Source organism: Primulina tabacum, chromosome 6 (genome assembly GCF_025594145.1).
Source record: "Primulina tabacum isolate GXHZ01 chromosome 6, ASM2559414v2, whole genome shotgun sequence".
Classification (NCBI taxonomy): Eukaryota; Viridiplantae; Streptophyta; class Magnoliopsida; order Lamiales; family Gesneriaceae; genus Primulina; species Primulina tabacum.
The window spans coordinates 17224568-17512925 of record NC_134555.1 but is presented as its reverse complement, the minus strand read 5'-3'; the positions used below and the strand labels follow the sequence as shown (position 1 = coordinate 17512925).

Genomic DNA, 288358 nt, shown 5'->3' with positions numbered 1-288358 from the left:
CATAATTCTTGGAACTGAGAAATTATTAACTGCATTCCTCCAACTTTCCGTGTCAGCTGTTCCACTTCTTGCTCAATCGCTACCTGTCTAGCTCCAGGTCTTTCAGTTCGAGGAGGTTCCTGGTTCAATTCTTCTTCAACATTTTGAGCGACTTGTCCTCGAGGTCGACCACGTCTACCTCTAATGATATCCGCAAGTCCTCGAACATTTTGCGCCTCAGATTCCTGTGCTATTTCTTTTCCTTTTCTACCTCTTCCTCCAGGTGCCATTCTACAAGACACGAGGATTAAATTCACAGGCAGATAACAGGTAAATGAAAGTTATAGGCAATTTCTAGACTACATACCATGTCTAATCAGCTAGTCGTTCTAACGCAGTTAAATTCAAGCAAATCATACCAAATAATTTAAATAAGAGAAAATAGTCAAACACATGCACAATCATGTTATTTGTGTCTAGACTCAAGTTCCCTAGACTCTAATTCGAGCATATCCCAGTTACGCTCTGATACCAACTGCGAAGGCCCGTGCTCCTGATTAACGTTTAATGACCAAACAACCAGGAGTTATTAATGTAAACAGCGAAAGCGATTAAAAATTTTCCTTTTGGCCCAATAGAAATTTCGACATGACCCCTCCCCCCCGTAAGTAGGACATCCCAAAAATTTCCAAACAACATTTATAAACTCGAAATAAAGTCATAATATTAATTCACAAACCTATAGCCGCACGGGCCAGGACTAGCATATACAGAGCCGACAAGGCTCGCTCACACAACAACAATCCAAAACATCGTAAAAATAACAGTACAGCTACACAGGGCATTTCCTGGCAAAAATATGACTCCATAATATAATATCTGGGAACTCTCAATCACAATCCAACTACTGGGCACCGCTACCTGACGCTCCACCAGACGCGTCAAATCCTCCTGGATAACCTGCTATGTCATCAAAAACAACCACAACATAAAAAGAATCGAGGGGTCGGGCCCCAGTACGACGAACCAGTAATATTACGACAAATATAACTGACATGAAATAACATCAAGTAAAATGCGATGCAGCGCAATGTAATGCAATGCGTGAAAGGTAACAACCGATAACAGATACCAAACGGAGTCCAAATGAATCGCATCAACAACAGTAATAGTGACCACCCGCGCCAGGAACGTAGCAACGCAACATCAAGTCGCCACTCATCCATGCACGTAGCATCGGGGGTAAGGGAGCTACCCGCTCAGCCCTCATGCAAGTCATCAGAAGTGCTAGTCCTACCCATCCGCTCCATCGATGACGCAACAACTCGATAAATCAATATCAATAGCAATCAAAGGTGTCAAGGCTCAAAATGCTATGCACTAATAGTATCAACTCAAATAAATGCATGAATGCAATCACATATTCACAGAAGCACATAAAGCACACCACAACTCATTACAAAGTACTCAACATCATCTCACATCATATAGACGTCATAATAAAATAATTTATGCGTACCTCAACTGATACCTAATTTACAACCGAAATATCTTAAGGATTTTTCGCAGAATCCAATCCTGTGGCAAATAATACATTTCATATCAAATTCCATTTATTTTTCTATTATTTGACAATTTAGCCTAAAATTCCAAAAATTATTAATTTAGGCTTTACAATTTTTAAAACTCACTGCAAAGTCAAATATAACGATTTATTTAACTTAATAAACCTAAATTCCTCAATAATATACAACTTGAAATTTCGAAAATTCAATCTTACCGAATCTGAAAATTTCAATATTTTCTATGAATTTCCAAAATTTTCATTTTCTATTTCTAATGCTATAAACACATCCCAATAACGATTTAACATTTCAAAATCATAAATTCCCAAATTAATAAGCTAAATTCGAAATGTTATCTACTTAAATTTCAAAAATTAGCTTAATACCTCCAATCGGCTCCGATATAGCACCTACAATCAATAATCCAATATATATTAATATTGGTAACCAATTTTAATCCAAAAATGGAACAACCCTTAAACAATTTCTGTTATAATGATTTGTACCTCAATATATATACCAAAAGGAAGCCTACAACCCAAAGAACAAAAGCCCTCAATGAATTTTCGAACTCCGGCGACGTACAGCGAAGATTTAACGGCGAATGAGGCGGTGGTTTCCGACGGATTTTCGGAAGTCGCGATTTTTCTTAGAAAAAATGGTATCAATGGATAGCTCTTGTCGAGAGGATTCCGAATATGTATTTAGTTTAATTTTTGGGCAATCGGAGTGGCAATAATCGATGGATGAAGTTTTGAGAAGAATAAAGAAAACTTCGGCAGATCATACGGGAGAGGGAAGAAAATTGATGATTATCATTTCTTTTTCCTTTTTTTTTTTAACTTACTTACTAAATGGGTTGGGCTTGGGTTTTAGTTTGGGCTTGGGGAAATGGGCTCTCACAATGAAAGTGTGTCATACCAAGCTCAAGGGGCATGTTTTAAACAATACAGGGCTTTGTGTAATTTAAATACATGATTTGGTAAGAAATGATCGTTAAAACCCAGAGGTTGTTCAACGTAGACTTCTTCTTGTAGTATGCCATTTAAGAAGGCACTTTTCACGTCCATCTGATAAACTTTGATATTTTTGAAAGCAGCAAAGGCTATGAATATTCTGATTGCTTCAAGCCTTGCTACTGGTGCATAGGTTTCATCATAGTCTATCCCTTCTTCTTATCTAAAACCTTGAGCAACCAGTCTTGCTTTATTTCTGACCATAGTGCCTTCTTCATTTAGTTTGTTTCTGAACACCCACCATGTTCCAATAACAGCTTGATGAGTTGGTCTAGGTACGAGAAACCAAACTTCATTTCTCTTAAATTGATTCAGCTCTTCTTGCATAGCTTCAATCCAAATGTGATCCAGAAGAGCTTCTTCAATTTTCTTTGGTTCATCCTAGGAGATAAAGGTAGCAAGCATATATTCATTAATCATTTGACTTCTGGTTCTTAATGGAGCTACATGATTACCAATATCCAAAGATGAAGGATGAGATTTCCTCCAAACAAAAGGGTTTATAGAGATTTCTTCCTGGTTTGATGGATTTGAATCGGGCTCAACTAAAACAGTAGCAGGTTCTGGAATGTTTACTTCTGGTTCTGGTAAATCTTGTGTATGATCAATTGGTTCTATCAGAAGAATGTCTGGTTCTGGATTTTGATCATCTTTAACACTAGGTTCTGCATGAATGGATTCTTCAACATTAAGAGTTCTATTATTGAAGATCCTGAAAGCTTTTCTTTCTGTTGAATAACCAAGAAATAATCCAGCATCTGATTTTGAATCAAATGCAGACAAGTAGTTTTTACCGTTATTGTGAACAAAACATCTGCAACCAAACACATGAAAATAAGATACGTTAGCACTTACTCCCTTTCCATATTTCTTACGGAGTCTGATTCTGCCTTTTGTTGATCATTGTTTTGTATTGTGTGTAGAAAGCTGTGTTGATTGCTTCTGCCCAGAATCGCTGAGAGATATCTACATCTGCTAACATTGTTCTAGTAGCTTCTTTAAGAGTTCTGTTTCTCCTCTCAGCTACTCCATTATAGTGAGGTGTTCTGGAAACTAAACATGTAGGAACATTAATATGATCTTTATTCCATGATACTTTGTACGTGTTACCTTCTCTTTTTCCAGTTAACACAATAGATTTATTTGCATTTTTAACTGTGCATGTGTGCTTCTGAAATCCCATAGAATAACCATTATCACATAGTTGACTAGTGCTAATCAAGTTGTAACAAAGATTTTCAACTAATAGTACATCATTGATAGTAATGTTATCATGGATAATCTTATCCTTACCCACGGTTTTACCTCTTGAGTTATCTCCAAATGTTATCTTTGGTCCAGTACAACTTATTACTTCTGATAGTATATTCTTCGGTCTAGTCATATGTCTGGAACAACCACAGTCCAGATACCATGTGGAGCTACTGATTTTGGCTTTCCTCTCCTGTTCCTGCAAACACAAATTTTAGTATCTAGTACCCAATCTATTTGGGTCCAATCCTTATCAGTCCTTTAGGGACCCACATTTGTACAATTCTTGATGACCTTGTACTTCGGATATCCAAAGCGGTGTGTGCAACAGAAGGTCTGCTATTTCTAACAGAATGCATCTTCGAATGTTGTTCTTCCCTTCTGTTCTTGTTGCCTGGTCTGTATCTCTTCTGGACAGGTCTAGAATTATAGTACTGGTAGTTTTTAACCTTCATAGAGGGTTGTCCTTCTGAGTTGAATCCTCTGTTGGATCCAGAACTCTGGTGAACTCTTCCCTTAGGTTCAACATAGCCAAGACCATAATTCTTCCATCTGTTCGTATCATCTACAGTCCTTTCAACTTGAACAGTTGGAACATCAGGTTCATATACCACACTGGATTTGACAAAGTGAATGAATTTCCCTTTGCCTTTATCCAGGTCTGGATTAGTACTAGTTTCAGAAGTGCTTTCATTATTGCAGAATCCGAGATCACTCCTGTCACCGGATTGCTTCTGCAATTCTTGCATCTTCTCTAAAGAAACAGAAGACTTTTTCCATGCATTTACCAAAACAGATAGCTTCTGGTTTTCAGACCTCATTGTTTGGTAGTCTGCATTCACTCTTTCATTCTCAGTTCTTAACTTACTCATCTCAACATTTAAATCATTGCAGCTGTTCTCTTGCAAGAAAGTGAACTTACTGACTTGATTCTTTAAGTCTTGATTTTCAATCTTAACTTCCTCGAATGATTGAGAAAGTCTCGAGTACTCTTCCACCATGTCAGGCAGGTCTTTAATTAAATCAGTTCGTGTAAATTCATCAGAGTCAAAGTCAAGTACCTCTCCAGATGTCGAGGTTGGTTCAATACTTGCCATGAGACATTTGATCTCTTCTGCATCATTTTTGCTAGAATGACTTTCTGAGTCTTCTGACTCAGAACTAGAATCTGCCCATTTAGAATTGCTTTCCTCAGAAATCATCGCTTTGCGGTCTCTTCTGAATTTCTTGTCATTCCTCTTGTGTTCCTTTTTCTTCTAGTCATCCTTCTTGGGCTTTGGACAATCAGCAATAAAGTGACCGATCTTTCCACAGTTAAAACATGCAATGTCAACGGGTGGTGAATCCTTCTTGAAGTTCCGATTAGGGCTTTGGTAAGCTCGGTGATTCCTTTTCATGAATCTGGAGAATTTCTTCTCAAAGAGAGACATAGCATCATTGCTGATCTTATCAGCAGTCTTTTCAAAAGTGCTCTCAATAGTGGAAGAAGGCAATGCTTGTGGAACTACTGTAGCAGCACCAGCACCAACAGCAAAAGTAGTAGTAGTAGCAGCAAAAGCCTTGGTTTGTAGACTTGTGGAGGGCTCTTCTCCAGTTCTCACTTCTAGTTCGAGCTCATAGCCTTTTAAGTCAGCAAACAAGTCATGTAGCTCCAACTTGTTTAGATATTTAGAGACTCTCATAGCCATTTTTTTAACGTCCCATTCCCTGGGCAAAGCTCTCATTACTTTGAGTGCTATTTCCCTGTTGCCATACTCTTTCCTAAGAGTTGCTAGTTCATTAACCAGGCTGCTGAAACTTTCGTCAAACTCGTTCAGAGTTTCTCCAGCTTTCATTTTGAGATTCTCTAATTTCTGCATTGCTACAGACAGTTTATTCTCCTTCGTCTGCTCATTTCCTTCACAGATTTGGATGAGTTTACTCTCATTTCCTTCTAGTTTTACAAACTCTTCTCAAAGATATAGTAACGTGAATATGTTTGTAGAGAGAGTAAGAAACAATCAGCACAATATGATCTCAAAAGATCAGACAATTAATATGAAGTGTGTGCTGCTTTTCTGTATATTGAGCTTGAAGATGATAAGAAAATCTGAGTGCTCACATCATCGTTCGTATGTTAAAGAATGTGCTTGTAGTTTTTGTTAACTAGTAAACGTCGTTGATCTTGCGTATATATAGAAGTATTGAATCCAACGTCTATAAACAAAACGGTTTTTTTATTTCAGATAGGATCAGCTTTATTACCTAAAAAGGTTCCTGCAAAAAGTTTCAGAACAATCAGTCTTGTTTCATACCACATTTGGTAAAACGTATTAAATGACTTGTTCAGTATTTAATGATGCATTAAATACTTGTACTTGGTAAAGTAACGGTAACATTTAATATATCAACGATAGGTTCTGATTCTAGGAAAGAGTCAAGTTCTGCTTCTATTTTTCTAAGCTGATAAGTACTCGAAGAGTACTGCTTAGTTAAGGCGATACGAGAGCTTCTGCTTTTATACCATCTTTTTGTTTTACTAACGAGATCTACTGGTTTTGACTATCATCACCAAAATTAAATTAAGTTTACCATATAATTTAAACTACCTAAAAATATTTGTAACTGAGTTTTATCAGTTATAATGTCAGGAAATTTTGAACCAAATTCAATACTTCTTTGTATAGGAATTATTTTCCCTTTTTCAATCATATGGCCAAGAAATCTAATATTGGCTTGAAATAAAATCATTTTAGATTTTGATATAACAAGACAATTTTGAATAACAATATTTTTAAACACATCTAAATGTTTAAAATGTGTTTCAATGTCATTAGAAAAGACTGAAATATCATCAATTTAAACAATTATAAAATTGTTGTAATTATAAAAAATATCATTCATAATTTGTTGAAATTCTGAAGGGGCATTTTTTAAGCCAAATGGCATAACAGTCCATTCATAATGTCCTATTCGAACATTAAAAGCAATTTTATATCTATCAGATTCTTTTATTTGAATCTGCCAAAATCCTGATTTTAAATCAAACTTTGAAAATATAATAGCATTTACAAGTCTATCTAATAAATTTTTTTTATTAGGAATATTCTTTTCATCAAAATTCTCTTCATATGGAAGAGAAATAATATGCTTCTTACAATTCCAAAATGCATTTGGAAGATCATTACATATTTCTAAAGAGAATTTATTATAAATAATTTTAATTTTTTCCTGTAATTTTGGATTTTTTAATTTGTCATCGATAGTTGGAATTTTTACTTTTTTTTAAAAGAATTAATTTGAAAAGTTTTTTATCAATCTTTTCTTGTAATTCATTTAAAATTCTATGAACAGTTTATTTATTAGGAATATTCTTTTCATCAATGAACAGTTTATTATTGTAATTCATTTAAAATTCTATGAACAGTTTTTTATTAGGAATATTCTTTTCATCAAAATTCCCTTCATATGGAAGAGAAATAATATGCTTCTTACGATTCCAAAATGCATTTGGAAGATCATTACATATTTCTAAAGATAATTTATTATAAATAATTTTAATTTTTTCTTGTAATTTACGATTTTGTAATTTGTCATCTATAGTTAGAATTTTTACTTCTTTTTTTAAAGAATTAATTTGAAAAGATTTTCTATCAATCTTTTCTTGTAATTCATTTAAAATTCTATGAACATGTTTAGTTATAAACTTAAAAGAAATAGGATTACCTTGAAAAGTTCTTATAATACCTGTTTCATCAACATATGTTAAAGGATAAATTTGATAAATGAAAGGAAGTCCAAATATAAGTTGGCTAGAAATATCTTTTGCTAATAAAAAACTGGTTTGAATCCAGTTTTTCTATTTGCAAATATATACTTTTGGTAATTTATAATTTATTTCTAAGGGTTCTCCTCCCGCATGAGAAAGAGAATGAGTTGTTTTATGAAAATACTTTGTAGGAATTAATCCTTCATGTATTACATTTAAATCTGCACCACTATCAATCATAGCTATAAAATTTTTCTTATAAGAATTTTCAATTAATAGAGTAATATTGGTATACAATTTTGATTGGGAACGATATACAGTTTAGAGGGGGGGAGTGAATAAACGCGTTCCTTTGACGGTCGTTTTTGCAAAGGGTGCTAGAATCATGTTAGAGATTATAGCTAATCTTGTTCAAGAGTAATTCCAGCAGATAACAATAAATAGTGCGGAAACGATCCGATGGAGTACGGTGAAACACAATAAAACAGTAGGCAGTAGTCAATGGTTGTTTATGGAAGTTCGAAGATAAAATCTTCTATGTCTCCCCTTCTTCCATTTTACAAACTCTTCTCAAAGAAATAATGACGTGAATATGATTGTAGAGAGAGTAAGAAACAGTCATCACTTTTCCAGAACTTTGTTGTATTCGTTTTATTGTGTTGAGAAGCTAAGAGTTTCTGTAGGCAAATGATAAGTCCTGTTGAAATGGGTGTGTACAAGTGTTGAATTGTAAAAACCAAAGTCTTTTCGTGATACCTACTGGAAACAGAAGAAGGGGAGACGTAGAAGATTTTATCTTCGAACTTCCATAAACAACTATTGACTACTGCCTACTGTTTTATTGTGTTTCACCGTACTCCATCGGATCGTTTCCGCACTATTTATTGCGATCTGCTGGAATTAATCTTGAACAAGATTAGCTATAATTACAAACTCTTCTCAAAGATACAATGACGTGAATATGATTGTAGAGAGAGTAAGAAAGAGTCAGCACAATGTGATCTCAAAAGATCAGATAACTAATGTGAAGCGTTTGCTGCTTTTCTGTATATTGAGCTTTGAAGATGATAAGTAAGTCTGAGTGCTCAAATCGACATTTTTATATGAGAGAATGTTAACGTTGTTTCGGTGGTCTATAAACGTCATTGATCTTGTGTATTTATAGAAGTTTTGAATCCAACGTCTCTAAACAAAACAGATTCTTTGACTTCTGATAGAATCAGCTTTATTACCTAAAAAAGTTCCTGCAAAGAGCTTCAGAACAATCAGTCTTATTTCATACCACATTTGGTAAAACGTATTAAATGACTTTGTTCAGGATTAATGATGCATTTAATATTCGTACTTTGTAGAGTAACGGTAACATTTAATATAAGATCGATAGGTTCTGATTCAACAAAAGTCAAGTTCTGCTTCTGTTTATCTAAGCCGATAAGTACTCGAAGAGTACTGCTTTGTTAAGGCGATACGAGAACTTCTATTTTTTATGCTATCTTCTATTTTACTAACGCGATCTACTAGTTTTGACTATCATCACCACAATTAAATTAAGTCTATCAATTTCCCCCTTTGCGGTGATGCCAAAACCTAGAAGTTAGTATGATGAAGAAACCTAGCTAAATCAGAAACAGATAGCAATTATAACCAAATAATTTAAAAGTAAATAAACAGTAAAGCATAGTTCAAAAGAGTATTAATCAAAAAGATTAATCATCAGTCCCAATATCTTTGAATAGTGCATCATCATCATCCTGAGGATCTTGGCTTCTGAAGGATGATTCTGCTTGATGATGTCCTCCCGATTTACCTTCCTCTATCCTTTCATCTGTCCTACGTTCTACTGCTTCTCCCTTTTTGGCATCAATGCGAGTAAGCAGTTCATCCATTCGTCCAGAAAGACTGATAATGCTATCATTCATCATCTCCAAAAATAGGACTTGATTCAAAACACGATCATTTAGGGCCTGAAGAGATGGAGATTGGGACTCAATCTTGGCATCAATGGATTCCAGTTTCAAATCAGTAGCCTCCACTTTAGTTGAAATTTAGCGTAGAGACGACTCATGATCAGAGACAGTTCGTAGAACATCAGATTGATGAAGAACGATGTTGGCGTTACTAGACAAAACATTTTTCCTGAAAAGTTCGAATTCAACTTCAGGCTTAGCCCACGATTCTGCCGTTTTAACGACATTGTTTGTTATGCATTCTCCAAAGAATTTCATGGCGTCGACTTCACCAGCATGTTCAAAGGATATTTGTTTGACGATCTCTAAAATTTTGTCAATATTTCGTGTCAATATGTCAATCTCAAATTCAAGATTAAAGCGCTCTTCATCTAAAGATGGACTTCTTGCGAGCATACGTTCTGAGATTTCAGTAAGATGCGCAACATGAGCAATTCGAGATGGTGAATCAATAGGATGGAAAACTATGGCAGTAGAGGAAATGAGATATGTTGGGGCAATAGTAACAACAGTAGTCTGTCCAACAGAAGATCCTTCAGCAGCAGCAGAGGGTTCCGAAAGTGGTCTTTCTTCTGGTTGTTCGGCTTCCATGGCCTCTGGTTGTTCGGCTTCCATGCCCTCTAGTTGTTCACCTGCTGGAATTTGATCACTAAAGATGGCTACCATTTTTTCTTAATGTTCAGCAGAGAAAATCTCCAAATTTGGCAATGATTGAGATGGGGCAGCATCTGATTCTGCTAAATTGTGTTTTGCTGGGAGAGCTGTTGGTTGGACCAAGTCATTTGCCTGAGCTGATTCCGGTGCAGCAGAGACATTAACAACGATAGATTGAATGACTTCATCCATATGAAGCCAATTCATGAACAAATAGAAGAGATGAAGACTGAGTAGGCTGCTTCGGAGATGCAGGAGTACTAGAGACCTTAGATTTTGGTGGAGCTGTAGTCCTTTCCTCAACTGGTTTAGTCTGAGCAAAGTCTGGAATGAAGCCTACTTAATACGGTACAGATTCTCCAAATATCTGTTCTTGAGCAAGAAGTTGCTCATTCATCATTCTCAAACGGTCAGATAGAATATGATCACATTCTGATCCTGAGCAGCAGTTGGAATCATATCATCTAAATTAAAGTGAAGAGTCTTCAAAACTTATTCCATCTTTTGTCGTTTCAGATGCTCAAGATTGAAACTTCGGCGTCTCGTAGCTTCGATCACATTTTCAGTCTTGGCAAGTTCAAACACCTTTTTTTCATTCTTTACCATTTTACGGAATGCACCTTTTGTTCTGAAGAATGTGAGAGGATGGAAAACTCGAACCTTATGCCAATCATCAAAGAAAGTCATTCCTTTATTGGCAGATCTCTCAATCGCCTCCAAATGAAGGTTAATACCAGTTAAAACAGATGATTTGGCGTCGAGAAATTGTGGTTCTGCAACGAGTTTCCCTTTGCCTTTATCGGAAGATGAGGCAGGCATCACGGGTCGAAAAGCTGAAGACCCTGCAGAAGATTCATGAATAACAACTCCAGACAAGGGTCTGAAGGTCAAAGCTGTAGAAAAGGTGGTAGCAGAAGTAGCTGCTGGCTTAGTGACCGGAACAGATACTTGCAAAGAAGACGTGGCTTCTGGAAACACCTGTTTCAACGGGACAATGTCTAAATCAGCAATTGCTGCTATTTTCCTAATGCGAAGCACCGTGCGAGCCTTTTTCCTGTTTGGGGTGGCAGGGACAGATGCTTGAGTAGGAGAAGCAGACTCCTCAGAAACTATTTTATCAGAATCAGTGGAGATAACCACTCTTTCTTTCTTGATCTTCTTCCGAGGTCCTTGAACCTCAGTTTGAGCATCTCCAATTTCCCTTTTAAGAGCAACAAATTCCGTCACAAATTACTTTGGCCTCAAGGCGAGCACAATATCAGCATTGGCCATTGTCACGTAAGAAGCGCCCTGTTCAGTAGTGAAAAGAAAACCAGCATCCTTAAGCATTTTGCTTATCTGAACAGCAAAACCAGAAATCTTTCTCAGAACCATATCCTTCAGGATTCTAAACAAGAATCCACTCCAATCCACTTTAAATCCAGAAGTGATGGCCAACATAACTTGTACCTTTTCTTTAGTCAATTTATCAAAAGTACCAGCTTTGACCAACAGTGCTTTTGCAACAATATCAGCAAGCACTTGGTATTCCATCTTCAGTTGCTTCTTGAAGCAAGAAGGAGAGAGTTTCTCTCCAGAAGCTGAGAAAGTAACGAGGGCAGCTGACATCTCCTCCTTAGAAGTATCAGAAAAGTTCGAGATACCTGAGCATGGAAGGAAGAAGGTCGATCCCAATAGGGCAACATCAATTGAAATAGATACATCTCCCTGGGAATAGATGATTTTCCCTTCGTCAACTTTAGCTTTGGCATAAAATTCCAAAAGAGTTGTTTTGTAAATAATTGTTGGTGCTTCCAGAAACCTTCTACGACCAGATTTCTCGATGGCTTTGAACATGTTGACCAGATTTTTGTCCTTGGTTGTAAACACTGAAGAAAAATTAACTTGATAAGCATTAAGTGTGTATGCTCCAGCCATTTTTCTACAAGTAGAAAAGAGTTTGAAGTAGATTTTGCAGTAGAATGTGAATACGAGAGAAAATAGTAGCTAGTATGCGAAAGATTTGAAAGTTTAAAGTTGAAAAAACTGAGAAAAGACGGTTAAAGTCTAGGATGTACAGCCGTCAGTGAAACATAAGAACACGTGTCAATATGTTTACGGTTGAATTTGAAAAGTTGAGCAGAGAGTGTCAGATACGTCAAAATTTTTAAAATAACTAAAAATAGACGGGCTGTCCAAAGCGGTTAATAAAAAATTCTGAAAAGAGTTTGTCGTCTTATGATAATATCTACTAGAAGTTATGAAGTACTAAAATATTTTCTGCATCTTGATAAAAACCAGTAGACACACTCTTTTATCGAAAAGACAAACCTTCTTCTGCTTCTAATAAAGCACGACAAAAGGAAAAGACAGAATAAAATAATATTCCCACTTAATTAATGCAACTAATAAATGCAAAAGATACGTATTTGAGGGAATGATAGATGACTCTTGAAATTCATGCAAGATGTGATCGGTTGGACATCTCTTTAGCTTCCCAATACTCTATATAAGTACCTGCAATCTCACAAAAAAATGTTATGAGCACAAATAATAACAAATCACAAATGGATGATGCAGGTATGCTCTCAAAGTCTCCTCCAGATAGTGATTCAGCAGAGGAATTGACCATTTCCAGCTTCTCGTAAGATGATGTCTGAAAACGTCCTTTTACAAGATATGAAGACTTGGAAGAAATTCCTTGGCCTGTAATATGAAAAATCAGTTAGATTGTTCATTCATAGAAAGACTAAGCTGCGGAGTAACCCCTTTCAACAACCATGATCATGCGAAAAGAGGGGATTCCAGCATAGCATAGTTAGGTTTCTGCTGAAGTACTTTGAAGCACTTCAAACTGCTGATATCAACAAAATGTAATAGATAGGGCAATGTAATGCATCTGGTTTTATGAATGAAATATTCCATTTTGTCATATCTCTGTTTATCTACTGCTTTTTACTTAATGTAAATAAATAAATAAATAACAATAAATAAATAGAAGAAAGGATGAGAAAAACTTCGTCTGGATAATTTAATGCTCGATGACTCTTTTTCTTCCTGAAATCTTGTCTATAAAAGAAGATAACTTCTGCTCGTAATAACATTTGAATTCCAATGGATTGTGAAAGCAGCTCTCATGTTCCTCACCCTTCATGGACACCTCAATGTTTGCAAGAATTAAAACAAGGTACAGAAGACTTTATTTTTGCGGAGGTTATGTCCATTTGGACTAATTCTCATAACCTCCAATCAATCAGTACTGGAGAATTTCCTGCTTCATCTAAACAGAGGTCACTTGCAAGGAGGTTCAAGATGCTTGCTCGAGTTGATCAAATCTCCGAGCTGGTCAAGGATGATGTGCTAAACCACATGCTGCTGTCAAGGGAGTGGGAGTTGCTTGATCTAGTTGCTAATTCTGAAAACTTTCGAAATATTAGGAGTCATGATTTGAACAACTGCTTTAGAATATGGCAAGATGCTGTAGAAAGAAGTTTGAATCAAGTTTTAAAACATCGATTTTATTCTTAATAAAATATCAGTAGTTGCCAAAACTTTTCTCCTTTTTCTAATAAGCAAACTGATATTAATTGAGTAACAGGAAACTGATAATAATCAACAAACTGATAGCAACAATATACTTAAGTTAAATCAATTAAACCAAGAACATTTCGAAAATAAGAAAACTTCTCAGGCAGAGGCTTTGTAAAGATGTTTGCTGCTTGTTGATCAGTAGAAACGTATTCCAGACGAATGTCCTTCTTCTACACATGATCTCTAATGAAATGATGTCTGATACCGATGTGCTTTGTTCTGGAATGAAGTACTGGATTTTGCGTGATTGCTATAGTACTGGTATTGTCAAAGAAGATGGGTGATTCAGAAGCTTGAACTCTGTAATCTTTAAGTTGTTGTTGTATCCAAAGAATTTGAGAGCAGCAACTTCCAGCAACAAGGTACTATGCTTCTGCAGTAGACGTAGCTATGGAAGTCTGCTTTTTACTAAACCGGGAGATTAGCCTCACCAAGAAATTGACAAAAACTACTTGTGCTTTTCCTGTTTAATTTGCAACCTACATAATTAGCATCTGAATATCCAATAAGATTGAAAGATGAATCATTAGGATACCATAAGCCGACATTTTGAGTGCCCTTCAAATATTTCAGTATGCGCTTAGCAGCAATGTAATGTGACTGCTTAGGGTTAGATTGAAATCTTGCACAAATACACACAGAAAACATAATATCGGGTCTACTGGCAGTAAGATATAACAATGAACCAATAAGACCACGATACTGAGTTACCTCTACTGAAATTCAATTTTCATACTTGTCAAGTTTAGTAGATGAGCTCGTAGGAGTAGAAGCAGCAGAGCAGGTTTCCATGCCAAACTTTTTCAGTAGTTCATTAGTATACTTAGCTTTATTTAAGAAGATTCCAGTATCAAGTTGCTTGATCTGTAGTCCTATGAAGAATGTTAATTCTCCCATCATGCTCATTTGAAATTGTTCCTACATCAATTTGGAGAACTTTGCACAAAATTTGGGGTTAGTTGACCCAAAGATAATGTCATCAACATAAATCTGTACTAACAGAATGTGCTTATTCTTAACTAAAGTGAACAAAGTTTTGTCTACTATTCCGATAGTAAAATCATTATTAACAAGAAATTGTGAGAGTGTGTCATACCAAGCTCGAGCTGCCTGTTTTAAACCATACAGGGCTTTGTGTAATTTAAATACATGATTTGGTAAGAAATGATCGATAAAACCTGGAAGTTGTTCAACGTAGACTTCTTATTGTAGTACACCATTTAAGAATGCTCTTTCAACGTCAATCTGATAAACTTTGATATTTTTGAAAGAAGCAAAGGCTAAAAATATTCTGATCGCTTCAAGCCTTGCTACTGGTGCGTAGGTTTCATCATAATCTATTCTTTCTTCTTGTCTGAAACCTTGAGTCACAAGTCTTGCTTTGTTTCTGACCATAGTGCCTTCTTCATTTAGTTTGTTTCTAAACACCCACCGTGTTCCAATAACAGCTTGATGAGTTGGTCTAGGTACAAGAAACCAAACTTCATTTCTTTTAAATTGATTCAGTTCTTCTTGCATAGCTTCAATCCAACTGGGATCCAGAAGAGCTTCTTCAATTTTCTTTGGTTCATCCTGAGAGATAAAGACAGCTTGCATATATTCATTAATCATTTGCCTTATGGTTCTTAATGGAGCTGCAGGATTACCAATAACCAAAGATGGAAGATGGGATTTCCTCCAGACAAAAGGGTTTAAAGAAATTTCTTCGTGGTTTGATGGATTTGAATTAGGCTCAGCTAAAGCAATAGCAGGTTCTGGAATGTTCACTTCTAGTTCTGGTAAATCCTATGTCTAAGCAATTATTTCTACCAGAGGAATGTCTGGTTCTGGATTTTGAGCATCTTTAAAACTAGGTTCTGCATCATCTTTACTATCCAATTCCAGATGAATCATGTCTAGCCTGTTACTTAGATTTGACATGTTAGAAATTCCAAGAGCACTGCTATCTTCATCAAAGACAACATGAATAGATTCTTCAACATTAAGAGTTCTATTACTGAAAATTCTAAAATATTTGCTTACTGCTGAATATCCAAGAAATAGTCCAGCATCTGATTTTGAATCAAATGCAGACAAATAATTTTTACCGTTATTGTGAACAAAACATCTGCAACCAAATACATGAAGATAAGATACATTAGGCTTACTCCCTTTCCATATCTCATATGGAGTCTGATTGTGCTTTTGTTGATCATCTGTTCTGTGTGTAGCATGCTCTGTGGATTTCTTCTGCCCAGAAGCGCTGAGAGATAGCTGAATCTGCTAGCCTTGTTCTAGCGGCTTCTTTAAGAGTTCTGTTTCTCCTCTCAGCTACTCCATTCTTTTGAGGCGTTCTGGCAGCTGAATATTCATGATGAATGCCATATTAATCCAAGTATAACTCAAGAATCTTGTTAGTAAACTCAGTTCCCCGATCACTTCTGATTTTAATGACAGAAATAGATTTTTTATTTTGAATATTTTTCAGAAGCTTGACCAAGAGACTACTGGTTTGATCTTTTCCAGCAAGAAATATTACCCAAGTAAATCTAGAAATTTCATCAACAACAACAAGTTTATATTTCATTCCCGCTAAGCTCATGATATGGATTGGACCAAACAAGTCCATATGCAATAATTCCAAACACCTTGAAGTTGATTTACTACCTTTATTCTTGAAGCTAGATCTGACTTGCTTAGCAAGTTGACATGCAGAACAGATATGATTCTTAAAGAAGTTTATATCAGGCAAACCATCAACTATGTTCTGCTTCTTGAGATTATTGATTGACTTGAAATTCAAATGATTCAATCTCTTATGCCATAGCAAATGTTTATCACTAAGAGAGGAAACTAAACACGTATGAACGTTAATATGATCTATATTTATGAAACTTTGTATGTGTTGCCTTCTCTTTTTCCAGTTAATACAGTAAACTCATCAGCATTTTTAACTGTGCATGTGTGCTTTTGAAAAGCCACAGAGTAACAATTATCACACAGTTGACTAATGCTAATCAAGTTGTAACAAAGATTTTCAACCAATAGTACATCATTGATAGTATTGTTACCATGGATAATCTTAACCTTACCCACGGTTTTATCTTTTGAGTTATCCCCAAATGTTATCTTTGGTCCAGTACAACTCATTACTTCTGATAGTCGTTTTTCTGTCCAGTCATTTGTCTGGAACATCCACTGTCCAGATACCACGTGGAACTGTTGATTTTGGTTTTCCTCTCATATTCCTGCAAACACAAATTTTAGTATCTGGTACCCAATCTATTTCGGGCCAATCCTTATCAGTCTTTTAGGAACCCACATTTGTACAATTCTAGGTGACCTTGTACTTCGGGTATCAAAAGTAGTGTGTGCAACAGAAGGTCTGCTATTTCTAACAGAATGCATCTTAGAATGTTGTTCTTCCCTTCTGTTTTTTGTTGTCTGTTCTGTAACTCTCCTGAACATGTATAGAATTATAGTGCTGGTAGTTTTTAACCTTCATAGAGGGTTGTCCTCCTGAGTTGAATCCTCTGCTGGATCCAGAACTTCTGGTGAACTCTTCCCTTAGGTTCAACACAACCCAGACCATAATGCTTCTTTCTGTTCGTCTGAACTACAGTCCTTTCAACTCGAAAAGTTGGTACTTCAGGTTCATATACCACACTGGATTTGACAAAGTGAATGAATTTCCCTTTGCCTTTATCCAGGTCTGGATTAGTACTAGTTTCAGAAGTGCTTTCATTATTGCAGAATCCGAGATCACTCCTGTCACCGGATTGCTTCTGCAATTCTTGCATCTTCTCTAAAGAAACAGAAGACTTTTTCCATGCATTTACCAAAACAGATAGCTTCTGGTTTTCAGACCTCATTGTTTGGTAGTCTGCATTCACTCTTTCATTCTCAGTTCTTAACTTACTCATCTCAACATTTAAATCATTGCAGCTGTTCTCTTGCAAGAAAGTGAACTTACTGACTTGATTCTTTAAGTCTTGATTTTCAATCTTAACTTCCTCGAATGATTGAGAAAGTCTTGAGCACTCTTCCACCATGTCATGCAGTGCTTTAATTAAATCAGTTCGTGTAAATTCGTCAGAGTCAAAGTCAAGTACCTCTCCAGATGTCGAGGTTGGTTCAATATCTGCCATGAGAAATTTGATCTCTTCTGCATCATTTTCGCTGGAATGACTTTCTGAATCAGAAGACTCAGAACTAGAATTCGCCCATTTAGATTTGCTTTCCTCAGCAATCATCGCTTTGCGGTCTCTTCTGAATTTCTTGTCATTCCTCTTGTATTCCTTTTTCTTGTGGTCATCCTTTTTGGGCTTTGGACAATCAGAAATAAATTTACCGATCTTTCCACAGTTAAAACACTCCATGTCACCAAGTTGTGAATCCTTCTTGAAGTTCCGGTTAGGGCTTTGGTAATCTCGGTGATTCTTCTTCATGAATCTGGAAAATTTCTTCAAAAAAAGAGATATAGCATCATTGCTGATCTTTTCAGTAGTATTTTTAGAAGTGCTCTCAATGATGGTAGCAGGTAATGCTTGTGGAACAACTATTGCAGCAGCCAAAGGCAAGGTTCTTGTCCGTTCTTCGCAAATCGTCAACGGTTTTTTTTCGTGCCTTAATTACGCAAAGGCACGCCAATTCTTTCCTTCAAAACATCATCACACCATATTATATTTTTGTGCATGAAAACGTGGAAAACAAGTGTCACCTGTTTGTATTTTCATTTTTGTAAGGATCATGAAGTTTCAAGCAATGTTTTGATTCCCAAATTCATTTTTTTATGGTTTGAGGGCTGCCATGATATAGGTATTGATCAAGCATTGTTATACATGAATTTAGACTCCTAAAACACCAACTAAACACCGCACACGAATTTGAAACAATTTGAAAGCAACATGATGTCATTGGAAACAAGGAGTTCGGGTTTTGTACGCCACGGACGGGCTTAGGGTTGGCTTCTATCCAGGGGCTAGCCAGGGTCGTGGGGGAGTCAAGGGAAGAGTCCTAGCCATGCTAGGACTTGAGCTAGGGGCTTGGGAGGAGTCCTTGACAGCAAGGACTCCTACCCGACATCACTCAAGGGAGGCGCGCAGGTTCTGTGATTTTGCGCAGGCTTGTGGGCTAGGTCGAGGGGGCCTGGGCTGGTTCAGGTCGAGTCCTTAAGGTCCTAAGTGGGTGCACAACAGGTTGGTTTGGGGGTTGGGCTCGCTGGTAGGGTCCTGGAAGCAAAAAAGAAGAGTCCCAACACTAGTGGGGTTCTCGGCCATGCTTGGGGTTAGGGTGAGGGCTTGGGTTTTGATTCAGGAAATGTTTTTTTTTTTTTGGGATCCAAGGGTCCAGTAGGGTGCTCTAATGTTTTGGTCAGGGTTTGGTTCAACATGGTTTGAGGGTGGCTCGAGAAAATCGAAATATGGCTCGGGGTCGAAGTTTATGTGTCATATTAGGGTTTCCTAACTTAAATTAATTGAAAAACGGCTCACGAGGGTCGAATCGTGGTTCATAAGCGCTAAAATAATATAAAAAGATTAAGTTTAGAGTTTAAGAATTTTATATTTAAGTTTGGGATTTTTCGGGATTAAAACACCGTTAAAACGACTAAGTTACGAATTAATTAAAAGGCCTAGTTTTTATGCTAAATAAAATTATGAGAATTTTAATTTAGGTTTAAATATTTATTTGGGAAATTGTAGAGTCAAATAAATCAAGAAAAATTCTAAAACGTAAGATGTCACGTTCAGGGGTAAAATGGTCTTTTTACACCTAAAAATTAGTAAACGTCATGGCAGTGTCCTAAATACTATTTTATATGCTAATATGATTATTTTCAATGATTATGGATGTTTATGAATTTTTATATGTTAAATCATGGTTTTTAAATGTTCATGGATTTTTATGGATTAATTATTGGACATTTAAAAGAAATGTTGCATGCTTGATTTAAAAAAAAAACGATACGTATATGCATGATTTTTATTAAGTAATGATAACATGTTGAAGGACGTGAAGGGATTGTGACTATTACGATGATATGTTGGAGATATCGTGAGGGTTATGGTCCCAGTGGGAGCCCGACGATCGTATTTCTACGGATATGAACACGTTTACGATGATACGATAATACTTAGGGCCAGGGCCCAGTTGACCGGTGAGAGTGTTGTTGGTGGTCCCCCGCCGCCCAATACTGTGGTTACATGTAGATGGATCCATCGCCTAACACGTATATGAACACGAAAGTCATAATCAACGATCTGAATTCCAGAAAACATGATCATGAATATGGATATGTATATGTTTATGATGACATGAAAATGTTTATGATTTTACATGTTTATGAAAATCTATAAGTTTAAAGTTTATGCATTATTATGAAAATGTTATTTTAAGTACAAGTATTTTTCACTGTTGTATGGGAACTGTATTACGTATTACTTGTTATCAAGGATATTATGTGTTGAGTCTTTAGACTCACTAGGTGTGTATGATGCAGGTCAGTTAGATGGAGGTCTTGATGGTTGACCTGACTGGACTGAATGTGCAAATAACCCGAGGACTAGCGCTTATATTTTCCACATTTAAGTTTATGATTTTACATTAAAGATTTTTACGACATTTTATTTATGCTTCTGAGAGATTTTTTAGAGGTTTAGTATGGGCTTCGCTTTTCAACATTTATTGATTTTTAGGTTTGGTAAAACGTTTTACGGTTTCTGGTTTTAACTATTCCCTTTGGAATTTTTCAAATACTAATTGGATGGTTTATTTTAAAATGGTGCAAAAGTAGTTTTTATTTATATGCATATGCAATGACCAAAAATGTGAGAGTTTAAAAAAAAAAATCTAGTACTTTTTAAGAAAACGAATAAGCAGACATTTCAGTTGGTATCAGAGCCGACCTCTCTTAGTACGGTGTGGTTCAGGGACGAACAAAGCGGAAGCTGGTGGGCATGTGAGGCCCGGGGTCGAAGAGGGCGGGGGGGGGGGGGGGGGGGGGGGGGGGATCGTCGGTGCCATGAGGTTGCACGGACAATGAGCGGCTCTTGGCAGGCTTCTAGGTGGAGGGAACATGAATGAACTGATCCCTCACCGGAATTAGAGGGATTCCGAGACTGTTCAATTTAATGGACTGTACAGTTGAAGAGGGATTAAAAGATTTGATATGTACTACTCATATCAAGAAGATGCATCTTTTTTTGGGTAGCTCATCACATAAGAACTTCAAAGTTAAGCGTGTTTGACTTGGGGCAATTTTGGGATGGGTGACCCCCTGGGAAGTTTCTCATGGTGCATGTGAGTGAGGACATAAGCACGCTGAAAAGACTCGTCTTGGTACTATGAGGACAGTCGTCGAATCTGGGGCGTTACAGTTGGCCCAGGGCCGAAGAGGGCGGGGGTTGATCTCCGGTGCCATGAGGTTGCACGGACAATGAGTGGCTCCTGGCAGGCTTCTAGGTGGAGGGAACATGAATGAACCGATCCCACACCGGAATGAGAGGGATTCCGAGACTGTTCAATGTAATGGACTGTACTGTTGAAGAGGGCTTAAAAGATTTGATATGTACTACTCATATCGAGAAGGTGCATCTTCTTTTCGGTAGCTCATCACATAAGAACTCCAAAGTTAAGCGTGCTTGACTTGGGGCAATTTTGGGATGGGTGACCCCTTGGGTAGTTTCTCATGGTGCGTGTGAGTGAGGACATAAGCATGTTCGAAAGACTCGTCATGGTACTATGAGGACAGCCGTCGAATCTGGGGCGTTATAGTTGGCCCGGGGCCGAAGAGGGCGGGGGGTGATCGCCGGTGCCATGAGGTTGCACGGACAATGAGCGGCTCCTGGCAGGCTTCTAGGTGGAGGGAACATGAATGAACCGATCCCATACCGGAATGAGAGGGATTCCGAGATTGTTCAATGTAATGGACTGTACAGTTGAAGAGGGTTTAAAAGATTTGATATGTACTACTCATATCAAGAAGGTGCATCTTCTTTTCGGTAGCTCATCACATAAGAACTCCAAAGTTAAGCGTGCTTGACTTGGGGCAATTTTGGGATGGGTGATCCCTTGGGAAGTTTCTCAGGGTGCGTGTGAGTGAGGACGGACATAAGCACGCTCGAAAGACTCGTCTTGGTACTGTGAGGACAGTCGTCGAATCTAATGCGCTACAGTTTGTATCAGAGCAAAGGTCCTGTAAAGGATTGTGCCACCATCAGCGCCGGGAAGTTCAGTGGTCGAGCCTCAAAGTTGTAAGTTTTACATGCTTTATATGATTCAGTATGATGTTACCTGCATATTGATGAGTATTATGTTTACGTTACATGCTTACTAGCTTTTTGAGTACTTATGCTATGCATGCTTAAATTGCTAAATGAGTTAGGATATTTCACATGATTAGAGAACTTAGATTTAAAAGCATGTTGGTTACGTTAGAATTTGGAAAACTTTCAGATAAAATGCCGCCTAGAAGTGCCCCTGTTATTGAGAATCAAGAAGAGAACAGTGTGAATCATCAAGGGAACAATCAAGGGAATGCACCACCACCACCACCTCCGGGGGATGCTGCTACTCGTGCTTTAGAGGGGATAGCTCGTCTCTTCGAGCAACAAATACAACAGCAACAGTTACAGCAGCAGCAGTTACAGTAGATGTAGTAGACACCTAGGCCACATCATGATATATATGATAAGTTCTGTAGGCTAGGGCGAAGAAATTTTCTGGCACCACCGATCCCTTTGCTGCTGAGAGTTGGATCTGTTCACTTGAGGTACAATTTCGATACCTTGATATGGGGGATGCGGATCTTGTGAGGTGTACTACTTATCTATTCAGGGATGACGCTTCTTTGTGGTGGGAAGGAGCAGAGCATGGTGTTAAGCTTGCTACACTCACTTGGGCTCAATTCAAGACAAAATTCTATGAGAAATATTTTACTGCTGATGTCAGAGGTCGACTAAAGAGGGAATTTATTACTCTCCATCAGGGAGACGCTACTGTTGTTGATTTTATGAAGAATTTTGATAGGGGTTGTCACTTTGTACCCCTTATTGCCAGGGATGCTGAAGAGAAGCTTAGAGATTTCATGGATGGTCTACAACCTGCCATACGGAATAATGTTATGGTGATGCGTCCTTTGGATTATGCTACTGCCGAGCTCGTAGTCAAAATTCGGTATAGAATAAAGACTGCACAAAGCTGACAAAAGATTTATGCGAACAAGAGACGAAGGGACTTAGAGTTTGCAGTGGGCGACCATGTATTTGTGAAAATAGCACCTATGAAGGGTGTTATGCGCTTTGGCAAGAAAGGCAAGCTTAATCCAAGATTTAATGGTCCATTCGAGATTTTATAGAGAGTTGGGACACTAGCTTATAGAGTGGCACTGCCACCAGCACTTTCAGGAGTTCACAACGTGTTCCATATTTCAATGCTGTGGAAGTACATGTCGAATCCGTCACATGTACTAAACTATGAACCTCTTCAATTAACACCAAATATGGCATATGAAGAAAGACCTGTCCAAATCTGGGCAAGGAAAGAAAGTAGATCGCGAAATAAAGTCATTCCAATTGTCAAGGTCAAGTGGCTAATTCACTCGGAAGAAGAAGCTATTTGGGAAACCGAGAGGGACTTGAAGAGCCGCTATCCAGAATTATTCGGCAAGTTCTAATTTCGAGGACGAAATTTTATTTAAGGGGGGGAGGAATTGTAAGGTCCAAAACTAAGAGGACGTAATCCAACTGCATGCAAATCTAGAAAATATGAAAATAAGTAATTAATTGATTTAATTGCTTAATTGATTATGTGACATGCATGATTATATGTTAAATAAGATTTAATTGTTATTATGCATAAAACTATATTTTTAAGGACTATTTAAGTTGCGATCGAAGAACGGAGACCGAGGACTGAAAAACGTAAAAAAATTTTATTAAATAATTGTTTAATTATTTAAAATATGGGTGTTGAAAATAAGGGATTTTTAGATGATTTTATACGCCGAGACGTAAATTTTATAGGTGTTGGTTTTTCAACAAAAAAGACAAACTTTTTGACAACCCGGCTATTAAATTCACAAACTTATTTTACTAAAAGTATTTTAATGTTTTAATTAAATCCTAATTAAGAATAATGGGCCTAAATTGTTGGCTTAATAGGCCTAAAGCCTTGTTATTGATTAATTAGTATTTAAATATGTTAAACCCTCCCCAAAACCCTACACTTCACACGCCAACTTTTCTGAAATCTCACCATATCACACGGCACACAACACATCAAAGTAGAAGAAATTTTCGGAAAAAGCTAAAGGGAATTCAAGCCAAGGTTATTGTTTGTTCTTCGCAAATCGTCAACGGTTTTTTTTCGTGCATTAATTACGCAAAGGCACACCTATTCTTTCCTTCAAGACATCATCACACCATATTATATTTTTGTGCATGAAAACATGGAAAACAAGTGTCACCTGTTTTTATTTTCGTTTTTGTAAGTATCATGAAGTTTCAAGCAAATTTTTGACTCCCAAATTCATGTTTTATTATTGTTTGAGGGCTGCCATGATATAAGTATTGATCAAGCATTGTTCTACATGAATTTATACTCCTAAAACACCACCTAAACACCGCACACGAATATGAAACAATTTGAAAGCAACATGTTGTCATGGGAAACAAGGAGTTCGGGTTTTGTACTCCACGGCTGGGCTTAGGGTTGGCTTCTTTCCAAGGGCTAGCCAGGGTCATGGTGGAGTCAAGGGAAGAGTCCTAGCCATGCTAGGACTCGAGCTAGGGGCTTGGGACGAGTCCTTGACAGCAAGGACTCCTACCCGAGATCACTCAAGGGAGGCCCGCAGGTTCTGTGATTTTGCGCAGGCTTGTGGGCTCGGTCGAGGGGGGCCTCGGCAGGGTCAGGTCAAGTCCTTAAGGTCCTAAGTGGGTGCACAACAGGTTGGTTTGGGGGTTGGGCTCGCTGGTATGGTCCTGGAAGCAAAAAGGAAGAGTCCTAACACTAGTGGGGTTCTCGGCAATGCTTGGGGTTAGGGTGAGGGCTTCGTTTTTGATTCAGGAAACGTTTTTTTTTTTTTTTGGATCCAAGGGTCCATTAGGGTGCTCGAATTTGTTTGTCATGGTTTGGTTCAACATGGTTCGAGGGTGGCTTGAGAAAATCGAAAGATGGCTCGTGGTCGAAGTTTTTGTGTCATATTAGGGTTTCCAAACTTAAATTAATTGCAAAATGGCTCACGGGGGTCGAGTCATGGTTCATAAGCGCTAAAATAATATAAAAAGACTAATTTTAGAATTTAAAAATTTTATATTAAAGTTTGGGATTTTTTGGGATTAAAACACCGTTAAAACGACTAAGTTACGAATTAATTAAAAGGCCTTGATTTTAAGCTAAATAAAATTATGAGAATTTTAATTTAGGCTTAAATATTTATTTGGGACATGTTAGAGTCAAAGAAATTAAGAAAAAATAAAAAACGTAAGATGTCACGTTCAGTGGTAAAACGGTCTTTTTACATCTAAAAATTAGTACACGTCATGGCAGTGTCCTAAATACTATTTTATATGCTAATATGATTATTTTCAATGATTATGGATGTTTATGAATTTTTATATGTTAAATCATGGTTTTTAAATGTGCATGGATTTTTATGGATTAATTATTGGACATTTAAAAAAAATGTGAAATGCTTGGTTTCAAAAATAAAAACGATACGTATATGCATGATTTTTATTAAGTAATGATAACATGTTGAATGACGTGAAAGGATTGTGACTATTACGATGATATTTTGGAGATATCGTGAGGGTTATGGTCCCAGTGGGAGCCCGACGATCGTATTTCTACGGATATGAACACGTTTATGATGATATGATAATATATAGGGCCAGGGCCCAGTTGACCGATGAGAGTGTTGCAGGTGTCCCCCGCCGCCCAATATTGTGGTTACATGTAGATGGATCCGTCGTCTAACACGTATATGAACACGAAAGTCATAATTAACGATCTAAATTCAACAAAACACGAACATGAATATGGATATGTATATGTTTATGAAGACATGAAAATGTTTATGATTTTACATGTTTATGAAAATGAATAAGTTTAAAGTTTATGCATTATTATGAAAATGTTATTTTAAGTAAAAATATTTTTCACTGTTGTATGGGAACTGTATTACGTATTACTTTTTATCAAGGACATGACGTGTTGAGTCTTTAGACTCACTGGGTGTTTATGATGCTGCTGAGTTAGATGGAGGTCTTGATGGTTGACCTGACTAGACTGAAGGTGCACATAACCCGAGGACCAGCGCTTCTATTTTCCGCATTTAAGTTTATGATTTTACATTAAAGATTTTTACGACATTTTATTTATGCTTTTGAGAGATTTTTTAGAGGTTTAGTATGGGCTACACTTTTTAACATTTATTGATTTTTTAGGTTTGGTAAAACGTTTTACGATTTCTGGTTTTGACTATTCCCTTTGGAATTTTCAAATACTAAGTTGGATGGTTTATTTTAAAATGGTGCAAAAGTAGTTTTTATGTATATGCATATGCAATGACCAAAAATGTGAGAGTTTAAAAAAAAAGTTCTAGTACTTTTTAAGAAAACTAATAAGCAGACGTTTCAATATAGCTCCAACTTGTTTGGATCTTTAGAGACACTCATAGCCATTGTTTTAACGTCTCATTCCCTGGGTAAAGCTCTCATCACCTTGAGTGCTATTTTTATGTTGCCATACTCTTTCCCAAGAGCTGCTAGTTCATTAATCAGGTTGTTGAACCGTTCATCAAACTCATTCAGAGTTTCTCCAGCTTTCATCTTAAGATTCTCAAATTTCTGCATTGCTACAGACAGTTTATTTTCCTTCGTCTGCTCATTTCCTTCACAGATTTGGATGAGGTTTTCCCAATTCTCTTTAGCAGTATAATACACATGATCTTGCTGAAGGTATTTTTTTCGAGGGTTTTGTAAAGAATGTCCTTCGCAACATTAGCAATATTGGCTTTCTTTTTATCTTCGTCAGTCCATTCAGTTCTGTGCTTCTCAACCATTTGGGGTGCTCCCTCAGTGACAGCAACAGCAGTGTTAGATTTTAAGATCTTCAAAGGACCATCTGTGATGACAAACCACATGTCATCGTCTTGAGCTGCAAGATGAACTTGCATCCGGATCTTCCAGTCATCAAAGTCTTCTTTTGAGAACATAGGAACATTGCTGAAGTGTGTCATATCTGTTGTAAATATAGAACAAGAAAAATATTCTCTGATACCACTTGTTGGGGATCGATATAGAGTTTAGAGAGTGGGTGAATAAACTCGTTCCTTTGACGGTCGTTTTTGCAAAAAGTGCTAGAATCCTGTTTGAAATTATAGCTAATCTTGTTCAAAAGTAATTCCAGCAGGTCACAATAAATAGTGCGGAAATGATCCAATGGAGTACGGTAAAACACAATAAAACAGTAGGCAGTAGTCAATGGTTGTTTATAGAAGTTCGAAGATAAAATCTTCTACGTCTCTGCTTCTTCTGTTTTCAGATGGTATCACTAAAAGACTTTGGTTTTTACAGTTCAACACTTGTACACACCCATTTCAACAGGACTTATCATTTGCCTACTAAAACTCTTAGTTTCTCAATACAATAAAACGAATACAACAAAGTTCTGGAAAAGTGATGACTATTTATTACTCTATCTCCAATCATATTCACGTCATTGTATCTTTGAGAAGAGTTTGTAAACTGGAAAACAGTATTTTCCAGTTTACAAACTCTTCTCAAAGATACAATGACGTGAATATGATTGTAGGGAGAGTAAGAAACAGTCAGCACAATGTGATATCAAAAGATCAGATAACTAATGTGAAGCGTGTGCTGCTTTTCTGTAAATTGAGTTTTGAAGATGATAAGTAAGTCTGAGTGCTCAAATCGACGTTCGTATACGAGAAAATGTAAACGTTTTTTCGGTGGTCTATAAACGTCGTTGATCTTGTGTATTTATAGAAGTCTTGAATCCAACATCTATAAACAAAACGGCTTTTTTGACTTCTGATAGAATCAACTTTATTACCTAAAAAGGTTTCTGCAAAGAGCTTCAGAACAATCAATCTTGTTTCTTACCACATTTGGTAAAACGTATTAAACGACTTTGTTCAGCATTAATAATGTATTTAATACTCGTACTTAGTAGAATAACGGTAAAATTTAATATAAGCTCGATAGGTTCTGATTCAACAAAAGTCATGTTCTGCTTCTTTTATCTAAGCCGATAAGTACTCGAAGAGTACTGCTTTGTTAAGGCGATACGAGAACTTCTGCTTTTATGCTATCTTCTGTTTTACTAACGCGGTCTACTCGTTTTGACTATCATCACCACAATTAAATTAATTCTATCACATTTTTGAGATATTATCATGCTTAAAATAGATAATTGTTTTTGATTTGGATTAGGAAAGGAGATATCTTGAAGATTATCAAAACTTTCAGAATTATTAACTGAATTGTTATTATTAGTTTCAATAATTGAAACTCGATAATTTAAACTATTATTATTATGTTGTAAAATTTTTACTTGTTCTTTAAGTTTTTCTATTTCTTTGACTAAATCTTGTATTGTAACTGGATTTTGTTTATTATATTTTTGTTGTATGAGATTTTTTACTTCTTTCATGGAATAAGCTTGTTCTTGTTTAACAAGAATGTTATTATTATTTCTAATCGAAGCAGTATTTTCCATTTGATCAATAATTGTGGATTTCAATATTGGATCTTTAATCATTTAAAGGAATTTTAAAATATTATTTTTAGTTTAAACATTAATATTTAAACCTTGAAATTGAGACATGAGTTTATAAAAATCATCATTTTTATCATTATTATCATCTATATGATTTATACAAGATTTTCCTTGTATACAGTTATCGCATACTTGTAAATCTGAGATATCTGATTCATTATCTAGTATTTTTTCCGAATTATAAGATTCTGAAGAATTCACAGATTCACTATTAGAATCATAATTTGAATCCATTATTATTTTAAATAATGTTTCTTTTAGATTATCATCTATATCTAAATTATTAATTTTATTTTTAGCCCAACATTGATTTGCATAATGTCCTGGCTTTTTAAATTTTCTACAAATTGTTAATTTATTTTTATTTTTATATTTTTCTGATTTCCGTAATTCACAGCTTTCTTTTCTTTTCATTTTTCTATCTTTTTGTCTTTCAGATAAATGTATTTTCTTTCTGTAAAGTTTTTCGTCTTTTTCTTTTATTTTTTTCTTACCTTTATTAGGTAGGTGAATACCAAATTGATCACAAAATTTACCTAATTATTTTTTATCAAGTAAATTCTGTCTTTTAATTTTATTTAATTTAAATTCATCACAGAGAGCTAAACCCTCTTTAATACAAGTACTTATTAATTTTCCGTAAGTGTAATTTTCATATGGAATATAAATATCATCTTTTCTTAAAACTTTTCTAATTCTTTCAACAAATAGAAAATGTAAACCATCTATAAATTTGGCTTTACAAATATTATTATTACAGTCAGATATCTCATAAATTCTAGATAAAAAGGTATCTTTATACCATCTAAAATAAGCAAGAGTTTTACATTTTAGATTACTTAATAAAGTACGAATTTTTTCACCATTATCAGTAAATCTACCAGTAAAACGTTCAATCATTGTCATTATTAATGAATATACTACATTTTCTGATTGAATATTATTCTCAGTTTTTATTGAATTTAGAATTTCATCGTTATGAGATTGATTTAAATAATTATCCCACCAACCTTTAAGTTGGCTAGTAAATCCTCTATAATCATTCTAGCAATATTTTTATCATTATTGCCAGAAGTTTTACACACAGTACTATACATAAGCATTTTGTGAGCAGTATTATAAATTTTCTTATAACTAAAACCATCAATATTTCATTCATAAATACTTTTCCCATTATAACTATTAGAAAAAATATATTCTTGTTCTTCAATAAGAACATCCATGGGAGTAGGTCTATCATAATAAAATTTATTTTGGGTAGGTTTATCTGCCCATTTGATTTTATTTATTTCTTCATCAGAATTATTATTAATATTTTCAAACTCTTCATTAAGAGTATTTAAATTTAAATTTTTTATTTTTTCTTCTAATAATTTTTCTATATCAGGAACTGTAGACTTTAATTTAAAATCTTTTACATCTGGAGGGGATTGAATAGAAGAAGTTGCAATAGAAATAATATTATTATCTTCTTTATTTTGTATATGAACATCCGGTTTAATTAATTGATAACTAAAATTATTTTATCAATTCGATATTTAAGAGAAACTATTTCCTCTCCTATTATCGTAAGATATAAATTTGTATAATTCTGTTTTTCAATTATCTGATTAATATGTTTAACAATTATCTGTAACATATCATTATCAAATAATTTTAAAAATGCAGTAAAATTTAAATTTTTATTATTTTTTTCTATAATGAAAGATTGTTGAGGAGGATAAACAGATTTTTGAATTTGTCCTGAGGAAAGTTTATAATTTCTTTCAAGAACTGAAATATAATCTATAATAAATGTTTTAAAAAACCAAGGAACAAAATGTATTAATCTATTTTTGTTTTCACAATATTTGTAAAACCCTGTAACAATATATTCAAATTCTTCTTCAGAGAAGCTTTTAAAATTCCAATCCCTGAAAGATTCCTATTGAGGTTGGTAAATTCTGCATTGATCTTTGCTCTAGCAAGAGATCCTTTAGTAAAATAAATTTTTGTTTTACTATTCAATATATACTAAACATCATTTCTGAAACTATATCAGTTTCTCCAACTTTTTGAAAATTACTTTTATGAACAATATTATTTTGATCAATGATTAACTCTTCTATTGTATCTTTTACAGAATCTATTTCTTCTCTTATTTGAGAAGTAGAAGCTCTAGAAGTTTGTGGTATATGTACCATATAATTGATAAGTGCAAGATTTGCACTTAATTTATATAAGAATCCATTTTGAATTATGCATGTTTTGAACAGAATTATGCGTTTTTGGTTTGTTTTTGTCGTCATTTCAGGAATGGAGAAAATAGTGGAAACGAAGCCAATTGGACCAAGAAAACAGAGAGGTGCGCAAAAGCAGACCAATAAGTTGCAAAGCCGCGAGCACTCCATCGGACAGAGGTGCGCGCGTGACCGCGCAACTTCACGCGCAACCGCGCGCGCAGACATGCAAGATGATCGACAGAGGGGCGCGCGCGATCGCGCCACTTCACGCGCAACTGCGCGCGCATAGATAAAGCATGAAGACAAGAGGCGCGCGCACGGCCATGCCACTTCACGCGCAACCACGCGCGCAGACACGAGCCACCAGGCAGAAGCTCGCGCGTGGCCGCGCGACTTCACGCGCAACTGCGCGCTCCCAGCATCCAGAAAACTATAAATTGCGTATCCTAGGTCAGAAACGAGATTCAGCCGCCGTGGGAGAACAGAACACGCAGGAACTGCCACCTTGGGAAAGAAAAGAAGCGAGAAACCGAAAGCACACACGAGGAGAATATTCGGGAAGCGAAGAACAATCCTAAATACGAAGAACGACGGATCTGGAGAGAGAGAGGACACTTCGGATTTGTTATCTTTTCCTTCGCTTCTTTATTTTATTCTGTAGTGATGTTTAAAACTATGAATATGTCTTGTCTTCGGTTGGATTCCGTGATGAACTAAATTTCCATTCTAGAGTTGGACGTAGCTTTGTCTATACGATGATTTTACGTTGATATTTTGATGATTGAATTCCGTTTTTGTTTAATTGTGTTTTCTACATTTATTTCACTGCAATTTACTGGTCATAAATTGTGTGTTGTCTGATTAATTCTACAACTCGAGAGAGGGACTAGGATTATAGATCATTAGAGACACATCGTTAAATGTTTATATCGTTCGAAAGGTGTATAACGTTAGCGAGGCTTAGGTAAGAACATTGTTTGCATTTATCAATTAAACTTAGATTTTTATTAGGAATAATTGAATCGAAGTTTGATTGATACAATTTATTCGTCACTTGAGAAAGGGGGAATAAAACACGTAAGTGTTCTTAGCCATTAAATAATAGGAATTCATGAAGTTAAATACAACCAGAAGAATTATCGTAGAAACTTAGTGAAATCATTCCTCTAGATATTCTCTCTCATAGTTATTTCTCCAGTCGGTGATCAAATTAATTCATTGTTTTCAATTAATTCGTTCAACAAACCAATCTGGTTATTGATTTTTCTAGATAAAGTCTTGAATATTTTAATTAAGCATTTATATATATTTTATTTACACTCCTCGTGGGATCGACACTTGCACTCAAAAATACATTTTACTATAACTTGACGTCGTGCGCTTGCGAGCAATCAAGAAAACACGCAACAAGTTTTTGACGCCTTTGCCGGGGAGTGTCAAAATTTAAATTTATATCAATATTGTTATCAATTAGTCTAGATTTTAATTTAGAGCTTTTTTTTTTATTGATTGAGTTTTTCATTTTTTCAGTTTGAGAGTGCATGCTAAGATCGCAAAACCCTGACGTGCTTATTTTTGATCCGGAGATAGAAAGAACTGCGAGAGGATTAAGAAAAGCACGAAGAGAAGAGATCCAAGCAATGGCTAAACACAGAGAGAATGATAGACATAATCCGCCAGAGGCTATACCTATCAGACATCACTTCCGACCAGTGATCAATAATCATTATTCTGGCATCGTTCGAGGGACCATAAATGCCAATAATTTCGAGCTGAAGCCTGCTCTGATCAATATGGTTCAACAAAACCAGTTTTCTGGAACTGCTACTGCAGATCCTCATCTACATCTCAGAACATTTCTTGAAATCACTGATGCGGTAAAAATAAATGGTGTTTCTGATGATATAATTCGATTGCTCTTGTTTCCTTTTTCTCTCAGGGACCAAGCTAGAGTATGGCTCCAATCGCTCCCATTGGGGAGCATCACGACAAGGCAGGAGCTGGCGACGAGGTTCCTTTCTAAATATTTTCCCCCTACGAAGTCTGCACAATTGAAGATTGAGATCATCACTTTTAGACAGACCGACTTCGAGCAGTTGTATGAAGCTTGGGAAAGGTATAAAGAGTTGTTGCGGAGGTGCCCGAATCATGGTTTTGAAGACTGGGTGCAGATTGAGCTATTCTATAACGGGTTGAATGGTCAGACACGGACAATAGTGGATGCAGCGGCAGGTGGCAGGATCTTAGCCAAATCGCCTGCTCAAGCTTATGACTTGCTTGAGCAGATGACTATTAATAGCTACCAATGGCCGTCGGATAGATCAGGAGTTCAGAGGACTGCTGGAGTGTATGCTGTGGATCCTATCACATCACTCACTGAACAAGTATCAGCGTTGACTACACAGATAGCAACCATGAATAAAGTGAGTACATCAAACACTGAGGGACCACCGCTTGCTGTTGAAGAACCACATTTTCTTGAAGAAGTTCAATACATCAACAACAAAAACTTTGGAGGATATGGAGGATATCGAGGTAACCCTTCCCCTAATACTTATCATCTGGGATTGAGAAATCATGAGAATTTTTCATACGCAAATAATAAGAATGTATTGAATCTGCCACCGGGGTTCAATACATCAAATGGGGAAGGGAAGCCATCATTTGAGGACTTGGTCGGGACATTCGTTTCTGAATCTGGTAAGAGGATGGCTAGGACTTAGTCTAGGCTTGACAACCTAGAGACCCACATGGCAAGTATTGGTGCGACCTTGAAAATCCTTGAATTGCAAGTGGGGCAGATAACAAAGCAACTCACGTCTCAACCGTCAGGCACGGTCCAAAAGACTGCAGATCCAAATCTGAGAGAAGTGAATGCAATTTTTATATAGCATGAAGAGTTTGGTGTGGTGGGCAGAGAAGAGAAGGAGGTTGAACCCACACCTGTTCGGGAGGAAAAGCCAACTCCAACCTACAGAGCTCGAGGTAAGAAATATGAGAGGTATGATTTAAATCAATGCATTGATGTTTCTTTACTTCCATACCATTATAGATTTTTACAATTACAAGCTGAATTTCAAAAGAAGCAAGGTCTTGAAAATCTCAAGAACCTACACACTAATAATGAGTTTGCAGATCAGGTGGAAGGTGAATTTCCAGATGGAACACGAACAAATCTTCCCCAGAAGCTGCAAGATCCAGGGGAATTTGTTGTACCATGTGAAATAGGGGGTAAATTGGTGGAAAAAGCTATATGTGACTCAGGAGTGAGCGTAAATATAATGCCAAGTTCTCTCTACGAGAAACTTTGATTGAGCAGGATGAAGCCCACAAGACTAAGCTTACAGATGGCAGATAAATCGATCAGGACACCATTGGGTATTGTTGAAGATGCTGAACTTCAGATCGATAAATTGAAGGTTCTAGCAGAGTTCGTGGTACTTGATATTGAGAATAGTCAGAACGTTCACGTCATTCTAGGACGACCATTATTGGCTACTGTTGGAACCATCATTGAAGTGAAACGAGGAAAGTTGACCATGGAAGTTGAAGGTCAAATGGTGGCAATAAAGGCATCCAAGAAATCATACGACCCACCATGAACAGGAGTAGTGACAGTCGGGCAGCGCTGTGTGGGAGGCAACCCACAATTTTTATTTTTTAGCATTCATTTTGTTCTTATTATTTTATTTTATTTTACACCCTTAGTTGTTAATTTTACCCACCATCAGATCTATCACCGCCGCAGCCCATGGACGAGGATGATGAAGATGCTGCGGACGACAACTCGAGCCCCGAGTTCTGACACTCGTACGCGAGGTATGTGTTGTCGTGTTCTTTATTTCTATACATTGAGGACAATGCATACTTTAAGTTTGGGTGGGTGAATTTGCTTGCTTGTTAAAATTATTATTATTATTATTTTTTTGCTCAGTAGTTAAATTGATTTTTTTTATTTCTTCTTTAGTTTTTTATTTATTTTTTGCATGCTAGATTTGTTAGGAAGAGTCATAGATAAGTAAAATGTGTGACCGATGATAAAAATTGAATTGCGGTCCTGAAGTATATATGTGTTCATGATAACTTAGGAGTCACAATTATTTTGCACTGTCGTGTTTGTTGATACTATCGTTGCTTAGAGACAAGTTGCATGCCTGTGATGCTAAATAGACGATGGAGATCTGATTCTTGGTAGTTATTGCATGACATTGATTGACACTTTTGCAAACATAGAAATGATCTAGGCAATTTTTCACAATATCTTTGGGCCTATGTTCTTTGTTTACTGTCAATTGTAGCCCTTTGAGCTTCGAGTTAATTGAGATGCTTAAAAATTTTTTTTACCTACCTCGTATATCATTTTTGGTTGAACAAATGCATATGATTGGTTTATATGAGTTGACTAATGGATTGACGGAAATCTAGAACTTGCTTGAACACTTTTCGAGGCAAAATATAGATAATATGGGCATAGTAATGATTTAGGCAATCTTTGGAGCCGTTTTGAGCCTTCGAGCCTACCAAATGAACATGAAATATCCCTAGTGTCCCATTTTGAGCCTACAAAAAATCAAGTGCTGCATGTCAATGACATACAATTAGCCCCCACTTATATCTATTCTACATCCCACAACGACTACCTAATGAAACTTATACACTTATTGTCCTATCTAATTTTGAGAGAAATAAGTTCATGGGTGTTGTAATGATTCAAATACTCCTTGAAAAGAAAAAGTTAAATGTGCTAAAAGGAGTTGAAAAAAGACAAAAAGAAGAAAAACATTCCAAAAAAAAAAGACCTTTATTTCTCTCAAATCTTAATCTCCATACCTTTATTTTAGCCATGAGCCGTAGCCTAACGTTACAAGTCTAGAAGACCTATTAACCTTGTCAAATTTATCCAATATACTAGTGGAGAAAAGTTGTTCAAGTCAAGCCTATGGATACCTGAAAAACATTGACAACACGTATAGACTTTAATCATTTGCATACAAGCATCTCATGGTGTGATTTCATCGTTGCTATATTTTTTGTTGAATATTTATAGAGCCAAATAATCACCGATAAAGTCCTATGTGATCTGTGAATACGAGTTTATATTTTGATGAAGTGTGAGCGGCACTGAGCTGATGATTTCTTGAGTTCGTAAGACGAATGGGTATGACAACTCTATTTGAGCATTCGATTGGGTAAATGAACATTGACATATCACACACGCACGTGACTCTTGGGAAATCGTGAATTACATGAAATTAGATACGTCGGAGGCCAATATCACTTTTTGCATATCCATGACTATAGTCGTTAGCGTTAATTTTTTCTTGATTATTTGCTTTTATTTTATTTCCCGAGCAAAAGTTCAAGTTTGGGGGTTTGATAAGTGCAAGATTTGCACTTAATTTATATTAGAATCCATTTTGAATTATGTCTGTTTCGAACAGAATTATGCGTTTTTGGTTTGTTTTTGTTGTCATTTCAGGATTGGAGAAAATAGTGGAAAAGAAGCACATTGGACCAAGAAACAGAGCGGTGCGCAAAAGTGGACCAAAAAGTTGCACATCCGCGAGCACTCCATCGGACAGAGGTGCGCGCGCGATCGACAGAGGGGTGCGTGCCACTTCACGCGCAATTACGCGCGCATAGATACAACATGAAGACCAGAGGCGCGCGCACGGCCACGCCACTTCACGTGAAACCGTGCGCGAAGACATGAGCCACCAGGCAAAAGCTCGCGCGCAGCTGCGCGACTTCACGCGCAACCGCGCGCTCCGAGCATCCAGAAAACTATAAATTGCGCATCCTAGGTCAGAAACGAGATTGAGCCTCCGTGGGAGAACAGAACACGCACGAACTGCCACCTTGGGAAAGAAAAAATGCGAGAAACCGAAAGCACACACGAGACAAAGATTCGGGAAGCGAAGAACAATCACAAACACGAAGAACGACGGATCTGGAGACAGAGACGACACTTCGGATTTGTTATCTTTTCCTTCGCTTCTTTATTTTATTGTGTAGTGATGTTTAAAACTATGAATATGTCTTGTGTTTGCTTGCATTCCGTGATGAACTAAATTTCCATTCTAGTGGTTGACGTAGCTTTGTATATACGATGATTTGACGTTGATATTTTGATGATTGAATTCCATTTTTGTTTAATTGTGTTCTCTACATTTATTTCACTGCAATTTACTGGCCATAAATTATGTGTTGTCTGATTATTTCTACAACTCAGGAGAGGGACTAGGATTATAGATCATTAGAGACACATCGTTGAATGTTTATATCGTTCGGAAGGCGTATAACGTTAGCGAAGCTTAGGTAAGAACATTGTTGCATTTATCAATTAAACTTAGATTTTTATTAGGAATAATTGAATCGAAGTTTGATTGATACAATTTATTCGTCACTTGGGAAAGGGGGAATAAAACACGTAAGTGTTCTTAGCAATTAAATAATAGGAATTCATGAAGTTAAATACAACCAGAAGAATTATCGTAGAAACTTAGTGAAATCATTCCTCTAGATATTCTCTCTCATAGTTATTTCTCCAGTCGGTGATCAAATTAATTCATTGTTTTCAATTAATTCGTTCAACAAACCAATCTGGTTATTGATTTTTCTAGATAAAGTCTTGACTATTTTAATTACAAGCATTGATATATATTTTATTTACACTCCTCGTGGGATCGTCACTTGCACTCAAAAATACATTTTACTATAACTTGACGTCATGCGCTTGCGAGCAATCAAGAAAACACGCAACAATAATCTAAAGGTGAAATAAATGAATGAATAGATCTTGATCTAGCATAAACAGAAAAGGGTAATAATCTTCTTTGTTCATTATTAAACTGTATTCGAAGAGATCTTTCATTATTTTGTTTAACTTGTTGTAAATCTCTATTTATTATATGATTTCTAGGAACAACTTGTTCAATTATCCAATTTTCTAGAAATTCAATTTATTCTCATTTTATAGATCTACAAGTTCTAATATTAGATCTATAAAAATTAGTTTTTAAAAGAATAGTTTAATTTTATTTTTTATCTATTATTTTACACATAGGATTTAGTGTAAATAATGGTTTATAATAAATACGATAACAGATACATGTTACTTTTGTTCCAAGAGTATAATTATAACCATGTGTTTTAACATTTAATGTTAAAAAATCTAATATATTTATGTCATACAATGATAAAGATAAATTCGGATAAAGATCAAAATATAATGGACCATGTGCCAGACTAGATTGAATTATTCTCATAAGAGATTGTTTCCAATTAAAATTTCTACCATCTTTTAAAGCTGCTATGAAGCTTTCTAGTAGTCCTTCTAAACTCAAAACTGTCGCTAATTAGCGACGGAATATTTCCAAACCCTAAACTCAAAACTGTCGCTAATTAGCGATGGTCTATCACAAAATCATTGCTAATTAGCGACGGAATATTTCAAAATCGTCGCTAATGTGCGACAGTATCTAAAAAACCGTCGCAAATTATATTTAAAAAAAATTATATTTATAATTTAATAAAAAATATTTAATTTTATAATTTCTTATACATATTTTTAAATAATCTCCTCAACTAATCTAAATATTATATTTTTAAATAATATATAAAATGATTTAACTTGCGATGAAATAAACGAACAACAGAATTAAATTTTCGTTCACAAATTAAAAAGATAAAATAAACGAACAACAAAATAAATTCTTGATCATAAATTAAAAATTGAAGCTAAAAAATTTATCTAGAGTGAAAATAAAATCGTTCAAGAGAAAAAAATAGACCGAAAATGTGAAGGGGTGCGGAAGAAAATGATAGAGGACGGGGATATTGATAGGCAATTTGTGAATGTGTAGAAACCGTCGCTATTAGCGACAGTTATATTTAAACTGTCGCTATTAGCGACAGTATTTGCACTGTCGCCGATTCAATTAGTGACGGATTATATCCAACCGTCGCTATTGAGCGACAGTCGATGAATTCCGTCGCTAAATGAATCGGCGACTGTATAAAAACCGTCACTACTAGCGACAGGTTTAGAAAAGCCGTCGCTAGTGAGCGACGATTTTGCCGAAACCGTCGCTGATACACCAGCATTCATGTTTCAAATTTTTAAATGGCTTTGTTTTTTGTTTGTAAATATTTGATCTTTTGTTATTTCATAATTTATATTTAATTACGAAGTAGTAGATTTAAAAGACTTCATTTTTTGTATTGTAGTGAAGTAATTAATAGAGAACGACTCCGCAATTATAGAGTTGTGGTGAAGTAATTAATAGAGATCGACTTCACAATTATTGAGTTGTGGTGAAGTAATTCTTTCTTTAACTTCGACACAATTTTAATCTGACGAGTTATTTTATATTTTATTACTTCATCACTTAAGGTAAATTAATTAAAATTATGGTTCATTTTTTCACTTCACTAAATTTAAGTTTCAAATTTTTTTTAACTTTTCACTTCATTAAAACTATTCTGTCGAAGTAAAACGATACAAAAATTAGAAGTGAAGCCCGTGTTTTTTAAATTGTGAAGTAAAAGCCGCTGTTATTACTGAAGTTGATTGATATATACTACTTCATAATTAATCATAGCCGAAGTAACTAGTTGTGAAGTAAAAGCCAAAAATTCTATTAGTGAAGGTCTAAAAGCAATTTGAATTAAACCTATATGAATAAATCTATAATTTTTCATATAAGGTAAAATATCTTTATTGTTTAACAATCTAATAACAATTTCTTCATTATGAAGAGGTACTGATGATTATGTAGTTTTAACTACTTGTTTGAAACCAATTCTTTCAAAGGTTCCTAACTTATAAATCATTTAGATTCTATCTTAGGAATAGTCTATTTATTCAATAACTCTAAATTTTTTGGTAAATCATATTCTTCATTTAAACAGTTTTGAACAGTTTCTTTTATTCCAAAAATATTTATTGAATAAAAGTGCTAATTTATTACCAAACTTTTTCTATGGCTCTGATGCCATCTAAGGCTTGGAATCAAAATCAATAATGATACGTGCCATTGTTTTGCAAAATTTTTCCTTAGCGGCTTTCGCACACATGGAGGTTATTGATTTCCAGCCTATATACCATTTTCAACTTAAACTGAGTTAAGAAAAAAAAAATATTTAAATTCCAGAATAACAATGAATATAAGGTTCTTATTTGGAACTTTTACAAAACATAAAAGGATTTATTAAAGATATACCAACGAAATTAAACAATAGAGGATTTTACCAAGTTCCACCTCAGAAACATATATTCATAAAAAATCATCCATAAACACTTTAAACGCCATTTCTAACCAAAAAACCCTTATATTACATTAAATTCCAAAATTTGAATAAATCTTTTATTATCTCAATCTTATTCCAAGTTACAAATAAATACAGATCATGTCATAGTAAGGTAATAATTTAGCACAAATAGTTTAGCGTGTCATTCAGGCTATTTGCTTGAAATTTAAAAAAAATAAAAATAATAACAGTAAATTAAAAACAAAATAAATAAAAAGGAAAACTTACAAGGTTGTGATCAGAAAACTTGAAACTTTTATTAATCAAAAGGGTTGTTTACAGAAAGAGAATAGAGGAGGAGCAAACTCGACCATGCTTGCAAAGAAAAAACTACAACCTATTAATAGAGGGAAGAGCCGGACATCAAACACCGGATTCCAACTAAAAATATAAATAGTACAATGCTTTATAAAAGCAAATAGTAACATGGTTACCAAAGTCAAAAGTTCTACAGTGATATTCCATCAAATTGTGATATCCCATCAACTTTATTAAAGATGAATATCCTAATCATCTTTGATATTATCTATTATGGAATTTTTTAAATTTTCAAAAATATCACTGATCTGAGAAAAATTAGGAATATCATCCTCTGGGTCTTGTGCGTTTGCATGAGATGAATAAATTGATTCTCACTTGATTCTGAAGCCATTGATTTCTCAGATTTAGAATCAAAACATCCAATATTCATATAAAGATCCTTCTTCATTTCTTCAATATAAACCTCAATCATTTTTTCGTTTGAATAAATCTCAGAATATTTCTGAGTCAAAATCTTGCATGGACTCATAGAATCTTTCTCTTGTTCTTGTTTATTATTAAAATCTTTCTGGTATAAAGAAATTTTCTCCTCCATCTGTTGAAGAGTTTCATAGCCATAAGGCTTGCCAATATCTGGATCATCTCTTAATAATTTGTCCCAAAGTTTTGTGGAACAGACTCGCCATAAACAAGGAATTCCTTCATCAGTGTAACCGAATTCTGGTTGCCGTTTCCAAATCCATGGAATTCCAAATTCCATACAAAATAGACATAAAGTCTTTCCGTCAATCCAATGTTCAGAAAAAGATTTGTTAATACTTGAAGAAACATTTAACCAAATATGCATTGGCTTTATAAAAGCTTTCTGGTAAAATTTTTTATGATGGACCAAATATTTTCCACCATATAAAAAACCAATTTGGAATCAAATAATGGAAAACATTTTCAGAGATTTTTAAAGACCATGTGTGTTTTCTATTTTCTCATTTTCATAAAATAGAGTTTTATTAAAACACTCAACATAATCCCAAAAATTGAATTTAAAACTGTGCGGCCCCGGGTCCGACATCTAATACTAATAATTATAATTGTAAAAAACTAAATGATTGAGTAAAATACATAATTTGTGGTTCACCAATCAACATAAACATTGTCAAAATAATTTAAATGTCACAAATGTTTGAAATATAAATTTTAACATGCCAAAATAAAGTAGTGAAACAAAGTAATCTAAACATAATCAAATAGCTCCTAAGACCCGAGAATCCCACCCTAACTCGTATCTCCTCGCCTAGAGCTGGACTCTGGCATCCCAATCCTCGCCTCACCTACCGTCAAGCACATGAAAACAAGATGTATCCGACGTGCCGGTGAGTATAAACCTAGTATGATACAATCAATAACAAATGAGAATTAAAATTTCACATATTTCATATAAACTCATAAAGATGCAATATAATGCAATTTATGATCAGAAGCTGTGGGCTATCAATAAATCTCAAGATCAAGTGAAGCATCTGGTCATAGGGTACCCAAGGGAATAGAATCACCCAGCAACATTCACCGACTCATCCGATCGGGGTGGGGTGCTGTGTTCTACAATCCCAGGACTATGGTGCGCCTATAGAGAGGGTTCAGGCCATAGCAGCGACCTCCGCATACACTATGCCAACTCAACTATAGCCCCATACGTCAAACAAATCAATAAATCAAGGCGACCTCCGCCATATCAAATCTGAATCGAAAAGTGGCTCAATATGCAATGCAATGATGCATTTCAATATCATCAAGTCAATATCATAATAAGCTCATCTCAAAAGATCAATCATCAATAAATCACAAGTAATTCATCAAGCCATCGAATTTTCAATTTAAAATAAAAATGATACTTTTACCTCGTATGTTACCGACCTTAACATACCTTTCAAATATTACCAAAAGAAGATCGAAATTTGTAGTTGAGAAGTCTTGAACCTCTGAATTCTACTATAACTCAAGAACTCGGATCATTTATCAAAACAGAGCAATTTCTGTACAAAATTCATAATTAATTCAATACTTCTTCAAATCAAAATCCGCAAATTGGATATTCAAGAAAACTCAAAGCCCAACAATTCGTACTGACAAACTTTTGTCAAATAAAGTCATTTACTCAGTCGTTCATAATCTAAAACATACAACATAATTTCCGAAATTCTGCATCAGTACAAATCTGGCATAGTTTAGTATTTCGAGCATAACTCCCTCAATACTCAATGGAATCAAGCCCATTTTATATCATTTCGAAGAAAAGACAATGTTCTATAACTTTCCTTTTAAATCCAGAATCCCAACCAATAAATCCCTGATTTCGAATAAACAAAAGGCATGTACAAAAACTATGGATTCTAGACCAGGTTTAGTAAATCTAGCATATCTCTTTCATTTCATCATGGAACTGAGTGATTCTTGAACCAAATCGAAGCTAACTCGATTGTCTACAAGTTTGATGAAGACCATAACTCCAAAATCCAAACACAATTGTCCCATATACTCAAAATACAGAAGGTAAAAAACCGTTCTTTGCACATAAACAAGAAACCATGCTCATATCCTTTTTAAATTCAAACAAACTCAAATACAACATCTTCAACATCTTAATATCTCAAATATCAACTCAAATATCAATTCTAAACTTTAACACATTTCTAAACTTGAATAAAAATGTAATATACTTACAACATCTTGAAGATCTTGAAGAGATGATCACAAATCCATCCTTATTTCAAATTTTCCTTGAGCAAATCTCCCTTAAATTGTAGAAGAAATGTAGAAATTGAGAAGAGATGGAGGAGGATTTGCGTGGAAGAGAAGGAAATGATTGAGAATGAGTGGTGGAAGTCAAAGTGAGCTTAAAAATCAATTTTCGCATCTGTTAGCGCTACAGCGCCACTTTCTAGCGCCTCAGTGCCAAAATTTCGCAAAACTAGTGCCTATGAGATACTATTCTAGCGCCGCAGTGCTTGAATAGTAACCAATGAACAGTAACTTTTTTAAAAAAAATTTAATTTTTTTTTAAATTCGTGCATTACAATTCCTCCCCTCTAAAAATAGATTTCGTCCTCGAAATCAAATAATCAATTTCAAGTCTTCGATATAATGATCAATACTCAAATTAAGACCGAGAATAGAAGCGTACTTCATTTGAATAATTCTGGATATTTACGTCTCATGTTGTCTTCTAATTCCCAAGTTTCCTCCTCGACACCATGTCTATTCCACTGTACTTTAATCAACGGTATCAATTTATTTCTGAGTTGCTTATCTTTTCTGTCTAGAATCTGAATCGGTCTCTCAATGTAGATCAAAATCTGATCTAACTCAACCTCATCGGGTGGAAGTACATGAGAAGGATCTGGATGATATTTCCTCAACATGGATACATGAAAAACATTATGAACACCTGATAATGCAGGAGGAAGAGCTAATTTATAAGCCAAATCACCAACACGTTCCAAAATCTCATACGGACCTATGAATCTCGGTGATAATTTACCCTTCTTTCCAAATCTAATTGTACCACGAAAATGAGATATTTTCAGAAAAACTCTGTCACCTTTCTCAAAAATCAACGGTCGTCTCCTGATGTTCGCTTACTTAGCCTGCCTATCTTGAGCAGCTCGCATACGACTCTGAATCAATTTCACCTTCTCTGTCATATCTCTTATCATATCAGGTCCTACAATTGGTGCTTCAGATAAATCGTCCCAATACAAAGGAGATCGACACTTCCTGCCATATAGTGCTTCAAATGGTTATATTACAATGCTCACTTGATAACTGTTGTTATAAGAAAACTCGACAAGTGGTAATGAATCCTGCCAACCAATACCAAAATCCATCACTACATCTCTCAGCATATCCTCTAATGTCTGAATAGTACGTTTTGATTGTCTGTCTGTCTAAGGATGATATGCTGTACTCAAATGCAAACGAGTACCAAGGGCCTCTTATAAACTCTGCCAAAAATGAGAAGAAAATCTGGGATCACGATTAGATACAATGGACTTAGGCACACCATGCAATCTCAAAACTTCTCTGATGTACAATCTGGCCATCTGATCATGCCTATATTTCATCTGATAAGGAATGAAACATGAAGACTTGGTTAATCTATCAACGATAACCCAAATTGAATCGCAACCCCTCGACAACCTCGGCAATTTTGTGACAAAGTCCATGGTGATATGGTCCCACTTCCATTCTGGAACCTTAAGGCTATGCAAAAGACCTCCTGGTCGCTTTTTTTCTACTTTCACTCGTTGAAAATTCAAACAACGAGATACAAATTCTGCTATGTCAGAGTTCATTCTTTTCCACCAAAATTGTTTCTTCAAATCATTGTGCATCCTTTTACTTCTAGGGTGTACACTGAATTTACTGCAATGAGCATCACGCAAAATCTGTATCCTCAACACTGAAATATTAGGAACTACAATACGATCATTCACAAACAAAATACCCTCATTATTGACCTGAAATTCTGATTGATGTCCTGATTTGATGAGTTCAACTGATTTCTGAATGCTTTGATTTAACCTTTGGGCCTCTTTAATTTTGACAAACAACTTTGGCTCTGCCCTGAATCATAAATACTCTTACAGGTTGAATATCTACCACAAAATCCAAACCAGAAAGACAACATTCTTCTACTAAATCTGATACACTGCTAGTGATCAAGGACACATTACATACTTTTCTGCTCAAAGCATCGGCTGCTGCATTAGACTTGCCTGGATAATATTTTATTTCGCAATCATAGTCTTTCAACAAATCTAACTAACGCCTCTGTCTCATGTTCTGCTCCGCTTGTGAAAAGAGGTATTTCAAACTCTTATGATCAGTGAATATCTCAAATTTCTCACCATACAAGTAGTTACGCCAAATCTTTAAGGCAAAAACCACTGCTGCTAGTTCCAAGTCATGTACTGGGTATCTAGACTCATGTGGCTTCAATTGTCTTGAAGCATAGGCAACCACACGACCATGCTACATTAATACACAACCCAATCCTTGATGTGAAGCATCAGTGTGCACTGTAAATCCACCTACACCTGATGGGATAATCAGAACTGGAGCACTAGTCAATCTCTGCTTAAGTTCAACAAAACTAGCCTCACATGCCTGTGACCAAATAAATGGTGCATTCTTTTGTGTCAGCTGCGTAATTGGCCTCACAATCTGTGAGAATCCTTCAATAAATCTGCGATAATATCCTACCAAACTCATAAAACTACGCACCTCAGGAACTGATGTCAGTCTAGACCAATTGATGACTGCCTCAACTTTACTCGGATCAACTGATATACCAGCACTTGAAATCACATGTCCAAGGAAAACCACTCTATCCAACCAAAACTCGCATTTGGATAACTAAGCATACTTGTCATTTCTCAAAATCTGCAATACAGCTCTCAAGTGTTCAACATGCTCAATTTCAGATTTTGAATAAATAAGAATATCAACAATGAAGATCACAAAAAATTGATCTATATACCGTTGAAACACATCGTTCATCAAATTCATAAATATCGCAGGCGCATTGGTCAACCCAAAAGGCATAACCGAAAATTCAAAATGCCCATACCTGGTACGAAAAGCAGTCTTAGGCACATCTGTCTCTCTAACTCTTAACTGATGATATCCGGATCTCAAATCAATCTTAGAATATACTGAAGAACCCTGCAACTGGTCAAAGAGATCATCAATCCTTGGCAAAGGATACTTATTCTTTACTGTGGCTTTATTCAACTGTCTATAATCGACACAAAGCCTTATAGACCCATCTTTCTTCTTCACGAATAAAACTGGAGCACCCCAAGGTGAAAGACTTGGTCTTATATATCCTTTAGCCAATAGATCCTCAAGTTGTTCCTTTAGTTCCTTCAGTTCAATTGGTGTCATCCTATGAGGAGCTCTAGAAATAGGCTGTGTACCTGGCATCAACTCAATGTTGAAATCAATCTTTCGGACTGGAGGAAATCCTGGAATTTCATCTGGAAACATATCTGAAAATTCAGTAACAATTGGAATATCTTCCAATTTAGGTACTGACCTTGAAATATCTATTGCATAAACCAAGAAACATTATGCTCCTTTCTGCAACAAACGATTCATGGACAAAACAGATATCAAAGGAATCTTAGCTCGAGAACCTTACCATAAAACGTCCAGTGATCTGTGATATCAGGCCTAAACTTAACAATATTCTGAAAACAGTCTACAGTAGCCCTGTATCTTGTCAACATGTCAATACCAACTATGCAATCAAAATCAGACATTCTCCAACACAATGCAATCAAGCTCAATGACATTATCCTCATAACGAAATTCACAACCACTTATCATTTCAGCTGACCTCATCACTTTGCCCAGTGGAGTAGAAATAGATAATATAGATGATAATGGCATAGAATTTAATGAATGCAAGGAGACAAAGTGCTCAGCTATGAAAGTATGTGATGCACCAGTATCCATCAAAACATAAGCAGGATAACCTGAGAGAAAACAATTACTTGCAATGACATTATCTGGAGCATTATGTGCCTCATCCTCAGTGAGTGCAAAAACTCGGGCCTGCTGTCTAGGTGGATGTCCTGTCCTGTAGCTCCCACTCTGTTTGTTCTGATCTGACCGGTCTGACTGTTGATAGGAATAAACTGCAGGGTCTGACGATTCTGGTGAGATATCTGTCTCGATGATCCCCCACTCTGAGATATATCGCTGCCATGGTTAGGACACACTCGAGCATAGTGTCCTACCTGGTTACACAAGTGGCAAGCTCCCGAGACTCCTCTACACAGATCGGTATAATGTCTACCACCACACTGACCACAAGTTGGGCCTGAATAACCAGTGCTATGAACTGAACTAGATTGTCTCGATCCACTAGAACTCGAAAAATTACCGCAATGCCTCTTAAATTGCTTGACTCTAGCCCAAAACTGCTCTCTTATGTTGCCACTGTTACCGCCAGTATTACCCTGTCTGAACTGATGTCGGAACTGTGGCTGTTGGGGTCGTGAATATTGAGAACCTCTCTGCCTAATGATTCCAGTTTCAGATCCCTTGGCTCGATCAAGAGCCTCAGTAAAATTGTTAGGCCTTCCGGTATTAACCAAGGTAAAGATATCAGGGTTAAGACCATTTATGAAGTGATCGGCCTTAGCTTCTTCATCGGATGCTACATGAGGATCAAATCTCAGTAAATTCGAGAACTTAGAAACATAGTCCTCAACATTCAGATTTTCCTGCTTTAAATTTGCAAACTCGGCTCCCCTATCTTTCTTGTAAGACGTAGGAAAGAAACGCAGATAAAATTCAGAGTTAAAAATATCCCAGGTAACAATCGTACCTTGACCCTCTAAAGCTTTCTTTGTCATGATCCACCAACTCTTAGCAACATCTAATAACTGATAAACAACTAATTTGATTCTACGATCATCTGGATACCCAACAGATTCAAATAGTTGATCTATATCCTCCAACCAGTTCTCACACTCTAATGCATTTTCGGTACCCTTCAACATCGGTGGGTTCAAAGACTGAAATCATGCTAACAGCATCTCCATCGGAGTCGGAGTTATATCCATCTGAGTATGAGTAGCACTGTCCTGATCTTGTGCCACTGGTATATTCTGTTTAGGTCTACCACAACCTCGACCTCGAGTAGCCATGTCTGATGTACAATTGATCAACACATATAAAATCACAATATCATAATCATCTCAATCTTGTATCGAGCATCTCTGGCTCTCGAGACTCAATAAATCTCAAAAATCTCGAATAAAGCTCAACAATAGAGTATCTCAATTATGATCATGTATTTCACATTATGGCACAATGAAAATGCTAGTAAATATATCGCATGATCAATCAATTCGAACTAACTTGATCTACCTTGTTCCCAAATATCTTACGCTCTGATACCATCTAATGTGGGGCCCCGTGAAACGTCGTGCTCTTTTTATTATTTTAATAGTACTAGAAATTTTTTAAAAAAAAAACACTCAATTTTCGGCCATGTATATTTGCCACATGAAAATATTTTTATAAAATATTTTACTCTTTAAAATAAAACATCAAACAACTAGCATTTTAAAAATCAAGTGAAATAGTCATAAAACTAAAATCGTCTACTGTTTACCAAACCTAAAAAGCAATAATTTGAAAAGTAAAACCCATAATAAACCTGTAGAACCCGTAAATTAGACTGCATATAAGCCATGCATAATTTCTAGTATTTTAAATTAAAATGATTTTTTTATTGCATGAGTATTTAATTACTTTTCTTTGAATATAATTATTTTACGCAGTAGTTTAATTACTACCATTTCAGTTAAATAAGTGAGGCCGGACTGGAGTTGGAGTATTGAGATAAAACTTAATATTAAGAAAACATTCTTAGAATTTATTTTAGTTAAATAATAAGTTAATTTAATGTAAAAGAATGTTTAAGGAATTAATTAAGTAATTCAAATATTTAGCCATGCATGCAAGATAATGTCATTTCCATAATTAATTTATTAATTCACTAAAAGATTTAATAGGTATATAAAACACTAGAGATTTAAAAATACAACATTTAAGAAAATTTCCCCTCCATTTTCATTATAATTTTCGGCCCCTCTTCATTTAATTTAAGAATTTGTTGTCAATCCAATTATTTAATTATCTTTCCTTATCCATTTTCTTGGGAGATAATTCTGTCACATTTAATCTTCAATAATTAATATTTAAGCAGTACTTGATAAGTACTGCTACTGGTTTTAGCGCAGTACAAGTTCTTCTGGTTTTCTGCTTATTTATATCTACTAGTTTTATACTTAAGCCAGCATCTACTGGTTTTGTACTAGCATCTCCACAACAAAATTAAGTCTAACACACTTGTAGAATTTCTAAGAAATTATTGATGGTTCTTGGTTGCTAGTCGAGTAAATTTTTGAGGATTTCATATAATCAATAGCGATTCGAAGACTACGACAATCTTTAGGATTATAAATGTACAATTTGAGTTTTTTAAGTATCTATGAAAATGTAAGATTAATTATGAGAATTTATTTAGGATGCATGCTCTACATAGTCGAATTTAAGGATGGAATTGCATGAATTGAGAATTGTAATAACTAATAATTTGAGGACCTAAGTGCAAAACAAAAATTCTAAGGGACTATTTTTGAATTTACCAAATTTTGGGATTTAATTTTGAGTTCGAGAATTTAAAAGTTCAATGAGGTAAAGATGGAAAATTTTATGGGGACAATGATGCAAATTTCGTAGAGTTGTAGGGCCAAAATGTAAATTTGGAGAACTGTAAGGGCCAGATTGCAAGTTTCAAAATTTTAAGGATGTAATTGCGAACTTTTGAGGAACACTTGGGATTTTAAGTATTTATAGAAATGTAAGACGTGTTATGGGAATTAATTTGGGTTTAATAAACTTAAGACTATTGGACCTTATGATACGAAAAATCTATAAAATGAAATTGGGAATACTGAGGACTCATGGGTAATTGTGGAATTTTCGAGATTTAGAAAAAAAAATGGATGATATTCGAGGAAAGTAAGAATTAATTTTACAATTTTAAGAAATTTTAGAACTTATTTAGTAGTAAGTGAGAATTGAATGGTTTAAATAGTAGGAATTTTCGGTTATTTAGGCTCGAAGGAAATATAGAATATTTTGATATTTGGGTTATAATGTTATAATGAATGGTAACCAAGGACATTGTAAGATGAATCAATCTTAGGTAGTGAAAATTTAAGCGTAAGTGAAATAATGTTGTGGCAAATTAAGAATTTAAAGTGATGACGATTTAAGGTAAATTTGATCGGTTAGTTAAGTTATAAGGATAAACATTGAGTTAGTAAATTTTTGGGAACATAAGTTTGATGTGTCACAAGTTTTAGTCATGATCTTAACAGTTAAGATTACACCTTGTGAGAATTTAAAATTTTTAAGAAAGTTGGGTACGATGATGGTTAGTTTAATTGGTAGACGCACGTAAGAGGTGAGGTAGACACCTTGTCTTGATAAATTTTGGAAGTCATTAACAAACTTGGGACTAAACGGATATGTGTATTGGAATTATTTTATTCAAAGCTATTTGGATTAGGTAAGTTTGAATTTCAAATTTATGGGATATTTGTTCATACGGAAATTTTAGGTGAAATAAAAACGAAAGGGAATTAGTTGTGTTCAATATAAGTTATCAATTAATGAATATTAATATTTTTTTTTATCAAGTAAGAAATCTAAAAGATTGATATGGAGATTCTAGAATTCTATGGGTTATAAGTGAAATTGATTTATTAAAGTTAGTCTAATGCTACCATGGGCTAACTTATTAAGTTTATATGCTAGAATTAAGTAAGCATTAAGGATACATAAGAATGCGACACTTGTTCCAATGAGGAAGTTCAGAGTCCTAGGCCTCAACTAGATTGTAATTGGGAAGATGATAGTTTAAGCAGGTAATTGATGCTAGAAGTGTTATTATTAAGGTAGAAGGTCGATGTTGTATAATTGAGTTTTATGGATTAACGTTATTCGAGGTTTAAGATTTACAACGATTTCACATCCCGGATGCACTTGTAAATAAAAAGTTATGTAAGTTTAGTGCCGTGAGATAAAGATTTGATTCAAGGATTTTAGGCTAATACTACAATGAGATTGAAATAAGGTGTAACCTTTAAGCGTTCTACTGAGAATAGGAGTCGATCAGTAAATTTTGGTACAAAGGTTTCTTAAGTCGAATTGCATAAATGATAATATAATAAGTCGATGAATATTACGAGTATAGTATAAGAAAAGTAAGGTGCGATAAGTTTGGACATCCATCTCTAGTATGAGAAACTGCGGGATAAGTCAAAATCGGGGCTATAGTTGAATAGAACTAAGTCACCATAAGTTGTTTTAAGTTGCGATTCACAAACGAGGATTTCGATAGACAAATTTATTTAGGATTGAGGAGACGTAAGGACAGCTTAATATTTATCTTATCAGAGTAGCGCATCGGAAGCGTGGATTATTAGGATTCTAGAATTAAGAGTATAAACTTTTGTTTATCAAGGATAAGCGAATTTCGAGGACGAAATTTCTTTTAAGGGGGGAAGGGTTGTAGAACCCGTAAATTAGACTGCGTATAAGCCATGCATAATTCCTAGTATTTTAAATTAAAATGATTTTTTTATTGCATGAGTATTTAATTACTTTTATTTGAATCTAATTATTTTACGCAGTAGTTTAATTACTACCTTTTCAGTTAAATAAGTGAGGCCGGACTGGACTTGGAGTATTGAGATAAAATTTAATATTAAGAAAACATTCTTAGAATTTATTTTAGTTAAATAATAAATTAATTTAATGTAAAAGAATGTTTAATAAATTAATTAAGTAATTCAAATATTTAGCCATGCATGCAAGATAATGTCATTTCCATAATTAATTTATTAATTCACTAAAATATTTAATAGGTAGATAAAACACTAGAGATTTAAAAATACAACATTTAAGAAAATTTCCCCTCCATTTTCATTATAATTTTCGGCCCATCTTCATTTAATTTAAGAATTTGTTGTCAATCCAATTATTTAATTATCTTTCCTTATCTCATTTCCCTCAACTTTTTCTAGATAGATATCCTCCCCAACTTTTAAATCACTACCAAATAAATTAATTACACAATATTCCTACCCAAATCTTAGTTGATGGAAATCGATCACCCCTCTCCCTCATTTAAAAGATTTAAATTAGTTAACAACTCAATTCCTTGATCTCCTTCCTTATCTATTTTTTTTTTGAGATAAATCTCTCACCTTTTTAATTTCCCAATAATTATTAATTTTTAATTATCCCACCTCATTTTGTTATGATAAAAATCAGCCCTCCTTTAAGTTTGAAAGATTTTATTAGTTGGCAATTCATTTCTTAATTATCTTTCCCTTAATCTTTTTCTAGATAGATATTCTCCCCACTTTAATCACCATCAATTAATTAATTAAACAATATTCCTCCATTGATCCTAGACCATAAAATCGACCAAATGCACCCTCATCCACCCCAAAAATCTTTTGTTATCAATCTCTTAACAAACTCATAAATAGCAAGATTTATTCTTCCTTTTTATCTTGCAAATTCCCATCTTTCATCTAACCATTCCCTCCCCTCCTCTTCACCGAAAATCTGAGAGAGAATCATAGGAACTTCAGTGTAAAAATCGTGAGAAAACCGTGAGGAATTAAGAGAGAAAATCGAGTTGCAAGAAAGAAAGAAAAGAACTCCGTCTCCTCCGCGTCGCGTCGTCATATCGATTTGTTTTCGTATCAAACAAATCTAACGCATGTATATGTTTTTATCCGCTCCTCAATCAAGTCATATACTGATTTTTAACATCTCATGTGCATGATTTTTAACCATAAAAACCGAAATACATGACAGCAATTTTCTAAAGCATGTACAGAATTTTCTTGCCTTCCTTGTGCACTTCACGTTTCTGCAGGTTTTGATGGTTCCAGGGGTTGGCTCACGTCCAGGATTTCTAGGCTGCATCTAGGATGAGTAAAGGGCGTGTTAGGAAGGGATACGTCCATTGTTAGCAGCCCTTTTCCCCCCTTGTACCACGTTTGACAGCAACTCCCCCAAGCTTGCCATTCAAGTCTCGGTTTTCATTGCTTGCTGTCAAAGAGGATGTTTCTGATCTTGGCTGCCTTAGGGGCTATAGCCATAATTAGAAAATCACCTTGGCATGAATAGGACGTGACCAATATGCCCCTTTCATGGCTTGGTTCACGTCCCAATCTGTTTTTAAAAATAAACAAGAACAGCCCCATTGGTCTTTGAAAATTCTGGATGTTTGTGTGAGTTGAGTTTCGAGTTCTAGAGTGTTGTGTGAATCTTGGTTGGCTTATAGCCCTTAACCACGATTAATACAATACCTCTTGATGTCTAGATCGTGCCATGGTCAATCAAATGGCCACTAGAATGACAAGGGACAGCAAATGAAGTAGTACACCCCACGCACGCAAGGGTGCTTCTCGGGTGGGAGTTTCGGGTTTGTTTCTGATGTGGTTCGAATTGTGGCTGGCTTAGGGCCCTTAGCCATGGTTCAAATCATTCCTTAGGGTGTTGGTAAGAGCCTCTGGTTGGTGGTTCAAGCCCCAATGGCCGGTAGTCTCGAAAACGACACAAGAAATCGAAGGCACAGCTGCTGTAATTTTTGACAGCAAACGTGCTGCGGTTCAGAGGCGTGTTCCGGGTTCTTGGTTGGCTTTTAGTCTATGGTCTTGGATTGTACCGTGCCTCATCAAGTTAGGAAGGTCATGTTTTTGGCCGTTCATGATTCGGATCATTTTAGAGGTCGTATGAGAATTTACGGTGCAATGTGCTAAAATGACAATCGAAAGAGCGTTTCACGTTTTTGGCCTCCATTCACTAAATTTCGAGTACTGTAAATTTAGGAGCATTATTTCATCATTTTAGGTGTATTTTAATCATGACTATATGATGGTTCGGTGTTGGTCCGGGTTGGTACGTAGTCATGATTAAATACGAAGTCGTTGGGCGTAGTTGTCGCGTTTTCGGATTTAATTACATAGTTTGGTCAAATAAATCCTTTGCATATTTTCATGTTAGATGTAAGTCGCAGCGAGCCTGGGAGCGATATAACCCAATCAGTAAAATTATCACAAGGATATTTAATGTTGTTATTTAATTATATTACAGTGCAAAAAATATCCATTTTGAGATTTATGCGATATTGCTTTGGGCCACTTTACTATCATTACTTCACCCGGTCGCCAGTTACCGGTCAGTTCAGTTTTGTACCACCTAGTATACTGTGGCATTAGTCTGATCAGACGATTATTATTTCAACCGGTCGTCAGTTACCGGTCAGTTCAGTTCAGTTCAGTTCAGGGGCCATTTGCGTAGACCATAATCTCACCAGAAAATTATTACATGCTATTTCATTACAGGGCTCCAAGGAGCAAAAATTTTCACTACGATTTTCAGTTCAGTTATGCACGTACTATAATTAATCATGACACAATATTTTACGTTATGCCTCAGGACATGATATTTTCACTTGCATGCGATTTTATTATTTAATTTACTTGTTATTTACGATATATGCATGCTGAGTCTTTAGACTCACTAGACTTGATTGTTGTAGGTACTGACGATGTCGGGACCGAGGGCGGGGACCAGTGAGCTGGCTTGGGTCGGCAGTAGTGGAACCCGAGGACCTCATTTTTCAACATTTATTATTTTATGATCAAATATTCTTATCTGTCGTTGGATTATTTTTAAACGGTTATTTTGCAAACATTAAACTCTTTCGCTGCCATTTTGAATATTAAACGTTACTTATTAGTTTAATTTGTGAATGAGACATTTTAATTATTTAAAAAGAAATTTTTTTTATTTTCCGCAAATTTTCAAACACGAATTTTCGGGCCTTTATAGCTGGTATCAGAGCCTATGTTCTTGTAAAGGGTTGTACTACTACTGACCTCGAGAAGCTCACGAAGTCACGTCTTCGGTCTGTAAGTTTTACATTTATGCGTTTTATTTAAAGCATGAATTATTTCAACTGCATGTTCTCATGAAGTATTTTTACGTTCAGATTTTCAATTGTTCAGTATTTAATTAAATTTAAATAAATTATGGAATTATGCATGTTGGTTACGTATGGGTTATTTAAGGAATTTTCGAAATTTAGGAGCAATTGGAAAATTTTTGGGAAAATTAAGAATTTATTTTGCAATTATTACGGAAATTGGGGACTAGTTTAGCAATAAACGATAATATGATGGGTTAAATGATAAGAATTTAGCTATTGGTCATTAGGAAATGTTGGAAATCATTTGACTATATTAATTTTTGGGTCAACAGTACTGATGTTCTCCAAATGGGTCATAAGTCAATCTTGAAAATTATGAATGTTTTTGGGACTTTGTTGAGGATCGGGTTGAGTTTAGAAAGGGGGGTTGAATAAACTCAACGGACAAACTTAATCGATTTTACAGAATGATGTGCTAGAATCTTGTTAAAGATACTAGCAGATTTTTGTTCAAGTTTAAAGACCAGCAGATCACAAGATAATGTGTGGAAACGATATGTTGGTTAGTTGGTGAAAAATAATGAAACAGAAAAACAGTAGATGACACAGGGTTTGTTTCTGGAAGTTCGAAGATGAATCTTCTATGTCTCCCCTTCTTCTGTTTCCAGAAGGTATTACTAAAAGACTTTGGTGAATACAGTACAACAGTTGTACACACCCACTTCAACAGGACTTACCCTTCGTCTACTGAAACTCTTAGTTTTACAACTCAACTACTTGAATGATCTTAAGTTCTGGAAAGGACTCTTTTCCAGGTTACAGATTCTTCTATTAATGAGATAATGAAGTGAATAGCTTAAGATGAGATAATGAAAATATCTAGCACAATATGATCTCAAGTGATCAAATGTATGCAATGAAGCGTGTGCTGCTCTTTCAGTGTTGAGCTTTTGAGATAGCTGAAAGTTCTAGCGATGCTCGAATGATATTTTTCTGATTGAGATTCGTTCACTCCTTTTCTTGAAAAGTCCTTCGTCTACATATATAGGCTTCATCCAACATGTCTAAAATCTGAACGGATCTTTTGACTTTTCAGCGGTTCAGTTTTATTTCTGAAAATGGACCCTGCAGAATACATTAAAGCAATCAGTCTCAGTTCATACCAAAAATGGTAAGCCGTCTTAAATGTTCCCGTACAAGCATTTAATGGCATTTAATGAAACAATAAATGCTAGTATCACGTTAATAGATCAACGGTAATATTTAAAGACTTGAGATACACAAAATTCTGCTAGTGTTAATTTCGAGTTATGTGTTCCTTCTAGTTCTGGTTTTAGCAAGGAAGTCACTTGTTAAGTAGATTAAGCAGTACTTGATAAGTGCTGCTACTGGTTTTAGCGCGGTACAAGTGCTTCTGGTTTTCTGTTTATTTATATCTGCTGGTTTTATACTTAAGCCAGCATCTACTGGTTTTGTACTAGCATCTCCACAACAAAATTAATTCTAACAATTTCCCCCTTTGTAGTGATGCCAAAACCTAGATGTTCCTTAAAACGTTAGTAGAACAGATTGAGAAGCAGATAAAAGCTATTAGTATCCAGAAAATCAAGACAAGAAAATAAAACTAATTTGTTCTGATATCTCTGAAAATACCTTCATCTGGATCTTGATCCCTTACAGAAGAATGAGGTCTGCTGCTACTTGCTCCAGTTCTCTCTCCAAATCTATTGTCTTCCCACTTTTTGGCATCACTATCCTTAAATTGAGTGATTAGATCATCAACTCGGCCTATGAGGGTTTGGATTCCTGCATTCAGCATTTCCAAGTATGGTGCTTGGCTCGAAACTCTGTCTGACATATTTGTAAGAGATTGAAATTGAGATTCAATCTTGGTATCAAGGAGTTCCAGCTTCGAATCCAAGGCTTCGACTTTGGTAGAAACTGCTGAAATTTAGGAGTGATGATCAGAAACGGTCTTGTTGAGATCACTTTGACCAATCAAAATGAGACCTTGATTGTGGAAAATATTCTTCTTGAACAAACTGAATTCGATAGAAAATCTCGTCAAAGATTCACTGGTGTTTGCGACTTCTTTTGATATACGTTCTTGACTAGATTTGACGTGACCGCTATGCTCACTGTGTTCATAAGAGAGCTGTTTGACAATCTCATATAGATTATGAAGTCCTCTTTGAAGAGTTTCCATGGCATGTTCAAGAGCAGAGGTCTCAGAAGGTGAAGAAGATTCAACAAGAGCACAGTTGCTTGATATCTTCCATTCTGGCGATGCGCTCAGGAGAATGCTGAGAAGAAATAATAAGAGCAGTACACGGTGCAACTTCTGCTTGAGTGATAAATGCTGGTTCTGGTTCGGCAGAGGGACCTTCTGAAGCAGTAGTTGGATCTGTTGGCCTTGTTTTTGGTTGTTGCAAATCAGCAGAAGGTTCAGTAATAGCTCTCGGCTCAACAGTAGAAGGTGAAGTAGGCAACAGAGTTGCCATTTCAGCTTGATGAGCTTCTGAAAAATGTTTAAGCTCTGGAAGAGATGAAGAAGTAGTATCAGTGACATTAGCATATTCTGGAATGGATTGGACTGGAGGAGGATTAGCAGAAGTAGTAATAACTGGCAGTGAGTCATCCTGTGCTGCTTGAGTCTGCACAATTGATTCGATCACTTCATCAACCGATGCCAGATCATGAACAGAAATAAGTGAGGATGATTGAGTAGGAGCTACTTGAGGTGCAGGAGTACTAGAGACATTGACTTCAGAAGAAGCTTTAGCTGGTTCCTCAACTAACTGAGTCTTCAAAATTGCGGGGATGGTATTGATACTAAATTTTGAAGGCTGAGAAAAAGCCTTCTCCTTGGTAACAATTTTCTCAGACAAAATTGTCAGCTGCTCCGACAAAAGTTGAATGACGTTCTGATCATGAAACGCAGTAGGACCAGTAGAGTCAAAATTCGACTTCAACGTTTTCAGAACAATGTCCATATTCTGCTATTTGACTTGATCCAGAATGTAGTTTCGGCGATTGATGGCTTCTATCACATTTTTTGTCTTGGCAACAGCAAAAACCTTTTTCTCATTTTTCACAGTTTGAGCAAAAATTACCGGGAGTGTTCAAAAAGATGATTGGATGGTAGACTCTTACCTTGAGCCAATCATCAAAAAATTTCATGTCTTCTCTGGTTGAATTATCAATTTCTTCCAGATGAAGATCGATTGCTGTTTGAATGATTGATGTGGCCACCGGTGACTGAGACAACTCGGTAATCTTGCCTTTCCCTTTTCCAGAAGTAGCAGGGACTACTGGTTTGAAAGCAGAAGAACCAGTAGCAGATTCTCTAATGACCACACGAGAAGTTGGTCTGAAAAATTGAGCAGTTGAAGGTCCTAATTCAATGGCTTTTGCTTTGGTGGATGGGACAGCTTGTGGAAAAACTTGTCGAAGAGGAACAGTCTCTAATTCAGCAAGAGCTGCTGTTTTCTTGATGCGGATGGTGGTGCGAGGCTTCTTCTTGGATGGGGTGGGAGGCAATGAAGTTTGTTGAGTGGGTGCTGCTGATTCTTCTGATTCCGTTTTGTCAGAATCAGACACAACCACAACTCTTTTTCTTTTGATTTTCTTCTGCCCCTCAGCCTGAGATTCCCCAATTTCCTTCTTTATAGCCACAAACTCACCAACTGTTGGCTTTGGCCTTAAGGGAAGCACACTATCAGCATCAGTCATGGTGACCGAAGAGCCATCCTCTTCTGTTGTTCTGGGAAAACCAGCATCTTTCAACATTTTACTGATTTGCACAGCAAATCCACTACCTTTCCGTAGAATCATATCTTTCATAATTCAAAACAGAAAGCGACCCCAATCCATTTTCTTTTCTGAAGTGATGGCCACCATCACTTGAACCTTCTCTTTGGTCAGTTTGTCGAAAGTTCCAGCCTTGACCAACAAGGCTTTTGCCATGATATCAGCGAGTACCGGGTACTCAATTTTCAATAGCTTCTTGAAGAAGGAAGGTGAAAGCTCTTCTCCAGTGGCTGAAAAGTTTTTCAAAGCAGTAGACATCTCTTCCTTTGTGATATCCGAAAGCTCACAAGGTCCAGAAATCGGTAGAAAGAAGGTGGAACTGAGAAATGCAGCATCAATGGAGATTGATGCATCTCCCTGTGTGTAATTAATCTTTACCTCGACAACTTCTGTTTTGGCGCAGAAATCCAGAAGAGCGGACTTGTAGATAATAGCAGGCGATTCCAAGAATTTGCGAAGTCCAGATTTTTCCAAGGATTTGAACATCTTAACGAGGGTCTCATCCTTAATAGTGAGAACAGATGCAAAGTTCACCTGATAAGCATTCAAAGTATAAGCTGCGACCATTTCTGAGTTGAAAAAGATTTGAGGTAGATTAATAGTAGATGCAAGAAAGCAGTAGATGCAAAGTAATGATCTGAATTTGTAAAGTGCAATGAAAGAGAAAAATGAACGATTAAAAAGAATGAAATGTACAGCCGTTAGTAAACATAGGGACACGTGTCGATATGTTTATGGTTGGTAGAGAGAGAAAATAGGAGTGTCAGTTACTCTACTCATTTCAAATTTTAAAAAGATTTAGTAACAAAAATTGGCGGGCTGTCCGAGGCGGTTGCTGAATGAACAGAAACTGATTTGTCGTTTCATGATAATATCTACTGGAAGAAGGTAAATTGCTGAAACAAATGCAGCACTTCGACAACTTCTGGTAGATACATTGTTTTATCGAAAAGACAAATCAGTTTCTAATATAAATGCCATAACAATGTTCCCATTCAATTAATGCAGTAATAAAGGATATTAAACACCAAATGACTCTTGGCAAACTTTCAATCTGAACCGTTGATAATGAACAGTCGCAAGGATCTTTATCTCCCTTGAATACCACTATAAATACCTGCACAAGTTAAACAATGTTAATCGTACATAAGATCAAATGAAAACTAATGTGAATGAAGAAGCAGAGTCTGATCCAGAAGCCGAAGCAAGAATGTTCAGAAGACAAATTGCTGCGTTTTCTAAGAAGATGTTTGAAGATATCGTTCTTTATATAATGATCCTTGGATCAAACTCCTGGAGTTGTAATTTGAACAATCAAAAAGATTATTTGCTCTTATTAAGATTAGGCTGCAACATCATTCCCTTCCATAAGCATTCTAATGCAATAAGAGACTGCTAGGTGGATAGATGATACTTAAAAGCTTAGTAGGATAATCTGTGTAATCATTCTGCTGATATCTTCAATTGTACCCCTTGTAATGTAATGCATCTGATTATATGAATAAAAGATTTTGTTTTTTCATACCTCTTGTGATGTTCTTATTTCTGAATATTTCTACTGGATTAGAATAAAGAAACAGAAGACACGTGAAAACAGAAGATAATAAACAGTAGTTATGATAAATCAATTAATCCGAGAACATTACGAAAATACGAAAACTTATTCTCGGGAAGTGGTTTGGTAAATATGTCTCCTGCTTGCTGATCAGTATGAATATATTCCAAACGAATATCCTTCTTTTGTACATGATCTCTAATGAAATGATGTCTGATATCAATGTGCTTCGTTTTGGAATGGAGTACTGGATTATGCGATATAGCAATTGCACTGGTATTGTCACAAAGTATAGGTGATTCAGAGACTTGAACTCCATAGTCTTTAAGTTGTTGTTGTATCCAAAGCATTTGAGAACAACAGCTTCCAGCAGCAAGATACTCTGCTTCTGCAGTTGACGTGGCTATAGAAGTCTGCTTTTTGCTAAACCAAGAGATCAACCTGTCACCAAGAAATTGACAAAAACCACTTGTGCTTTTCCTATCCAGTTTACATCCTGCATAATCAGCATCTGAGTATCCAATAAGATTAAACGATGAGTCCTTGGGATACCAGAGGCCTACATTTTGAATACCTTTCAGATATTTTAAAATTCTTTTTACAAGCAATGAAATGTGATTGTTTAGGATTAGATTGAAATCTAGCACATATGCAAACAGCAAACATAATATCGGGTCTACTGGCAGTAAGATATAACAATGAGCCAATAAGACCACGATACTGAGTTACCTCTACTGGAGTTCCCCCTTCATCTTTATCAAGTTTGGTAGATGAGCTCATAGGAGTGGAAGCAGCAGAGCATGCTTCCATCCCAAACTTTTTCAGAAGTTCCTTTGTATACTTAGCTTGATTGATGAAGATTCCAGTATCAAGTTGCTTGATTTGAAGTCCTAAGAAAAATGTTAATTCTCCCATCATGCTCATCTCGAACTGTTCCTGCATTAACTTAGCAAACTTTGCACATAATTTGGGGTTAGTAGACCCAAATACAATATCATCAACATAAATTTGAACTAATAATATGTGTTTATTTTTGACTAGGGTAAACAAAGTCTTGTCCACGGTACCAACGGTGAAATCATGGTTAATAAGGAATTGTGAAAGTGTGTCGTACCAAGCCCTAGGTGCTTGTTTCAGACCATACAATGCTTTGTGTAATTTAAAAACATGATTCGGTAATAGGTGATCAGAAAAACCTGGAGGCTGTTCAACATAGACTTCCTCTTGTAGTAGACCATTGAGGAACGCACTCTTCACATCCATCTGATACACTTTGAAATTTTTGAAAGCAGCGAAGGCTAAAAATATTCTGATAGCTTTGAGCCTAGCTACTGGTGCAAAAGTTTCATCATAGTCTATTCCTTCTTCTTGTCTGAATCCTTGTGCAACTAATCTTGCTTTGTTTCTGATAACTATTCCTTCTTCATTTAGTTTGTTTCTGAATACCCACCGGGTTCCAATGACAGCTTGGTGAGATGGTCTAGGTACTAGAAACCAAACTTTATTCCTCTCAAATTGATTCAGCTCTTCTTGCATAGCTTCTATCCAATTGGGATCCAGAAGAGCTTCTTCAATCTTCTTTGGTTCATCTTGAGAAATAAAAGCAGCATGCATGTATTCATTCATCATCTGTCATCTGGTCCTTAGCGGAGCTGCTGGATTTCCAATCACCAAAGATGGAGGATGAGATTTTCTCCAGACAAAAGGATTTAGATTATCTTTATATAAAGCAGTAGATTGTTTTGGAATATCAGCTGCTAGTTCTGGAGTGTCAGCTGGTGGTTCTGGAATATGACTGTCTGGTTCTGGATTTTGAACATCCTTGATGCTTGCTTCTGCATCATCTTCACTATCTAGTTCCAGATGAACCCTGCCTAACCTGTTACTGAGATTAGATATGTTAGTAATCTCGGGAGCACTGCTGTCTTCATCAAAGACAACATGAATAGATTCTTCAACATTGAGTGTTTTATTATTGAAAGTTCTAAATGCCTTACTAACTGCTGAATATCCAAGAAATAATCCTGCGTCAGATTTTGAATCGAATGCAGCTAAATGATTTTTACCATTATTATGCCACAAAGCATCTACAACCAAAAACATGAAAATAAGATACATTTGGTTTACTCCCTGTCCATATTTCGTAAGGAGTCTGATTATTCCTCTTGTTGATCATTGTTCTGTTTTGTGTGTAGCAAGCAGTATTAATAGCTTCTGCCCAGAAGCGCTGAGAGATGTCTGCATCAGCTAGCATTGTTCTAGCAGCTTCTTTAAGTGTTCTGTTTCTCCTCTCAGCTACTCCATTTTGTTGGGGCGTCCTGGCAGCTGAATATTCATGATGAATGCCCTGTTCATCTAGATATATCTCAAGAGTCTTGTTAGTAAATTCAGTACCTCGATCACTTCTGATTCTAATGACAGAAACTGATTTTTCATTTTGAACCTTTTTCAGAAGTTTGATCAGAAGGCTACTGGTTTGATCTTTTCCAGCAAGAAAGATTACCCAAGTAAATCTAGAGAAATCATCAACAACAACAAGGGTGTATCTCATTCCCCCTAAGCTTATGATAGGGATTGGACTAAATAAGTCCATATGCAATAATTCTAAACATCTTGAAGATGATTTGCTGTCTTTATTTTTGAAACTAGATCTTACTTGCTTACCAAGTTGACATGCAGAACATACATGATTCTTAACAAAATTTATGTCTGGCAATCCATCGACTAAGTTATGCTTTCTGAGATTGTTGATAGACTTAAAATCAGGTGATTCAATCTCTTGTGCCACAGCCAGTGTTTATCACTTAGAGATGCAACTAAACATGTAGGAGCAATGATATGATCTATGTTCCATGAGATTTTATAGGTGTTGCCATTTCTAACTCCGGTCAAAACAGTTGTGTCATCAGCATTTTTAACTGTGCAAGTGTGCTTCTGGAATGCTACTGAAAATCCATTATCACATAATTGACTAATACTGCATCAAGTTATAACAAAGATTTTCAACTAGGAGCACATCCTTAATAGTGATGTTACCATGGATAATCTTACTCTTACCCACGGTTTTACCTTTTGAGTTGTCCCCAAAGGTTATGTCTGGTCCAGTACAACTCACTATTTCTGATAGTAGACTCTTTTGTCCAGTCATGTGTCTGGAACATCCACTGTCCAAATACCATGTTGAGCTACTGATCTTGGCTTTCTTCACCTGTACCTGCAAACATAAATTTTAGTATCTGGTACCCAATCTACTTGGGTCCAAGCCTTATTAGTCCCTTTGGAACCCACATTTGTACAATCTTTGTACTTCGAGTATCCATGGAGGTGTGTGCAACAAAGGGTCTGTTATTTCTAACATTATGCATCTTAGAATGTTGTTCTTCCCTTCTGTTTCTGTTGTCTGGCCTGTATCTCTTCTAAACAGGTCTAGAATTGTAGTACTGATAGTTTTTAACCTTCATAGGAGGTTGTCTTCCTTAGTTGAATCCTCTACTGGATCCAGAACTCTGGTCAACTCTTTCCTTAGGTTCAACATAACCCAGACCATAATGCATCTTTTTGTTCATCTGATTTACATTCCTTTCAATTGAAGCAGTAGGTACTTCTGGTTTCTGTACCACACTGGATTTCACAAAATGAATGTACTTCGCTTTGCACATATCCAGTTTTGGCTTAGTATTCGTTTCAGAAGTGCCTTCATCATTACAAAATCCGAGACCACTCCTGTATCCAGATTGTTTTTGTAACTCTTGCATCTTTTCGAGTGAAATAGAGGACTTGTTCCAAGCATTCACCAGTAGCGATAACTTCTGGTTTTCAGAAAGCATCGTTTGGTAATCTGCTTTTACTCTTTCATTCTCAGTTTTTAATTTACTCATCTCAACTTGTAAATCATTACAGCTGTTTACTTGCAAGCAAGTTAACTTACTGTTCTGATCTCTTAAGTTCTGATTTTCAATCTTAACTTCCTCGAATGATTGAGAAAGTCTTGAATACTCTTCTACCATGTCGTGTTATGCTTTGACTAAATCAGTGCGTGTAAATTCATCAGAGTCAAAGTCAAATACCTCTCCGGATGTCGAGGTTGATTCAGTATTTGCCATCAGACATTTGATCTCATCTTCATCACTGTCACTTGAATGGCTTTCAGAACTAGAAGATTCGGAACTTGAGTCTGCCCATTTGGACTTACTTTCTTCTGCAATCATTGCCTTCCTATCTCTTCTGATCTTTTTATCATTTCGTTTGACACCCTTCTTCTTCTGGTCATCTTTCTTTGGTTTTGGACAGTCAGCAATGAAGTGTCCAACTTTTCCGCAGTTAAAACATGCCATATCACCAGATGGTGATTAATTTTGAAATTGCGGTTGGGACTTTGAAATGTTCTGTGATTCTTTCTCATGAATCTTGAAAACTTCTTACCAAATAATGACATTGCGTCATGGCTTATCTGTTCAGCGCTTCTCTCAGAAGTGCTCTCTATAGCGGTAGCAGAAGATGAACTTGAGGCAGCTGTAGCAGTAGAGTTAACAGTAGCTGCGAGAGCTTTAGTTGGTGGAATTGCTAAGGGCTCTTCTCCACTTCGAACTTCAAGTTCAAACTCATATGCCTTTAGATCTGAGAACAAGTCATGCAGTTCTAACTTGTTTAGATCCCTGGAAGCTCTCATTGCCATCGTTTTGACGTCCCACTCTCTGGGTAGGGCTCTCATTACCTTTAATGCAATTTCTCTGTTGCCAAAATCTTTCCCAAGGGCTGATAGTTCATTGACAAGACTGCTGAAGCGTTCATCAAATTCATTCATACTTTCTCCAGCCTTCATCTTCATATTCTCAAACTTCTGCATGGCTACAGACAGTTTGTATTCCTTAGTTTCTTCGTTTCCTTCACAGATCTGAATCAATTTTTCTCAGATTTCCTTGGCAGTAGGGCACATTTTGATTTTGCTGAAGGTATTTTTGTCGAGTGTCTTGTACAGAATGTCCTTTGCAACATTGTCAAGATTGGCTTTCTTCTTGTCCTCACTTGTCCATTCATATCTTGGTTTTTCCAGCATCTGAGGTGCACCTTCGGTGATAGCAACAGCTGGATTTAGCTTTAAGATCTTTAATGGACCATTTGTGATGACATACCACATGTCATCATCTTGAGCCGCAAGATGAGCTTTCATTCTGATTTTCCAGTCATCAAAGTCTTCTTTTGAGAACATTGGAATTTTGCTGAAATGAGCCATGTCTGTTAAATATTTTTCAGAACAAGAATAACCCGCTCTGATACCACTTGTTGAGGATCGGGTTGAGTTTAAAAGGGGGGTTAAATAAACTCAACGGCAAACTTAAACGATTTTCCAGAATGATGTGCTAGAATCCTGTTAAAGATACTAGCAGATTTTTGTTCAAGTTTAAAGACCAGCAGATCACAAGATAATGTGCGGAAACGATCTGTTGGTTAGTGGGTGAAAAATAATATGGCACAGGGTTTGTTTCTGGAAGTTCGAAGATGAATCTTCTATGTCTCCCCTTCTTCTGTTTCCAGAAGATATTACTAAAAGACTTTGGTGAATACAGTACAGCAGTTGTAAACACCCACTTCAACAGGACTTCTTCTTCGCCTACTGAAACTCTTAGTTTTACAACTCAACAACTTGAATGATCTTAAGTTCTGGAAATGACTCTTTTCCAGTTACAGATTCTTCTATTAATGAGATAATGAAGTGAATAACTTAAGAAGAGATAATGAAAATAGCTAGAACAATATGATCTCAAGTGATCAAATGTATGCAATGAAGCGTGTGCTGCTCTTTCAGTGTTGAGCTTTTGAGATAGCTGAAAGTTCTAGCGATGCTCGAATGATATTTTTCTGATTGAGATTCGTTCACTCCTTTTCTTGAAAAGTCCTTCGTCTCCATATATAGGCTTCATCCAACGTTCTAAAATCTGAACAGCTCTTTTGACTTTTCAGTGGTTCAGTTTTATTGCTGAAAATGGACCCTGCAGAATACATTAAAGCAATCAGTCTCAGTTCATACCAAAAATGGTAAGCCATTTTAAATGTTCCCGTACAGCATTTAATGGTATTTAATTAAGCAATAAATGCTAGTATCACGTTAATAGATCAACGGTAATATTTAAAGACTTGAGATACACAAAATTCTCCTAGTGTTAATTTCGAGTTATGTATTCCTTCTAGTTCTGGTTTTAGCTAACAAGTCACTTGTTAAGTAGATTAAGCAGTACTTGATAAGTGCTGCTACTGGTTTTAGCGCGGTACAAGTGCTTCTGGTTTTCTGCTTATTTATATCTATTGGTTTTATACTTAAGCCAGCATCTACTGGTTTTGTACTAGCATCTCCACAACAAAATTAAGTCTAACAGACTTGTAGAATTTCTAAGAAATTATTGATGGTTCTTGGTTGCTAGTCGAGTAAATTTTTGAGGATTTCATATAAGCAATAGCGATTCGAAGACTACGACAATCTTTAGGATTATAAATGTACAATTTGAGTTTTTTAAGTATCTATGAAAATGTAAGATTAATTATGAGAATTTATTTAGGATGCATGCTCTACATAGTCGAATTTAAGGATGGAATTGCATGAATTGAGAATTTTAGGGACCTAATTGTAATAACTAATAATTTGAGGACCTAAGTGCAAAACAAAAATTCTAAGGGACTATTTTTGAATTTACCAAATTTTGGGATTTATTTTTGAGTTCGAGAATTTAAAAGTTCAATGAGGTAAAGATGGAAAATTTTATGGGGACAATGATGCAAATTTCGTAGAGTTGTAGGGCCAAAATGTAAATTTGGAGAACTGTAAGGGCCAGATTGCAAGTTTCAAAATTTTAAGGATGTAATTGCGAACTTTTGAGGAACACTTGGGATTTTAAGTATTTATAGAAATGTAAGACGTGTTATGGGAATTAATTTGGGTTTAATAAACTTAAGACTATTGGACCTTATGATACGGGAAATCTATAAAATGAAATTGGGAATACTGAGGACTCATGGGTCATTGTGGAATTTTCGAGATTTAGAAAAATAAAATGGATGATATTCGAGGAAAGTAAGAATTAATTTTACAATTTTAAGAAATTTGAGAACTTATTTAGTAGTAAGTGAGAATTGAACGGTTTAAATAGTAGGAATTTTCGGTTATTTAGGCTCGAAGAAAATATAGAATATTTAGATATTTGGGTTATAATGTTATAATGAATGGTAACCAAGGACATTGTAAGATGAATCAATCTTAGGCGTGAAAATTTAAGCGTTAGTGAAATAATGTTGTGGCAAATTAAGAATTTAAAGTGATGACGATTTAAGGTAAATTTGATCGGTTAGTTAAGTTATAAGGATAAACATTGAGTTAGTAAATTTTTGGGAACATAAGTTTAATGTGTCACAAGTTTTAGTCATGATCTTAATAGTTAAGATTATACCTTGTGAGAATTTAACATTTTTAGGAAAGTTGGGTACAATGATGGTTAGTTTAATTGATAGACGCACGTAAGAGGTGAGGTAGACACCTTGTCTTGAGAAATTTTGGAAGTCATTAACAAACTTGGGACTAAACGGATATGTGTATTGGAATTATTTTATTCAAAGCTATTTGGATTAGGTAAGTTTGAATTTCAAATTTATGGGATATTTGTTCATACGGAAATTTTAGGTGAAATAAAAACGAAAGGGAATTAGTTGTGTTCAATATAAGTTATCAATTGATGAATATTAATATTTTTTTTTATCAAGTGAGAAATCTAAAAGACTGATATGGGGATTCTAGAATTCTATGGATTATAAGTGAAATTGATTTATTAAAGTTAGTCTAATGCTACCATGGGCTAACTTATTAAGTTTATATGCTAGAATTAAGTAAGCATTAAGGATACATAAGAATGCGACACTTGTTCCAATGAGGAAGTTCAGAGTCCTAGGCCTCAACTAGATTGTAATTGGGAAGAGGATAGTTTGAGCAGGTAATTGATGCTAGAAGTGTTATTATTAAGGTAGAAGGTCGATGTTGTATAATTGAGTTTTATGGATTAACGTTATTCGAGGTTTAAGATTTACAACGATTTCACATCCGGGATGCACTTGTAAATAATAAGTTACGTTAGTTTAGTGCCGGAAGATAAAGATTCGATTCAAGGATTTTAGGCTAATACTACAATGAGGTTGAAATAAGGTGTAACCTTTAAGCGTTCTACTGAGAATAGAAGTCGATCAGTAAATTTTGGTACAAAGGTTTCTTAAGTCGAATTGCATAAATGATAATATAATAAGTCGATGAATATTACGAGTATTTTATAAGAAAAGTAAGGTGCGATAAGTTTGGACATCCATCTCTAGTATGAGAAACTGCGGGATAAGTCAAAATTCGGGGCTATAGTTGAATAGAAATAAGTCACCATAAGTTGTTTTAAGTTGCGATTCACAAACGAGGATTTCGATAGACAAATTTATTTAGGATTGAGTAGACGTAAGGACAGCTTAATATTTATCTTATCAGAGTAGCGCATCGGAAGCGTGGATTATTAGGATTCTAGAATTAAGAGTATAAACTTTTTGTTTATCAAGGATAAGCGAATTTCGATGACGAAATTTCTTTTAAGGGGGGAAGGGTTATAGAACCCGTAAATTAGACTGCGTATAAGCCATGCATAATTCCTAGTATTTTAAATTAAAATGATTTTTTTATTGCATGAGTATTTAATTACTTTTCTTTGAATCTAATTATTTTACGCAATAGTTTAATTACTACCTTTTCAGTTAAATAAGTGAGGCTGGACTGGAGTTGGAGTATTGAGATAAAATTTAATATTAAGAAAACATTCTTAGAATTTATTTTAGTTAAATAATAACTTAATTTAATGTAAAAGAATGTTTAAGGAATTAATTAAGTAATTCAAATATTTAGTCATGCATGCAAGATAATGTCATTTCCATAATTAATTTATTAATTCACTAAAATATTTAATAGGTAGATAAAACACTAGAGATTTAAAAATACAACATTTAAGAAAATTTCCCCTCCATTTTCATTATAATTTTCGGCCCCTCTTCATTTAATTTAAGAATTTGTTGTCAATCCAATTATTTAATTATCTTTCCTTATCCATTTTCTTGGGAGATAATTCTATCACACTTAATCTTCAATAATTAATATTTAAGCAATATCCCTACCCTATTTTTATTTATGAAAATCGGTCATCCCATATTTTAAGAGATTTTATTAGTTGGGCAATTTGTTTTCTAATTATCTTCCCTCAACTTTTTCTAGATAGATATCCTCCCCAACTTTTAAATCACTACCAAATAAATTAATTACACAATATTCCTACCCAAATCTTAGTTGATGGAAATCGATCACCCCTCTCCTCTCATTTAAAAGATTTAAATTAGTTAACAACTCAATTCCTTGATCTCCTTCCTTATCTATTTTTTTTTTTTGAGATAAATCTCTCGCCTTTTTAATTCCCCAATAATTATTAATTATTAATTATCCCACCTCATTTTGTTATGATAAAAATCGGCCCTCCTTTAAGTTTGAAAGATTTTATTAGTTGGCAATTCATTTCTTAATTATCTTTCCCTTAATCTTTTTCTAGGTAGATATTCTCCCCACTTTAATCACCATCAATTAATTAATTAAACAATATTCCTCCATTGATCCTAGACCATAAAATCGACCAAATGCACCCCCATCCACCCCAAAAATCTTTTGATATCAATCTCTTAACAAACTCATAGATAGCAAGATTTATTCTTCCTTTTTATCTTGCAAATTCCCATCTTTCATCTAACCATTCCCTCCCCCTCCTCTTCACCGAAAATCTGAGAGAGAATCAGAGGAACTTCAGTGTAAAAATCGTGAGAAAACCGTGAGGAATTAAGAGAGAAAATCGAGTTGCAAGAAAGAAAGAAAAGAACTCCGTCTCCTCCGCGTCGCGTCGTTATATCGATTTGTTTTCGTATCAAACAAATCTAAGGCATGTATATGTTTTTATCCACTCCTAAATCAAGTCATATACTGATTTTTAACATCTCATGTGCATGATTTTTAACCATAAAAACCGAAATACATGACAGCAATTTTCTAAAGCATGTACAGAATTTTCTTGCCTTCCTTGTGCACTTCACGTTTCTGCTTGGTTTTGATGGTTCCAGGGGTTGGCTCATGTCCAGGCTTTCTAGGCTGCATCTAGGATGGATAAAGGGTGTGTTAAGAAGGGATACGTCCATTGGTATCAGCCCTTTTCCCCCCTTGTACCACGTTTGACAGCAACTCCCCCAAGCTTGCCATTCGAGTCTCGGTTTTCATTGCTTGCTGTCAAAGAGGATGTTTCTGATCTTGGCTACCCTAGAGGCTATATCCATGGTTAGAACATCACCTTGGCATGTCTAGGACGTGACCAATATGCCCCTTTCATGGCTTGGTTCACGTCCCAATCGTTTTTTAAAAATAAACAAGAACAGCCCCATCAATATTTGAAAATTCTGGATGTTTGTGAGAGTTGAGTTTCGAGTTCTAGAGTGTTGTGTGAATCTTGGTTGGCTTCTAGCCCTTAAACACGGTTCATACAATACCTTTTGATGTCTAGATCATGCCATGGTCAATCAAATGGCCACTGGAATGACAAGGGACAGCAAACGAAGTAGTACACCCCACGCACGCAAGGGTGGTTCGAATTGTGGCTGGATTAGGGCCCTTAGCCATGGTTCAAATCATTCCTTAGGGTGTTGGTAAGAGCCTCTGGTTGGTGATTCAAGCCCAAATGGCCGGTAGTCTCGAAAACGACACAAGTAATCGAAGGCACAGCTGCTGTAATTTTTAACAACAAGCGTGCTGCGGCTCAGAGGCGTGTTTCGGGTTCTCGATTGGCTTTTAGCCTATGGCCTTGGACTGGACAGTGCCTCATTTAGTTAGGAAGGTCATGTTTTTGACCGTTTGTGTTTCGGATCATTTTAGAGGTCGTAGGAGAATTTACGGTGCAATGTGCCAAAATGACTCTCGAAAGACCGTTTCACGTTTTTGGCCTCCATTCACTAAATTTGAGTACTGTAAATTTATGTGCATAATTTCATCATTTTAGGCGTATTTTAATCATGACTATATGATGGTTCGGTGTTGGTCCGGGTTGGTACGGAGTCATGATTAAATACGAAGTCGTTTGGCGTAGTTGTCGCGTTTTCGGATTTAATTACATAGTTTGGTCAAATAAATCCTTTGCATATTTTCATGTTAGATTTAAGTCGCAGCAAGCCTGGGAGCGATCCAACCTAATCAGTAAAATTATCACATGATATTTAATGTTGTTATTTAATTATATTACGTGCAAAAAATATCCATTTTGAGATTTATGCGATATTGCTTTGGGCCACTTTACTATCATTACTTCACCCGGTCGCCAGTTACCGGTCAGTTCAGTTTTTTACCACCCAGTATACTGTGGCATTAGTCTGATCAGACGATTATTATTTCACCCGGTCGTCAGTTACCAGTCAGCTCAGTTCAGTTCAGGGGCCACTTGCGTAGACCATAATCTCACCAGAAAATTATTACATGCTATTTCATTACAGGGCTCCAAGGAGCAAATATTTTCACTACGATTTTCAGTTCTGTTATGCACGTACTTTAATTAAATATGACACGATATTTTACGTTATGCCTCAGGACATGATATTTTCACTTGCATGCGATTTTATTATTTAATTTACTTGTTATTTAAGATATATGCATGCTGAGTCTTTAGACTCACTAGACTTGATATTTGTAGGTACTGACGATCTCGGGACCGAGGGCGGGGACCAGTGAGCTAGCTTGGGTCGGCAATAGTGGAAGCCGAGGACCTCATTTTTCAAAATTTATTATTTTATGATCAAATATTCTTATCTGTCGTTGGATTATTTTTAAACGGTTATTTTGCAAACATTAAACTCTTCCGCTGCCATTTTGAATATTAAACGTTACTTATTAGTTTAATTTGTGAATGAGACATTTTAATTATTTAAAAAGAATTTTTTTTTATTTTCCGCAAATTTTCAAACACGAATTTTCGGGCCTTTATAAAACCTCTCAAAAATCTCGCAAAAGCATAAATAAATAGTCTTAAAAATCTTTAACTTAAATCAGTAATCATAAAACATAATGCGAAAAATAGTAGCACTGGTCCTCGGGTTTTGTGCACCGACAGTCCAGTAGGATCATCCGTCAAGGCCTCCCTCAACCTCACCTCCATCCATCACACCTAGTGAGTCTAAGACTCAACACACCATAATCTTGATAACAAGTAATACGTAATACAGTCAACATATAACAGTGAAAAATACTTGTACTTAAAAATCGTTTTCATGAAGATGCATAAACTTAAACATAAACATTTTCATGACATGCATTTCATAAACCTTAACCTTTTTCTTTTATCCTTACATGACATGACATAAAAAAATTTCATGATCATAAACATTTTTCCTTCTCCTTTTCTTTTTCTTTTGTTGAATTCAGATTGTTAATTGTGACTTTCCTGATCATGATCTTAAATCGATGGATCTATCTACATGTAACCACAGTACTGGGCGGCGGGGGACACCAGCAACACTCTCACCGGTCAACTGGGCCATGGCCTATCATTTTTCGAATAGAAATACGATCTTCGGGGCTCCCTCTGGGGCCTTTTCCCATAAATGGGCTCCCTCTGGGGCCTTTTCCCCTCACGATATTCTCATTCTTATCGTTACCACAAAACCGTTACCACATAACCGTTACCACATATTCGCAATAATGGAAACACGATCGTCGGGCTCCCACTGGGACCATCATCCTCACGATATCCCCATCATTAACGAATTAGTCACAATTACTTCACTTCCTTCAACGTTTTACATTCACATCACTTTATAAAATCATGCATAACATAACAATTTTGTTTTTGTAACCAAGCATGCAACATGTCTTTTAAATGTCTTCCTTAAATCATAAAAATCTCTTAGACATTTAAAAATCATAATTTAACCATGAACATTTCATAAACATTTAAAAATAATCATAATATCATAAAAACGGTATTTAGGGCACTGCCATGACATTTACTAATTTTTGGTGTAAAAAGACCGTTTTACCCCTGGACTTGACAATTTACAATTTTGACTTTTTTTCTCGATTTCTTGACTCTAAAATGTCCCAAATAATTATATAAGCTTACAAGAATTTTCTCATATTTTTATTTGGCTTAAATCGATGATTTTTAATTTATTATTTAAATATAACATATTAATGCGTTTTAATCCCGAATTAAACCAAACCTTAATACAAAAATCCCAAATTAAAAAATTAGACTTCAAATAATTATTTAAGCTTAACCATAATTTTTCATAATTTTATAAAGCTTAAATTAGGCGTTTAAAATAATTCGTTAATTAGCGTTCCGTGCGGCGATTAAATCTCGATTAAATCCAAAACTCGTTATTTTGACCCCAAATTTAAATAGCATTTTTAATATTTATTTTACCCTTCCAAGTCATGAGCCACCCCCGTGGACCCATAATTTCATTTTAAGCCTTTTAATTTTTGTTTTGACACCCTACCGAACGCACCGAGCCATCTCCTAATTTACTCGAGCCACGCCCGAGCCACCTTGAGCCAACTCACCTAAGGACCCTACTGACAAAGCTCAGCCCGAAAAAAAACCCCTGGCCCGCTCAAAACCTTCCTGAAACTTGACCCAAAATCTGTACATGTGTGTGTGAGTTTCATAGTTGCTCTAGGACTCCTAGTTATCCTAGGACTCTACCAGCTGAGCCACTACCGAGCCCAGCACACCCTAACCCTCCCTGGACCACGCCCAGACCATGCCCAGACCAACCCAGCCCCTGGACCCTTCGCACGAACCACCTGAACAGCCAGCAGTCTCGCGCGTTTTGTTGCCTCCCTCACGATTTCCCTCCTTTCTTCGAGCCACCAGAGAGACCATCACTCAAGCCCCTAGCCCGACCCATTCCCATTATTCTAGGACCCTGATGAACCACCTAACTGACCAAAACCCCAGCATCGAGCCACCCCTTGGCTGCTGTCATCCCTACTGCCGCGCGAGGAGTCCCTGCTGCATGGGACTCCTCCAAGGCTGCGCTCCAAGGGTCCTAGCCATGCTAAGACCCTTCCTGACCCTGACCCACGTCCAACACGAGCCCCCCTTGAGACCTGGTCAAACCCCAAGCCCCCCATGCATAATGATCGAGCCTCATGAATTTGCACAAGTCCTACAGCCTACGGTTTTCCTTTTCTTATTCCCTACGGTTTCCAGTTTTCCTCTACTCTTGTTTACAGCGTTTTAGGGGGATTAAGACTCAATAAAACATGTAAAAACATCTCTCCACCTATCCTAATCATGGCAGCCCCTAATCAACATAATATTCATGTTTTTAGAACAACAATTCACAAGTTTAACTCAGGTACATGCAATATTTCGAAAATACTAATAAAAACCTCATGCTTTTCATTCAAATATAATTTAAACAATAATATGATGTGATAGACGAGAAAAGGAGATGTATGGCGTGTCTTTGCGTAATATACGCTCGAATAAACGTTGTCGACGAAGAACGGGACGTAAACCTTGGCTTGAATTTTCTTGACAAGTTTTGAAGCTTTCCTTCTTATAATTTTGTGTGTGCTGTGAGTTTGAGTAAAAGGAGAGTTGGAGAGAATTTCAGAATAATGGGAGAGGGAGGCGTGAGTTTTTCTTTCAAAGTGTAGGGTTTTTGTTTAATTAATACTTTAAATATTAATTAATTAACATCAAGGCTTTTAGGCCCTATTAAGCCACTAAATTAAGCCCATTAGTTTTAATTAGTATTTAATAAAATATCAACAAGGTTTTTGTTTAATTAAATATGTGAATTTATTAGCCGGGTTGCCAAAAAGCTCGTAATTTAGTTGAAAAACTAACACCTGATAAAATTTATGTCCCGGCATATAAATTCACCTCATAACTCCTTATTTTCAAAAATACTAAAAAGCAAACCATATTTTAAATAATTAAAAATAATTATTTAATAAAAACATTTTACATTTTCAGCCCTCGGTCCCCGTCCCTCGATCGCAACTCGAATATCCTTAAAAATTACATTTTAATGCAACAATGTAGAAAAATATATTTTAAACATGCAATTATGCACAACATAATTAATTAATGTAATTAAAATATTTAATAAAAATACAGGAGAATTTAATAATTGCATGCATGTGGTTCGCGTGGACCTTTAAATTTTCGGGGCGTTACGAGAATTTTTTTTTTTAACCACTCAATTTTTGGCCATGTACATTTACCATATGAAAATATTTTTATATTTTACCCTTTGAAATAAAACACCAACCAACTCGCCTTTTAAAAATCAAGTGCAATAATCATAAAATGAAATCGTCAACTGTTTTACTCAACCAAAAAAGCAATAAGTTTGAAAAGTATAGCCCATACTAAACCTCTCAAAAACCTCCCAAAAAGCATAAATAAACAGTCTTAAAAATCTTTAACATAAATCATGAGTCATAAATCATAATGCGGAAAAAGTAGAACCGCTGGTCCTCAGGTTGTGTGCGCCATCATTCCAGTCAAATCATCCGTCAAGACCTCCCTCAACCTCACCTGCATCCATCATACCTAGTGAGTCTAAAGACTCAACACACCATAATCTTAATAACAAATAATACGTAATACAATCAACATGTAACAGTGAAAAATACTTGTACTTAAAATATCGTTTTCATTAAGATGCATAAACTTCAAACATGAACATTTTCGTAAACCTTTTATGATGCATGAACTTTAAATAGAAACTATTTTCAAAATGATGCATCAACTTTAAGCATAAACATTTTCATTACATGCATCACATAAACCTTAACATTTTCCTTTTTTTCCTCAACATGACATGACATAAAACATTTTTTCATGATCATAAACATTTTCTTTTATTTTTCCTTTTCTTTTTGTTGAATTCAGATCGTTAATAGTGACTTTCCTGACATGACATGAACATGAAAAATCGATGGATCCATCTACATGAAACCGCAGTACTGGGCGGCGGGGGACACCAGCAACAATCTCATCGGTCAACTGGGCCCTGGCCTATCCTGATCGAATAGAAATACGATCGTCGGGTTTCCCTCAGAGGCCTTTTCCCATAAATGGGTTTCCTCTGGGCCTTTTCCCCTCACGATATTTCTATTCTTACCGTTACCACAAAACCGTTACTACATAACCGTTACCATATATTCGTAATGATGGAAACACGATCGTCGGGCTCACACTGGGACCGTCACCCTCACGTTATCTCCAACATTAACGAATTAGTCACAATTACTTCGCTTTCTTCAACATTTAACATTCTCATCACTTTATAAAATCATGCATAACATAACATTTTCATTTTTGAAACCAAGCATGCAACATGTCTTTTAAATGTCTTCCTTAAATCATAAAAATCTCATACATTTAAAAATCATAATATTATCATGAACATCTCATAATCATTTTAAATGACATTTTACCTCAAAACATTTAAAATAACAATTTGACATATTAAATCATAAACATATAAAATTCCTTAAACATTTAAAATATCATTTTAACATATAAAATCTCATACACATTTAAAATATGATTTTAACATAAAAAATTCCATAAACATCCATAACTATAGAAAATAACCATATTAGCACATAAAACAACATTCAGGGCACCGCCATGACGTATACTAATTTTTTAGCTGTAAAAAGACCGTTTCACCCTTGGACGTAAAATTTTCCGTTTTTGACATTTTCTTGAATTCATTGACTCTAACATGTCCCAAATAATTATTTAAGCCTACATGAATTTTTATCATATTTTTATTTAGCTTAAATCGAGGACATTTAAATTAATCTTTAAATAAGACGTATTACTACGTTTTAATCCCGAATTAAACCAAACTTTAATATAAAATTCCCAAATTAAAAAATTAGACTTATAATAATTATTTAAGCTTAAATATAACTTTTCTTAATTTTATAAATCTTAAAACTAGGCATTTCAATTAACTCGTTAATTAGCGTTTCGTGCGGCGATTAAATCCCGAATAAATCAAAACTCATTATTTTGATCCCAAATTTTAAACATAACATTTTTAAGATTTATTCTACCCTTCCAAGTCGTGAGCCACCGCCGTGGACCCATGGAATCAATTTTAGCCTTTTAATTTTTGTTTTCGACCCTTAATCGAACGCACCGAGCCATCTCCTAATTTACTCGAGCCACGCCCGAGCCACCTTGAGCCAAAACCTAGCCAACCCATCTAGGGACCCTACTGACCAAGCCTAGCACAAAGAACATGACCGTAACCCCCTCAAAACTTGCTGAAAGTCGACCCAAAATCTGTATGCGTTGAGTGTGACTCTTACCACCTTACCAAGACTCCTAGCCAACTAGGACTCCTCTAGCCTCCTAACCAACGATCACCTAGGACCCTCACCAACCCAGTACCACGCCCAGACTCGACCCAAACAAGCCCCGAGCCCCTAACCCATGCACAAAGCTTCTGTAACTAGTAAACCACCTGCGCGTCCCTTTGCTTCTTGCGTGCGTGAGTGTGTTGCTTCTCCTGGAATCTTGCTCGAGCCACCACGAGCCCTGACCCTTCCTACCCCTCTCTGGACCGTCCCAAGCCATCACTTAGATCACCTAGCCCAACCCCTACCAAGCTGCAGCTTCTTAAACTCTCGGCCAAACACTGGTGTCCCCCGCCGCCCAGTACTATGGTTACATGTAGATGGATCCATCGATTTATGATCATGATAAGGAAAGTCACAATTAACGATCTGAATTCAACAAAGGAAAAAGAAAGGAAAAGGAAAAATGTTTATGATCATGAAAAATGTTTTATGTCATGTCATGTTGAGGAAAAAGGAAAAATGTTAATGTTTATGAAATGCATGTCATGAAAATGTTTATGCTTAAGTTTATGCATCTTCATGAAAACGATATTTTAAGTACATGTATTTTTCACTGTTATATGTTGACTGTATTACGTGTTACTTGTTATTAAGATTATGGTGTGTTGAGTCTTAAACTCACTAGGTGTGATGGATGCAGGTGAGGTTGAGGGAGGCCTTGACGGATGATCCTACTGGACTGTCGGTGCACACAACCCGAGGACCAGCGCTACTATTTTCCGCATTATGTTTTATGATTACTGATTTAAGTTAAAGATTTTTAAAACTATTTATTTATGCTTTTGAGAGAATTTTGAGAGGTTTAGTATGGGCTTTACTTTTCAAGTTATTGCTTTTTAGGTTTGGTAAACAGTAGACGATTTCAGTTTTATGACTATTTCACTTGATTTTTAAAATGCTAGTTGGTTGATGTTTTATATTAAAGAGTAAGATATTTTATAAAAATATTTTCATGTGGCAAGTATACATGGCCGAAAATCGAATGTTTTTTTAAAAAAAAAATTCTAGTACCTTTAAAGCAATAAAATGGGTAGGACTTTTCACCCCGGGTCCGACATCTAATACTAATAATTATAATTATAACAAACCAAATGATTGAGTAAAATACATAATTTGTGGTTCACCAATCCACATAATCATCGTCAAAAAAATTTAAATATCACAAATGTTTGAAAAATAAATTTTAACATGCCAAATAAAGTATTGAACCAAAGTAATCTAAACATCATCAAATAGCTCCTAAGACCCGAGAATCACACTCTAACTCCTATCTCCTCGCCTGGAGCTGGACTCTGACATCCCAAGCCTTGCCTCACCTACCGTCAAGCACATGAAAACAAGAGGTAGCCGAGGTGCCGGTGAGTATAAACCCAATATGAAACAATGAATAACAAATGAGAATTAAAATTTCACATAGTTCATATAAACTCATAAAGATGCAATATAATGCAATGTATGATCAGAAGCTGTGGGCTATCAATAAATCTCAAGATTAAGTGAATCATCTGGTCATAGGGTACTCAAGGAAATAGAAACACCCAGCAACATCCACCGACTCATCCGCTCGGGGTGGGGTGCTGTGTTCAACAATCCCAGGACTATGGTGCGCCTATAGAGAATGTTCATGCCATAGCAGCGACATCCGCATATACTATGCCAATTCAGCTACAGCCCCATATGTCGAACAAATCAATAAATCAAGGCGACCTCCGCCATATCAATTCTGAATCGAAAAGTGGCTCAATATGCAATGCAATGATGCATTTCAATCTCATCAAGTCAATATCATAATAAGCTCTTCTCAAAAGATCAATCATCAACAAATCACAAGTAATTCATCAAGCCATCGAATTTTCAATTTAAAATAAAAATGATACTTTTACCTCGTATGTTACCGATCGTAGCATACCTTTCAAATATTACCAAAAAAAGATCAAAATGTGTAGTTGAGAAGTCTTGAACCTCTGAATTCTACTATAACTCAAGAACTCGGATTATTTATCAAAACAGAGCAATTTATGTACAAAATTCATAATTAATTCAATACTTCTTCGAATCAAGATTCACAAATTGGATATGCAAGAAAACTCAAAGCCCAACAATTCTACTTCACAAACTTTTGTCAAATAAAGTCATTTACTCAGTCGTTCATAATCTGAAAAATACAACATAATTTCCGAAATTCTGCATCAGTACAAATCTGGCATAGTTTAGTATTTCGAGCATAACTCCCTCAATACTCAATGGAATCAAGCCTATTTTATATCATTTCGAAGACAAGACAATGTACTATAATTTCTTTTGAACATTAAACCCAGAATCCCAACCAATAAATCCCATAATTCAAATAAACAGAAGGCATGTACACAAACTCGGGATTCTAGACCAGGTTCAGTAAATATAGCATATCTCTTTCATTTCTTCATGGAACTGAGTGATTCTTGAACCAAATCGAAGCTAACTTGAATATCTACAAGTTTGACGAAGACCATAACTCCAAAATCCAAACAAAACAGTCCCATATACTCAAAATACATAAGGTATAAAAACCATTCTTTGCACATAAACAAGAAACCATGCTCATATCCATTTTAAATTCAAACCAACTCAAATACAACATCTTAATATCTCAAATATCAACTCAAATATCAATTCTAAACTTCATCCCATTTCCAAACTTGAATAAAAATGTAATATACTTGCAACATCTTGAAGATCTTGAAGAGATGATCACAAATCCATCTTTATTTCAAAAATTTCCTTGAGCAAATCTCCCTTAAATTGAAGAAAAAATGTAGAAATGGAGAGGAAATGGAGGAGGATTTGCGTGGAGGAGAAGGAAATGATTGAGAATGAGTGGTGGTAGTCAAAGTGAGCTTAGAAAATAAATTTTCGCATCTGTTAGCGCCACAACGCCACTTTCTAGCGCCTCAGCGCCAAACTTTCGCAAAACTAGCGCCTAGGAGCTACTATTCTAGCGTCACAGTGCTTGAATAGTAATCGATGAACAGTAGCTTTTTTTTTCAAATTTTTTTTTTTTAAAAATTCGGGCATTACAAAAACTCATTTAATGGCTTTGAGAATAAAGCTCTTTTTCAACTAATGGAGATATTCCCCATTCTTCAATAGATATAATTATTTTGATAATAAACTTTGAGAAGTTATAACTTCTTTTCTATTGAGTATTACTCTAAAAGTGAGTTATTTCAACACTTTTTGTGGATAATAGAAGATTTTCATAAAATCCTCCATGTGTGCGAAAGCTGCTAAGGAAAAATTTGGTAAAACATATTATATGTGTATATGAATATATAGCGCCGAATCCCAAATCCCTCCCACTGTTCACTTTTCTCTCTTTTCACAAATTCAGAATCCTTCTTTTTGGGGATAGATTTCTCTACATCTACTTAATCCTTCTTCTTATTTTCCTTTTTCTAGTCATAATTGTGGAGATTTGTATCACAGCTTCAGATTTACACGGCGCTTCTCATCTCCTGTAAGTTTCAAATCTATCCACTTTATCTCAAATTCGTGGTATTTGATTTCATTTATTTTGTAGGAGATTTGGGTCACGATTAGTTTACTGAGGATGTATGAGTATTCGATTTGGGTCACATTTTTTTGTGGTTACAAAATTGTTTCAGAATATAGGAATTTTGCTTTTCGATAATTTTCTGGACATTTTGTATATGATATCTCTTCTCATTACTTGAATTTTTATCACTAGATCAATGAAATTCACTGCTCTTTCCATTATAGTTTGTCAGTTTCCAAGTCACTTCAAGCTGATTATAAAAATGTGAAACAAGGATTCATAAAATCTTGAAATGAAATAAGGAAGAACTACCATGTTTTCTTGCAAAAAGAGGGGCTTATTAATTTAAGGGTATTACTTGGATAGAAGGCGAATAGTAAATTTTGGTGCTAAGATCTCTTAAATTGAAAAAAAAATGCTAATCTTGGGATTTAAAGCCTTAGCATACTTTGAGTCAATAAATTTAAGAAAGGATGCTTTTAGGATTTTAAAGTTGAAATATAATAGGTTGATGAACATTTAGGGTATATTATAAGAAAAGTAAGATACGATCAGTTTGCACCTCTATTTATAATATTGGAAATTAGGAGAAAAGTCAATAGTCGAGGGTATAGTAAATAAAACCAAGTCACCATAGGTCGTTTTAAGCTGTGATTCGCAAACGAGAATCTTGAAGGCAAATTTAATTAGGATTGATGAGACATAAGGACATCCTTAAACTTAGTTTACCAGAGTGGCGCGGCACAAACGTGGATTATTGGGATACTAGAATTAAGAGTCTAAACTTTTGATTATCGAGGATAAGTGAATTTTGGGGACAAAATTCAATTTAAGGGGGGTAGATTGTAATGTTCCGAAAATTTGAAGGTCCACATTAAGCACATCATGTAAGATTATCAATTTTTATGTATTTTAATTAAATTGTTTAATTTAAATCTAGTAAATATGGTAGGCATGTTTTACATGTTTAAAATATGGTTTTCAACTATAATTCATAAAACTGTGTTTGAAAGGTTATTCGAGGCGCGATCGAGGAACTGATACTGAGGACCATATGAGGAAAAATACTTTTATTAAATAATTTTTTTAATTATTTAATATATGGTATATAGCATGTGGTATTTTTGGAAATTGGGCATTTTGAGGTGATTTTATACGCCAACTTGTATTTTTCGAACGGTATTCGATTTTCGACGAAAATATGAATTTTTTGAGAATTCGACTAATATTTTAACAAAATTTCTTAAACAAAATATTTTAAATATTTACCAATGGCCTAGTGGACCTATTATTCAATGGACCTAAGCTTGTCACATATTTTAATTAACAAATAAAAGCCTAAAACCCTACCCCAGATCCCCCATAACTCACGCCCCACCCCTTAGAAACCTACTGTAACGTCCCAGATTTGACAATTGTCCTCATTGTACCAAGAAGAGTCTTTCCAGCGTGCTTATGTCCTCACTCACACGCACCCTAGGAAACTTCCCAGGAGGTCACCCATCCCAGAATTGCCCCAAGTCAAGCACGCTTAACTTTGGAGTTCTTATGTGATGAGCTACCGAAAAAAAGATGCACTTTCGTGATATGAGTAATACAAATCAAATCTTTTAGCCCTCTTCAACTGTACAGTCCATTACATTGAACAGTCTCGGAATCCCTGTCATTCCGGTGTGGGATCGGTTCATTCATGTTCCCTCCACCTAGAAGTCTGCCAGGAGCCGCTCATTGTCTGTGCAACCTCATGGAACCGGCGATCAGCCCCCACCCTCTTCGGCCCTGGGCCTCACGCCTACTATGACTCTTCCCCATCAGCCACACTCCACACATGTCCAAGAGGCTGGTCTTGAAGGAAAAGAATTCGGCAAGCATCTCCCCATTCGCTCCGCCAACGTTCCTCGCATTGCAAGTTGATTTTCGTGCGTAGTATACGCAAAGGCACACCTTAAATTTTTTTCAAACATATTTCACATTATATTATGTATATTTGATTATGTTTGCATGAGGAATATCACGCACGAGTTTTATTTTCCTTTTTAAGGCTATACATATAGAAAACTAGAGTTTCTTTTTTTAAACTCTTCCTAATGATGCACAAAAGGGCTGCCATGGTAGGAAAACTTGAATGGATGTTTTTCTACATGTTTAGGGACCCTTAGGAGCATGCTTGAAGGCTGGACAAGATAGGGAAGCAATAAGAACGAATATTCTACTATTTGGAGTCTGGGGTTCGGCTAGGGCTTCCTAGGTGCATGCAGCTGTTGGCTGATGTTGGGTAACGTCCAAGGGTCATAAGATGTCCGAGCCATGGTCCTAGATAGGTCACATGAAGGCTGGTTCGAAGGCATGGGGGTTGCGACATGAGGGAAGTCGCGCATAGCTTGTTAGTGCACGGGTGAAGGGTTGGTCGCGCATGGGGGGGGGGGTTAGATTATGTCCAATAGCTTTCTGAGGGGTCGGTTAGGGTCCTAGGGTCGATGTTTAGGGGCTGGACATGCTTGTTAGGGCTGGAACCGAGGCATACTAGGACTCAAACCGCATAGGCACTAGGACTCTTTGTGCAGAATTTTCATTAGGTATCCTAGGGTGTTCAAGGGTTCTAATTGGCTTAGTTTGGGTGGAAAAAGGTTTAGTTATGTGTTAGGAAGCTTTGTTTAAAGTTTAGTTAAGTTTCATGTCTATACGAGTCAAAACCGTGATGTACGTCTAGGTTTTAAAATGAAATGGAACATTAGTCGAGGGATTAAGTCTATGTCTAAGAAATATTTATTGGTGTATTTTAAGGTGTCAGGTTAAGTTTGGAATGATTTGGATCGTTGTTTAAAGGTCTAAGGATAAATTGGCAAAGTTATGGTTCTCACGGATAAAACGGTCATTTTACACTTAAAATTGTTAGACGTCCTGGCAGTGCCCTGAATGTTGTAATATATGGTAAAATGTTTATTTTAAATGTTTATGAAATTATATGATAAAAAACTAATACTAAAAGGTATGTTGCATGCTTGGTTTAAAAGAAAAATGATTTATATACATATATATGAATTTTAAAAAGTGATTCAAATATGAAACGTTGAAAGATGTGAAGTGATTGTGACTAATACGATCATTCGATGATATGATTGGAGATATCGTGAGGAAAAAGGCCCCAGAGGGTGCCCGTTTATCAGAGAAGGCCTCAGAGAGACCCTGACGATTGTATTTCCATCGACATTATATGATGATATGTAAGGCCAAGGCTCAGTTGACCGGTGTATATCAATTACTTTTTATCATGGTTATGGTTGGTTGAGTCAATAGACTCACTAGGTGTTATTGATGCATGTGAGCATGATGTTGATGTTGATGTTAATGGAGGACTTGATGGTAGAACTAGCTGGACTGAAGGTGCACACAACCCGAGGACCGGCGTTAGTTTTTCCGCACTTACGCTTATGTTTTACGTTTATGATTTATGTTTATGACTTATGCTGATGATTTACGTACTTTTAAGATTTTATTACTTATGATGCTTTTGAGAGGTTTTTGAGAGGATGTTAGAGTTAAGTTTATTTTTGAAACAATGTTAGGTTAGGTTAGTCGATGTTTTATTATTTTACTTTCGAATTACTTACTTTTGGATTTTCAAATAATTATTGGCTAATTTATTTTTAAATAGTGTCAAAAAAAATTATATATAGGTATAGATATGTTATGGCGGATTAGTATATGAAGGAAAAAAAATTCTAGTATGTTTTAAAGAAAAAGAGCAGTGGACGTTTCAGGGCGAGTTTTCTTATATGGTGCAGTGTAAATTTATATATGTATATGGCCGAAAATTTTAAAGAAAGAAAAAAATTTCTCTAGTATATCTTAAAGAAAAACGAGTAGTAGACGTTTCAGATAACTAGAGGATAATGGAACGATGCTATTAGACGCTCTTACCATTATCTATTTGACGATCTTACCATGATCCAATGAGTACAATCAGAAATGAGTTCTGACATTCTTGATCAACGAATTGAAGAAAAACACGAGGCTAATTAGGGTAAGCTCGAATAAGAATAAATGTTATTTTGAATCACATGGAGATGTGGACCCACGGATAGCTATATTCCTGAATTTTTGAGGGTCACACAAGTATCGGATTTTGTGTTCTAGTTGAGAAAGTCAAAGTTGAAGGAAGTTGAATTTGACGATTATAGTTTGATGGACATCAAATAGGTGATATTTAAAACTATTGAACCGCTATTTTAAGGTAGAGCGTCAGACCGATTGAATCTTTATTTTAAAGTAGACATATTCAATCATCGATCCAGCTACGCCAATAAAATTTGAATTCCACCTGCAATTCCTCTGTCTCCATCCTTTGGGTTGGCTGGCCAAATTCAATTTCTCATCAATTTTGATGATTGATAATAATTAATATACAATAAATTAATTTTTTTATTTGATTGATTATTCCGAAAGAAGGATGTTTGGATCTGTATTTTTATCTCTTCCCGAAATGGAACGTGATGCTTTGGGAATAAATTTTAGCAACAGGAGGCGTTTCTGCTGAAAGTTTTGTGTAATTGTTTCGTGTTTCATTTTTTATTATTATAAAAAATGTTCAGTTTTTTACAGCTTTATAATATATAAAAATTTATAATTTGATTTCCGTAAATCCAGGTTCAATTGGGTTTTCCATCGATTGTTTATTAAGAGAAATGAGGAAATAGAGTGATATGAATCTGGCTAGGCACCGTGTGAAAATGTTTGGGGGAAGATTTAAGATGCGTTGTTGCCTTGGACTTTCAAGCTTGATTGTGATAAAAGATGATGAATCAAGCATATTCAAGCAAGTGGTGGAGTTCAACAAAGAATATACCGAAGGACCTATAACGAGGAGATGTAGCAAGAAGTTTAAAGAAGCACTTCAAGGACTCATGATGAGCTACAAAGAAAGTTCTACAAATGGGGTGTCTAATTTAAAGGAGTTTGGGGAACATGGACACAACAATGGAAGTATTTGGAATGTTATTCAAGTGCAATTGCCGAAGGTCCAGCGCACCCGCGCTAAAGTAGGGACTGCACCCGCGGTCCATGATAATCAAATTTTAGAAAATTTCCCGAAGCTGCATCGCACCCGCGGTCAAAACATTAGCGCACCCTGCAGTCAAAACATTAGCGCACCCGCGGTCTGTTGCCGAAGCTACACCGCACCTGCGGTCAAACAAGCACCGCACCCGCGGTCTTTTGGCGCACTTCCGTGTCAAAGTTGCTAGTTATCTTATTTAAGCCTTTTCACACAACTTTTCTTATTTTTATTGTTTATATAATGTATTGTAAGGGGGATGAACGAAATTATTGAATATTGATATCAAATTATTGGAGATTTCACTCAATTTGCAAGGCTCGTGCTTTGTGTTTATCAAAATCAAACTTATCAAAGATTGCATCTTTGTGGCGTTTGTCGATTGTTCTTCGCACGGATTGTCAAAACAAGTTCTTTGAAGGTTCGTTTGAAATTCAATTGTTTTATCGTTGATATTTGTTGCTAAGTTATAATCGCTTAAAGGTGAATATCACAAAATCGTTACTTGTTTCAAAAGATCGGGACAACATAATCGTTCCTTGTTTGTTATTGAATTGAGGGATGCGATTTATATATTCGTGCTTGCCTTTCATTCGTACGAGGATTCGCATCATAGAGACTCTCATACATCTTCATTCAAAAGAAGGGAGTGTGTTTATAGTTGCCATTTTGCCCATAATGATTAACACTCAGTTTAACTATAACAATATAGATAGGGGCAATTAAAGCAAAATTTAATAAAAATAATATTTAAAACTTATTTATTCAAAACATAAAAAAATTACAAATTTGAATCAATCATTATTGTCTTGGGTCGTTTTGGAGTATTACTAGTTTCTTCTCATTCTTCAAATTTATCGCATTCCAGAATAAGTATCATATGTGGTTTGTTCTTTACCTCCATGAAGCATCATTTTTTAGTGCAATGTGAACCACTATGAACTAATTACATTGAGAATAATGAAGAGAAAATTTTTCGAGATTGAGTTGGAGAGAAGACATTGAAGGATTGTGTATTGGTACAACAATAAATTTATTTTTTGAAATTGGATCATGTTCTAAAACTCGACTCCTAGATTATTCAAAACCCGAGCAAGACCTAGGATTTTGGTTGTGTTTCGATGTATCTGAGTCACGTTAAAAGAGACACGACCCAGATATCCGACCAAAAGAAATAAAATTTGTATGATTGTGTATGGGTCGAGATTTAATGAATCTAGGTCGAGATATCATGAATCTGGTCATGTGTTAGATTCATATACTCGACCTAGAAATTGAAAACAACTGAAACATATTTGAAATTGCACTAAGATTTTTAATTATATTTTTAGTAAAAGTTCTGCTCGATCCAAAATGAACACACGACCCATTTTTTAATATAAGTTTTAGTTGGGTCGAGTTTAGTTGAAAAACTCTACCCAGATTTTCCATTTTCTGCATGACAAATAATAATTTCTTGTTGTTTTCTGCAGATTTATTTTCCTCAAAACTTTTAGGAAATCAGTTTTATGAATGTAAGATGACATTGGGATCTCACTACATTGAGGTGTCATATAAAATACGTTCATTTTTGAATGAAAACCAGTTACAGTAGTTGGTCCAACAAACCAATTCGGTAATTTAATATATTTGTGAAAGATTATACAAATTTGAATAAGATTTTGTGATTTTTAATGAATAGACATGCCTATGATAGTGAGAGTAATGAATTTTAGATGGTGTATAGCAAGAGACTTGTACTTTTTTTTATTGTAGGAGTATTTGAATAAGATTTTGTACAGATGATGGGATTACAAGTGGAGACTGTTTTTGGTGGTAAGTTTTGTAGAGCCCAAAATCAGTACACGTAAAAATCATGCATTTATTTAATTATTAAATTATTTATTTAAGTTTAAAATGATTTTTAGTGATGCATAATTTGTATAATTGCATTATTTCAAATAAGTTATGTTTATGTGATGTACGTTAAAATATTTTCTTGAGTTTCATGTTTCAGGCGATTATTCGATAAGGGATCGAGAAACAGAGACCGACGACGATTTTGGAAATTTTATAATGAGGTTTTTTATTTTAAGTTAGAAAAGGGAATTTTAAATGATTTATAAGTTTTTAGTATTTCAAAAGCCTAATTTAATTATTAGGTGATTTATGATTTTAAACTTTTAATGATTTAGTATGGGTGTGCTTTTATTTTAAATTAGGGGATTAGTGTAATTTGTGTGGGTTAAAATTTTAAATAGCATGTTATTAATTTGTTTAACCTAAATTATCCCCCCTAATTACCCAACTCATACACACGTTGCAAATCTTTATACCAATCACACGCACACACACATACACACACATTTCATTCCATTCATTTCATATTTCTAGTAAAACCTAGAGTTCTTATTATTCTACCCAGCCACCACCCTCTCCTTCGAAATTTTCCAGCAATCTTACGTTGATTTTTGATACAAGAAAATCATTCCACGATCATTCCGGATCAACCCTCGCACTGTTTCCGCTTTGGTATCACCGTATCAGTGAGTTTTAAATATCAAAAGGCATGTATAATATTTTGTTTCTGCTTCAATCTTGTTATATTATATGTTCTTATGTTTATTATGCGTAAAAATCCATGTATGTTCTAAAAAGTTTGAGGAAAAATTGAATGGATCGGTTTTGAAACGAATTTAGATATGAAAACTCGAAATTTGCTGTTATTTTAAATACTGCGACTTTTCAGTCAATTTTCTGGAAAACTTTCAACATATAAAACGTACAACTCTTCGATACCTTCGATTTGATAGTAATTCCGTGGTCATAGGCCATTTAAAACTATTGTAACTGAGGGTGTTGTTGAAAGTCCCTTCAACGACAACGGATAAAATCCTTTGTCTTTTACTACCAACGACAACGGTTTTAAACCGTTGTCTTTTACTACTAACGACAACGGATTTGCAACGGTTTTAAACCGTTGTACTTTAACACCAACCACAACAGTTTCGCAACAATTTTAAACCGTTGTTATTTAATAACAACGACAACAATTTCGCGACGTTTATAGACCGTTGTATTTTAGCACGATTGACAATAGTTTTGCAACGGTTTTAACATGTTGTCATAATATATCAACGACAACAGTTTCGCGAAAATTTTAAACCGTTGTTATTTAATAACAACGACAACAGTTTCGCGACGTTTATAGACCGTTGTATTTTAGCACGATTGACAATAGTTTTGCAACGGTTTTAACCCGTTGTCATAATATATCAACGACCACAGTTTCGTTAGTTTTGGAACCGTTGTTTTTTATATCAACGACAATGGTTTTGCAACACCTAAAAATCGTAGTGTTTTGTTGAATCTACAACAATTTAAAATCGTTGTCTTTAAATTTTTTTCACTAGAATTAAAAATTGTTGTCTTTAATAAATTTTTTCATTAATTATAAAATATTCTATTAATTTTTTTTAAATTACAATATATATAATAATAATTAAACCAAAAATAACAAACGAAAATAAAATATTTACCAAGTTAAATCTGTGGCTATGTTATGTTCAAAATCTATCATCCAAAATATGCCAACGATAAACAAAAATTTTACAAATTTGAATTTAGTACTGCAATTGACCTTGATACATGTTCGTCATCAACGTGGCAATGTGGCAGTAGAGTCCCACAATATCAAAATATTCCAAATGGAAAATATGGATATATTGCAATCTTTTGTCATCATCGGCCTCGATCTCCTCAAACCTCATCAATATTTCTGCATCAAAACCTTCCCATGCCATTTCATCTTTGGCATATAATCCACATATAGAAAGCCCATTAAAACCCCATGTAAGAGATGAGATTTCAAGCAAAGACATGACCGGAAACGCAGCTAATACAAATGGTGCATAGAGACGATAATAAATTGTTTTCCCATAATAAATATATCCCACACAAAGGAATTTGAAATCTAAGTGAATTTTGACATTGTATACAACATATCGAATTAGTTAAAGATATCAATTTTGCAGCCTAGCTTTGATAGCATTCCAAACAATATTGACATTATTAAGAGTACACAAACAACATTTATATACGTAAAATAAAGTCATAACTAGTATATACTGAAGAAAATAGAAATTTCGTCATGACTTCCCCTTAAATAGGACATCCCAAAAATTTCCAAAAAACACAAACAACATTTATATACTTGAAACAAAGTCATAACATCAATTCACAAATCAACAAGCTCTGTTTCGTCAACCTACCTGGAATTGTTATCAAATATACAGTTCAAGACTTTGCATACCTCTTCGTAACACAAAGCACTTCATCAATACTTTGCATACCAATTCGCAAATATAATCTTGTATGCATTCCGCCCACTCGGATCGCACTTCATCAATTTCTTCCTTAGAGTACTCTGTTTTCATGAACTGTGAACAAACACAATGATAATATTAGTAAAAAACAATCAATAAAGACATTGAAAAATGAGAAATACACAATTATTTGTGAATATTGAGAATATGTCGAATATTACAATTGAATATATTGAGTTCTTCTCACTGGTAGCATTTTTTTCAATCATTTCTCTCATAAATCTCATAACATAAAAACCACATTGTTTCGAATCTGGTTGTCGTGTACCCTATGTTAAAAAAAATTGTTAGTGATTGATACACAAATTGAAATAAACGTTAATTAATGACAAGTACACATGCATACCTTTACTACTTCTCATATAGCTTGTTTTTTCCCTTTCCTTTCCTTGTTTGAATTAAACAATCTTACACTCCTGCATACATCAGTAACAGTCAACATATGAGTGTTTTATTCACTAAATAAATTGACATAAAAACAAAATATTAACTTACATATCCACCACATATTCCAGTCATCGTAATGGTTTCGATGACCAAGTGAATCCAACAAATAAATCATCTCCTTGTAAGGATCGATGATAGTAAGAATCTAATGGTAACTACGCACAGAACACATAATTAGTGCATACAATTCGATAAAATGTCGAGAAAATAAATTAAATTTGATATTATAATTTTGACTCACCCAACATTATGTGGCACTAAAACTAGTTGATTTGTTGATGCACCACTCAGTCTTTCGGCCAAAACACTTGTTCTTTCAATCAAGTGTTCGATTTTACCGTTTTTGTCAGGTTTGGTCACATATGGCATGTATGGGATCGTGTGTGGATTCACAAATCTAAACTTGTCGGTCTTGTTATCGTTTTTCATCTTTTTACTACAGATGCCTACAATTTCCAACAAAATAATGTGAATATGCTAAATTAATTAAGTTTATACAGCTTAAGTGGTTAACAAACAAAAGAAGAAGACTTACCACATGTACACAACTATACAATTGGCAGATATTGGATCCAAACTATAGAAAGGAATGATGTCTTCAAGGTGCAGAAGAAGTTCGTAATCCTCGTCAAATAAATCATGATCAAAAAGCAGTGATAGATTTTGTTCATCAGTTAGAGCACGTTTACAATAAATACAATAGATGTAAAGATCTTGGCACACTTGAAGACAAACCAATGTTATTTCTGTGGTCGACATTTTTCTTCCTTTGAAGCTTCTAAACATTGCAAAGGTACACATGTTAGCTGCAATATTGAATTATTTATGGTACTTTAAATTTAAATATAAATTGTCATTTACCTCATCTTGCATTACTACCAAGTGTTCTGTCCAAGCTACATGTGTTCCTATAGCATCACCAACAGTATGACATTCATTTGGAATTGGAAATGGCAAATGTGATAATTTGTCCACAGCATTGTCAATGGATACGTGCATGCAATTCATGGTTGATGGAACACCATGAAATAATTTATCATCCGCATTGACATGGACAATTGTACCGTAGGCAACAATATTGGATCCTAGATTCCAATGCCAATGCAACCGGCTTACCATAGAAAACAAATAATCATGTTATAAATTGATACAATTCATAGTCATGGACAATTGCAATAATCAGCTACCTGCAAAAAATCAGCATTGCTCAAAGCTTTCACGTCATCATCATGCGAAGTTGCATAGTTCGAGAAACTCTTTTTGATTTTATCGTCACTCATGGGATGCAACTTTACTGAGCAACTACCTTTTTCTTCAATGTCAAAGTTGCTTGCACCCTTTTTGAACATTTCTTCAAGTCTCTGTATGCGTGCATCTCTATCTGATATGCGTGCACTTTGTTCTGCGATGCGTGCATCTTGTTCTGAGATTAATATCTTCGCCTCCATCAACTCCTTTGTTTGGTTACGGATTATATGGTCATCACCAAGAGGAATCTTCCATACTCTACCAATATTAAAGTAGATACTTGGAGTGATATGACCTCCAGCACCTCTCACACGACCAGAATGTTCATATGAATCTAGTGCTTTCGTAAGGATATCATTTTTTCCCTCTTCAAATTGCAACGTACCCTCGATTTTTTGTTGCACATAACCATACTGTCATGCACAGAAGAACAAGATATTACTAAAAACAGTTATAATGAATAAAAATTATTCATTTTAATGTATTGTTTTCTTACAATCTTTTCTATTGCCGATTTCAACTCATCGCCTTCATATTGACCCTTCTTATTGACCCGTCTTTTCTTCCACATAATTGCTCGATTTATATCATCATCGTCATATAACTCATCTGCCTACAAACAATATGTATGATATCAACAAATTTAAAAATCACATAGCATGGATTTATTAAAATTTCGGAATTAACTCACTTTCTCATACTTACTATTTCGTCGGCGAAACGTGCATATCCTTTGCGAGACATACGATGGGGGTATATGTTTTTCTTTCTTCTCTTATTTTGTTCATCACGTAGTTTCTAGTTAATTGACAATTGCCCACATATATCAGATTTCAATAGAAATAATTTGTTATTGTCTACTTATTTGAAAATAACAAATTAAGAATCTTACCATGAAGTCATCAGACAAGCGACTAATTACAAATGAACTCCAATCATCTCATGTAATACCAAACCCGGTAGGTGGTTCTTTCAAATCCTCAGTGTTATCACGTTTGCTAAGAATGAACTTTTGAGTGAGAAAAGCTTTATACTGTCGCCATGTAGAACCCGTATATCAATAGACGTATAAGCCATGCATAATTCTAGATTTTTAAATTTAATTGACTTCATTGCATGATTATTTTAAATGCATTTGTTTGAAGTTAATTATTTCATTATTTCAGTTCAGTAGATTGATTTTTAGCATTTCAGTATTTTCAGTGAGGCCGGACCGGAGTTGGAGTTTTGAGATAGAATTTAAGATTCGAGAAATATTTCCAGAAGTTAATTTAGCTAGCAACCAAGTTCATTTAAGTTAGAAAGGGAGGTTTGAGGATTTAATTTAATTATTTGAGGTTATTAAGAAATGAACTCATTTAAGTTATTAAATTAAGGGGTTAGCTCACTAAATTATTTAAAGGATTAGTAAGGCTTTCAAGGATTATTAGTTGACTAGATAATCAACATTCCCCTTTATTTTATTATGCATTTTTCGGCCACCCTTAGTGCTAGAAGATTCATTTTCCAACTCATCAACTTTGACCAATTCTTTGCATGTAATTAGTAGGATAATTCTAGGATTTTTGGGAGCACAATTTAATTAATTAATGGAAATATCCTAGACTAGAAAATAAGCAAAATTTCGGCCACTACCTCCTAGAAGCATCCACCAACTCATTTGATATCAATTCAAAATTTAAAATTCAAATGCATGAAGACTTGGTCTTGATATGATCCTTATATCTTGCACCATCCTCCTCACCCCTCATAACCACTCCATCACACTCCCTCCCCACCGAAATCAGACCCATTTTCAGTAGAAAAAACGTGAATAACAGCTAGGGAGAAAGGGAGAAAAATCGAGAACTAGAAAGAACAAGAGAAGCGCTCCACCTCCTCCGTGCCGCGTCGTCGTTGTTTCGTTCGTTTTCTTTCGAAACGAAACCAGGCATGTCTAGATTTCTTTCAAACCTCAATCAAGTCATATTATCATTTATTTTTCAGTACATGATCATGTTTATTCAAGCAAAAAATCGAGATCCATGTCAAAACTTTTGAAAGCAACACATGCAGAATTTTCGAATTCCTTGGCAAGCTTCACGGTTTCCTTTGTTTTGTGAGTTTCAGGTATTGGATCGACTCCAGGCTCCCAAGGCGGCTTGTATACATGTAGTAGGATGCATTAGGACCATGTTGGTCCATTCAAACCAGCCCCATGCTTGCTGGAAATTCAGAATGACAGCAAGTCCCCATAGGTGCAGAAAATGTTGTTCGAAAATTCAGTTTCTTGTCATGGAGGAGGGATCTGATCTTGGCTGCCCCAAGGGCCTATAGCCATGGTTGGATCACTTCCCTAGCAAGTCTAAGACGTGACTAAGTTGCCCTTTTGGTGGCTTGGTCCATGGTTCATCGGTTTTTAATAAAAACATCACAACAGCCCCTATACCCCTTCGGCTACTTCGGTTGGACAGCTTTTGGTTCGTTTCTTTTGGTTGCTTGGTATGGATCTTGGTTGGCCTATGGCCCTTAGCAACGGTTCATATCATGCTCCTAGATGTCTAGATCGTGCCATGGTCAATCAAATGGCCATTGGAATGACACGAGACATCGATCATAGCATAAACACTACACACGCATTCAAGATGCTCTCGGTTGGACCCTTCGGTTGAGTTATGGTGTGATGCAGATTGTGGCTGGCCTACGGCCCTTTGCCATGGTTCAAATCATTCCTTGGGATGTTGGTAAGAGTCTCTGGTCGGTGGTTCACGCCCCTAATGGCCGATAGTCTCGAAACCAACGCAAGTCTTGTAGTTGCGCAGCTGCTGGAAATTACAGCAAGTTGCTGGGTCGTTTAGAAGGCTTGTTTGAGTTCTTGGTTGGCTTTTAGCCCATGGCCTTGGACTGGACAGTGCCTCATTGAGTTAGGAAGGTCATGGTTTTGACCGTTTGTCATTTGGATCATTTTCGAGGTCGTACAAGAATTTACGGTGCGATGTGCCAAATTGACTCTCGAAAGAGCGTTTCGTGTTTTGGCCTCCATTCCACCTAGATTTCGACCCTATCATTTTAGGAACATTATTTTATGATTTTTCAGCGTATTTTAATCATGACTATACGTCGGTTCAGTGTCGGTTCAGGTTGGCTCGGAGTCATGATTAAATGCGAAGTCATTAGGCATCATAGTCGCATCTTTTGAACGTAAATTGCATAGTTGGTCAAGTTTAAGCTATTGCATATTTTTCATGGCACAGTTAGGTTGCAGCGAGCCTGGGAACGATCCAATCCAATCCAGTTGGTAAAATTACGGGACATTTTTATTATGCCAGTTAATTATTTTACGTGCATTAAATAGAAAATGATTATTTTTGAGATTTATGCGATATGGCTTGTGGTTCATTCACTATGTGGGAGTGTTATTTTATACGGTCGCCAGTGACCGATCAGTTCAGTATGGTACCACCCGGTCGCCAGTGACCGGCCAGCTCAGTTCAGTTTCAGCCTCCCCGGTAGCCAGTTACCGATCAGTTCAGCTTAGTGCAGTGGCCACAGGTGTAAAACATAATCTCAACAGAAAATTTTACCAGATATTTCAGTACAGGCTCCAAGGAGCAAATATTTTTACAGTGATTTCCAGTTCAGTAATGCACGTATTATAATTGCTCAGTACAGATTATTTTCAGTATGCCTCAGGACAGGATATGTTAACTCATGCATATTTTTAATTCAGATTTTTACTCGTTACCTGTGATATATGCATGCTGAGTCTTTAGGCTCACTAGACTTGATTGTTGTAGGTACTGATGAGGCCAGGGCCGAGGGTGGGGACCAGTGAGCCAGCTTGGGTCGGCAGTAGTGGCACCCGAGGACCTCAGTGCAGCAGTTGTTATTTTATTCCGCAAACAATTTTTATCAGTCGTTGGATAATTTTTAAATTGTTATTGTTGGCAAAACTTTAATTTTCTTCCGCTGCAATATTTTGAAATATTGAACTTGATTCACCAGTGATTTTATGAATGAGGCCATTTAAGTTCTTTTAAAAAGAAAATTTTTAATTTTCCGCAAATTTTCAAGAAAGGAGTTTTACGCCCTTCACAGTTGGTATCAGAGCGGTGGTTCTGTATAGGGTTTCACTACTACTGACCGCGAGAAGCTCACGAAGCCACGCCTTTGGTCTGTAAGTTTTTCAGTTCAGCATTTTGTTCAGTATTTCAGTTAAAGCATGAATTATTTTGTCAGCATGCTTCCAGATTTTCAGTACTTCAGTGTTCATTTAAAATAAAGTATGGAATTATGCATGTTAGTTACGTATGGGTTATGTTGGAACAGTATGCCCCCTAGACGCATTTTAGAGCGCAACAGAGAGGAGGAGCCTCGCCGAGAGGACAGAGAGGAGCATAGACCGGAGGGAGACCTACCATCTCCTCCACCGCCCCCACCGGACATGAGTGCCCAGATGTTAGCTGGGATGGCACAGTTCTTCGCACAGTTTGCGGGGGGCAATGCCGCAGCCGTAGCCGCAGCCGCAGCCAGGCCGACAGGGCCCGAGGCAGTGTATGAGCGATTCATGAAGATGCGCCCGAAGGAATTCTCTGGGGCATCTGACCCCATGGTTGCCGAGGGATGGATCAAATCCCTCGAGGTTATCTTCGATTTTATGGAGCTGGGGGACGCAGACCGAGTCCGATGTGCCACCTACTTGTTCACTGGAGACGCCCGCTTATGGTGGGAAGGAGCTTCGGTAGCCCTGACATTGGCTACACTTTCTTGGACCCGCTTTACGGAAGTTTTCTACTCCAAGTATTTTGCTGAGAAGGTTCGCACCAGGATGACCACCGAGTTCATGAGTCTGAGACAGGGGGATATGTCGGTTACGGAGTTTATCCGTAAGTTCGAGAGGGGCTGTCACTTTGTGCCCCTGATAGCGAATGATGCCAGAGCCAAGCTGATGCACTTCCTGGTGGGCTTACGGCCGATCTTGCGCCGGGATGTTAGGGTATCTGACCCTGCTACTTATGAGATTGCCGTCTCCAAGGCCTTAGCCGCAGAGCAGGATCTGCGGGATATCGAGAGGGATCGCCAGGGCAAGCGCCCAGTCCAGGCACCGCACCGCCCTCCTCCTCATCAGCATCAGCAGTAGAATAAGAGGCCTTTTTATGGACCGCCCAGGAACCGAGGCCAGCAGCAGCAGCAGCAGCAGCGGGGACGCCAAGCCCCGAGGACTCAGGAGCACCCAGTTTGTCCCAGGTGCTCACGTCGCCATCCTGGAGCATGTATGGCTGGCTCAGGAAAGTGTTTTAAGTGTGGCAGTCCAGACCACATGTTGCTGCAGTGCCCGCAGAGGAATCTGCCTACCCAAGGCAGAGTTTTTGCTCTCCATGCCGCGGAAACCAACCCGGAGACTTTGTTGTTGACAGGTACCTTTAAACTGTAAGCTATTATTTGAATTTCCGTGTTTTGGGAATCGGGATTTAGATTTTGAACTTAGAACTGTTATAGGATTGCATGCTCTACTCAGATTTATTTCGGGGAAATTAAGCTAGAGGAACCTTGACATTTGCATGTCTATAAGTTTAGATCTTGTAGTGGGATTCAACTTAGAGCTCCGCTCTTTCAGGGAGAATTTTTTATCTGGTTCCGCTACCAAGGCCTTGATAGATTCAGGGGCCACTCACTCGTTTATTTCGGAGGTCTTTGCTAACTTTCTCAAGATCCAGACCATTGGGCTAGATACAGCCTTTTCAGTAGTGTTGCCGTCAGGCGAGGAGATGGCAGCCACCAATGTTATCCGAGATATAGACCTTGAGCTGCACGGTAATCTTGTTTATGCGGATCTGATTGTGCTACCGATGCCGGAATTTGACATCATCCTAGGGATGGACTGGCTATTGAGGAACAGAGTATTGATAGACTTCCAGCGGAGATCCGTTCTGGTCCGACCGCCTGTAATGGAGCAGTTCTTATTTGAGCCGGACATGTACTTTTCTTTACCGCGCATTATTCCTTATGTTCAGGCTAGGAAGCTCATGCATAGAGGGTGTCGGGCATTTCTAGCAACCTTTTTATCTGTCCCCGAGGAACCCAGCCAGTCAGCCTCAGATGTTCCGATAGTTAGAGATTTCTTAGACGTTTTTCCCGAAGACGTCTCTGGTATGCCACCAGAGAGAGAGGTGGAGTTTTCCATTGAGCTTATGCCAGGTACGGCTCCGATATCCAAAGCGCCGTACCGACTAGCACCGACAGAGATGGCAGAGCTTAAGAAGCAGATTCAGGAACTTCTCGACAAGGAGTTCATTCGCCCGAGCTTTTCTCCATGGGGCGCGCCGGTCTTATTCGTGAAAAAGAAGGATGGCTCGATGAGGCTTTGCATTGACTACCGGGAGCTGAACAGGGTTATAGTGAAGAATAAATACCCACTGCCGAGGATTGAGGATCTGTTTGACCAGTTGCAGGGAGCTTCGATTTTCTCCAAGATAGATCTGCGTTCCGGTTATCACCAGTTGAGGGTGAGAGATGCTGATGTCTCGAAGACAGCTTTCAGGACTCGTTATGGTCACTACGAGTTCCTTGTGATGCCGTTCGGTCTGACGAATGCGCCAGCGATCTTCATGGATCTCATGAATCGCGTATTTCAGCCGTACCTCGACCAGTTTGTGATAGTGTTCATAGATGACATTCTCGTCTACTCCAAGAATCGGGAGGAGCACAGCAGGCATCTGACCACAGTGTTGCAGACATTGCAGAAGCACAAATTATTCGCAAAGTTCAGTAAGTGCGAATTCTGGTTAGAGAAGGTGGCGTTCTTGGGCCACATTGTTTCTAGCAGTGGCATTGAGGTAGACCCGGCAAAAGTTGTAGCAGTCAGAGATTGGGTTGTGCCTCAGAATGCATCAGAGATCCGCAGTTTCCTTGGGCTAGCAGGATATTACAGGAAGTTCATTCAGGGATTCTCATCCATCGCCGTTCCACTCACAGCACTGACAAAGAAAAATGTGAAGTTTGTGTGGAGTGAGGAGTGTCAGAAGAGCTTCGATACTTTGAAGCAAGCTCTTATCTCAGCACCCGTTTTGGCTGTACCGTCAGGATCTGGTGAGTTTGTCCTTTATACCGATGCTTCATAGCTTGGTTTAGGCGCAGTTTTGATGCAGCATGGGAGAGTGATAGCGTATGCTTCTCGACAGCTGAAAATCCACGAGAAGAATTACCCTACCCATGATCTAGAGTTAGCGGCCGTAGTTTTTGCTTTGAAGATTTGGAGGCACTATCTGTATGGGGAGAAGTGTCAGATCTTTACCGACCATAAGAGCCTCAAGTATTTCTTTACGCAGAAGGAGCTGAACATGCGTCAGAGGCGTTGGTTGGAGCTTGTGAAAGACTACGATTGTGACATTAGCTACCACCCGGGTAAAGCTAATGTAGTTGCGGATGCTTTGAGCAGGAAAGCCGCAGTGATGGCTCATTTGACGATGCAGAAACCTCTTCAGATTGAGATGTAGAGGTTTGATCTTGAGACTTATCCTCGAGGTAGAGTTCCTCGTTTATCTACCTTGACTATCCAGTCCTCTCTTATTGACCGTATTCGCAGCGGTCAGGCAGCAGATGAGCAGTTGGCACAGTGGAAGAAGAGAGATGAAGCCAAGGGCAGTGTTTTGTATTCAGTCAGCGACGGTATTGTGAGATACCGAGATAGGATATGGGTTCCCAGCAGTGATTCTATCCGAGCAGACATCTTATCAGAGGCCCATACGTCCCCGTACTCCATTCACCCTGGGAGTACGAAGATGTACAAAGATCTGCAGCTATTGTATTGGTGGCCAGGAATGAAGAAGGACATCAGGCGTTTTGTATTCGAGTGCCTGACTTGCCAGTTAGTGAAGGCCGAGCATCAGAGACCAGCAGGTTTGCTCAAGCCTCTTCCTATTCCCGAGTGGAAGTGGGAGAACATTACCATGGACTTTGTGACCGGATTGCCGAGGTCAGCCAGAGGATCGAATGCTATCTGGGTGATTGTAGATCGTCTTACCAAATCAGCGCACTTCTTGCCTATTAAGACGACTTTCACCATGGTTCAGTATGCAGAGCTGTATATCCGAGAGATAGTCCGACTCCAAGGTATTCCAGTTTCTATCGTATCCGACAGAGATCCCAGATTCACTTCCTCGTTTTGGAAGAGTTTGCATTCGACTATGGGTACGAAATTGCTGTTTAGCACAGCTTTCCATCCGCAGACAGATGGACAGTCGTAGCGAGTTATTCAGATCTTAGAGGATCTTTTCCGTGCTTGCGTCATTGATTTCTCTGGGAGTTGGAAGTCGAACTTACCATTGGTAGAGTTCCCCTATAACAACAGTTTCCAGTCGTCTATAGGTATGGCTCCGTATGAGGCGCTGTATGGCCGCAAGTGTAGATCTCCTGTTCATTGGGATGAAGTAGGAGAGAGAGCAGAGTTGGGTCCAGAGATTGTTCAGCAGGCAGCAGATGTAGTAGTCAAGATCCGTGATAGGATGAGGACTGCTCAGAGCCGACAGAAGAGTTATGCCGATCAGCGGAGGAGAGACTTAGAGTTTGCAGTGGGCGATCATGTCTTCGTGAAAGTGGCACCTATGAAGGGTGTCATTAGATTTGGCAAGAAAGGGAAGCTCAGTCCGAGATTCATTGGACCGTTTGAGATCCTTGACAGAGTTGGGACGCTTGCTTATCGTGTGGCTCTTCCGCCAAATCTGGCCGGAGTACACAATGTCTTTCACGTCTCCATGCTGAGGAAGTATATGGCAAATCCTTCGCATGTGCTGAATTTCGAGCCGTTGCAGCTTACTCCGAACTTATCTTATGAGGAGAGACCCGTGCAGATCCTAGACAGACAGGAGAAAAAACTTCAGAACAAGTTGGTTAAGCGAGTCAAAGTCAAATGGCTCAACCATTCAGAGGAGGAAGCTACGTGGGAATCTGAGCCGGAGATGAGAAGTCGATACCCTGAGTTATTCGGTGAGTTCTAATTTCGAGGACGAAATTTATTTAAGGGGGGAAGGATTGTAGAACCCGTATATCAGTAGACGTATAAGCCATGCATAATTCTAGATTTTTAAATTTAATTGACTTCATTGCATGATTATTTTAAATGCATTTGTTTGAAGTTAATTATTTCATTATTTCAGTTCAGTAGATTGATTTTTAGCATTTCAGTATTTTCAGTGAGGCCGGACCGGAGTTGGAGTTTTGAGATAGAATTTAAGATTCGAGAAATATTTCCAGAAGTTAATTTAGCTAGCAACCAAGTTCATTTAAGTTAGAAAGGGAGGTTTGAGGATTTAATTTAATTATTTGAGGTTATTAAGAAATGAACTCATTTAAGTTATTAAATTAAGGGGTTAGCTCACTAAATTATTTAAAGGATTAGTAAGGCTTTCAAGGATTATTAGTTGACTAGATAATAAACATTCCCCTTTATTTTATTATGCATTTTTCGGCCACCCTTAGTGCTAGAAGATTCATTTTTCAACTCATCAACTTTGACCAATTCTTTGCATGTAATTAGTAGGATAATTCTAGGATTTTTGGGAGCACAATTTAATTAATTAATGGACATATCCTAGACTAGAAAATAAGCAAAATTTCGGCCACTACCTCCTAGAAGCATCCACCAACTCATTTGATATCAATTCAAAATTTAAAATTCAAATGCATGAAGACTTGGTCTTGATATGATCCTTATATCTTGCACCATCCTCCTCACCCCTCATAACCACTCCATCACACTCCCTCCCCACCGAAATCAGACCCATTTTCAGTAGAAAAAACGTGAATAACAGCTAGGGAGAAAGGGAGAAAAATCGAGAACTAGAAAGAACAAGAGAAGCGCTCCACCTCCTCCGTGCCGCGTCGTCGTTGTTTCGTTCGTTTTCTTTCGAAACGAAACCAGGCATGTCTAGATTTCTTTCAAACCTCAATCAAGTCATATTATCATTTATTTTTCAGTACATGATCATGTTTATTCAAGCAAAAAATCGAGATCCATGTCAAAACTTTTGAAAGCAACATATGCAGAATTTTCGAATTCCTTGGCAAGCTTCACGGTTTCCTTTGTTTTGTGAGTTTCAGGTATTGGATCGACTCCAGGCTCCCAAGGCGGCTTGTATACATGTAGTAGGATGCATTAGGACCATGTTGGTCCATTCAAACCAGCCCCATGCTTGCTGGAAATTCAGAATGACAGCAAGTCCCCATAGGTGCAGAAAATGTTGTTCGAAAATTCAGTTTCTTGTCATGGAGGAGGGATCTGATCTTGGCTGCCCCAAGGGCCTATAGCCATGGTTGGATCACTTCCCTAGCAAGTCTAAGACGTGACTAAGTTGCCCTTTTGGTGGCTTGGTCCATGGTTCATCGGTTTTTAATAAAAACATCACAACAGCCCCAATACCCCTTCGGCTACTTCGGTTGGACAGCTTTTGGTTCGTTTCTTTTGGTTGCTTGGTATGGATCTTGGTTGGCCTATGGCCCTTAGCCACGGTTCATATCATGCTCCTAGATGTCTAGATCGTGCCATGGTCAATTAAATGGCCATTGGAATGACACGAGACATCGATCATAGCATAAACACTACACACGCATTCAAGATGCTCTCGGTTGGACCCTTCGGTTGAGTTATGGTGTGATGCGGATTGTGGCTGGCCTAGGGCCCTTAGCCATGGTTCAAATCATTCCTTGGGATATTGGTAAGAGTCTCTGGTCGGTGGTTCACGCCCCTAATGGCCGATAGTCTCGAAACCAACGCAAGTCTTGTAGTTGCGCAGCTGCTGGAAATTACAGCAAGTTGCTGGGTCGTTTAGAAGGCTTGTTTGAGTTCTTGGTTGGCTTTTAGCCCATGGCCTTGGACTGGACAAAGCCTCATTGAGTTAGGAAGGTCATGGTTTTGACCGTTTGTCATTCGGATCATTTTCGAGGTCGTACGAGAATTTACGGTGCGATGTGCCAAATTGACTCTCGAAAGAGCGTTTCGTGTTTTGGCCTCCATTCCACCTAGATTTCAACCCTATCATTTTAGGAACATTATTTTATGATTTTTCAGCGTATTTTAATCATGACTATACGTCGGTTCAGTGTCGGTTCAGGTTGGCTCGGAGTCATGATTAAATGCGAAGTCATTAGGCATCATAGTCGCATCTTTTGAACGTAAATTGCATAGTTGGTCAAGTTTAAGCTATTGCATATTTTTCATGGCACAGTTAGGTTGCAGCGAGCCTGGGAACGATCCAATCCAATCCAGTTGGTAAAATTACGGGACATTTTTATTATGCCAGTTAATTATTTTACGTGCATTAAATAGAAAATGATTATTTTTGAGATTTATGCGATATGGCTTGTGGTTCATTCACTATGTGGGAGTGTTATTTTATACGGTCGCCAGTGACCGATCAGTTCAGTATGGTACCACCCGGTCGCCAGTGACCGGCCAGCTCAGTTCTGTTTCAGCCTCCCCGGTAGCCAGTTACCAATCAGTTCAGCTTAGTGCAGTGGCCACAGGTGTAAAACATAATCTCAACAGAAAATTTTACCAGATATTTCAGTACAGGCTCCAAGGAGCAAATATTTTTACAGTGATTTCCAGTTCAGTAATGCACGTATTATAATTGCTCAGTAGAGATTATTTTCAGTATGCCTCAGGACAGGATATGTTAACTCATGCATATTTTTAATTCAGATTTTTACTCGTTACCTGTGATATATGCATGCTGAGTCTTTAGGCTCACTAGACTTGATTGTTGTAGGTACTGATGAGGCCAGGGCCGAGGGTGGGGACCAGTGAGCCAGCTTGGGTCGGCAGTAGTGGCACCCGAGGACCTCAGTGCAGCAGTTGTTATTTTATTCCGCAAAAAATTTTTATCAGTCGTTGGATAATTTTTAAATTGTTATTGTTGGCAAAACTTTAATTTTCTTCCGCTGCAATATTTTGAAATATTGAACTTGATTCACCAGTGATTTTATAAATGAGGCCATTTAAGTTCTTTTAAAAAGAAAATTTTTAATTTTCCGCAAATTTTCAAGAAAGGAGTTTTACGCCCTTCACACGCCACTTCTTATTTGCAGAGTTCAGACATCCCTTCTTCCAGCTTTGATCAACATTGTACGTCAGCTGTAGAAATCATATTAACCCATAACATTAAACATATCATAACCATATGAAAACTAATTAAAATAGTCAAAACATTATAACTTACATTAACCGATTCCCATATTAAATCTTTGACATCATTTGGAACCATTTTCCAAGTCTGAAAACTTATCTTTACCTTTTCTCGAACAAGAACTCCAATATAACTTTGCATCTCACCTGCAAATTCTCCAACTGGCTGTCCCAATTTATTGAACCTTACATCCTTTCTGATTCCATGAACCCTTTGCCTAACAAGCCTATCCAAACGTGTACGACCTCTAGATGATCTTGTTGTTTCCGTCTCTATAGATTCCAAAACTGTTTTACCCCCACAACTATTGTCATTGGCAAAATATGCAGTATTCTGTTTAGGCTTCATATTCTTTGACATCCTGCAAGCATTTACAATTTGTCAAGCAATCAGAAAAATGCACTATGCAACGCATGTCATAAAAAAATTAGTACTCAGTTATTTATTTTTCTTTCTACATGAAAATGTAATATGCAAAACAGTAAGGGAATGTAATCTATTATGCTGGTTCAAGTCATTTAGGATTGCACTTAATTATTGTCAACCCAATACCCATCACAATCTTCACGAATGCATGGCGGTTCATTTTCATCTATTCCATCATTATCCATTGATATAAACCCTCGTGTAAAACATTGATAGTGGGTTACAGCATTTTCAAATTCATCACCATTCATGTAGTGAATGTACTCTCTGGTGGGACTTGCAAGTACAACATGCCATGCAGGATCTTGAGGATCTTCAATGTAAAACACCTGCTTTGCTTGACTGCCCAAGATAAAAGAGTCAGACTTGAATCCAATTCTCTTCAGGTTTACCAACATGAAACCAAGATCATCAACTTTAATACCGTTAATATTCTCAACCCAATTACATTTAAACATTTGTATTTGAAACATTTAGTAGTCAAGTTCCCATATTTCTTGAATAACTCCATAAAAAAGCATGTTTGACACAACTGGATTTTTATCCTTTGCACTAGCAACTTGCATTGTCATTGTGACTAAGCTTACTCCGGAATTTTGCACAACTCGTATATCATCTCGCTCTTTTGTATGATAAGTGACCCCATCAATCAAATAACTAGAGCACTTTAACACTTGTTTGCAAGGTCCGCGCGCTATCCACTTCAATCTTTCTGAAATTTCACGAGTGGAATTTCCAACTGCACTTGCAACCTACATTTCACAAAGTGCTAAAATTTATCCCTAAGTTTTAACAAAATCCATAATACTGATATTTAGAGAGCTTACACTATCACGTAACCAGTTAATAAAGGTTCGGTTATGCTCATCTTGTAACCACCTTTTGGACTTAGCCTTATGGGGAAATTTTGCATCCAAAAATGTCATGTGTTCCCTGATGAAATGATTAAGGATAAGTTAACTAATTGAATGTAAAAAAAATAGCAAGAAAGTATTAATAAGTCAAAGAAATTACTCGATATAAGGCTCAACGTCAACATCATTTTCCAATAGATAACGATGTGCTTGATTCAACTCATCATCACTAGTGTAGTGCATTACTGAACCAGACAGAGGCTTAGTGAGTTGTACTCTCCGATACATTGATGGGATACCAATTGTATCTACACTAGACATGTAGTCCGAGCAAAATTCCACAGCCTCTTCAGCAATATAACATTCGGCTATACACCCTTCAGGCCGATTGCGATTTTGCACATAGCCTTTCAATATCTTCATGAATCTTTCAAATGGATACATATGCCTAAACCAAACCGGTCCACACAATTTTATCTCGCGTACAAGATGAACAGTCAAATGAGTCATTATATCAAAAAAAGATGGGGGGAAATATTTCTCTAGTAAACACAATACCATCACAATCTCTCTTTGCATCTCATCCAACTTTGAGACATCTATCACTTTATTGTATAACACATTGAAGAACCCATACAACCGAGTGATAGTATCTCTAACATGTTTAGGCAGGACACCACGTATGGCCACTGGAAGCAATTGTTGCATCAAAGTGTTATAGTCGTGTGACTTAAGGCCAACAAGTTTCAAGTCCTTCATCGACACGAGGTTTTTAATATTAGATGAGTAACCCGTAGGGACCTTTATTTTAAACAGAGAATTGCAAAATTTTCTTTTCTCAGACTTGCTTAGTGTATAACAGGCTGCTAGAAAATACTTCCTTTTCTCCCCCATCTTTTATATCAAATCAGTCCTCAAATTCATCTCCATGTGGTCTAGTCTTGCTGCAACTCCATCCTTTGTTTTTTCCTGGAATGTCAAGTAATGTACCGATGAGACTTTCACTAACATTTTTTTCAATATGCATCACATCAAGAACATGTCGGACATGTAGATGTTTCCAATACTCAAGTTCAAAGAATATAGATTTCTTTTTCCAACATGATTTTTCATCACCTACCTTCAACTGAAGCTTCCCACTCATTTTTCCCAGACGATAATTAATTCTTTCAACTCTTTCTAAAACTTCATGCCCAGTTAATGGTTTTGGTGCGAGTTTAAATTCTTGGTTCCCGTTAAATGCTTTCTTTTGCCTTCGATATGGATGACTTGTAGGAAGAAACCTTCTATGGCATGTATACGCAATTTTTCTACTATGCTTCAATCTCGTCGAATATGTTTCTTCACCACATATTGGACATGCATGATATCCTTTCACAATACAACCTGACATGTTCCCATATGCAGGAAAATCATTGATCGTCCATAGTAACACAGCTCTAAGCGAGGAAATTTCTTTTCGATATGCATCATATGTATCAACACCTATATCCCATAAAAATTTTAAGTCGTCAATTAGAGGTGCTAAGTAGACATCAATATCATTTCCCGGTTGTTTGGGACCAGAAATCAACAAAGTGAGCATCATGAATTTTTTCTTCATACGCAAACTTGGAGGAAGGTTGTAAGTGATCATCACAATTGGCCAACAACTATATGCAGAACTCATCAAACTATGTGGATTGATGCCATCTGCTGATATGGCCAATCTTAGATTTCTTGGCTCGGAAGCAAAATTTGGCCAGTTGTGATCCACTACTTTCCAAGAGGGTGCATCAGCCGGATGACGCAAGTATCCATCACGAATTCTTTTATCAGCATGCCAAGTTAATTCTTTAGGTATCACCTTCTGCTGAAACCATCTTTGAAATCTGGGAATTGGTGGGAAGTACCAAAGGACCTTTGCAGGAACTCCTCCATTTATCGTAGAATTTTTACCTAACTTCTACCTTGACATCCCGCAAATAGGGCAACTGGTAAAATCCTCATACTCCTTCCGGTATAAGATACAATCATTAGGACAAGCATGAATTTTCACATAATCCATCCCTAAAGCACATAAGCTTTTCTTTGCATCATACAAAGATAAAGGCAATTCATTGTCATCTTGAAGCATTTGCCCAAACAAACCAAGTAAATCAGTGAAACTTTTATCACTCCAACTATATTTTGCCTTCAAGTTATATAATTTCACAAGTGCAGATAACTTTTTAAATTTAACATATCCAGGATATAAAGGTTTCTCGGCATCTTCAAGTAGTTTATGGAATTGGTTTGGATTCTCAGCATAACTATCATATGCACCATGTACCATACTTATAGGTTCCTCGGTAAAATATTTGCGTTCATCTTGCCCTACTCGATCACTATCATTCATTGAGTTCCCGAAATTAGATCTTTCGCCATGCCAAATCCATGTATGATATGTTAAATCTATACCATTACAACACAAATGAGCCCTTATAGTGTCAATATCTTTCGTCTTTAGATTACCACATTTTGCACATGGCAAGTCATTGCATTCGGATTGTTAGCGTTTCGCGATGCAAACTGCAAGAAATACTCCACCCCAACCTCATATTCATGTGACAACCTGTTCTTTGACATCCAATCTTTGTCCATTATACGTACAACTAACCAACAAACAATGAGTCAAATTCTTCAAAACAGTTGTAAAATTACTGTTAAGCTGGTGTTCAATAAAGTTGTAAACAACAAAATTAGACATCAATGTTGTGATGAATCTATCAACAATGCTTGGAAATTATCCTCTGTTTTTGTCAGTTCATGGAACCGATAATAAACACACAAAAAATTTTCGTTTGTTACTCAAAGATCTATCATTTTTGTTACCAATGAGCACAAAAATGGCCCCACTAAAAATTACTCACAATTATAAAAAAATTCAAGAAGATTTACTAATTATTTCGTGGACCAGGGAGCGAGTGATGGTCTCTCAAATGAACATATCGATAGTGGCAAAAAACAAAAAAGAAAAAAAAAGAAAGAACAAATCCATTACTTTTTTATGCAAATCTGAAAACTTCACTTCCAAATCTAAATAAATTTAATGTCTCCCTTAACCCATCCCCCAACTAAACTACTGGCTAACAGTACCATTAAATCCGAAGGAATAAACAACGTAAAAATGGTAGAAAATCCGAAAGAACAACGAAGGAATAAACAACGTAAAAATGGTTGAAAATGGGAAGAAAATCGTATAAACACTAAAAAATAACTATAATGATAAGCGAGCAAAAACAAAATACCGTAAAAATGCGGTACATGAAACGAGGAAGAACTACATTTCCATGAAGCTTGCTTATGGGTAGAACAAATGGGCTCAGAGATTTGCAGAAATCGATAGGAAATCAGGTGGGTGTAGAGTAGGAAAAAAACTGCGTTCGCTTTTGGGGGGAAGAGGTCTCCCTTTTATGACAAGTGTGTGTATTATAACACTACAAATTTTTTTCAAAAAAACTCGTTATACTTTGGCGACGGATTTTGTTACACCGTCGCTAAGTTTACAATTGCGACGGTTAAACTTGAACCTGTCGCTAAAATTAGCGACGGTTAACAAAATACTGTCGCTAATATGAAGATTAGCAACGGTTTTATTAACCACGTCGCTAAATCTAGCGACAGTTTTATGTGCACCGTCGCAAAATCTAGCGACGGTTGTATAAATCCGCCGCTAATTGTTGTTGTTTGTCCAAAAACAACGCTAATCGACAACGGTTTTTGGCACCCCTAAGACGACGGTTTTTAAAAACCGTTGTCTTTGACCCCCAAAAGACAACGGTTTTTGATAAAATCGTTGTTAAAAACTATAGGATAACGATTTTTCACAAAAACCGTTGTCGTATGTGCGTTGTTGTTGGGCGTTTTTCTTGTAGTGACACTGACCCAGATATCCGACCAAAAGAAATAAAATTTGTATGATTGTGTATGGCGTCGAGATTTAATGAATCTAGGTCGAGATATCATGAATCTGGTCGTGTGTTAGATTCATATACTCGACCTAGAAATTGAAAACAACTGAAACATATTTGAAATTGCACTAAGATTTTTAATTATATTTTTAGTAAAAGTTCTGCTCGATCCAAAATGAACACACGACCCATTTTTTAATATAAGTTTTAGTTGGGTCGAGTTTAGTTGAAAAACTCTACCCAGATTTTCCATTTTTTGCATGACAAATAATAATTTCTTGTTGTTTTCTGCAGGTTTATTTTCCTCCAAACTTTAAGGAAATCAGTTTTATGAATGTAAGATGACATTGGGGTCTCACTACATTGAGGTGTCATATAAAATACGTTCATTTTTGAATGAAAACAGTTATAGTAGTTGGTCCAACAAACAAATTCGGTAATTTAATATATTTGTGAAAGATTATACAAATTTGAATAAGATTTTGTGATTTTTAATGAGTAGACATGCCTATGATAGTGAGAGTAATGAATTTTGGATGGTGTATTGCAAGAGACTTGTACTTTTTTTTATTGTAGGAGTATTGCTTGCTCACTGACCTCAATTGCCCTAAAATTTATCGCACCATACCTGAAAAAGTTGGATTTAGACTTAGGAATTTTAGTGGAGATCGAGCCTATGTTTGGTTGATTTGAAGACTAAGATTGATGAATTCGAAAATGGTGAAGGTAAAAAACTGAATGTTACGAAACTGAAACTGGCCGGCCATCTTTCTCTATAGAAATGGGGCATACATCTCATCGGCCATCTACAGATAGGCCATGTACATATTCTTGGTGACCTAGAGTATTGGTTCGCTCGCAAAGACTGATAGAGCCCAATGTGTCTCCATTTCGTACATATATGAATCGTGTATCTCCCTCAACCATAAACATGGCTCAACCATCTCATGTAGATATGTATGAAGTTCGTCTAACAAGTTTTGAGGACTAAATTACGACGCTACTAAAGGATTAAGCCAATGGGTTTTCACATATCATGGATGTACTGACACATCTAGACAGATACATTGAGCTTAAAACAGATGATGGGATTACAAGTGGAGACTGTTTTTGGTGGTAAGTTTTGTAGAGCCCAAAATCAGTACACGTAAAAATCATGCATTTATTTAATTATTAAATTATTTATTTAAGTTTAAAATGATTTTTAGTGATACATAATTTGTATAAATGCATTATTTCAAATCAGTTATGTTTATGTGATGTACGTTAAAATGTTTTCTTGAGTTTAATGTTTCAGGCGATTATTCGATAAGGGATCGAGAAACAGAGACCGACGATGATTTTGGAAATTTTATAATGAGGTTTTTTATTGTAAGTTAGAAAAGGGAATTTTAAATGATTTATAAGCTTTTAGTATTACAAAAGCCTAATTTAATTATTAGGTGATTTATGATTTTAAACTTTTAAAGATTTAGTATGGTGTGCTTTTATTTTAAATTAGGGGATTGGTGTAATTTGTGTGGGTTAAAATTTTAATTAGCATGTTATTAATTTGTTTAACCTAAATTATCCCCCCTAATTACCCAACTCACACACACGTTACAAATCTTTATACCAATCACACGCGCACACACATACACATTCACACACACACACACACACACATTTCATTTCATTCATTTCATATTTCTAGTAAAACCTAGAGTTCTTATTATTCTTCCCAGCCACCACCCTCTCCTTCGAAATTTTCCAGCAACCTTACGTTGATTTTTGATACAAGAAAATCGTTCCACGATCATCCCGGATCAACCCTCGCACCGTTTCCGCTTCGGTATCACCGTATCGTGAGTTTTAAATGTCAAAAGGCATGTATAATATTTTGTTTCTGCATCAATCTTGTTATATTATATGTTCTTATGTTTATTATGCATAAAAATCCATGTATGTTCTGAAAAGTTTGAGGAAAAATTTATTGGATCGGTTTTGAAACGAATTTAGATATGAAAACTCGAAATTTGCTGTTATTTTAAATACTGTGACTTTTCAGTCAATTTTCTGGAAAACTTTCAACATATAAAACGTACAACTCTTCGATACCTTCGATTTGACAGTAATTTCGAAATATTTGGATAAGAAAGGAGTGAGTTATGATCGTTTTCGTGGGACTTCTCAAACTGCGATTTTCTGAAAATGCGTTCTTGATGTTTTCTTGAAGTTTTATTGTTGGAGGCTTCGTTGGGGATCGAAAGGTGATCGATGCTGCATTTAAGTATGTTGAGTATGATGTTGGGATGGTTTTTGGTGTGTCGGATCGCATTGATAGGCACTTGTTTGTATTAGAAGTCGTAGGATGCGTTTTTGTGTCAAATGTCGAGTTCACGGATTGGGTTGCGTTGTTTGTGATGCGTATATGTTTTGGGACATTTTTTTGAGTTTGAATAAGTGTCATAGCATCCTAGGATGGGTCTTGAGGCATTGGTTCACGTTCCGTGTGATCGAGTTTGGAGGAATAAGCCTTAAGTGTAGTGTTTCTCCCTTGGTTTACGATTCCAGCACTTTCACGGACCCAAACCTAGACCCTTACACGCGGTGTCCTTTTTCCTTCGAAATGTTATTTTCCCGCACCTACACGGACCCCAACCCGAACACTTACACAGGGTCCGTTTACCCCTTTTAAAAAAAAATTAAAATTTTTTTTAGGGATTGTTTTGGAGTTTGATGTAATGATTTAGTACGATGATGAAATGAGGTCAAGTCCCGAGAGATTTAGAACGTTATAGGAAATTTGTCATTTTGGGTGTGAGCATGACTATACGTCTAAGTTATGCAAGATAGGTATTCGAATTCATGTTAGTACGTGCAGCAATGGCCCCAAGCGAGATCCAACGAATCCCTCAACGCTAAGTAAGTATGTTCGACGTGCGAAAGAAAATATTTTTATGTTTTTGAGGTATACTAAATGTCTTGTGACCAAATTATGAACGGGTTTGGAAGTCGGTGGACGTGGCCGAGGACCTATCCACCCCGGTAAAGCACGACCCGGTTTAGATCAGGATTGGAAAGCAATATAGCATGACCAGCGACCAATCTACCTGGTAAAGCATGACCGGGGATCTCATGTATGTGGCAGTGGATTTTTCCTGTCAGCCCAGTACTGTGATTTAGTCTGATCAGGCACAATTATGTATGAGTCACTTGCTTTGAAACATATCTCTACGCAAAATAATGTTATGTATGCTCAAGTATGTATGATGCAAGCATGTTTAAGAAAAATTTTATGATGATAGTACGTCTACGTTTATGCTACTACGTTCAAGTTTCAAGTATGTTTATGCTACTACGTTCAAGTTTAAGTATGTTTATGCTATTACGTTCAAGTTTCAAGTATGTAAGTCCTACTTTAAAGATGTATGTGGTTTTATTATATAGTACTTGCTATCTCCAGTTTATACATGTTGAGTCTTTAGACTTACTAGACTTGATCGATGCAGGTGATGATGACTTTGAGGAGACGAGGGGTGGGGACCAATGAGCCGGCTTGGACTGAGCAGGAGGCTAAACCTGAGGACCGCCCATGTTTTTAAGAAATTATGCAATGTTTCAAATACTATGATTTCATGTTGTTTATGATAATTAACCAAGTGTTTTTAGCAAACGTTATTTGTGATCTTTTCGTTGAAAATATTTTGAATGATCGGTTTATTGTTATCACAATTTGAAGGTTTCTATTTAATTAAGAAAATTTTTATTTTTCCGTAAATTTTAAAATAGTTTAAAAGTACGGTACGTTACAAGTTTTACCAATATCTGTATCATTTTTAACTATATGTTTAGCTTAAAATATTTTAGCAATATTTTTGCAGTCTATATTGTATATGTTTAATTTTGTAACCATCTTGTTTATGAGATTCCAGAGAAACATAATTTAGAGTAAATGAAGATAGTTCCCGTTTGAGAGGGAGAGGTCGTTTGAGAGAGCTGAGAGAGTAGAGTAGGAGGTGGATACGATAGTGAGAGATAGTGGTTCAGACACAACTGCTGTTGATGAGATATTATTTACAATATGATGGATCAAGAAAATCCTCTAAAAACGTGATGAGCTTCAGTAGCTCGTGTTCTAAGAATGTATACACCGATGAATTAGATTGAGTTTGGTTACAAACCAAGAGAAAAACACTCGAAATAATCATTCGTTAAGAACACTGATATATTTTATATCATGTCTAACTGAATAACTGAAAATAACAAGAATCAGTTGTGACATATATCAGTTTAGTTAAGGTGAAAAACTAAACTGACGGATGCTCTTACTGATCAAATCAGTTTGAAAACAATAGTTAAACAATTAAATGCACAAGAAATATTTATGAATGTTCGGAGACTTCAACTGCTCCTACGTCACCCTTCTACCACCTCGGGTAGGTATCAATAGAAGACTTTGATTAATTACAACAAGTGTAATAGCCCATCTAGCTTAGGACTTACCCCCTGCCTAACTAAACTCCTAGAATAGACTGAAGGCATCACCTTCCAGTCAACACTTATTTAACGTCTGTGTGTCAAAGAATACATATGCATGTTTTACGTCTTTTTGTAAGACGGAATTTTCGTGGTGGTGTGTGTGTGTATGAGAACTGATCTTTGAAAACTACCCGAAAGTGTTCTCACACACTGAGGGAAATATGCTTCTAAAACTAAGCTGATAACACGTTGAAGTGCTTTCTCTGGGCTGATTGCTTCTTCAAAGATGATAAGCATTGTGCGTGCCCTCTCAGTATTTTTTCTTTTCACTCGTCAACTCTCATCATCTTCTTCACCTGAGCTTCGGCTTCTATTTATAGGTGTTTGGCTGAATGTACAGTGAGACTCAGTGAATTAATCCGTTGCAGTTTGAATTTGTTCACCCAAATAGATATCTAGAACATTTGGCTTTAAGTGCTGATGCAACGTCTCTTATTGTACCTTGATCGTACAATAGCTTTTATACCTTTGTGCACAACTGGATTAAGCTTGTCGTATCTGCAAACTGGTTCACTCCTAACTGATGTTCTGAACTTGTAAGTTGAACTAGTCTTGAACTGGTGAGGTAAAATAAGTTGACTCGTTAGCTGAAATGTTTTCACTGATTCAGTTGAACTGGTCAGTTGGGCTCTTCATCAGTTGAACAATTCATCAGCTGGCCGAGCTTCTGAAAGTCTTCTGCTGAACCACCTATCAACTATACAATCAGTTCAACTGCTCTTGATACTTCAGTTGTACTGGTTTAGTTCGATTAATCAGTTGGCACTTTCAGTTTGCGTCTCAATAGCTTCAGTTTAAGCTTGACAACTTATCAGTTTGAAGCCTGATCAGTTTCAGTTTCTGTGCACTTAGGTAACCTCATTAGAAACAAATAAATAACTTTTGTTAACATCAAAATCAAACAGATTGCGAAAGTGAAATGTTCCAAGACAGTACATGAAGAGGGGTAGGATCCGTTTGAGAGGGAGATGTCATTTGAGAGGGCCGAGAGAATAGAGGAGGAAGTGGGTACTAGAGTTATAGATAGAGATGCAGAAACAACTGGAGGCGATGAGACATTAGTTACAGTGCATTAAGAGAGGGAGGTGTTGTTTGAGAGGGCTGAGAGAGTAGAGGAGGAGATGGATACGAAAGTGAGAGATAGAGGTGCAGAAACAGCTGGTGGCGATGAGACTTTAGTTACAGTACAAGAAAAGAGGGGAGGGAAGCCGTTTAAGAGACTACATGAGACACATGAGATTGTTTTGAGATATGTTGTCATTTTCATTGGAGAAAAGAATACTTGATAGGATCGGTTAAAGCAGTAGGAGTGTTTAGAACGGAGTTGAATAAACACTCTAGTTCTTTGAATCTTTCGGATATGAATCAATCCTCTGATTGAATTGATCCTGAGATCTTGTTTTAAATAAAAATCAGTCAACTAATGATATTGCGGAATTAGGCTGAAAATAGATTGAATACCTAGGGTGAGGCGCTGTAAAAACTGAATAAATGATAGAATAGAATACATGAGTTTTTATGGATGTTTGGATACTTCAAATGCTTCTATGTCACTCTTATCTCAAAGATAGGTTTTTCACTAAAAAAATTTGATGTATTACAACATATTGTAATAATCTACTTCAGTTGGACTTATATACTTCCAAGCTGAAACTCTTAGTTTTCGAACACTTTACAATATATAACTGAAAAGCTCTAAAGAGTAGCCTGAATGCTATGAATAGATACAATGAAATAAGAGCTACAATGTGCAATTTTTAAACTGAAAAATTCTTGAGAATGTATTACAACTGATTGATGATTTTAGATAGTTTGTTCAGTGTTTTACCACAAACCTTCTTCAACTGAATCATTAAAATATATAGTTTCCGATTCCAACGATCACATTTAATTTATTTAATGACTAATATCCGTTGAATCGTCGTTTAGTCCATGTAGATGACTCTATTTGACAATGGTACGAAGTATTAGAATATTCTGTTTTGGTACAGACTGTCAGTTTGTCTGCTGATATAACTGATAACGTGATTAACTGATTAGAAGTCAAACTGATCGATAGATTAGCTAAGCTGGACAACATCAATTCTAACTGATGTCTTCTCAATTTTGAACACTTCAGTTGATATAGGTCTTTTCAGTTCAGTTATGCGAAGTCTTCAGTTCTAATTTCCAATTTGTTTACTGAGCTTAGTGTCATCAGTTTTAAGACTTATTTATACTCATAAGAGCTTCAGTTCTTAATCCATTTAAATCCGATAAGTCTTCTTTAAGTTACGATCTCTTGGTTACGTCCGATCAGTTTGGTTCTTCAGTTCTCTTGTAGATTTGTATGTCAAACTCTGAAATTCATAAATTCCGAAAATTTCCCCCTTTTCAATGTTTGACAAAACTTAGATATTTGAACTATTGAACTGAATTTTCTGATATACTTGGTATAACTGAAATACTGAAACTGATTGTATATAAAATAATGTACATATTCGTACATATTCAGGAATAGCTTTTCATTTAATTTGAAAGAAATAAGTAAATATTCGTACAAACATTTCAAAATGAAAAAAAAATGTACAGACGTCCCTCAGACTATGAACTGACTTAGGACACTTGATCATTTCTTTGGTTTCTTTTCACCTGGTCCTTTGCCAGTTGGTTTGTCTAGTTCAATCCGCTTCTTGTTGCTTGCCCTTTTTGCTGTTGTATTCTATTCTTCCCCCTTTTTGTCAACACCCACTGCTCTGGAGAAGAGAATGAATGTTGAATTGACCTGGGCAGATACCTCAACCAGTTGAAATTGTACAATGTCAATCTTATTTGATAGGCTTGTATGTACAAAATCAATCCGGTTGCTCAGTAGTTCCTGGGAAGAGAGCAATGTAGGGATTGTAACTGTTTCTCGTTTCATATTTTCTACTGTATCAAAGTGAGCAGATACATCATTCGTCAGCTTCTTCAAGTCCATCATATTGCGATCTTTAATGTATCCAGACTTAAAATGTGCAGCAGCTGTGTGGATTTGAATTGAGATATATTTGACCCAGGATCTGTAAGATGTGATAGAATACTGTCCATCATCACATTAGTTGCTAATGGTAGTTCAGGGAGAATTATTCAGTGAGAGCCTTTTCTTTCCCTTTTCATTCTGAGTAAATTCCACTGCTGCAAGCTGATCTGGGGCAGCATCTTGGTCTCTATCTTCTGCCAGTTCTGATCCTATCTCTTCTTGAGCTGATTGACTGGGAGGCTGATATTGATGATCAGTTGCAGAACTAGATGCCTCAGCAGTCTTCTCGGAGATCAGTTTTTGAGCAGGTTCAGACACAAAGAAAGTCTCAAGAAGCACCGAATTATATGATGGAAAATCTGGTACAACTGATGGTTCCTGGACTATTGGAGTGACGGTTTCAGTTTGGACTTCTGCTTCTGTTGTTGGGAAAAGATCTTCTTCCTCAAGCAATGCTACGACAACGTCATTAGTAGCTGTATCATCTTTATATTCCATTTGAATATCCTCAACAATTGATAGCAACAATTCGTGTACATATGCTAGGGATAGGTATTCTTTAGTATTAGACAGTTGTACTGCTGGTTCAGAGACTAGTAAAATAATTATTGTAGTTGAGGAGGAGGGTTGATCATCAGAGAAGGATTGAGGAGGACCCTCTGGAAGTAGTTCTATCGGTTGTATCTTAGTTGTCTTTGTTTCAGCTAGAATTGTTAACTGCTCCTCAACAACTTTCGTTTGAAGGAAATCCTTAGCTGTCGTACGACTGCTGGCTTCCACTAGAACATGTAACTGCTGTCCCATCTCCCAATTTTTAACCTTCATATGGAGAGTGATGATATCAGAGTCCAATTGTTGGAAAAACACTCGATCAGCGTATGCAATTGGACCAACTGGATCATAGTAAGACTTTAATTCAGCTGTTACCTCAGTCAGCCTCTTTATTCTCATTATGTCAAAGAAGTACACTCTTCTTTCCATGGCTTGGGCTAAGCTTGCCTTTACGATCTTCATCACTGCTGACTCCAGTTAGATGAACTGCTTCAGAACTTGTCTTCTTTTTGAATTTCCTGACAAGGGTGACAGTTCTGAATTGCACCCATTCTGTTAGAGTAGGTGTCCGTAGAGCCAAGTATTGGCTGAGGGTTCATGTTTAAACTCTATGTATAAACAATTTTTATTTTAATAATATTTGAAATTTTTGCTTTGGCACATTTTTATCTGTATTTCCATGCTAGATACATAGATAAAGTCCTTGAATATACAAATAATAGAAAGAATATGAGATGCTCATATGATGAGTATCATGAAACTCATAATTGGAATACTGTATATTCTAAACTGTTCCTAGTCGATTCAGCCGTCATTAAGAAGGATAAAGGTCGCTTGAGTTTGAGACTAGTATCTGTGATGTGAGTACCATGTTTCATTGGTAGGGGACATTGTGATGTCCAAGCATGCAGATAGGTGCTCCTTGTAGAGTAAACTAAACAACCCTCCATAAAGGACTTTCCAAGTGGTTCTCATTTATCGAGTGGAAATATCCTAATTTATGGTTGTACACCATTAGTCCTTATGACTCGGGACATTATTGTGACTTTATATGCTAGCATTGTGACTCTATATAGTTTGCCGACTCATATGGCATCATCAGGTGGCAAGGTTGGGTGTTTTGTCAAAACATATAGGAGTCTATGCATTGAAGTCGGGGATTCACCACTTATCTTCGGGTATGGATATCTTATGTAATCTCATGTGTATGTAGTTTTAAATCTCTGATCAGAGTGTTGGTGGTAATTAAGAAATGGGATTTCTTAGATTACACTATCGATGCAAATACGACATGACACATAGTATCGATTCTTTGACAGTTTTCGATATACCAATAGTTTCCGAATCGGTCGAGATATATGAGATGACGGAACCGTATTGTACGCTAACCATAATGCAATGGTTCTTGCAGGCACTATCATTTGATACATTGGAAATCATGTAAGCGATGCTGCAAGGCGTTTAACATGATTGGTTGGGTATTTTCAGATTTGTGTTCTGACGTTCTTATTATCAAGGAGTTGATAAATAAGAATGAAGCAATTGGGGTATGCTCATGTAAGGACATGTTTAGTCTCGAATCACATAGAGATGTGAACCCACTATTAGTTGTATCAATGAACCATCGAGGGTCACACAAGTGCTAACTTTCTAGATCCCGTTGAGAAGGAAATTAGTTCAATGTGTTGAACGGCTTATAAAGGAGTTTATAAGCACAAGAAAAATAGAAGTATGATTTCTATAAGAGGATTATGGGGAATGTAATTATTAATTTGAGGAAGTATTCCTAAATTAAAAGATTGCTCAAATTAATGCATTTGAAAATTGTTATTTTCATAAACATTAGTATGGGCTAAATTAAATTAATTCAAGTGTTTAATTAATTAAACACTAATGGACCTAGTAGAGTCCAAATAATTAAACTAATTCGAATGATGAATTAATTAAATAACATTGGGTCTTGTAGAACCCAATAGGAAATAATTATTCAATTATTGGGCTTAAGTAAACTCAATTAAGGTTTAATTGGTCTCAAATACATTTTAGATATTTAAATAAAAATCCATGGGCTTTCTAATTATTACAAGCCCAAATAAAGTGCATGCAAATGAGGTAAAGGGTTGGAGACAACTTTTTCAATAAACAAGGCATGACATGTTCATGCACTTTTAACTTTTTCAAGCACGAAGAAAACTTTTTTCTCCCTTCTCTCCTCATGCATAGTGGCCGAAACTTTCTTGCTCTTGATCCCTAATTTTTTCTTCTTCATTTGTTGAGGAAAGTATGCACTTCTAAAAGAAAAATTCTCTAATTTTTCTAGTGCAAAATTAGAGTGGATCTTCCTTTTTAATAGTGGACTTAATTTAAAGGAAGGAGTCCATTTGAGCAAGGTGTGATCTTGGAAAGCTTGTAAATTGTCTACCCTCAAGATCTAAGTTGTTTACAACTTAGTTGGAGCCAAAACATTAATCATTTTGATTGATAGGTACATTTCTAAACACAATATGTATGACATTTGTTTGTTTTTCTTATTTGCTACACAATATAGTGGGTGATTGGTTTTCTTCTGGTAAAACTATTTTTTGAAATTCCGTTGCACATCTGAGCACCGTAACCGATCCCCTGTCAAGTGATATCAGAGCTAAGGTTACTTTATTGTGTAAGCAAATACATGATATTATGTTGAGGACAATTTATAACCGCATGAGATAATCGATACAATGAATCGTTGGCCGGTTTTTGGGGAAACATCGTCCCCATATGGCTGCCCAAAATGTTCCCCTATTTTAATAATAATAAAAAAATTGTATGTTGGTCGGAATCCGACGACGGAGCTGCAACGACAATGACGACTAGGGTTTCCAAAAGTGTTTTGGAATATCAAAGTATAATGGGCCTTGAGTTGTTGGGCCATTATATGGTTAACATGTTTTATGAAATTTAAATAGGCCAAAATATTTTTAGTGAAAAATGTCTTTTTGGGCCCCTGAGTTTAAATCTACAAAATTCGAATATATTTTTTCATAAAATAAATATTTGAAGTTGAACTTTAATTATTTATAGTAAATTGTGATTTACAAAAAATTCGATTATAAATAAATTAATTAGAAAGTAAACAAATGATTTTGTTTACTTGTTGATTTAATTTATAATTGTGGCGGTTAGTGATTGGATCAAGATATATAATATTGGATCAATTGATTATTGTGATAATTAATAAATGGTGTATGATATGTGATATTATACATGAAGGATGATCAAATGCCCAAGCCCAATTTGATAGGTGTATGTTAGGATATTTTGTGTTGAATGATTGTAATAATTATTAATTTATAAGTGGGCTTGGTTTATAGCCCATTCCCACCCCATGAAATGCATCCCTATTTGCCATGGATATTTATTTGTAAATATTAGTATAGTGGTTGGTCAAGATTGGAAAATGGTGAGCCTTGATGATTATGAAGATTGAAGATATGTAAATATAGGAAGCTTATGAAATTATGCCTTTGCATCCCATGCATTTCCTAGGATTGGACCTAGACCCGTATTTAGCTCACACGGGCCATTAGTGTTGGGACGATTGATCATTCTTGTTAAGTTTACTGTTTATAATATATGCATGATATATTATAAATAATGAGTATGTGAATTATTATTATGATAAAAACAAAGTTGCATTAATCCGACAAACATACGATCAAACATGGCGAGTTTTTAAATAAAAATAATTATGAGACCTTTCAAAATTTAAAAACCCTCATTTTCAATAAGACTCAAAATTAATATCAAGCCCGAAAAGGAGAATTATAAAGGTGTTTATAATTTTAATGTCTTCCATCAGAAATGGATGCATGATGAACGCTAACCGTGCTCAGTGCTTGGCTCATATTATTGAGGGAGCCCTAGACACCGGAAAACTGTGACATCCATTGACATGATGATGTGAACCATGTGGAACTCCCATGATTTTGGCTCATATCATTGAGGGAACTCATGGAGACCGTCCATTAAGGTTCAACATCGATGGGTAAGGCTTGACACGTAAAGGTGAACGACGTCATATTATTGGGTCCTAATCAAACATGAGACAAAAGTTTATGTAAAGGGTTGCATGAAGATGCAATTGGAAACTACCTTTTATGAATTATGATTGGCTGATATTTTTCGGGATCATAATTTTCTAATTGGACCTAACGTATCTACTGAGGAAAGAAGTTTCCCGTTTTCACTAGAGGGTTGTGGAAAATATCAAAACAGTGAGAGTGAAAATTTATGAAGTAAAAGTTCATACTTTATATCATAATAAATATTTTAAAATAGTTATTAACATCTATCTGTTTTTCCTTTTCAGTACAAATTTGACAATGTCTTCGATTCGCAACCCGTTATCTACAATACTCAACAAACACATTTTAACCAGACCTAATTACCTCAATTGGCTAAGAAACCTAAAAATCGTCTTGAATTCGGAAAAGATAGCATATACACCGATTGAGTCGCCCCTTGTTGAGACTCCAACTAGCTGTACTCCTGAGGAATTGCATACTTACAAAGATTGGTGTGGCCATGACTTGAAAGGCAAGTGTTATATGCAGGCTTCTATGAATGATGAGCTACAAAAGCATTTTGAGGATGCAAAGAGTGCTGCTGACATTCATTAGCATCTCAATGATCTCTTTTGTGAGCAAATATGGCCTCTTAGGCATGCTACCGTCAAGGAGCAACACGTCAGTGGTCAATGACCTAAATATGATTGGGATTGTGGACAAGCTCATTGGCATGGATCTTACGTTGCCATCGGAGTTGACCACCGACGTGTTGCTCCTGTCGCTGCCTAGCTCATTTGATCATTTTGTGGTGAATTTCAACATGAACAAGCTGGAGCATACCCTTGAGGAGTTTGTGAATATGCTTGTTACCTTTGAGTCCACCATCAAGAAAGAGAAGTCGGTTCTTTATGTGGGTTCTTTATCTGGTACGAAGACTGGTCCACATAGGATGGGAAAGAAGCGTTCTTTCAAATGTCCCAATAAAGATGGTGTCCTTGAAGAGGCAAGCTCCAAATCCCGCTATGGCAACCACACAAGTTAAGGCTGACAAGACTGCTGACATCAGTCATCAGTGAAAGAAGCCTGGACATTGGATGCGTAACTACAGAGAATATCTTGCTCAGAAAGGTTCTGGAAATGGTATGTTCTATATTGAAGTAAACATTTCAATTAACTCTACCTCTTTGTTATTAGATACCAGCTGTAGCTCACATCTCTGTGATGATTTGCAGGTGATGGGAAAAAGTAGGAGACTAAGGGAAGGGGAAACCTTCTCGAGGATGTGCAATGGAGCAAAAGTTGCAGCCAATGAAAAACATTGTTTCCATTTCTAATTTAATTTTGAACAATAATTTTAAGTTAATTTTAAGAGATGTTTTGTTTGTAACTGATTTGGTGAAAAACATTGTTTCCATTTCTATGCTTGATAAATATGGATATTATTGTTTATTTATCAAAGGTGTTTGTAACATTTACAAGAATGAATGTTTGATTGGTACGAGAGAATTTGAAAACGATCACTATAACTTAAAACTGAAAGATATTCCACTAAAAAATGTCTAAGCAATAACAACAACAAACAAGCGAAAACAAGATACTCTAAATTCGGAACAATTATGGCATGCTAGATTAGAACATATTCTTCTAAGAAGGATGAACAAGATAGTAAGAGTTGACATGTTTGATATGTCTGATATTAATTCTCTTACGACTTGTGAATCATGTCTAAAAGGAAAGATGACCAAAATTCCCTTTAAGGGCCATGTGGAGCAAGCCAAAAGATTATTTGATTTAATCTATATCGATGTGTACGGTCCACTTAGCATCACCACTAAGCATCGACATGCCTACTTCATCACCTTTACTGATGTTTTTTGAGGTATGAGTATGTGTATTTGATGATATACAAATCAGAATCCTTTGAAAGATTCAAAGAATTCAGAAGTGAATTAGAGAAATAGTTCAGACGAAGCATCAAGTCACTTCGATCGGATCAAGGTGGTGAATACTTGAGTACTGAGTTCCAAGAGTATCTTAGGGAGAATGAGATTCTCTCGCAGTGGACTCCGCCTACTACACCGCAGTTGAATGGTGTTTTGGAGCGTCGTAACCAGACATTGATGGACATGGTTCGGTCTATGTTGGGGTTCACGGAGTTTCCACCATCATTTTGAGGATATGCGCTTGAGACAGCGGCACTGTTGTTGAAATATGTCCATTCAAAAGCAGTTTATAAGACACCATATGAGATATGGAAGGGTAAGCCTCGCAAATATTCTTATCTTAGAATATGAGGATGCCCTACTTATTTGAAGCAGGTAGTGGGAGATAAATTGGATAGTCAATCCATTTTATGTTACTTTGTGGGATATCCAAGGAATTCAGTTGGGTATTATTTCTATCATCCCCAAGAAACAAAGGTATTTGTTACGAGGAATGCAACCTTTTTAGAAAATTTTTTTTATTGGATAGAAAAGGAGAGATGATAGAACTCTAAGAGGTTCAAGAGACAAACACAATTGTAGAACCCACACTCGAAGAGCCAAGAGATGAGATACAAGCTCCTAGAATATCAGAGAGAGTCTCAAGACCACCTATGAGGTATGGTCTCCTTCTTGAAAAGGGCCATGATGAGCCTAACCATGGATGTGATCCAATAACCTTCAAGGAAGCATTATCTGAAGCCGATTCATTGAAGTGGCTTGAATCAAGGGAATCTGAGATGAATTCCATGCATTCACACCAATTGTGGAACCTTGTGGATCTACTTGAGGGAACTGTTCCCGTAGGGTGTAAATGGATTTACAAGAGGAAACTTGGGGCGGATGGGAAGGTATTGACTTTAAAGCGCGATTGATAGCAAAAGGATATACTCAAAGACAAGGAATTGACTTTGAGAAAACCTTTTCTCCAGTTGCAATGTTCAAATCTATAAGGATATTGCTAGCTATAGCTGCATAGGATGAATATGAGATATGACAGATGGATGTGAAGACAGCCTTTCTTAATGGGAATATTAAGAAAGAGATTTTCATGTCTCAATCTGATGGGTTTATATCTATCGGAAGTGAGCATATGGTATGTAAACTTCAGAGATCTATTGATGGTCTAAAGCAGGCATCTAGAAGTTGGAACCACATATTCGATGGTACAATCAAAGAGTTTGGTTTTACTAAAAATTTTGAGGAACCCTGTGTATAAGAAGGTCAGTGAAAGTCCTGTGACATTCCTGGTACTTTATGTTGATGATATTCCACTCATTGTAAATGATGTAGGGATGTTGCAATCAACTAAAATATGGTTAGCGAGTAAGTTCTTGATGCAGGACTTGGGTGAAGCATCTTATGTATTGGGGATAAAAATCTATAGAGATAGATGAAGAAGATTGCTTGATCTCACCCATTTCACATACTTTGATACAATTGTTAAGAGGTTCTCGATGGATGAGTTCCAGAGAGGACATCTACCAATGTGTCATGGCGTATCTCTATCCAAGTCTATGTCTCCCAAGACTAACGCAGAGATAGCGGCGATGACAAGCATTCCGTATGCATCTGCAATTGGTAGTATCATGTATGGGATGATATCTACACATCTTGACGTGGCATTTGTACTAAGTTTATTGAGTAGATATCAATCGAACCCTGGTCTTCCACATTGGAAAGCTCTGAAAGACATCCTCGAGTATTTGAGAAGGACCAATAAGTTGTTCTTGGTCTATGGGGGTGGAGAACTGAAATTGGAATGTTATACCGACTCTAGCTTCCAAAACGATATCGATGACTCAAAGTCAACCTCTGGGTTCGTATTCATGCTCAATGGTGCTGCTGTCTTTGGTAGCGTTCCAAGCAAGACAGTACTGCGGATTCCACCACTGAGGCTGAATACATTGCTGCATCAGCTACAGAAAAGGAGGCTGTTTAGTTAAGTAATTTTGTCCAAGAGTTGAGCGTCATTCCTAATGGAGTTGCTCCAGTCCCGATGTTTTGTGACAACACGAAAGCCATTGATCAGGCGAAGGAGCCAATGTCTCATCAGAAATCCAAACATGTATTGAGAAATTACCAGATTATCCGAGAGATTAGTTGGATCTCGGTTTTCTCGTGCCCAACTCGCAGCGAAAGTTTTAAAATTTTTAGATCTTGATATTCGAGATATATTTGAGCACTCCTATGGTTTTAATAATTAAAACATACAGATGACGTTTAGTATATACCATTAGTGAATTAATTCACTTGGCTCCAACTGCTCCGGTATTAGCGGACGTAGCTTTTGTTGTAAATCTCTACGCACGTTTTTTAAATATCCTTTTTAATCTTTGAATCAGGTCCACGACCGGATTATTATTTCCTCTTCTAACTAGCATTAGAAAGTATTGAAGATCTTTTCATAGAGATAAAACACACAGAAGAAATCAACCCAATACATTTTTGATTAAAGTGGCCGAAAACCTCAAAATTTTGAGAGCAAAAATTTGCAAAATCCTTGAAACTCACAAGGAATCTATGCAATAAGAATAAAGAAATCTTAATATTTCTTTAATCATCATTTACTTAATTAATCTAATTAATTAAGTAAACTAAATCTTTGGAGAAAGTATGGTTGTGATTTTCGAAAATCACATAGAGGTGGAGGTTAGGGTTTTTTTTAAAAAAATTGTGAATGAATTGTTTTTAACCCTAAGCCTAATACACATATATCCTATTTCCAATCTACTAAATTTTTTTAGACCAAATAATTTGACAATGGTAGTTGCTGAGTTTTAGGGGGCTTCTTCCTATACCTATGAATTCCATTGGCCCATTAATTAAATTAAATACTTAATGAGCTTAAACAATTAATTATTCTAGTCCAACTAATTTAATTAATTAATTAATCTTTTAAAGTCCAATTTTATAGATTTTATATAAATTTTATAGATTCAACTCCTTGAATTTATTCTCTCCAAATTTTATAAATTCATAAACTCAACTTCTTGAATTTACTATATCATAAATTCAACTCCTTGAATTTTTTTCTCAAAATTTAATTATCATAAATTCAACTCCTTCAATTTACTATGTCATAATATAAATTCAACTTCTTGAACTTATTCTCTCAACAGGAATAAATGTTCTAGTGCTTGTGTGACCATCAATGATTAAGGGATACAGCTAGATGTGGGTTCACAACTCCTTGTGATTCATGACATTATCTTTTATTCGGGCTTACCCTAATTTGCCCCATTCTATGTATGAACAATTGATCATGAGAATGTCATAAATCATATTTCTGATTAAACCCATAGAATCATGGTAAGAGTGTCTAGTAGCATTGCCCCATGATTCCCTAGTTATCACCGATAGTGCCTGCAAGAACCAGTCGATTATGATTAATGTACAATATGGTCCCTTCATCTCATATATCACGTTCGAATCTGCAACCATTGGTTCGTCGAGGGTTGCATAATAATTCGATAACTATGTGAAACATATAAATAATGGCATCGCATGTACCATTGGAGCACTCCTTCTCCAATGTACATATTATACTCTGGCCAGAGATTCCATGCACTATTATTTAATCAGATCAAATAGGATATCCACACCGTAGGTGAGCGGTGAATTCCCGACTACAATGCACTGGATCCTACATGTGTCGTAACTGTACCCAATCTCGCCGCCTGATGACTCTCCTGGAGTCGGTAAACGAGTCAAAGCACAGCCCTAACATATAGAGCCTCTTTGTTGTCCCGAGTCGTAAGGACTAATGGTGTACAATCATAACCACTGACTTATCCTCTCGATGAATGATAACCACTTGGAAAGTACGAGGGAGGGTTGTTGGGTATAATCATCATATGACTACCCATCTGCATGTCTAGACATCTCTATGCCCTTACCAAGAAACGCAGTACACAACATCACAAATGCTAGTCTCGAGCTCAAGCGACCTTTATCCATGTTTTATTCGGGATTACCCTATTTAGCCCCATTATTTTCATCAAAACCTTGATCAAGAATGTCAGAACTCATTTCTGATTGCACCCATCGGATCATTGTAAGAGCGTCTAGCAGCATCGCCTCAGGATCCCCTAGGTATCACTGATAGTGCCTGCAAGAACCTTTAGTCATGGTCAGCATACAGTACGGTTCCTTCAACACATATATCCCGATCAAATCTTCAACCACTGGTATATCGAGAGTTTCATATGAATTTGATAACGATGCAATTTATCTTTGAGTACTAACAGTTGCATGGTATGTACATCTAAGAAAACACCTTTTCCTATAGCACATTTCTTGCTCTGGCCAAAGACTCCACGCACTATTAACTCATCAGATCACATAGGATATCTTCACCCATAGGCGAACGATGAATCCCCGACTACAATGCATTTGCTCCTACGTATTTCGAAATTACACCCAACCTCGCTACCTGATGACCCTCGATGGAATCGGCAAAATGGATCAAAGTGCATGCTAGTACGTATAGCCCCTACATTGTCCCGGGTAAAAGGACTAATGGTGTACAACCATAAATGCGGACTATTCCACTCGATAAGTGGTAACCACTTGGATAGTTCGAGGGAGGGTTGTTCAGTGCACATCACATGATCACCCATCTGTGTGAATGGACATCTCCATGCCCTTGCCAATGAAACATGGCGTTAATATCACAGATGCTAGTCTCGAGCTCGAACGATCTTTATCCTCGTTTTAGGCGGCTGAATCGAATAGGAACTTGTTTAGAATATACGGTACACTTCCTAATGAGTTTCATGATCTTACATTGCGACGCAGACCTCATGGTATCTATTGTATATTCAAGGACTTTATCTATGCAGCTTGCATGGGTATGCAGATAAAACATAATGTCATAATCGAATAAAATCGTAAAATATTATTAAAATAAAGATTGTTTTACATTAGAGTCAATAAAGCCCGAGCCACAAGTTGGCTTGCCGGGCACCTACTCTAACATGTTATTGGGCTTGTCGGGTTTACTTTATTGCATAATGGGCCAAAAACCTTATTAAACCCCTTTAATCATTATTGTGGCCCATTAGTGTATCATTTATTTAACCTAAATAGCCTTTAACCTGACCATAACCCTATCCTCATAGCACTCGGCTGCCCTCCCCTTTCAGCAGCCTCCAACTCAAAAATATTCAGCTGCCATATCGTTCTCCCTCAAGGTTTTCAAGAGAAATTTTCCCTCATCTCTCTAGTGCTATTCTACGCAATTGTATAAAAGTTTTTGAGCATTTAAAATGTGTAGGCACGGCCAAAAATTGATTCTGTCTCACCATTCATGCCAGTTTATGTTGTTACATGTGTGGTTGTATGAATATTACATAGTTACATCATGTGATTTCATTTTTACAAGGGTTTTGCCATGAACACGCATGCATTCTTCTTACTACTCACGTTTATTTTTCCTTGTGTAAAGGGAATGCCGATTTGGGTTTCTGGGGAGTTTATAATGTCGATAATGATGAGGAGTAAGTTCTGGAGTCAAGACTTGGTCGGTTTAGGTGAGGATCGATCGGTTTGTGTTGAGAAACTAGCTGTTTTATGAATAGATCGAAGGCTTGTGGTGCGCTTGTTGTGCAAGGGCCGTTCCTAGCCTTCGACCAAACATTGTTGGGTCTGAGCCGTGGCCTAAGAGGGCTTGAACGTTGCTGGACAGAGTCACGAGGCCGATCGGGCGAGAGGTGTAAGGGTTGGTCTCATTTGAGGCGTATTTGGGGGCTACCCTTGTGTTTGTATCAAACAGTGTGCATGGGGCTGTAAGCTGGGATTAGTTCAGTCCAGGAGGGTCCAAAGGTGGGCTAGGGAGTGATGGTCTGAGGCTAGTTCAAGTTGGTTGAGAGTAGGGTCGAAGTTGGCATTGAGGTGTTTGGGAAGCTTTCTTGTCGTGGGGTTAGCGCTGTAGTACCTGGTCTTCAAACTGATAGCACTGCAGCGTTAAGGCTGGGCGCCTAGGCTCTAACCAAGCGCCGCAGTGCCACATTGTCAGCACCTAGGCGGTAGTCCCGGGTTTGAGGAACTTTTAGTTTAAGCACTATTGGTTCATTTCGGTATTGGTACATCATTATGACCGAGTTTAGTGCGGATTCGATTGTGTCACATGAGATTGAATTAGGAATCTTTTAATTATGATTTAAGCATGGTCGCCTTTGGATCGAGTTAGCAGTCTTGGCAGCACCCTAAACATGATTTGTAACACCTCTGACCGATTTTATAAAATAACACAGCGGAAAATTAAAAATTTACTTAGAGGGAAGAATGATTTAAAATTCTCTTACCATAAAACATTTACAATCAAAAGTATATACATGATCAATCAAGTGTTACACCAAAATACAAAATATCATTTTTGATCATGTCAAAATGCTAACAAAAGAGCCTTCTTCCTTCCATCTCTATGCATATGACCTCGGCTCCAATCAACGTCCTGGCACGTCGCTCTTATCTGCATCACATGAATAACTGAAATGAGTATAAAACTCAGCAAGTAAAACTCTTACATAGCAATGGATACATGTAATGCCCGAGATTTTAGTTTGATACTTTTGAATTGTTATATATTATGAATAAGGCGATGGAAGAACAGACGTGGAGAAGCGACGTTGCAAATTGAGTTTGTTGACAAAGAGAAAGACCGCACCCGCGCCAAGAAGTAGACCGCACCCGCGGTGTAAGGGCAGAAAGTTTGATTTTTGATTTCAATAGCCACCGCACCCGCGCTTAAGCTTCTACCGTACCCATGCTAGGAGGGAAATAGGGTACGTTTTTGGGGCAGAACGTGCACCGCACCCGCGGTACCAAAGGGAGCACACCCGCGGTCCAAGCTTCTGGAAAATTTGATGTATATCAGTACACTGAGCGCACCCGCAGTGCAAAAGTGAGCGCACCCGCGGTGTGACGTGCAGCATGAAAAATAAGCCACGTTTCCTGGTGTTGCATGCAGTATATATATGATGTCTTCTTTCGAAATTCGGAGAGAAAAGAGCCGAGACTCTCTAGGGAAAAAACTTTCTTGTTTTTGTAGGTTAAATTGTGAATTGTGAGAAATCCGTCCGTCCGATTTTGAATCCGACTTCAATTCTGAGTTCCTCTCGACACGAGCTACACAAGGACGTAAGTTTTATTACGTTTTGAGATGATTTGAAAATATGATGTTGATGGAATTGAACATGATTCATATATGTTGTTCTCGAGATAATAGACATCATATAATCGAAATCGGATTAAAGAATAGACTGTTTATGCAATTGTTATGAATTTTCAGAGTTGATTCAATTGTGGTTATACTGATTTGATATCAAAATTATGTTGTTATCGATTATGAGGTGTTGGAATTGATATCTGATTTATACTGTATCGCTGGGTATATTGATATTATTCAGATTTGGATCAGATGAGTTGTTGATTCGAATATACTGATATTGTATTGCTGGTATTGCGAGACTGTACAGAATTGAGATTATGATTCGTATTGATAGCGATTATGAGTTGTATGATTATATCTGTGATGTTGAGATTGACGAGACTATCAAGACCGTATTGTTATGCCGTCGAGACATCAGTAGATTGATTTTGATCAGATTCAATAGTGATTGAGATTGCATTGTATGTCGTTGACATTGATCAGATTATGTGTTGCTTTGAGTATTGATCAGAACAGGTATTGAATTGAGTTGTTCACTGATATTATACATATTCGATTGTCATTGCTAGATTGGGAATGGACAGATTTGAACCAGAAACTTCGACTTCGTCAGATCGAGAAGAGAAATGTATAAATCGATGTTAACTGGGAGATCGACTTGAGTTAGATTTAACTTGAGTTTCCCTAAATCACATACTTGTATGGTATTGTTTTTATACCTTTGTGTTTTAATGATTATGTTTATTCTATTGAATTAAAAAGTAGAAAGCGGAGAGCTATTGAGTGAGAGTCACTGACAGAGGTGCTAGACTATGACAGAGGAGTCACTGGCCCATTGCACATTGTCAGAATAGGTTTAGTCTTGGACAGACATGCCAAGACACTGGACGTTTGGTATATCGAGATGCTACAGATACATATAGCATCCTTATTACAGATTATTCGATATAGACTAGACCAAAGTCCAGAAATAAGAACGTACCGCCACCGCGACCGGTAGTAGTAGGTGGGAGACCTGTTACGTTCTTATTCACCGGGATCCCTAGAATAGATGAGAGATGAGTCGAGTCTGAGATGCCGAGTCATGAGTTGAATTACAGATTGTATAATTTATGCTTCGTAGATTTCAATTCATGTTTTATTTAAAGTTTGATATCGATTCGCATTGTCAGATTATAATACATGTAGTGATATCTGTTTCATGCTTTATTATACCATGGCATGTACACATTGTTTATACTGGGATTTATTCTCACCGGAGTTATCCGGCTGTTGTCTTGTTTGTATGTGTGCATGACAACATGTGGGACATGATCGGGGTCAAGAAGATGATGAGAGAGGACAAGTTTAGCGTGGTGATTCCGGACTTGTTGTAGATATGGTTCTAACACTTGGAATCTAGTAGTTGAATCTTAGTCTAGTCTGAATGTGTATTGTACAGAATTGTATTTTTATACTGATATGTATATTAATTAAATTCCATTACGTTCCGCCATTGCATTGTGAAAGAAAAAAATTTTAGACCCTATTTATCTTAATTGATAATTAAATCCCAAAAATGATTAAGAAGATGATTAGCGTCCGGGTCCCCACAATACATATCATACTCTGTAAAACATGGCTTTGAAAACATTAAATACCATCAACTCTGAAACATAAATATCATAGCATGAATAATAATAACGATGGTTGTGAGGCCCGGGGCCGAAGAGGGCGGGGGGTGATCGCCGGTGCCATGAGGTTGCACGGACAATGAGCGGCTCCTGGCAGGCTTCTAGGTGGAGGGAACATGAATGAACCGACCCACACGGGAATGAGAGGGATTCCGAGACTGTTCAATGTAATGGACTGTACAGTTGAAGAGGGCTTAAAAGATTTGATTTGTACTACTCATATCACGAAGGTGCATCTTCTTTTCGGTAGCTCATCACATAAGAACTTCAAAGTTAAGCGTGCTTGACTTGGGGCAATTTTGGGATGGGTGACCTCCTGGGAAGTTTCCCAGGGTGCGTGTGAGTGAGGACATAAGCACGCTGGAAAGACTCGTCTTGATACAGTGAGGACAGTCGTCGAATCTGGGACGTTAAAGTGGTATCAGAGCCGACCTCTCTTAGTACGGTGTGGTTCGGGGACGAACCAAGCGGAAGCTGGTGGGCATGTGAGGCCCGGGGCCGAAGAGGGCGGGGGGTGATCGCCGGTGCCATGAGGTTGCACGGACAATGAGCGACTCCTGGCAGGCTTCTAGGTGGAGGGAACATGAATGAACCGACCCACACGGGAATGAGAGGGATTCCGAGACTGTTCAATGTAATGGACTGTACAGTTGAAGAGGGCTTAAAAGATTTGATTTGTACTACTCATATCATGAAGGTGCATCTTCTTTTCGGTAGCTCATCACATAAGAACTCCAAAGTTAAGCGTGCTTGACTTGGGGCAATTTTGAGATGGGTGACCTCCTGGGAAGTTTCCCAGGGTGCGTGTGAGTGAGGACATAAGCACGCTGGAAAGACTCGTCTTGATACAGTGAGGACACTCGTCGAATCTGGGGCGTTACAATGGTATTTCTCTTTTCTCTGGTGAATTGATATTTCAATAGTATCTCTGTCTCTGTACTTATATCCCATCGATATAAATCGATTACTCTGTTGGGATATAAGCCTATGGTCGTTGATCAACTAATTGTATGCAATCTCTGACTATCTCTTTGTCAATCCAATAAATCATTTGAACTCTCTCTTTTATGCATTAAACCAAACACTTTGCATACTCTTTTCTTTTGTATTCCCTTTGACATAATTGAGACATAAAAATGCCTCTAATATACAACAAAGTGTATTAATACATAGCATGAATCAAATGGAAGGGGATAACATGTTAAAACCATTGAAACACCATACATATATTATCATGTGAGCACAAGGAAATGAATTCCACTTACTACACTTGGAAACCTTGAATCTAATCTCTTGGTAGAAAACCTACAACAATAAACCATGAATTGTACCATCAACATCTCAATAATCAAACAACCATACCAATAAATCCATAAAACCAACACCATCAACAAACCCATGATTTCCCAACATCAAAAACCAAGAATAAACTATACCACAAGCTTACCTTAGCTCCTTGAACCAGCAATGACCTTGTTCTCCCTTCAATAATCCCACAAGATGCTAGAATCAAAGAAAGGAAAGAAAGGAAATGGAACCCTAGCTCCCTTGCCATGAAGAAACCGAGAAGAATGGGTAGAAATAGGGGAAAAAGTGAACCAACTCATGACTTATATCACTTAAAACCGAAAACACGCTTTTACTATTCACACATCGCGGGTGCGCTCCAAAATACACCGCGGGTGCGCTAGGCATTCTGCAACACTTCCGAAAATCCAAAGTTACGACCGCGGGTGCGCTGCATTATCGACCGTGAGTGCGCTGAAGGTTCTGCCCTGACACCGCGGGTGCACTAACTTTTATACCGCGGGTGCGGTTTCTTTTGCAGTGCGGGTGCACTGACCCTTCTGTCCCATTACCGCGGGTGCACTGAAAAATGGAGTGCGGGTGCACTCCCCTCTGTAGCCAACAATATACTCTTTGCAACAAAAATCGAATCGCAATGTCTCTTCTCCTCATAATTCGGCAACATTCCCAACAAGAAAGTTGCACCTCTATATATAGTCTAACCACCCCAATTGGCCTCATACCAATTGGGTCAACATACAAATTATCATGAATTTAATCGCAACGACGCTACAATATCACCACACATCATCTATAGTCACACCACCATAAATCATAGATCACAACTCCTAACATCAAAACTATACTTAAACTTAACCAAGTAGTCCATAAACATACGAAATCTTAAACCGTACCGTTCACCAAGTTTGGCTATTACAATCTCCCCTCCTTAGAGGAATTTCGTCCTCGAAATTGACGTCACTGCGCAAACAACTCAGGATACTTACTTTTCATCTCATCCTCCTGGTTCCCACGTGGCTTTTTCAATCAATTGATTCCTCCCAAAGGACTTTAACAATGCCGATCTCTTTGTTTCTCAACACTTTAACTTTGCGATCCAGAATCTGGACCGGAATCTCTTGGTACGTCAAATTCGTTGTCAAATCCAATGGCTCATGACGAAGAACATGGGAAGGATTCGCAATATACTTCCTGAGCATGGAGACATGAAAAATATTATGAACTCTATCAAGAACTGGCGGTAAGGCTAACCTGTAAGCTCGATCGCCAACTCTGTCCAAAATCTCAAATGGGCCTATAAATCTCGGACTCAACTTTCCCTTCTTGCCAAACCGCATCACACCTTTAAGAGGTGCTATCTTCAAGAACATGTGGTCGCCGACCTCAAACTGCAACGGCCTACGTCGTACATCAGCATAACTCTACTGTCTCGACTGTGCTATCTTCATTCTCTCTCGAATAACAGCAACAACATCAGCTTTCTGTTGGACCAATTCTGGACCCAACATCTTCCTCTCGCCAATCTCGTCCCAATACAAGGGAGATCTACACTTTCGGCCATAAAGTGCTTCATACGGTGCCATGCCAATCTTCGCTTGGTAGCTATTATTGTACGTGAACTCAACAATAGGTGATTTGGAATCCCAACTACCAGGATAATCAATAGTACAGGCTCTAAGCATAACCTCTAAAATCTGAATAACTCTCTCTGATTGACCGTCACTCTGGGGATGATATGCTGTACCGAATGCTAACCGTGAACCCATAGCTCTGTGCAAACTCTTCCAAAACACTGAAGTAAATCTAGGGTCACGATCAGACACGATCGACACAGGAGCACCATGAAGTGTGACAATCTCTGCTATGTACTCTTCGGCATACTGGTTCATGGAATACGTTGTCTTGACTGGAAGAAAATGCGCTGACTTGGTCAACCGATCAACAATAACCCAAATAGAGTTAAAACCTTTCTGCGTTCTGGGAAGACCAGTCACGAAGTCCATCGTAATGTGCTCCCATTTCCATTGATGAATCGGCAATGATAGCAATGTCCCAGCAGGTTTCTGATGTTCGATTTTCACCTGCTGACAAGTTAGGCATTGAGAAATAAACATGGCAATATTCTTCTTCATACCTGGCCACCAATAGAGCCTACGAAGATCCTGATACATCTTGGTATCACCTAGATGTATCGAGTATGGCGCGGTATGTGCCTCTGTCAAGACGACTCGCCAAATATCATCACCAGTAGGAATACATATACGATCCTCTGAATGACATTAAACCATCTCTATTCATCCCAAACTCTGAATTACCTCTCTCTTCTGCTCTGGCTCTCATCTCTATCAACTGTGCATCATTGACCTGCTCTCTACGGATCATGTCCGTCAATGTAGGTCGAATGATCAACGCTGAAAAGCGAGCAATGGTTCCCGGTACTACCAAAACTATCTCTTCTCGTTGCAAATCTAACAACAACAGCTTCTGAATCATAGAACTCAAAGAGGAACTTGACTTACGGCTCAATGCATCCGCTACAACATTCACCTTCCTAGGGTGGTAACTAATCGTCACATCATAATCTTTGACAAGCTCTAACCACCGTCTTTGTTGCATATTGAGTTCTTTCTGCGAAAAAAAATACTTTAAACTCTTGTGGTCCGTGAAAATTTCACACTTTTCGCCATATAAGTAGTGCTCCAGATTTTCAAGGCGAAAATCACAGCTGCCAGTTCCAGATCATGCGTATGATAATTCTTCTCATAGTCTTTCAACTGGCGAGAAGCATAAGCTATAACCTTACCACGTTGCATCAGCACTACACCAAGACCCTTCTTCGACGCATCGGTATAAACAACAAAATCCTCTGTACCACTGGGCAATGCAAGTACCGGAGCTGTCGTCAATCTATTTTTCAACTCCTGGAATCCATTCTGGCATTCATTGGACCACTCGAACTTCACAGTCTTCCTCGTCAGATTGGTTAACGGCAGGGCAATCTTGGAAAAGTCTAAAATAAAATGACGATAATAACCCGCCAAACCAAGAAAACTGCTGTACCTCTGATACAGTGGTAGGGATAGGCCACTTCTGAATCACCTCGATTTTCACTGGATCAATAGCTAAACCATCCTTTGAAACAACATGGCCTAAGAAAGAAATCTGTTCCAACCAGAACTCACATTTCTTCAACTTAGCATACAACCTCTTCTCTCTCAACAATTGAAGGACAACTCTGAGGTGCTCTGCATGAAACTCTCTGGTCTTGGAATAAATCAATACGTCATCGTTGAAAACAATGACAAAGCTATCCAAATACGGCTTGAATACTCGGTTCATAAGATCCATGAAGACTGAAGGAGCATTAGTCAGACCGAACGACATCACAAGAAATTCGTAATGACCGTACCTGGTCCGAAACGCCGTCTTAGGGATATCAGACTCCCTAACTTTCAACTGGTAATATCCTGAGCGCAGATCAATCTTCGAAAACACTGTAGCCCCCTGAAGTTGGTCAAAAAGATTGTCTATTCGCGGCAATGGATATTTATTCTTAATCGTCACTTTATTGATTTCTCTATAGTCAATGCAAAGGCGCGAAGACCCATCTTTTTTCTTGACGAAAAGAACCGGAGCTCCCCAAGGCGAAGAACTCGGCCGAATAAAACCTTTATCTAATTGATCTTGCAACTGCGTCTTCAACTCTTTCATCTCTGTAGGGGCCATTCTATACGGAGCCTTAGAAATAGGAACCGTTCCCGGAACTAGATCAATCACGAACTCTACATCTCTGTCCGGCGGTAAACCCGACACATCATCTTCAAATACATCAGGGAACTCTCTTACAACATTAATATCATCAATATTCAACTTCACCATTCTATCCATATCAACAATCGAAGCCAAAAACCCATCACAACCTCTAAACAACAACATCTTAGCCTCAAGACACGAAATAAAAGGAAGGACCAGCGAAGTACCTGCACTAGTGAGCATACCTTCCTTATTTTCATCATCTACAAATTTCACCTTCCTGGCAACGTAATCAATCACTGCACGGTAAGTTGATAGCCAATCCATGCCAAGTATAATATCAAACGCAACCATCGGAATAACAATCAAATCGACATAGACCACTCGCTCATCAATTTGAACAGTACACGCATACATAATAGACGTCGGACAAAACACATCCCAAGAAGGCAATACAACATTAAACTGAAGGGGAAGAATAGAATGAACTAAACCCAAAGATTTCAAAAATAGTTCAGAAATAAAAGAATGAATAGCACCTGTATCAATCAATGTCGTAGCTACTCTGCCTGAAATTAGAATAGTGATAGAGATCACAGAAGAATCAGGAATTATACCTTCCTTCGTCATGGTAAAGATGCGACCCTACACTTTCTCTTTACTCGAGCCTCTCGGACAGTCCTTGGCAATATGGCCTGCAGTACCACATCGGTAGCATGTGTAAGTACCAAACCTGCATTCACCCCTATGAGGCCTACTGCACTTGGGACACAATGACTTTTCTGGGTCAAACGGGACTGTCGGTGCTTTAGAACTCGGCTCTATCTTGCCTTTCCCCTTGTAACTACCTTGTCCTCTTTGGCTCGAACCTTGACCTCTTTGAGCATTAGCCTGGTGCCTCGCCTGTCTCTCTCCAGCAATATCTTTTTCATCTTGCTCGGCTAACAATGCTTTAGCCACAATCTCTTTAAATGTCACCGCCTTAGACATATTGATGATCCCTCCTGATCTCTGCTCGAAGTCCTCTAATAAAATGAGCACCCTTGTCTTTGTCATTTGAGGCAATGTATGGGGCAAACAGACAGCCCTCCTCGAACTTCAGAATGTACTCATCGACATTCAAACCTCCTTGACAAAACTCTAAAAATTCAGTCACCTTCCGAGCTCTAAGTACATCTGGGTAGTACTTGTCGTAGAAAAGATCCGTGAAATCTTGCCACTTTAATGTCGGAACATCAACACCTACCTTAGTGGCATTCCACCAAATACGTGCAGCTTTGACTAACATGAATACTGCACAATCAACTCTGTGCCTTGTCTTCATATTTGAGATGATCAAAAATCGCCTCAAGTGCTTTAATCCACTCTAGCAGCCATTAATGGATCAGTGATTCCTGCAAACTCAGGTGGATCCATCCTCTTGAAAGCAGTAAAGATCCCATCAGTCCCAACTGCTTGAACCACTTGGCCTCTCATTTGGCCTCTACCTTGACCTGATCCTTGCATACGGAGCAACTGTTGAATCTGTTCACTGTGAACATTGGCTTGCTCTTTCAATAACTTGCCGAACTCGTCGACAACTCTCGATGAGGAGCTATCCTCACTCTCTGAAGCCTTTCTCTTAGAAGGCATTAACTCCTACAATGTGCTCACATAATACATATCAACCATAACAATAAATAGATATAGAAGAAGACATACCGGGACTATTGAAAGTAGACAAAGTCATATGCATTTGTCCGAAGAATGTTGCTCTGATACCACTAAATGTAACACCTCTGACCGATTTTATAAAATAACACAGCGGAAAATTAAAAATTTACTTAGAGGGAAGAAGGATTTAAAATTCTCTTACCATAAAACATTTACAATCAAAAGTATATACATGATCAATCAAGTGTTACACCAAAATACAAAATATCATTTTTGATCATGTCAAAATGCTAACAAAATAGCCTTCTTCCTTCCATCTCTATGCATATGACCTCGGCTCCAATCAATGTCCTGGCTCGTAGATCTTATCTGCATCACATGAATAACTGAAATGAGTATAAAACTCAGCAAGTGGAACTCTTACATAGCAATGGATACATATCATACTTTGTAAAACATGGCTTTGAAAACATTAAATACCATCAACTCTGAAACATAAATATCATAGCATGAATAACAATAACGATGGAATTTCTCTTTTCTTTGGTGAATTGATATTTCAATAGTATCTCTGTCTATGTACCTATATCCCAACGATATAAATCGATTACTCTGTTGGGATATAAGCCTATGGTCGTTGAGCAACTAATTGCATGCAATCTCTGAATATCTCTTTATCAATCCAATAAATCATTTGAACTTTCTCTTTTATGTATTAAACCAAACACTTTGCATACTCTTTTCTTTTGTATTCCCTTTGACATAATTGAGACATAAAAATGCCTCTAATATACAACAAAGTGTATTAATACATAGCATGAATCAAATGGAAGGGAATAACATGTTAAAACCATTGAAACACCATACATATATTATCATGTGAGCACAAGGAATTGAATTCTACTTACTGCACTTGGAAACCTTGAATCTAATCTCTTGGTAGAAAACCTACAACAATAAACCATGAATTGCACCATCAACATCTCAATAATCAAACAACCATACCAATAAATCCATAAAACCAACACCATCAACAAACCCATGATTTCCCAACATCAAAAACCAAGAATAAACTATACCACAAAGTTACCTTAGCTCCTTGAACCAGCAATGACCTTGTTCTCCCTTCAATAATCCCACAAGATGCTAGAATCAAAGAAAGGAAAGAAAGGAAATGGAACCCTAGCTCCCTTGCTCTGAAGAAACCAAGAAGAATGGGTAGAAATGGGGAAAAAGTGAACCAACTCATGTCTTATATCACTTAAAACCGAAAACACGCTTTTACTATTCACACACCGCGGGTGCGCTCCAAAATACACCGCGGGTGCACTAGGCATTCTGCAACACTTCCGAAAATCCAAAGTTACGACCGCGTGTGCGCTGCATTATCGACCGCGGGTGCGCTGAAGGTTCTGCCCTGACACCGCGGGTGCACTAAATTTTATACCGCGGGTGCACTAGCCGACCGCGGGTGCGGTGTCTTTTGCGGTGCGGGTGCACTGACCTTTCTGTCCAATCACTGTGGTGCACTGAAAAATGGAGTGCGGGTGCACTCCCCTCTGTAGCCAACAATATACTCTTTGCAATAAAAATTGAATCGCAACGTCGCTTCTCCTCATAATTCGGCAACACTCTCAACAAGAAAGTTGCACCTCTATATATAGTCTAACCATCCCAATTGGCCTCATACCAATTGGCTCAACATACAATTTATCATGAATTTAATCGCAACGACGCTACAATATCACCACACATCATCTATAGTCACAACACCATAAATAATAGATCACAACTCTTAACATCAAACTATACTTAAACTTAACCAAGTAGTCCATAAACATACGAAATCTTAAACCGTACAGTTCACCAAGTTTGGATATTACATGATTTGACATGATTTAAATGTTTATGTTATCATTATATGACTTTATGAAATGATGAAAAATAAGTTGTATGCTTGATTTTAAGGAAAAATTACGCGTATGCATGATTTTATAAGTGATGCACGTCTTGAAGGAAGAGAGTTAGTTGTGACTAATATATTTATGTATACGATGAGCTTGTAAGGCCAAGGCTCAGTGGATGGGTAATAGTATCGGTGATGGCCCCGCCGCCAGGTACCACGGTTATAAGTAGATGGATCCATTGAAAAGAGTTGATACAAAAGTAACAACTAATAAACGGAATTCAATTAAAAGAGGTGAATACGTATACGATGATATGTTGAGACTTGCTTTGACACTTATGCTTTATTATATTTACATTTACCCTTTAAAGATCATGAAATGTATTTTTATTACCGTAATTTTCGTTGTTGCCTGATATGTATATGTACTTGCTATAACGTTACAGGTGTGTTGAGTCATTAGACTAACTAGTTGTGAATGGTGCAGGTGAGCATATTTATCAAGAGATTGAAGATGCCGAAACCCGAGTAGGCAGAGTGGATGTGCGCAGGCGAACCCGAGGACCGTATTTTCTGCACATCATGTTTATGGGATAGGATTGAATTGGATATTTTTATACACTTTCGTTTTACATGTTGATGGTTTTTAAGACTTTTGCTGTAACGTCTCATTCATTTTTAAAACTCTACTGGACATTTTTTTTCTTAAATAAAAGCTCGAATTTTCGAAATATTATTTAAAATAATCGTCTTTATTTTAACATAAAAATATCACAGTTTAAAATGACCAATATCAAAAGTAAACGTAAAGGAGTAAAAATCTTAATAGAAAAATATAACCTTTAAAAATGATCTTAAATATTTGTAAGTAAAAATAGCGCAGTTTAAAATAACTCAACTCGTCTAAAATCATACGTAAACATAAACGTATAAAATTCTTAAAATCATCAACGTATGAAAATATTCATCTCCTCTCAATCTCATAAATCGTAATGCGGAAAACATGTGGTCCTCGGGTCGTGTCACCTTACCAAGTCTGCCTACTCAGAGTTCGGCACCTCCAGTCTCCTCATCATTAAGCTCACCTGCATCACACACGCCTAGTGAGTCTAAAGACTCAACACATCTGCACCGTTAATAACAAGTACATATACCTAGCACACAGCAGTGAAAAATATCATACTCAACATATCTTTCATGAACATAAAAGCATAATGTAAACGTGTTGTGTAAAATCATGTCATGTCAAAGCATGTCATCTCATATCATCATATACGTAAACATATCTTTCATGAACTTTAAAAGCATGAACATCAACGTCTCCTGTAAAATCATGTCGTGTCAAAGCATGTCATCTCATATCATCATATACGTAAACATATCTTTCTTGAACTTCAAAAGCATGAACAACAATGTCTCGTGTAAAATCATGTCGTCTCAAAGCATGTCATCTCATATCATCGTATAAGTAAACATTTTCTTTTTTATTGAATTCAGTTCATTAGCTGTGACTTTCGTATCATCATGTCATCATGTCAGTCGATGGATCCATCTACGTGTAACCACAGTACTGGGGGCGGGGACACCAGCGAGACTCTCACCCATCAACTGGGCCTTGGCCTATCATATCATCATATCATGTCAATGGAAATACGATCGTCGGGCTCCCTCTGAGGCCTTCTCCCGTAAACGGGCTCCCTCTGTGGCCTTTTTCCTCACGATATCTCCAATCAAATCATCATGTCATCGTGTCATCGTGTTAGTCACAACTAAATCACTTCCTTCAAAACGTGTCATCATATTCATCACTTAATAAAATCCTGCATATACGTAATTTTTTTCCTTTAAACCAAGCATGCACCGTATTTATCATAATTGCGTAAAAATCATAAACATGATGCATAAACATTTAAAACATGATAAAATATGCTCAGGGTGCTACCATGACCAAATTCTCACCCCGGGTGCAAAATAATCATTTTGCCACTGGAAACCCAAAAATTTCCATTTTACCCCTAGACGTAAAATTTCACTTCTTTGACATTTTAGTAAATTCTTTTAAATCATAAAATGTATGTTTATTTTATTTTGTGTTTAATTATTTTTATGCATTTTATGCATTATTATTGTATGATAGAATTTAATTCATGAAACTTTAAAAGTTCATGCACTATGATTTTTAAGTTTCATTTCACGCACAAACGAGGAGCGGAGACCGAGAAATTTTCAAGAAAAATATTTTAATTACATGATTAATTTTTATTAATTCAATATAAGATGTTTTAAAGGTATTTTTCAAGAATTGAGATTTATTGGGTATTTTTACAAGAATGATTTTAATTTTTAACGGTACGCAAAATTTATCAAATTGGAGGACTTTTTGAGGGTTCGACTAATATTTTCAAAAACTTTTCAACGCGAAATATTTTTCGGGAGTGTGTTTAGATTTAATGAGCCTACTTTTAAGCTTTTTGGGTCTAAAAATAATTTTTAAACCTTTAAATGACATCTAGGACCCATGTGCTTAAACTTAATCAATATACATTAATATCTAATTAACCCTACACCTATTAATGCACTCCCTACCAGCACGACACCCTCACTTTCAGAAATTGTTCTTCTCGATCTCATCACCACACCAGCTGAGAAGCTTTGGTTTTATCTTGTTCTTTCAATAAATCCATCCGGCGCTTCTCTTCAACCTTCTCGCATAAAAGATCAACAGGCACGCCATGTACTTTTATTGTTGTATCATACACGTTTATATTCTGTTGATTGGGTTCATGCATGAAAGATTTTCGATCTAAGCCATTACATGAAACATTTTCAGTTTCCATGTGTTTTCATGCATCATAAGGTTTTTCACGTTTTCTGAAATTTTGAGTGCAAGAGGCTGCGGTCTTGAATGTCTCGGGTGTGCTGGTTGTGTCAAGATGATAGCTTGGGGCTCGGGTTTGTTGCTGGACGCAAGCCCAACTGGTACCAAGTCTCTTTGAACTATGTACTTATGCCAGGAGGTCATGAGTTCGAGACTTGGGGAGGTATCACTCCACCAACCTGGTGTGGAGAGTCCTATGAGTAATGATGCATGGGAAAGCCCGTGAGTGAAAAGGCCCCAGAGGGAACCCAAGATGGGACAAGGCCCTCGAGGGAGCCCAAGATCGGGATAGCCCATGGTCATTACATTTGCATGCTTCGCTTTTGAATTATTTTGCCCGACAGTCTAGGGTTTGACGTTCGTCATATTTGTAACTGCAATGTTTTTACCGATTGTTGAATACTTTTATTTTTAAAAAAATGATATCTTCAGCTTTTATCGCATGCATGTTTAAGAATGTAATTTTCAAAAATTAGTTTACAATATATTAGCATTATGAGAGGTAGAAGTTTCAGGGATACCACCAGTTGAAAGTGAAAGAGTCGGATGTTCATAAGTCGGCTTTTATGACTCGATATGGGCACCACGAGTTTATGTTCATTCCATTTGTGTTGACCAATGCGCCGGCGATCTTCATGGATCATATGAATCCTGTATTTCAGCCGTATCAGGATCAATTCATCATAGTCTTCATTGATGACATTCTGATTAACACAGAAAGCTGAGATGAGCATAGTCAGCACTTGAGAACATGAAACGTCGACTAGTCGTTTTCGTAAAAAGTACTAGAAAGTTTTTTTCTTCTCCCCTAATTTCGGCCGAAAATACTCTATATAAATATATATATATACTTTAAAATATAACTTGCACCATCTTAAAAATAAAGCAACCAACTATACTTTGGAAATCAAAGGAAATAGTTTACGTCAAATGTTTCAACTCCTAACTTAGCAATATTGTTAAAACTAACTAACTCTCAAAAATCACTCAAAATCATAAATAAAGTCGTAAAAATTCTTAACATAAACTCTTAAATCATAAGCGCGGAAAAACTAGCACTGATCCTCGGGTTATGTGAACCTTTAGTCTAGCAAGATCAACCATCAAGTCCTTCATTAACATTAACATCATGTTCACCTGCATCTGTAACGCCCCAGATTTGACGATTGTCCTCACTGTATCAAGACGAGTCTTTCCAGCGTGCTTATGTCCTCACTAACACGCACCCTGAGAAACTTCCCAGGAGGTCACCCATCCCAAAATTGCCCCTAAGTCAAGCACGCTTAACTTTAGAGTTCTTATGTGACGAGCTACCGAAAAGAAGATGTACCTTTGTGATATGAGTAGTAACAATCAAATCTTTTAAACCATCTTCAACTGTACAGTCCATTACATTAAACAGTCTCGGAATCCCTCTCATTCCGATGTGGGATCGGTTCATTCATGTTCCCTCCACCTAGAAGCCTGCCAGGAGCCGCTCATTGACCGTGCAACTGATGGCACCGGCGATCACTCCCCGCCCTCTTCGGGCTCAGGGCCTCACATGCCCACCAGCTTCCGCTTGGTTCGTCCCCGAACCACACCGTACTAAGAGAGGTCAGCTCTGATACCAACTGTAACGCCCAGATTTGACAACTGTCCTCACTGTATCAAGACGAGTCTTTCCAGCGTGCTTATGTCCTCACTAACACGCACCCTGGAAAATTTCCAGGAGGTCACCTGTAAGGACCGTAGTATCGTATTATCGTAAATCCTATATAATTATCGATAATTCAGGAATTTGTCATGTGATTATACATTTGATGTATATTATGACAATGAAATTAAGAAATGAATATTGAATATGACTTGACGTTGTAAGAGCTCGAGTAGAGAAGCCGGACGCCAATAAGTACAAAAATCAAATAATTGTACAGAACATGTGGCGCCCGGGAGGTAGAAAATGACCGCCCGAGCGCCAGGGTTGAAATTTGCGTATAGTTGGGAAGAACACTCCGCGCCCAAGCGGTAATGTTTGACCGCCCGAGCGCGGCATAAAGATTTCTCGGGGACAGAATGTCTCGCGCTCGAGCGCGAGAATTCTACCGCCCGAGCGCTGAAGCGGTGAGTTGATAAGAACAATTCTTTCATTCGTTTTCTTCATTTCATTTCAGAGACTTCGAGAGAATACGAGGGAATTTAAATTTCTTTCGTACAAATCGACTTCGAAACGCTGTCTAAACGCGAAACAAATTATATATTTGTGATCTTCGCGTCGAGGGCTTTTGACTGAGGTAATTTTCTTCTAGTTCCAGCAACTATAAATATTAAAGTGCTGGAACAGCATGTATTTGAAGTTGAATTTCTGATATGTAGTAGAATAACCGACAATAAACTCATAATGGAAGTCGGAATTGAATTATGATATGAATTTGATTTGATATGAATTTTTGAAGTTTCAAATGATATTGGAAACTCATATTAATGAGTTTGGAGTATGTTATTGATTGGAATGAATATGTTATTGATGTAGATAAAGTGTAATATCAATATCTTCAGGCTACATCAACTAGAAACGAAGAATTGAGGTATGTTGCGACCGGGTAACATACGACAGGTATCTGTATTATATGATATATGTCGGATTGATTTGATTGATGGGAATGAGATTATGTGTCTATATGCCTTATTTGTTAATTGATGTGGCATACATGACATTGAGATTGAGATATCGATGTATAAAATTAATGTTTTGTTAACACACATCATTTTATGCATACATCGATACATGACATGCACGTTGAGCTATGATCCTTGGATACCCTGATATGATTGGATTGGATTCCGGGGTTTGTGAACACAATCGCTATGCCGGTATTATATGACCCGTAAAGCATAGACAATTGTGGCCCCATATGATTGGATATGAGATTTAGGATTTGATGGCGCTTTGCCGACGCTATCATATGAGTATCCCATATTGGCCGGTGTGCTAGCTCGAGCATTGATTTGATAGCGATTCGATTGATTCTGACATGTGCTCAGTGGATGGGCATTTGACCCGATACCTCCTACGACATACATGCATTGCATACCATATATCATTGTTTAGATATCTGTGGTATATATGATTGGTTGTTCCATATGGAGCTTTGCTCACCCCCAAGGGAGGCTGTTGTTGTCTTTGTGTGTGGACAATGGCAGGTACTCCAGGATATCAGGAGATCGGAGAGGGTACTTCTGGAGGGAGCCACAACTTGGGCTGAGGTTTTATGTTTATGTCTTGTTCCCAGTATATATATATGTATCTATATACCAGGGCATGTCCCGAGGATATGAATTGTTTGTATATGATTGATTTTGATTTTTTGTGGGCATGTTTATGACGTGAGATTAAATACTATTTACATTATTCAGATAAAAGGATTTGGGCTCATTGTAAAGGAAATTTTAAACTCGTTTTTCGCTGTAATTAATTAACCCTAATCAGATTGCATTGTAATAACGATTAGGAGCTAAGGGCCCCTCACGTAATAGGCACAAATGAATTGTGCGTATGTGTTTGAATTATTTGTATTACTTGCTCTTATTTGATTTGAATTGAGTAAGTATTTGATGAGATTGATGATATAATATGATGAGATTGATATTGATTTGTGATATTCATCAATTGATTTGTAGATGGATCACACAAATGAGACTTCGAGTAGCAGTACTGAGAGGATTGTTGAGCAATTTGAAGGGTTGTCCATGGATGTTGTGATGGCTCGATTCCAGGATCTGAAACCACCGAGGTTCTTTGGCACTGAGAGTGCTGAAAGAGCTGAGGCCTGGCTGAAGGATATCGAGCACTTGTTTAATATTGTGGAATATTCTAAGGCTCGGAGACTGAAACTTGCTCTTTATCAGTTGAAGGACCGAGCTAAATCTTTGTGGGAAGCCGCTGAGATTGGATTGAAAGAGGCCGAGATTGAAGTCACTTGGGATGTCCTCAAGGCCCAGTTTTTGGAGTAGTATTCCCCTCCATCTTATTATACTGCTCAGGAGAATGAATTCAATAATCTGCAGCAGGGAACGATGTCTGTTGCGGAGTATGATTCGAAGTTTTCTACTTTACTGAAGTATGCACCTCACGTAGCTGGGAATGCGAGGGCAAAATATAACAGGTTTGCAAATGGTTTATATCCTACTTTGTATACTTATGTTGTTTCTGGATTGCCTACCAGCTACGCAGAGGCAGATGAACGAGCCAAGGCAGCCGAGACTGGACTTAGGAGAGGAGGTTCACAGTATACCCCTCCACCTCCGGTGTTAGCTCAGCAGGCTACTTTGAGGCCGAGAGGTAAAAAGTTCAAGAAGACTGGTTCTGTTTCTTCGTCTTCTTCGAGCTCTAGTGGATCACAGCGAGGGAGTCCTGTGATTGCACCATATTGTAGCCATTGTGGAGGTAAACATACTATCGAGCAGTGTCGAGGTATGTTTGGTACTTGTTATCAATGTGGGCAGGAAGGCCATTTCTCTCGAGTATGTCCGAACAGGGGTACGACTTCTGCTCAACCCCAGCCAGGATTTAGAGGTGGCCCTGGTATGACGAGACCTGCTATTCATGTTCCATCTTTTAAGCAGTCGAGTGTCCCACGATATCGAGGACCGGGTGGTAAGAGTGCCCAAGTTCCTCCTCAAGTGAGAGTGTACGCCATGACTGAGGATCAGGCGAGAGAAGTTCCTGGAGGCGTGATTGCAGGTATTTGCACGCTTTGCGATTATCCTGCACATGTTTCATTTGATACAGGAGCATCTCATTCATTCATATCTTATGCATTTGTTTCATCTCATGATATTGAATGTACCCCGTTGTATGATATTTTGTCGATAGCCACGCCAGCAGGGAAGATTATTTTGTCTGAAAGAGTTGTGCATAATTGTGTATTGATATATGAGGATAATGCAGTATTTCTGAATTTGATTGTCCTCCCAATGCACGACTTTGATTGTATTGTTGGCATGTATATCTTGACAACAAATCGAGCTACTGTTGATTGTTGTCATGGAGTGGTTCGATTTCGACCGATTGATGGACCCAAGTGGAATTTTTATGGCAAGGGTTCCCAAGCCAAAATTCCATTGGTATCTTCCTTGGAAATGTCCCGATTGTTGACTAGCGGAGATGAGGGTTATCTTATCTACGCTATTGATATTTCGAAGAAGGAGTCTTCTTTATCTGAGATTCCTGTTGCGAAAGAATTCCCGGATGTATTTCCCGATGAGATTCCTGATTTTCCTCCTCATCGAGAAGTTGAGTTTAGTATTGATCTTGTGCCGGGGACTGCGCCTATTTCTAAAGCTCCCTATCGCATGGCACCATTGAAATTGAAAGAACAATTACAGGATCTTCTCGATAAGGGTTATATTCGACCGAGTGTATCGCCTTGGGGAGCTCCAGTTTTATTTGTTCGAAAGAAAGATGGTACGATGCGAATGTGTAATTGATTATAGGCAATTGAATCGGGATACTGTGAAGAACAAGTACCCACTTCCTCGTATTGATGATTTATTTGATCAGATTCAGGGTACTTTTGTATACTCGAAGATTGATCTTCGTTCTGGGTATCATCAAGTACGAGTTCGAGATGAAGATGTGCCCAAAACTGCTTTTCGTACGAGGTATGACCATTATGAATTTTTGGTTGTGCCTTTTGGTCTCACGAATGCTCCTGCTATTTTTATGGATCTAATGAATCGTGTCTTCCGAGATTATCTTGACCGATTCGTTATTGTATTTATTGATGATATTCTTGTGTATTCGAAATCGAAAAAGGAGCATGCTGAACATTTGAGACTGGTGCTTCAAACTCTTCGTACTAGTCATTTATATGCCAAATTGTCCAAATGTGAATTCTGGATGGACAAAGTGGTATTTCTGGGCCACGTCATTTCGACACATGGCATATCTGTTGATCGTGCGAAGGTCGAAGATGTATTGAATTGGTTAAGACCTACGAATGTTCCTGAGATCCGTAGCTTCATGGGTTTAGCTGGATATTATCGACGTTTTATTGAAGGATTTTTGAAGATAGCTAAACCTATTACTCAACTGACACAGAAGAATCAGCGATTCATTTGGTCAGATGAATGTGAAGCTAGTTTTCTTGAATTGAAGACAAGATTGACCACAGCACCTGTGCTTACTATTCCCTCAGGTACCGGAGGATTTGTGGTTTGTACAGATGCGTCTGGTAAAGGTTTGGGCTGTGTTCTGATGCAACATGGCAAAGTGGTTGCTTATGCATCTCGTCAATTGAAATCTCATGAAACACGTTATCCTGTTCCTGATCTCGAATTGGCTGCCATTGTGTTTGCATTGAAGATTTGGCGCCATTATTTGTACGGAGAAAAGTTTGTTATTTATTCGGACCATAAAAATCTGAAATATCACTTTTCTCAATCTGATCTGAATATGAGGCAACGCAGGTGGATGGATCTCTTGAAGGACTTTGATTGTGAGATTCAATATCACTTTGGATCGGTGAATGTACTGCGGATGCCCTGAGCCGTAAAGTTTATGATTCTGTTTTAGCTTCTGTCAGTGTCGCCAAAGTACACGAGGATATTTGTACTTCTGGCTGGACTTTTCACTCGAATTGGAATTCTGTCACTGCCTCAGCATTGCAAATTGAGCCGAATTTGATATCGAAGATACGAAAGGCCCAACGAAACGATGCTCAGATCCAAAAGTCGAAAGAACTGGTATCTGCTGGACATCAGTCTGGATTCCAGATTTCTTCTGATGGTTCTTTACGACTTAATGGTCGGCTGGTAGCTCCTGATGATTCTGATTTGAAATCTGCCCTTCTTCGAGAAGCACATTGTAGTAAATACAGTATTCACCCTGGAGGTCGAAAGATGTATTTGACATTGAGACCTCAATTCTGGTGGAAAACATATGAAGAAGGACATTGCTGAGTTTATTTCTAAATGTTTTGTCTGCCAGCAAGTGAAAGCCGAGAGAATGAAACCGGGAGGATTGCTCCATAGTCTTGAAATCCCGAAATGGAATTGGGAACATATTGCTATGGATTTTGTGACTCATTTACCTCGTTCGCCCAAGGGCTGTGATGCTATATGGGTGATTATTGATCGGCTTTCCAAATCTGCGCATTTTATTCCGTATGAACGGACTTATCCTTATAAGAGAATGGACCTGTTTATACATTGAGAATGTTGTGAGACTGCATGGTGTACCAGTCTCGATTGTATCTGATCGTGATCCCAGATTTTCTTCTAAATTCTGGGGTAGTTTTCAGGAAGCGATGGGTACGCGTTTGGCTATGAGTACTGCTTATCATCCTCAAACTGATGGCCAAACTGAGCGTTACGATCCAGACTTTAGAGGATATGTTGCGTGCTATTGTGATGGACTTCAGAATGGGATGGCGAGATGCCTTGCCATTGGTTGAATTTTCTTATAATAATAGCTTTCAGACGAGTATCGGTATGGCACCGTTTGAAGCTCTATATATGAGACGATGTAGATCACCGTTATTCTGGGATGAGATTTGTGAGAGACAATTGACTAGTCCTGAAATGATACAGGAAATGAATGATAAGGTTCAATTAATTCGGCAGCGGATGAAAGCTGCTCAAGATCATCAAACGAGTTATGCGAATAAACGAAGACGACCCTTGGAATTCCAGAAAGGTGACAGAGTGTTTTTGAAAATATCTCCCTTTAGAGGCACGGTTCAATTTGGCATGCGAGGAAAACTATCTCCTCGTTATGTTGGTCCATGCGAGATTCTAGATCAAGTTGGTGATATTGCGTATCGATTGGCATTGCCACCAGCTATATCTGCCATTCATGATGTGTTTCATGTTTCTATGCTAAGGAAATATGAACCGGATCCATTACATGTACTTGCACCTAATGAGGTGGAACTTGATCCTTCTCTTTCCTATGTCGAACAACATGTTCGAATTATGGATCGAAAGGAAAAGATATTGAAAAATAAATCGATTCCTTTAGTATGAGTGCAATGGACACGGCATGGTGTTTAAGAGTCGACGTGGGAATTGTAAAGCAAAATGCGAGAATCATATCCGCATTTATTTGATGCTAGTCCATCTGTTCCATTGTATTCGATGTATTCTGATCCTTTTACTGATTTTACTTTTGATATGTACTATAATTGGTGACATATGTATGTTTGCCAATGTTATGTATATAGAGGTGTTTGAGATTTCGAGGACGAAATCTTTTAAGAGGGGGAGAAATGTAAGGACCGTGTATCGTATTATCGTAAATCCTATATGATTATCGATAATTCAGGAATTTGACATGTGATTATACATTTGATGTATATTATGACAATGAAATTGAGAAATGAATATTGAATATGACTTAACGTTGTAAGAGCTCGAGTAGAGAAGTCGGACGCCGATAAGTACAAAAATCAAATAATTGTACAGAACGTGTGGCGCCCGGGCGGTAGAAAATGACCGCCCGAGCGCCAGGGTTGAAATTTGCGTATAGTTGGGCAGAACACTCCGCGCCCAAGCGGTAATGTTTGACCGCCCGAGCGCGGCATAAAGATTTCTCGGGGACAGAATGTCTCGCGCTCGAGCGCGAGAATTCTACCGCCCGAGCGCCGAAGAGGCGAGTTGATAAGAACAATTCTTTCATTCGTTTTCTTCATTTCATTTCAGAGACTTCGAGAGAATACGAGGTAATTTAAATTTATTTAGTCCAAATCGACTTCGAAACGCTGTCTAAACGCGAAACAAATTATATATTTGTGAGCTTCGCGTCGAGGGCTTTTGACTGAGGTAATTTTCTTCTAGTTCCAGCAGCTATAAATATTAAAGTGCTGGAACAACATGTATTTGAAGTTGAATTTCTTATATGTAGTAGAATAACCGACAATAAACTCATAATGGAAGTCGGAATTGAATTATGATATGAATTTGATTTGATATGAATTTTTGAAGTTTCAAATGATATTGGAAACTCATATTAATGAGTTTGGAGTATGTTATTGATTGGAATGAGTATGTTATTGATGTAGATAAAGTGTAATATCAATATCTTCAGGCTACATCAACTAGGAAACGAAGAATTGAGGTATGTTGCGACCGGGTAACATACGACAGGTATCTGTATTATATGATATATGTCGGATTGATTTGATTGATTGGAATGAGATTATGTGTCTATATGCCTTATTTGTTAATTGATGTGGTATAAATGACATTGAGATTGAGATATCGATGTATAAAATTAATGTTTTGTTAACACACATCATTTTATGCATACATCGATACATGACATGCACGTTGAGCTATGATCCTTGGATATCCTGATATGATTGGATTGGATTCCGGGGTTTGTGAACACAATCGCTATGCCGGTATTATATGACCCGTAAAGTATAGACAATTGTGGCCCCATATGATTGGATATTAGATTTGGGATTTGATGGCGCTTTGCCGACGCTATCATATGAGTATCCCATATTGGCCGGTGTGCCAGCTCGAGCATTGATTTGATAGCGATTCGATTGATTCTGACATGTGCTCAGTGGATGGGCATTTGACCCGATACCTCCACGACATACATGCATTGCATACCATATATCATTGTTTAGATATCTGTGGTATATATGATTGGTTGTTTCATACGGAGCTTTGCTCACCCCCAAGGGGGGCTGTTGTTGTCTTTGTGTGTGGACAATGGCAGGTACTCCACGATATCAGGAGACCGGAGAGGGTACTTCTGGAGGGAGCCACAGCTTGGGCTGAGGTTTTATGTTTATGTCTTGTTCTCAGTATATATATATGTATCTATATACCGGGGCATGTCCCGAGGATATGAATTGTTTGTATATGATTGATTTTGATTTCGTGTGGGCATGTTTATGACGTGAGATTAAATACTATTTTCAGTATTCAGATAAAAGGATTTGGGCTCATTGTAAAGGAAATTTTAAACTCGTTTTCCGCTGTAATTAATTAACCCTAATCAGATTGCATTGTAATAACGTTTCAGGAGCTAAGGGCCCCACATCACCCATCCTAAAATTGCCCAAAGTCAAGCACGCTTAACTTTAGAATTCTTATGTGACGAGCTACCGAAAAGAAGATGCACCTTCGTGATATGAGTAGTAACAATCAAATCTTTTAAACCCTCTTCAACTGTACAGTCCATTACATTGAACAGTCTCGGAATCCATCTTATTCCGGTGTGAGATCGTTTCATTCATGTTCCCTCCACCTAGAAGCCTGCCAGGAGCCGCTCATTGTCCGTGCAACTGATGGCACCGGTGATCACCCCCCGCCCTCTTCAGCCCCGGGCGTCACAGCATCGATCACACCTAGTGAGTCTATTGACTCATTAAACCTTTACCATGATAACAAGTAATACATAAACATCCACATGCAACAGTTAAAATAGCTTTTCATGAACATGCATAAACTTAAACATTTTCATATCATCATCATCATATACATATACGTTTTCTTTTTCGTTGAATCTAGATCGTTAGTTGTGACTTTCGTATCCGTATTAAAGGTCGATGGATCCATCTACATGTAACTACAGTACTAGGCGGTGGGGATGTTAGCGACACTCTCATCCGTCAACCGAGCCTTGACCTTACATATGATCGTATCATCATATTAGTCACAATTACTTCACTTCCTTCAACATTACATATTTTCATCACTTTATAAAATTCATGCATAAAATAATAAATTTTCTTTTAAACCAAGAATGCAACATATATTTTAGAGTTAACGTTTCATCATAAATTTCCATAAACATTTAAAATAACCATATTAACATATTTTACAACATTCAAGGCTCTTCCTTGACGTTTACTATTTTCTAGGTGTAAAATAACCGTTTTATCCCTAGACATAAAATTTCTCGATTTTGCCTTTTTCTTACCTTCATTGACCCTAGACCATCCCAAATGATTATTTAAGCTTAAATTAAAAATTTCTCATATTTTTATTTATCTTAAATTCTAGGCTTTCTAATTATTCTTTAATTATAAATTCTTAATGAGTTTTAATCCCTTATTAAACTCGAACTCTAATATAAAATTACCAAACATTAATTACAGACTTTTTATATTTAGTTAGCCCTCGTGAACTAAGATTCGACCCCTGTTGAACTATGTTTCAAACCCTAACCATAAAAACCCTAATTCTCGAACCACCTAAGCTAAACCTTCGAACCATCTCAAGGTTTCATCCAGCCAAGCCCAAGCCACCTTGAGCCATATTCGGACCAGACCTCCCCTGGACCCTAATGAACCCACTGGACCCCTAGGACTCAACCCTAGCACAAGTCGAAGCCTCTTACACCAGCAGGAAGCAGTGATCGAGTATCCCAAGTGCACTAGGACTCTTCGAACCTAGCTAGAAATCTAACCATCGAGCCAGCCCCATACCCAACACCTCGTTAACCCTCTCAGGACCCTATAGACCGAGCCTAGCCGAGCCCTAACCACTCTGGCCGAGCCACAAGTCCTTGCGCACAGCTGCATCCCTCGACAGTCGCGGGTAGAGCTAGGACTCGTTCCCAGCCACTGTGCTCGAGTCCTAGCGTGGCTAGGACTCCTCTCTTGACCCACCACGTCTCAGCCCAGCACTGGTCGAGCCAAAGCCAAGCCATGCATGATTGGTCCCCTTTGTAGAGCCCAAAATCAGTACACGTAAAACCCATGCAATTATTTAAACGGTTAGATCATTTATTTTAATTTAAAATGAGTTTTATCCATGCATGATTTATTTAAATGCATTATTTTAAATTAATTATGTTTATGTGATGCACGTTAAATGTTTTTCGAGTTTCATGTTTCAGGCGATCATCCGATACGGGATCGAGGAGAAGAGACCGATGACGAGTTTGACAATTTTAAACGTAGTGTTTTATTTTAAGTTAAGTATGTGGCATTTTAAATAATTTATTTGGTTTTATCATTTTCAAACCCAAATTATTTATGTAGTATTTTATGATCTTTAAACTTTTAAAAGTTTTGACACTTGTGCAAGTTATTTTAAATTTAGAGATTTTATTATAATTAAGGGGAAAATTTATACTTTTAAATTGATTGTTAATTACTAATTAAGCAATTTTATTCCCCTAATTTCTATTAAACACACGCACACACCCACACTTACACACACACAAAATCGATAACACACACACATATTCCATTCAGATTTTTATATTTTTGGAGAATAAAAAAAAACTAGGGTTCTTACCTCTAGAGTGCAGCCGCCCCTCCTTTGATTATTCTCCAGCAATTTTTGTGAGTTTTATTTCAAGAAAAATCGTTGAACGATCGTCCCGGATCAAGCCCTCGCTTCCTTCCCGCGTCGGAGTCGTCGTTTTGGTATTTTCAATTATCAAAAGACATGTATATTCAGTTTTTCCTGCGTCGATCTTGTCATCTTATGTGTTGCGAGGTTTTTATGCGAGAAAATACATGTGTGACGTGTAGAAGTTTGCGAAATCACGTTTGGATCACTTTTGAAACCATGTTTGGGATCTCAAATCTCGTTTTTACTGATCTTTTAAATACTTAGAATTTTTGGTCGAGATTTTGGGAAAACGTTCAACGTAAGAAACGTAGAACTTTTTGATACCTTTGATTTGATAAAAAATTCAAAATATTTGGATAAAAATTGATTGAGATATGATCATTTTTGTGGGACTGCTCAAACTGCGTTTTATGAAAAATTATGCTATTGATGTGTTCTTGAAGTTTTATAGTTGCAGGCGTCGTTGAGGATCAACGGGTGATCGTTACTGCATTTAGGTATGTTTAGCATGATGTTGGGATGGTATTTGGTATGCCGGTTAGTGTCGATAAGCACTCGAATTCATTAGAAGTCGTAGGAAATGATTTGGTGTCGATTTTCGTGTTTTTGAGTTGTGTTCTATCGTAGGTTGGATGTAGTTGTTTGTATGGGTTTGGAACAGGGTAATAGCACCCTAGGATGGGTCTCGAGGTATCGATTCTTAGTCCATTCAGTTGAGTTGGGAGAAATAAGCAAAATATAAGAATTTCCGCAGGTTGATTTTTATCCGAGGCTACACGGACCCTTCCACGGAGTCCGTGCCTTTGTTTCCTTTGAAGTGTCAAATTTGCGAGCCTACACGGACCCCCACACGGACCCTAGCACTGGGGTCCGTGCCGTTCAATCTTTTCGTTGTGTTTTTACAGTATCTACACTGACCCCTACACGGACCTAGGCACGGGGTCCGTGCCTTCCCTTTTCTTCACACGTATTTTACAGTACCTACACGGACCCGGAGCCGGACTTGGGCACAGGGTCCGTGTTCCTCCTGTTTGGGAATAGTTTAGATTTCCCTTTGAGATTTGTTTTGGGGTTCGATGTTATGGGTTAGTACGATGATTTAATGAGGTCGAGTCCCGAGAGATTTAAATGTCATAAGGAATTTTGTCATTTTTGGGTGTGAGCATGACTATACGTCTAAGCTATGCAAGATAAGTATTGAAACTCATGTTAGTATGTGCAGGAGTGGCCCCAAGCGAGATCCAATGAATCCCTCAATGCCAAGTAAGTATGTTCGACGTACAAATGAGAAAATGTTTTATTTTTGAGGTATGCTAAATGTCATGTGACCAATTTATGAATGGGTTTGGAAGTCGGTGAACGTAAACGACGACCTCTCCACTCCGTTAAAGCATGAACGTGGTTAGATCAGGATTGGAAAGCGGTAAAGAATGACCAGGGACCAATCCACTCGTTAAAGCATGAACGAGGATCTTATGTATGTGGCAGTGGATCTTTCCTGTCAGCCCAGTACTGTGGTTTAGTCTGATCAGGCGCATTTATGTATGAGTCACTTGCTTTGAAACATATCTCTACGCAAAATGATGAAGTTTATGAATGTTCAAGTATGTAAAAGTATGCAAGCATGTTTTAGAAAAGTCTTATGATGATGGCACGTCTATGTTTATGTATGTATGTACAAGTTTCAAGTACGTTACGTTCAAGATTTAAGTATGCAAGTTCAAGTTTCAAGTACGTACGCTCTATTTTAAAGTTGCATGTGCTTTTATTACGTATTACTCGTTACTTACAGTTTATACATGTTGAGTCTTTAGACTCACTAGAATTGATCGGTGCAGGTGATAAGGCATTTGAGGAGACGAGAGATGTGGACCAGTGAGCTGGCTTGGACTGGGTGGGAGGTTAAACCCGAGGACCGCCAAGTTTTAAGTTTTATTAAATGTTTAAAAGTACTCTGATTTATGTTATTGGTTATGAGATTTTAAACAAATATCTTTGACAAAATTTACTTTGAGATCCTTTTTGCAACTACTTTGGGGATGAACATTTTGTTTTATCGAATTTTGAAGGTTCACGATTCATTTACAAAATTTTTTATTTTTCCGCAAATTTTAAGTAGTTAAAAGTACGGTACGTTACACCCCTAACCCGACCCCTTGACAATAAAATGTTAGGCTTCGGTTCCAGCATGTTGCTGATTCGTGTATAGTTTATCAACGTGCATTCTAGGATCCATAACTCGTGTAAAAATATTGCACAAACAATCCCTAATCATGGCAGCCCCTTCATGTAAATAATTCTCGTGTTTTGGATCAAAAATCATGATTTAAACCCATGTGTATGTGTGACGTCTACTGTTTTTTAAATGTTTTTAAATATATATATATATATATATATATATTATTTTATTTTTTGTAAATCTCACATTTTGAAAGTAAACATTTAAATAATCTGCATGCATGCTAACTTACTAAGAAAAATACAATTTAAAAATAATTGTAAACATTTGAAAATTAAAAGAAATAGTACAATTTAAAATGATCGGAATCCTCCAAGTAGGTAATTGCAAGCAGCAGCAAATAAAAATCCTAGTAATCATTAGTGTATCGAAATCAGTGTATAAAATGTCAAGTCCTCTCATCTCTCCCAAAATCATGATGTGCGGAAAAGTGTGGTCCTCGGGTTGTGCGCACATCTAGGCCTGCCTGCTTAGAGTTCGGCCCCTCTAGTCCCCTCAAAATCATGATCACCTGCATCACACACGTCTAGTGAGTCTAAAGACTAAACACACTTGTACCGTGATAACAAATACATATATGTAACAAGCAACAGTGAAAAATATCGTAATCAACATACATTTCATGTCTGTGGTAAAATAATATGCATAATCGTGACCTGTCAAAACATGTTAATAATCATAGCACATATCATCATGAAAACATATACGTGTTCATTTTCATAATTTAGATTATGTTCGTCAGCTGTGACTTTTGTAATATCATGTCATTCGATGCATCAATCTACGTGTAACCTAGGTGCACGGCGACGGAGGCATCAGCGACGGAATCACCCGTGCACTGAGCCCCAACCTTTCGTGTCATCATGTTATCGTGTCATCGTATTAGTCACAACCAACTTCCCATCCTTCAAAAACGTGTCATCATATTCACCACTTAAATAAAAGCATGCATATACATAATTTTTCCTTTAAACCAAGCATGCAACGTATTTATCGTAAGTCCATAAAAATCATGAAATGATGCATAAACATTTAAAACATGATAAATTTTTGCCCAGGGCGCTGCCAGGACCAAAATCTCACACCGGGTGCAAAATGACAATTTTGCCCCCAAAAACCCAAAATTACCGTTTTACCTCTCTGCATATAAATTTGACCCGAAGCTTATAAAAATCCTTAAACCAGGACCAAAATCTCACACCGGGTGCAAAATGACCATTTTGCCCCTAGAAACCCAAAATTATCGTTTTACCTCTTTGCCTATAAATTTGACCCGAAGCTTATAAAACTCCTTAAACATTCCAAAACATATTTTTAAGCATTCTTAGACGTAATTTCGAGCCATTTTACAACTTAACTAATTCGTTTTAAAACTTGGCCCGGGGTTCCGTTTTAACCCAGATCGACTCGAAACTTAACCGAATTTTCCCAACTTTTTTACCACACCTTATAAACACTTAAAGGCCCTAAAACCATCAATACTAAGCCCATAAACTTTTTGGAATGGACCTAAAAGTTGCTGGACGACAACTCTTCCCCAAACTCGATCCCTAATGCGGCCTCCTCTGAATAATAGATGCTAGCTTACAACCTATGAATCCAGCTACTGACCCACCCCTCTTGGACACCCATAGGACCCCTCTGAACCCTTAGAACCCACGGCTACACACCCATGCAAGCCGCAGCTCGTCCCTGAACAAAACTCCCGAGACTACCCAACCCGCGATCTCTTCTCCCTTCTCAAGATCGTTCGGCTTCAAAGGTGGCTCCAGCAGCGTTCGAACCCTCCTTAGCCATGTCTTACACCCTGAATGATCTGGTCTAGGACTTGAATCAATCCTCGTACTGCCAGGTCCCTCTGTTTCAACGCGATCTCCTTAATACCGAGCCATCTTAGGGACAATGCCTCTCGATATCCACCCTACAACGTCTAGCCTTCCATACTACCTTATTAACTCCTTAAAACCATCATGTATCTCCCCTTAGTGACCCGATATTGGCAGCCCCTCGTACAAGACCAGAAAACCGTGACTAACAATACAAAAAAATGCAATAATTTCATGCAATCGAAAAACCCTTCGTGTCCTAGGCTAGATCAAAAATTTCTCAAACAAATGCATACACACAGTAGTATAAGACGTGAATGATGCCAAAACAAGGTAACATGGAGTGCCTTGATGTATATTGAATAAAAACTTTGAAGAACCGTGCCAAGAGAAGGCACCAGAGGGATTTTCTTTGCAAGATGAAGCTTGGCCGAAGCTTGGCTGATGAGGGGCTGTTGAAATTGAGCGGAACTTATAGGGGAATGGGTGTGTTGGCTGGTAGGAGGATTAGGTTTAGGTTAAATAATAATTAGGTGCTAGGTTAAGGTTAAATAAAAGGGTTTAAGGAGCCGTAGTATAAAATTAAAGGGTAGAAAGTGGATTGGGAGTCCATTAAGCTTAAAAATAGACCCATTAAGTCCAAACACACACCCAAAAAATATTTTGTTTTGGTAAGTTTTTTAAAATATTACCTGAACCCTAAAATATTCTCGTGTTTCAATAAATTTTACGTACCACTGAAAAATATTCTATGCCGGGTAAAAATACCCAACAAAACCAATTTCTTGAAAAATAAATTTAAAACATCTTATATTATTAATTAAAACTAATCATGTAATAAAAATAATTTTCCTGATAATTCCTTGGTATCCGTTCCTCGTTCGAGTGCGAAATGCAACTTAAAAATCTTTAATGCATGAACCTTTAAAATTTCATGAAATAAATCCTATCATGCAGTAATTATGCATAAAATACATAGAAATAATTAAACACATATTTTAATTAAAATTCTAGATTGCATGCATTCAGGTTCCGTAAATTAAATTCCTGGACCTTACAACTCTCCCCCCTTTAATAAAATTTCGTCCTCGAAATTTAAAACGTACCGAATAACTCCGGGTAGTGATTCCTCATCTCGGTCTCGGTCTCGGTCTCCCACGTGGCCTCCTCCTCGGAATTATTCAGGCACTTGACCTTGACCATCTGGATCACCTTATTCCGGAGCCTCTTCTCCTCTCTGTCCAAAATCTGTTGGGTTTCTCCTCGAATGATTGGTGCTGTGTCAGCTGAAGTGGCTCATAGTTAAGCACATGCGAAGGATTCGATATGTACTTCCGCAGCATGGAGATGTGGAACACATTAAGAACTCCCGCCAGATTTGACGGTAATGCGACTCTGTATGCGAGTGTCCCAACTCTCTCTAAAATCTCAAATGGTCTGATGAATATAGGACTGAGCTTGTCCTTCTTCCCGAACCTCATCACACCCTTCATCGGTGCGACCTTCACGAAAACATGATCCCCTTCTGCGAACTCAAGATCTCGCAACCTCTAATCAGCATAACTCTTCTAACGGCTCTGATCAGTCTTCATCCTGTCCCGAATCATGGCCACTAAATCTGCTGTCTGTCTGACAATATCCGGACCCAGCTCTGCTCGCTCTCCCACCTCAACCCAATAAACTGGCGACCTACACTTCTTCCTGTACAGTGCCTCGTATGGAGCCATACCTATCGATGCCTGATAACTGTTGTTGTATGTAAACTCCAAAAGAGATAAATTTGGCTCCCAGATACCCTGGAAGTCGTTCATGCATGCTCGGAGTAGGTCCTCTAGAATCTGAATCACCCTCTCTGAATGACCTTCTGTCTGAGGATGGAAGGTAGTACTGAACAATAACTTAGTACCTAGCGCCTGGTGAAGACTCTTCCAGAATGCAGACGTGAACATCAGATCCCTGTCTGATATGATGGACACTGGAATCCCATGAAGTCTGACTATCTCTCTGATGTACAGCTCTGCGTACTGAGTCATGGTGAATGTCTTCCTTATCAGTAAGAAATGAGTTGATTTAGTGAGCCGATCAACAATCACCCAAATGGCATCGAATCCTCTAGTAATCCTCGGAAGCCCTGTCACAAAATCCATAGTAATGTTCTCCCATTTCCACGCGAGAATAGGGAGTGGTCTCAGCTTTCCTGCAGGTCTCTGATGCTCTGTCTTGACCTCCTGACATGTCAAACACTCGGAGACGGACCACAGAATATATCGCTTCATGCATGGCCACCAGTAAAGAGTCTATAGATCCTTATACATCTTTGTACTCCCTGGAATGGATGGAGTATGGGGTGCTGTGGGCCTCGCTCAAGATATATGCTCGGAGGGAATCACTTTCAGGAACCCATAGAAGGTCCATATATCTGACTATGTCGTCCACAAATTTATACAGTCTCTGGCCATTAGCGTCATTCCTCTGTCTCCACTTCTGTAACTGCTCCTCAGAAGTATGTTCTGATCGAATTCTGTCTCTCAGAGTCGACTAGTAGTATAAGAGTAGCAAGATTCGGGGCCTCGCCCCTGTCATAAACTACAAGATCAAATCTCTGAATCTCAGCCTGCAAAGGTCTCTGCACCGACAAATCAGCAATCACTGTGTGCTTCCTACTCAGAGCATCTGCAACCACATTAGTCTTACCCGGATGGTAGCTACTTTCACAATCATAGTCTTTCACCAGCTCAAGCCACCTCCTCTGTCGCATATTAAGCTCTTTCTGTGTGAAGAATTACTTCAAGCTCTTATTATCAGTAAAAATCCTGCACTTCTTCCCATACAGATAGTGTCTCCAGATCTTCAGGGCGAATACCACTGCTGCTAGCTCGAGGTCATGAGTCGAAAATTTTTTTCATGGACCTTCAGCTGTCTAGATGCGTAGGCTATAAATCTGTCCTGCTGCAGCAGAACCGCGACGAAACCCTAGCTTCAATTCATCTGTATATACCACAAACACTACTTGCCCTGATGGCATAGCTAGAACTGGTGTAGTGGTCAAAGCCTACTTCAGTCTGTCAAAGTTCTACTGGCACTCAAATCCCCAGATATACTTTGCATTCTTCTTCGTCAGGGCGGTCATAGGCACCGCAATAGAAGAGAAGCCCTGAATTAACTCCCTATAGTAACCTCCAAATCCCAAGAAGCTACGGATCTCTGTCACGCTCTTAAGAACTGGCCAATCTCTGACTGGATCTACTTTGTTGGGGTCGACCTCTTTGCCATCCTGAGATAAAATGTGGCCCAAGAATGCCACCTTGTCTAGCTAGAACTCACGCTTGCTAAACTTGGCATACAGTCGTCTATTTTGTAGAGTCTGCAGTACTCTCCTCAAGTGTTGAGTGTGCTCCTCTCTGCTCTTCGAATAGATCAAGATATTGTCAATGAAGACTATGACGAACTGATCCAAGTATGGCTGAAATACGTGATTCATGAGATCCATGAAGATCGCTGGTGCGTTCGTCAGGCCGAAGGGCATGACCATAAACTTATAGTGCCCATAACGCGTCCTGAAGGCTTTCTTATGCACGTCGGTCTCTCTCACCTTCAGCTGATGGTATCCGGATCGGAGATCTATCTTTGATAACACTGATGCTCCCTGAAGCTGATCAAACAAATCCTCGAACCTCGTCAACGGATACTTATTCTTAATAGTGAGTCTATTCAGCTCTCTGTAATCAATGCACAGTCGCATGCTGCCATCCTCCTTCTAGACAAAAAGAACTGGTGCGCCCCAGGAAGAAAAACTAGGGCGAATGAAACCCCTATCTAATAGATCCTGAATATGATCTTTCAGTTCTTTCATTTTTTCAGGCTCCAACCGGTAGGGTGCTTTAGATATCGGCACTGTCCCTGGCATAAGCTCAATAGAAAAGTTCACCTTTTTATCTGGTGGGATGCCTGAAACATCGTCAGGGAACACACTGGAGGACTCGCTGACTACCGCCACCTCCTCGAGCCTCTAACTGACTAGCTCTGACACTGATACGATGCTGGCTAAGAATGTGTGGCAGCCTCTCTTGATAAGCTTCTCGCACACATGCAGGAAATGACGTGTGGCAAATGCTTGTGTCTGGCTGCCTCAAAGACAAACGTCTTCCCACTAGGCAGTCTGACAGACACTGACCTTTGTCGAAAATTTATGACTGCTCCATGGGACGATAGCTAGTCCATACCCAAGATGATGTCAAACTCCGGTAACAGTAGAACTATCAAATCTACGTGCACCGTATACTTCTGTAAACGAAGCCCCAATTTCTTCACTAATTGGAATGTGAACATCTAATCCCCGGATGGGATCGATACCCTGAACCCTGAATCCATCGCTACTGGCAAGATTTTTAGTTTCTTTACGAATGATTCGTTTATAAAAGAATGTGTAGCCCCTAAATCTAGCAATGCATGCGTAGCTACACTTGAAATATATATCCTCCCTGTGACAGAACATACCATCAAATCTAATCGTGTTAAAACTTAAAAATTTTCTTACCTACAATTAACCCGAAATCCTCAAAATTAACTGAATTAACCCCATGCATTCCACGAAATTTTCGAAATTACCCCCTAAAATCTTGAAATTTACATTTTAACCCCTAAAGTTTCGAAAATCACACTATAGGCTTCACAAATTTCGAATTTAGCCTCTAAAATTATCCATTCATGCAATTAAATCCTCAATTCAAACTAGTCAGAGCATTCATCCTAATTCTTCTAGGTTTTCAATCCCATAATTTATTTATAATAACAAACAATTCATCAAGTTCAATTAAAGCGGTAAACATAAAAAAACTTAAGTGTAAGGGTTACGGTGATCAAATCCTCGGCATGTAACACATATGCCCTGCCGGTAGTGGGACCTATGTTCTGAGGGCAATCTGCAGCCTTCTGCCCCTCCTGTTTGCATACAAAACATCTGTAGGTGCCCCACATGCATTTGCCATAGTGATATTTGTTCTACTGCTTGCATGTCGCCCCTCCCTCCGGCCTAGGAGCCCATGGTGCCTGAGGTGGCCACTGCTGTCCTGGCCCCCTGTACTGTCCCTGGGGCTTCTGCTGCCTATGTTTTCTCATTGGCCTTATATACTGCTTCTTCTGTGGCTGAGAACTGGACTGGGCCTGATGCCTCTTTCTCTGCATCTCAAAGTCTATGTCCCACAGAGACTGCTCCGCATAAAGCGCAGGCGGTGGTCTCATCATATCCCGCCATCCTCATCAGCATAACATCCCGGTGAAGGGTGGGTCTCAGTCCATCCATGAAATGCCTCAACTTTTGAGCGGCATCCTTGGAGATAATGGGCATGAAGTGACTGACCCTGTCGAATTTTCTGATAAACTCCGCCACAGACGATTCCCCCGGGCGGAGACTCATAAACTCCATCGTCAGGTGGCTCCTGACATCAGCAGGGAAGATGTAGAACCCGTAACTTAGACTACGTATAAACCATGCATAATTCTAGTATTTAAATTAAAAATGATTTTTTGTTGCATGAGTATTTTGAAGTTAATTATTTTATTATTTCATGCAGTAGTTTGATTTTTACCATTTCAATTATTTCAGTGAGGCCGGGCTGGAGTTGGAGTTTTGAGATAAAATTTAAAATTCAAGAAACATTTCCAGAATTTATTTTAGCTAGCAAGTAAATTCATTTAAGTTAATAAGGAGGTTTGGGGATTTAATTTTATTACTTGAGGTGAGTAGGAAATAAGTTCATTTAATTCCAATAATTAAGGGTTTAATTCACTAAATTAATTAAAGGATTAGTGAGGCTTTTAAGGGTTATTAATTTACTAGATAATCAATATTTCCCCTTCCTTTTATAGTTAAGATTTCGGCCACCCCTATTTGCTAGAGCATTACCATGCCAACTCATCACCCTTTTGACCCATTCTTTTTGGTGATTATGTAGAACCCGTAAATCAGTAGACGTATAAGCCATGCATAATTCTAGGTTTTCTTAAATTTAATTGACTTCATTGTATGATTATTTTAAATGCATTTGTTTGAAGTTAATTATTTTATTATTTCAGTTCAGTAGTTTGATTTTTAGCATTTCAGTATTTTCAGTGAGGCCGGACCGGAGTTGGAGTTTTGAGATAGAATTTAAGATTCGAGAAATATTTCCAGAAGTTAATTTAGCTAGCAACCAAGTTCATTTAAGTTAGAAAGGGAGGTTTGAGGATTTAATTTAATTATTTGAGGTGATTAAGAAATGAATTCATTTAAGTTATTAAATTAAGGGGTTAGCTCACTAAATTATTTAAAGGATTAGTAAGGCTTTCAAGGATTATTAATTGACTAGATAATCAACATTTCCCTTTATTTTATCATGCATTTTTCGGCCACCCTTAGTGCTAGAAGATTCATTTTCCAACTCATCAACTTTGACCAATTCTTTGCATGTAATTAGTAGGATAATTCTAGGATTTTTGGGAGCACAATTTAATTAAATAAATGGACATATCCTAGACTAGAAAATAAGCAAAATTTCGGCCACTACCTCCTAGAAGCATCCACCAACTCATTTGATATCAAACCATAATTCAAAATTCAAATTCAAAAGGGAGTGGACTTGGTCTTGATCCTTCCTTATATTTTGCACCCATCTTATCTCACTCCCCAACCATTTTCTCCCTCCCTCACCACTGAATTCAGCACCATTCAGATCCATTTTCAGTGTAGAAAAATCGTGAGTCTTAGCTAGAGGGAAGGCAAGAAAATCGAGTTCAAGAAAGGTAGACAAGAAGCGCTCCACCTCCTCCGTGCCGCGTCGTCGTCGTTTCGTTCGTTTTCTTTCGAAACGAAACCAGGCATGTCTAGATTTCTTTCAAACCTCAATCAAGTCATATTATTATTTATTTTTCAGTACATGATCATGTTTTAGCAAGCGAAAACCGAGATACATGTCAAAATATTTTGGAACACACATGCAGAATTTCGGCTCTTCATGGCAAGCTTCACGATTTCTTTTGGTTTGTGAGTTTCAGGTATTGGATCGACTCCAGGCTCCCAAGGCGGCTTGTATACATGTAGTAGGATGCATTAGGACCATATTGGTCCATCCAAACCAGCCCCATGCTTGCTGGAAAACCGAAATGACAGCAAGTCCCCCATAGGTGCAGAAATGTGATTCAAAAATTCAGTTTGGATGTCAAGGAGGAAGGATCTGATCTTGGCTGCCCCAAGGGCCTATAGCCATGGTTGGATCACTTCCCTAGCATGTCTAAGACGTGACTAAGTTGCCCTTTTGGTGGCTTTGTCCATGGCCCCTCGGTTTTTAATCAAAACGTGAAAACAGCCCCATTCGGCTTCTTCATTTGTTCAGCTTTTGATTTCGTTCTTTTGTTGCTTGGTATGGATCTTGGTTGGCCTATGGCCCTTAGCCACGGTTCATATCATGCTCCTAGATGTCTAGAGCGTGCCATGGTCAATCAAATGGCCACTGGAACGACGCAAGACATCGATCATAGCATAAACACTACACACGCATGCACGTTGCTCTCGGTTGGACCCTTCGGTTAAGATTCGGTGTGATGCGGATTGTGGCTGGCCTAGGGCCCTTAGCCATGGTTCAAATCATTCCTTGGGATGTTGGTAAGAGTCCCTGGTCGGTGGTTCACGCCCCTAATGGCCGATAGTCTCGAAACAAATGCAAGTCTTGTAGTGCGCAGCTGCTGTATTTTTTTGACAGCAAGTATGCTGCTGTTCAGAAGCGTCGTTTGAGTTCTTGGTTGGCTTTTAGCCCATGGCCTTGGACTGGACAGTGCTTCATTGAGTTAGGAAGGTCATGTTTTTGACCGTTTGTCATTTGGATCATTTTTGAGGTCGTACGAGAATTTACGGTGCAATGTGCCAAATTGACTCTCGAAAGAGCGTTTCGTGTTTTGGCCTCCATTCCACCTAGATTTCGACCCTATCATTTTAGGAACATTATTTTATGATTTTTCAGCGTATTTTAATCATGACTATACGTCGGTTCAGTGTCGGTTAAGGTTGGCTCGGAGTCATGATTAAATGCGAAGTCATTAGGCGTCATAGTCGCATCTTTTGAACGTAAATTGCATAGTTGGTCATGTTTAAGCTATTGCATATTTTTCATGGCACAGTTAGGTTGCAGCGAGCCTGGGAACGATCCAATCCAATCCAGTTGGTAAAATCAGGAATTTTCATTATGCCAGTTAATTTTTTTACGTGCATTAAATAGAAAATGATTATTTTTGAGATTTATGCGATATGGCTTGTGGTTCATTCACTATGTGGGAGTGTTATTTTTACGGTCGCCAGTGACCGATCAGTTCAGTATGGTACCACCCGGTCGCCAGTGACCGGCCAGCTCAGTTCAGTTTCAGCCTCCCCGGTAGCCAGTTACCGATCAGTTCAGCTTAGTGCAGTGGCCACAGGCGCAAAACATAATCTCAACAGAAAATTTTACCAGATATTTCAGTACAGGCTCCAAGGAGCAAATATTTTTACAGTGATTTCCAGTTCAGTTATGCACGTATTATAATTGCTCAGTACAGATTATTTTCAGTATGCCTCAGGAAAGGATATGTTAACTCATGCATATTTTAAATTCAGATTTTTACTCGTTACCTGCGATATATGCATGCTGAGTCTTTAGGCTCACTAGACTTGATTGTTGTAGGTACTGATGAGGCCAGGGCCGAGGGCGGGGACCAGTGAGCCAGCTTAGGTCGGCAGTAGTGGCACCCGAGGACCTCAGAGCAGCCGTTGTTATTTTTTTCCGCAAACAATTTTTATCAGTCGTTGGATAATTTTTAAATTGTGATCTTTGGCAAACTTTATTTTCTTCCGCTGCTATTATTTTAAATATTGAACTTGATTCACCAGTGATTTTATGAATGAGGCCATTTAAGTTCTTTTAAAAAAAAAAAATAAATTCTTAATTTTCCGCAAATTTTCAAGAATGGAGTTTTTGGCCCTTCACAGATTAACATGCTAATCTTTCTTTTATTAGTAGTCCACCTTAATTAATTAATTATTGAGCATTATCCTAACCTAGTCCTAGCCTTTCATGTTCGGCCACATGCATTCTAGAATCATCCAACATATCATTTGATAGCAACCATAATTCAAATTTCAAAACTAGTAGATTTGGTCTTGCTTGTTCCCCATTATATGGCAACCACTCCCTCACTCCCCTAACCAATATTATCCTCCCCTCTCCACCGAATTCAGAGTGTATGTGAGAAGAAAAAAAAAATCGTGAGGTTCATAGCTTTTAAGAGGAGAGAAATCGAGCAAGGTAGAGAAGAAAGCTAGATCGCACCACTCCTCCGCGCCGCGTCGTCGTCGTTTCGTTCGTTTTCTTTCAAAACGAAACCAGGCATGCATATAATCTTTCTTGCTCTCCAATCAAGTCCTAATATTATTTTTAAACATCACTTGTACATGATTTTATACAAGAGAACCGAAATATACCTCAAGCCTTTTCGAAATGCATGTGCAGATTTTTTTTCGACTTTCATGGCAGCTTCACGTTTTTCTCAAGTTTTGTGGTTTCAGGTGGATGGTTCGATTCCAGGCTCACTAGGCTACATCTAGACACATACTAGGGTGTGTCAAGACTGTGATGGTCGATTCAAACAAGCCCCATGCATGACAGAAAGCGAAAATAACAGCAGCTTCTCTTCCTTGCCATTTATGTTTCGAAATTCTGTGTGTGCTGTCAAAGGAGAAAGGATCTGATCTTGGTTGCCCCAAGGGCCTATAGCCATGGTTAGATCACTTTCGTAGCATGTCTAAGACGTGACTAAGTTTCCCTTTTGGTGGCTTGGTCCATGGTGCATCGGTTTTTAAATAAAACGCAAGAACAGCCCCTTTCCCCATTTGGCCCTTCCCTGGTACAGCATATGAGTTTCGGTTTTGGTGGTTTGGTGTGGATCTTGGTTGGCCTATGGCCCTTATCCACGGTTCATACCATGCCCCAAGATGTCTAGGTCGTGCCATGGTCAATCAAATGACCATTGGAACGAGACGAGACAGCAAGCGAAGCACAACACCACACACGCACGCATGAGTGTCCTCGGTAGGAGTTTTTGGTTGGTTGCTGGAATGGTGAGGATTGTGGCTGGCCTAGGGCCCCTAGCCATGGTTCAAATCATTCCTTGGGACGTTGATACGAGGTTTTAGTCGGAGGTTCAAACCCCAATGTCCATTAGCCTCGCAAACGACGCAAGCAAACCAAGCACAGCTGCTGTATTTTTGGACAGCAACTTGCTATGACGGTTCAGTGGCTCGTTCGAGTTCTCGGTCGGCTTTTAGTCTATGGCCTTGGACTGGACAGTGCCTCATTGAGTTAGGAAGGTCATGTTTTTGACCGTTTGTAATTCGGTTCATTTTTGAGGTCGTACGAGAATTTACGGTGCGATGTGCCAAATTGACTCTCGAAAGAGCGTTTCTTGTTTTGGCCTCCATTCACCTAGATTTCGGCCCTCACTATTTTAGGAGCATTATTTTATCATTTAGGCGTATTTTAATCATGACTACATGACGGTTCAGTGTTGGTTCGGGTTGGTTCGGAGTCATGATTAAATACGAAGTCGGTAGGCGTAATTGTCACATTTTAGAATGTTATTGCATAGTTTGGTCCCATAAATCTATTGCATATTTTTCATGACATATTTAGGTTGCAGCGAGCCTGGGAGCGATCCAATCCAAGCAGTAAATTATTACAGGATATTTAATTGTGCCGTTTAATTATATTACGTGTATAAATATATAAAATGTTCATTTTTAAGATTATGCGATATTGCTTGTGGCCATTTCACTATCATGGGATTATTGCTGAATCCGGTCGCCAGTTACCGGTCAGTTGAGTTTGTTTCACCCAGTATACTGTGGCTACAGTCTGATCAGACGTTTACTATTTTACCCGATCGCCAGTTACCGGTCATGGGAGCATTTTATTATCCGGTCGCCAGTTACCGGTCAGTTTCATTGCAGGGGCCACTTGCGTATACCATAATCTCACCAGGAAAATTATTACAGGCTATTTCAGTACGGGGCTCCAAGGAGCAAACATTTTTACCATGATATGTTCAGTTCAGTTATGCACGTATTATAATTAATCATGACACGACACTTTTACGATATGCCTCGTGACATGACATTTTTATTCCATGAAATTTTACAATAGTATTTACTCGTTATTTACGATATATGCATGTTGAGTCTTTAGACTCACTAGATTTGATTGTTGTAGGTTCTGATGATTCCGGGGCCGAGGGCGGGGACCAGTGAGCAGGCTCGAGTCGGCAGTAGTAGGACCCGAGGACCTCAGTTCAGCATTTATTTTTAATTGATGGCTCAAACATTTTAACTATTGTTCGAAAAACTTTTTATTGTTATTTCGAAAAATGTTAATTTCTTCCGCTGCCACATTGAACATCAAACTTTATTTACAAGCTCATTTATGAAGGAGGCAATTTTAATTATTTAAAAAGAAAAATTTTAATTTTTCCGCAAATTTCCAAGTACGGATTTCTAGGCCCTTATAGATGGTATCAGAGCGGTGGTTTTGTATAGGGTTGTACTACTACTGACCACGAGAAGCTCACGAAGTCACGTCTTCGGTCTGTAAATTATATTTACGCATTTTCTTTAAAGTATGAATTATTTTCTTAACGGCATGATTTCATGAAGCATTTTATGTCCAGATTCATTTTATTTGTTCAGTATTTAAATTTAATTAAATTATGGGATTATGCATGTTAGTTACGTATGAGTTATATATGGAACAGTATGCCCCCTAGACGCACCCTTGAGCGCCCTACTGAGGATGAGCCTCGCCGAGAGGGCAGAGAGGAGCCGAGGCAGGAGAGAGACTTACCACCTCCACCTCCACCGGACATGAATGCCCAGATGTTAGCTGGGATGACTCAGTTCTTCGCACAGTTTTCGGGGAACAATGCTGTGGCGACCAGGCCGACAGGGCCCGAGGCTGTCTACGAAAGATTTCATGAAGATGCGTCCGAAAGAGTTTTCTGGGACGTCGGACCCCATGATTGCCGAGGGCTGGATCAAGTCCCTCGAGGTTATCTTTGATTTCATGGAGCTTGGCGATGCGGATCGAGTTCGTTGTGCCTCTTATCTTTTCGGAGGAGATGCCCGCTTATGGTGGGAAGGAGCATCGGTAGCCCTGAACATGGCTACGCTGAGTTGGGTACGTTTCACGGAGGTGTTCTACTCCAAATACTTTGCTGAGGAAGTGCGCACCAGGTTGACCACTGAGTTTATGAGCTTGAGGCAAGGAGATATGACTGTTACGGAGTTCATCCGTAAGTTCGAGAGGGGTTGTCATTTTGTACCCCTGATTGCAAACGATGCTAGAGCCAAGATGATGCATTTTCTGGTGGGTCTACGGCCGATCTTGCGCAGTGATGTTAGGGTGTCGGACCCTACTTCTTATGAGGTCGTTGTCTCCAAAGCCCTAGCCGCAGAGCAGGATCAGTGTGACATCGAGAGAGATCGCTTGGGAAAGCGACCAGCCCAGGTACCACACCGCCCTCCTCCTTAGCAGCATCAGCAGCAGAACAAGAGGCCTTTTCACGGACCGCCTAGAAACAGAGGCCAGCAGCAGCGTGGACGCCCAGCCCCGAGGGCTCCTGAGCGCCCAGTCTGTCCTAAATGTTCACGTCGCCATCCTGGAGCATGTTTGTACGGCTCAGGAAAGTGTTATAGGTGTGGTAGTCCAGACCACTTATTTCTGCAGTGCCCTCAGAGGAACCTGCCTACCCAGGGCAGAGTGTTTGCTCTCCATGCGACGGAGACGAACCCCGATACTATGCTGATGACAGGTACCTTAAGCTTTGAGTCTGCATTTGGAGCTTAATGTTTTGGGTTAATATTTTGAACATAGAATTGCGATAGGATTGCATGCCCTACTTTGTAATATTTTGGAAATTGAAGTTAGAAGAACTTCAACCTTTGCATGTCTATAAGTTTAGTCTTTGTAACTATTGGGTTCAACTTAGAGTTCCGATCTTTCAGGGAGAATTTTTATATCCGGTTTCGCTACGAAGGCCTTGATAGATTCAGGGGCCACTCACTCATTCATTTCAGAGGTCTTTGCTAATTTCTCAAAGTTAAGACCATTGGGCTAGATATAGCCTATTCCGTAGTACTGCCGTCTGGCGAGGAGATGGCAGCCACCAGTGTGATCCGAGACATAGATCTTGAGCTCCATGGCAACCTTGTTTATGCAGATCTGATCGTACTGCCGATGCTAGAGTTTGACATTATACTAGGGATGGATTGGCTACTGCGGAACAGAGTTTTGATTGACTTCCAGCGGAGATCTGTTCTAGTCCGACCGCCTGGAATGACGCAGTTCTTATTTGAGCCAGACAGGTACTTTCCTCTACCACGTATTATTCCATATGTTCAGGCTGGGAAGCTCATGCATAGAGGGTGTTGGGCGTTTCTAGCAACCTTTGTATCTGTCCCCGAGGCGCCCAGTCAGTCAACCTCAGATGTTCCGATTTTTAGAGACTTCTTAGACGTTTTTCCTGAGGACGTCTCTGGTATGCCACCTAAGAGAGACGTGGAGTTTTCCATCGAGCTTATGCCAGGTACGGCTCCGATCTCAAAAGCACCATACCGACTTGCACCGACAGAGATGGCAGAGCTTAAGAAGCAGATTCAGGAACTTCTTGACAAGGAGTTCATTCGCCCTAGTTTCTCACCTTGGGCCGCGCCAGTCTTGTTTGTTAAGAAGAAAGATGGCACGATGAGGCTTTGTATTGACTATCGGGAGTTGAACAGGGTTACAGTGAAGAATAAATACCCACTTCCGAGGATTGAGGATCTGTTTGACCAGTTGCAGGGAGCTTCAATTTTCTCCAAGATTGATCTGCATTCCGGGTATCACCAGTTGAAGGTGAGAGATGCTGATGTTTCAAAGACAGCTTTCAGGACTCGTTATGGTCACTACGAGTTTCTTGAGATGCCGTTCGGTTTGACGAATGCGCCAGCGATCTTCATGGATCTCATGAATCGCGTATTTCAGCCATACCTCGACCAGTTTGTGATAGTGTTCATAGATGACATTCTCGTCTACTCCAAGAATCGGGAGGATCACAGCAGGCATCTGACCACAGTGTTGCAGACCTTGCAGAAACACAAATTATTCGCAAAGTTCAGTAAATGCGAATTCTGGTTAGAGAAGGTGGCGTTCTTAGGCCACATTGTTTCCAGCAGTGGCATTGAGGTAGACCCAGCGAAAGTTGCAGCAGTCAGAGATTGGGTTGTGCCGCAGAATGCATCAGAGATCCGCAGTTTTCTTGGCTTAGCAGGATATTATCGAAAGTTCATTAATGGATTCTCTTCGATTGCAGTTCCACTCACAGCACTGACAAAGAAGAATGTGAAATTTGTTTGGAGCGAGGAGTGTCAGAAGAGCTTCGATACTTTGAAGCAAGCTCTTATCTCAGCACCAGTTTTGGCCGTTCCGTCAGGGTCCGGTGAGTTTGTTCTGTATACCGATGCTTCGAAGCTCGGTCTTGGCGCAGTATTGATGCAGCATGGGAAGGTGATAGTTTATGCTTCTAGACAGTTGAAGACTCATGAGAAGAACTACCCTACCCATGATCTAGAGTTGGCCGCAGTAGTTTTTGCCTTGAAGATTTTGAGGCATTATCTGGATCGAGAGAAGTGCCAGATCTTTACTGACCACAAGAGCCTCAAGTATTTCTTTACGCAGAAGGAGCAGAACCTACGTCAGAGGCGTTGGTTGGAGCTTGTGAAGGATTATGACTGTGACATTAGCTACCACCCGGGTAAAGCTAATGTAGTTGCGGATGCATTGAGCATAAAAGTCGCAGTGATGGCTCATTTGACAGTGTCGAGACCTCTTAAGATTGAGATGCAGAGGTTTGATCTTGAGACTTATCCTCAAGGTAGAGTTCCCTGTCTATCTACCTTGACCATTCAGTCTTCTCTTCTGGACCGTATTCGCAGTGGTCAGTCATCAGATGAGCAGTTAGCAAAGTGGAAGCAGAGGGATGAGGCCAAGGGCAGTGTCTTGTATTCAGTCAGTGATGGTATTGTGAGATACCGAGACAGGATATGGGTTCCTAGCAGTGATTCTATCCGAGCAGATATCTTATCAGAAGCCCATACGTCGCCGTACTCTATTCATCCAGGGAGTACGAAGATGTACATGGATCTGCAGCTATTGTATTGGTGGCCAAGGATGAAGAAGGATATCAGGCGATTTGTGTCCGAGTGTCTGACTTGCCAATTAGTGAAAAGCGGAGCATCAGAGACCAGCAGGTTTGCTCAAGCCTCTCCCTATTCCCGAGTGGAAGTGGGAGAATGTTACCATGGACTTTGTGACCGGATTGCCGAGGTCAGCCAGAGGATCGAATGCTATTTGGGTGATTGTAGATCTGTCTTACCAAATCAGCGTATTTCTTGCCTATTAAGACGACTTTCACCATGATTCAGTATGCAGAGTTGTACATCCGGGAGATAGTCCGACTTCATGGCATTCCAGTATCTATCGTATCTGACACAGATCCCAGATTCACTTCCTCGTTTTGGAAGAGTTTACATTCGACTATGGGTACGAAGTTGCTGTTTAGCACAACTTTCCATCCGCAGACAGATAGGGCAGTCAGAGCTGAGACATTCAGATTTTGGAGGATATTCTCCGTGCTTGCGTCATTGATTTCTCTGGGAGTTGGGAGTCGAACTTGCCATTGGTAGAGTTCACCTACAACAACTTCCAGTCTTCCGTTGGTATGGCTCCGTATGAAGCACTATATGGCCACAAGTGTAGATCACCTGTGCATTGGGATGAAGTAGGAGAGAGAGCAGAGTTGGGTCCAGAGATTATTCAGCAGACTGTCAACGTAGTAGCCCGGATTTGTGAGAGAATGAGGACTGCTCAGAGTCGACAGAAGAGCTATGCAGATCAGAGGAGGAGAGATTTAGAGTTTGCTGTCGGCGACCATGTCTTTGTGAAGGTGGTACCTATGAAGGGTGTCATGAGATTTGGCAAGAAAGGGAAGCTCAGTCCGAGATTCATTGGACCATTTGAGATCCTTGACAGAGTTGGGACGCTAGCTTATCGTGTGGCTCTTCCGCCGAATCTGGCCGGAGTACACAATGTCTTTCACGTCTCTATGCTAAGGAAGTACATGGCGAATCCTTAGCATGTTTTGAACTTCGAGCCGTTGCAGCTTACTCCGAACTTATCTTATGAGGAGAGACCAGTGCAGATCCTAGACAGGCAGGAGAAGAAGCTTCGGAACAAGCTGGTTAAGCGAGTCAAAGTCAGATGGCTCAACCATTCAGAGGAGGAAGCTACATGGGAGTCTGAGTCGAAGATGAAGATCGTTATCCCGAGTTATTCGGTGAGTTTTAATTTCGAGGACGAAATTTCTTTTAAGGGGGGAAGGATTGTAGAACCCGTAACTTAGACTACGTATAAACCATGAATAATTCTAGTATTTAAATTAAAAATGATTTTTTGTTGCATGAGTATTTAAAGTTAATTATTTTATTATTTCATGCAGTAGTTTGATTTTTACCATTTCAGTTATTTCAGTGAGGCCGGACTGGAGTTAGGAGTTTTGAGATAAAATTTAAGATTCAAGAAACATTTCCAGAATTTATTTTAGCTAGCAAGTAAGTTCATTTAAGTTAATAAGGAGGTTTGGGGATTTAATTTAATTACTTGAGGTGAGTAGGAAATAAGTTCATTTAAGTTCCAATAATTAAGGGTTTAATTCACTAAATTAATTAAAGGATTAGTGAGGCTTTTAAGGGTTATTAATTTACTAGATAATCAATATTTCTCCTTCCTTTTATAGTTAAGATTTCGGCCACCCCTATTTGCTAGAGCATTACCATGCCAACTCATCACCCTTTTGACCCATTCTTTTTGGTGATTAACATGCTAATCTTTCTTTTATTAGTAGTCCACCTTAATTAATTAATTATTGAGCATTATCCTAACCTAGTCCTAGCCTTTCATGTTCGGCCACTTGCATTCTAGAATCATCCAACATATCATTTGATAGCAACCATAATTCAAATTTCGAAACTAGTAGATTTGGTCTTGCTTGTTCCCCATTATATGGCAACCACTCCCTCACTCCCCTAACCAATATTATCCTCCCCTCTCCACCGAATTCAGAGTGTATGTGAGAAGAAAAAAAAAATCAGTGAGGTTCATAGCTTTTAAGAGGAGAGAAATCGAGCAAGGTAGAGAAGAAAGCTAGATCGCACCACTCCTCCGCGCCGCGTCGTCGTCGTTTCGTTCGTTTTCTTTCAAAACGAAACCAGGCATGCATATAATCTTTCTTGCTCTCCAATCAAGTCCTACTATTATTTATAAACATCACTTGTACATGATTTTATACAAGAAAACCGAAATATACCTCAAGCCTTTTCGAAATGCATGTGCAGATTTTTTTTCGACTTTCATGGCAGCTTCATGGTTTTCTCAAGTTTTGTGGTTTCAGGTGGATGGTTCGATTCCAAGCTCACTAGGCTAGATCTAGACACATACTAGGGTGTGTCAGGACTGTGATGGTCCATTCAAACAAGCCCCATGCATGACAGAAATCGAAAATAACAGCAGCTTCTCTTCCTTGCCATTTATGTTTCGAAATTCTGTGTGTGCTGTCAAAGGAGAAAGGATCTGATCTTGGCTGCCCCAAGGGCCTATAGCCATGGTTAGATCACTTCCGTAGCATGTCTAAGACGTGACTAAGTTGCCCTTTTGGTGGCTTGGTCCATGGTGCATCGGTTTTTAAATAAAACGCAAGAACAGCCCCTTTCCCCATTTCGGCCCTTCCTTGGTACAGCATATGAGTTTCGGTTTTGGTGGTTTGGTGTGGATCTTGGTTGGCCTATGGCCCTTAACCACGGTTCATACCATGCCCCAAGATGTCTAGGTCGTGCCATGGTCAATCAAATGACCACTGGAACGAGATGAGACAGCAAGCGAAGCACAACACCGCACACGCACGCATGAGTGTCCTCGGTAGGAGTTTTTGGTTGGTTGCTGGAATGGTGAGGATTGTGGCTGGCCTAGGGCCCCTAGCCATGGTTCAAATCATTCCTTGGGACGTTGGTAAGAGGTGTTGGTCGGAGGTTCAAGCCCCAATGGCCATTAGCCTCGCAAACGACGCAAGCAAACCAAGCACAGCTGCTGTATTTTTGGACAGCAACTTGCTGTGACGGTTCAGTGGCTCGTTCGAGTTCTCGGTCGGCTTTTAGTCTATGGGCTTGGACTGGACAGTGCCTCATTTAGTTAGGAAGGTCATGTTTTTGACCGTTTGTAATTCGGTTCATTTTTGAGGTCGTACGAGAATTTACGGTGCGATGTGCCAAATTGACTTTCGAAAGAGCGTTTCTTGTTTTGGCCTCCATTCACCTAGATTTTGGCCCTCACCATTTTAGGAGCATTATTTTATCATTTTAGGCGTATTTTAATCATGACTACATGACGGTTCAGTGTTGGTTCAGGTTGGTTCGGAGTCATGATTAAATACGAAGTCGGTAGGCGTAATTGTCACATTTTAGAATGTTATTGCATAGTTTGGTCCCATAAATCTATTGCATATTTTTGATGACATATTTAGGTCGCAGCGAGCCTGGGAGTGATCCAATCCAAGCAGTAAATTATTACAGGATATTAATTGTGTCATTTAATTATATTACGTGCATAAATATATAAAATGTTCATCTTTGAGATTATGCGATATTGCTTGTGGCCATTTCACTATCATGGGATTATTGCTAAATCCGGTCGCCAGTTACCGGTCCGATCGCCAGTTACCGGTCAGTTGAGTTTGTTTCACCCAATATACTGTGGCTACAGTCTGATCAAACGTATACTATTTTACCTGGTCGCCAGTTACCGGTCATGGGAGCATTTTATTATCCGGTCGCCAGTTACCGGTCAGTTTCAGTGCAGGGGCCACTTGCGTATACCATAATCTCACCAGGAAAATTATTACAGGCTATTTCAGTACAGGGCTCCAAGGAGCAAACATTTTTACCATGATATTTTCAGTTCAGTTATGCACGTATTATAATTAATCATGACACGACACTTTTACGATATGCCTCGTGACATGACATTTTTATTCCATGAAATTTTACTATAGTATTTACTCGTTATTTACGATATATGCATGTTGAGTCTTTAGACTCACTAGACTTGATTGTTTTAGGTTCTGATGATGCCGAGGCCGAGGGCGGGGACCAGTGAGCAGGCTCGAGTCGGCAGTAGTAGGACCCGAGGACCTCTGTTCAGCATTTATTTTTAATTGATGGCTCAAACATTTTAACTATTGTTGGAAAAAACTTTTTATTGTTATTTCGAAAAATGTTAATTTCTTCCGCTGCCACATTGAACATCAAACTTTATTTACAAGTTCATTTATGAAGGAGGCAATTTTAATTATTTAAAATGAAAAATTTTAATTTTTTCGCAAATTTCCAAGTACGGATTTCTAGGCCCTTATAGAAGAACTTGCTGTAGAACATCTCCTTGAACCTGTCCCAAGTGAGAGTAGTCAAGTCGACTGCGTGGGCGGCTCTCTCCCATCATAAGGACGCATAATCCCTCAGCATATAAATGGCGCACCTGACCATCTCTCATCTGTAAGTAGTCAAAGTGTAGCTCCAGTGATCTAACCCATCCCTCTACCAAGAAAGGGTCTATGGTACCCCGAACTCCTTCGGGCCGAGCCGCCTAAACTGCTTGTAGATATCGGTCTGTGGTTGGGGCACCTGCTGGGCCTGCTCCATCAGTGTAGTTATCCCCTCTAGCACTCGAGTAGCTGGGTCTCCTGGTGGTGGTGGTGGTGGTGATGGAGGTCCTCTGCCACCCACGGGAATCTCTTCCTTCCTATCGTTACTGGGAGCACGTCTGGGAGGCATATCTGAATACAGTCTAATTAATAAATGTAACTCGTCATGCATTTAATCTAGTTTTTAAAATAATAAATCCTTAAGTCGTAAAAGCAGTTATACATGAACAGTAACTCATCGTGAAGCATAAATCATGAAAACATGCAGGTGATAACAGTAAATCATTTTAAACATTAAAACATAAAATCTTACAGACTTGAGATTCGAAGACTGAGCTACAGAAGCTAGCGGTGGCACAATCTTAAACAGGACCCTTGCTCTGATACCAAATATGACGTCTACTGTTTTTTAAAAGTGCATGAAATAATTTTTTTTTGTAAAGCTCACATTTTGAAACTAAACATTTAAATAATCTGCATGCATGCAACCTTACTAAAAAAAATACAATTTAAAAATAATCTTAAACATTTGACTATTAAAAGACATATTACAATTGAAAATAATCGGACTGTTCCAAGTAGGTAATCACAAGCATGAGCAAATAAAAATACTAGTAATCATCAGTATATCGAAATGAGTGTATAAAATGTCCAAGTCCTCTCATCTCTCCCAAAATCATGATGTGCGGAAAAGTGTGGTCCTAGGGTTGTGCGGACATCCACGGCCTGCCGGCTCAGATTTTGGCCCCTCCATTCGTCTCAAAATCATGATCACCTGCATCACACACGTCTAGTGAGTCCAAAGACTCAACACACCTGCACCATGATAACAAATGCATATACGTAACAAGCAGCAGTGAAAAATATCGTAATCAACATACATTTCATGTCAGCGGTAAAATCATAAGCATAATCGTGACCTGTCCAAATATGTTAATAATCATAGCACATATCATCATGAAGACATATACATGTTCATTTTCTTAATTTCAATTCCGTTCGTCAGCTGTGACTTTCGTATTATCATGTAATTCGATGGATCCATCTACGTATAACCGAGGTACCCGACGGCAGAAGCATCAGCGACGGCATTACCCGTCCACTGAGCCCTAACCTTTCGTGTCATCTTGTTAGTCACAACCAACTCTCATCCTTCAAAAACGTGTCATCATATTCACCACTTAATTAAAAACATGCATATACATAATTTTTCCATTAAACCAATCATGCAACGTATTTATCGTAATTCCATAAAAATCATGAACATGATGCATAAACATTTAAAACCTGATAAATTTGTGCTAAGGCACTGCCAGGACTAAAATCTCACCATGGATGCCAAATGACCATTTTGCCCCTGGAAAACCCAAAATTACCATTTTATCCCTAGGCCTATCAATTTTGACCCGAAGCTTACCAAACTCCTTAAAACATTCCCAAAAATATTTTTAATCAGTCCTAGACATAATCTCGAGTCCATTTTACATCTTAACCGATTCGTTTTAAAACTTGGACCGTGGTCTCAGGTTTTAACCCGAATCGACTCGAAACTTAATCTAATTTTCCCAACCATTTTACCAGACCTTATAAACACTGAAAAGACCCTAAAATCATCAAAACTAAGCCACCAAACATTTCGGAATGGACCTAAAAGTTGTTGGATGTCAACTATTCCCCAAACTCGATCCCTAGTGCGGCCTCATCCGAATAATCGATGCTAGCTTACAACCGATGAATATAGCTACTGACCCACCCCTCTTGGACCCCCCTTAAGACCAAACCTAACCCTTCGAATCCACTGACTACACCGCCATGCAAGCCGCAGCTCGTCCGCGAACAAAACTCCCCAGACAACCCAACCCGCGATCTCTTCTGCCCTCTCAAGATCGATCGTCTTCAAAGGTGGCTCATGCAGCGTTTGAAACCTCCTTAGCCATGACTCAGACCTTGCATGATCTTTTATAGGCCTTGTATCGTTCCTCGCATCGCCCGTCCCTGTTAGAGTAGGTGCCCGTCGAGCCAAGTGTTGGCCGAGAGTTCATGTTGAAACTCTATGTATAAACAATCTTTATTTTAATAATTTTTGAAATTATTGTTTTGGCACATCCTTATCTGTATGCCAATGATTGTTACATAGATAAAGTCCTTGAATATACAAATAGTAGAAAGAATATGAGATGATCATGTGATGAGTATCATGAAACTCATATTTGGAATAATGTATATTCTAAACATTTCCAAGTCGATTCAGCCGCCGCAAAGAAGGATATAGGCCGCTCGAGTTTGAGACTAGTATCTGCGATGTGAGTACCATGTTTCATTGATAGAGGACATTGTGATGTCCGAGCATGCAGATAGGTGCTCCTTGTTGAGTGCACTGAACAACCCTCCATAAAGGGCTTTCCAAGTGGTTCTCATTTATCGAGTGGAAACGTCCTAGTTTATGGTTGTACACCATTAGTCCTTATGATCCTGGACAACATTGAGAATCTATATGCTAGCATTGCACTTTGGATTGTTTACCGACTCTCATGGGGTCATCAGGTGGCAAGGTTGGGTGTTTTGTTGAAACATGTAGGAGTCGATGCATTGTAGTCGGGGATTCAGCGCTTACCTACGGGAATGGATATCCTATGTAATCTCATGTATATGTAGTATGAATATCTGATTAGAGTATGGTGGTAATTATGAAAGGAGCTTCATAGAATACACTATGGATGCAACTACGACATGACACATAGTTTCGATTCTTTGACAGCTCTCGATATACCAATAATTGTCGAATCGGTCGAAATATATGAGATGAAGGGACCGTACTGTACGCTAACCATAATTGAATGGTTCTTGCAGACACTATCATTTGATACCTAGGGAATAATGTAAACGATGCTGCTAGCCGTTTAAAATGATTGGTTGGGTATATCAGACTTGAGTTCCGATGTTCTTATTATCAAGGAGTTGATAAGTAAGAATGGATCAATTGGGGTATGCTCGTATAAGGACTTGTTTATTCACGAATCACATAGAGATGTGAACCCACTACTAGTTGTATCAAAGAACCATTGAGGGTCACACAAGTGCTAACTTTCTAGATCCCGTTGGGAAGTAAAATTAGTTCAATGTGTTGAACGGCTTATAAAGAAGTTTATAAGCACAATAAAAATTTGAAGTATGACTTTTATAAGGGGAATGTGACTTTTAATTTGTGGAAGTGTTCCAAAATTAAAAGTTGATCAACTGAATAATGTATTTGAAAATTGTATTTTCATAAACATTATTATGGACTAAATTAAATTAATTCAAGTGTTGTATTAATTATACACTAGTGGACCTAGTAAAGTCCAAATAATTAAATTAAGTCAAGTGTTGATTTAATTAAATAACATTAGGCCTTGTAGATCCCAATTAGAAATAATTATTCAACTAGTGGGCTTGAGTAAATTTAAGTAGGGTTTAATGGGTCTCAAATTTGTTTTAGACATTTAAAATAAAATTCCATGGGCTTTGTAATTGTTACAAGCCCAAGTAAAAAGCATGCGAGGCATGTGAAAGGTTGGAGACAACTTTTTCATTAAACAATGCATGGCATGCTCATGCACTTTATCACTTTTTCATTCACCAAGAAAAATTCCTCTTCCCTTCTCTCCTCATGCGAGGCAGCTAAATTTTGAGGCTATTTCTCTCTCATTTTTTCTTCTTCAATTATTGATGAAAGCACAAAATTTTCAAAGAAAAATGCCTTGCATTTTCTAGTGCAAGTGTAAGGTGGATTTAGCTTGTTTGTGGTGGACCTAATTTGAAGGATGGAGTCCAAGAGCAAGGAAAGCTTGTATGCGATCAACCATTCAAGAGCCAAGTTGTTTACAACTTTATTGGAGCCAATAATCAATCCTTGTGATTGATATGTAAATTCTTAAAACACCCTATGTATGACATTTTGTGTTCTATGTTATTTGCTACACAACTAGTAAGGTGCTCGATTTTTCTTGTAGAAAAACATTTTAAAACTTCTGTTGCGTTTCTGGGCACCGTAACTGATCCCCTTGGGCTGCCCGAAACCTCCTTTTTGAAAAATAAAAAAAAATTGTTGGTCGGAATCCGACGATGGAGCTCCGGCAACGGCGATGACGACTAGGGTTTCCAAAAATGTTTTGGAATATCAAAGTGTCATGGGCCTTGAGTTGTTGGGTCATTAGATGGCTAACACAATTTGTGAATTTAAATGGAACAAAAGTGTTTTTGGTGAAAAATGTTTTATTGGGCCCTTAAGTTTAAATCCACAAAATTTGTATATATTTTATCATAAAATAAATAATTGAAGTTGGACTTTAATTATTTATAGTAAATCGTGATTTACAAGAAATTCGGTTACAAATAAATTAATTATAAATTAGACAAAGGAGTTTGTTTACTTTGTTGATTTAGTTTATAATCGTGACGGTTAGTGATTGGATCATGATATATAATATTGGATCAATTGATTATTGTGATAAGGAATTGATGGTGTATGATATGTGATATTATGCATGAATGATGATCAAAAGCCCAAGCCCAATTTTCTAGGTGTATGCTAGGATATTTTGTGTTGAATGATTGTAATAATTATCAATTTATAAGTAAGCTTGGTTTATGGCCTGTTCCCACCCCATGAGATGTATCCCTATTTGCCATGGATATTTATTTGTAAATATTAGTATAGTGGAAGATCAAGATTGGAATATGGTGGCTTTGATAATTACGAAGATCGAAGACGTGTAAATATTGGAAGCTTATGTAAAAGTTGCGTTTACATCCCATTCATTTCCCTAAGATTGGACCTAGGCCCGTACTTAGCTCACACAGGCAATTAGTATTGGGGCAATTGATCATCTTTTTTTAGTTTATTGTTTATAATATATGCATTATATATTACATGATATATTATAAATAATGAGTTTGTGTGTTATTATTATGATAATAACAAAGTTGCATGAATCCGACAAACATACAATCAAACATTGCAAGCTTTTAAACAAAATTAATGATGAGACCTTTCAAAATTAAAAACCCTAATTTGAATTAGATTCAAATTAATATCAAGCTCGAAAAAGAGAATTATAAAGGTGTTTATAATTTCCATATATTCCATCGACAATGGGTGCATGATGAACGCTACCCGTGCTCGGGGCTCGGCTCATCTTATTGGGGGGCCCCTGGACACAGGAAAGCTATGACATCCATTGACTTGGTGATGTGAACTACGTGTAACTCCCATGATTTCTGCTCATATTATTGAGGAAACTCATGTCGACCGTCCATTAAGGTTCAACATCGATGGGTAATGCTTGACACGTAAAGATGAACGACATCATATTATTTGGGTCCTAATCAAACGTGAGACAAAAGTTTACGTAAAGGGTTGCATGGAGATGCAATTGGAAACTACCTTTTAGGAATTATGATTGGCTGATATTATTCGGGATCATAGTTTGCTAATTGGACCTTACGTACCTACTGAGGAAAGGAGTTTCTCGTTTTCACTAGTGGGTTGCCATACTTTATATCTTACTAAATATTTTAAAATAGTCACTAACATTTATCTGTTTTACTTTTCAGTACAATTTTGACAATGTCTTCGATTCGCAATCCGATACCTGTAATACTCGACAAACACGTTTTAACTGGACCTAATTACATCAATTGGCTATGAAATCTGAAAATCGTCTTGAATTCGGAAAGGATAGCATATACACTTACTGAGTCGCCTCCTGTTGAGGCCCCGACTAGCTGCACTCCTGAGGAATTGCAGACTTACAAGGATTGTTGTGACCAGGACTTGCGAGCTAGTGTTATATGCAGACTTCTATGAATGATGAACTGCATAGGCGTTTTGAGGATGCAAAGAGTGCTGCTGACATTAATTTGCATCTCAAGGAGCTGTTTGGTGAGCAAACACGGTCTCTTAGGCATGCTACCATCAATGAGCTAATCACTTTACGCACGCGAGATGGAACCTCGATCCATGATCATGGCCTAAAGATGATTGGGCTCGTGGACAAGCTCGTTGGCATGGATCTTACTTTGCCTTCGGAGTTGACCACCGACGTGTTGCTCTTGTCACTGTCTAGCTCAATTGATTCTTTTGTGGTGAATTTCAACATGAACAAGCTAGAGCCTACCCTTGAGGAGTTGGTGAATATGCTTGTTACGTTTGAAGCCACCATCAAGAAAGAGAAGTCGATTCTTTATGTGGGTTCTTCATCTGGTACGAAGACTGGTCCACATGGGAAGGGAAAGAAGCGTTCTTTCCAATGTCCCAAGAAGAACATGCCCTTGAAGAGGTAATCTCCAAGTCCCGCTGTGGCAGCCATACCAGTGAAGGCTGACAAGACTGCTGATTTATGTCATCACTGCAAGAAGCATGGACATTGGAGGCGTAACTGTAGTGAATATCTTGCCCAGAAGAGTTCTGGAAACGATATGTTCTATATTGAAGTAAACATTTCAATTAACTCTACTTCTTGGGTATTGTATACCGGCTGTTGCTCACAAATCTGTAATGATTTGCAGGTGATGGGAAGAAGTAAGAGACTTAGGGAAGGTGAGACTTTCTTGAGGTTGGGCAATGGGGCAAGAGTTGCTGTGAAGGCTATTGGAGATGTTTACTTATTGTTGAACAATGATATTAAGTTAATTTTAAGATATGTTTTGTTTGTACCTGATCTGGTGAAAGACATTGTTTCTGTTTCTATGCTTGATAAAGATGGATATTCTTGTTTATTTAGCAAAGATTTTTGCAACATTTACAAGAATGAAGTTTTAATTGGTACTGGAGAACTTGAAAACGATCTCTATAACTTAAAATTGAAAGATATTCCACTAAACAATTGTACAAGAAATAACAACAATAAATAAGCGAAAACAAGATACTCTAAATTCGTCACAATTAAGGCATGCTCAATTAGGACATATTTCCCTAAGAAGGATGAACAATCTAGTGAGAGTATGCATGTTTGATATGTGTGATATTAATTCTCTCCCAACTTGTGAATCTTGTCTGAAAGGAAAGATGACCAAAATTCCCTTTAAGGGCCATGTAGAGCGAGCCAAAGGGTTATTGGATTCGATCCATACCGATGTGTGCGGTCCGCTTAGCATCACCACTAAGCATGGACATGCCTACTTCATCACCTTTACCGATGAATTTTCAAGGTATGAGTATGTTTATTTGATGAAATACAAATATGAAGCCTTTGAAAGGTTCAAGGAATTCAGAAGCAAAGTAGAGAAACATTTGGGACTAAACATCAAGTCACTTTGATCGGATCGAGGTGGTGAGTACTTGAGTGCCGAGTTCCAAGAGTATCTTAGGGAGAATGAGATTCTCTCGCAGTAGACTCTGCCTGCTACACCACAGTTGAATGGTGTTTCAGAGCATCGTAACCAGACTTTGATGGACATAGTTCGGTCTATGATGGGGTTCACGGAGTCGACGCCATCCTTTTGGGGATATGCACTTGAGACAGCGGCACTGTTGAACAATGTCCTTTCAAAGGCATTTGATAAGACACCATATGAGATATTGATGGGTAAGCCTCCCAAATATTCTTATCTTAGAATATGGGGATTCCCTGCTTATGTGAAGCAGACAGTGGGAGATAAATTGGATAGTCGATCTATTTTATGTTACTTTGTGGGATATCCAAGGAATTCAGTTGGATATTATTTCTATCATCATAAAGAAACAAAGGTGTTTGTTTCTAGGAATGCAACCTTTTTAGAAAATGAATTTTTCTATTGGATAGAAAAGGGGAGATGATAGAACTCGAAGAGGTTCGAGAAACACCCACAATTGATGAATCCACACCCGAAGAGCCAAGAGAGGAGATACAAGCTCCTAGAAGATCCGAGAGAGTCTCGAGACCGCCTATGAGGTATGGTCTGCTTCTTGAAGAGAGCCATGATGAGCCTAACCATGGATGTGATCCAATAACCTTCAAGAAAGCGTTATCTGATGCCGATTCATCCAAGTGGCTTGAAGCAATGGAATCTGAGATGAACTCCATGCATTCGAACCAAGTGTAGAATCTTGTGGATCCACCTGAGGGAACTGTTCAAATAGGGTGTAAATGGATTTACAAGAGAAAACTTGGGGCGGATGGGAAGGTATTGACCTTCAAGGTGCGATTGGTAGCAAAAGGATATACTCAAAGACAAGGAGTTGACTTTGAGGAAACCTTTTCTCCAGTTTCAATGTTCAAGTCTATAAGGATATTGCTACCCATAGTTGCATGGTATGAATATGAGATATGATAGATGGATGTAAAAACAGCCTTTCTTAATGGGGATATTAATAAAGAGATTTACATGTCTTAACATGATGGGTTTACATATATCGGAAGTGAGCATATGGTATGTAAACTTCAAAGATCTATTTATGGTCTAAAGCAGGCATCTAGGAGTTGAAACCTCATATTCGATGGTACAATCAAAGAGTTTGGTCTTACTAAGAATCCTGTGGAACCCTGTGTGTATAAGAAGGTCAGTGAAAGTCCTGTGACATTCCTGGTACTTTATATTGATGACATTCCACTCAGTGGGAATGATGTAGGGATGTTGCAATCAACTAAAATATGGTTAGCGAGTAAGTTCTTGATGCAGGACTTGGGTGAAACATCTTTTGTATTGGGGATACAGATCTATAGAGATATATCAAGAAGATTGCTTGGTCTCACCCAGTCCACATATATTGATACCATCGTAAGCAGTTCTCAATTGATGAGTCCAAGAGATGGCATCTACCAATGTGTCATGGCATGTCCATATCCAAGTCTCTGTCTCCCAAGACTGATGCAGAGATAGCGGCGATGACACGCATTTCGTATGAATCTGCAATTGGTAGTATCATGTATGGGATGATATCTACACGTCCTGACGTGGCTTATGCACTAAGTGTAGTGAGTAAACATCAATCGAACCCTGGTCTTCAACACTGGAAGCCGTGAAAGACATCCTCAAGTATTTGAGAAGGACCAATAAGTTGTTCTTTGTCTATGGGGGTGGAGAACTGAAATTGGAAGGCTATACCGACTCTAGCTTCCAAAGCGATATCGATGACTCAAAGTCAACCTCTGGGTTCATATTCATGCTCAATGGTGCTGCTGTCTCTTGAAAGAGTTCGAAGCAAGACAGTACTGCAGATTCCACCACTGAAGCAGATTACATTGATGCATCAGCTGCAGCAAAGAAGGCTGTTTGGATAAGAAATTTCGTCCAAGAGTTGGACGTCACTCCTAATGGAGTTGCTCCTGTCCCGGTGTTTTGTGACAATACGGGAGCCATAGCTCAAGCAAAGGAGCCTAGGTCTCATCAGAAAACCAAACATGTATTAAGTAAGTACTACATCCTCCGAGAAATTGTGGAAAGACGAGAAGTGTCGATTGACAAAGTCGGCTCCGCAGATAATATTGCTGATCCGCTAACTAAGCCTTTATCTGGACCATTATTCGAGAAGCATCGCAAATCAATGGGTTTGATGCATATGGGTAGTTGGCTCTAGTGAAAGTGGGAGATTGTTAGAGTAGGTGCCCGTCGAGCCAAGTGTTGGCCGATGGTTCATGTTGAAACTTTATGTATAAACAATCTTTATTTTAATAATATTTGAAATTATTGTTTTGGCACATCTTTATCTATATACTCATGCTAGTTGCATAGATAAAGTCCTTAAATCTACAAATAGTAGAAATAATATGAGATGCTCATGTGATGAGTATCATGAAACTCATATTTGGAATATGTATATTCTAAACAGTTCCTAGTCGATTCAGCCGACGCTAAGAAGGATATAGAACGCTCGAGTTTGAGACTAGTATCTGCGATGTGAGTACCATGTTTCATTGGTAGGGGATATTGTGATGTCCGAGCATGCAGATAGTTGCTCCTTGTAGAGTACACTGAACAACCTTTCATAAAGGACTTTCCAAGTGGTTCTCATTTATCAATTGAAAACTTTCTAGTTTATGGTTGTACACCATTAGTCCTTATGACCCGGGACAACATGGAGACTCTATATGCTAGCATTACACTTTGAGTTGTTTACCAACTCTCATGGGGTAATCAGGTGGCAAGGTTGTGTGTTTTGTCGAAACATATAGGAGTCGATGCATTGTAGTCGGGGATTCACCGCTTACCTACGATATGGATATCCTATGTTATCTCATGTATATGTAGTATGAAATATCTGATCAAAGTATGGTGTTAATTATGAAAGAGGTTTCATATATTACACCATCGATGCAACTACAACATGAAACATAGTATCGATTCTTTTACCGCTCTCGATATACCAATAGTTGTCGAATCGGTCGGAATATATGAGATGAAGGTACCGTACTGTACGCTAACCATAATTAATTGGTTCTTGCAGGCACTATCATTTGATACCTAGGGAATCATGTAAGCGATGCTGGTAGGCGTTTTACATGATTGGTTGGGTATTATCAGACTTGAGTTCTGACATTCTTATTATCAAAGAGTTGATAAGTAAGAATGGAGCAATTGGGGTATGCTCATATAAGGACATGTTTAGTTACGAATCACATAGAGATGTGAACCCACTGCTAGTTGTATCGATAAACTATTAAGGGTCACACAAGTGCTAACTTTCTAGATCCCATTGAGAAGTAAAATTAGTTCAATGTGTTGAACGGCTTATAAAGGAGTTTACAAGTACAAGGAAAATTTGAATTATGACTTCTATAAAGGGAATGTGACTTTTAATTTGTGGAAGTGTTCCTAAATTAAAAGTTGGTCAAGTGAATAATGTATTTGAAAATTGTGATTTTCATAAACATTATTATGGACTAAATTAAATTAATTCAAGTGTTGAATTAATTATACACTAGTGGACCTAGTAGAGTTCAAATAATTAAATTAATTCAAGTGTTGAATTATTTAAATAATATGGAGCCTTGTAGAGCCCAATTAGAAATAATTATTCAACTAGTGGGTTTGAGTAAATTCAAGTAAGGTTTAATAGGTCTCAAATTTGTTTGAAACATTTAAAATAAAAGTCCATGAGCTTTGTAATTATTACAAGCCCAAGTAAAAAGCATGCAAGGGATGTGAAGTGTTTGAGGCAACTTTTTCATTAAACAAAGCATGGCATGCTCATGCACTTTATCACTTTTTCAAGCATCAAGAAAAATTCCTCCTCCCTTCTCTCCTCATGGTTTAGGCCGAAATTTTGAGGTTATTTCTCTCCTAGTTTTTACTTCTTCAATTGTTGATGAAAGCACAAAATTTCTCAAAGAAAAATGTCTTACATTTTCTCGTGCAAGTGTAAGACGTTTTTAGCTTGTTGGTGGTGGATCTAATTTGAAGGAAGGAGTCCAAGAGCAAGGAAAGCTTGTAGAGGGTCAACCATTCAAGAGCCAAGTTGTTTACAACTTGGTTAGAGCCAATAATCAATCATTGTGATTGATAGGTAAATTCTTAAAACTGCCTATGTATGACATTTTGTGTTTTATGTTATTTGCTACACTACTAGTAAGGTGCTTGATTTTTCTTTTATGAAAAACATTTTAAAACTTCCGTTGCGTTTCGGGGCACCGTAACCGATCCTCTTTAAGTCCCTCCATTTCCATGCGATCTCCTCAATACAAAGCCATCTAAGGGACAATGCCACTCGATCTCCACCCTGCAACTTGTAGCCTCCCACGCTACCTTCTTAACTCCTTCAAACCATCACGTATCGCCCCTTAGTGACTAGAGATCGGTAGCCCCTCGCACAGGAGCAGAAAACCGTGAGTAACAATACAAAAAATTGCGATAAGGCTAGATAAAAAATCTCTCATATAAATGCATACACACAGCAGTATAAGACGTGAATGATGCCAAAAAAAAGGTTACATGGCGTGCCTTGATGTATATTGAACAAAAACTTTGAAGAACCGCGCGAAGGGAAGGCACCAGAGGGATTTGCTTTTCAAGATGAAGCTTGGCCGAAGCTTGGATGATAAAGGGCTGCTGAAATCGAGATGAATTGATAGGGGAAGAGGTGTGTCGGCTGGTGTGGGGATTAGGTTTAGGGTAAATAATAATTAGGTGCTAGGTTAAGGTTAACTAAAAGGGTTAAAGGGGCCCTAGTATAAAATTAAAGAGTAGAAAGTGGAATGGGAGTCCATTAAGCTTAAGAGTAACTCATTAAGTCCAAACACAAACCCGAAAAATTATTTCTTTTTTGGTAAATTTTCTAAAATATTACCCGAACCCTAAAAAAGTCCCCCATTTCAATAAATTTTTCTTACCGCTAAAAAATATGCTCTGGCGGGTAAAAATACACAACAAAGCCCATTTTTTGAAAAATACATTTAAAACGTCTTATATTAATCAATAAAAATTAATCATGTAATAAAAATATTTTTCCTTATAATTCCCCGGTCTCCGTTCCTCATTCGAGCGCGAAATGCAACTTAAAAATTTTTAATGCATGAACCTTTAAAATTTCATGTAATAAATCCTAGCATGCAGTAATTATGCACAAAATGCATAAAAATAATTAAACACATAATTTAAATAAAATCCAAGATTGCATGCATTTAGATCACGTGAATTAAATTCTTATACCTTACAATATGCATAAAACGAAAATAAGAAAATGGATACTTGTTTTTCATGCAAATCATATTCAAATACATATTTAGGGTGTGATAGATGAGAAATGAAAGAATTATGGCAAATTTTGCATATTTTACACATGAAATTCCGTTGACGATGCGAAGAACGGTGACGAGAAAACTCTAGGCTGAATTCCCTTGAAAAATTCGAAGCTTTTCTCTTGAAAATAAGTGTGTGCCGTGTGTTTGATTGAGGGGAAAAGAGTCCTTGTGTTGCTAGGGGGTGTGGCGTGTGTTTAATGAAATAATGAAGTGGAGTATGTGCTTAAATATTTAATCAAAACACTTAATAATAGCTTATGCTTAGTAACATGGTTAGTTAGGACCATTAAGCTCATTAGTGCATTAATAAAAAATTTCGTTTAGTAAAGTTCGTAAAATTATTATTTATGTTGTCAAAAAGTTCGTATTTTTTTTGAAAGTCGAATACCGACAAAAATTACGTCTCGTCATATAAAATCACCTCAAAAACTCTTTATTTTCAAAAATAATAAAAAGCATCAACCTTATTTTAAATAATTAAAAAAAATTATTTAATAAAAACATTTTCTATTTTTCAGCCCTAGGGCCCCGTTCCTCAGTCGCATCTCGAATAACCTTTAAAAATAAATTTTATGCATTCATGTAGAAAAATATATTTTAAATGTGTAAACATGCACACTATATTTAATTCATGCAATTAAAACTATTTTAATTAAAATACATAGAAAATTTAATAACTTGCATGCATGTGGTTCACGTGGACCTTAAAATTTTCGGTACGTTACAATCCAGTTCCCTTAAATTGAATTTCGTCCCCGAAATTCGCTTATACTCGATAATCAAAAAGTTTAGACTTAGTTCTAGTATCTCAATAATCCACGCTTCCGCTGCGCTACTCTGATAGAAAAAAAAAGTCTTAGGTTGTCTTTATGTCTCCTCAGTCACAATTAAATCTACCTTCTAAATCCTCGTTTGTGAATCTCAACTTACTACAACTCATGGTGACCTAGACCCATTTTTCTATAACCTCTAATTTCGAATTTTCTTACAATTCCCAATATTCAAAATGGATGACCACACTCATTGTATAATACTTTCCGTATCTTATTCCCAAAATGTTCATCAATTCTATCATATTTCAACATTAAAATCTCAAACGCATCCACTGACGATTAGATTTTCAAGCCTAAAATTGATTCATCCTACAATGCCCTTGATTAACATTACTTATAACATTATAATCAAGATATTCCAAGTTCTAAATATTGTTCACGTCTAAATCATCGAAAATTTATATCATTTAAACCATTCAGTTTTTACTTATTACTAAACTAGTCCTCAAATTCCTTAATAATTGCAAAATCATTTCTTAATTTCCTCGAAAATTATCAATTGGTTCTAAATTTCAAAAATTTCACAATTAACCCATAAGTTCTTGGCATTCCTAATTTCATTTTATAGGTTTCCGTTAAATAAAGTTCAATAATCTTAAGCTTATTGAACCCAAAATCAATTCTCATAATCAATCTTACCTTTCCATCAACAACTAAAATCACAAATTACCCATTTTATACTTCTAAATATTGACGCAGTCTTCGAATCATCATTCCATATATGAAAGTCTCAAAATTAACTCAACTAATAACCATGCATCATCAGTATTTTTCTTAGAAAACCTACATGTCCTAAAAGTATTCATAATCTTCACGATTAACTTATGACCCAAAAAGTACAACATCAATACTAAAACCCAAAAATCAATATAGTCAAATCTTTTTCAACTTTTACTAACCCCCAATAACCAAATTCTTAAACATATCCAATTTCACTACGAAGCCAGCATGCATGAAAATCATAATAATTTCTATTTCATTTCGTAACATGCATAAAAGTTCTAAAGCATATAGTCTTTACCATAAAAAAAATCATGCGACCCTGCAGGTTTAATCGTAAAAATCATTTATCATACATACTTAAACATAAATGTCATTAAACTTCAAAACGTGTTTAAACATGCAGCTTGAACGTATGAACCATGTAAACATGCAGGTGATAACATTAAAAAAATTTAAACTTACAGACTTGAGGCTTGACAACTGAGCTACCTGGCACTGACGGTGGCACAACCCTTAGCAGAAACATTGCTCTGATACCAACTTAAAAGTCCACTACTTGTTTTCTTAAAAGGTACTAGAATTTGTTTTTCCTCTTCCATAATTTCGACCGAAAATACTCTATAAAAATATATATATAATTTAAAATATAACTCACACTGTCTTATAAATAAAGCAATCAACTATATTTTTGAAATCAAAGGAAATAGTTTAAGAATCGTCAAATGTTTAAACTCCTAACTTAGCAATATTGCTAAAACTAACAACCTCGCAAAAACCACTCAAAAGCATAATAAAAGTCGTAAAAATTCTTAACATAAACTCTTAATCATAAGTGTGGAAAAACTAGCGCTGGTCCTCGGGTTATGGGCACCTTCAGTTCAGCAAGCTCTGTGGGGACCCGGACGCTAATTCATGTCTTAATCATTATTAATGTCCAATATAACAATTAAGAAAAGTGGGATTAATTTTTTTTTTATATAAATGCGGAAACGTAATAATGATCTATCTAATATACATGTCAAATATAAAAGTACAAGTCATGTACTACATGTATCTATCATAACTAGGTTCAACGACTAGACATCGAGTGCTGAATCCTATTATGCTTCTGGGCCCGGATCTCCACGCTAACTATCCTCTCTCATCGTCTTTCTGATCCTGATCATATCCCACCTGTTGTCATGCACACATACAAACAAGACAACAGCCGGATAACTCCGGTGATAATTACATTTCCAGTATAAATCATGTATACATGCAATCATATAACATATATAAAAGCATGAAATAGATATTCATAACATGTATCAAATCAAAAACGTAAATCAATACAAACTCTGAATATAACATGTATCAAATCCGACACATGAATCAACACAAAATCTGAATCACACTCAGTGAATCTTGGACTCTGACTCGACTCGTCCTAATCTAGGGATCCCGATCGGAATAAGAACATACACCCACCTACACTCCCGATCGGGGTGGTGGCACGTTCTTATTCACGGACTTTGGCTCTTTCCATATCGAACATCAATAATAGAAGAAACTCCAATTCTATCCACTTCGATATAACCAAACGTCCGGTGTCTTGGCGAATAAGCCACAGACTAGGCGTATCAACCTTGGTGAATCGGCCAAACCTCTGTGACAATGTGCATTGGCCCAGTGACGATTCAATCACTATCGGGTACCTCTGTCACGAGATCAATCGTCTACGACTAGGCGTATCAGCCCATGACTCAATGCATAAATCAATATACCAAAAATGACAATCACGTCAATTGCAAATAATCAATGCAATAAGATTAAGTATTTGATTTTGGGAAACTCTAGTCGAATCGAACTCGAGTTGTGCAATCCCGCATCAACATCAATTTATACCTTCCTCTTCTCGGTCTGACGAAGTCGAAGTCTCGAAGTCAAATCTGTCCATTTCAATATGGTAATAAAAAGGTCGAGGAGTGTAATATCAATACCCCAATCAAATCAATACTGGATATAATCAGAACTTAATCAAATTCTGTTTCTACGGCATCATTGTAAAATCTCAAAATACCGGCAATACAATATCAGTATACACAATCAACAACTCATCTGATCCAAATATGAATAATATCAATATACCCAGCAATACAGTATCAATCAAATATCAATCCCAACACCTCATAATCGATAACAATACAATTCTGATATCAAATCGGTCTAATCATAATCAAATTGATTCTGAAAATTCATAACAATTCCATACGGTATCTGTGCTTCGATCCCGTTTCGATTATACAATGTCTGATATCACAAGAACAACATATATGGATCATATCTGATTCTGGCAGTATCATAATTTCAAATCATCATAAAACATAAGCAAACTTACGCCCAGTTGATGCATGCGTCGATAGAAACTCAGTACTAAAGTTGGATTGAAAATCTAGCGGACGGATCGAAATATAAAGGCGTAAGGATTTTCAGCCTTTCTCTCTTCCATTCCTCGTTTCATATGTTGGAAATGAAGTATATATGTATATATATATCCTAAGTTGCATGTTTATGAAACGTGTCTACTTATCACAAATTTCAGGTGGCGCTCGGGCGGATCATAAAGTACCGATCGGGCGTCGAACACTCTGTTCGGTTACTCGGCTTGATAAACACTGGCGCTCGGGCGGTAAAAAACTACCGCTCGGGCGCCAAACTTTCTGTCCAAGCCCTAATATTCTCATCCCCTGGCGCTCGGGCGGTCAAAAATTATCGCTCGGGCGCCAGATGTTCTGTCCGAAGGGTAGACTTATGGTGCATTGGCGCTCGGCTTCTCCTCTCGCATCTTCCTTTTCTCTTGAAATCTCAATTATTTTAATTAATCAATATCTGATTACAGTGATAAATTCTCGGGCCTTACAAGCTCAACCATCAAGTCCCTCATTAACATCAACATCATGCTCACCTGTATCGATCATACCTAGTAAATCTATTGACTCAGAAAACCTTAATCATGATAACAAGTAATACATATACATCCACATGCTACAGTGAAAATACTCTTACTTAAAATATCTTTTCATGAACATGCATAAACTTAAACATTTTCATATCATCATCAACATATTCTATATCATCATATAGGTATATGTTTTCTTTTTTGTTGTATTCAGATCGTTAATTGTGACTTTTGTATTCGTATTAAAGGTCGATGGATCCATCTATGTGTAACCACAGTACTGGACGGCGGGGACATCAGCGACACTCTCACCCGTCAACTGATTCTTGGCCTTACATATCATCGTATCATAGTATTAGTCACAATTACTTCACTTCTTTCAACATTTCATATTTTCATCACTCTATAAAATTCATGCATACACTAGTAGAAAATCGCTTTTTACTTCGCATATTCAATGAAGTAATAAGGTAGTTAATTGCCGAAGTATATGGACGTGAAGTAATAGATGTACCTTTTACTTCGCATAATAACCGAAGTTGTATGATTGAAAATACTGAAGTCAACCGGTCCAGAATTGGACCGGTACAGAAGTAAGAAATGTGTTTTACTTCATCGATTATTTTAATTAATGAAGTAATATATTATATATAACTTCGTCTTAATTATTATTTAGCGAAGTAGTTTATAATATTTTACTTCACAATTTACATTGAGTGACGAAGTAATTCATCAGAAAGACTTCGTATTTATGTATTTTGGTGAGGTAATAGACACAAACAACTTCACAATTTATCCTATTTGTTGAAGTAAATATAATCTATAACTTCAGCATTTATCCTATTTGTTGAAGTATTTTATATTATGTTACTTCACAATTTACATTTAGTGACGAAGTAAATTGTTCGAAAAACTTCAATAATTTGTATTTTGGTGAAGTAATTGCGCAAAACAACTTCGTTTTTTCAGAACAGTGTTGAAGTAAATTAATTTTGTCACTTCGTCTGATTTCTTATTGACGAAGTATTTAATATTATGTTACTTCAAATTTGCAAATAACAACGAAGTAATTTACCTGTTACACTTCATTATTTTTTATTTTGATGAAGTAATTGTTAAAAAAAGACTTCGCAATATATGACTTAATACACTAATATAATTAAATTCATAAATTATCCATCTAAAAATGATGAATATCCACGAATCCACAATTACATATTCATCAATCCACAAATAACCCAAAAATGTATCTACAAAACCAAAAGTATATCCAAAAATCCACAATGACAAACAAAATATTTGTCCCAACATACACCATCCATTTAAGCACCTACATAGGAGTAAACAAATTCACTCCATTCAATTCTGACCTCTTCATATTAAGATTGGGCGTAATATTGGTTCTTGATGCATCCTGCAAACTGAAATTTGAAAAAGAAAATACATTAGATTATTCTATTTCAAATAAAAATTGACAGATATAAAATATATTAGTACTGGTAGAGGCAGATTTCATTTGAAAGTACGAACTTATTTCATTTGCATCTTGAAATAACACCGGATAAAAATTCATAACATGTCACCACTCTCCAAGCTGAGATAGCGCCTGTTGTTTCCATCTAGTCTACATCCATTACAGATTACCCCAATTGCATGAAGACAATTGCACTTACTAAACCAGAGATCCTAATCTCTGTTGAAGCCAACGCAAGAAAGATATTGGAAAAGAATAATGCAGCTCACGAAAAAACATATTACAGAAATCAAAAGGAAAATTGTCAAAAGACAGAAGTACTGAAGCTCATTCAATCAACACCGATAAATGAACTACTCAAGCAACAACTGGAAAGCATAAAAAAAATTCATTAGCAGTAATGCGAAGAAACAAAACAACAATAAAATAAGTGCAGTAAAAGCCAATTGAATTACTAAAAACCAAGAATCAATTTCCCACAACAAAAAAAATTATTTGAAGATACATTTTAAGTAAACTGCGCAAAAAAATTATCATTTTCTCAATCTGTCTATGATGGTAGTATAAGATGCAGCAGCATAAATTTTCCACCCAAACGACAGCTGTATTGTTTTATTCTACACCAACATGAATCAAATTAGGCACTTCGAAACCTTAATAAATTTTTTTTCCAGATAGTTATTACAATGGAACCTACACCTTCAAGATGGTTAGTTGCATTTACATTTGCGTGAGGACATATATAGACCAAAAAAACAAGAAAAGACAAAACCAGATCACCTTAAACTCCAACAAAATCTGAAGCAACCCAACTTCTTGTTTCAAGAAGCAAAATCTACTTAAAAGTAAGAACATATAGAATTTGTGGCACTTGGAAATGATACAAGAATCTTGAAAAAAAGACAACACTTACAGTCCAGAATCATACTCCCATATATGATTTCCTGGCTTCAAATTTCTTGATAAAACCAATAACCCACCAAATAAAACAAATTAAAAGAAAGTATTTTAACCAAAACATATATCAGCAATAAACAGAATAAACACAAAAGCTTAAGATTACAACATAGAAGATATGAAAATCAGGAACAAAATTTCTTTTTTTTATCACTAATATAAAATATATCACTATGACAACAATTCATCTCAAAAAATTATCTCAACAATAAAATATATCCCAATGGCAACACATTATCTCAACAATAAAATATATCTTAATGGCAACAATTCATCTCAATCAATCAACAAATTTATCCCAAGAAGAAACTCACCATCTTCTCCAACTGTGGATCATCGCAATCGACTATCTCTTTCATGTACCTCATGACACAATATCCACATTCAACCGAACCACTTTGTTTCAGATTACCCTATAATGGAATTGAAAAGTTAATGCAACAATCACAATCTAATTAATAACCACTACCAATTCATGTATTCATAAATAAGTACGATACATACCGTCAATATTTTAAAACCTAGCCCTTTAGAAATACCCTTCGAGGCATTGTACATCTTCACCCCACTACATTTTAAAAAGTAAGAAGTTATTTTTTTGCATATTTATAAGTTAATGTATTCAAAATCAACATAAGCTACTACCTACTTTGTCACAATAGTTTTCCATGTATCATCTCGGTTCCTGTTAGACGTAGAATCCAATAAATATATCATATTCTTATCTTCGTTGATGATTGTCAAGATCCAATGGTACCTGAAAAAATGAAATTACAGCATTGACTATCATGAAGTAGAAATCTATAAATAACTAAATTCTTACCCAGTGTTGTATGGGATGAGGCAGATGCTATCTCTACACACTGCTTCCAACTGGTCAGCAATATGTTGTGATAAGTCACGGCCATATGTGCCAATCGGGCATGTAGGTATATTACCGGGATCCACAAACGAAAAATAATCAGCCTTGTCTTTTTTCTTCAAATATTTGGAGAGGTGACAGCATGATATAGATGCACAAATATATCGTTTAGAAAATTTTCAAAATATGAACAAGTACCATAAAAAATATTATATAAATACACAAATATTGTAAGTTAGACAAATAACCCATGTAAACTAAAATTTGTCTAGCACCTATCTCCCTCATCTCCATAAAGCGTAAGATATCTTCTCTTAGCAACCGTATGCTTTTAGGACTGTCCAAACTTAGCGTCCTCAAACTCAATGTATATGGTATCCGATTCATTCAGCAATCTAACAACATGAGAGTAGATATACTTGCACGACATGGGTAATGTTTTCTCAATTTCTTTGAAATTGTCGCGCTGACCAGGAACATCCGCAAGCGCAAATGATTGAGGTTTCCCCTTCCTCTACAATTTAAAATATTATTCATACAAGTATTTTAAAATAAAACATTGTTCGAGCAACATATCTGACATCTGCAAACACAAAGTCAAATGAAAACCTAAAGTACCTTTTTCGTTGGAAAAATAACCAACTCTTTATGCCAACCAACAATGATTCCAACAGCATCATTGATGATTGTTGGTCCAAACTTAATTGGGATCGAAAGCTGTGCTTTTTATTCTAAGACAACATCAATAGATACCTTGAAGTTCTCTTCCCCAAGTGGAACATGGTGAATCATAACATTTGGACCTCCTTCTGATATTATTGTGCCATAAGCCACCATGTTTTCGCGTTCATTTACAGCCAGGTGACATTTTTTCCCCTTTCAAGAACAAAAAGACATGATATATTTTTATATGGAGGTGAATAGAATTTAATTGACAACAAAATTCAGAGACATACAACCTTCGTATTTGAATTGCCGCAATCATAAACTTCTTCCACATCATTTGACAATTTTGAGTCTTTCACTCCTGAGAACTTGTTTGATGCTACAGTCTCAGAAGATCGATCATTGATTAATGGAATCACAGCAGCAAGTTGAGACCTCAGCATCTCCAATTCAGCTTTCAAAATTTTAGTCTCCTTCGATTGTGCTTTTACATTTTCAATCACAGCTTTTGAGATTGTTTCTCTCTTCTTTCTTGGAGTTTCAAAGTATACTTGTGGTTCTACGAAACCTCCCACACCTCGAACCCTTCTATAGTGTTCTTGGCATCCTAAGGCAGCGGTTAACACGTCATTCATTCCAGAAGATTTGAACTCTCCTTTGCCTTTCTTTTTTTCAACAATTCATCCTACAATTGGAGACATGACAAATCAATTCACAAACTACAGTGTTATTTATCTAGGCAATATGGCGATTGAATAAAACTAAACATTTACAATTTTTTCAGCTACTTCTGATGTCTCCGAACATGTCATGTTGCCAGATTTGTCTTCTCGAGATTTACGCCAAAGCACAGATCTATCAACTTCCTCATCTTCAGCAACCAATTTTTTGTTCCGCTACAATTTCAAAACTCATATGTTTAATAACATGAAGAACATGCTAAAAATTACAAATATATTGCTCTGTTTCTTAGCAGTTCAGCCTCCAAGCCGATGTAACCCTTGCGAGACATTCTGTGGTGATATTTACAATGCATGGTCCGTTGTTTTTGTTTTTCATGAGTAACCTGCATCATTATGTTGGCTCAGTTAAGTATTGAATTTAATAAATTCGTGAGGAAACATATCAATTATTAAAGTACCTCCCATGATGGATCCAGTCTGGCATCCACAAATGCTTTCCAATCCGCTAGTGGGAGTTGATACTGACTTGGTGGAGAAATCAACTTTTCAGGATTATCTTTGTTCGGCCAAACAAATCTATTAGTCAATTTGTTTTTGAAATCTCGCCACTTCTGAGATGCTGAATTCATCACAGCATACTCACTTTCTGGCGCTAGTTCAAAGACATTCTACAACAAAAACAGATTAGTTAGAGGTGCAAGTATGACTGTAAATTCAAATTGAAGATTGTACTTACCGAAATCCCTTCCCACAATTTTTTTTTTATGTTTTCTGGAACTTCAGGCCATGAATTTATACTGATTGGCACCATGGCTCTAGCAAAAGAACCAGTGTATGATTGTAAAGCCCTTCCATTTGCATTGTATGCTGGCCGCCCCATGTCATCATAATCAATCTTTGCTTTTTTCCCCCATCTGGCAGTAGCAATTAGTTTACCCATCAACGTAGGGCCTCGCTTGTTCCTCTGCACATCTACAGGATGTTCTTCTCCATCAGTAAGTGTAGGTTGCTCTGCATTAGTTACTTCATTTAGCTTATCATCATGTACTCCTTGTATCATCTCAACTGTAGCATTTGTTTCCTTTTTTTTACGACCCATTGAGCCTTTTTCTACATATTTACATGAATGAAACCAATGTTAAAACCTACACAATAACATTAACCATTAAAATAACATAAACAATAATTCTAATAAGACATGCATAAACATGACATAAATAATAACAGAAACAATAATAACATAAATAATAAACCTGACTTGTAGAAACCAGACATAAATAATAGCAATGAGGTTATGTTTATAGCATAACAAAAAACATGACATAAAAGTGAAAGACATCATTTTTTCTTGTTCGTTTCCCAGCCACCCTCAGTTTCTGATCCAAAGTAACTTTCATGAGCCGGAATACAATGATTATCAACATCATCAATTGTTCGAGAATCAGGAATACTAGTCCAACCATCATCATCTCCCTCGTAACATCGATTTGGCACAGGGAGTACAATTGACCACCATTTTTGTAATGGGTCATCAATATAAAAGAATTGATTGACTTGACTTGCAAGGACAAATGAGCCATTCTTGTGCCCTATTTTGTTCATATTGACCAAGGTGAATCCACATTCATCATTTTTTATTACTCCTTTGTCATTTGCAACCCACGCACACTTGAAAAGAGGAACTTGAAATTGATGATAGTCCAACTCCCATATTTCTTCAATCACTCCATAGAAAGTCACATCAGTCATCAAGGGATTCTTATCTTTGGCACTACAGACAAGCATGGTGCTAGCAACTAGAGAAACCCCACTGTTTTGGCAAACTCTCTCATCATCCCGTGCCTTTGTTTGGTATAAATTGCCATTTATCACGTAACTACTATATTTAATGACTTGCCCACGTGGACCATGAGCCAGCCATGTCAATGTTGATGTCATTCGACCATTGCAGCTATCTATTTCAGCATCCACCTGACATTTATACAATTAGAATAGGGTGATTAAAATACCAGCTCCAAACTGTTCACCGCAAAATGCATAAAGCAGATTTATCCACCTAACCTTTGCACGAAACCAGTCAATGAACTTCTTATTGTGAGCATCTTGTATCCACCTTTCATCTTTCTCTTTTTTCGGAAACATTGACTTCATGAAATATTTATGTTCACTGTGGAAATATTTATATAGCAATTTGTGTTGGATATTAAATATTGACAATCACATGGGTGCAGAATTATAGAATAATGCAATACACTTACATAATGTATGGAGATACTTCTTTTGTATTTTCCAGCACAGTCAAATGTGCTTGTTGAAGGTCAACTTGTGGCACTATAATTGGTGTTTTGCATGCTAAGAAGCCAGCAATGTTTGATTTGGGATCGCGATTTGATTGAGGGACCCCAAAAGGATCAAGGTCATTTAGGTATTCCGAACAAAACTCAATTGCTTCTTCGGCTGAATATCTCTGAACAATGCAACCTTCAGGATGTTTTCGACTGCCTACATATCTCTTAAGCACCTTCATGGATCTTTCGAAAGGGTACATCCACCGGAAGTACACTGGTCCACATAATCGAAAATCTCGAACAAGATGAACTGTTAAGTGAAGCATGACATCGAAGAAAGAAGGGTGGAAATACTGCTCCAATAAGAAGAGTGTAACAACCAAGTCAGATTGCAGCTTATCTAACTTGGCTACATCTATCACCTTGCAACAAATATCTTTGAAGAAGAAGCATAATCTTATGATGGCATATCTAACATGTTTTGGTAACGCATCACGTATGAGTATTGGCAGGAAATGCTGCATTAGAACATGACAATCATGAGATTTCAAGCCAATCAATTTCAACTCAGACAAGGACACAAGATTTTTCAGGTTCGATGAGAAACCTTCTGGGACTTTTATATCCATTATCGACTGAAAAACTTCTAACTTTTCTTTTTTTGTGAATGAGCATGCAGCAGGAGGAAGATATGTTCTTTTTTCACCAAATTTAGGTGTCAATTCAGGCCTAACTCCCATTTGAACCATGTCCAACCTAGCTGCCACATTGTCCTTGTTTTTTCCTTTAACATTCATCAAAGTATTAATGAGAGATTCGAAGACATTTTTCTCTATGTGCATCACATCGAGACAATGCCTAACATGCAGGTGTTTCCAATAAGGAAAATTGAAAAAAATTGATTTCTTCCTCCAACGTTTTCTGAAATCTGTTGATCCAAAATCTTTTTCTTCTTTACTATTTTCCAAATTATTGTCCTTTGCATTCTTTCTCTTTTTACCTTTCACACTAATCTTCTTTCCGAAAACACACCTTATGTAAGAAAGCTTGTCAAACAAAGCAACCCCAGATAATGGTGTAGATGATTCTCCATGTTCTTCCATACCATCGAACTCTTTCATTTGCCTCCGATATAGATGAAACCGTGGTAGGAATCGTCTATGACCAACAAATGATATTTTCTTCCCATTTTCCAAATGCTTTGCACAAGTATCTTCTTTGCATACTGGGCATGCATAATAACCATGTGTAGTACATCCACTAAGGTTACCATAGGCTAGAAAGTCATTGATGGTCCATAATAAGACTGCTTTAAGAGTGAAAAATTGTCTTCGATAAGCATCATAGACATCAACAACTCCATCTCACAATCGTTGCAAATCTTCAATTAACAAATCAAGATAGACATCTAAATCGTTTCCTTGCTGTTTAGGCCCTGAAATGAGCATAGTTAGCATGATGAATTTTCTCTTCATACACATGTTTGGAGGCAGATTATAGGTGACCAACATAATTGGCCAGCAACTGTACTGACTACTAAGGTTGCTATAAGGATTAATGCCATCAGCTGCAAGTGCCAGGCGAAGATTTCTTGGTTCACTTTCAAAGTCGGGCCACATATGATCCACCAACTTCCAAGATGGTGAATCAGCTGGATGACGTAACTGACCGGGAACTCTTCTGGTTTCTGCATGCCATGTTAAATTTATGGAGGTATGTAGAGATTTAAACATGCGCTTAAATCTTGGTATGGGAGGAAAATACCACAACACCTTTGCAGGAACACCTTTCTTCTCAACGTTCTTCTTGGTTAGCTTCCACTGTGACAAGCCACATTTAGGGAAGTTTACGCAGTCTTTATATTGCTTCCTATAAAGAATGCAATCATTGGAACAAGCATGAATCTTTTCATGACTCAACGCCAAACAACTCAATGTCTTTTTTACATCATACATTTTGGTTGGCAGGTTGTGATTATCTGGTAGCATATCCCCAAAATCCATTAGTAGATCGGAAAATAGAGCGTCACTCATCCCATGCTTTGCTTTGGTGTTGTATAGTTTCACAATTGCACTCAACTTTGTGTAACGCTTACATCCATTATACAAAGGTTTCTCTGCTTCCTCCAAAAATTCCATAAATTCTTCTAGATTTTCTGTATAGTTATCATATGCTGCCTCACACATATTAGTGGTTTCAAAGTGTCCGTGATAGTTACCAATTGGCTCCTTGTTCGTGCTCCAATTTACTTTGTGACTTTCAGCAGACTCACCGTGCCAAATCCAATTCACATAATTTTGACTAAAACCATGGAAATAAAGATGCTCTCGAATGGACTTAGCTGGTCTTTTTTTAAGATTTTTACATTTGCAACAAGGACAATGAATTAAATTGGGGTCAATATGGGGATTCTCTAAACAACCTTTGATAAACAGTTCCACACCCTCCTCGTACTGTTTTGACCTTCTATCCGAGTGAATCCAAGATTTATCCATTTCAATACAGCAAAATACCAGAAATATATAACAATAAATTTGATCTAAGCCTAAAAATATCACATTTAATAATGTCATTTTCAATTTAATTTGTTGAACGAAAAAAAACGAAAGAAAACTACCTATTGATGAAAATAAAGCAACATTGGTAAGTAGACAGTTTAATCAAAAAAATTAGTACAGAAAAATGGATATCTCTTCATAGCACGATTGGAAAAGCCTCAACACACAGATGCATATAAGTTAGAAAAACAAAAAAAATTCGATGGAGACAATGACTAACAAACACTGTCATGTCCAGTCGTCAACACACAGTGCATATAAGTTAGAAAAACCGAAAATTAGACAATGCCTAACAAGAAGGGGACAACAAATATTTTAGACAATGCCAAAAATTAGGAACCTAGAGACGGACAACCAAGGAGACAACAAGAAATTAACCAATTATCATTCCAATCAATACCATACCTTGGGAAACTGGTGACGGACTAACACAGGTAAAGCAATATCGTTCCAGTCAAAATGGAGAAGAAACAATGGCGCAGGGTACGGCGGTTGTGTATCTCAGTCGCTTCTTCCGTCTCAGTGCTTTGAACGGTTGTGGTGGTGGTGGTGTTTTGCTTCCCTCTCGGTGAGTGGAACGGCGGTGGTGTTGGTGGTTCGAAGCGAACGGCGGTGGTGTTAGGGTTAATTTTGAAGGAAAATGTGGATCGATCGAATGAGCTCGTCTCTGAAGGATATATGATATAATCGATATTAAATATTTAATTAAACTTAGCGGTTCATTTTTTTACTTCAGTATGAACTTATTTTCCTTATTTTTTAGAGCATCAACATTGATATGCCGAAGTAAAATATAATAAAAAAATACAGTGAAGCCCGTGTTTTTAAACATCCGAAGTAAAATATATTATTTTACTTCGCTTCTGTTATTACTGAAGTTATTTGTAATGTATTACTTCGTATTTTATTATTGCCGATGTAACACCTGCCGAAGTAAAATCCGATTTTTCTACTAGTGATAAAATAATCATTTTTCTTTTAAACTAAGCATGCAACATAACTTCTAGAGTTAACGTTTCATCATAAATTTCCATAAGCATTTAAAATAATCATATTAACATATTTTACAATATTTAGGGCACTGCCATGACGTTTACTCTTTTCTAGGTGTAAATGACCGTTTTACCCCAAAATGTAAAATTTCTCGATTTTGACTTTTTCTTATCTTCATTAACCTAGACCATCCCAAATAATTATTTAAGCTTAAATTAAATTTCTCATTGTTTTATTTAACTTAAATTTAGGCTTTCTAATTATCTTTAATTATCAATTCTGAATGTGTTTTAATCACGTCTTAAACTCGAACTCTAATATTAACTTCCCAAACTGTAATTACAGACTTTTATATTTGATTAGCCCTTGTGAACTATGATTCGACCCCCGTTGAACCATGTTTCAAACCCTAACCATAAAAACCCTAATTCTCGAACCACCTAAGCTAAACCTTCGTACCATCTCACGGTTTCATCAAGCCAAGCCCGAGCCACCTTGAGCCATCTTCGGACTAGACCTCCCCTGGACCCTAATGAACCCACTAGACCCCTAGGACTCAACCCTAGCCCAAGCTGAATCCTCCTATACCAGCAGCAAGCAGCACTCGAGTATCCCAAGTGCACTAGGACTCTTCGAACCTAGCTAGAAATCTAACCATTGAGCCAGCCCCTGACCCAGCTCGTCGTGAACCCTCTCAGGATTCTAGAGACCTAGCATAGCCCAGCCCTAACCACCCTGGCCGAGCCACAAGTCCCTGCGCAGCTGCATCCCTCGACAGCGGCGGGTAGAGCTAGGACTCCTTCCCTGCCACTGTGCTCGATTCCTAGCGTGGCTAGGACTCCTCTCCTGACCCAACCACGTCCCTGCCCAGCCCTGGTTCAGCCAAACCAAAGCCATGCATGGTTGTTCCCCATAACTCGAGCCCTTGACAATAAAACACGAGGCTTGTGTTCCAACTTGTTTCAGATTCGTGTGCAGCCTATCAACGTGCATTCTAGGACCCTTAACTCATTTAAAAACTTTCCACAAAAAATCCCTATTCATGGCAGCCCCTTCATGTAAATAATTCTCAAGTTTTGGATCGAAAATCATCTTTAAACCCATGTGTATGCATAAAAATAAAAATAATAAAAGGGATACTTGTTCCATATGCAAATAATATTCAAATAGAAAACTAGGGTGTGATAGATGAGAAAGGAAAGAATTATGGCGTGCTTTTGCGTATTTTACGCACGAAATTCCGTTGACAATGAGAAGAATGGCGATGAGAAAACTCTAGGCTGAACTCCCTTGAAAAATTCGAAGCTTTTCCCTTGAAAATAAGTGTGTGCTTTGTGTGTTTAATTGAGGGGAAAAGATTCCTTGTGTTGCTATGGGGTGGGGCGTGTGTTTAATGAAATAATGGGGTGGGGTTTGTGCTTAAATATTTAATCATAACACTTAATAATAGCTTAGACCCATTAACATGGTTAGTAAGTCCCATTAAGCCTATTTGTGCATTAATAAAATATTTCGTTTAGTAAATTTCTTGAAATATTAGCCGAGTTGTCAAAAAGTTCATATTTTTTTTGAAAGTCGAATACCGATAAAAATTACGCCTCGGCGTATAAAATCACCTCAAAAACTACTTATTTTCAAAAATAATAAAAAGTATCAACCTTATTTTAAATAATTAACTTATTTAATAAAAACATTTACCATTTTTCAGTCATCGGTCTTCATTCCTTGATCGCATCTCGAATAACTTTTAAAAATACAGTTTGTGCATTGATGTAGAAAAGTACATTTTAAATGTGTAAACATGCACACTATATTTAACACATGAAATTAAAACAATTTAATTGAAATACATAAAAAATTTAATAACTTGATGCATGTGGTTCACGTGGACCTTAAATTTTTTTCGGGACATTACAGAACAACTCTACAATTGTTGCAAGATAGAAAGTTAAAAGGTAAGTTCAGCAAGCACGAGTTTTGCCTCGAGAGAGTGGCGTTCTGCGAAGGGCCTAAAACTCCTTTCTTGAAAATTTGCGGAAAATTAAAAATTTTCTTTTTAAAAGAACTTAAATGGCCTCATTCATAAAATCACTGGTGAATCAAGTTCAATATTTCAAAATATTGCAGCGGAAGTAAATTAAAGTTTTGCCAACAACAACGATTTAAAAAAATATCCAACGACTGATAAAATTGTTTGCGAAAAAAAATAACAACTGCTGCTCTGAGGTCCTCGGGTGCCACTACTGCCGACCTAAGCTGGCTCACTGGTCCCCGCCCTCGGCCCTGGCCTCATCAGTACCTACAACAATCAAGTCTAGTGAGCCTAAAGACTCAGCATGCATATATCACTGGTAACGAGTAAAAATCTGAATTAAAATATGCATGAGTTAACATATCCTGTCCTGAGGCATACTGAAAATAATCTGTACTGAGCAATTATAATACGTGCATAACTGAACTGGAAATTACTGTAAAAATATTTGCTCCTTGGAGCCTGTACTGAAATATCTGGTAAAATTTTCTGTTGAGATTATGTTTTACGCCTGTGGCCACTGCACTAAGCTGAACTGATCGGTAACTGGCTACCGGGGACGCTGAAACTGAACTGAGCTGGCCGGTCACTGGCGACCGGGTGGTACCATACTGAACTGATTGGTCACTGGCGACCGTATAAAATAACACTCCCACATAGTGAATGAACCACAAGCCATATCGCATAAATCTCAAAAATAATCATTTTCTATTTAATGCACGTAAAATAATTAACTGGCATAATGAAAATTCCTGTAATTTTACCAACTGGATTGGATTGGATCGTTCCCAGGCTCGCTGCAACCTAACTGTGCCATGAAAAATATGCAATAGCTTAAACATGACCAACTATGCAATTTACGTTCAAAAGATGCGACTATGACGCCTAATGACTTCGCATTTAATCATGACTCCGAGCCAACCTGAACCGACATTGAACCGACGTATAGTCATGATTAAAATACGCTGAAAAATCATAAAATAATGTTTCTAAAATGATAGGGTCGAAATCTAGGTGGAATGGAGGCCAAAACACGAAACGCTCTTTCGAGAGTCAATTTGGCACATTGCACCGTAAATTCTCGTACGACCTCAAAAATGATCCAAATGACGAACGGTCAAAAACATGACCTTCCTAACTCAACTGTCCAGTCCAAGGCCATGGGCTAAAAGCCAACCAAGAACTCGAACGAGCCTCTGAACCGACACAGCAACTTGCTGTAATTTCCAGCAGCTGCGCAACTACAAGACTTGCGTTGGTTTCGAGACTATCGGCCATTAGGGGCGTGAACCACCGACCAGAGACTCTTACCAACATCCCAAGGAATGATTTGAACCATGGCTAAGGGCCATAGGCCAGCCACAATCTGCATCACACCAAATCTTAACCGAAGGGTCCAACCGAGAGCAACCTGCATGCGTGTGTAGTGTTTATGCTATGATCGATGTCTTGCGTCGTTCCAGTGGCCATTTGATTGACCATGGCACGATCTAGACATCTAGGAGCATGATATGAACCGTGGCTAAGGGCCATAGGCCAACCAAGATCCATACCAAGCAACAAAAGAACGAACCAAAAGCTGAACAAATGAAGAAGCCGAAGGGGTATAGGGGCTGTTGTGACGTTTTGATTAAAAACCGATGAACCATGGACCAAGCCACCAAAAGGGCAACTTAGTCACGTCTTAGACATGCTAGGGAAGCGATCCAACCATGGCTATAGGCCCTTGGGGCAGCCAAGATCAGATCCTTCCTCCATGACAACAAACTGAATTTTTCGAACAACATTTCTGCACCTATGGGGAGGTTGCTGTCATTCTGAATTTCCAGCAAGAATGGGGCTGGTTGAATGGGCCAACATGGTCCTAATGCATCCTATTACGTGTCTAGGAGTCGCCTTGGGAGCCTGGGGTCGAACCAATCACCTGAAACTCACAAACCAAGAAAAACGTGAAGCTTGCCAAGGAATATCAAAAATTCTGCATGTGTTGTTTCAAAATGTTTTGACTTGGATCTCGATTTTTACTTGAATAAACATGATCATGTACTGAAAAATAAATGATAATATGACTTGATTGAGGTTTGAAAGAAATCTAGACATGCCTGGTTTCGTTTCGAAAGAAAACGAACGAAACGACGACGACGCGGCACGGAGGAGGTGGAGCGCTTCTCTTTTCTACCTTACCTTGCTCTCGATTTTTCTCTCTTCTTTTTGGCTAGGTACCTCACGATTTTTTCTACTGAAAATGAGTGTGAATTCACTCTGAATTTTCGAAAAGGAGAGGGGGGAAAAAATGGTTATGAGGGGTGAGGAGAAGGGTGCACAATATAAGGAAGAATCAAGACCAAGTCCACTCCCCTTTGAATTTTTAATTTTTAATTGATATCAAATGAGTTGGTGGATGCTTCTAGGAGGTAGTGGCCGAAATTTCTCTTGTTCTAGACTAGGATATGTCCATTTATTTAATTAAATTGTGCTCCCAAAAATCCTAGAATTATCCTACTAATTACATGCAAAGAATTGGTCAAAGTTGATGAGTTGGAAAATGAATCTTCTAGCACTAAGGGTGGCCGAAAAATGCATAATAAAATAAAGGGGAATGTTGATTATCTAGTCAACTAATAATCCTTGAAAGCCTTACTAATCCTTTAAATAATTTAGTGAGCTAACCCCTTAATTTAATAACTTAAATGAGTTCATTTCTTAATTACCTCAAATAATTAAATTAAATCCTCAAACCTCCCTTTCTAACTTAAATGAACTTGGTTGCTGGCTAAATTAACTTCTGGAAATATTTCTCGAAATCTTAAATTCTATCTCAAAACTCCAACTCCGGTCCGGCCTCACTGAAAATACTGAAATGCTAAAAATCAATCTACTGAACTGAAATATTAAATAATTAACTTCAAATAAATGCATCATGCAATGAAGTCAATTAAATTTAAGAAAACCTAGAATTATGCATGGCTTATACGTCTACTGATTTATGGGTTCTACAATCCTCCCCCCCTTAAATATATTTCGTCCTCGAAATTAGAACTCACCGAATAACTCAGGGTATTGACTTCTCATCTCCGGCTCAGACTCCCACGTAGCTTCCTCCTCTGAATGGTTGAGCCATTTGACTTTGACTCGCTTAACCAACTTGTTCCGAAGTTTCTTCTCCTGTCTGTCTAGGATCTGCACGGGTCTCTCCTCATAAGATAAGTTCGGAGTAAGCTGCAACGGCTCTAAATTCAGCACATGCGAAGGATTTGCCATATACTTCCTCAGCATGGAGACGTGAAAGATATTGTGTACTCCGGCCAGATTCGGCGGAAGAGCCACACGATACGCTAGCGTCCCAACTCTGTCAAGGATCTCAAACGGTCCAATGTATCTCGGACTGAGCTTCCCTCTCTTGCCAAATCTCATGACACCCTTCATAGGTGCCACTTTCACGAATACATGATCGCCCACTGCAAACTCTAACTCTCTCCTCCGCTGATCGGCATAACTCTTCTGTCGACTCTGAGCAGTCCTCATTCTATCACGGATCTTAACTACTACCTCTGCTGCCTGCTGAACAATCTCTGGACCCAACTCTGCTCTCTCTCCTACTTCATCCCAATGAACAGGAGATCTACACTTGCGGCCATACAGCGCTTCATACGGAGCCATACCTATAGACGACTGGAAACTGTTGTTATAGGTGAACTCTACCAATGGTAAGTTCGACTCCCAACTCCCAGAGAAATCAATGACGCAAGCACGGAGAAGATCCTCTAAGATCTGAATAACTCGCTCCGACTGCCCATCTGTCTGCGGATGGAAAGCTGTGCTAAACAGCAACTTCGTACCCATAGTCGAATGCAAACTCTTCCAAAACGAGGAAGTTAATCTGGGATCTCTGTCGGATTCGATAGAAACTGGAATACCATGGAGTCGGACTATCTCTCGGATATACAGCTCTGTATACTGAACCATGGTGAAAGTCGTCTTAATAGGCAAGAAGTGCGCTGATTTGGTAATACGATCTACAATCACCCAGATAGCATTCGATCCTCTGGCTGACCTCGGCAATCCGGTCACAAAGTCCATGGTAATGTTTCCCATTTCCACTCGGGAATAGGAAGAGGCTTGAGCAAACCTGCTGGTCTCTGATGCTCGGCCTTCACTAACTGGCAAGTCAGGCACTCGGATACAAAACGCCTGATGTCCTTCTTCATCCCTGGCCACCAATACAATAGCTGCAGATCTTTGTACATCTTCGTACTCCCAGGGTGAATGGAGTACGGGGACGTATGGGTCTCTGATAAGATGTCTGCTCAGATAGAATCACTGCTGGGAACCCATATCCTATCTCGGTATCTCACAATACCGTCGCTGACTGAATACAAAACACTGCCCTTGGCTTCATCTCTCTTCTTCCACTGTGCCAACTGCTCATCTGCTGCCTGATCGCTGCGAATACGGTCAATAAGAGAGGACTGGATAGTCAAGGTAGATACACGAGGAACTCTACCTCGAGGGTAAGTCTCAAGATCAAACCTCTGCATCTCAATCTGAAGAGGTTTCTGCATCGTCAAATGAGCCATCACTGCGACTTTCCTGCTCAAAGCATCCGCAACTACATTAGCTTTACCCGGGTGGTAGCTAATGTCACAATCGTAGTCTTTCACAAGCTCCAACCAACGCCTCTGACGCATGTTCAGCTCCTTCTGCGTAAAGAATTACTTGAGGCTCTTATGGTCGGTAAAGATCTGACACTTCTCCCCATACAGATAGTGCCTCCAAATCTTCAAAGCAAAAACTACGGCCGCTAACTCCAGATCATGGGTAGGGTAATTCTTCTCGTGGATTTTCATCTGTCGAGAAGCATACGCTATCACTCTCCCATGCTGCATCAAAACTGCACCTAAACCAAGCTTCGAAGCATCGGTATAAAGTACAAACTCGCCGGGCCCTGATGGCATGGCCAAAACTGGTGCGGAAATAAGAGCTTGCTTCAAAGTATCGAAGCTCTTCTGACACTCCTCGCTCCACACAAACTTCACATTTTTCTTTGTCAGTGCTGTGAGTGGAACGGCGATAGAGGAAAATCCTTGGATGAATTTTCTGTAATATCCTGCTAGCCCAAGGAAACTGCGGATCTCGGATGCATTCTGAGGCACAACCCAATCTCTGACTGCTACAAGTTTTGCGGGGTCTACCTCAATACCACTGCTAGAAACAATGTGGCCCAAGAACGCCACCTTCTCTAACCAGAATTCGCACTTACTGAACTTTGCGAATAATTTGTGCTTTTGCAATGTCTGCAACACTGTGGTCAGATGCCTGCTGTGCTCCTCCCGATTCTTGGAGTAGACGAGAATGTCATATATGAACACTATCACAAACTGGTTGAGGTACGGCTGAAATACGCGATTCATGAGATCCATGAAGATCGCTGGCGCATTCGTCAGACCGAACGGCATCACAAGGAACTCGTAGTGACCATAACGAGTCCTGAAAGCTGTCTTCGAAACATCAGCACCTCTCACCCTCAACTGGTGATAACCCGAACGCAGATCTATCTTGGAGAAAATCGAAGATCCCTGCAACTGGTCAAACAGATCCTCAATCCTCGGCAGTGGGTATTTATTCTTCACTGTAACCCTGTTCAACTCCCGGTAGTCAATGCAAAGCCTCATCGAGCCATCCTTCTTTTTCACAAATAAGACTGGCGCGCCCCATGGAGAAAAGCCCGGGCGAATGAACTCCTTGTCGAGAAGTTCCTGGATCTGCTTCTTAAGCTCTGCCATCTCTGTCGGTGCTAGACGGTACGGCGCTTTGGATATCGGAGCCGTACCTGGCATAAGCTCAATGGAAAACTCCACCTCTCACTCTGGTGGCATACCAGAGACGTCTTCGGGAAAAACGTCTAAGAAATCTCTAACTATCGGAACATCTGAGGCTGACTGGCTGGGTTCCTCGGGGACAGATAAAAAGGTTGCTAGAAATGCCCGACACCCTCTATGCATGAGCTTCCTTGCCTGAACATATGGAATAATGCGCGGTAAAGAAAAGTACCTGTCCGGCTCAAATAAGAACTGCTCCATTCCAGGCGGTCGGACAAGAACGGATCTCCGCTGGAAGTCTATCAACACTCTGTTCCTCAATAGCCAGTCCATCCCTAGGATGATGTCAAATTCCGGCATCGGTAACACGATCAGATCCGCATAAACAAGATTACCGTGCAGCTCAAGGTCTATATCTCGGATAACATTGGTAGCTGCCATCTCCTCGCCTGACGGCAATACTACTGAAAAGGCTGTATCTAGCCCAATGGTCTGGATCTTGAGGAAGTTAGCAAAGACCTCCGAAATAAACGAGTGAGTGGCCCCTGAATCTATCAAGGCCTTGGTAGCGGAACCAGATATAAAAATTCTCCCTGAAAGAGCGGAGTTCTATGTTGAATCCCACTACAAGATCTAAACTTATAGACATGCAAAGGTCAAGGTTCCTCTAGCTTAATTCCTCTGAAATAAATCTGAGTAGGGCATGCAATCCTATAACAGTTCTAAGTTCAAAATCTAAATCCCGATTCCCAAAACACGGAAATTCAAATAATAACTTAAAGTTTAAAGGTACCTATCAACAACATAGTCTCCGGGTTGGTTTCCGCGGCATGGAGAGCAAAAACTCTGCCTTGGATAGGCAGATTCCTCTGAGGGCACTGCAGCAACATGTGGTCTGGACTGCCACACTTAAAATACTTTCCTGAGCCAGCCATACATGCTCCAGGATGGCGACGTGAGCACCTGGGACAGACTGGGTGCTCCTGAGTCCTCGGGGCTGGGCGTCCCCGCTGCTGCTGCTGCTGCTGCTGCTGGCCTCGGTTCCTGGGCGGTCCATGAAAAGGCCTCTTATTCTGCTGCTGATGCTGATGAGGAGGAGGGTGGTGCGGTGCCTGGACTGGGCGCTTGCCCTGGCGATCCCTCTCGATATCCCGCAGATCCTGCTCTGCGGCTAAGGCCTTGGAGACGGCAATCTCATAAGTAGCAGGGTCAGATACCCTAACATCCCGGCGCAAGATCGGCCGTAAACCCACCACGAAGTGCATCAGCTTGGCTCTAGCATCATTCGCTATCAGGGGCACAAAGTGACAGCCCCTCTCGAACTTACGGATAAACTCCGTAACCGACATATCCCCCTGTCTCAGACTCATGAACTCGGTGGTCAGCCTGGTGCGAACCTCCTCAGCAAAATACTTGGAGTAGAAAACCTCCGTAAAGCGGGTCTAAGAAAGTGTAGCCAATGTCAGGGCTACCGAAGCTCCTTCCCACCATAAGCGGGCGTCTCCAGTGAACAAGTAGGAGGCACATCGGACTCGGTCTGCGTCCCCCAGCTCCATAAAATCGAAGATAACCTCGAGGGATTTGATACATCCCTCGGCAACCATGGGGTCAGATGCCCCAGAGAACTCCTTCGGGCGCATCTTCATGAATCGCTCATACACAGCCTCGGGCCCTGTCGGCCTGGCTGCGGCTGCGGCTACGGCTGCGGCATTGCCCGCCGCAAACTGTGCGAAGAACTGTGCCATCCCAGCTAACATCTGGGCACTCATGTCCGGTGGGGGCGGTGGAGGAGATGGTAGGTCTCCCTCTGGTCTACGCTCCTCCCTGTCTTCTCGGCGAGGCTCCTCCTCTCTGATGCGCTCTAAAATGCGTCTAGGGGGCATACTGTTCCAACATAACCCATACGTAACTAACATGCATAATTCCATAATTTATTTTAAATGAACTCTGAAATACTTAAAATCTGGAAGCATGCTGACAAACTAATTCATGCTTTAACTAAAATGATGAACAAAATGCTGAACTGAAAAACTTACAGACCAAAGGCGTGGCTTCGTGAGCTTCTCGCGGTCAGTAGTAGTGAAACCCTATACAGAACCACCGCTCTGATACCAACTGCGAAGGGCCTAAAACTCCTTTTTGAAAATTTGCGGAAAATTAAAAATTTTCTTTTTAAAAGAACTTAAATGGCCTCATTCATAAAATCACTGGTGAATCAAGTTCAATATTTCAAAATATTGCAGCGGAAGAAAATTAAAGTTTTTCCAACAACAACGATTTAAAAAAATATCCAACGACTGATAAAATTGTTTGCGAAAAAAAATAACAACTGCTGCTCTGAGGTCCTCGGGTGCCACTACTGCCGACCTAAGCTGGCTCACTGGTCCCCGCCCTCGGCCCTGGCCTCATCAGTACCTACAACAATCAAGTCTAGTGAGCCTAAAGACTCAGCATGTATATATCACAGGTAACGAGTAAAAATCTGAATTAAAATATGCATGAGTTAACATATCCTGTCCTGAGGCATACTGAAAATAATCTGTACTGAGCAATTATAATACGTGCATAACTGAACTGGAAATTACTGTAAAAATATTTGCTCCTTGGAGCCTGTACTGAAATATCTGGTAAAATTTTCTGTTGAGATTATGTTTTACGCCTGTGGCCACTGCACTAAGCTGAACTGATCGGTAACTGGCTACCGGGGAGGCTGAAACTGAACTGAGCTGGCCGGTCACTGGCAACCGGGTGGTACCATACTAAACTGATTGGTCACTGGCGACCGTATAAAATAACACTCCCACATAGTGAATGAACCACAAGCCATATAGCATAAATCTCAAAAATAATCATTTTCTATTTAATGCACGTAAAATAATTAACTGGCATAATGAAAATTCCTGTAATTTTACCAACTGGATTGGATTGGATCGTTCCCAGGCTTGCTGCAACCTAACTGTGCCATGAAAAATATGCAATAGCTTAAACATGACCAACTATGCAATTTACGTTCAAAAGATGCGACTATGACGCCTAATGACTTCGCATTTAATCATGACTCCGAGCCAACCTGAACCGACACTGAACCGACGTATAGTCATGATTAAAATACGCTGAAAAATCATAAAATAATGTTCCTAAAATGATAGGGTCGAAATCTAGGTGGAATGGAGGCCAAAACACGAAACGCTCTTTCGAGAGTCAATTTGGCACATTGCACCGTAAATTCTCGTACGACCTCAAAAATGATCCAAATGACGAACGGTCAAAAACATGACCTTCCTAACTCAACTGTCCAGTCCAAGGCCATGGGCTAAAAGCCAACCAAGAACTCGAACGAGCCTCTGAACCGACACAGCAACTTGCTGTAATTTCCAGCAGCTGCGCAACTACAAGACTTGCGTTGGTTTCGAGACTATCGGCCATTAGGGGCGTGAACCACCGACCAGAGACTCTTACCAACATCCCAAGGAATGATTTGAACCATGGCTAAGGGCCATAGGCCAGCCACAATCCGCATCACACCAAATCTTAACCGAAGGGTCCAACCGAGAGCAACCTGCATGCGTGTGTAGTGTTTATGCTATGATCGATGTCTTGCGTCGTTCCAGTGGCCATTTGATTGACCATGGCACGATCTAGACATCTAGGAGCATGATATGAACCGTGGCTAAGGGCCATAGGCCAACCAAGATCCATACCAAGCAACAAAAGAACGAACCAAAAGCTGAACAAATGAAGAAGCCGAAGGGGTATAGGGGCTGTTGTGACGTTTTGATTAAAAACCGATGAACCATGGACCAAGCCACCAAAAGGGCAACTTAGTCACGTCTTAGACATGCTAGGGAAGCGATCCAACCATGGCTATAGGCCCTTGGGGCAGCCAAGATCAGATCCTTCCTCCATGACAACAAACTGAATTTTTCGAACAACATTTCTGCACCTATGGGGAGGTTGCTGTCATTCTGAATTTCCAGCAAGAATGGGGCTGGTTGAATGGGCCAACATGGTCCTAATGCATCCTATTACGTGTCTAGGAGTCGCCTTGGGAGCCTGGGGTCGAACCAATCACCTGAAACTCACAAACCAAGAAAAACGTGAAGCTTGCCAAGGAATATCAAAAATTCTGCATGTGTTGTTTCAAAATGTTTTGACTTGGATCTCGATTTTTACTTGAATAAACATGATCATGTACTGAAAAATAAATGATAATATGACTTGATTGAGGTTTGAAAGAAATCTAGACATGCCTGGTTTCGTTTCGAAAGAAAACGAACGAAACGACGACGACGCGGCACGGAGGAGGTGGAGCGCTTCTCTTTTCTACCTTACCTTGCTCTCGATTTTTCTCTCTTCTTTTTGGCTAGGTACCTCACGATTTTTTCTACTGAAAATGAGTGTGAATTCACTCTGAATTTTCGAAAAGGAGAGGGGGGAAAAAATGGTTATGAGGGGTGAGGAGAAGGGTGCACAATATAAGGAAGAATCAAGACCAAGTCCACTCCCCTTTGAATTTTTAATTTTGAATTGATATCAAATGAGTTGGTGGATGCTTCTAGGAGGTAGTGGCCGAAATTTCTCTTGTTCTAGACTAGGATATGTCCATTTATTTAATTAAATTGTGCTCCCAAAAATCCTAGAATTATCCTACTAATTACATGCAAAGAATTGGTCAAAGTTGATGAGTTGGAAAATGAATCTTCTAGCACTAAGGGTGGCCGAAAAATGCATAATAAAATAAAGGGGAATGTTGATTATCTAGTCAACTAATAATCCTTGAAAGCCTTACTAATCCTTTAAATAATTTAGTGAGCTAACCCCTTAATTTAATAACTTAAATGAGTTCATTTCTTAATCACCTCAAATAATTAAATTAAATCCTCAAACCTCCCTTTCTAACTTAAATGAACTTGGTTGCTGGCTAAATTAACTTCTGGAAATATTTCTCGAAATCTTAAATTCTATCTCAAAACTCCAACTCCGGTCCGGCCTCACTGAAAATACTGAAATGCTAAAAATCAATCTACTGAACTGATATAATAAATAATTAACTTCAAATAAATGCATCATGCAATGAAGTCAATTAAATTTAAGAAAACCTAGAATTATGCATGGCTTATACGTCTACTGATTTACGGGTTCTACGCGTTCTTAGGCCACATTATTTCTAGACATGGAATTGAAGTTGATCCTAGCAAAGTCAAGGCAGTTAGAGAGTGGTCAGTACAAAAGAGCGTAACCGAGATCCGTAGTTTCTTGGGTCTAGCTGGCTACTATCGGAAGTTCATTCAAGGATTCTCATCTGTTGTGGTACCCTTGACCTCTTTGACGAAGAAGAACGCAAAATTTATTTGGGGAACCGAATGCCAAGAAGGTTTGAGAAGTTGAAGCGAGCCTTGACTACAGCGCCAGTTCTGTCGATGTCATTGGGGCAAAGAGAGTATGTTATTTATAAAGATGCTTTGAATCTTTGTTTAGGTGCAGTCCTGATGCAAAATGACTGAGTTATATCTTACGCATCTAGACAGTTGAACGTTTATGAGTAGAATTACCCGACTCACAAACTAGAGCTCGCAGCAGTAGTGTTTTCACTAAAGATTTAAAGACATTACTTATATGGGGAGAAGTGCAAGATTTTCACCGACCATAAAAGCTTGAAGTACTTCTTCACCCAAAAAGAGTTCAATATGAGGAAACGAAAATTGTTAGAGTTGGTAAAGACTACGACTGCGATATTAGCTACCATCCGGGAAAAATTAATGTGTTAGCGGACGCATTGAGTCGAAAGACGGCGGTCATTACTCAATTATCACTTCAGAGACCACTGCAGTATAAGATTCAGCGATTCGAGCTTGCAGTATATGCTAGGGGCGAGGCCCCAAATCTTGCTACTATGTCAGTTCAATCGACTCTGAGGGATAGAATTCGAGAAGGTCAGTATTCTAATGAGCAATTACAAACATGGAGACTGAGAGATGAAGCTAAGGGTCGGAAGCTGTATTTTGAGGAGGATGACATAGTTTGATATCGAGATCGACTATGGGTTCCTAGTGGCGATTCACTAAGAGATGTTATTATGAAGGAAGATCACAATACGCCGTACTCCATTCATCCTGGAAGCACAAAGATGTACAAGGGTATGCAGTTATTATATTGGTGGCCAGGCATGAAGCGAGACATCTTGCTTTTTGTATCCGAGTGTTTGACATGCCTGCAAGTCAAGGTTGAGCTACAGAGGCTAGCTGGGAAGCTTAAGCCACTTCATATTCCCGAGTGAAAATGAAACATTACTATGGATTTTTTTTGTGGGACTGCCGAGGACTATCAAGGGATACAATGCCATTTGGATGATAGTTGATTGTCTTAAAAAATCAGTGCACTTTCTACCTATCAAGACCACATTCACGATGACACAATATGCAGAGCTGTATATTCGAGAGATAGTCCAACTGTAAGGCCTGAGAATTGATTACTGTAATCAGACATTACTTAATTGACAAAATTATGGTTATAGGAGCTCACGTGGAGAAGCCGGGCGTTGGTACAACACAAGACCAAAATGTTGTACAGAACTCTTGGCGCCCGAGCAATAGAAAGAGACCGCTCGAGCGCCAATGCACCATAAAAATGAAACTCGGACAGAACGTCTGGCGCCCGAGCGGTAGAATATTACCGCCCGAGCGCCTGTAGATGAAAAGTTGAGCATCCGGACAGAACACTCCGCGCCCGAGCGGTAAAGTATGACCGCCCGAGCGCCGCTTAAGAATTGTGAAAAATAGCCACGTTGTTTCAGCATGCATATGAGATATATATATATAACTTCAATTCCTTTAGAACTTAGCAGCAAGAAGTCGAGAATCTTTCAAAGAAATCCTTACGCCTTTTACCTTGTATAATTGTGATTTGTGCAAGATCCGTCCGTCTGATTTTGAATCCGACTTCAGTACTGAGTTCCTAGCGACGCAGGCTTCAACTGGACGTAAGTTTTCTTATGTTCTTATAGGATTTGAAAATATGATGTTGAAGGAATCAGATATGATTCATATATGGTGTTTCTTGATATGTTAGACATCGTATAATCGAAACCGGATCGATGAACAGATACCGTATGTAATTGTTATGATTTTCTGAAATGATATGACTGAGATTGCACAGATTTGAGATTATGATCTGTTATTGCTGGGATTATGAGTTTTATTGATATAGATTATGTCTCGTGATATTATATCTGCGATATTGAAATTGATGGGATTATTGAGACTATATTACTATGCCGTTGAAACATCAGTAGATTGGTATCGATCAGATTCAGTATTTTATGATTGTATCGTTCGATCGTGACATTGATCAGAATATGTTTTGAGTTGAGTATCGATCAGAAAAGGTCTTGATTTGAGTTATACATTGATACAGTGTATTGATATAGTTGTTTCCAGATTGATATTGATAGGCAGTGAGTTCGAGACTTCGACGTAGTCCGATCGACAGAACGGAACAAAAGGTATAAATTGATGTTGATGCGGGATTGCACAACTCGAGTTCGATTCGACTTGAGTTTCCCAAAATCGCATACTTCATCTTATTGCATTGATATTTGCAATTGATGTGATTGTTATATTTTATCTATTGAGTTATGTCTTGAGTCATGGGCTGATATGCCTAGTCGTAGACGTTTGATCTCGTGACAGAGGTCCCCAATAGTGATTGAATCGTCACTTGGCCATTGCACATTGTCACAGAGGTTTGGCTGATTCGCCAAGGCTGATACGCCTAGTCTGTGGCTGATTCTCCAAGACACCGGACGTTTGGTTATATCGAAGTGGATAGAATTGGAGTTTCTTCTATTACTAATGTTCGATATGGAAAGAGCCAAAGTCCGTGAATAAGAACGTGCCACCACCCTGATCGGGAGTGTAGGTGGGTGTATGTTCTTTTTCCGATCGGGATCCCTAGATTAGGACGAGTCGAGTCAGAGTCCAAGAGTCACTGAGTGTGATTCAGAGTTTGTGTTGATTCATGTGTCGGATTTGATACATGTTATATTCAGAGTTTGTATTGATTTACGTTTCTGATTTGATACATGTTATGAATATCTATTTCATGCTTTTATATCTGTTATATGATTGCATTTATACAGGATTTATACTGAGAATGTAATTCTCATCGGAGTTATCCGGCTGTTGTCATGTTTGTATGTGTGCATGACAATAGGTGGGACAGGATCAGGAAGAGGATGAGAGATTAGAGGTAGCGTGGAGATCCGGGCCCAGAAGAAGAGTAGGATTCAGCACTTGATGTATAGATGCTGAACCTAGTGGAGATAGATACCTGTAGTACATGTGTTGTACTTTTATGCTGACATGTATATTGGATATATTACATTACATTTCCGCATTTATATTTAAAAAAAAAATTAGTCCCACTTTTCTTAATTATTATATTTGACTTTAATAATGATTAAGACAAATTAGCGTTCGGGTCCCCACAGCAGGTTGTATCAGAGCTATAGATCCTTTAGATTGAGATAGAAGCTAGTGAGAGGGGTAGATTGATGTTTTCTTTCTTGCTTTTGATTGCTAGCATGATTTACTGCTTTATTACATGTTTACCTGTTTATCTGATTTGATTGGGAATATGTGTTATTTGAAAATGAATCAGAACCGATTCTTGATCAGCAGTAAGGTGACCAAAGGAGGATTGAAACAGGTTTGTTGTATTTGGTTACTAATTATTTTGGTAATCAGATTTTCCTCCTCGAAGAATCCCAGAACCGGGTAATATTTCGACTAGTCAGATGGATGTGTCAGAAACTCCAATGGAAATACAGTTGAAGAGGTTGCAGTCATTGACACCGTCGATTCTGAGGGGTACTGAGACGACTGTTGATTGTGAGAGCTGGATAGATGATATAGAGATATTGTTTGATTCACTTGAGTACTCGGATGAATGTAGAGTTAAACTAATTGGGCATCAGTTACAGGAGATCGCAAAGAGTTGGTGGATCGCAACCAAAGAAACCTTAGAACAGCGTGGTACATTGATTACTTGGGAAATCTTCAAAGTGGAATTTTATCGAAGGTTTTTCCCAGTTTCGTACCGAGAAGATAAGAGGGCAGAATTTAAAATTTTGAAACAGGGTCAGCTAAACATTGAAGAATATGTTGCTCAATTTTCTACCTTGCTACGTTTTGCTCCTAACGTGGCTGAGAATGATGAAGCGGTGACTGATCAGTTTGTTAAGGGATTGAATCCTGAAATATTGACATTGGTAAATACAGGCCGACCCTATAATTTTGTTGATGCTCTGAGTAGAGCCAAGAGAGTCGAAGCCAGTCTGATGAGACAGAAAGGAGCTTCATTTGTACCTCCAGCATCGAGACCACTGCGACCACCTCTCGGACTTGAGACTGGTAATAGCTGTGGTGGAAAGAATGATTTCATGAAAGCCAGAAAGAAACAGTTCAAGAAGTTAGGAAGCAGTTCATCTAGTTCCAGTGGTTCTAGTCAGAGTTACACCGGGGTTTATTGCAGAACTTGCGGAGGGAGACATCCCACCGAGCAATGCCAAGGAGTATTTGGTAGTTGCCATATCTGAAAACGATCAGGACATTTTGCTAGAGTATGTCCACTGAGAGGTTCCAGAAGATCTCGGGGAGCAGAACCATCTGGATCAGTGGCACCGCCTGAAAGACAATCACCGGTGGTTCACTCTTTCCAACCACCGACGACTTCTCAACCACAACCAAGGCCAGGACATACCCGAGGAGGTAGTGGCAGGTACTTATTTATTGTATGTTTATTTTGCATATGTATTGATGATACTAATGCATTCCATACGATTATTCTTTGAATGAATTGCATTGATATATGTGTTGTCTATTGAGCTATTATATGCTGTAGTATTGATCTCTTTTCTGTTTGGGAGAGGTTTTGTATTAGTGATATCTGTTAGACATGGTATGCTACAGTATGACGAATATGAGATTGAGTTAAATGATATAGTACTTGGGGTATCTGAATGTGATTACATTATTGAGACTGATATGTTGACCAAGTACAGAATTACCGTTGATTATTTCCAACAGATTGTGGAAGTCAGACCGGATATGGCTGATGAATGGAAATTTTACGGTAAGGATCTTAGATTAGAATTCCTTGGATAGGGTTGATATTGAGGACTCGATTGTTATAGAAAGGAGCGGAGAGATTCCTTGTCTATTCAGTTGATTCACTGAAATCGAGCCTATCATTGGCTGATTTGCCAGTGACATGAGAGTTACTGATGTTTTCCCAGATGAGACTCCGAGTTTGATTCCAGCCAGGGAGATTGATTTTATCCTTGATTTGATACCAGGGAGGTATAAGCTATGGTTGTGAGTTGATAAACTCTGTGTTCAGAATATTTTGATGATTCTTTGATTAGTTGATCTATGATATTCTGGTATATTCGAAGATTATGACTGATTTTGTGGAAAATCTGAGTATTGTATTGAATATTCTGGGAACTGGAAAGTTGTATACAGAAACTGTTGAAATATGCATCTTGATTGAGACAGATTGTATTCAGGGTTTGTTATACCTGAAGATGATATATCTGTTGATTTTAGTACAGTAAAGCGATGATTAGTTGAATGAGATCGACCTCAGTGTCAGAAACTTGTAGTTGCATGAGTTAGCAGGCTACTGTATTTGATTGTTATTCTGAATTGCTTGAAAATGATTATTTTCTGCCACAGTATTTGATACAGATTGTATACAGTTGAGACTCGATACCGTACAAACCGAATCAGAGCTGATGTTGAGAGTTGAAACAGTTCAGAAAGTTGATCAGAAAGGGCAGAACTTAATTATCGATAGTCAGAACAGAGTATCGATCAGAATATTAGGTAGGTGATACTGCAGTGTATGTGAATAACCGATGGGTTGTATCAGATATTTCGGATTTGAGATGGATAATATTGTCAGAAATGCACAAGAGTTAATTCAGTATTCATCCTGATAGCAGAAAGATATATGATAAATTGAAAAGCTTTCTTTGATAGAAACAGATGAGATTAGATGTGGCAGAATTTGTACAGAATTGTCTGAATTGCCGTTATATGAAGACAGAAAGAAAGAAACCAGGAGATTGGTTATATAGCTTGTCGATTCCTGAATGGAAATAGGATTACATTTCCAGGGATATCGTGATGAAGCTATCGCATTCCTCTCGGAATTGAGCATTGATTGAGTTAGGAGTGAACGACTGACTTAGTCTGCGAGTGCTAGCTCGTACATGAAGACGTACATATATGATTATATTACTGAGATTTCTGTCAGAAAAGTGATTAGATTACACAGAGTGTCGAGAGTTGATTATATCAGACCATGAATTTTGGTTGACTTTGCACGTTTGGCAGAGTGTAAAGTAAGAGTGGGGTACAAGATTATATCTGAATAATGCATATCATACACCGACTGACGGACAGTCAGAGTGGATTATCCGGATTTTGGAGAATATGCTTAGAGTTGTAGTGCTTGATTTTAGCACTAGTTGGCAGATTTATGTCATGTCGTGAGTTTTCGTACAACAACAACTATCAGACGAGTATTGAGATGGCACCATTTGAAACGTTGTACGGTAAGAAGTGCAGATTCCCTCTTTATCGAGATGATATCTCTAAGGTTCCTGAGATTGGACCTGATATGATTAGAGATGTGACTGAAAAATGAAGCGGATTCAGAAGAAAATGAAGATAGCTCAGAATAGATAGACTAAATATGCCAACATCGGACGATGACTGTTGGTATTGGAGGCAAAATATTGAATATTGAATTGACAGTGATTAAACAAATTTGGTAGCTTATGAGATGTTGATTGGTATATACGGATGTTGTATAGCCAGTATCCTGAGATTGATTTTATCAGCGTTACTTCGAGTGGTATTATGATATTATACTTCTTGAATTATTATTTCAGATTGGAATCAGAAATCCGTGAAGGAAAGGTAATTCAGAACGAAGATTATTCCACTTGGGAAGTGAGTGGAGTTATTATGACATTGAAAAAGCTACCTGAGAAACTGAGTCAAACATGAGACAAAGATTCCCTGAATTGTTTCTTGGTTGTGAGTTTTCTGATTGATTCTGTTATGCATTTCTCTCTGATATGATTGATTGCCTATGATTTCGGGGACGAAATCGTATCTCAGAGGGAGAGAATTGTAAGGCCTGAGATTTGATTACTGTAATCAGACATTACTTAATTGACAAAATTATGGTTATTGGAGCTCACGTGGAGAAGCCGGGCGTTAGTACAACACAAGACCAAAATGTTGTACAGAACTCTTGGCGCCCGAGCGGTAGAAAGAGACCGCCCGAGCGCCAATGCAACATAAAAATGAAACTCGGACAGAACGTCTGGCGCTCGAGCGGTAGAATATTACCGCCCGAGCGCCAGTAGATGATAAGTTGAGCATCCGGACAGAACACTCTGCGCCCGAGCGGTAAAGTATGACCGCCCGAGCGCCGCTTAAGAATTGTGAAAAATAGCCACGTTGCTTCAACATGCATATGAGATATATATATAACTTCAATTCCTTTAGAACTTAGCAGCAAGAAGTCGAGAATCTTTCAAAGAAATCCTTACGCCTTTTACCTTGTATAATTGTGATTTGTGCAAGATCCGCCCGTCTGATTTTGAATCCGACTTCAGTACTGAGTTCCTATCGACGCAGGCTTCAACTGGACTTAAGTTTTCTTATGTACTGATAGGATTTGAAAATATGATGTTAAAGGAATCAGATATGATTCATATATGGTGTTTCTGATATGTTAGACATCGTATAATCGAAACTGGATCGATGAACAGATACCGTATGTAATTGTTATGATTTTCTGAAATGATATGACTGAGATTGCACATATTTGAGATTATGAACTGTTATTGCTGGGATTATGAGTTGTATCAATATCGATTATGTCTCGTGATATTATATCTGTGATATTGAAATTGACGGGATTATTGAGACTATATTACTATGTCGTTGAAACATCAGTAGATTGGTATCGATTAGATTCAGTATTGGTTATGATTGTATCGTTCGATCGTGACATTGATCAAAATATGTTTTGAGTTGAGTATCGATCAGAACAGGTCTTGATTTGAGTTATACATTGAAACAGTGTATTGATATTGTTGTTGTCAGATTGATATTGATAGGCAGTGAGTTCGAGACTTCGACAGAGTCCGATCGACAAAACGGAACAAAAGGTATAAATTGATGTTGTTGCGGGATTGCACAACTCGAGTTCGATTCGACTTGAGTTTCCCAAAATCGCATACTTCATCTTATTGCATTGATATTTGCAATTGATGTGATTGTTATCTTTTATCTATTGAGTTATGTCTTGAGTCATGGGCTGATACGCCTAGTCGTAGACGTTTGATCTCGTGACAGAGGTCCCCAATAGTGATTGAATCGTCACTTGGCCATTGCACATTGTCACAGAGGTTTGGCTGATTCGCCAAGGCTGATACGCCTAGTCTGTGGATGATTCGCCAAGACACCGGACGTTTGGTTATATCGAAGTGGATAGAATTGGAGTTTCTTCTATTACTAATGTTCGATATGGAAAGAGCCAAAGTCCGTGAATAAGAACGTGCCACCACCCCGATCGGGAGTGTAGGTGGGTGTATGTTATTATTCCGATCGGGATCCCTAGATTAGGACGAGTCGAGTTAGTGTCCAAGAGTCACTGAGTGTGATTCAGAGTTTGTGTTGATTCATGTGTCGGATTTGATACATGTTATATTCAGAGTTTGTATTGATTTACGTTTCTGATTTGATACATGTTATGAATATCTATTTCATGCTTTTATATCTGTTATATGATTGCATTTATACAGGATTTATACTGAGAATGTAATTCTCATCGGAGTTATCCGGCTGTTGTCATGTTTGTATGTGTGCATGACAATAGGTGGGACAGGATCAGAAGAGGATGAGAGATTAGAGGTCGCGTGGAGATCCGGGCCCAGAAGCAGAGTAGGATTCAGCACTTGATGTATAGATGCTGAACCTAGTGGAGATAGATACCTGTAGTACATGTGTTGTACTTTTATACTGACATGTATATTGGATAGATTACATTACATTTCCGCATTTATATTTAAAAAAAAAATTAGTCCCACTTTTCTTAATTATTATATTTGACTTTAATAATGATTAAGACATGAATTAGCGTCCGGGTCCCCACACCAACTGCATGGGATTCTAGTGTCCATAGTTTCTGACCGAGATCGGAAGTTCACATCATATTTTTGGAAAGTCTATATGCAGCGGTGGGGACAAAATAGTTATTAAGTACAGTGTTCCATCCTCAAATCGATGGTCAGTAAGACAGGGTGATTCAAATTTTGGAGTATCTATTCTAAGCATGTGTGATTGATTTCCAAATAATTTTGGAACCAAAATTACCTCTAGTGGAGTTCATCTATAATAATACCTACCAATCGTCTATTAGAATGGCTCCTTACGAGGCACTATATGGAAGGAAGTGTAGATCACCTATACATTGGGGTGAGGTTGGCGAAAGAGGGGAATTTGGTCCGGACTTGATCAAGTAAACAGCAGAGCTAGTAGTCGAAATCCAAGAAAAATGAATACTGCACAAAGCCGAAAAAAGAGCTATGCAGACAAGGGACAGAGAGAGCTATAGTTTGCTGCTGGCGACCACGTATTTATAAAAATAACACCTATGAAGGGTGTTACGGGATTTAGCAAGAAAGGCAAGTTGAGTCCGAGGTTCATAGGACCATTTGAGATTTTGGAGAGGAATTGAATACTAGTCTATAGAGTGGTATTGCCACTGATACTATCCGAAGTACATAATGTGTTCCACACCTCGATGCTGCGAAAGTACATGTCGAACCCTTCACAGTTTTTTTCTTTGTTTGAATCCCCTTTTCCTATTTTAAGGAATTGGTTAATTGTCCACCAAATATGTCATGAGGGTAAGACCTATACAAATCCTAGGTAGAAAAGAAAAGAGACTCCAAAACAAAGTTATCCAAATTGTCAAATTCAAGTGGCTAAACCACTCGGAGGAAGAAGCTTCTTGGGAAACTGAGGGGGACATGAGGAGTCGCTACCCGAAGTTGTTTGGTAAATTTTAATTTCGAGAAAGAAATTTCATTTAAGGGAGTGAGGAATTGTAAGGTCCAAAAAAATACGATAATGTAATTCAATAGTATGCAAAGCTAGGGAAAATAAAAATGACTAAATAAATAGTTTTAATGGCATGAATTAATTATGATGTGCATGATCACATGTTTAAAATAGGGTTTTATGTTAGAATGTATAAAACTGTATTTTAAAAGTTATTCGAGACGCGATTGAAGAACGGAGACCGGGGACCATATAAGAGAAAATATTTTTATTAAATAATTATTTTAATTGTTTAATATGTGGTGTATGTTAAATGTAATTTTTGAAAATGAGGTGTTTTTATATGTCATGTCGTATTTTAAATCGGCAATCAATATTCGATAAAATAAGGTCTTTTTGATAACTTGGCTAATATTTTCATAAACTCTCCTGAGAAAAATATTTTAATATTTTATAATGGGCCTAAGCTTACACCACTTGTTATATATCAAATTTTAAAGCCCTAAACCCTGACCAAAACCACACAACACACACACACAACACACACAAAGATCCTAGCAGCCAAGACACACGCACACACGAGAAATATTGAAGGGGCAAGTCATGATTTTGAAGAAAAATCAGCATATGATCTTCTCTTTGTCGACGTCCTCGCATCACCAAGATGTTTTTGTGCGTAATAAACGCAAAGGCATGCCTTAAACTCTTTTTTCTCATCTATCACTCCATATTAGTTGTTTGATGCATGTTTTCATGATAAACATGATACAGTAACTTTTACTTTCGATTTTATGGTTTTATATGCACAAAAGTAGAGTTTTATTTTTTAAAAACACCTCCTAATGATGTACAAAGGGGCTGCCATCGTAGGGGAACTTGAAGGGATGTTTTTCCATGTGATTAAGGACCCTACGAGCATGGTTGAAGGTTGGACAAGGGGGGCAACTATGTTGAACGAAAATTCTATTCTATGGGGACTAGGGTTTTGACTAGTGTATTCTTGATGGCCACGGCTTCCATATGCTGTTATGGTGTGTCCAGCAGACCTAAAGGGGCTGTAGGATGGTTCAACGGGGGCTGCACGATGCTAGGTTCGAAGGGCTTGGTGATCGCGTGAGCTTGGTGCAGTATATGTCTTGGGGAAGTTGCGGTTTTGGAGGCTAGGCGAGTTAGGGCTGTTAGGTTCAGTCCAGGGGCTTGCTATGGGCACTGTCATGGTCCTATGAGGGTGGTCTAGGGTCTGGTCGTGGAGGAGTGGGCTAGGTCTGAAGGTTTCAAGGGTAGAAGGCTAGGGTTTTTCGAAAATAGGATCAAGGGTTCAGTAGATGATCTAGGCTGGTACGATGGTTTAATGGGCTTAAATTTGGTTTTATATGGTTTAATTAGGTGTTATTAAGCTTTGGTTCAAGTTTTGTAAGTTTTCGTTAAGTTGCAAGTCAATACGAGTCAAAACCGGGATGTACGTGTAAGTTTTAAAAACGAACTGAGAGTTTATCGAGGGGCTTAATTTTATTTCTAAGAAATATTTATAGGTGTATTTAAAGGTGATATGTTATGTTTGGAATGATTTGGGTCTTCGTTTAAGGGTCTAAGGGTAAATTGAGAAAGTTAGGGTGTGGGGACCCGGGCTCTAACTCAATTCTTTTCGGGATTAATCGGATCCTTGTTCAAAAATACGTGTCAAAATTTTCTTTTAACATTAAATCAAATGTTTATAACTCAAGCACAAGATAATTCTATATTCATTTCATTACAACAAACATAATATACATGCCTCGTTTTATTCATATTCTACAAATCAGTAATTAAATACAGTCCATATCAAAAGTACAACTGCTAGTTCATCTGCTACGCCCGTGATCACCTTGCTATGTCCATCTCTCATCTCTGTCGCGACCCTGATCCTGCCCCACCTGTTGTTATGCACACATACAGACATAACAAGAGCCGGAAACTCCGGTGAGAACAAATCCCAGTATAAAACATGTATACATGCTGATACATCATCATAAATCATGAATCAAAGCAATAATAATGGGCTCCATAGTCTATGAAACCAATCTATATAAACATGCAATTCAAATCAAATCATGTCTTGACTCGACTCGACTCTACTCTAGGGATCCCGGTGTGAATAAGACGTCACTGTCTGTCACCTACCCTCCCAATCGGGGTAACTGTACGTCTTATTCCTAGACTTCGGTCATGTCTGTATCGAATGTCTACAATCGGAGTGAATCTTATCCGAAGCGTCGATACCACCGAACATCTATTTTGGCAAGTCTGCCAATGACTCTCCTATCCCAAAGACTTGAATATAAATCTATAAACAAGACAGCATCCTATCAAGAGATTTGAATATAAATCTATAAACAAATCAAATTCATATCAAAAGATAAACAACAATTCTATTATGTGATTTGGTTGGAAAACTCAAATTAAATCTCATTTGAGTTGTGTCTTCCCCAAACAAAATATGAATTATACCTTTCGTTGCACAATGTCTGTCGATGTCGAAGTCTCGCGGACGAATCTGTCACTATCAAATCTGAAACGGAAATGTTGATACATATTCTATCAATCTCTAATCTCAATCAACACATATCCAATTCAATACTTGATATCGGTACAATTTGACGGCATAACGACGTAATCTCTCGATACCGGTCAATACACCTCTCAACATATATCACCAATTCATAAGTCTAAACTCATAATCATCATTATAAGCACATAATAGTACTCAAAATCTGCATATTTAACTCTAAATATGCTAGAAAATCATAACAATTGCATATGATATCCGATAATCGACCCGTTTACGAATATATAGTCACTAACTTCACAGGAACACATAATCTAGTGTAATTCACAATTTCCCCAACATCAATATTTCAAATCATGCAGGAAATGAATGAAACTTACATCCCCTTAAAGCCTTTGATGAGAGGAGTTCAGAACCGAAATCGGTTTAACGTTTGGATGTAAAATTCTTGTACATACTAGCTTCAAAAGTGAAAGAACTTTCCTTTTCCTAGATCCCTTCTCCCTCTCGATTCTCAGCTGTCCAGGAGAGGAAATGAAGACACATAATATATATATATCTTGCATGTTGAGGGGCAAGTGTCATATTTTTCAAGTAACTCGCATGACCGCGGGTGCGGTAGTTCAGGAACCGCGGGTGCGCTCAGGCTTCAGCGGTCCCTTCAACTTTGCATAAACGTCGACCGCGGGTGCGCTACATATAAGGCCGCGGGTGCGGTTTCATCAACGCGGGTGCAGTTACGTTTGGACCGCGGGTGCGGTGTCACTTCTGTAAATACTTTCCAACTCTCTGTCCATCAACCGCGAGTGCACTCTTTCTTGGACCGCGGGTGCGGTGACCCTACTGTAAAAATGGTTAACTTTCTGTCCATGCACCGCGGGTGCGGTGCTTCTCTAGGCGCGGGTGCGGTCCCTTCTTCAAGCTACACTTCATCTTTTCATTTTATCTACATACAATCTAGGGCATTACATTTCTCCCCCTCTTAGTTATTAGTTCGTCCTCGAACGTGAAATCAATTAATCAAAGTATGTACAAACAGCAGTAAAATCAAAAGCTGAATAAATACTGACATCATGAGAATAACTCGGGATATTTCTGTCTCATATCTGCTTCTGTCTCCCAAGTCGCTTCCTCGGTGCCATGACGATTCCACTGGACTTTCACTAGTGGAATAGTCTTTGTTCTGAGTTGTTTCTCTTTCCGATCAAGAATCTGTATCGGTTGTTCAATATAACTCAACGTTTGATCCAGCTCAGCTTCGTCAGGCCAAATGACATGAGAATAATCTGGCATGTATCTACGCAGCATCGATACATGAAAAACGTCATGTATCCCGGATAGAGAAGGAGGAAGAGCAATTCGATATGCTCGATCGCCAATCTTCTCAAGAATCTCGTATGGACCGATGTATCTAGGAGACAATTTCCCACGCTTTCCAAATCTGACAATGCCTTTGAAGGGAGAAATCTTCAAGAATACTCTGTCCCCTTTTTCAAATACAAGCGGTCTACGTCTGATATTGGCATACTTGGCTTACCTATCCTGTGCCGTCTTCATTCGCTTCTGAATGATCTTCACCTTCTCAGTCATTTCCCGAATCATATCAGGCCCAAGTTCTGGTACTTCAGATATATCATCCCAGTACAACGGAGATCTGCACTTTTTGCCATACAAAGCTTCAAATAGTGCCATCTCTATGCTCGTTTGATAGCTATTGTTGTATGAGAATTCACACAATGGTAGTGAATCTTGCCAACTAGTGCCAAAGTCTAGCACTACAGCCCTCAACATGTCATCTAAAGTCTGGATAGTCAGCTCTGACTGTCCATCTGTCTGAGGATGATAAGCAGTACTCAGGTGTAATGTCGTACCTAAGGCCTGCTGCAAACTGTGCCAAAAGTGTGACGTGAATCGTGGATCACGATCTGATACGATAGACTTCGGCACACCATGTAATCTGACTACCTCCCTGATATATATCTCAGCCATTTGATCATGTCTGTACGTCATCCTATACGGAATGAAACACGCTGATTTGGTTAATCTGTCTATCACAACCCAAATCGCATCACAACCCCGGGATGATCGAGGTAACTTCCTCACGAAATCCATGGAAATGTGATCCCATTTCCATTTTGGAATAGATAGGCTCTGAAGTAAACCTCCGGGTTTCTTTCTCTCGGCTTTCACCTGTTGGCAATTCAAGCATTTAGACACATATTCGGCAATGTCTGACTTCATCTGTTTCCACCAGAACTATGTCTTTAGATCGTTATACATCTTTCTTCCACCAGGGTGAATGCTGAACCGACTACAGCGCGCTGCTGACAATATCTGTTGTTTCAACTCTGAAACATCTGGCACTACAATACGGTTATTCACATACAGGACAAAATCACGTACCTGATATTCAGACTGATGTCCTGATCTGACCATCTGAATTGACTGCTGTATATTCTGATTTGTTCTTTGAGCTTCTTTGATTTTCATGATCAATTCTGGCTCAACTTGAATCGTGGCAAGTCTTAATGGTCTACTATCTGTGTCAAATGCTAAACCAGCCAAACAACAATCTTCAACTAAATTCGAAACACCTATCGTCGATAAGGATAGGGCACAAACCTTCCTACTCAAGGCATCTGCTGCTGCATTTGACTTTCCTGGATAGTACTTGATCTCGCAATCAAAATCTTTCAGTAGATCAAGCCATCTACGCTGCCTCATGTTCAATTCTGACTGAGAAAACAGATACTTCAGGCTTTTATGGTAAGAATAAATCTCAAATTTCTCCCCATAAAGATAATGACGCCAGATTTTCAAGGCAAATACGATAGCCGCCAATTCAAGATCATGAATGGGGTATCGACTCTCGTGTGGCTTCAGCTGTCTAGAGGCATATGCGATCACATGACCTCGCTGCATAAGAACACATCCCAGCCCTCTGTGAGATGCATCACAATATACAACGAAATCACCAGTACCCGAAGGAATCATCAAGACAGGTGCACTGGTCAGCCTCTTCTTCAACTCTAGGAAGCTAGACTCACAATCCGCAGACCACACAAACGGTGTATTCTTTTGCGTTAACTGGGTAATCGGCTTCGCAATAGTGGAGAAATCTTTGATGAATCGTCTATTGTACCCTGCTAGACCGATGAAACTGCGTATCTCAGGCACCGAAGTCGGTCTAGGCCAACCGATCACAGCTTCCACTTTACTCGGATCCACAGAAATACCATCTCCAGATATGATATGACCCAAGAAGACAACCTGTCTCAGCCAAAACTCACATTTTGACAGTTTAGCATACAATCTTTCATTTCTCAATGTTTGCAACACAATTCTTAAATGATTGGCATGCTCATCCAAATTCTTAGAGTACACCAAAATATCATCAATAAAAACAATCACAAACTCATCTAAATATCTCTGAAAGACACGGTTCATCAACCCCATGAACACCGCTGGAGCATTCGTTAAACCGAAAGGCATGACAATAAATTCGTAATGTCCATACCTGGTTCGGAATGCTGTCTTTGGTATATCAATATCTCGTACTCGCAGCTGGTGATATCCAGATCTCAGATCGATCTTGGAATAGATAGATGATCCCTGCAACTGATCAAATAAGTCGTCGATACGAGGCAAAGGATATTTGTTCTTTATCGTTGCCTTGTTCAGCTGCCTGTAATCTATACACAATCTCATAGAACCGTCTTTCTTTCGCACAGATAGCACTGGTGCACCCCAAGGAGATACAATGGGTCTGATATATCCCTTGGCAAGAAGATCTTCTAGTTGGGCTTTCAATTCCTTTAACTCTATAGGCGCCATCCTATACGGAGCTCGAGATATAGGAGCGGTACCTGGAATAAGATCAATACTAAAATCAACCTCTCGGGCTGGAGGTAACCCTGGAATCTCGTCAGGAAATACATCTGCAAACTCTCGTACTACTGGCAAATCTGCCAATGTCAGGCTCGGTTTCAGTAAGTCTACTGAATAAATAAGGAAACCTTCTGCTCCTTGCTGCAACAATCTACTTATAGTCAGAGCAGATACTAAGGGAATCCGAGATCTGGAACCCTTACCATAGAATTTCCACTCCTCTGTCATTTCAGGTTTGAATCTGACAATCTTGTGAAAACAGTCTACGGTGGCTCTGTACTTAGTCAACATGTCAATCCCGACAATACAATCAAAATCAGATAAACCAAGTACAACAAATTCTAAATCGATCTCATGCCTTTCAAACTGCAGTAAGCAATGTCTAACTGAAGTCACAGATATCAGACCACTTCCCAACGGAGAAGAAATAGACACTACAGTAGACAATGACTCTACAGGCAATGCATGTGTCAATGCAAAACGTTCTGATATGAATATATGTGATGCACCTGTATCTATCAATACATATGCAGGATAACCGCAAAGAAAACAGTTACCTGCAATCACATCGTCTGGTGCACCTTGGGCTTGCTCTTCCGTCAGTGCAAACACCCTAGCCTGCTGTCTAAGAGGTTGGCTCACTGTCTGGCCACCACTGGCTCTAGGTTGGGACTGTGTAGGCGTGGGCTGAAAAGAATGGACAGACGAAGCATGTCTCTTAGGCTGAGTCACTGATGCTGATGACCCTGCACTCTTAAATCTCTGTGCACCTTTCTGGGGACAGACTCTGGCGAAATGTCCCTGTTGCTTACATATATTGCATCTGCCCATAACTCCCTGACACTGCTTTGTGGCATGTCGGCCTCCACAAGTAGTACAATATACACCTGTCACATCTGTACTCTGGCCAGGACCTCTCTGTCTTGACCCACTGGAGCTCGATGAACTTCTCCCTGCTCTCTTGAACTGCTTACCCTTAGCCTTCAAAGAATCTTTCTTCCCACTACCACTGATTCCACTATCAAATCGAGGAGGAGGTGGTGGAAATTGTGTGGCGAACGGTGGCGGTCTCTGACCCTGAACACTATAGGAAGCTCCTCGCTGCTTAATCAAGCCCGCCTCTGCTCCCTTCGCTCGATTCAGCGCCTCAGAAAAAGTGTTGGGTCGCCCCGTGTTCACTAAAGTGAAGATATCCGGATTCAAACCATTTATGAATTGATCGGCCACTGCCTCATCATTCCCTGCTACGTGAGGTGCAAATCGAAGTAAGGACGAGAATTTGGCAACATACTCATCTATGTTCCATTGCCCCTGTCTCAAGTTGGCGAACTCGGACCCTTTGTCTTTTCGATACGACACTGGAAAGAAACGTTGATAAAATTCATCTTTAAAGACTTTCCAAGTAATATCAATACCTCGATGTTCTAAGGCTCGTTTGGCTGTTAGCCACCAACTCTTGGTCACTTCTTGTAATTGATGCCCAATCAGCTTCACTCTACGTTCATCTGTATAGGCAAGTGATTCAAATAACATCTCTATATCATCCAACCAGCTTTCACAATCCACTGCATTTTTTGTGCCCTTCAAGGTAGGTGGATGGAATGATTGAAATCTCTTCAACAAAGTCTCCATCGGTGTCGCAGTAACGTCCATCTGAGTACCTGACGTACTACCTTGTTCCGGCACTTGACCTGCAGCTGGTTGTGGTATTCTTCTAGGCGGCATATTTGATTATCAAACAGATTAGGATACAATCTATACAATCTGTCTCAGCCCTCCTCTGATTATATACCTCTGATCCAGAATCGGTTCTGATTCAGTCTTTACACGTATATGCTGTAAATCAATTCAGATATAATACAACATATAATAGGGAAAACATTAAATCATGCTAGCACATCAAAAGCAAGGAAGAAGACTCGATCTACCCCGCTCATTCTATTCTATCTCAGTCTACAGAACCTACTGCTCTGATACCACCTGTTGTGGGGACCCGGGCTCTAACTCAATTCTTTTCGAGATTAATCGGATCCTTGTTCAAAAATACGGGTCAAAATTTTGCTTTTAACATTAAATCAAATGTTTATAACTCAAGCACAAGATAATTCTATATTCATTTCATTACAACAAACATAATATACATGCCTCGTTTTATTCATATTCTTCAAATCAGTAATTAAATACAGTCCATATCAAAAGTACAACTACTAGTTCATCTGCTACGCCCGTGATCACCACGCTATGTCCATCTCTAATCTCCGTCGCGACCCTGATCCTGCCCCACCTGTTGTTATGCACACATAAAGACATAACAACAGCCGGAAACTCCGGTGAGAACAAATCCCAGTATAAAACATGTATACATGCTGATACATCATCATAAATCATGAATCAAAGCAATAATAATGGGCTCCATAGTCTATGAAACCAATCTATATAAACATGCAATTCAAATCAAATCATGTCTTGACTCGACTCGACTCTACTCTAGGGATCACGGTGTGAATAAGACGTCACTGTCTGTCACCTACCCTCCCAATCGGGGTAACTGTACGTCTTATTCCTAGACTTCGATCATGTCTGTATCGAATGTCTACAATCGGAGTGAATCTGATCCGAAGCGTCGATACCACCGAACATCTAGTTTGGCAAGTCTGCCAATGACTCTCCTATCTCAAAGGCTTGAATATAAATCTATAAACAAGACAGCATCCTATCAAGAGATTTGAATATAAATCTATAAACAAATCAAATTCATATCAAAAGATAAACAACAATGCTAGTATGTGATTTGGTTGGGAAACTCAAATTAAATCTCATTTGAGTTGTGTCTTCCCCAAACAAAACATAAATTATACCTTTCGTTGCACAATGTCTGTCGATATCAAATCTGAAACGGAAATGTTGATACATATTCTATCAATCTCTAATCTCAATCAACACATATCCAATTCAATACTTGATCTCGGTACAATTTGAAGGCAAAAAAACGTAATCTCTCGATACGGGTCAATCCACCTCTCAACATATATCACCAATTCATAAGTCTCAACTCATAATCATCATTATAAGCACATAATAGTACTCAAAATCTGCATATTTAACTCTAAATATGCTGGAAAATCATAACAATTGCATATGATATCCGATAATCGACCCGTTTACGAATATATAGTCACTAACTTCACAGGAACACATAATCTAGTGTAATTCACAATTTCCCCAACATCAATATTTCAAATCATGCAGGAAATGAATGAAACTTACATCCCCTTAAAGCCTTTGATGAGAGGAGTTCAGAACCGAAATCGGATTAACGTTTGGATTTAAAATTCTTGTACAAACTAGCTTCAAAAGTGAAAGAACTTTCCTTTTCCTAGATCCCTTCTCCCTCTTGATTCTCAGCTGTCCAGGAGAGGAAATGAAGACACATAATATATATATATCTTGCATGTTGAGGGGCAAGTGTCATATTTTTCAAGTAACACGCATGACCGCGGGTGCGGTAGTTCAGGAACCGCGGGTGCGCTCAGGCTTCAGCGGTCCCTTCAACTTTGCATGAACGTCAACCGCGGGTGCGCTACATATAAAGCCGCGGGTGCGGTGTCATCAACGCGGGTGCGGTTACGTTTGGACCGCGGGTGCGGTGTCATTTCTGTAAATACTTTCCAACTCTCTGTCCATCAACCGCGGGTGCACTCCTTCTTGGACAGCGGATGCGGTGACCCTACTGTAAAAATGTTTAACTTTCTGTCCATGCACCGCGGGAGCGGTGCTTCTCTAGGCGCGGGTGCGGTCCCTTCTTCAAGCAACACTTCATCTTTTCATTTTATCCACATACAATCTAGGGCATTACATAGGGTTTCAGGGGCAAAACAGTCATTGTACACCTGAACTGTTAGACTTCCTAGCGGGGCCCTGAATGCCATAATAAATATTAAAAGGTTCATTTTAAATGTTTATGGAATTTTATGATAAAACGTTAATGCTAAAAGATATGTTGCATGCTTGGTTTAAAGGAAAAATGATTTATACGTGCATGAATTTTTATTAGTGATGAAAATACGGAAAGTTGAAGGAGGTGAATTGATTGTCACTAATACGATGATACGATGATATGTAAGGCCAATGCTCAGTTGACGAATGAGTGTGTCGCTGATGTTGCCACCGCTCGGTACCATGGTGATACGTAGATGGATCCATCGACCTACAGCTAATACGAAAGTCACAACTAAGGATCTGAATTCGATAAAAAGGGTAACATACACGTATATGATGAAAGAAAATATGATATGATATGTTGAAAGGAAAATATTAAAGTTTATGCTCATGAAAAGCTATTTTATTAAAAGTATTTTCATTGTTGCTTGTGAATGTATATGTATTACTTGTTACCATAGTTAAGGTTTTAGGAGTCAATAGACTCACTAAGTGTGATCGATGCAGATGAGCATGAGATTGATGTTAACGGAGATCTTGATGGTTGATCTTGCTGGACTGAAGGTACAAACGACCTGGGGATCGTCGCTAGTTTTCCGCAAATAAAACTATGTTTATGAAATGATTACTTAAAGATTTTTATGAATTATTTTACTTTTGAGAGATTTTGAGAGGATAAGAGATTTAAGTTTATTTTCGGAATAATGTTAGTTTAGATTGGTTGACGTTTACGACTTTATGCTTTGAATTACTTTATTTTGGATTTTCAAATAATATTTTATTGGTTTATTTTTTAAGTTGCAAAATATAGATATGTTTATGTGTATATGGCCGAGGCTTGAACACATATAAAAAATATCCTAGTATATTTTAAAGAAAAACGAATAGTGTACGTTTCAACATTGATTTTAACTTCTCGTCTTTACATCGTCTTCCCTTTGCCTTTTACCTATATCCCTTTTGAAGTGTATTTTGAGGCCAGTCCAGATCTGGTATACTCAATGGGATAACTGATAACTACAACTTTATGCTGTGTTGCTGGTAGAATGGTAGGTGGAGAAACTATTTGAAGAGGAGCAGCTATTCCAACCAGAGTCAGATTCTCTGCATGCTTAGCAGAAAATTCCTTGTTAAATGCCTTAGCAATAGCTTTCTTCGCATAATTTTTGGTCAGTTCTAATCGCTTCTTCCTTCTTCTCTTCCTTCTTCTCTTTTGAATTTTCCATAGGCAGAGGTGCTAGCTTGCTTGGGGTTGAAACTTATTTTTTATTTGTTGTTCTGGCCTTCTTGACGGGTGAAGGAGGTACCTTTTCAGAATGTTCTTGAAGTAATACATGAGTAATATTATGTATTTCAAATGCTTCCCATTGATTATTGCTATATGTACATTGTTAGTATGTTTATTGATGAAAACATAACACCATATTCCATTGTTATGTATTAAATTAGAAATACATTTATGAATATTGAAGATGGGTGCTATGTCATGAACATGAACAAGAAAGAAAAGAAAAATGACTGATTTTTATATGATATATGAGCTTGTTGACATCATGAGTAGTTTTAAGTCCACCAAAAATATTGGCCAATATATGTTCATGGGACGTGGGATTGTCAAAGGTGTTCCCTAACGTCCAACACAGTAGTAGCTATATAATAAAGCAAGCACAGTAGTACAGGTTAACTAATGAGGGTCAAATACAAAATTGAACATGAATATATGCTGGTATGACATGGTTTAGAAATTCATTGTTGATCACGACTTGATAAATATGTTCTTTCTACGCATATTGATACGTATAAGTGCCAAATTATTGAGTTTTATAAACTCACGTAGCTCATGTATTACAGGATCGGGAATGAAGATACATAGGATGCCGGTTCGCCAATGGATGCTTGTGACGTTCCTTACCTCGACAAGAACCTGGACATCTTATTGTATAGCTTCTTCATATGTATTATAGTGGACTTTATGTTAGGGTTGACACAAGTTTTACAATGTTTATGACTATGTGTAACGATACAGAGTATGTTTGTATATGAAAATATGATTATATGTACGTATAGTTGTCGTTGATGAGAGTTTTTGCTTTTAAAAAATGTGGGGACATCATGCCAAAATTTTTATAAACCATCAAATGGGTACTCTTGTTGAATTACTTCACAATAAATGATATCATCAAACCCTACTTTGATTATTAGTATAAGTATCATTAATCTTGTTAAATATAGAAGAAGGGTGTTATAGTTTAGTGGTATCAGAGCCCAAGGTTCTTCGACAGGGAAGACACTTCACTTCATCCACACATGGGGAACTCGTCAAGTAGGTATCTTTGTATTCCATAGTTTATGCTAAGTTATGTGCTTCTACGTGTCCTACATGTAGGATAAAAGACGATGCCACCTAAGCGCAAGGTACATGAAGGAGAATCATCTATGAGCAAGGCCCCTGGAGCCGAAGGTGAATGCAGTGTGCCACGACCTATAGATATTTTGCTCAGCTGCTCCAAGAACAAGCGAAAGTCTATGGGGAACAGATACAACAATACTTGAAATTCAGCGGACGACACACGATAAGGCACAAGCACAAGCAATGCTACCCAGACAAGGGCCTGTTCAAACAGATGTGTATGATCATTTTCTATTTCTGAATCCTCCTGAATTCATGGACAGAACCGATCCGGCAGTAGCAGAAGAAAGGATTAAATCATTGGAGTCCATCTTCTCCTACCTCCATATGGAAGATGTTGACAAAGTAACTTGTGCCATCTATCTGTTAACAAAACATGCAAGAATATGGTGGGAGAGTGAAAAAGTGGCATTACCTGCGAGACCATTAACATGGGATACATTTAAGTCCACATTTTACAACAAATACTTTAGCAAAGATGTACGAGCCAAGAAAGCCATTGATTTCCTCAATTTGAAGCAAGGAACCATGTCAATGACTGAATATATACAACAATTCGAGGCTGGAGTTCAATAAGTACCATATATTTCACAGGATGACACAAGTGAGGGTGAACACTTCATGCGGGGACTTCGCTCTGAAATTTAAAGAGATGTACGAATGTCGAAAGTTGTTACATACGGGGGGATAGTGGAAAGAGCACTTATGGAAGAACTGGATGAACAAGACATTGACAGAGACAGGAAACAGCAAAGGAAGCAGTACTTTCAAAAGAGCCAAGTAACAGGACAAGGCAAAAAGACCGATAGCAAAGGTACTCGACCAGAAGAACCCGTGGTAAGGGTTCCCCTTCACGTAAAGAACATGACATACCACCTTGTCCTAAATGTTAAAAAACCCATGGTGGGAATGTATGCAAGGTACCAATGTTTGTTATCGTTGCAAAAAGCCAGGGCATCTCGCCAGAATTTGTCCAAGGAGTTCTGAAAAAGTATAGGGACGCCTCTTCTCGATGACCAAAGAGGAAGTGGATGCGGATACATCGATGATCACTGGTATGTTCTTGATTTCTGATATCACTGCGATTGTTTTACTAGATTGAGGAGCCAGACATTCCTTTATTTCGGAATTGTTTGTATGTAGACTGGGCATTACAGCAAGTACAACAGAGACACAACTCTCCATAGCTTTACCTTCCGATCAAGAATTACAGATAGATCAGATTGTGCGTGGGTGTCCAATATATGTCCAAGGACGGGAGATGTATGCTGACTTGATAGTGCTGAAAATGACAGATTTTGATGTGATACTTGGAATGAATTGGCTCTCGAAGTATAGAGTTACGATTGACTGTGGCATGAAAATGATCAAGTTTGAGCCAGTAGAAGCTGAACCATTCAGAGTAACCAGTGCAGTTATATCTTTACCTCTTCTGAAAATCTCTTGTATGAAGGCATGTAAATTACCACAGAAGTGGTGTCAAGGATATTTAACATTTGCTTTAACCATTGACCCACATGTTCGTGAGTTAAAAGATACAGATGTTGTTTGTAAATTCCCAGAGGTATTTCGAAATGATATAACAGGCTTACCCCCAGATAAAGAGATCGAATTTGTGATTGATGTGGTGGCAGGAACTCATCCGATCTCAAAAACTCTTTATTGATTAGCACCTACAGAAATGAAGGAATTGAAAGAACGGTTACATGTGTTACTTGATAAACGGTTTATTAAACCGAGCTTTTCACCGTGGGGTGCACCTGTTTTATTTGTGAAGAAGAAAGACAGTACCCTTCGTTTATGTATTAATTATAGAGATTTGAACAAAGTAGAAATCAAAAATAGATATCCATTCCTCAGAATTGATGATTTGTTCGATAAATTACAAGGAGCTGCTATCTTTTCGAATATTGATTTATAATCAGGCTATCATCAACTAAAAGTAAAGTCAGATGATATCTCAAAGACTGGCTTCTGAACCAGGTATGTGCATTATGAATTTCTTGTAATGCCATTTGAACTAACGAATGCACCAGCTGCTTTTATGGATCTAATAAATAGAATTTTCAAGACATTATTTGACAATTTCGTGATTTTGTTTATAGATGATATTCTCATCTACTCACAAACTATAGAGGAGCATCGAGAACATCTGAAACTAGTTTTGCAAACTTTGAATGATATACATTTATATGCCAAATCGAAAGAAATGCGAATTTTGGCTTTAACAAGTACCATTCTTGGGCCATATCATTTCAAAAGAAGGCATATCTCTGGATCCAAGCAAGATTGAAGCTGTTAATAGCTGGCTACGACCAACAACTGTTACCGAGGTACGTAGTTTTCTTGGGTTAGCTGGTTATTACCGTCACTTTATAGCGGGATTTTCAAAGATAGCATTTCCTTTGACTGCTTTAACATGAAAGAATGCGAAATTTGAATGGAACGAAGCATGTGATCGCAGTTTCCATGAGTTAAAGAAAAAATTGACATCAGCACCGGCCCTTGCTATTCCAGAAGGACCAGGAGATTTTGTGGTATACAGTGATGCTTCGAAACAAGGTTTAGGAGTAGTCTTAATGCAGCACGGGAAGGTGATTGCTTATGCATCAAGACAATTGAAGGAATATGAAAAAAACTATCCCACACATGATTTAGAACTGGCAGCAGTGATATTTGCGTTGAAAATATGACGCCATTATCTGTATGGTGAACGGTGTGAAATATACACAGACCACAAGAGTTTGATATATTTTTTCACGCAAAAAGAGCTGAATATGAGACAACGACATTAGTTGGAATTAGTGAAGGATTATGATTGTGTTATTAATTATTATCCCGGTAAAGCTAATGTTGTTGCAGATGCATTAAGTCAAAAATCCAGTTCTATTGCCGCAATGCATGTACAAGAACAAATCTTATGGGATTTACAGAACTTGCAGATTGAAGTTATTCCAAAGGGAGCTACAATCCAGTTATCCTCCCTCATGGTTCGACCAACACTTGCAGACGAGATCAAGGCCGAACAAAGTGCAGATAATGAATAACAACAACTGAGACAGTGAAATGAGGTAAATGAAATTTGAACTTTAAATTGAATCGGAGGGAACGTGGACATATCGAGGTAGATTGTGTGTGCCAAAACACGGAACAATAAGAACTGAAATTCTTATAGATGCACATGCTACACCCTATTCGATTCATCTAGGAGGCACGAAAATGTACAAAGATTTAAAACCATTATTTTGGTGGCCAGGTATGAAAAAGGACATTGCTCAATTTATTGCTCAATATCTCACTTTCCAACAGGTCAAGACTGAACATCAAAGACCAGTAGGACTCCTGAAACCATTACCCATCCCTGAGTGAAAATGGGAACATATTACAATAGATTTCATTCTTGGATTGTCAAGAACACAAAGAGGATTCAATGCTACATGGGTTATTGTTGATCGGCTCACAAAATCAGCTCACTTTCTTCCGGTAAAGACTACATACACGATGAATCAATATGATGAAGAGTACATCAAAGAGATATTGAGGCTTCATGGCAGCATTCAATGTCCATTGCATTTGATAGAGATCCCAAATTTACATCTGTATTTTGGAAAATTTTACATCATGCTATGGGAACTCGAATAGCTACATCATTCCACCCTCAAACTGATGGACAATCAGAACGAGTGAATCAGATCTTAGAAGATATGTTGAGGGCCTATACTATTGACTTTCCAGGCAATTGGGACAGTAGAATACCGTTGGCTGAGTTTAGATATAACAATAGTTATCAGCAAGTATTGGAATGACACCGTATACTGCATTATATGGTAGAAAATGTCGATCTTCAGTACATTGGGATGAAGTAGGAGAAAGAAAGTTATTAGGCCCTAAATTGGTGCAACAGACAGCAGAATTTGTAACCAAGATCAGAGAAAAAATGCACACTGCCTAGAGCCGACAGAAAAGTTATGCTAATGTGAGACGTCGTCCATTGGAATTTCATATTGGTGACCATGAATTTGTTAAAATATCACCATTGAAGGGCATTTTGCGTTTTGGTAAGAAAGGAAAATTAAGTCCAAGATATATCGGTCCATTTGAAATCTTGGAAAGAATAGGAGACAGAACCTACCGAGTTGCTTTACCACCGAATTTGTCAAATGTTCACAACGTTTTTCATGTTTCCTTGCTACAGAAGTATTTGGCAAATCCATCTCACGTTCTTCATTATGAACCATTGGAGCTTGCATTGAATCTCTCGTATGAAGAACGGTCGGTCCAAATCCTTGATAAGAAATCAAAAGTATTAAGAGGCAAGGAAATACCCATGGTGAACTATTATGGCGCAATCATGCAATCGAAGAAGCAACTTGGGAGCAAGAAGACGAAATTCAACAGAGATATCATGAACTATATGGTACGTCAAATTTCGAGGACAATGTTCTTTGAAGGAGAGGAGAATTGTAATGCTCGGTTACTCGTACAAATGATTAATGATGGGTTTATGTCCTTTATTATGTAGTTATTTGACTCATTATGTTTCACATGTTGATTGAGGTATTTATAATGAGATTGAATATGATTTATATATTGTCCATGGTGTATTGAGAATGAATATATGTCTAAATATTAATAGTAAGATGTGTAGGTAAAAGCAGTGTAATGGAAGTTGGTAGAGAAATGTAGGAAACGAGATGAAAATATGGTAGTTCTTACGTGTTTTAGCATAATGATTTGGATATTGATCCAAATTGTGTGAGGCTACAACCATTAGAAAGCTAAGATATAAGGTTATAACTTTCATGTTTGAGATTTGTCCAAATCATTGTGGGATAGAAGCCAAAAGCGCCCCGAAGTTTGTCATGTGTACGTTATTCCTACAATGATACATTTTGGTAGATTGATCATAACTATTTACTCAGACCTTCAAATGATATGAAACCAATTGTCGATGCAAGCCAAGAATTAGGGCTACAACATTTATGTTTACCACATTTTCAGATTATGAAGGAAAGAGATGCTTCTGGAGCAATCTTTGATGACATTGTGCGCAGAGGCAGAATGTGTGGCGCCCGTGCGGTAAGATCTTACCACCCGAGCACCGGTGCACCAAAAATTCAGTACTTGGGCAGAATGTTCCGTGCTCAAGCTGTAATATTTTACCACCCGAGCGCTGCCTTATATATGAGAAGATAAGATTCAAAATTCTTAGCATCAACACCAGTTTTTCCTTTCCTTTCCCAGCTACAAACTCGAGAGAAACACAAGAAATCTTCCTTCAAAAGCTCCTTTCTTCTTCTTCTTCCTCATTTTGAAGCTAGAATTGCATTCTCCATCGCAAGAACATCATAGGGATGTAAGTTTTCATCTCTTTTGATTTTATACATGTAGAGGACAATAAGGGAGTGAATTTCACCTAGTACAGACATAATGATTGGTTTATTGATGTATTTGACAACAAAGGAACGAGAAACATCCTCTCAACCCAGTATTTGTACGCTTTGACTGTAAGTTGGCATGTTCTTGAAGTAATACATGAGTAATATTATGTATTATAAATGCTTCCCATTAATTATTGCTATATGTATATTGTTAGTATGTTTATTGATGAAAACATAGCACCATATTCCATTGTTATGTATTAAATATGAAAGACACTCATGAATATTGAAGATGAGTGCTATTTCATGAACATGAACATGAAAAAAAAGGAAAATGACTGATTTTTATATGATATATGAGCTTGTTGACATCACGGGTTGTTTTAAGTCCACCAAACCTATTGGCCAATATATGTTCATTGGGCGTGGGGTTGTCAAAGGTGCCCCCTAACGTCCAACACAGTATTATCTATACAATAAAGCAAGAACAGTAGTACAGGTCATGTAGAGCCCAAAAATCAGTACACGTAAATCTCATGCTTTTATTTAATTGTTAAATATTTATTTGAGTTTAAAATGATTTATGGCGATGCATGATCTATTTAAGTCGCATTATTTTAATTATTTATGTCTATGTGATGCACGTTAAATGTTTTCTTGAGTTTCATGTTTCAGGAGATCATTCGATGAGGGATCGAGGAAAATAGACCGACGACGAGTTTGGCAATTTTAAAATGTGGTATTTTATTTTAAGTTAAGGATGGGGCATTTTAAATAGTTTATTTAGTTCTAGCATTTTAAAATCCTAAATTATTTATTTAAGTGATTTTAGAATTTTAAAACTTTTAAAGTCTACAACATGTAAATTTTATTTAAATTAGAGAATTTTATTAGAGTGTGTACTAGTTTACCATTTTGATTAACTTGTTAATTGAGTTAGTGTTTTTAAATTAGCTTGTTAAATTTTAATTAAGCAATAATTTGGCCATAATTTTATTGAACACACACATACCCACACTTACACAAACACAAAACCGATATCACACACACACACAAAATCACAATTTCAGAAATTTATTTTTGAGAGAAAACTAGGGTTCTTAGTAGAGAGAGCAGCCGCCCCCTTCCTGTATATTTTCCAGCAACTTTTCGTGGTTTTTGTTGCAAGAATCGACTCTCGCATCCTTCCCGCTTGTTAGTTTGATTTTTGGAAACGTTTTTAGATATAAAACTCGAATCGTCTCTCACATAATTCCCGCTTCGATGTCGTCGATCGATAACGTTAAAGATTTAAAGGCATGTATATTCTATTTTTCCTGCATCGATCTCATCATATTATGCATTGTGTTGTTTATTATGCGTAAAAATCCATGTCTGGTGTGCAAAGTTTGAGCAGAAACTTGTTAGGTTGATTTTTGGAAACGTTTTTAGATATAAAACTCGAAATTTACCTTTCTTTTAAATACTGAGATTTTGCGGTCGCTTTTCTGGAAAAACCTTCAACATACAAAACGTATAACTTTTCGATACCTTCGATTTGACAATAAATTCGAAATATTTGGATAAGATATGAGTGAGTTATGATCGTTTTTGTGGGACTGCTCAAGCTGCGTTTTCAGAAAATATATGCTATTGACGTGTTATTGAAGTTTTATTGTTTCATGCTTCGTTGGGGATTGACGGGTAATCGCTGCTGCATATAGGTACATTTTTAATGATGTTGGGATGGTTATTGACGTTTCGTTTTGTGTCGTTAGGCACTTGGTAGAATGAGTATTCGTAAAAATCGTTTTGTTGTCAAAAGTCATGTTCGCGGGTTTATTGTCTTACTTGTGATACGTGGTTGTTTTGGGGCAATTGTATAGGCTTGAGTCAGTGTTATAGTATCCTAGGATGGGTCTCGAGATGTCGATTCATGGTTGGGATGATCGAGCTAGGGGAATTAAGTCACAAGCACAGAAATTTTCGTTGATTTGCTCCTCCCGCAGGATACATGGACTCGTACACGGACCCCGGTACGGGGTCCGTGCCCTTGTTTCTTCCGAGATGTCAAAATCCAGTGGGTACCTATAGACAGACCCTTAAACGGGGTCCGTGCCTAAGTTATTTCAGTAGAGTGAATATACAGTACGTACACGGACCCGGACCCGGACCCGAAGGGGTACACTAGGGTCTGTGTACTCCATTTTTGGGAAAAAGTTTTAGTGATTGTTTCGGGGTTTTATGTCATGGTTTAGTACGATAATTAAACGAGGCCAAGTCCCGAGTAATCTAGAATGTCATAAGCTATTTATTTGATTCGGTGGTGAGCACGAATACCTACGTCTAAGTTATGCAAGTTAAGTGTTGAAATTCATGTGAGTATGTGCAGCGGTGGCCCCAAGCGAAATCCAACGAATCCTTCAACGCTAAGTAAGTAAGTTCGACGTGCAAAGAAAATACTTTTAAGTTTTTGAGGTATGCTAAATGTCTTGTGACACAATTATGTATGGGATTGGAAAGCGGTAAAGTATGACTAGGGACCAATTCACCCCGTTAAATTATGAACGGGTTTAGATCGGGATTGGAAAGCGGTAAAGTACGACCAGGGACCAATCCACCCGTTAAATTATGAACGGGGATCTCATGTATGTGGCAGTGGATCTTCCCTGTCAGCCCAGTACTGTTGTTTAGTCTGATCAGGCGTATTTATGTATGGGTCACTTGCTTTGAAACATGCCTTTACACAAAATGATGAAGTTTATGTATGTTCAAGTATGTACGATGTAAGCATGTTTAAGAAAAATTTTATGTTGATGGCACGTCTATGTATGTATGTACGTATTCTCAATCTTATTTATGCAAGTTCAAGTTCCAGTATGTACGTTTTATTTTAAACCTGCATGTGATCTTATTACGTAGTACTCGTTACTTCCAGTATATACATGTTGAGTCTTTAGGCACACTAGACTTGATCGATGCAGGTAAGGATGAGTTTGAAGAGACGAGAGGTGGGGACCAGTGAGCTAGCTTGGACTGAGCGAGAGGCTAAACCCGAGGACCGCCATATTTTGAGTTCTTATGAAATGTTCAAAATACTCTGATTTCACATTTTGATTACAATGTTTAAACAAGCATTTTTCCTTAGTAACTTTAGTTATGTTTCACTCTTTTAAAAATATTCTCGATTGGACAGTTCTTTTATGATAACAGTTTGAAAGCTTATCGGTGTTTATGAAAATTTTTATTTCTCCACAAAAATTCATGTAGTTTAAAAGTACGGTACGTTACAGGTCAATTAATGAGGCTCAAGTTACAAAAATGAACATGAATGTATGATATGGAATGACATGGTTTAAAATTTCATTGTTGATCACGACTTGATATGTATGTTCTTTCTACGCATATTGATACGTATAAGTGCCAACTAATTAAGTTTTATAAACTCACGTAGCTCATGTATTAAAGGATCAGGTAATGAAGATACATATGATGCCGGTTAGCCAATGGATGCTTGTGACGTGCCTTACCTCGACAAGAACTTGGACATCTTATTGTATAGCTTCCGCATATGTATTATAGTAGACTTTATGTCAGGGTTTGAAACAAGTTTTACAATGTTTATGACTATGTATATAACGATACATAGTATGTTTGTATATGAAAATATGATTATATGTACGTATAATTGTTGTTGCTTGAGAGTTTTAGCTTTTACAAAATGTGGGGACATCATGCCAACATTTTTATTAACCATCAAATTGATATTCTTGTTGAATTACTTCATAATAAAGGATATCATCAAACCCTACTTTGCCAACTCTGATAAGAATTTGGAATGGTCTAATGAATCTAAGACTCAGCTTGCCTCTCTTTCCAAACCTCATAACACCCTTCATGTTAGAGTAGGTGCCCGTCGAGCCAAGTGTTGGCCGAGTATTCACAATGAAACTCTATGTATAAACAATCTTTATTTTAATAATATTTGAAATTATTATTGGCACATCTTTATCTGTATACCCATGCTAGTTGCATAGATAAAGCCCTTGAATATACAAATAGTAGAAAGAATATGAGATGCTCATATGATGAGTATCATGAAACTCATATTTGGAATACTGTATATTCTAAACAGTTCCTAGTCGATTCGGCCACCGCTAAGAAGGATATAGGCCGCTCGAGTTCGAGACTAGTATCTGCGATGTGAGTACCATGTTTCATTGGTAGGGGACATTGTGATGTCCGAGCATGCAGATAGGTGCTCCTGGTAGAGTGCACTGAACAACCCTTCATAAAGGACTTTCCAAGTGGTTCTCACTTATCGAGTGGAAACGTCCTAGTTTATGGTTGTACACCATTAGTCCTTATGACCCGGGACAACATTTAGACTCTATGTGCTAGCATTACACTTTGACTTGTTTACCGACTCTTAAGGGGTCATCAGGTGGCAAGGTTGGGTGTTTTAGTCGAAACATATAGGAGTCGATGCATTGTAGTCGGGGTTTCACCGCTTACCTTCGAGTATGGATATCCTATGTGTTCTCATGTGTATGTACGTTGAAATCTCTGATCAGAGTATGGTGGTAATTATGAAAGGGGTTTCTTAGATTACACCGTCGATGCAACTACGACATGACACATAGTATCGATTCATTGACAACTCTTGATATACCAATGGTTGTTCGAATCGGTCGTGATATATGAGTTGAAAGGACCATACTGTACGCTAACCATAATTGAATCGTTCTTGCAGGCACTATCATTTGATACCTAGGGAATCATGTAAGCGATGCTGCTAGGCGTTTAACATGATTGGTTGGGTACTATCAGACTTGAGTTCTGACGTTCTTGTTATCAAGGATTTGATAAGTAAGAATGGAGCAATTGGGGTATGCTCGTATAAGGACATGTTTAGTCCGAATCATATGGAGATGTGAACCCACGGCTAGTTGTATCAATGAACCATTGAGGGTCACACAATTGCTAACTTTCTAGATCCCGTTGAGAAGTAAAGTAATTCAATGTGTTGAACGGCTTATAAAGGAGTTTATAAGCATAAATAAAAATAGAAGTATGACTTCTATAAGTAGAATGTAACTTTTAATTTGAGAAAATGTTCCTAAATTAAAAGTTGGGCAAACGAGTAATGTATTTGAAAATTGTGATTTTCATATACATTATTATGGACTAAATTAAATTAATTCAAGTGTTGAATTAATTAAACACTAGTGGACCTAGTAGAGTCCAAATAATTAAATTAATTCAAGTGTTGGATTAATTAAATAACATTGGGCCTTGTAGAGCCCAATTAGAAATAATTATTGAACTAGTGTGCTTGAGTAAAATCAAGTAAAGTTTTAAATGGACTCAAATGTATTTGAGACATTTAAATAAAGTCCATGGGCTTTGTAAATGTTACAAGCCCACTCAAAAAGCATGCAAGGGAGGTGAAGAGTTGGGAAGCAACTTTTTCAAATAACAAGGCTTGTGTCTAACATGCTTGATTCAACTTTTTCCACAACCAAAAAACTCTCCTCCCTCTCTCCTCTCCACACCATGGCCGAAATTTTGAGGGTGATTCTCCACCAGTTTTGCTTCTTCAATTGTTGATGAAAGCACATACTTCTCAATGAAAAATGCTCTAATTTTTCTAGTGCAAAATTAGAGTGGTTCTAGCTTGTTGGTGGTGGACCTAATTTTGAAGAACAAAAATTAAAAAAAAGGTGAAGCTTGTAGATTGCCATCCTTTGAAGAGCTTAGTTGTTTGACAACTAAGTTGGAGCCATCATCAATTCATTGTGATTGATAGGTATATTTTTTTTTACACCCTATGTATGACAAAGGTGTTTTGTATTTGCTACACACTAGTACATGTGGAGTTCGGTTTTCGCCCTAAAATTAAATTTTGAAACTTCCGTTGCGCATTAGAACACCTAAAATTGATCCCTTTCAAGTGGTATCAGAGCTAAGTGATAGGATCGATTAACGTATCAAGAGTGTTTAGAAGGGGGGTTGAATAAACACTCACAGTTAAAACTGGTCTTTTCTAATTTTGAGTTTAGTTTGGTGACAAACTGATTCTCGGAATCTTTTTGGTCTATGACAATCAGTTAAACTAAAGTAGTTGAGGAAAATAACTGACTGAAAGATAGAATACGAAACTGAAATAAAGTAGGCAAGGGTTGTTTCTAGGTGTTCGGAGAATTTAATTACTTCTACGTCACCCCTTCTATCTCAAGGATAGGATATCCACTAAAAGACATTGATCAAATACAAGAATTGTACTAACCCACTTCAGTTTGGACTTAACAATGTCAAAAACTGAAACTCTTAGTTTAACAGAATGTTCTCAGTGCGTAACTGATCTTAGCACTATCGAATTTCAACGATTATTACAACTTGCTAGTGGGCTCAAATTGTAGCCTTAACTGCTACGAATATATCAAGTAAGAGTGAGCTAAGATTTTGACAGAGTGACAGCAAGTTTTTGAATAGTTTTGACTCCCTTTTTTGTTCAGCTGTTCTTATGTCATATTTATAAGCTTCTTTTCTCCAACGGTAACTTGAGAAGAATTTGAATCTTTGTATCCATTGATTTCTACTTGATTATTCCTTGGACATTGTTTGCTTCATTTATTGTGATGCGGCGTCTTAATTGCTTTCGCCGAAATGCATTTTTCTAAGCTGTATTGATTGAAGTGCTACGTTGCAATCTTCTATGTCTCTTGACGGTTGAATGTTCTTCCCCGAGACATGTTCAGTTGAAGGATGCTTAGCATACGGCTGAATATATCAACTGATAAGTTTCCAACTGATCAGTCTTCTTTATTAGATCAGCTGATTTCAGTTGTTAAGTCCAGTTGCTGAGTTCAGTTTACTCGATCAGTTGGTTCGTATTTTCAGTTGGTTCATATTTTGTCAAACGCCGGAATTTAGTTTCCAACAATTTCCCCCTTTATGGTGTTTGACAAAACTAAGTAAATAATAACTGAACATCTGAGCTCATTGTAGATAAAATAAGAGATTGAATTTCTTGAACTAAAAGGGATCTTGATTTAATAACAGCTGAATCTAATAATCTGATTAACTGCTTCTGCTGTTTCTCAAGATGCTCTTTGATCTTTGATTTCTTCCCCCTTTTTGTCAAACAAATCCATCTTCTCAGATAATTTTCGAACGTCAGTGGAAAGAATTTTGACATCTGCGGATATACTTGAGACAGCAGTTTGTAAACAAGTCTGCAGCAATTCCATTTTATTAGAAACAGAAGTTTCCAATCGCTCAACTCGTTGACTGATTATATCCTAAGTTGTATAGAGACTTTGAGCTAGACCTCTGTTATTCTTCATCTCAAGTACAGTTTGGGTAAGAGACTCCATGTTTGCTTGAATGTCTTTCAGTTTTGCGTTGTCATATTCAATTGAAGAATCCAATTTGACAGTATGAGAGAATTGTGTGGATTGAATTTTCTTGATTTCAGTAATCATCTGCTGCGTATTCTGCTGCATATTCTGGATTTCTTCAAGAACAAGATCCATTTCTGTGGATTGAAGAGGAGGTGACTGATTAGATGTTCTTGGTTCATGTGAGACTTGATCAAAGACCACCATGGTCCTATCAGATAATATCGTTTCAGAAACAGTCTGTGCTAGAATGTCTGTTGCAGCAATTTCTTCGTGAATTTGAGGTGGTGAAAGTGGATTTTGATCAACAGATAACGCTTGGTCAGTTTCCACTGGTGCCTCTTGTTGAGAGTTTACTGAACTTGGTTCTGGCTTCTTTTTTTGAATGAGCAATCGACTCACCACATTTTCAGCAACTGCTTGACCTGGAGATTTTTCTAGTTCATCAGTTTGAGTGACTTGTTCAACAGAGATTTCTGGCTGAACTGGTGCTTCTTGTTGTTCTTGCATTGAATCTGGGACTTGCTCTTCAGCAGCAAGTGGTTCAACTAGTTCTTCAGATGTTATCTGAACTTCTTGTTCTGGTTGTTCAGTTGAAGGAGCAACTGATTCAAAATTTATTTCTTCTAGCTGAGCTTCCAGAGCTACAGCCTAAATGATTTCATCAATGTTTGCAAAAGATAGTTCAATTTCAGAATACAGCTGATGTTCAACCTGAGAAGATTGAGGCATATCTTGAACTGGCTCTTAAGCAGTCGGTTGTGGAGATGGCTCGTTCTGTTGGGAGGAGGATGAATCTTTTTCTGCATTTGAATTGGAGGATTTGTCAGGAAGAACCAATTCCTGATCTTGTTCCCAAAATCTGATTTCCCTTTGTAGACCACTGAGATCTGTGTCCAGTTGGGTGATCGCAGCTCTATCATTATATGCAGTTGGACCTGTGGGATTTTAGTTGGATTTCAGCTTTTCAACCATTCTTGTCAGCTTTTTGACTCGAATTTGATCAAAGAAATATTTTTTCCTCTCCAATGCCTGAGCAATAGTAGCAGCTTTGACTATATTTAACACAATCTCTTCAAGTTTAATAAACTTTATCAGTTGGGATTTGTGCTTCAGCTCTTTGGCAAAAATTTCAGTCCTAAAACTCTTCCAGCTATCAAAAGATTTTAGTTTCGATGTGGCAAATGCATTTACCTGTTCCCAAACCAGGTCAATGTGAGTTTGGATGGTATTAGATGGCCTTGGTTCTTCAACCAGCTTGCCCTTTCCTTTTTCAGTTTTGAGAATGTGAGGAATATCCAAACCAGAGTGAGTGGTTTCCACTGGTTCCTTCAATATAACACCTTTAGATCTGGCACGAGGCAAAATGGTAGGTCGATTTACATGAGTCAAAGGAGCTCTTGCTTTAGCAGGTGCCTTTTCTTCGGTAACTGAATCATCAGGTGAAACAACTTGCAAAGGAATAGCATGAATAGGCTGTTGGGCAGGTGATTGAGTCAATCTCTCAGTTAGAATAAATTCCACCGCTGTTATTGGTTTAGTTCTTTGCGTTCTTGGTCTCTTGACAAGTTTAGGAGAAGGAGTTTTCTCCGAATCTGATTCACTGATAATCAGTTTTTGTTTTGCAGTCTTCAGTTGGGCCAAAGTTTTGGTCTTCTTGATTGGTGTTGGAGCAGGTGGTTGCATTCCAACCTCCTGTTTGGTTTTCAAAAACTGTTTGGGAGAAATGTCCAGTTTGGTCTTGGGCGGTAAAATGTTCTTGGCATTGAATACCTTGAACTTTGATGATTTTCCAGCATTGTCAGCTACCAATCCTTTTAGTTTCAGAAGATAACTGATTGGAATAGCAAAGCCTCTTGACTGTTTGGTAGATTGAAGCATATTCCTCAAAATATTGAAAATAATATGCCTCCAATTAGCTTTCTTCTCTCTCATGATGATGGTCATCACTTGGAATTTTTCATGAGTAAGGGCATCATAGGAGCCAGCCTTAGCCAATATGCCTTTTGCCACAATGTCGGCTAATAATTGAATTTCTGATTTTAGCTCTTTCTTTGGATCGGAAACTTTGATTTTCCGCCCATCAGCAGACAGCAAAGATTGCATTTCCTCAATGTCAGATGTTTTGACTTCAGAAAAACTAACGTACCCATCAGTTGGCAAAGAGAAAATTCCTCCAAAGTCCTCTTCAGATAGGATCAACAGTTGATTATTGAAGGTTACAGAGATACTTCCATCAGTAGTGACGAACCCCTTCGGATAGAATTCATTTACTTCCTTGGGGTATATCTCCTACGAAGATTGTCCCAAAAACATCCTGAGACCAGCAGATTCAATCTTCAGAAAAACGTTCTTAACTTATGCTTCTTGAACTGATAAAACTAAGTCAAAATCGATGGCCATAGCGTTCAACCCGTGAGCTGGGATTTGATTCGCCATTTCGACAGATAAAATGATCTGAAATTCGTAAACGATAAGCTCTGGAATTAGTATGCTATTAGAAACTGATTGTATGCGTAAGAAGAAAACTAAATTGAAGCGGGCTTAGTACAGTTGTTCGTGACTGTTCAAATTCGAGACACGTGTCAGTCCATTAAAAATTTTGAGTAAAACTATGTGTACGTGTGCTGTGGGCGTTTGTGAAAAAGATGAACGGTTTAAAATAGGCCACGTTATGAATCTGCAGTCACGTCAGTTGATTTGGAATATAATAAGTTTTAAATTTGTTAACTTATTTGAGAAGATTTGTAAAATATCCAGCTGAACGATCAGTTGGGAAACTGATTCATTTCAGTTGAGAGTTCACAAACAATTGTCTTCTCAGTTAACCTCTTCAAAACTTATATTCCCCCTTAATCGATGCATAAAATAAACAAAGCGACGATATAAAATAAATTTAAAGGTCAGAAAGATTATCGTTTGCTGAAACATTGACGACCCTTCATCTTCCATGACTCTTGGCTATAAGTAGAAGTGACATGGTTAGTTTCAGTCATATTGAAAAACATATTCGAAGTAAAAAGAATGGCAGATGCTAGTAGTTCGAGTGCTTCGCCATTTTCTTTGGAGACTAGGAAGGCTGTGATAGAAGATGAAGTCTTCTATGAGATCCTTCACTACTGGGAGAAGCTTCAGAAGCTTGAGTTCCTATATAATACTGGCGAGGCTACCACTCCCGAGCTGATGGCAGAGTTGAGAAAAGTGCGGGAGCACATGCACATAGCTGTGTGGGTGGATATCTTCACAGATGGTCATATCTATCAGCTGATGCTTCGAAAGGAGCTGAAGATCCTTAGGCGCATAGCTGGTTCTCACAGCTTTTCCAAGACATCTACTGGACTTTTATCTGCTTGGTTGAAGATGTGGATAATTGTTGTAGAAGAGAAATATAATGATGTAATCCAAGCAAATATTTATTGTTGAATGAAACATTTATTTTGGCTTAACTTTGTTTTTCTTTTTCCTGCAAATAATAAGTTTCATTAGTTATTATATATGAATTACGATCATAAACAGATGAACTGATGACTTGTTAAGCGTTAAGTAATAAATGTCAAACTGATATCAGTTGATAATGATCAACTGATAGTTAAGAAGCCTCGGTAAATGAGAATGACGCTTCGGTTGATTTGAGTCTCTTCAGTTTCTTCAACATTTAAATTTCATATGTCTATAAATAAGATGATAGAATGTGAGACAATAACAGTTCAATATGTCGGATTCAAGTAACTCTGATGCATGCAGTAGTTCGCATATTCAAGTTAATGAGCAATTAAGTCCTTATTTAGAAGAATTGAATAAGACAATGGAAGGATATGTCTTGATGAAAGTGATGTCAACATGGTTCAAGATTAATGATTTGCAGAGGGTAAGTAGTAGTGGTGCTGTTCCTACTCGTGCTCAAGCAGCAACAGCAAGAAAATACATTGATCGTTTTGAAGTTAGGCATGTTACAGATCTGATTGATGACAAATGTCTGTTAGAAGCAATGTTATGGAAGGAATGGCATGTGGTTGAGAAGATTTCTACAACTAGGTCATTTTCTAGAATCCAAATTTATGAGTTGAATAACTGGATTAGAGAATGGCAGGATTCAGTTGGTTCTATGATATCTTCTGTAAACTGGGATCGATGGTATTCTTAATAAAGTATTATTTTCAATTTGTTGTGTTCTTATTTTCTGCAGATAATTCTATTAGTAAAGCAACATTAGTAATAATTTTAAGATAGATCAATTAAACCAAGAATATTGCGAAAGTAAGAAAACTTAGTCTCGGGTAATGGTTTGGTGAAGATGTCAGCTGCTTGTTGCTCAGTTGATATATACTCCAGTCTAATGTCCTTCTTCAAAGCATGATCTCTAATGAAGTGGTGTCTGACATCTATATGCTTTGTCCTTGAGTGAAGAACTGGATTATAGGTGATGGCAATTGTATTCGTATTGTCACAAAATATGGGTGAATTATTTTTAATTACTCCATAATCTCTCAGTTGTTGCTGGATCCAGATCAGTTGTGCACAGCAACTACCAGCAGCAAGGTATTCTGCTTCAGTTGTTGAGGTAGCTATAGATGTCTGCTTCTTGCTGAACCAAGAGATCAGCCTGTCTCCTAGAAACTGACAATATCCACTTGTACTTTTACGATCAAGCTTACATCCTGCATAATTTGCATCTGAATATCCAACTAAATTGAAAGTAGAGTCTTTAGAATACCATAACCCAACATTTTGTGTACCGTTAAGATATCTCAAAATTCTTTTAGCAGCAGAGAAATGTGATTGCTTAGGATTTGCTTGAAATCTAGCACACATACAGACAGCAAATACAATATCAGGACGACTGGCAGTTAGGTATAACAATGACCCTATTAAACCTCGATATAATGTCGCCTCAACTGATATTCTCCCTTGATCAGTGTCCAATTTTACTGATGAGCTCATGGGAGTATTTGCAGCTGAACATGATTCCATGCCAAATTTCTTCAGCAGCTCCTTTGTATATTTAGTCTGACTGATGAATATGCTAGTTTCCAGTTGCTTCACTTGTAGTCCAAGAAAGAATGTCAGTTCACCCATCATGCTCATTTCAAACTTATCCTGCATTAGCTTAGCAAATTTCTCGCATAATTTGGGGTTAGTTTACCCAAATATGATATCGTCAACATAAATTTGAACTAATAAAATGTGATCATTCTTCGTAAATTTTAAACAAGGTCTTATCAACTGATCCAGCAGAAAAATCATGATCAGTTAGGAATTTTGAAAGAGTTTCGTACCAAGCTCTGGGAGCTTGTTTAAGACCATATAAGGCTTTGTTCAAATGATATACATGATCAGGAAAGTTGTGATTTACAAAACCTGGGGGTTGTTCGACATATACTTCCTATTGTAGTTGACCGTTCAGGAATGCACTCTTTACATCCATCTGAAAGATCTTGAAATTCTTGTATGATGCATAAGCAAGAAACATTCTGATTGCTTCCAGTCTTGCAACTGGAGCATATGTCTCATCATAGTCAATTCCTTCTTCTTGTCTGTATCCTTGTGCTACTAATCTTGCTTTGTTGCGTCCAACTGAACCATCTTCGTTCAGTTTGTTCCTGAAAACCCATTTTGTACCTATGAAAGTTTTTGAAATTGGTCATGGAACTAAGTTCCAGACATTGTTATGAGTAAACTGATTTAGCTCTTCTTGCATTGCATTTACCTAGTTAGGATCAGCAAGAGCTTCATCAGTTTTCTTCGGTTCTAGTTGTGAAACAAAAGCTGAATGGATAAATAAGTTTAGCATTTGATTTCGAGTTCTTACTGGATCTGATGGATTTCCTATTACCAGTTCAGGTGGATGTGATTTTTTCCATCTGTACTCAGTATTTGTTGCATCAGCAATTCCTTCAGTTGGTAACTGAACACAGTTTTCAGTCTCAGTTGGTGCTTCGTCAACTGGTATTTGAATGTTATCATTATGCTCTATCAACTGATCATTAGCAACGACTTCCTGTGCATCTGATTTATCCAGTACTTCTGGTTCAGGTGTTTGAAATATGTTTTGATTATTATGACATTCATTTTTGTCATCATCTTCCAAACTGATATCTGTAAATCGATCAACTAGCTAAACTTGATCAGTTGACTTATCAGTTAGTTCAGTTTCATCGAAATCAACATGAGCTGATTCTTCAACATTTAGGGTTTTTTTGTTGAAGACTCTATAAGCTATACTAACTGATGAGTATCCAAGAAATATTCCCTCTGCAGATTTAGCATCAAACGCTTTTAAATAATTTTTACCATTATCAAGGATAAAACATCTACAACCGAATATTTTGAAATAAGTAATTATACTTTATCTTCCATGCCAGACCTCATATGGTGTTTTCATATGATTCTTATTAATCATTGATCTGTTCTGAGTATAACACGCAGTGTTTACTGCCTCTGCCCAAAACCTTTGAGAAATACCAGAATCAGCAAGCATTGTTCTAGCAGCTTCTTTAAGGGTCCGATTTCTTCTCTCAGCTACACCATTTTGCTGAGGAGTTCTGGCTGCTGAGAGCTCATGCTTAATTCCAACATTCTCTAGAAAATTTGAAAGAAATTGATTGATGAATTCAGTTCCTCGATCTGATCTGATTCGATCAATTCCAATTGATTTTTCATTTAAAAGTCTTTTGAAGAGCTTTATCAGTTGTGAAGCAGTATGGTCTTTAGATTTGAGAAAAATAACCCAAGTAAATCTTGAAAAATTATCTACGACTACCAAGGTGTATTTCATTCCCCCTAAGCTCATGACTGGTATAGGACCAAAGAGATCCATGTGCAACAGTTCTAAGCATCGGGATGAAGATTTACAACCCTTGTTTTTAAAAGAAGATCGTACTTGTTTACCATACTGACATGCTGAGCAAAGTTTTTCTTTTGAAAAGTCTATTTTGGGCAAACCAGTTACAAGTTCATGTTTACTCAGATAGGCAATGGTTTTAAAGTTTAAATGGTTTAGTCTCTTATGCCACAACCAGTTTTTAGATGATTTGGAAGCAATAAACAAACTGGTGCATAAGTTTGATCATTCCAAATGATTTTATATGTGTTTTCACAACGTTTGCCAGTTAGTATGATTTCATCAGTTGAAGTTTTGACTGAACATGAGTTTTTGTCAAAATGTACTGAGAATCTATTGTCGCATAACTGACTGATGCTGATCAAGTTATACTTCAGGTTTACTACTAATAGAACATCTTTAAAAGTAAAGTTACCATGGATAAGCTTACCCTTACCCACAATTCTACCTTTGGAATTATCCCCAAAACTGATATTTGGACCACTGTATTTGATCAGTTGAGATAGCACACTTGCATCTCTTGTCATATGTCGCGAACATCCACTGTCCAAATACCATATTGAGTTCTTGTTTGTACCTGTTACCTGCAGTCACACACATAATATAATTTGGTACCCATATCTATTTGGGTCCTGAACTGATTAGTCCTTTAGGAACCCGTACTTGGATTAGTCTAACAGACTTTCCAGTAACTGTATTCCAAATGGTTTTTCTCGTCTTTTGTGTGCTTGTGTAGTGTACAGATGATACAATATGTGTTTTAGCTTTATTCAACTGATTGTTCAGTCTATATCTCTTCTGAACTGGCTTGCAGTTATAGTAATTGGAATAGACATTCGAATAGTTTTTGTAAAATCTCTTTGATGACTGACTTTGTGTATCAGTTGAGAATTTTTTACTATAACCAATCCCATATCTTCTATCCTTGTTCATATTCTCAGTAGGTTGCTCAATCAGTTTACTGGGCTCAATTTGTTCTTGTACCACTGCTGATTTGACAAAGTGAATGTGTTTCCCTTTGTCTATTGTTAGCTTTGGTTGAGTACCATTTGGATACATTTGTCCTTGAGTGTTGTACCCTAAACCAGTTTTATCAGAAACTGATTTTTGTGAAATCTGCATCTCATTTAGTGCAGTAGATGATTTGTTCCAAGACTGAATAAGCTCAGTTTGTTTTGAGTTTTCAAACATCAACTTCTGTATTAATGACTGATTTTTGTTTCTTTATGCTTTTAACTCGGTAATTTCCCTATTTAGACTCAACCCATCGACTGATTCATCAGTTTTGGTTTTATTGTCTGTGGGATCAGTTTGCTTTGCTTTGATTTCTTCAAATGATGATGCAAGCTTTTGATACTTATTTACCATGTCATGTAGTGTTAGAATGAGTTCTTCTCGTGTGAAATCAGTTGAGCTGAAATCAAATACCTGTTGGCTAGATGATTCTTCTGCTGCATCATTAGCCATCAAGCACTTTACTTCCTCATCATCACTAGAACTGCATGAGCTTTCTGGTTCCGACTCTTCACTGTCAGTTTCTGCCCATTTAGATTTGTTTTCTTCAGCTAAGAGTACCTCATGTTTCTTTCTGAAGACCTTCTTATCTTCCTTGGGTCTTCTTTTGCGTTCATATTATTTCTTTCTTCTATCAGTTGAGCCTTGACTGTCCTTCTTGGGTTTAGGGCAATCAGCAATGAAGTGACCTGATTTGCCACAGTTATAGTAGGCATTTGGTTCATCTTTGGAATTGTTCCTTTGGTATGGCTTCTGGAAGTTCCCTTGATTCTTTCTCATGAACCTTCCAAATTTTTTGATGAACAATGACATAGCATCATTACTCAACTGATCAGCAGATTTTTCGACTGAACTGATTGGTTCAGTTCTGACAGCAGCTAGAGCAGTTGTGGCTGCAGAGGTAGATGATTCTCCTTCTCTGGTCTGCAGCTCAAATTCATAGGCCTTTAAATCAGCAAATAGATCATGAAGTTCGATTTGGTTCAGATCTTTGGACTCCCTCATTGCCATGGTCTTGACATCCCATTCCTTGGGAAGACCTCTTATTACCTTCAGTGCAATCTCTTTGTTGGTATACACTTTTCCAAGTGCATTTAGCTCATTGATGATACTGCTTACTCTTTCATCATACTCGTGCATCGATTCTCCTGCTTTCATTTTGATGTTATCAAACTTTTGCACTGCAACAGAAAGTTTATTTTCTTTGGTTTGATCATTTCCTTCACACAACTGGATCAGCTTTTCCAAAATTTCTTTGGCTGTCTTACACATTTTTATTTTACTGAAGGTTACTTTGTCCAGCGTTTTGTACAGAATGTCTTTAGCCACATTATCAATATTTGCTTTTCTTTTATCTTAGTTGTCCATTCATCTTTGGGCTTTTCTATTCTTTGTGGTGCTCCTTCTGTAAGGCAACTGTTGTATTTGTTTTTAGAATCTTCATGGGTCCATCAGTTATGACATACCAAATGTCATCATCTTGTGCAGCCAAATGAGCCTGCATTCTGATTTTCCAATCATCGAATTCTTCTCTGGAGAACATGGGAATTTTGTTGAATGAAGTCATGCTGGCAAGTTTTTAGATCAAAAGTATTCAAGAACAAGATTCAACCGCTCTTATACCACTTGATAGGATCGATTAACGTATCAAGAGTGTTTAGAAGGGGGGGTTGAATAAACACTCACAGTTAAAACTGGTCTTTTCTAATTTTGAGTTCAGTTTGGTGACAAACAGATTCTCGGAATCTTGTTGGTCAATGACAATCAGTTAAACTAAAGTAGTTGCGGAAAATTACTGACTGAAAGATAGAATACGAAACTGAAATAAAGTAGGCAAGGGTTGTTTGTCGATGTTCGGAGAATTTAATTACTCCTACGTCACCCCTTCTATCTCAAGGATATGATATCCACTAAAAGACTTTGATCAAATACAAGAATTGTACTGACCCACTTCAGTTTGGACTTAACACTGTCAAAAACTGAAACTCTTAGTTTAACAGAATGTTCTCAGTGCGTAACTGATCTTAGCACTATCGAATTTCAACGATTATTACAACTTTCTAGTGAGCTCAAATTGTAGCCTTAACTGCTACGAATATATCAAGTAAGAGTGAGCTAAGATTTTGACAGAGTGACAGCAAGCTTTTGAATAGTGTTGACTCCCTTTTTTGTTCAGCTGTTCTTCTGTCATATTTATAAGCTTCTTTTCTCCAACGGTAACTTGAGATAAATTTGAATCTTTGTATCCGTTGATTTCTACTTGATTATTCCTTGGACATTGTTTGCTTCATTTATTGTGTTGCGGCGTCTTAATTGCTTTCGCCGAAATGCGTTTTTCTAAGCTGTATTGATTGAAGTTCTGCGTTGCAATCTTCTATGTCTCTTGACGGTTGAATGTTCTTTCCCGAGACATGTTCAGTTGAAGGGTGCTTAGCATACGGCTGAATATATCAACTGATCAGTTTCCAACTGATCAGTTTCCAACTGATTAGTCTTCTTTATTAGATCAGCTGATTTCAGTTGTTAAGTCCAGTTGCTGAGTTCAGTTTACTCGATCAGTTGGTTCATATTTTCAGTTGGTTCATATTTTGTCAAACGCTGGAATTTAGTTTCCAACACTAAGGGTACTAGTTTTTGTCGCGTATACATGATATTATATTGAGGTCGATTTCTAACCGCATGAGATGATTTGTTGCAACGAATTCAAAGCCGAATTGGGGCGGGTTTTGGGCAGCAAGTTACTGCCCATTTCGGGCAGTTTGGGCTGCCCGAGGGGCTGCCTGAACAGCCCCTATCTTTTAAATAAAAAAAAAATTTGCATGTTGGCCGGAATCCGGCGACAGAGCTCCGGCGACGGCGATGACGGCTAGGGTTTTCAAAAGGTGTTTTGAAATATCAAAGTTTCATGGGCCTTGAGTTGTTGGGTCATTAGATGACTAACATATTTGTAAATTTAAATGGGCCAAAATTTTTTTGGTGAAAAATGAATTTTTTGGGCCCTTAAGTTTAAATTTACAAAAGTTGCAAATATTTTCTCATAAAATAAATAATTGAAGTTGGACTTTAATTATTTATAGTAAATGGTGATTTACAAGAAATTCAGTTATAAATAAATTAATTAGAAAGTAGACAAAGGAGTTTGTATACTTTGTTAATTTAGTTTATAATCGTGGCGGTTAGTGATTGCATCAAGATATATAATATTGGATCAATTAATTATTGTAATAATAAATTGATGGTGTATGATATGTGATATTATGCATGAAGGATGATCAAAAGCCCAAGCCCAATTTGCTAGGTGTATGCTAGGATCTTTGTGTTGAATGATTGTAATAATTATCAAATTTCAAGTGGGCTTGGTTTATGGCCCGTTTCCACCCCCATGAGATGTATCCCTATTTGCCATGGATATTTATTTGTAAATATTAGTATAGTGGATGATCAAGATTGGAAGATGGTGGCCATGATGATTATGAAGATCGAAGACATGTAAATATTGGAAGCTAATGTAATAGTTGCATTTGCATCCCTTGCATTACCCTAGGATTGGACCTAAGCCCGTGTTTAGCTCACACGGGCCATTAGTACTGGGGGGGATTGATCATCCTTGTTTGTTTACTGTTTATAATATATGCATGATATGTTATAAATAATGAGTATGTGCGTTATTATTATGATAATAACAAAGTTGCATGAATCCAGCAAACATACGAGCAAACATGGCGAGATTTTAAATAAAATTAATGATGAGACCTTTCAAAATTAAAAAACCCTCATTTTGAATAAGATTCAAAATTAATATCAAGCCGAAAAGGGGAATTATAAATTTGTTTATAATTTTCATGTCTTCCAGCCACAATGGGTGCATGATGAACGCTACCCGTACTCGGGGCTCGGCTCATATTATTGGGGGGGCCCTGGGTGCCGGAAAGCTGTGACATCCGTTGACATGGTGATGTGAACTACGTGGAACTCCCATGATTTCGGCTCATATTATTGAGGGAACTCATGGCGACCATCCATTAAGTTCAACATCGATGGGTAAGGCTTGACACGTGAAGATGAACGACGTCATATTATTGGGTCTTAATCAAACGTGAGACAAAAGTTTACGTAGAGGGTTGCATGGAGATGCAATTGGAAACTACCTTTTAGGAATAGTGATTGGCTGATATTATTCGGGATCATAATTCGCTAATTGGACCTTACGTACCTACTGAGGAAAGGAGTTTCCCGTTTTCACTAGAGGGTAGTGAAAGATGTCAAAACAGTGAAAGTAAAAATTTATAAAGTAAAAGTCCATACTTTATATCTTACTAAATATTTTAAAATAGTTATCAACATTTATCTGTTTTACTTTTCAGTACAAATTGACAATGTCTTCGATACGCAATCCATTATCTGCAATAATCGAAAAACACATATTAACTGGACCTAATTACCTCACTTGGCTAAGAAACTTGAAAATCGTCTTGAATTAGGAAATGATAGCATATACAGTGACTAAGTCGCGCCCTGTTGAGGCTCCGACTGACTGCACTCCTGAGGAATTGCAGACTTACAAGGAATGGTGTGACCATGACTTGAAAGGCGAGTGTTATATGCAGGCTTCCATGAATGATGAGAAGTCGGTTCTTTATGTGGATTCTTCATCTGGTACGAAGATTGGTCCACATGGGAAGAGAAAGAAGTGTTCCTTCCAACGTCCCAAGAAGAACGTGCCCATGAAGAGGCAATCTTCGAGTCCCGCTGTGGCAGCCACACCAGTAAAGGCTGACAAGACTGTTGATGTTTGTCATCACTGCAAGAAGCCTGGACACTGGAGGCGTAATTGCAGGGAATATCTAGCCCAGAAGAGTTCTGGAAACGGTATGTTCTATATTGAAGTAAACATTTCAATTAACTCTACTTCTTGGGTATTGGATACCGGTTGTGACTCACATCTCTGTAATGAGTTACAAGTGATGGGAAGAAGTAGAAGGCTTAGTGAAGGTGAGACCTTCTTGAGAATGGGCAATGGAGCAAGAGTTGCTGCCAAGGCCGTAGGAGATGTTTACTTATTGTTGAACAATGATTTTAAGTTGATTTTAAGAGATGTTTTGTTTGTACCTGATTTGGTGAAAAACATTGTTTCCATTTCTATGCTAGATAAAGATGGATATTCTTGTTTATTTAGCAAAGGTGTTTGCAACATTTACAAGAATAAATGTTTAACTGGTACTGGAGAACTTGAAAAACGATCTCTATAACTTAAAATTGAAAGATATTACACTAAACAATGTCCAAGCTATAACAATAACAAACAAGCGAAAACAAGATACTCTAAATTCGGCACAATTATGGCATGCTCGATTAGGACATATTTCCCTAAGAAGGATGAACAAGCTAGTGGGAGTAGGCATGTTTGATATGTCTGATATTAATGCTCTCAGGACTTGTGAATCCTGTCTAGAAGGAAAGATGACCGAAATTCCCTTTAAGGGCCATGTGGAGCGAGCCAAAGGGTTATTGAATTTGATCCATACCGATGTGTGTGGTCCGCTTAGCATCACCACTAAGCAAGGACATGCCTACTTCATCACCTTTACCGATGACTTTTCGAGCTATGGGTATGTGTATTTGAGGAAATACAAGTCTGAAGCCTTTGAAAAGTTCAAAGAATTCAGAAGTGAAGTAGAGAAACAGTTGGGACGAAGCATCAAGAGACTTCGATCGGATCGAGGTGGTGAGTACTTGAGTGCCGAGTTCCAAGAGTATCTTAGGGAGAATGGGATTCTCTCGCGGTGGACTCCGCCCGCTACACCACAGCTGAATGGTGTTTCGGAGCGTCGTAAGCGGACTTTGATGGACATGGTTCGGTCTATGATGGGGTTCACGGAGTTGCCGCCATCCTTTTGAGGATATGCGCTTGAGACAGCGGCACTATTGTTGAACAATGTCCATTCAAAGGCAGTTGACTAGACACCATATGAGATATGGATGGGTAAGCCTCCCAAATATTCTTATCTTAGAATATGGGGGTGCCCTGCTTATGTGAAGAAGGTAGTGGGAGATAAATTGGACAGTCGATCCATTTTACGCTACTTTGTGGGATATCCAAAGAATTCGGTTGGATACTACTTCTATCATCCCCAAGAAACAAAGGTGTTTGTTTCTAGGAATGCAACCTTTTTAGAAAAGGAATTTCTATTAGATAGAAAAGACGAGATGATAGAACTCGAAGAGGTTCGAGTGACACCCACAATTATAGAACCCACACCCGAAGAGCCAAGAGAAGAGATACAAGCTCCTAGAAGATCCGAGAGAGTCTCGAGACAACCTATGAGGTATGGTCTGCTTCTTGAAGAGGGCCATGATGAGCCTAACCATGGATGTGATACAAGAACTTACAAGGAAGCGTTATCTAATGCCGATTCATCCAAGTGGCTTGAAGCAATGGAATCTGAGATGAATTCCATGCATTCGAACCAAGTGTGGAATCTCGTGGATCTACCTGAGGGAATTGTTCCCATAGGGTGTAAATGGATTTACAAGAGGAAACTTGGGGAGGATGGGAAGTTATTGACCTTCAAGGCGCGATTGGTAGCAAAAGGATATACTCAAAGACAAGGAGTTGACTTTGAGGAAACCTTTTCTCCAGTTGCAATGTTCAAGTCTATAAGGATATTGCTAGCCATAGCTGCATGGTATGACTATGAGATATGGCAGATGAATGTCAAGACAGCCTTTCTTAATGGGGATATTAAGGAAGAGATTTACATGTCTCAATCCCGAAGGGTTTACATCTATCGGAAGTGAGCATATGGTATGAAAACTTCAAAGATCTATTTATGGTCTAAAGCAGGCATCTAGGAGTTGGAACCTCGGATTCGATAGTACAATCAAAGAGTTTGGTTTTGCTAAGAATCCTGAGGAACCCTGTATGTATAAGAAGGTCAGTGGGAGTGCTGTGACATTCCTTGTGCTTTATGTTGATGACATTCTACTCATTGGGAATGTTGTAGGGATGTTGTAATCAACTAAGATATTGTTAGCGAGTAAGTTCTCGATGCAGGACTTGGGTGAAGCATCTTTTGTATTGGGAATACAGATCTATAGAGATAGATCAAAAAGATTGCTTGGTCTCACCCAGTCCACATACATTGATACCATCGTGAAGCGGTTCTCGATGGATGAAGTCCAAGAGAGGACATCTACCAATGTGTCATGGCGTGTCCCTATCCAAGTCTATGTCTCCCAAGACTGATGTAGAGATAGAGGCGATGACACGCATTCCGTATGCATCTGCGATTAGTAACATCATGTATGGGATGATATCTACACGTCCTGATGTGGCTTTTGCACTAAGTGTAGTGAGTAGATATCAATCCAACCCTGGTCTTCCACACTGGAAAGCTGTGAAAGATATCCTCAAGTATTTGAGAAGGACCAATAAGTTGTTCTTGGTCTATGAGGGTGGAGAACTGAAATTGAAAGGCTATACCGACTCTAGCTTCCAAAGCGATATCGATGACACGAAGTCAACCTCTAGGTTCGTATTCATGCTCAATGGTGTTGCTGTCTCTTGGAAGAGTTCCATGCAAGACAGTACTGTTGATTCCACCACTGAGGCCGAATACATTGCTGCATCAGATGCAGCAAAGGATGTTGTTTGGATAAGGAATTTCGTCCAAGAGTTGGACGTCGTTCCTATGGAAGTTGCTCCTGTCCCGGTGTTGTGTGACAACACGGGAGCTATAGCTCAAGCAAAGGAGCCAAGGTCTCATCAGAAGTCCAAACATGTATTGAGAAAGTACCACATCCTCAGAGAGATCGTGGAAAGAGGAGATGTCACGATTGACAAAGTCGGCTCCGCAGATAATTTTGTTGATCCACTAACTAAGCCTTTACCTGGACCATTATTCGAGTAGCATCGCGAATTGATGGGTTTGAAGCATATGGGTAGTTGGCTCTAGTGCAAGTGGGAGATTGTTAGAGTAGGTGCCCATCGAGCCAAGTGTTGGCCGAGTGTTCACAATGAAACTCTATGTATAAACAATCTTTATTTTAATAATATTTGAAATTATTATTGGCACATCTTTATCTGTATACCCATGCTAGTTGCATAGATAAAGCCCTTGAATATACAAATAGTAGAAAGAATATGAGATGCTCATATGATGAGTATCATGAAACTCATATTTGGAATACTGTATATTCTAAAAAGTTCCTAGTCGATTCAGCCGCCGCTAAGAAGGATATAGGCCGCTCGAGTTCGAGACTATTATCTGCAATGTGAGTACCATGTTTCATTGGTAGGGGACATTGTGATGTCCGAGCATGCAGATAGGTGCTCCTTGTAGAGTGCACCGAACAACCCTCCATAAAGGACTTTCCAAGTGGTTCTCACTTATCGAGTGGAAACGTCCTAGTTTATGGTTGTACCCCATTAGTCCTTATGACCCAGGACAACATTGAGACTCTATGTGCTAGCATTACACTTTGACTTGTTTACCGACTCTTAAGGGGTCATCAGGTGGCAAGGTTGGGTGTTTTGTCGAAACATATAGGAGTCGATGCATTGTAGTCGGGGATTCACTGCTTACCTTCGGGTATGGATATCCTATGTGTTCTCATGTGTATGTAGGTTGAAATCTCTGATCAGAGTATGGTGGTAATTATAAAAGGGGTTTCATAGATTACACCATCGATGCAACTACGACATGACACATAGTATCGATTCATTGACAACTCTCGATATACCAATGGTTTTCGAATCGGTCGGGATATATGAGTTGAAGGGACCGTACTGTACGCTAACCATAATTGAATGGTTCTTGCAGGCACTATCATTTGATACCTAGGAAATCATGTAAGCGATGATGCTAGGCGTTTAACATGATTGGTTGGGTACTATCAGACTTGAGTTCTGACGTTCTTGTTATCAAAGAGTTGGTAAGTAAGAATGGAGGAATTGGGGTATGCTCGTATAAGGACATGTTTAGACCGAATCACATGGAGATGTGAACCCACGGCTAGTTGTACCAATGAACCATTGAGGGTCACACAAGTGCTAACTTTCTAGATCTCGTTGAGAAGTAAAATAGTTCAATGTGTTGAACGGCTTATAAAGGAGTTTATAAGCGTAAATAAAAATAGAAGTATGACTTCTATAAGGAGAATGTAACTTTTAATTTGAGGAAGTACTGTTCCTAAATTAAAAGTTGGGTAAATGAGTAATGTATTTGAAAATTATGATTTTCAAATACATTATTATGGACTAAATTAAATTAATTCAAGTGTTGAATTAATTAAATATTAGTGGACCTAGTAGAGTCCAAATAATTAAATTAATTCAAGTGTTGGATTAATTAAATAACATTGGGCCTTGTAGAGCCCAATTAGAAATAATTATTGAACTAGTGGGCTTGAATAAAATCAAGTAAAGTTTTAAATGGACTCAAATGTGTTTGAGACATTTAAATAATGTCCATGGGCTTTGTAAATGTTACAAGCCCACTCAAAAAGCATGCAAGGGAGGTGAAGAATTGGGAGGCAACTTTTTCAAATAACAAGGCTTGTGTCTAACATGCTTGATTCAACTTTTTCCACAACCAAAAACTCTCCTCCCTCTATCCTCTCCATACCATGGCCGAAATTTTGAGGGTGATTCTCCACCATTTTTGCTTCTTCAATTTTTGATGAAAGCACATACTTCTCAATGAAAAATTCTCTAATTTTTTAGTGCAAAATTAGAGTGGTTCTAGCTTGTTGGTTGTGGACCTAATTTTGAAGGAAAGATTCAAGAACAAGGTGAAGCTTGTAGATTGCCATCCTTTGAAGAGCTTAGTTGTTTGACAACTAAGTTGGAGCCATCATCAATCCATTGTGATTGATAGCTATATTTTTTTTTACACCCTATGTATGACAAAGGTGTTTTGTATTTGCTACACACTAGTACATGTGGTGTTCGGTTTTTGCCCTAAAATTAAATTTTGAAACTTCCATTGCGCATTAGAACACCTAAAATCGATCCCTTTCACTTCATAGGTGCTATCTTCATGAAAACATGATCTCCTATGGCGAATTCGAGATATCTTTTCCTTTTGTTAGCAAAACTTTTTTGGCAACTCTGGGTGGTCTTCATCCTGTCTCGAATCTTGACCACCTCGTCTGCAATCTGCTGAACAATCTCTGGGCCAAGTTCTGATATCTCGCCGACTTCATCCCAATGAATCGGCGATCTGCACTTCCTTACATATAGTGCTTCGTAGGGAACCATACTTATAGAAGATTGAAAACTGTTGTCGTAGGTAAGCTCCATTAGAGGTAGTATTTATTCTCAATTCTCATGGAAATCGATCACACAAGCTCGCAACAAATATTCAAAAATCTGAATCACCCGCTCAGACTGGCCCAATCTGCCTGAGGGTGGTATGTCGTACTGAATAGCAACTTCGTCCCCATGGCTGCATGTAAACTCTTCCAAAAGGACGATGTGAATCTCGGGTCCCTATCAGACTCGATAGAAACTGGGATCCCGTGCAATTGAAGTATCTCCTTGATATATAGCTCTGCATACTGAGTCATGGAGAAAGGAGTCTTCACCGGTAAGAAATGTGCCGATTTAGTAAGTCGTTCCACTATAACCCAAATGGCATTGGATCCTCTAACTGACCTCGGAAAACTAACAACAAAATCTATGGTGATATTTTCCCATTTCTACTAAGGGATAGGGAGCGGCTCAAGCATTCTTGCTGGCCTCTGATGCTCTGCTTTCACTTGCTGACAAGTGAGACATTCAGATACAAATCTGCGGATGTCTCGCTTCATACTTGGCCACCAATATAGCATCTGCAAATTTTTGTACATCTTGGTACCCCCTAGATGAACGGAATACGGAGATACATGTGCCTCTGTCAGAATATCTTCTCTGATTGAATCAACACTAGGCACCCATATCCTTCCTATGTACTTAACAATACCATCAGACACTGTGTAGAGTACACTGCCCTTTGCCTCATCATTAAGTCTCCATTTTTGTAACTGCTCATCTGAAGGCTGACCGGATTCGGTCTAGCAAAGAAAACTGGACTGTCAGATTAGACAACTTGGGAGCTCTGCCCTTAAAATAAACTTCTAAGCCAAATCTCTGAATCTCCTACTGAAGAGATCTCTGCGCTGATAGTTGTGCTACGACTGCTACTTTCTTACTCAAAGCATCTGCCACGACATTAGCTTTTCCTGAATGATAGCTGATTTCACAATCGTAGTCTTTTCCAACTCCAACCACCATCTTTGTCTCATATTCAATTCTTTCTGCATGAAGAAGTACTTGAGACTCTTGTGATCAGTGAATATCATGAATTTCTCGTCGTACAAATAATGTCTCCATACCTTCCAACGCAAAGACAACGGCGGGTAACTGGAGATCGTGAGTCGGGTAGTTCTTCTCATGCACCTTCAACTGTCTGGAGGCATAAGCTATAACCCGACCATGCTGCATCAATAATGCACCTAACCGAGCTTAGATGCATCGGTGTGCAACACAAAATTGCCATGCCTTGATGGCATGGATAAAACTGGCATTGTAATAAGAGCTTGCTTCAAAGTGTCGAAGCTCTTCTAAAATTCGTCACTCCATACAAATTTATCATTTTTCTTAGTCAATGAAGTGAGTGGCACTGCAATCGAGGAAAACTCTTGAATAAATTTCCTATAGTATCCTGTCAAGCCTAGGAAACTACGGATTTCTGACGCGTTCTTCGGCTTAATCCATTCTCTTACTGCTGCCACTTTAGCTGGATCTACCTCAATGCCGCTGCTAGATATAATATGTCCCAAAAATGCTACTTTCTCCAACCAGAATTCACACTTACTTAATTTTGCAAACAACTTGCGACTCTTCAAGACTTGTAAAACTGTACCCGAATGCTGACTGTGCTCTTCATGGCTCTTCGAGTATATAATCATATCGTCAATGAATAATATGACGAACTGATTAGGTAGGGTTGAAATACTCGATTCATTAGGTCCATAAAAATTGTTGGAGCATTCATCAGTCCGAATGGCATCACTAAGAACTCGTAATGCCCATATCTATTTCTGAAGGCTGTCTTACGAACATCTGCATCTTTTACCTTTAGATGATGATACCCAGAACATATATCTATCTTAGAGAACATTGTATCTCCCTGCCACTGATCGAATAAGTCCTCAATCCTTGGTAATGGAAATTTGTTCTTGATCGTTACCTTAGTTCAATTCTCGGTAATCGGTACACAACCTCATGCTCCCATCTTCCTTCTTTACAAAGAGCACTTGTGCGTCCCATGGTGAGAAACTAGGGCGGATGAATTCTTTGTCTAGGAGATCCTGAATTTGCCGCTTGAGCGCTAACATCTCTGCTGGAGACAAATGGTACGGTGCCTTAAAGATTGGCACAGTGCCTGGCACAAGATCAATGGTGAACTCCACTTCTCTCTCTGGTGGAAGGCCTGTGACGTCGTCTGGGAAAACGTCAGTAAAATATCTGACAACTGGTACATCAGATATCGATGGGGTGGGTGCATCAGGTGTTGAAATAATACTGGTCAAGAATTCCTGACACCCGTTATGTATAAGTTTCCGGGCCTGCATGCAAGAGATCATGCGAAGGAAACTTCTCCACCTGTCTAGCTCAAAAAAAAATTGCTCCATGCCCAAAGGTCTTACCAACACTGATCTTTTCTGAAATTTAATTAGAATTCTGTTCTTCGTCATCCAGTCCTTACCCATAATGACATCAAATTCTAGCATGGACGAAACAATCAGGTCCGCATAAACTAGGTGGCCCTCTAGTTTAAGATCGATATCTCTGACCACGCTAGTAGCTGATAACTCCTCCCCCGATGAGACTATCACAGAGTAGTTCACGTCGAGTCCAATGGACTTGACATCCAAATAATTAGCGAACGACTCTGAGATAAAAGAGTGGGCCCTAGAATCCAACAAAGCCTTCGTGGCCACTTTCTTTATTAAAATGTTTCCTGAAGGTTGTTAGCACAACATATAAACTTATACCTCAAATACTAATCTTAACATCATGTATAGTTGAAAATTTATATCCAATGTTTCCAAAATACGCAAACAACATACTAATTTCCCAAGCAAAAAATTGTAGCAAGCATGACCAAAATATAAACTGTGCTGAATTAGATAGGTTACCAGTCATTAGAGCCGTGTTTGGGTTCGCCTCCTCGGCATGCATGGCGAACACTCTCTCCAGGGTTGGTTGTCTCCACTGCGGGCAGTCCCTCAGCATATGATTACTGGCTCCGCACTTGAAGCATTTACCAGAACCCCATACACACTTGCCCATGTGCTGACAGTTGCACTTTGGACACACTAGGTACTCATGCTTCTGAGGAGCCTTCTTTTGAGGAATAGGACATTTTCCTTTCGGTGGTCCTTGAAATGGCCTCTTTCCCGGCTATCCCTGGAAAAGCCTCTTAAACTGTTGCTGTTGTGAGGGTTGCTGCTGGGGCGCCTGATAGGGCCTCTTGCCCTACCTGTCATTCTCAATATCCCTCTGGTCTTGCTCTGCTGCCAAGGCTCTAGATACAACGGCATAGGTGGTAGGTCCTGTAACTCTAACATCACGGCGCAAGATCGGCCGTAAACCATCAATTTAATGGCTCAGCTTCTCTCGGGCATCATTATCAATTAGGGGCACGAAGTGACACCCCCTCTCAAACTTCCTTACAAACTCTATTACGCTGTTGTCTTCCTGTCGTAGAGTCATAAACTCCCTGGTCAAGCGGGAGCATACTTCCTCAATGAAGTACTTGGAGTAGAAGACTTCCTTATAACCATCCCAAGACAGGGTCTGCAATTTCACCGGCACCGACGCGCTCTCCTACCATAGCCTGGCGTCCCCTGTCAACAAAAAGGTGGCACATCTAACACTGTCTGCATCCTGCAGCTTCATGAAAGAAAAAATCACCTTGATGGACTTAATCCATCCCTCAGCTATCATCGGGTCAGTAGTCCTCGAGAACTCTTTTGAGTCCATCCTCTTGAACCTATCATATAGTGCCTCTGACCTGGGCCTCGCCCCTGTATCAACTCCAGTATTGTTTCCCGCAAACTCTGTGAAGAACTGAGTCATACCTGCAAGCATCTGTGCCTGCATATCTGGCGGTGGGCGAGGAGGAGTGGTCCTCTCCTCATTCCGAGCCTCTCTGTTATCTTAACCTGCCCCGCGATCATACGTCTAGGGGACATATTGTTCCAAAATTTACGCAACACGTAAACCAACATGCAAGAATGCAAGTACGTAATATCCATATCATAAGATGCACGTAAATCGAATTTAAACGTGTACATACTGAAATTATGACTTTGATGCTTACTACATGAAAGAATTTTAAAACTTTAAAACTTACAGACTCAAGTCATGACTTTGTGAACTTCTCGCAATTGGCAGTAGGCATAACCCTTACAAGAACACCGCTCTGATACAAAATGCAACGTACCGTACTTTTAAACTACTTGAAATTTGCGAAAAAATAAAAAAAAATTTAAATCAATAATAATCTTTTAAAAATGCAATATAAATAAAATACTTGATTAAATATTTGAAATGTAAAGAGCTCACAACAAGTACTTGTTTAAAACAACATAAAGTAGTTTCCTTAAAAATCAGTGTACATGAAATAACATGATTAAAACTTCTTTGAAAACGTAGGTTGTCCTCGGGTTTAGCCTTCACGCAGTCCGAGCCAACTCACTGGTCCCCACCTCTTGCCTCCTCATACTCGTCCTCACCTGCATCAATAAAATCTAGTGAGTCTAATGACTCAACATGTATAAACTGAGAATAACAAGTAATACATAATAAAACCACATGCCTTCTAAAATATAGCGTAAATACTTAAACTTGAACGAACTTACATAAACATAGACGTGCCATCATATCGTAAAACTTTTCATAAACATAATTGCAACATACATACTTAAACAAGCATCAACATCATTTTGTGTAGAGATATGTTTGAAAGGAAGTGACCATACATAATCCGTCTAATCAGACTAAACAACAGTATTGGGCTGGCAGGGATGTCCACTGCCACATACATAAGATCCCCGGCCATACTTTACTGGGCGGATTGGTCCCTGGTCATACTTTATCGGTTTCCAATCCTGATCAAAACCTGGTCATAGTTTACCGGGGTGGAGAGATCCTCGGACACGTTCTCTGGCTTCCAAACTCGTTCATAAAAGGTCATAAGAAAATTAGCATACCTCAAAAATATAAAATATTTTCTTTTGCACGTTGAACATACTAATACATTATGCATTCCTGCCAAAAACGAAAAAAATTTAAATAAAATTTCTCCAGAATTCTTGGCGCTCGGATGGTAAAAAATCTTGCCGCTCGAGTGCAACCCGTCAAGAAGGTCTAGCGCTCGAGCGGTAAGATCTCGTGCCCGAGCGCCGCCCTGAATGAAAATTTTGAAAACCAACACAGTTGAGCAGTCACACGAGAATGATCATAACTCACTCGTCTCTTGCCAAAAAATTACGAATTTAATGTCAAATCAAATATATCAAAAAGTAATACGTTTTATATGTTGAAATTTTTTCCAAAACGTTGACCGAAAATTCGCAGGATTTCAAATGACAACAGATTCGGTTTTTGAGATTTAAGATCGTTTAAGCATCAGAGTTTGAGCAGTAAAATGATCATAACTCACTCATTTATTGTTCAAAAATCACGAATTTACTGTCAAATCGAATATATAAAAAAGTACTACATTTTATATCTTGAATGTTTTTCACGAAAGTCGAATAAAAGTTTTCAGGATTCGAAATGAAAGCAGATTCACTTTTGAGATCCAAAATTTTGATCCAAAATCGTTTCAAAATATTTTTGCTCAAACGTCTGCAAAACATACACGGATTTTGCATACAATACGCATCAAAATACTTACTACGATAAGATCGATACAAAAATAAAATAATATACATGTATTTACGTCTAAACGCTCGAAGATAACGAATACCGACGTCGTGGACTACGGGACATAATCGGGAGACGATTGCTGCACGTTTTCTTGCTTGAAATAACTGAAAATCTTCAGAAGTTTGCAAGGGAAAGGGGTTGAGATGGTGGCTGCAGAAATGATTCAAGAACCCTAGCTATTCTTCAAAATTCTGCTACGTGTGTGTGTTGTGTGTGTGCGTGAGTGTGATTTTAGATTAGGTAAAGATTTTGCTTAATTAACTAATTAGGGGCTAAAAGTGTTTAATTAAATAATTAATGATAAAAACACTATTCTAATTATCTAATCCAACTCAGAGATTTAATAAAAATCATTTTCAAGATTTAAAAAATACCCACTACTCAACTTAGAAATTTTGAAAAGCTTAAAACCTTAAAATCATCCAATAAATTAAATTAGGCTCTAAAATTCTTTAAAATTCGTAATCCATTTAAAATACCAATTTGCTTGACTTGAAATAAAATACCGCATTTTCATAAATCGTCTAAATCGTCATCGATCTATTTTCTCGATCCCGTATCGAATATTACCCTGAAACAAATAACTCAAGAAAACATTTTATTGTGCTATTAATAAAAATTTAATAATTTAAAAATAATGCAAATCATAAATCATGCATCGTTAAAAATCATTTTAAAATTAAATAAATGATTTAACAAAATAATAAATGCATGGGTTTTACGTGTACTGATTTTGGGTTCTACACTCATCATAGTCAATTCCTTTTTCTTACCTAAATATTTGAGCAACTATTCTTGTTTTATTCATCATCAATGTTCCTTCTTCATTGAAATTTTTCATCTACACCCATCTTGTACCTATAACTGAATGATGAGAGGGCCTTGGAACTTGGTCCTAAATAGAATTTATAGCAAACTGAGTTAGTTCTTCTTGCATAGGATCAATCCAACTATTATTCATCAATGATTTATCAATCATCATAGGCTCAATGTTAGAAAGGAAAGCAGAATGAAAATAGATTGAACATATGTCCTCTAGTTCTTACAGGAGCAGGTGTGTTACCTATTACTAGACCAGGTGGATGATTCTTGTTCCACCTATAATTTGGTTCATTAATGTTGTTGTAAGGAACCGAATCAATTTGATTGATTTCAATTGTGTTGTCATCTGTTGAGTTGACTTCAATTTGGTTGTCAATGTTTCTTTGTGCATCAGCAGACTGTCAATTGGAACACCATCATGTTCAACTGATTGATCAACCAGCTCAGCCTTTGGATATCGAGGTGTCTTTTTGTTGATATAGATCTCATCCTCCAAATTTATCTCTTCAAATTGATTAATCAGTTCAGCTAGATCAAATGACTAGTCAGTTGTCATTGTTTCATAAAAAATAATATGTAAAAATTCTTCAATATTTAAAGTATTTCTCGATAAGCTTTGCTAACTGAAAAATAACCAAGAAATATACCCTCAGTCTAACTTAGCATCAAAAGCAGTCATATGATTTTTACCATTATTGTAAATGAAACTTTTGCAACCAAAGATTTTGAAATAGGATGCCACACATTGTTTGTCATGTCAGATCTCATATGGTGACTTGCCATGTTTCTTGTTAATAATAGTCTGTTATGAGCATAGAATGCAGTGTTCACTGTCACAACCCAAAACTTTTGAGAAATACCAGAATTAACAAGCATTGTTCTAGCAGTCTCTTCAACATTTATATTCCTCTACTCAGCGGCTCCATTTTGCTGAGGTATTCTAGCTGGCAAAGAACTCATGCCTGATTCAATTCCTTTCTAAAAAATTAGAAAAAGTTTGGTTGACAAATTCAGTTCCTCTACCAGGTCTGAATTTTTCAATCCTTTTTTATTTTTCATTTAAAAGTCTTTTGAAAATTTTGATTATTTGAGCAGTAATTTGGTCTTTTGATTTTAAAAAATTACCTTAGTAAACATTGATAATTCATGAACAATAACTAGAGCGTATTGCATTCTTCCTAAGCTTATGACTGGGATAGAAACAAACAAGTTCATATGCAAAAATTCTAAGCTTCAGTTTGATGAGTTAAACAATTTGTTCTTAATAGATGACCTCACTTGCTTCCCAAATTGACAAGATGAACAAAAGTTTTCATTGGAAAATTCAGTTTTAGGCAAACCAGTGACAAAATCATTTTTGATCAGATTTTCAATGGCTTTAATATTTAAATGATTTAACCTCTTGTGCAACGACCAATTCCTTGGTAAGTTAGATGCAATGAAGCACACTGGTTCACTAGGTTGAATAGTCCAACTAATTTTTTATGTATTGCAACATCTGTCACTTGTCATTATAATGCATCCAGAATTATCTTTGAAAATTCAAAAGGAAGAATTCAAAACATAGAATCGTCAATCATTTACCAAACCTAACTTAGCAATATTTCAAATTAAAACTAACTTTAGCATCATCTAAAAAACCTCTCAAAAGCATAATAAAAGTCATAAAATCTTTAACCTAAACTTAAATCATAATTTTAAATTAAATTACGAAAAACTAGCACTGGTCCTCGGGTTATGTGCATCTTCAGTCCAGCAAGATCAACCATCAAGTCCTTCATTAACATCAACATCATGATCACCTGCATCGATCACACATAGTGAGTCTATTGACTCGGCAAACCTTAACCATGATAACAAGTAATAAATATACAATCACATGTGACAGTGAAAATACTTCTACTTAAAATAGCTTTTCATGAACATGAATGAACTTAAACATTTTTCCTTTCATCATATCATATCATATTTCTTTTCATAATATACGTATATGTTTTCCTTTAATTGAATCCGGATAGTTAATTATGACTTTCGTATTAGCTGAAGGTCGATGAATCCATCTACGTGTAACCACAGTACAGGAAGACGGGGACATCAGTGACACTCTCACTCGTCAACTGAGTCTTGGCCTATCATATCATCATATCATGTCAATGGAAATACGATCGTCGGACTCTCTCTGGGACCTTCTCCCGTAAACGGGCTCCCTCTGAGGCCTTTTCCCTCACGTTATCTCCAATTATATTATCGTATCATATTATCATCGTAATATTCACAATCACTTCGTCTCCTTCAATGTTTCATATTTTCATCACTTATAAAAATTATTGCATATATGTATAAATCATTTTTTCTTTCAAACCAAGCATGCAACACGTCTTTTAGCGTAAACGTTTTATCATATAATTTCATAAACATTTAAAATAAACATATTAACATTATTAATAGCATTCAGGGTACTGCCAGGATGTTTAACATTTTTCAGGTGTAAAATGACAGTTTTACCCCAGAAGCATAACTTTTCGTATTTTTCCTTAGACCTCGAAACGACGTTCCAAATTATTACATACTTAACATATAACCTTGAAACACTCCCATAAATATTCCTTAGGCTTACAACTTAGCTTTTCGACAGATTCCTCGACTCGATTTAAACTTAGACGTACATCCCGGTTTTGACGCGTATTAACTCGTAACATTACCAAACTTTACCAAATTTGCACCAAAGCTTAAAAACACCTAAATAAACCATATTCAACCCAAATCTAAGCAAATCAAGACCCTTGCGCAAGCTTAGGAAGCTACTGAATTTTTCTGCATTTATATTTCAAAACCCTAGGTTGACTAACGTTGCACCCTTCAGCCCTAGCCCTTAACTAACCCAACCAGACCCTAGCTGACCCTCCTAGGACCCTGACCAAACCTTAAGGACCCTACTAAATCGAGCCTAGAATACCTAGAAGCCCCAGCCCTTCCATCCGTCTACTATCCATGTGCGCGGCTCCCTCAACTCATGCGATCCTCCTTGCCCTACGAGCCAAACCTTTTGCAACCATCTTAGGACCCTCATGCAGCCCTCTTAGGTCTCCTAATCATGCTCTAACAGTAGCTAGAAACAATAACCAACAAGGACTCCTAGCCGAAGACCCCTTAGCCACTAGGACTCTTGTTTTCGTGCAAGCTAGGTACCCTCCATGTCCAACCCTTGTGCAACCATGTCTAGCCTCCTAAACCCTATGAAATTCAACCTTTTTTATTTCCCTAGCATGGCAGCCCTTTTATGCACGATTAACAAGATATTGAATCATTAAAACATGAGTTTTTTGCCATGTACAATGTCAAAAAACGAAAATAAAGGATGTGTATCATGTTTTTCATGCAAGGATAAATTAAATACACAAAATATGGTTTGAAAGATGTTTGAAAGAAATTTAAGGTGTGCCTTTGCGTTTATTACGCACGAAAAACCAACTTGCAATTCGAGGGACGTTGGCGAAGAGACAAGAGAAGAAGCTTGCTGAATTTTCCTCAAAAACATGAGTTTCCTCCTTAAAATTTTTTGTGATGTGTGGCTTGGATGCTGATGGATAGTCCTAGTTTTTTTTAGGGTGAATGGGCGTGAGTTGTGTAGGTTAATGGAGATTTTTTGCTTTTAAATATCTAATTTAGAACACATGGTGTAAGCTTAATTAGGCCTATTAATATAGTATATTGGGTCCATGAAGCCCATTAATTAATATTTAAAATATTTTTTTTAGGAAATGTCGGGAAAATATTTTCCGAGTTCTCGATGATTTCATATTTTGTCGAAAATCGAATACCGGTTAAAAATACAACTCGGCGTATAAAGACACCTCAAAATACCCCATTTTTTAAATTTTCATTTAAAATACCGCACACATTAAACAATTAAAAATAATTATTCAATAAAATAATTTCCCTCGTGAGGGATCGTTTGGGGGCGCCTTTGAGAATGCTTCAAACACAATATTCTCAATACGCTACAATAGCTCGTGTTCAAAGAATGTAAACACCGATTAATTAAATCGAGTTTGGTTTTAAACCAAGCGAAAAATATATGAAATAATCCTTCATTAAAAAAACTAATCGGTTTTATATTTTATGCAAATGAATAACTGAAAATTACATGGGATCAGTTCTGACTTATATCAATTCAGTTATGGATAGAACTGAACTGATATCAACTAAACTGATCAAATCAGTTAAAAACAAAAACAAGCAGTTAAACAGAAATAACACAAGATATGTTTATGGATGTTACTTCAATTGCTCCTATGTCACCCTTCTCCTCCGCGGGTAGCATGCACTAGAAGACTTTGATTTATACAACACCTCGTACAAACCCACTCAGTTTAGGACTTAACCTACTGCCTACCTGAACTCTAGCCTAGACTGAAGGCAGCACCTTCCAGTCAACACTAGTTTACGTTTATGTGTTAAAGACTACATACACAAATTTTACGTCTTTATGCAAGACGGAATTTGAGTGGTGGTGGTGTGTGTGAGTGAAAACTTGTAAGGTCCAAATATAAGACGACGTAATCCAAACTGCATGCAAATCTAGGAAAAAAATGGAAAATCGCTAATAAATGATTTTAATTGCTTAAATTAATTATGTTTGATATGTTTAAATAGTTCTAAGTAGTTTTCTACTTGAATGCTCAAAACTGTATTTTTAAAGGTTATTCGAGATGCGATCGACGAACGGAGACCGAGAGATGAAAAATGGAAATTATTTTATTAAATAATTTTTTTAATTATTTAAAATAAGGTTGATGCTTTATGATATTTTTCAAAATAAGGAGTTATGAGGATGATTTTATACACCGAAACATAATTTTTATCGGAATTTGATTTTCAACGAAAATAGGAACTTTTTGACAACTCGGCTAATAATTTCACGAACTTTCCTAAACAAAATATTTTATAAATACATTAATGGGCTTATGAGCCTATTATACTAGACTAATGGGCCCTAGCTTGCACATCCATGTATTTAATAAAATAAAACATAAACACTACCCCATTATTTTCATTATACACGCCCCCTTCCCCCTAAAGCACACAAGGACTCTTCCTCCCATCAAACAACATGGCACACAGCATATTTTGCAAGGGAAAGCATCAGGCTCTTGAAAGAAAATTCTAGCCAAGGTCGTTAGTCGTCGTTATTCGCATCTCAACGAATTTGTTGTGCGAAAAATACGCAAAGGTACTCCATAATTCTTTCTTTTCTCATCTTTCATGTAACATCCTAAAAACAAACATATGTAAACCACATGCATGCAAATTATTTTAATTGCTTATTGTTTATATAATTGATTTTGAATGCTAGCATGATATTTATTATATGATTAAATGATAATATGACATGATTACATGAAATTAAGGATTTTACTCGAATATTCGATTATAGGCAGGGGAAAGGGGACCGGGGACAATCAAGACAAGAATATGTATTTTTCATTAAATAATGGAAAGGCTTCCTAATATGATTTAAAAATGATTTAATTTTTCTAAAAAGGTTAGAATTCGAATTATTTTATGAGTCGAGCTTGATTTTTCCCGAGAAGCCGGTTTTCGGCAAATAAGGAGTTTTAGAAGATCAAAAATATTATTTTTGGAAACTAATTTTATAAACTTTTATTTTTGTATTAAATCAGTGTAATTGGGCCCAATTTAATTAATTTATGTAGACCCAATTACCCTTAAACTTGTAAGCCCAAAACCGAAGCCCATTAGGATGTTTTTTAATTCTATAAATAAATTACCTAGGATTTAAAATCACCATATTGTTAACTTCCTAGCAGCCGAAATACACCTCAAGCACACACAAATTTTTGAAAATATCAAGGAAGGAATAGGCTTTTTTTTCTTCGTTGTTCGGTCGTCCAACGTCGCACCCTCGCCAACGATCACATATTCGTGCATATAAACATAAAGGCACGTTTCCTATAATATTTCTAACATCATAAAAATCATATTATGCTTGATTTAATTGTTTATGCATGAAAAAAATAGGTGTTCGATAATTTTTATGGTAGAACGGTTATTTTCAAAAATACGTTGTTTTACGCTTACATAAAAAATATTTTTTAATCCAAGGAGTATGCTGCCAACGTAGGATGAAATATGAATTAATTATACTTAAAACATGTCGAAATAAAATTTGAATTAAAGATGGACAATCGAGGGAAAAGCAAAGAAGGAACCGTGGGTTTTATAGGTGCAACTACCTTGATGGCTTGAACTAGGTGGCTCGGTTGTACATGGGGGCTCACAGCTTGGCTAGGGCTTGGGTTGGGGCCTGCGCTGGATGTGGGTCAGGGTTTGGTAGAGTCCTAGTATGGCTAGGGTTGAAGGGGAGTGGCTAGGGAAGAGTCCACTTGAGCAAGGACTCTTCCCGAGCATGCGAGAGGGAAGGGCTGATAATAGGGGCTTGCAACTGGCCTGGGGGCAATCCAGGGTGGTCTGTCAGGGTCCCAGGGAGATGGCCAAGGGGCGGGCAGGGGTTGGAGTGTCTTGGTTGGCTGCAGGCTCGAGAAAACGTGGAAGAGCATGGAGGCAAGCGGCTGCTATCTCTGGATTTAGATGGCTCTCTGCGTGAATTCCAGGGTCTCGGCTAGTCTAGGTTGGGTTTATCAGTGGTGGCACGGCTGGAGGTGTCCTAGTGTCACTAGGAGTCTATAGGCGTGAGTTCAAGCCATGCGCAGGTTGGGTTCGATTCCAGGCGAGTTTGAGCGAGCTAAATCTAGGTTCTATGGGTTGGGCTTGGTCAAGAGGGTTCCTAAGTGGGTTGATTTGGGTTGGGCTCGAGGTGGCTAGACCATGGCTCGAGTAAATAAGGAGTTGGCTCGGGTGGTTCAACAAGGATCAATTTCGAGATTTAAAAGAATTAAATTGGAACCATGGATCCACGGGTGTGGTTCATGGCTCTCAAGGGTAGAATATGTAATAAAAATGTTATGTTTAAAATTTTGGAAGAAAATAATGAGTTTTGAA

At 37.9% G+C, this 288358-nt stretch overlaps 1 protein-coding gene and 3 long non-coding RNA genes across 4 annotated transcripts; all 4 read right to left on the bottom strand.

Moving 5' to 3' along the window:
- Positions 1-721: 721 nt before the first annotated feature.
- On the bottom strand, positions 722-2320 carry LOC142548095 (uncharacterized). The gene is made up of 4 exons (XR_012820882.1): positions 2051-2320; positions 1931-1954; positions 1499-1557; positions 722-939 (listed from the first exon to the last, which is right to left on the bottom strand). It is a non-coding gene; the product is annotated as an uncharacterized LOC142548095 (long non-coding RNA).
- A 51821-nt stretch (positions 2321-54141) lies between these two features.
- On the bottom strand, positions 54142-171796 carry LOC142548094 (uncharacterized). The gene is made up of 3 exons (XR_012820881.1): positions 171713-171796; positions 71775-71894; positions 54142-54192 (listed from the first exon to the last, which is right to left on the bottom strand). It is a non-coding gene; the product is annotated as an uncharacterized LOC142548094 (long non-coding RNA).
- Positions 89870-91064, bottom strand: LOC142548093 (uncharacterized). The gene is made up of 3 exons (XR_012820880.1): positions 90889-91064; positions 90655-90781; positions 89870-90120 (listed from the first exon to the last, which is right to left on the bottom strand). It is a non-coding gene; the product is annotated as an uncharacterized LOC142548093 (long non-coding RNA).
- Positions 171797-203627: 31831 nt separating the features above from the next.
- Positions 203628-207072, bottom strand: LOC142550091 (uncharacterized). The gene is made up of 4 exons (XM_075659329.1): positions 206055-207072; positions 204548-205940; positions 204351-204456; positions 203628-204260 (listed from the first exon to the last, which is right to left on the bottom strand). Exons 1-4 carry the CDS (start codon positions 207070-207072, stop codon positions 203628-203630), a joined length of 3150 nt encoding a protein of 1049 aa, XP_075515444.1.
- Between the last annotated feature and the right edge of the window lie 81286 nt (positions 207073-288358).

Bases quoted from the DNA above. Each gene is read 5' to 3' on its own strand.
- LOC142550091 (XM_075659329.1), bottom strand. From the start codon at position 207,072: ATGGATAAATCTTGGATTCACTCGGATAGAAGGTCAAAACAGTACGAG. The intron at 205,941-206,054 runs GTATGAAGAGAA...AACGATTGTGAG, and splicing joins TAATCTGCCTCCAAACATGT to ATGGAGTTGTTGATGTCTAT. The intron at 204,261-204,350 runs GTTAGGTGGATA...TATAAATGTCAG, and splicing joins TTGACTGGTTTCGTGCAAAG to GTGGATGCTGAAATAGATAG.